The sequence below is a fragment of the Leucoraja erinacea genome, chromosome 23, assembly GCF_028641065.1.
Source record: "Leucoraja erinacea ecotype New England chromosome 23, Leri_hhj_1, whole genome shotgun sequence".
Classification (NCBI taxonomy): domain Eukaryota; kingdom Metazoa; phylum Chordata; class Chondrichthyes; order Rajiformes; family Rajidae; genus Leucoraja; species Leucoraja erinaceus.
The window spans coordinates 19687428-19929283 of NC_073399.1; the positions used below are offsets into that span (position 1 = coordinate 19687428).

The 241856-nt window shown below is 46.0% G+C and overlaps 4 protein-coding genes and 1 pseudogene across 8 annotated transcripts; 2 read left to right on the forward strand and 3 right to left on the reverse strand.

The window, feature by feature from the left end:
- Positions 1-3581: 3581 nt before the first annotated feature.
- nherf1b (NHERF family PDZ scaffold protein 1b) lies at positions 3582-103972 on the forward strand. The gene is made up of 6 exons (XM_055654039.1): positions 3582-4185; positions 76105-76284; positions 88772-88925; positions 96478-96521; positions 97116-97232; positions 100967-103972. Exons 1-6 carry the CDS (start codon positions 3751-3753, stop codon positions 101120-101122), a joined length of 1086 nt encoding a protein of 361 aa, XP_055510014.1. The 5' UTR covers positions 3582-3750; the 3' UTR covers positions 101123-103972.
- A 2413-nt stretch (positions 103973-106385) lies between these two features.
- LOC129708358 (epsin-3-like) lies at positions 106386-133328 on the reverse strand. Of its 3 annotated transcripts, none has more exons than XM_055654045.1 (7): positions 133186-133328; positions 125834-126518; positions 115073-115200; positions 110708-110821; positions 109609-109783; positions 108754-108984; positions 106386-106844 (listed from the first exon to the last, which is right to left on the reverse strand). In XM_055654045.1, exons 1-7 carry the CDS (start codon positions 133246-133248, stop codon positions 106639-106641), a joined length of 1602 nt encoding a protein of 533 aa, XP_055510020.1. In that variant the 5' UTR covers positions 133249-133328; the 3' UTR covers positions 106386-106638. The 3 variants fall into 3 exon arrangements, with proteins under 3 accessions (XP_055510020.1, XP_055510022.1, XP_055510021.1); XM_055654047.1 differs by lacking the exon at positions 133186-133328 and adding an exon at positions 132198-132296; XM_055654046.1 differs by lacking the exon at positions 133186-133328 and adding an exon at positions 127560-127744.
- Positions 133329-138603: 5275 nt separating this feature from the next.
- On the reverse strand, positions 138604-211586 carry mycbpap (mycbp associated protein). The gene is given in 20 exon segments (XM_055653896.1): positions 138604-138794; positions 144029-144199; positions 144890-144996; positions 154590-154644; positions 154646-154706; positions 157549-157673; positions 158322-158606; positions 160547-160693; positions 163767-163954; positions 165368-165560; positions 170536-170644; positions 176532-176554; positions 176796-176905; positions 181198-181348; positions 182784-182899; positions 184712-184886; positions 185704-185810; positions 189098-189248; positions 206059-206186; positions 211436-211586. Coding segments are annotated over 20 exon segments (2559 nt in total). The 5' UTR covers positions 211497-211586; the 3' UTR covers positions 138604-138698.
- LOC129708514 (U2 spliceosomal RNA) lies at positions 197466-197579 on the forward strand (annotated as a pseudogene).
- A 4223-nt stretch (positions 211587-215809) lies between the features above and the next one.
- Positions 215810-235254, reverse strand: rsad1 (radical S-adenosyl methionine domain containing 1). Of its 3 annotated transcripts, none has more exons than XM_055654048.1 (9): positions 234757-235254; positions 232826-232959; positions 230830-231034; positions 225564-225929; positions 221692-221755; positions 219894-220041; positions 218321-218375; positions 216847-216950; positions 215810-216368 (listed from the first exon to the last, which is right to left on the reverse strand). In XM_055654048.1, the coding sequence occupies exons 1-9, from the start codon at positions 235237-235239 to the stop codon at positions 216260-216262; spliced, it is 1668 nt and encodes a 555-aa protein (XP_055510023.1). In that variant the 5' UTR covers positions 235240-235254; the 3' UTR covers positions 215810-216259. The 3 variants fall into 3 exon arrangements, with proteins under 3 accessions (XP_055510023.1, XP_055510025.1, XP_055510024.1); XM_055654050.1 differs by having other exon boundaries at positions 234747-234930; XM_055654049.1 differs by lacking the exon at positions 216847-216950 and having other exon boundaries at positions 234747-234932.
- Positions 235255-241856: the final 6602 nt, after the last annotated feature.

A 241856-nucleotide genomic window follows, 5' to 3' on the forward strand; every position in this document is an offset into this window, starting at 1 on the left:
ATTGAGTACCTCCTCTTTATTTATGATGAACTACACTTGACTTTCACCTTTCCCCTCACTATATGTTTGTTTCTTTTGTAAATGCCGATGTAAAATATTAATTGAGGACCACGCCTATACTTTCTGGCACCATGCACTGTGTGCCTGTTGCCCCTAATGGCCCCTTCCCTTTCTGGTGTAAGAAAGAACTGCAGATGCTGGTTTAAATCGAAGGTGGACACAAAATGCTGGAGTAACTCAGCGGGACAGGCAGCATCTCTGGAGAGAAGGAATGGGGGACATTTCGGGTCGAGACCCTTCTTCAGACTGATGTCAGGGGAGTGGGCGGGGCAGAGATAGAATGTAGTCGGAGACAGTAAGAATGGTGGGAGAACTGGGATGAGGGAGGGGGTAGAGAGAGAAAGCAAGGGCTAGCTGAGTTTTTTTTTATTTGGGATTTCTGCAACCTTGTGAGGAAATAAGGGCTTTGATGTGCTTTCTTGGCTGTAGCATTAATGTGGTTGACCAGGGCAAATTATTGGTGATATTTACGGCCCTCAACAGCCTCCACTTCAGCATCATTGATGCAGACTGGGGCAGGTACACCACCCCACTCCCTAAAGTTGACGACTAGCTTCTTCATTTTGCTGACATTGAAGGAGAGGTTGTGGTCTTGACACTGGCGTGGACCAGTTGTGGCGTGAGGCTAATGGAAATGGATCGAGGCTGTCTGGGAGAATATTGTTGATGTGCGCTATGACCGGCTCTTGACAACAGGTTTAAAATCAATTGGGAAAATGGGCCAAGGAATGGCAAATGTAATTTAACTTTGAAAAGTGTGAGGTGTTGCACTTAGCTATGTCAAACCAGAGTAGGGCTTACACAGTAAATGGCAGAGGCCTGGAGAGTATTATAGAACAGAAATCTGGGAGTATGGGTTCATGGTTCCTTTAAAGTGGCGAGTTTGGTGGACAAGGCGGTGAAGAAAGCATTTGGCACACTTGCCTTCTTTGTGAAGAGTATTGAGTAACAGGTTAGGAAGACAATGATACATCTGTACAAGTTGCTGCTGAAACCATATTTGGAATGCTATATGCAGTACTGATGGCCAAGCTGAAGGAGGGGTGTCATAAAGTTGGTAAGGATGCAGAAAGGATTCACCAGAATGTTACCTGCACTTGCTGCCTTCAGTTATAAGGCAAGGCTAGATATGCAGGGATAGACGCAAAATGATCTTATGATCAATGGTTCTGTGTTTGTAGGATCACAACGACTATCACAGGACCCCCATATCCCACGGCACACAGATTTCCATCTGTTCTTTCAACACAGAACACTGTAATTTGGAAGGATCACTAGTTAATTTTGATTTTTCCACAAACTGAGGAGTTAGACCAGAATGTGGTCTGGGGTTATGGGAAGGCAGGTGAATGGGGTTAAGAGGGAAAGATAGAGCAGCCATGATTGAATGGTGGAGTAGACTTGATGGGCCGAATGGCCTAATTGTGCTTTTACCACTTATTAACTTATGAAATGCTGGAGTAACTCAGCGGGACAGGCAGCATCTCTGGAGAGAATGAATGGATGAAATTTCGGGTCGAAACCCTTCTTCCGACTGAGAGTCTGGGGAGAGGGGGACTAGAGATATGGATGGATATGGTGTGAAAATGACAGATCAAAGCAGACGATGTTCAAGTAAATGTAGAATGGTTTATTGTTAACTGGGGGAGAAGGTGACAACGAGGCATACAATCAGAAAAATTAATCAGGACAGGGAAACTAGTCGGACAACTAGGGTGGGGGAAGGAGAAAGAGAGAAGGAAAGCAAGGGTTACTTGGAGTTAGAGAAATCAATATTCATACTGCTGGGTTGTAAGCTGCCAAAACGAAATATAAGATGCTGTCCCACCGATTTGCATTGGGCCTCACTCTGACAGTGGAGGAGACCAGTAAGTCAGTATGGGAATGGGAGGGAGAGCTAATGTGTTTAGCGTCTTTACAAAGCTTCTCCGGGTGAAATGCCTTTAGAATATTTTTGGATTTGCTTGTATTTTTGCTGACCATTTCCTCACATTGTCTCCATTTCTTTTACTTCACGTGGAACCAGAAATCAGCCTCAATTTCAGTTTCATTAAACTGACTGCCTATTGTACTGTCTTTCACGTTGATTATACGTGGAGCCCTATCATTAATTTCCTTTCCCATGGTTATTCTAACCAGTTGCTAGTCGATGATTCCAATTTCCTAGGTTCCCATCCTCCGATATTTGCTCCACTTGACTTGGCTTGTTTCTAGAACCAGGCAACACAACCTCCCTTTAATGTACTTATCAAGAAAGTTTAACTGAACCCACTTCAGCAACTCATCTTCCTCTTTGGCCCTTACGTAATTGGTTCCCCAATCTACATTTGGACACTTGAAGACTCTCAATTTCAATTCTCTACACTTCTTGTACATCTTTGCAATTTTCCTGCAAATGTCTCCTCAATATCCTTTGCATCACCCTGCAACTCCACACCAGTCCCAGAAGTCTCGGGTGATCTCTGGTCGGCACGGACTCGGTGGGCCGAAGGGCCTGTTTCCTCGCTGTATCGCTTAACTAAACTAAACTAAACCAAAAGTAATCACAATGTTTATTTTTTCTCTAAATTCAAACAGAGATTCTAGCTTACTCATTCCAAGGCATCCCTCTCCTCAATTCTAAAATATTCATCTCCATTCTTCCCTATTGTCATTGAACGCCTTATGTCCAGGAATATTGAAAAACCATTCCGAATCCCTTTTCAAGACAGGTCTCGGCCGTTGCCATGACATCCTAATCCTAACTGGTGAACTGCGCCGCTGCTCACTAATCTCTTTTAATACGCTTCTTGCATTTATTTACAGTCTTAGAGCCTGTATTCTTAGTCTGGTTCTGTCTAAAATTGTTATTACTTGTTCTGATGTTATTTTTCTCCTAATCCATGCATTTTTACTCCTATCTAATGCAACTTATTTTGCTCAATGTGCTCAAATTAGTTTAAATTCCGCCCCCTTCCCTCCCCCGGCTCCTTTCACAAGAATAGTTAATGCATTTTGAACAGTTCCCACTGCACCAAGTAAGCGGCAGCACATGCAGGACGATAGTGAAGATAAACTACCCCACTTTTTTGTTTACTTTAATTGATTGAAAAAAAGATTTTAGCTCTGCTTTGAACTTTGCAAGTTTAAAAAAAATAATTATGCAGTCTAAATAAAACGGGATGCTTGCGTTCCAGTTATTGCATTTTCAGTAATTGTTCCTGAAACTTGTACTTGGCACAGCCGCAGTTTGCTCCAAATCAATATTCCGGACAGGTAAATCACGGGTTGCTGGGCAACCGTGACTGGGCTTTGTAAATATTCGGCATTTTACAGCTAAACTATTAACATATGGCATTTAAAATATATAAAACTTGACATTTATTAAGCGAAACACAGTTTTAAATGCATCGAACGAATTTATGACGAGAAGCAGCTTCTTTCGCTTATCAACAAAGTGCTATAAATATTAATCAGGGAAGGGGCCGCCCTCTTGCCATACTAGAGGCTGGTTGGATGATTGTGGGGATTAACCTGTGGTCATGTTCCCTCAGCCTACACTGATAGGAGGGCAGAGCTTTCAGTCGGGTGTGTCGGAGCCGTGAGCGGGAGCGCGCCGCCACTTTGTATCCTTTGGATAGTTTGTTGCAGTTTGGTCCCAGATCGCTACAAAGTGTTCGGTCGAGAGAGCGCGGAAAGGCGGGGAGCATCATGACCAAAGACCAGCTCAGGCCGCGGCTTTGTGTCATCAGCAAGGGCCCCAATGGCTACGGGTTCCATCTGCACGGGGAGAAGGGCAAGACGGGTCAGTTCATCCGCCTGGTGGAAGAGAGCTCGCCGTCCGAGGGAGCGGGGCTGAAGGCCGGTGACAGGGTGGTGCATGTCAATGGCGACAACGTGGAGCAGGACAGCCACCAGCAAGTGGTGCAGAAGATCAAGGCAGTGGCCAACGAGACGCGGCTGCTAGTGGTGGACAAGGAGACGGACGAGCTGCTGAAGAGCATGGGGCTGGAGTGTAAGGAAGAGTATATCCACGGCATCCCGGACCAGGAGCAGGGCGCCGAGCAGCTGCCCGAGCCCAAAGACCCAACACCGACAGCCGAGCTCAATCAGGCTGACAGCGTGTCTCAGACTAGCAGCGATAAGGTACGTGGCGGCCCGGCTCGCGTTGGGAGCCTGATTCGGGCTGGGTAGCTGAGTGTCACAGCCCGCCTCTGCACTCGCTCCGCTTCCCTCGGACGCTTCGGGTGTGAACCAGGAGCCCAGCCACCCTGCCCGGGGCACCTGTTAAGAAGCGGAGTGGTGGTCACATTCGAGCCCGCGGTTCGAAACAAGGCGGAAGCGATTCCGAGAGAGCGATACGTTCCTCGGGGAATCGAGACATTTGGGAGTTGTGCGGGGAAGTGGCGCTGAGGTTAGAGACCAGCTCGGCTCTTATTGTGAAGCCGAGCACAGCAGGAGGGGCCGAGTGGCTCACTGCCAGTGCACTGGACACGGGCTGGGCAGAGTCCCCTGCCACCGGATCGGTTGTTGCGGCGGGCGGGCGGTCACACGGTGCGGGAGGAGGCTCGATGTGAGCGGGAGGGAGCTGAGCGGATGTCCTGGACGGCGGTGGGGGAGGGAGGCTTCCTCTCCCGCGGGGATGTTGGGCGGTTTCCTTTTGGGAACAGAAAAATAAAGTCCAGCTTGAGTTTATTTAGCTCTTATAAGATTGGAGGGTTGTTTCAGCAGCAATGTCCGTGTCAGGTTTGTTTTGAAGCTCGGAGTGAGGTGGAGTGTCTGGTTTGATCGGAGTTGTCAGTCGTGTCCGGAACAATACGTGACCCGCCGTTCGGGGACTTCAGTGACCAGTCAGTCACCAGATCTGATTTAAGCGCCGTTCGCGTTTACTGCTGGTCTTTAACATAGGCGTTGAGGTTGTTTTAGAAACAGGCAGAATAACACCTGGATCAAACCTGGTTCCCAGCAATCAGGATATCGGCTTCGCTGCTGGAAGTTGGATGTTTATTCCAAGTGGCCATTCTTTCTGAATGAACCCGTCTGAAGAAGGGTTTCGGCCCGAAACGTTGCCTATTTCCTTCGCTCCATAGATGCTGCTGCACCCGCTGAGTTTCTCCAGCTTTTTTGTGTACCGGCCATTCTTTCTTCCAGGCCGTTGCGTTGTGAAACGCAGGAGTTTAGGCACATCTCCAAGAAAGGTTTCTTGGTGGCGAAGTGGAAGATTCATTATTTCTGTGTACGTGTGTGGGGGAGGAATTGTTTCGCGTATGTGTGTGTGAGAGAGAGATAGAAAGAGAAATGTCAGTACTTTTTTTGAATTGGTGTAGATTCGGATATTGCTGATGGCATAATTCAGCGGGGCACCCGGATTTTAATTTATTTTGAATTGTCACGTGTACCTAGGAACAGTGAAAAGCTTTTGTTACGTGCTAACCAGTCAGCACAGACAATACATGATTACATTCGAGTCATCCAGTGTGCAGATGCACGATAAAGTGAATAAAGTGCAAGATAAAGTCGAGTAAAGTCCGATTAAAGGACTCCAATGAGGTACATGATAGCATCTTTGTAATGCGCGTTTTCAGCTCAGTTAGTGTTCTACACTTGAATGGACCGAGTGCCCTCTGTGTTCTGTTGAATTCTCATCCTAGTCATGGTTGCAGCTGCGTTTTAGTACCTCGTCCCTTTGTTACATGCAGGTTATCCAGCAGCTGTGTCATTATTGAATGGATGAGTATTGGATCATCACTGCCCTGATGTTTGTCTGGGTGCTGCTTGTACCTGCACAATGAGTCTGAAAGCCATCCCTTTGGTGTTTGTGTAAGGATGAGTGCACTTTGAAGTGAAGGGTCCATTTACACAGCTCGAAGTTTGGCACCCCTTGCAATAATCCGCAGCGCATTGGTAGGCTGTGATTTGTAATACAATTTAAAGTGAGTGTTCCAAATCACAGGATTCGAGCTGCTCTCCAGGTGTATACGTATTATATTCATGCTGACGTCCCAGTGCTGCCCCGTTCCTTGGTGGTACCATCTCTTAGATGAAATAAGAGAAGACTTGGCTTCTTGGACAAACTTAAAAGATGCCAAGAGTAGAAGAATTTGCTTCATTGTTCTGTCCCAGGGTCAAATCTCCCAGAAATGTGATTAATTTGAAACTCGAGTAATTTGGTCATTACTGTGTAATTGCTTGTGCCAATTTCTGAATATATATTGGCTGCTGTGGTTTACACATTGACAGCAACGCTTAAAGATCTCAATTGGTTTTCGAGCATTGATACTCCGAGCTTATGAAAGGCACTCGATAAATACAAGTCCGCCTTTCTTGTTGCACATTGCCAACCTCTTGACATCATGGGCTCACAATACAAACTCTACTTGTATGGTGGTCACAGAGGATAGGGGCTCATTGCGAATGGGCTTCTGATAGGGCCTGTGATCACCTTATTGGGTGGAACAGGGTTTATCTGCTATTGTTACCTGTGGGCGAAAGTGGTCTGGAAAGGATCATTTCCTCATTGCTTGAACTTGCAGAGAAGGGTCACCTCGCCTACTCCTCCCACAGTTTGTGGGTGTCCTGGCTGTTGTCTCATTGGACAATTAGACCTCCTCCAATGTATGCCCTGCCACCATCAAGAGGAGATAATTTGGGGAGGAAAAACCTTACTTTTCTCCTTGCCCTGGGTACTGAGCATGCCTCGGGTGAGTCGAACCACTTTTAAAACGAGCTGTTTTAGGGCATTGAGTGAATCACAGCTGGTAGCTGCTGGGTTTAGTTTTGAATGTATATCTAAAATTCATGAGTTTGTGGTGTCGTATTTTAGTTCACTTCAGTCATCAGTCAGACTTGAATAAGGCGCCTCAGATTTCTTCTCCTGTACATGGGTTAAGTATCTGAAACTGAACTCTCAGTCTAAACCATTCTTTCCCTGGTATTTGTAACCGTGCTGCTCAATTAGCCCTGTTGATGTATTAATGTTGTAGATGGAAACATCACAAACCACCACACAAAGTGTAACATGTCCTTCACCTCATTGCTTCCATTCAAGCAACCGAATTACGCCCACAAGTGTTGCTCAAGTGCTCTCCTCGTCTTTGAGAAAAACAAGCACAGAGAAACTGTACCTTTTTCATAATATGAACACATGAGTTGCTAGTTGTTCTATTCGAATGGATGAAGAGAGACACGAGGAACTACAGATATTGGAATCTTGAGCAAAAACACAAAGTGTTTTAGGAACTCGGAAGGTCAGGCAGCATCTGTGGAGGAAATGGACAAACCATGTTTCTGGTCGAGACTCATCTTCAGACTGCTTGTAGTAAGAGGGGAGAAAGCTGGAAAAAAGATGTAGGTGTGGGACAAAGCCTGGCAAGTGATAGGCGGATACAGGGGGGGGGGGGGGGTTATTGATTGGCAGGTGGGTTGAGTAAACATTTGACCACCCATCTGTCGATTAAAACATTCCTAAATCTTTATCTACCAATAACCTGCCGTACTTTGTCCCACTTCCATCTTGCTTTTCCAACACCCTCCCCCAAGTTGCTATGAAGAAGGGTCCAGACCTGAAACATCCTTTGTCCATTTCCTCTCCAGATGTTGCCTGACCTGCTGAGTTCCTCCAGCACATTGTGTTTTGCTTACAATAGATCAAGTTTCATCATAAAGCTCTTATTCCTACCAAAATAGCACCCTTGCTATATTGTGGACTATATCCAGCTGGTGTACAAACTTGCTAATTGTTCCATCACTAAAAATTACAAATAATGTTGGCTCCATGTAGCTATTCCGCTGAATATAGCTAAATAGTCACATTCTGATTGCTGTATAAAAATCCCACACAACATAATGAAATGTTGATCAGAGGCTATAATTCACGATTAAAATCCTGTTCATAGTTCTTCGCATGTACAGCTAACGACTGCTGGGATATTGAACACACAAGACTAAATGATAAATATCCTGATTACGACATTGACTCTTCAATCTCAAAGTTGGGACTGGTGTTGGACCATCCTGACCATTTTAATCACCGCGTACATGCAATTCTAGAGAATAAAATGAGGGCTTAGAGTTTGTGGTCAGTGGCGGTGAGCCAACATTGCTTGAACCTGACCCACACAAGAAGGTTTAAATAATTAGTGTGCTACTCCAAGCACCAGTTTGCTGAAAGATACTAGCTCCAGCCTCGGCAGTGATTCCATTGCAGCAGCTTTCAGCTGGCAAATCACTGCAAGAGACTGCGGGCATCCCTGCCCATGTATTGTGTGATGGTTGGCTGCCAAATGTTCACAAACATTCAAACATTTATAACTGTTTCACAATTAGTCAATCTATGCTTAAAAAACAATAACATGAAACACTTTGATCAGGATCATAGAGAGATGCAGCACAGTGGGGTGTCGAATGGGATAGTGGAGGATGGAGTTAAAGGGAAAGGGTTTCTTAAATGTGTGAGCGTAGGGACAGAGGGGTGTAAAATGAGGATAGAAGCAATAGGTAGCAAGGTGAAAAGTAAAAGTGGCAGGCAGACAAAACCAGGGCAAAAATCAAAAAGGGCCACTTTTCAACATAATTGTATAAGGGGTAAGAGTGTTGTAAAAACAAGCCTGAAGGCTTTGTGTCTCAATGCAAGGAGCATTCGTAATAAGATGGATGAGTTGAATGTGCAGATAGCTATTAATGACTATGATATAGTTGGGATCACGGAGACATGGCTCCAGGGTGGCCAAGGCTGGGAGCTGAACATCCAGGGATATTCAATATTCAGGAGGGATAGAGAGAAAGGAAAAGGAGGTGGGGTAGCGTTGCTGATTAGAGAGGAGATTAACGCAATGGAAAGGAAGGACATTAGTTTGGAGGATGTGGAATCGGTATGGGTAGAACTGCGAAACACTAAGGGGCAGAAAACGCTGGTGGGTGTTGTGTACAGGCCACCTAACAGTAGTAGCGAAGTTGGAGATGGTATCAAACAGGAAATTAGAAATGCGTGCGACAAAGGCAAAACAGTTATAATGGGTGACTTCAATCTACATATAGATTGGGTGAATCAAATTGGCAGGGGTGCTGAGGAAAAGGATTTCTTGGAATGTATGCGGGATAGTTGTCTAAATCAACATGTAGAGGAACCAACGAGAGAGCAGGCTATTTTAGACTGGGTAATGAGTAATGAGGAAGGGTTAGTTAGCAGTCTTGTTGTACATGCCCCCTTGGGCAAGAGTGACCATAATATGGTTGAATTCTTCATTAGGATGGAGAGTGACATTGTTAATTCAGAAACAATGGTTCTGAACTTAAAGAAAGGTAACTTTGAGGGTATGAGACGTGAATTGGCCAAGATTGACTGGCAATTAATTCTAAAAGGGTTGACGGTGGATATGCAATGGAAAACATTTAAAGACTGCATGGATGAACTACAAAAATTGTTCAACCCAGTTTGGCAAAAGAATATATCAGGGAAGGTAGTACATCCGTGGATAACAAGGGAAATCAGGGATAGTATCAAAGCGAAGGATGATGCGTACAAATTAGCCAGAAAAAGCAGCATACCGGAGGACTGGAAGAAATTCAGAGACCAGTAGAGGAGGACAAAGGGCTTAATTAGGAAAGGAAAAATACATTATGAAAGAAAACTGGCAGGGAACATAAAAACTGACTGCAAAAGTTTTTATAGATATGTGAAAAGAAAGAGATTAGTTAAAACAAATGTAGGTCCCTTGCAGTCAGAAACAGGGTGAGTTGATCATGGGGAACAAGGATATGGCGGACCAATTGAATAACTACTTTGGTTCCGTCTTCACTAAGAAAGACATAAATAATCTGCCGGAAATAGCAGGGGACCACGGGTCAAAGGAGTTGGAGGAATTGAGTGAAATCCAGGTTAGTCGGGAAGTGGTGTTGGGTAAATTGAATGGATTAAATGCCGATAAATCCCCAGGGCCAGATAGGCTGCATCCCAGAGTACTTAAGGAAGTAGCTCCAGAAATAGTGGATGCATAGTAATAATCTTTCAAAACTCTTTAGATTCTGGAGTAGTTCTTGAGGATTGGCGGGTAGCAAACGTAACCCCACTTTTTAAGAAGGGAGGGAGAGAGAAAATGGGGAATTACAGACCAGTTAGTCTAACATCGGCAGTGGGGAAACTGCTAGAGTCAGTTATTAAAGATGGGATAGCAGCACATTTGGAAAGTGGTGAAATCATTGGACAAAGTCAGCATGGATTTACGAAAGGTAAATCATGTCTGACGAATCTTATAGAATTTTTCGAGGATGTAACTAGTAGCGTGGATAGGGGAGAACCAGTGGATGTGGTGTATCTAGACTTCCAGAAGGCTTTCGACAAGGTCCCACATAAGAGATTAGTATACAAACTTAAAGCACATGGCATTGGGGGTTCAGTATTGATGTGGATAGATAACTGGTTGGCAAACAGGAAGCAAAGAGTAGGTGTAAACGGGTCCTTTTCACAATGGCAGGCAGTGACTAGTGGGGTACCGCAAGGCTCAGTGCTGGGACCCCAGCTATTTACAATATATATTAATGATTTGGATGAGGGAATTGAAGGCAATATCTCCAAGTTTGCGGATGACACTAAGCTGGGGGGCAGTGTTAGCTATGAGGAGGATGCTAGGAGACTGCAAGGTGACTTGGACAGGCTGGGTGAGTGGGCAAATGTTTGGCAGATGCAGTATAATGTGGATACATGTGAGGTTATCCATTTTGGTGGCAAAAACAGGAAAGCAGGCTATTATCTAAATGGTGGCCGACTAGGAAAAGGGGAGATGCAGCGAGGCCTGGGTGTCATGGTACACCAGTCATTGAAAGTAGGCATGCAGGTGCAGCAGGCAGTGAAGAAAGCAAATGGTATGTTAGCTTTCATAGCAAAAGGATTTGAGTATAGGAGCAGGGAGGTTCTACTGCAGTTGTACAGGGTCTTGGTGAGACCACACCTGGAGTATTGCGTACAGTTTTGGTCTCCAAATCTGAGGAAGGACATTATTGCCATAGAGGGAGTGCAGAGAAGGTTCACCAGACTGATTCCTGGGATGTCAGGACTGTCTTATGAAGAAATACTGGATAGACTTGGTTTATACTCTCTAGAATTTAGGAGATTGAGGGGGGATCTTATAGAAACTTACAAAATTCTTAAGGGGTTGGACAGGCTAGATGCAGGAAGATTGCTCCCGATGTTGGGAAGTCCTGGACAAGGGGTCACAGCTTGAGGATAAGGGGGAAATCCTTTAAAACCGAGATGAGAAGAACATTTTTCACTGGTGAATCTCTGGAACTCTCTGCCACAGAGGGTAGTCGAGGCCAGTTCATTGGCTATATTTAAGAGGGAGTTAGATGTGGCCCTTGTGGCTAAGAGGATCAGAGGGTATGGAGAGAAGGCAGGTACGGGATACTGAGTTGGATGATCAGCCATTATCATATTGAATGGCAGTGCAGGCTCGAAGGGCCGAATGGCCTACTCCTGCACCTAATTTCTATGTTTCTATTAGTGGGCCTCTGTGGGCCCATCGAGTCTGCACTGACCTTCAACAGACCCATTTACAATAATTCTACATTAATCCCATTTTATTCTCCTTGCGATCCTATATACTCTCCTAGATTTTACCACAGATGGGGCAATTTATCATGGCCAACTAATGTACCATCCCACACGTCATAGGTATGTTGAGGAAACTGGAACACCCGGGGAAGACCAGATGGTCACAGATAGAAAGTACAAACCCCTCACAGAGTGCACCTGTAGTTGGAATTGAACCCAATTCCCCAGTGCTGAACCCAGTGCTGCGAGGCAGCTGCTCCATTAGCTATACCACACTGCTGATTAAACTGAGATAACAAAAACAATCCCAAACTCCCACCATTGCGCTGATCCCCAACTTGCTTTGAAGTTACTGGGGCAGAACTCGCTGTATCAGGGCTAACCAGGTTCAAGTTATTTTGCAAACGCTTAGAACAGTACAGCATTGGAGCAGGCTCTTCTGCCCACGATGTCTGTGCTGAATGTGATGCCAAAATAAGCCCATCTCTGCCTGCATTTGATCCGTATCCCTCCATTCTCCGCATAGTCACATGTCTATCTAAAAGCCTCTGCAACACAGCTATCGTATTTGCTTCCATCACCACTCCTGTCCGAGTGTTCTAGGCACCCCCTCGTACTGTTTTTAAATTTGCCTTGCACATCCTTTTCCCGCTCTGATCTTAAAGTTATGCCTTCTACGCTTTGACATTTCAACACTATCTATACCTCTCATTTTTTTTTAAATATTCTGAACTTATTTCAACCTCCAACACTGCAGAAAATGCAATTGAAGTTTGTCCAATTTAATCCCACAGATAATACTATCAATTCCTGGCTGCATTCTGGTAAACCACTTCTGCGTTCTCTACAAAGCCTCCACATACTTTCTGTTACAGGGTGACCAAAATGACACAATACTGCAATTGTGGCCTAACTAAAGTTCTATAAAACTGCAATTTCCAGTGTAAGTGTGAAACCAGCATCGGGCACATTTGTGAAACTGGTGATAAGCAGCTAACAACAAGTTTGGAGCGTTATGTTCCCATACACTTGCATGGAAATTCTGAACTTAGTCACAAAGTCAAACAATATGGAAACAGACTCTTTAGCCCAACTCGTCATGCTGATCAAGAAGCCAATCTAAGGTAGTCCCATTTACCTGTGTTAGTCCCGTAGCCTTTAAAGCTTTCCTTATCATGTACTGTCCTAATGTCTTTTTAACTGTTGTCATACCTGCATCATCTACATCTGACGGGTTGTTCTGTATACGTAACATCCTTTAAGTGGAAAAAGTTGCCCCTCGGGTCCTCTCTCACCTTAAATCTAAGCTCCCTAGTTCTTGATTCCCCAGTCCTGGAAAAAGGACTGTGTGCATTTGCGTTATCTATGCCCTTCATAATATTATACACTTGTATATGATCATCCCCCAGTCTCCTATGCTTCAAGAAATAATGTCCCAGACTTTCCAATCCCTCCCTGTAACTCAGTCCCTTGAGTCTTGACAACATCCTCCTAAATCGTTCCTGCACTCTTTCCAGCTTAATAGCTAATGCCTTCTAATCCAGGCACCATTCTGGTAAACCTCGTCTGAACCTTTTGCAAAGCTTCAACCACCTTGCTGCAATAGAGCGACCAGAACTGCACACAAGATCCTAAATATGGTCTGACCAAAATGTTATGAAGCCGCAATATAACTTCCTGACTGTTATACTCAATGTCTCGACCCATAAAGGCAAGCAAACCAAACGCCGCCTTGAGTCTATTTACTTGTGTAGCCACTTTCAGGGTGCTTAAGGACCTGGTCGCTGAGATCCCTCTGAACATCAGTGCTGTAAAGGGCCTTGCCATTAACTGTATACGCTCCCATTGCATTCAGCCTCTCAAAGTGCAGCACCTCACACTTGTTTGTATTAAATGCCATCTGCAATTGCTCCACATATATCTAACCGATCGACATCCTGTTGTATTCTCTGGCAGCCTCACCGTAGGCATGTCTGTCATATTGGTGTCTTATGCCAACTTACTAACCAACCTATTTGTATTTATGTCTGTATAATCTATGGCTGGACATGTGTTTTAGCCTTAAACTATTCTTTATCAGAAAATTAAAGATGAACTTCTGATTGAAACATTTGGGCATCCAGCAATGAGATTTACTGTTTATTTCGTGGGCTACATCACTGTTGCAAGCTCACTGAGAGCTTCTGTACAGATTGGTAACCAAGACCGTTAAAAGTTAACAGCTTTAAGCAGCTAGTTCACTGAAAACAGGAACTGTGGTGCAATAGTGCTGCTCTTTTATTGGTGCAGCTCATGTGGTTTTTAATTAAGAATCCACAGTATTGGCTTAAAATGGCTGCAGTGTCAGTGCTGGCTGTTCTATAGAAAGAAATGCGACTTCTAAGGGAATGACCAAGTAATGTTAATGATGTTAAATGCGGGATAAGCATTGACCAAGACTCTTGAGAAGCCCGTGTTCCAGCGTTGATGTCTTTGTGCAGCCCATTCTGTATGTCCTGCTGTGCACAGGATTGTATTGTGTCTCTGTATTCTTATAATATTTCCCTTCAGAAGATGCAATGTACCTGCAACTGGAGTTCTGGCAGGTTATTCCATCATTGAACAGAGTACAGAATTTGCACTCTATGCAGTGGGCAAGGCTGGAAGACTTGCAGGTGAACTTCTGTCTCACTTGGAAAGTTGGGGGTCCCTGGATGGAAGTGAGCGAGGTGGTATAGGAACAGGTGTTGCATCTCTTTCGTATGTGACTGGTAGTAGAGTTATGTTGAAGGTGGCAGAAATATTGATGTGTTGGCTAGAGGCTGAATGGTAAAGAGGGTATCTGTGACGGCCTTTTTCTCCAATCGCCAGCCGGGGGCTTTGACTTTGACTCTGACATCGGGGGGGGGGGGGAGAGTGCAGTGGAGAGATAAGTTTTTTTTGGCCTTCCATCACAGCTATGTGATGGATGTTTATGTAAAATGTAATTATGTTGTGTCTGGGGTCTATTTGTGTGTAATGTATGGCTGCAGAAACGGCATTTCGTTTGGACCTCCAGGGGTCCAAATGACAATTAAATTAAATTGACTCTTGACTCTTGACTCTCTCTTGACTCCACTTGCTCCACCGATTTCTCCTGTTTCCTGTAATTCTCTTGCTCTCCTCCATCTAGAGAGAGAAGGATAGCGTTCTCTTGCTTCACTCGCCTTTCACTCCACCAATCTTCACATCCGAAACATCCCCTGACATTTCTGCCATATTTGGCGTCATCCCACCACCAGTCGCACCTTCTCGTCCCCATTCCTTTCCACTTTTAACAGGGACCATTCCCTCTCTAACTCCTTGGTTCGCTTATTCCTCGGCTCCAAACCCCTCTCCCTGGCACTTTTGTAACCCCTGTCCCTATTCCTCTCCTGCCATTCCCGGTGAGAGGTTCACTATTCAAACCTTGTTTATTACATTCGGTGCTCCCATGTGGCTGCCTCTGCATCAACAAGACTAGGCCACAGTTTCGCTGAACATTCATTAAGGCTTGCTGAAGCTCCCAGTAGCCTGCCATTTTAACTGCCCTCCTCATTCCCTATACTGACCTTTCTGCCTTTGGAGTCCTCCTCTGTCAGAGTGAGGCCACATGCAAACCAGAGGGACGGCAATTTGTATTCCATTAGGTTGCATCCTTTCTCCATTTACCTTTTATTGCCCTCTTTCCCTCACCTTAGTCCCCTTCCACCCAGACACTTCCCTCCGGCTATAGATCTCATTATCCTCTTCTTTCTTTTATCTGGCACCCTTTTGTCTCCGTTTCACCTCTGGCCTTCGTCATGATCTCCACCCAGTAATCCCCCTCATCTGTATCCACCTGTCATTTGCTGGGCTATGCTCCACCCCTGCTTCTCTTTTCTAGCTTTCTCCCCACTAGTCCATAAGTCTGAAGAAAGGTCACTAAATGGATGATATGTCATCTGTCCATTCCCTCCGCAGATGCTGCCTGATCTTCTTGAGTTCTTCCATCACATTGATTTTTGCACCTATTAAAGCAGGTATGGTGATTGGAATGCAGGTACCGCAATAACATCGATTGGGTGACATCTTTCTCTACATTTATTTTGAAGAGGCAATGGAAAAAGAGACCTGGCAATTGGTTTACCACCCCTTGATGATGGGAGGACAGGTTGATGATGCGGTTGCAAAACATAGGAGCTTGGGTTTTGAGGCAAATAATAGCAGAGAAGGTCAAGTTCAAGTTCAAACTTATTTGTCACATGCACCATAAGATGCAGTGAAATATAATTTACCATGCAGCGTTACAATTAAGAAAGGACACAATACACAACATAATTCAACACAGACATCCACCACCACATTCTTCACTGTGGTGGAAGACATTGCAGTTCAGACAGTCCTCCTTCTCCGCCTCCCTTGTTCACCTGTGATCGGGGCCCTGACCCGCCGTAGTTGCCGCTACGGACGGTCTGATGTTCAAGCCCTCTGGTTGGGATGGTCAGACCGCCGACGTCGGTACAGGTCGAGCACACCCCGCGTGCCCGGAGCTCCCAATCAGCCACCTCCTTACCGGAGACCGAGGCTTCCAGATGCTGTAGGCCGCAGTCTGGGGGTCAGAGATCTTCTTCGGCGACCCCCAGCGAGGGATCGCCCGCTCCACAATGGTAAGTAAAGTCCACTCCACGCCTGCTATCAGAAGCCCCACAGAACGAGACTCCAAGACGCTGTAGGCCTCAGGCCAGCGGTCGGACCGCTTCTCCTGTGACCCCCGGCAAGGGGGCCTGTGATGTTACAGTCCCCGCTGCGCCGCTGCTGAAGCTCTTGGGCCTGCGATGTTACAGTCCCTGCTGCGCAACAACTCATTGCTAAATCGCAGGTTAGGAATTAGTGCAGTTTTAGTATCACGTTGTGGTATGCATATCATCCTTTGACAGCATGCGGTAGCGAGTTACTAGGGTAGTTATTATGTGGTTGGGGATATGTAATTATATTGGGGGTGGGGTCCAGAGAGGATGTGTTTGTATCGCTTGAAATGGAGAAGAAAGAGTTTAATGAATATTCAGGGCTTTGATTGTAAGAAACTGTTTCTAATAGAAGAGTATTGAGGACTGGAGTGCAGCTGTTAAATGAGAGGTCAAATGAGTAAATTTTATGAAAGTTGTGACCCAAAAAGGGTGTGAAAGGTATTATGTGATCTGCATCTGAAGAGGAATTGAGTAAATATTCGAAAGGAAAACAAAGTTTGAGTAAAATGGGGCAAACTTATTTTGAAGAGCTATGGTTCCTACCATAGGAACTAAACGCCCTATGTGATTCTGTGCTAATATTGTCAGTGTTTTAGATGTCTCTGGCAGTGTGTTGGTTAAGTGGAACTATCTTTGCCCGTGAGATTGCTTTTAGTTATAGCGAGGAAATAAATCTTTCGGCGCACTGAGTCTGCGCCGACCAGCAATCACCCTGCACACTAAATCTATCCTACACACCAGGGACGATTTACAGAAGTCAATTAATCAATTAACAATTGAGGCTAGTTCATTGGCTATATTTAAGAGGGAGTTAGATGTGGCCCTTGTGGCTAAAGGGATCAGGGGGTATGGAGAGAAGGCAGGGATGGGATACTGAGTTGGATGATCAGCCATGGTCATATCAAATGGTGGTGCAGGCTCGAAGGGCCGAATGGCCTACTCCTGCACCTATTTTCTATGTTTCTAACCTGCAAACCTGCATGTCTTTGGAATGTGGGAGAAAACTGGAGCACCCGGAGAAAACGCATGCAGTCACAGGGAGAACGTACAAACTCCTTGCAAACAGCAAGTCGGGATCGAACCTGGGTCCCTGGTGCTGTAAGGCAGCAACTCAATTGCTGCACCACTGTGCCGCCCTAACCTAGATTGCTCTCCCCTGTTTTGTCCCTTTGATCTTTGCAGATGGTATGATGTGGATGAGATTATGTTTGATCAGGATGATGTGTTTTGAAAAGTCTAAGGCTGCTTGCATTCAATAGGTTAGCCTGACAAAATGTTGCACCTTTTAAATTTTAGTACTAATGCTGCTGATTTTTAAATCAACAAAGGTTTTAAATCTGCAACTTGGATTGATTACCCTGTCATGCTGATATTTTGTAGCATGGACTCTGAAAGAGACTATATGTTAGATGAGAACTTTGGTTCACACACTTGTGTTGAGCTAGTGGATAGGTGACTGATCATCTATTGCTCTGCTCAAGCCTGTGAGTCTGGCTCCTTACCCATCAGGGACAAGGCTACAGGTGCTATTCTTAGTTGTTAATCTCCAGTTTATGTATTCAAGCACTGGTGGCAGGGTTTAACCTGGGACCTCCCAGATCTGTGGCCTTGGACCTTGCATTTACTGAGTGAGCCAAGAGGGTGAGAATGTCGACACAAAATACTGGAGTAACTTAGCGGGTGAGGCAGCATCTCTGGAGAGAAGGAATGGGCGACGTTTCGGGTCGAGACCCTTCTTCAGACTGATGTCGGGAGGGGGCGGGACAAATATAGAATGTAGTCGGAGACAGTAAGACTAGTGTGAGAACTGGGAAGGGGATGGAGAGAGAAAGCAAGGGCTATCTGAAGTTGGAGAAGTCAATGTTCATGCCGCAGGGGTGTAATCTACCCAAGTGAAATTTGAGATGCTGTTCCTCCAATTTGCGCAGGGCCTCACTCTGAAAATGGAGGAGGCCCAGGACAGAAAGGTTAGATTGGGACTGGGAGCAGAAGTGCTGAGCCACCGGGAGAGGAGGAGAATGCTCTCTTCATTAAACAATGCCTTGTAAACCTGATGGGTTTTTTCCATATGAACTAGGTGTCTTATGTTCTAAGTGATTATTATATGAAACATTCCAATGTCTTTGGACATGACTCGTGCAACTTGATTTTTCTTGTACTCACTAAACTGCAGCTCCTCTTGAACTGCTGCATTTGTCCTAGTCTGCAGAAAGTTTAGGACACAGGTTTAGGATATGGGCATTCATGGACATTTTCAATTCCTCTCCCTATGTGAAGATCTCCTCTGGACCTGCTTCCCTCTGAAATCCTGTTACTCTTCTTGTTATGGCCAGATATTCACCTTTTTCATTCTATCTCGTGGATTGGAAGCTCTTGTATTCCCTTTCTAAACTCAGTCTCACTCCACCTTTGAGCGTTTCTTGCAAATGGGACCTTTGAATCAAGCTTTGTCTGCCAGTGTTCTTGGCCCATATAATGACTGGAAGAGGGGACAGAGTTCAAGGTGTCTATGTTTGCTGATGACAGGAAAACTGGTGGAAGAGCAGGTTGTGATGAAGACATTGTGATTCTTCTGCGACAGGGTATTGATTGAGTGCGTGGGCAAACACGAGGCAAATGTAGTTTAACCTGGGAAAATGTGAGGTCGTTCACTTCAGTAAGTGGAGATCGAATAGCAAAAGGATTTGTAGCAAAAGGATTTGAGTATAGGAGCAGGGAGGTTCTACTGCAGTTGTACAGGGTCTTGGTGAGACCACACCTGGAGTATTGCGTACAGTTTTGGTCTCCAAATCTGAGGAAGGACATTATTGCCATAGAGGGAGTGCAGAGAAGGTTCACCAGACTGATTCCTGGGATGTCAGGACTGTCTTATGAAGAAAGACTGGATGGACTTGGTTTATACTCTCTAGAATTTAAGAGATTGAGAGGGGATCTTATAGAAACTTACAAAATTCTTAAGGGGTTGGACAGGCTAGATGCAGGAAGATTGCTCCCGATGTTGGGGAAGTCCAGGACAAGGGGTCACAGCTTAAGTATAAGGGGGAAATCCTTTAAAACCGAGATGAGAAGAACTTTTTTCACACAGAGTGGTGAATCTCTGGAACTCTCTGCCACAGAGGGTAGTCGAGGCCAGTTCATTGGCTATATTTAAGAGGGAGTTAGATGTGGCCCTTGTGGCTAAGGGGATCAGAGGGCATGGAGAGAAGGCAGGTACGGGATACTGAGTTGGATGATCAGCCATGATCATATTGAATGGCGGTGCAGGCTCGAAGGGCCGAATGGCCTACTCCTGCACCTAATTTCTATGTTTCTATGAATGGCGGATTATTATCTAAACGGAAAGAAACTATGATTAAGTAATGTTCGGGGAGATTTAACTGTTCTATGCACGATTCACTGTTAGCAGGCAGGTGCACCAAGCAGTTGGGGCCTTTATTGTGAATGGGTTGCGGGGTTTGAAATGGGGAAGGTTTCCAACAGCTGTACTGGCTGTTGATGAGGCCACACCTGGAATTCTACTCGCAGCTTGGTGTTTTTGCCTAAAAAAGGATGTAGAATCACGGGAGCAGTCCAAAGGAGATTCACCCGGTTAATTCCTGAGAATTATTGTCCTTTCAAAAGAGGCTAAACGGGCTGTGGCTGTATTCCCTGGAGGTTTGGAAGAATGAGGGGTGATCTTATTGAAACATACAAGCTCCTAAGGGGGGTGTGACAGACAGGGTGGATGTTGAGATGATTTAGCTGGAGGGAGAATGGTGAATGACGGATCACAATATTAGGGTAAGGGGCTGGTTACTTAAAGCCAAGGTATGTAGAAATCTCTGGAATTCTCTACCCCAGAGGACTGTGCAGATCAGCTCTGTAGAAGAAATTAAAGTGGGAGGTAGGAAGGTTTTTGAAAGATTGCGGGATTCAGGGCTTTGGGGAGAGGTTGAGGCCAGGGATAAATCATCCATGATCATATTGAACGGTGGGATAGGCTAGAGGGGCCGAGTGGCCTGCTCGTGTACCTATGTTACGGTGATTGTTATTGAATGTTGTCATAAGTGTGAAAATAATTCTCTTGCCATTCCTTTTCCCTAAAGACATCTCTTCACAAGCTGCTATTTGAGTGTGACTCGCTGCCCTTCACAACTAACCAATGGCCCTTGTTGTGTACCGTCAGCACATTCACTGGTGAGAGTAAGCACAGTGGCGCTAACTGCTGTTCTTACTGTGGCTTTAGATCACCAGCAATAAACATGCAGCAGATCTGGGAATCCTCCCTGTTCAATCTTTGACCTGCTTGGGGACAAAGTGCAGAGTTGTTTACAGTTCAGGAGTGTGTATTGGGATTCTTGCCGCTGTGGTATCAAGCTTGTTTTTATGTTAGCATACGACATTGAACCTACATTTTTTTGCCATAATCCAAGAGTTAAATATTAACACCTCTGAAAAATAGTTTGTGTAATGTCATGCTTTGGAGATAATTTCAGTTAAATTACCCTGGTATTTGGACTTCTCCCCCAACAAACCCTGGGCTGCTGACTATTAACAGATTCCGTTGAACTTTGATGCTGCGTGAGGACTAGCATTTGCCCAGATAGTGGTGTGGACGATGGGTGCTTTTTTTAATCTTTTTTTAATGTCTTCAGCTATTAACAATAACAACTACTTGAACATGTTTGGCATCTTCTGTCAAAGTTGAATTAGGAAAATGTAGTAAGGACACAATAGAGGGAGCTTTCAGGGGTTTAAGTAGAGCTTTAGTGTATTCTCCAATGCTTGACAATCCTGGCAGTGAAGGCATTAACTTCAGCTATGATCCAAGACGATGGTGGCCTTCTATTGTAACTACCTGTAACCATTTTAGGCATCTATCAGCCCAGGGCAGATATCGTCACATGTATGATAATGGGTAAAAGCATTTTTCTTCCTTGGGTTGCCAGGGCAAGGGCACATTGGATAAAGGTTGCAGGGAGCATGGGTTATGGCGTAGACAGTTGAGAACTGGAATTAGTTTGGATACATCTCAGAAACGCTAAGGGAGCAAAAACACTAATGGGAATTATATACAGACCCCAAACAGTTATGTGATGTTCGGCTTGATGGCTAATCAGGAAATTTGCCGTGCTTTTTTCAAGGATAATATAATAACCATGCGGTCTTCGGTGTTGGTGAAAATGTTAAACAAATTGAATTCATAAGAAATGTTTTCCTAGACCAGTTTATTAAAGAACTAAAGAGAGAGCAGGTTATTTTATAGCTCATATCGTGCAATAAGAAATGGTTAATTACTTTATGGGAATGATCATAAAATGATGGAATTTCATATTCAGATCGAAAGTGATTTATTTCCAAACATGCCAGTCAGTGCCTTAAATCTTATCAAAGTGAACTCCAAAGGTCTGAGATGAGTTGGTTAGAACAGTTGGGAAAGCTACATTTAAGATATGGCAACAGAACATAATGGCTAATGTTTAAATAAATAATATTGAGTTTATAACATATATGTCCCCTTCACTAATCAAAATCCCAACAGAAATGGTTTGGTAATGGTTAACACAACGTTGGGGCGTATGGAGAAGAGTTATCATTTTGCCAAAAAAGACCAGTCGGTCTGGGAAAAGCACAGTGGCAGAAGAGTAAAATAGGAGAGGAATCTGGCAGGACACGAAACTGACTTGTGAAACCTACTGTGGATAAGGAAAGATTATCAAAAATTAATATAACCCAAAACAACAACAATTGTTTTGGGAAATGAGGGAATTGCAGTGAAGTTAAATATTCTGTGCCAATCCTTGTGGAAGTAGACCCCAAAATCCTCTTAGGAACAATGAAGAACATCTCAACAGAAAGTGACATCAAATAAATGGATATTAGTTGCAAAAATAACTAGTGGAGAATTTAATCGCACTAAAACCAGAAAATCGTCAGGTCATGATAACCTGCATCCTAAAATATTGGAAGAGGTGGCAATAAAAACGATGGTGGTTGTAATCTTCCAAAATTCCCCAGATTCAGCAATGGTTCTTTTTGATTAGAAGGGAGCAAATGTGACCTAATGAAGAAAAGGAGAGGCAAAATGAAGCATTTTATATGTGAAATTTAGCAGGGAGTAAGTAGTAGGGTTATCACACTGTTATGGTGTGATAACACTTGGAGATTAATAATGGGATTGGCCAAGGTCTACAACAATTTATGACTGGGATAAATCCTCTTGCTGTGGTGCAGTTGTGAGCACAGATGGGCAAGGCTGAGCCAGTGGATGCTGTGGGTTTGGACTTTAAGGGGCCTTAGATAAGATGCCACTCAATTATTATACAGCATTAAGACTAACCAGGTCTTTGTGCTACACCAGTGTGGTTTGGAGGATTGACTAATGGATAGGAAACACACTCGGGTCATTTTTGGTTTGGAAGCCTGTAACCAGTGAGGTGTCACAGGGATCACTGCTGGGTTCTTTTTGTATTAAATGTATCTTCTTCAAATGTATCTCAGTAATGTTCGTTGATCAGAAAAGTGTAGTATATTAAAGTTTGCTGATGATACAGAGTGGGTTGTGAGGAGGGAAAGTGAATGAGGGAAGGGATATTGCAGATGGAATATCATGTGACAAGTTCGGAGATCGTCCACTTTGGAAGAAATGGCAAGGGATAGAAAGCATTGCTTGGAAATCCAACAAAAACATTTAGGATGGCAAATAGTTTATTGTCATTTTTGGTGCGGAAGGACTTAAGTGCAAGAGTAAGATATTGTACTCCAGTTATAAAGGGCCCACTTGAGGACATAGGTCTGGTGTCTCTACCTAGGTATGAATATGTTTTCAAAGAACAGCCAAGGGTTGATTCCCGAGTGAAGGGTTGTCGAGTGGAGAAGCTGAGCATTTGTTCTCTAATATTCAGTAAGATGAGAGGGCAGCACAGTGGTGCAGCTGGTAGAGCTGCTGCCTCACAGCACCAGACCCGTGTTCAACCTGTGACCACGTGGGCTTGCTCCAGGTGCTGGGGGTTTCCTCCCACACCCCAAAGATGTGCCAAATGTTGTGAATTGCTGCTTGGGTGTGTAGGTGAATGGTAGAATATAGAGGTAGTTTAAAAAACATGTGTAGAATACAAATTGGGGTTAATGTGGGATTAGTATTAAGGGGTGTCCTGCACCTAACTACATTTATCCATTCTTACATCCACGTAGTTAACATAATGACCCTATATTCCACAATATTCCTCCAGCAGCATCATTGAAATGAACTTTATTTTGCAAAGTCTTTAGTAGGTCACAGGGAAAGTTTAATGGAAATGTGTGTGGCAGGTTTGTTTCCCCCACACAGAGTGGCGGGTGCCTTGAATAAGCTACCTGGGGTTGGATTGGAAGCAGATATGATAATTGTCTTTACGGTTTGAGGTAGGCACATGGGTATGCTGCAAATGGGGCGATTATAGATCTCATGCACGCAGCAGAGATTAGTTTGACATGGCGTCGTGTTTGGCACAGACATTGTGGGCTGAAGGGCCTGCTCCTGTGCTGTACTGTTCTATGTCCTGTGATTGTTCTATGAGTCCAGGCACATTGTAACTGGATGTAGCCAGGGATTACTGTCAGCTGAGATCGGGAGACATTGTTGGAAATAATGGGGAGGGGTTGGGGGGGGGGGGGGGGGAGCAGATGGGAAACTAGCTCTTGTGTACACATCTCCATGTTTTCCCACTGTTGAGCTGATCACGAGTTGATGTTGGTTCCCATCCAGCCGTGTTATCGTACTGTGTTTAATGGAAGGGTTAGACTGTCTTCTCATTACAGTTGCCACAGTCGGCCGACCACTTCAGATTCAGATTCAGATTCAATTTTAATTGTCAGTCGGCCGACCACTTCATCACAAAAGCACTGACTCAGTAATGAGTAGCAAGAACTGGGCTACAAACTTGATGGCTGGGTTTTACCTTTGCCTTCTCTGGGGAGGGAGGGGAGGCAATGTGGTTGGCTGGCAGATAGGTCCAGTCCTCTCTCCATGTGCCTTGGAGTCACTTTTGTAGCTGGATATTTGGATAGCCCTCAGTCAGTGGTGCTGTTTAGGTTTCAATAGGTTAAATACTGGTGTTTTATTATTCCTTTTTGTTACACATACATCAGCCATGCCTCAGTTGGCAGCAAGAGCTTGATCAACAGTTTTCTTTGAAAGTTTTGCAATGCTTCCTTTGTGGTATTCTGATCAAACGACTGAGGCATTTAGTTCGACAAGGCTCGTCTGGTGACCCAGAATCGCTTTGGCGCTGCCCGAGTAGAATGAACAATGGATTGCTAGTTACAGTGAAGCCACAGTAGGCTTCCTGTGGCTGAGAGCATTGATGTATCACGCTGGAAAACCCCACTCCAGCACCTCATCATACTGACATCTCCGTGTGCAAGTCCTCCCTCTCTCTACCTTCATTTGTCTTCCATTATTTCACAAGCTGCCACATGATATACATTGGTTGGTTTTGTATGAAAGATAAACTGTCAGCCTTCCTCAGAAGTGTTTGATGACAGAGGCGTCAAACCTTTTTCACAATTTGGGCACATTTGTCCATTCTTTACAGTCCAATAGATGGTATGGAACTGCAGTGACCACTATAATTTTGGTCATCTGAGACCATGAATCTCTTTTTAGCTTTGTTCTTGAGACCACGAGTTTGATTTTTGCTTTGGCCACTTTGCGATGGTGTCCAGTAATCCTAGGTTCACAACCTGGCAGAGGAACATTGCTACTGAAGTGAAACACTGCAGAAATTGCAAATCAAAACCAAAGGCACAAAATGTCAAAATCACTTGTCAACATGCGTTGGGAGTGGAACAGAGTTGATGATTTGTGCCCTTTAGTAGAACCCTGTGATGAGTGATCAATAGGACCCCTGTCTACAAGAGGGAGCCAAGAAGTTCCGCTCAGCCGGTCCTATCGTAACCTCCCACCCCCTTCCCAAATCCCAACTCATGCAGCCAGCTCCAAAATCCGTCTCATCAAACGCCTCCAATCGCCGGCCTAAACCAGGGTGGAAGCAAGGCGGCTTCTAGCTCTCATGGCACTGCCTGATGTGGCGAAGAGGCCACTCTAAAGCTCATGTGGTTGAGCTGGGGGAGAATGTACACTGAGTACTTGTTAAGTTGAACAGTGAACACTTGGGCTGCTGTGGCTCACGGCTGTTGCAACATAGAAAGGTGCCTCTTGGCAAATCCAGTGCGTTTATATTTATCCGGTTTGTTCAGATAGTTCGATTCGCATGTCATGTTCCTACACGCTTTAATCGCCGGATCCAATTTACATTGGTGATCGAGAGCATCTATACCGGCTGTCTTCGCAAAGATACATCTCTGTCTCAAATCATTGACCCTTGCACTTGGCCCTAAATCCTTTGCCCCAGAGAAAGTACTGTCCAATTTAGTATTTGATTTGTTAGGTCTGAAAATCAATTGACTGGCACGTGTCATGGCCAAGGGAGAAGGTGTGGTGCTCCCTGCAATGTGACTGATCTGGTCTCCAGTTGTCATTGGGTTTGTTTTACACAATTCCAATTTCTGCTTTATAATAAACGTTGTACCCTTTCTTGACAAAGGCAGGGCTACTGACCTCTCCAGCTAAAGCAACCTGCATTGATGCGGACCCTTTAACGTGTGTGTGTGTGTGTGTGTGACAGCACAATGCTTGGCTATTGATAATAGATACAGGTGAAGGAGGTTTTTGGTAGGCAGATGTTGGACAAAGGCCAGAGATGAAAAGACAAAAGATGGGAGATATGGATATAAGTGTTGTGAATTGTGAAGCCAGAGAAAGGAATGGTGGGGGAGAGGAGAGAGATGGTGCATATGAGAATATGAGGTGCTGTTCCTCTAGTTTGCATGTGGCCTCTCTCTGGTTATGGAGGAGGCCCAAGACAGAAAGGTCAGTATGGGGAACAAGGAACGACAGGTGCTGGTTTACAAAAACAAATACACGGTGCTGGAGTCGGTGTGGGGATGGGAAGTTGAGTTGAAAGAGTTAGCAACCAGGAGATCCAGTAGGCCTTGGTAAACCGAGCGCAAGTTTTTAGCAAAACAGTCGCCAAGTCCACGCTCAGTCTCACCGATGTAAAGATCCCAACTGGACATGTACTTGCTCACTCCCTCTGGCCTGGTACTGGACTTTGGTCTGTGGAGTGATTTTATTATTTTAGTCACTGGTGCCGTGGGTGTTATCCACCCAGGCTGGGGTTTAACAAGCAGCCCTTCACCACACCAGGTGTTTGTGAGAAGGAGGCATTGCCACAATGGATTATTTTGAGTTGAAGGATGAGTGCAATTGTAGCCAAATTGCCTGCCCCTGACTACTTTTCAGATGCCCATCAATGAATCTTGTGCTTAAAGTACAAGCACCAGATCTATGGTGGTGCAACTGTATGCTTGTGCAACTTGTTAAGAAGGATTGGTTGTGCTGGGCATCCATAAACTGCTTGCCTGCTGTATTTGTAGTGAAGACTGTAGCCTGAGGTTGGTTGTGTGAGCAACTGCACAATGGAAGAATATGGGCTAAATGCAGGCAAATGAGACTTACCCAGAATGTCAGATTGGTCATCATGGACAAGATGGGCCTGTATCTGTCCTGTACAGCTCTGACTCTATGATTCTATATGTGCACTTGCATGCTACAACGTTCACTCGCTTGTGTTTGAGTCGTGTGCACAGGAATCTCATGCACAGATTTATGCCAATGATTTCCAGCTGGAGCTCGAGTGTGTGTCTTCCTTTTATTGTACATCTGAAGGATTTGACCGGCTTTGTTTCCTGATGTTCCAGTGTTCTCTTTGTATGAAGACAAGCCAGAACAGTCTTGCAGAAAGTGATGTGGAAATCCTTCCTTCCGGATAATCAGTTTAAACTTGTGAACCATTGAATCCTATGTGCCTGTGTTTGTGGGAGATGAGCTGAAGGTGATTCTCTTGCGGCGCATGGTAATCATCCTTGCCCAAAGAGGATGTGGTAACCACAATTCCTTCTTCCTCTTTATTCCTCCGCAACCTCCTCTCTTAATCTCTGTCACCTCCTCTATCCCAACCCCCCCCCCCCTTTGAGATCCGAGTGCTCCTCTAATTCTGGTCTATTCCTGTTTTTAATTTTGGGTCGACAGTGGAAGGAATAAGCAGCTTCAGCCAAGGACTGAGTCCGGGCCAGTTGTTTTCCGTGGGTTCACCCTCAGGAAGGCCGATCTAACTTCTGCAACAGTGCCATGGGGAAAGGCACACTCGAGTCTGACAGGACTGATGTCGTCACCCTGTTGGCCTTCTATTCAAAGCGAGCATAGAATGCATTAATTTCATCAGGGAGGGCCGCCCTATCGTCAGTGATGCGGCCTGCCTTTACTTTGTAGCCCATTATGGTATTCGGGCCTTCCCATAGTCGACGGGTGTTTGAGTGGTGATACTGGGACTCGGGTTTGTCCATGTATTGTCTCTTGGCATTTCGGTTGGCTTTCTTGTACCGTTTGGGATTATTAGATTTGTATGCCACAGTCTTGGCCTTCACCTGGGAATGGATCTTGCTGTTCATCCATTGCTTCCGGTTGGGGGAACACTTGGATTGTCGTCTTCGGCATGCATCCCTCTATGCACTGGTGAAGTGGTGTACCATGGACTTGTTAACTAATTCTGTTTTTTCACTAATGTCTCCTTGGTGTGCAGTCTTTTTCCTTTTCACTGTTTTGTAAAGTGTATGCATAAATTATGTTTTCTTGTGTTGTCTGAGTCTGTGGGCCTGTGCAGCTGCTGCAAGCAGGATTTACATGGCACCTATACCTCAGCGTACTTGTGCATATGACAGTAAACTAGATTAAAACTGTAAATTTAGGAATGCCCTTCAGAAGCCCTGCTAACTCTACCGGTCGGTCATTGCTGCTCTACAATACTTCTCTGAGCTGTTGGTCATCTATCCCCAATATCCGTGCATGGTCTTTTGTTATTTGTGGCCCTGTAAAGCATTTTGGAACATGAAAAGCACAACATAGTGCAAGACTGGATAGACTCGGCTTGTACTCGCTAGAATTTAGAAGATTGAGGGGAGATCTTATAGAAACTTACAAAATTCTTAGGGGGTTGGACAGGCTAGATGCAGGAAGATTGTTCCCGATGTTGGGGAAGTCCAGAACAAGGGGTCACAGTTTAAGGATAAGGGGGAAATCTTTTAGGACCGAGATGAGGAAATCATTTTTCACACAGAGAGTGGTGAATCTGTGGAATTCTCTGCCACAGAAGGTAGTTGAGGCCAGTTCATTGGCTATATTTAAGAGGGAGTTAGATGTGGCCCTTGTGGCTAAAGGGATCAAGGGGTATGGAGAGAAGGCAGGGGTGGGATACCGAGTTGGATGATCAGCCATGATCATATTGAATGGCCGTGCAGGCTCGAAGGGCTGAATGGCCTACTCCTGCACCTATTTTCTATGTTTCTAGTTGCTGGCATACTTCAGCCAGCTCGCTGTTCTCCATTGTCTCCGGGAAGCCCTCGTGTTGGGAGCGCCAGTTCACTTTGCATTCCTTTGACTTTCTTGGCATCACGTTGTTTGTTTTGGCCTTTGGCACTGCGTTGTTCGAATCAAAGCTCAATAGATAAAGAAAAGAGTAATTGCACTTTTCTGTAACTCATTTCCAACCTTTAGGCTTTGAGGGCTTCACGACAAAATATTTTTAGAAGACAATGATTCATGATGTTGGTAGAGGGACGGCCAACACAGCAACTTTCCACCGACATTTGATGATTTCTGGTCATTTGTTTCTCAGAGTTGGTTGAAGCTTTTTGGATTTGGCTGTAACACTGGGCAGCACCGACCCTTGTATCTCAATGGCAGGATCCACCTGTCAGTGTTTTGGTTAATTGCCCATTTCACGAATGCTTCTTGCAGAATCCCAACAGCAGAGCAGTGTTGGGCTGGACTCACTATTGATTCTCAAGAGTACTTGGAATTCACTATCTTATTGGGTGAAATTGCTTAATTAAGATTAGAATCAATAGTGTCTGACTAAGTGTGTTTGATGTAAATCACACAAGGCCCGATTTTCCCAAGCACCCCATTGTTTTGGGATCAGATTTTGGTCATCTGCCCAGGCATTGCCATGTGCCTCATTGTTTTAATTCCCCTCTTCTGGAATGTGGCTGACGATGTCAATGCCAACATGTTTTGGCCATCCCTAACTCTCCTTGAGAAGGGTTTGATGAGCAGCCACCTCGGCTAGTGCTGTTCTTCTGGTGAAGGTGTTCCACAAGTCTATTGGGAGGACAGTTCCTGGAAAAAATGAAGAGAAGATTTACGAGGATGTTGCCAGAACTTGAGGGCCTGAGCTATAGGGAGAGACTGGGCAAGCTAAGTCTTTATTCCTTAGCACAGGAGACTATGGGGTGATCTTATAGAAGTGTATACAATCATGAGGGGAATTGATAGGGTGAATGCACAGAGGTTTTTATCCAGGGTAAGGAAATCAAAAGCCAGGAAACTGAGGGGCAATTTTCTTTCACTCAGAGGGTGGTGGATTTACAGAATGAGCTGCCAGAGGAAATAATTGAGGCAGGTACAATAACAACATTTGAAAGACTCTTGAACAGGTACATGGATGGGAAAGGTTTTGAAGGATATGGGCCGATTGCAGGCAAGTGGGTCCAGCTAGATGATCATCTTGGTTGGCTCGGATGAGTTGGGCTGGAGGACCTGTTCCACTTGCTCATGATACTATGATTCTATTTGGACCCAATGGTGATGAAGAACCAGCAATATATTTATAATCTAGAGCTTGGAATGGAACCTGCAGGTAATGGTATTTGTATCATTTCCTGAGCTGGTACTTCATGGTCAAAGGTTTAGGAGATATTGTTGGACTGCAAGTTATGGGGTAGCAGTAGATTTTGTACATTATACACACTGCACGTACTGTGTGTCTGTGGTTGGGGGGATGAATGTTTGGGCTGGTGGATGGGTTGCTAATCAAGTGGGCTTCCTCATTCTGTATGGTATTGAAGTTCCTGAGAGTCAGAGCTACACTTAATCTTGCCAAGTGAAGAGTTTTCCATCACAATCCTTATATAGAACCTGACATAGGCTCAGGACATAAGGAAACAGGCTTTGGGACACAAGGCCTCATGACTTGATCTGGAGCTACTGTGTTCAAGACCGGCACAGTTGAGTTATCTGGTCAATTGTGAGTAGCTCACAGCATCTTGATGGTGGGGCACTCTGACATTGAATGTCATGGGTAGGTGGTTAAACTGCTATGTTGGAGATGGTTTTTGCCTGTATCCAGTGTCATCATCAAATTGCTACTTGCCACTCATCAGCCCACATGTGAATGTTGATGGGCGAGGCACTATCTCAATTGCTGAGGGATCATCAATGCAACTGAATGTTGTGTGCTCATTTGCACGCACTCCACTTCTGACCTCGAGATGGAGGGAAGGTCACTGGTGAAGCAGCTGAAGATGTCGTCTGATTGTAAGTGTGCTTCACAGAAATGTAATGTCATTGTGCCTGGGTTTGGTTTCTCAGAGAAATATGCAAAAAACATTGAATGTGTTTGCAAGCGGCTGGCCCTCAGGGTGGGGCTGAGGGGTCTTCTTTGGCTGGTGTCTGAGTCTTGGGATGGGCTTGTTAGAGCTGGGCGAGGGTGTGGGATGGGGAGTCGGGTTCTGGATTCCTGGGTGTAGGATTGGGCCAGGCCAGTGACGTCCCTGAGCCAGGAGTCAGTTGAAGTGGCTACTTGCAGAAGTCTGAGGTGGGACTTGTGCAGAACTTGGCGCAGCAGTAGAGTTGTTGTCTTACAGCGCCCGAGACCGTGGTTCAATCCTGACTGCTGGTGCTGACTGTATGGAGTTTGCATGTGCTCCCTGTGACTGCGTGGGTTTTCTCCGGGTACTCCAGTTTCCTCCCACATGCCAAAGACGTACTGGATTGTAGGTTGATTGGCTTCTGTAAATTGTAGGATAGAACTAATGTATGGGTGATTGTTGGTCAGCGCAGACTCAGTGATCTGAAGGTCCTATTTCTAGCTGTATCTCTAAACTAACCCAATTAAGCACTGGGCCTTTGAGAGGCTTATCGTGTCAGCAATGATCTCTGCTTGATACCCGCAGGGCCTGTGACCAACAACCTCGTGGGAAATGTGTTAGTGTTTCTTTCCTCTCTAACTTGGGCAATAAGAAACTCTGTTTATTCTAATTTGACGCAGCATGTGCCAGTGATAACATAATTAATCCTTGGGAATGTGTGAGAGAATTTAGCAGTGTACACCGTACTTGCTCAATTTGAAGCTCCAATCATTCATTGTGGGAAAACTCAATTTACATTTTGTCCATTTTGGCACGCTAACTTTGTTAATCATTGGATAGCGGTTTTGATGAAAATATGGGTGAGGGGGCGGGGGATTGTACAAACATTTCTCAGACCAGTGTTAACTCTGACTAGGACCCCTAGTGTAGTTTGCAATAGAACAACAATTCTGAGTATATTTTAAGTCGATCCATGGAACATGTTTCAAAATCTGATGCATCACCTGGTTTTAATTAGGTGCTCCCTTTGCTGAAGGATATTTCTTGCCAATTCATTTGAATTGTTGTGTGCAGTTCTTTGGGGTATTGCATGCTGTTCTGGTTGCCATTATTAGAAAGATGTGGAGGCTTTGGAAAGAGTGCAGAGGAGGTTTACCAGAATAAGATCTGGATTAGAGGGTATTAATAACTGGGGGAGGGTGGACAGCTTTGCATGGTTTTTCCTGGAGCACCAAAGATTGGGGGGGGGGGTAGTCTTGATAGAAGAATATCAAGAATACCGTGAGCAGCTAATCAGACAATGCCAACCAAGGTCTATCAGAGCTAGCCTCATTTGTGAAGTCCAGTGCGGTGTATGAGAGAAGGCCCTGCTCCTTGCATTTCTCTTGCAGTTATGTGGCGCACGTCATGTCCACTATGCCTCTAGTTGGAGAAGGTCTGCACATAGGATTCGGGGAATAACTTTGCAATGAAAGGGAGGTGGCCGTTATTTAGTGTATTATTGTCATATGTACCCAGGTTCAGTGAAAAGCGCTTTTTTGCATCCTATCATGTCAACAGAAAGACTGTACGTGATTACAATTAAGCAGGTTGTGGATGGACCTGGACAGTAGGAACACCACTCTGTAATTAACACAGTCAGAGTTGTTTCATTTCTTACAGATGGTCCTGTGTATGGCATATTTAAGGTTCCCTGGTTAATCCTCCTTTGTCAGTTGTTGAAGATCAGGTTGTGAATTTGGACTGAGTTCCCCTCTGTGATATTAGCGAACTTCAGGGAATCTTCCTGCTCCAGAGGCCGTGTTGTTTTTCATTGGGATACAACTTGTAGGTGAGGGGGGTGCCTGAATTGGATAGTTCGCTGCAGGATATCAGTAAATGTCAGAGCTGCTGTGGATTTGGAAGCAACAGCAACAAAGATAAGCAGGAGAAAACACTAAATGGCTCTAGCCCAAGTGGGAGGAGAGAAGCGAGTCGGAGGGGGGAAAACAGTTGAAAAGGAGAGGCACATGCAGACTTTACTCAAAGCTGCTGTGGATTTGGAAGCAACAGCAACAAAGATAAGCAGGAGAAAACACTGATTGGCTCTAGCCCAAGTGGGAGGAGAGAAGCGAGTCGGAGGGGGGAAAACAGTTGAAAACTGAGGAATTTGGTTTGTAAATTAGGCAATTTATTAGTCCGTATAAGCAAGACGGCTCTTAGGGAGCGGCCTTGTGAGGGAAGTGCCCTGTGAGAAAAGTGTGAGTCTTTGGCTCGAGAGTCTTGTGAGAAAAGTGAGAGTCTTTGGCTCGAGAGTCTTCAGCGAGGAGGCTGAGGAAAGGAGGCTACGCAAAACGCTGGAGAGGGAGAGACTAAAGAAGGAGATGTCAGGCAAGCTGATTCAGTGTGATGCTTGCAGTATGTGGGAGGTCAAGGACACTGCTGGTGCCTCTGACTACTACAAATGTGACAAGTGCATCCAGGTACAGCTACTGAAGGCCCGTGTTGGGGAACTGGAGAAGCAAGTGGATGACCTCAGGTTCGTCCAAGAAACTGAGTCGTTCCTTGAAGAGACCTACAGTAAGATTGTTACACCTAAGGTACTGGAAGAGAGAAGGTGGGTGACGGTGGGAAAGGGAGGGAAGCATGGAATGCAAACGTCCCCGGGTGTTGTATCTCTTGTGAACAGGTGCACCCACTGAGAAGCTGTCGGGTCGGAAGACGTTATTACACCGAGCGGCGGACTGGCTTGCGAGGCATAAAGGGCTGTTGAGCCAAAACCAAAGAGGCCAACGTCAGGCAACGCCATTGTAGTGGGAGACTCCATTGTGAGAGGTACGGACAGGGGTTTCTGCGGCAACAGACGGGATTCGAGGATGGTGTGCTGCCTTCCTGGTGCCAGGATCCAGGATGTCATGGACAGAGTGCAGAAAATCCTCAAGGGGAAAGGTGAACAGCTGGAAGTGATAGTGCATGTCGGCACAAACGATGTCGGAAAGAAGGGGATGAATATTCTGCAGCGTGACTTCAGAGAGCTCGGAAAAATGCTGAAAAGCAGGACCTCCAGGGTTGTTATCTCCGAATTCTCGTGCTGGCGAGAGCAGGAACAGGGAGATATGGGACCTGAATGTGTGGCTGAGGAACTGGTGCACGGGGCAGGGATTTAGATTCTTAGATCACTGGGATCTGTTTTGGGGTAAGGGGGAACTGTACAAAAGGAACGGATTGCATCGTAACAGGTGGGGGACCAGCATTCTGGCAGGCAGTGTGGCTGAGGAACTGCTACACGGGTGGTTTTAAACTGAATAAGGGGGGTGGGGTGTCAAATGGGATAGTGGAGGATGGAGTTAAAGGGAAAGGGTTTCTTAAATGTGTGAGCGTAGAGACAGAGGGGTGTAAAATGAGGGTAGAAGCAATAGGTAGCAAGGTGAAAAGTAAAAGTGGCAGGCAGACAAATCAAGGGCAAAAATCAAAAAGGTCCACTTTTCAACATAATTGTATAAGGGGTAAGAGTGTTGTAAAAACAAGCCTGAAGGCTTTGTGTCTCAATGCAAGGAGCATTCGTAATAAGGTGGATGAGTTGAATGTGCAGCTAGTTATTAATGACTATGATCTAGTTGGGATCACGGAGACATGGCTCCAGGGTGACCAAGGCTGGGAGCTGAACATCCAGGGATATTCAATATTGAGGAGGGATAGACAGAAAGGAAAAGGAGGTGGGGTAGCGTTGTTGGTTAGAGAGGAGATTAACGCAATAGAAAGGAAGGACTTTAGCGTGGAGGATGTGGAATCGATATGGGTAGAGCTGCGAAACACTAAGGGGCAGAAAACGCTAGTGGGAGTTGTGTACAGGCCACCTAACAGTAGTAGTGGAGTTGGGGATGGCATCAAACAGGAAATTAGAAATGTGTGCAACAAAGGTAAAACAGTTATAATGGGTGACTTCAATCTACATATAGATTGGGTGAATCAAATTGGCAGAGGTGCTGAGGAAGAGGATTTCTTGGAATGTATGCGGGATAGTTTTCTAAACCAACATGTAGAGGAACCAACATGAGAGAGAGCAGGCTATTCTAGACTGGGTATTGAGTAAGGGTTAGTTAGCAGTCTTGTTGTGCGTGGCCCCTTGGGCAAGAGTGACCATAATATGGTTGAGTTCTTCATTAGGATGGAGAGTGACATTGTTAATTCAGAAACAAGGATCCTGAACTTAAAGAAAGGTAACTTTGAAGGTATGAGACGTGAATTGGCCAAGATAGACTGGCAATTGATTCTTAAAGGGTTGACGGTGGATATGCAATGGAAGGCATTTAAAGGCAGCATGGATGAGCTACAACAATTGTTCATCTCAGTTTGGCAAAATAATAAATCAGGGAAGGTAGTGCATCTGTGGATAACAAGGGAAATCAGGAATAGTATCAAAACAAAAGATGAAGCATACAAATTAGCCAGAAAAAACAGCCTACCAGAGAACTGGGAGAAATTCAGAGTCCAGCAGAGGAGGACAAAGGGCTTAATTAGGAAAGGGAAAATAGATTATGAAAGAAAACTGGCAGGGAACATAAAAACTGACTGCAAAAGTTTTTATAGATATGTGAAGAGAAAAAGATTAGTTTAAACAAATGTAGGTCCCTTGCAGTCAGAAACAGGTGAATTGATCATGGGGAACAAGGACATGGCAGACCAATTGAATAACTACTTTGGTTCTGTCTTCACTAAGGAAGACATAAATAATCTGCCGGAAATAGCAAGGGACCGGGGGTTAAATGAGATGGAGGAACTGAGTGAAATCCAGGTTAGCCGGGAAGTGGCGTTAGGTAAATTGAATGGATTAAAGGCCGTTAAATCCCCAGGGCCAGATAGGCTGCATCCCAGAGTACTTAAGGAAGTAGCCCCAGAAATAGTGGATGCATTAGTGATAATTTTTTTAAACTCTTTAGATTCTGGAGTAGTTCCTGTGGATTGGAAGGTAGGTAATGTAACCCTGCTTTTTAAAAAGGGAAGGAGAGAGAAAATGGGGAATTGCAGACCAATTAGTCTAACATTGGTAGTGGGGAAACTGCTAGAATCAGTTATTAAAGATGGGATAGCAGCACATTTGGAAAGTGGTGAAATCATTGGACAAAGTCAGCATGGATTTATGAAAGGTAAATCATGTCTGATGAATCTTATAGAATTTTTCAAGGATGTTACTAGTAGAGTGGATAAGGGAGAACCAGTGGATGTGTTATATCTGGACTTTCAGAAGGCTTTTGACAAGGTCGCACATAAGAGATTAGTATACAAACTTAAAGCACACGGTATTGGGGGTTCAGTATTGATGTGGATAGAGAACTGGCTGGCAGACAGGAAGCAAAGAGTAAGAGTAAACGGGTCCTTTTCACAATGGCACACAGTGACTAGTGGGGTACCGCAAGGCTCAGTGCTGGGACCCCAGCTATTTACAATATATATTAATGATTTGGACGAGGGAATTGAATACAACATCTCCAAGTTTGCGGATGACACGAAGCTGGGGGGCAGTGTTAGCTATGAGGAGGATGCTAGGAGGCTGCAAGGTGACTTGGATAGGCTGGGTGAGTGGGCAAATGCACGGCAGATCCAGTATAATGTGGATAAATGTGAGGTTATCCATTTGGTGGCAAAAACAGGAAAGTACACTATTATCTGAATGGTGGCCGATTAGGAAAAGGGGAGATGCAACGAGACCTGGGTGTCATGGTACACCAGTCATTAAATGTAGGCATGCAGGTGCAGCAGGCAGTGAAGAAAGCGAATGGTATGTTAGCATTCATAGCAAAAGGATTTGAGTATAGGAGCAGGGAGGTTCTACTGCAGTTGTACAGGGTCTTGGTGAGACCACACCTGGAGTAACGTTGCGTTCAGTTTTGTACAGGTCTCCTAATCTGAGGAAAGACATTCATGCCACAGAGGTAGTATAGAGAAGGTTCACCAGACTGATTCATGGGATGTCACGACTTTAATATGACGAAAGACTGGATAGATTCGGTTTGTACTCGCTAGAATTTAGAAGATTGAGGGGGGATCTTATAGAAACTTGCAAAATTCTTAGGGGGTTGGACAGGCTAGATGCAGGAAGATTGTTCCCGATGTTGGGGAAGTCCAGAACAAGGGGTCACAGTTTAAGGATATGGGGGAAATCTTTTAGGACCGAGATGAGGAAAACATTTTTCACACAGAGAGTGGTGAATGTCTGGAATTCTCTGCCACAGAAGGTAGTTGAGGCCAGTTCATTGGCTATATTTAAGAGGGAGTTAGATGTGGCCCTTGTGGCTAAAGGGGTCAAGGGTTATAGAGAGAAGGCAGGTACGGGATACTGAGTTGGATGATCAGCCATGATCATATTGAATGGTGGTGCAGGCTCGAAGGGCCGAATGGCCTACTCCTGCACCTATTTTCTATGTTTCTATGTACAGACTGAGTACGGTTAAGTGGGCTCTTGAAGCTGCCTCTCTGCTTGTAATAAGATCTTGGCTGTTAGGTCTCGGCATTTTCAAAGCGTTCGGCACTTTTCACCAACTTCAGCTCTAAAGGCACTTCCCCACCAGAGACTTTTAAGCAACATTGTAATGAGGAATACTGAGCAACCAATGTGTGCAGCAAGCTATCTCAGTGGTAATCTTGTAATGGCCTGTGTTGATGTTTTTGTTGAAAATTGAGTTACATAACTGGGCTAAATAAATGTGGATGGCACAGTGGTGCAGTGGTAGAGTTGCTGCCTTACAGCGCCAGAGACTGGTTCGATTCTGATTACGAGTGCTGTCTGTACGGAGTTTGTATGTTCCCCCTTTGACCACTCGGATTTTCTCCGGGTGCTCCAGTTTCTTCCCACACCCCAAAGACGTACAGGTTTGTAGGTTAATTGGCTTTGGTATAATTGTAAATTGTCCCTAGTGTTTACGGGGTTATCGCGGACTCGGTGTACCGAAGGGCCTGTTTCCGCCCTGTACCTCAAGTCGTGACAGATGTTGGCTAGGTCATTAAGAAATCCAATTTCATGTGGTCAAATTCCTCCATGTATTCGTACACATAATGTGACCTGATGGGTAGGATAGATGAAGAAAGAGATCTTGGAGTACAAATACAACAACTATTAACTGATACATTGCTTGTTAGCAAAGCCATAAAAATGTGTTAATCAAGCACTAAGGTTTATTTCATGAATGATGGAATTGGGAAGGGAGGAAAGCGCTATCAAGGCTACATTCAACCTTCCTTCGACCACTATTACATCAACATTTACAAGAGGTATACCAGAAATTGGTTGGCATTATTTGGAAAGGATGAACAGACTGGACCACTTCTTGAGAAAAGAAAACTGATGGATGATCTGACGAGGTTTGTTAAATAATGGAAGGTTTTGAAAGGAAATAGTTCCATTTGTGGTAATGAGCAATAGCTGGGTTCACTGATAGACGTCAGCCAAGGATAATCAGTACGGAATTTGGAAGCAACGTTTTGCTCGGAGTGGTGGAAATGTTGATGTTCTCCCTCTGGAGTAGTCGAGATGAATCGTAGGGATGCATGGTGGGGGGGAGACAGGACAATCACGCAAGGGAGAAGAAAGCAGAGAGTACGACTGGTTGATATAAACAAGGAAGAATAGAAGGAGGCTTGAGTGAGTGCAGATGCCTCCATGGACTAGTTGGGATAAATGGCCTGCCTCACTGCAGTGTTTGCGAGGTAATCCATTGTTTTCCTTATGGTAGTTCACAGGTATGTTATTGTCAGGGTACGATTCTATCACAGCAAAGTTCTGGAGTTGTGGAATGGGTCATGCACTGGGAGTTCTATCTTAAATGTTTGTTACTTGGAGTCTGTTCACACTGAAGCCACTCTCAAACCTGTGGTGTGTGTGTAGCTGGTGAGTAGGCTATTCAGGAGCTGTGTTGACCAGGTAACAAAGGGAGAAGGAACGACTCTGGCCCAGTACAACTGATACTTGCCGTAGAATTGCAAATTCTTGGTTTGTTCTTTACTTGAGACACATTAACATGATTTTTCAATGTTCACTGTTTCAGAGTTGGAGTAATAAGCATTGAAGCCTTTTTCATCAATCTAGTGGGAATACAAGGATGAGAAGTTTTTTTTTTGAGACTGGGAATGTAGTCCACACAGTGTATGGTCATCTTGTTGTAGTTCAAGTCAATGCAGCGCAAAGTACAGCTCAACCACGTCTGAACTTCTCTTTTGATTTCTGCTTGCTGAGGGTGGGTCAGTTAACATGGCACAGATCCATCTACATTTGACCAAAGTGAGCCCATTGTACTGGTGGCCTCAAAACTCAAAGGGGAAATATGATGCATAAAATGGCGACTGGCCCGGGGACTTGACACCAAGCAGATTGGTCAATGAATGAGTGAGCATGGAGTTGAAGACCCTGCATGACCTGTGTTCTCTGATGTTCTATGACTGTGAATGAACTCTATTTAAATTGATGGCCTCTGCACAGAAACAATGATAATGTCACAAATTGCTGCAATTTAGGCAGAGATAAGTACAGATTATTTTTGGGTTTGGCCAGGTGTTGAAATATGTTCATTATGCAAACTGACCCTGCAGGAGATTTTAAGGCTTGTTACAAAAGTTTTAAAGCCCATAAAATGATTTGCTAATCGTATCTTAATGATTTGTGATAAACATTTTTTCCATAAACATCAGGTATCTGGGTGATTCACATTATAAATATTGAAGATTTGGATGAATCAAGAATCTATTTCTGACTTAATGGAACAAGCTCAGTTATAAAACCTGGGTGGCACTAACAGATTGGGTGAAAGAGCTTGTCATTGTGCTCTATGTTCAGATATGAGTATATGACTATATCATATACTTAGTATTATGATTAATATTCAGGAGCATTCTATGGCAATGACATTCTTGCTCCCTTGCTCAAAGGTTCCTTCCAGTGAAGGCCAAGGCACCATTTGCTGCTTTATGATGAACTGTTTCTTTCTCCACAGAGGCAGCCTGACCTGCTGAACTTTCCCTGTATTTAATTTGCATTCCACTTTGTACCCTCAGCTTCAGCTGGTTTCTGCTAATCACATAACAAAGTTCAGTTTGTTTAAATTAGTTAATCTGCTAATAATTATCAAAGCGCAAATCTGCAAACATTTGCTCAAAGTTATCTGAGGAAGTGTGAGTTGGTTGTCTTTTAATTTTAAGAACTGATGCCGATACGCTGCGTGGTGAGAGTGATAAGGTTCTTGACAAAGTTGGGGGCTCTTGCTGCAAAGGCTGAGCATTGTCTGGGGAGGTCTCGAGTCTGAAGCCACGCATCAGCCATGTGGCATCGGGTGGTGGAAGTAGAGAGTAGATGGTTCTTCACTCTGTGTGTGTTTGAGGCAGAGTGTAAGCTGCTCGCTCTGCCATTCCAGACAAGAACATTCTTAGTTGGGCAAAGTGGAGGGTGCTTTTATTACCCTTCAAGTTGTTATTCCCCTTGGTTATTGTCTCGGGTTGGATATCTTGTCCTGCCTAAAGAGCATGATCATATCTGGTGTAACTTTGCCCTGGTCACTCATCACCAGGTCACCCTGAATCCTGTTCAAATGTCATGGGGCTTCTCCCACCCCCTCCCAAGGCAATCCAAGGATTGCAACATTTCTTCACTGCAAACTCGAAGAACCCTCCTGTGCCGCTGCCCACTTAACCACACATGGGTTAATGGGCAGCTTTTGGCACTTTGATTTGGATGCCTGGACCTGGTGGTACTCTTCTCCCTTCCTTGTGCCCACTGGGTCAATCTCCTCCAGTATTTCCCTCTGCACCAGCCAGCCCTTCTTCACCAGTTGACGCGGCTTTTGTTGCGGCTCACGTTGTAGCCCCTTGTAGCTTTCTTCAGGCTGCTGCCAACGTCAAGACCCGCACGGTTACCTTGGAGCTCCCTCCCCTCTCACCTGCTGCCCCTTCCAAGGTGGAGTATGTTGGTAACTCCAGGGGGAGAAAGAGGAGGGGGCAGTGGTGGAGGGCATGGGGGGAGGTAGGGAGAGGCTGAGTGGACTGAGCGACGTAAAAAGGAGGTGGCAGTGGTTCGGCAGACAAAGCAAAGGAAGAAGTGGTAGCTGGAGAAAGGGGATGGAGCCCCCCTATAATGACTGAGCGTGTCCTGTAGGTGGCGGTGCCCTGAAGAAATGTCCCCAGGGGCTGCAATGTGTGCCGCAATAACAGCCGTTTCAACAAGACTGTGCAGTGGTTGAAGAAGGGCTTGCTGGTGCACCTTGGAAGCTGTGCGGGTCCCTTAGAACCCTGGGGAGGTGGTATAAATGTATTTCCACTATAACCGCTGCACCACAGAGAGCATATTAACGTATGACATCTCTGTGTGGTATCTCAGCTGCACAGAGGCGGAGAGGAGAGCTCTTCAGCGCATCATCCACAGAGCGCAGAAGATTATTGGGACACAGCTACCAGCCTTGGAGGGCATCTACCACACACGGTGCCTCAAGAAGGCCGTCAGCATCCATAAAGACTCCTCACACCCTTGTAATGGACTGTTCGAACTCCGGCAGACGTTACAAGGCCTTCTACGCCCGCACCTCCAGACTCGGGAACAGCTTCATTCCCAGAGCTATAGCGGCTCTGAACCGGCCCTGCTGAGTGCCCCCCCCATCCCCCCCATGGACTGTCTCCCTCGGATGGTCACGTCGCACAGACACATCTGCACTTTAGTCTGTTTGAACTGTTTTGACTATTTTACTGTTGCAATGTTTTTACAATCCATGTTCTCGGGGTATCTAAATCTAAATCTAAATTTTATTAGTTATTTAAGTTATGACACCGGATGGAAGCTGCATACCAAATCTCATTGCGCTTATATGCAATGACAATAAAAGATATTATTATTAACAGAAACTAGACAAAAATGCTGGAGAAACTCAGTGGGTGAGGCAGCATCTATGGAGCGAAGGAAATAGGCAACGTTTCGTGTCGCGACTCTTCTTCAGACTGATGCGAGGGGGGGGCGGGAAGAAGAAAGGAAGAGGCGGAGACAGTGGGCTGAGGGAGAACTGAGAAAGGGGAGGAAAAAGTAGGGACTACCAGAAATTAGAGAAGCCAATGTTCATACCGCTGGGGTGCAAACTGCCCAAGCGAAATATGATATGAATGGAAATCTGTTATAAAGGGATCCTTTAAAATGAGTGTTTACTGTAAGTTGAAGTCATTATTTGAAGTTGTGATGTTAAAATGATAGTCTGGACAACTGCATTGCCAGTGGTGTTATGGCGAATGGTTCTCTGACTCTCTCCTCTCTGTTATCACTGCTCTTTTTGTTACTCTCAAAAATCCAGTCTTCCTTGCAAACATTGGAACTTTTTAATAGTCCTTTCCTCTTTAAAGCGCTGAACATGCTGCCAAATGTCTAACTCGCACGATCCCAGTTTTCAGGAATGGTCATCGACCCGAAACGTTAATTGTTTTACTTTGCACCAATGCTGCCTGATCTGAACATTTCCAGTACTTTTACCTTTATTTCAATTTTCTTAGCCTCTGCATTTTTTTTTCCTGTTGAACTGTTTTGCACTCTGACAAAAGAGGATATGTATAGACACATGTCTTTCACTACTTAAGATGCCGTCATTGTTTTCAAATCAATTGGCGTACTTTTAAATCTTTAACATGTGGAAACCTTTGAACATCACAAGCTGCCACAAAACACATGATGAAAGAGCAAATCAGCTGTTTTTTTTCTCGTGATAACAGCTATGAATTAATAAATAACCAAGGGGCTAAAACCATGGCAGCTGCAGTATTGGTAGGCTCTTGTCTATTGTCAGACTTGACAACCTCTATGGGAGGTGTTGATGTTCGTGAAAGTGATGCCTGTCAAGAGTGATTGCAAAGGCTGTTTTGTGCTTTGTGATGTGCGATGCGCTACATCAGGGCTGCCTCCTGCACCCGTGCAGAACTCATGGACTTTATTACCACATCTCAAATTCCCCTGGACCTGCTCCGTCACCTCTCCCCTTTCTCAATCTCTTTTCGCCAAAACCACTGGAAATGCAACGCCTATCCTCGTACCTTCTCTCTCGATTCCATCTGGAAACTCGGATTAGACAGAGGTTCGTTCACAAGTACCTCCTCTAACCTCGTCTACTGCATCCGGTGCTCTCTATGTTGGCTTCTGTACTTCGGTGAGACCAAACGTTGACTCGGCGATCATTTCACTGAACACTTGCACATTGAGTTTTCTAATTTTAAGTAACTTCTACTTCACACTCCCTTCCCCCTTCTTCCACCCTACACGTTTTGCTAGTTCCACAATTCCCCACATTGTTTTCCTCTTGAGATCGCCCACTCCTTGCCTAGCCATCAATGGTCTTGCCAAAACCACCCTGCCTGAGATCATTTGTCGCAGGCCCTGATCCATCCTGCTCTTTTCTCGCCTCCAGTTCTTCACTACCCAACCCCCCTCCACCCCCTACTTTCGTTCTGAAGACTGGTCCCGATCCGAAACGTCACACCCTCCTTTTTCCCCCATAGACGCTGCCTGACCTACTGAGTTGCTCCAGCACTTTGTGACTATCTCTGATATAAACCAGCATCTGCAGTTCATTGTTTCTACTGTCCCGTGCTTTAGTTTACCTTGTGATCTGATGCATCATGGCCTTCTCGTGCTGAAGCTCGGTGGTGTGGTAAAGGCACTGGACCTTGTGGCACTGTCAACCTTCCCATTGACCGAGCGCTGGCTCTACTGGCCAGTCACTGTGATGCTGAGGTGTCTGTGGAGTTTCCCAGGCCTTGGTCCTAACAAACCAGGCAACAGCCACTGTACTTTCATTAACCACCACGGTTCAGTCTTTATCAAGTCCCAGTCATGCAGCACTGAAGCAGCCCTTTGGCCCACAGCATTCTTGTCATCCTCATTGCCGTCTATACTCATCACATTTACCTGCATTATCATCACAACCTTCTATGCCGTGCCAGTTTAAGCGCCTGTCTAAATGTGTCTCAAAGTATGTGTCTCTTGAAACATATAAGATTGTTAAGGGCTTGGACGCGCTAGAGGCAGGAAACATGTTTGCGATGTTGGGGGAGTACAGAACCAGGGGCCACAGTTTAAGAATAAAGCCATTTAGAACTGAGACGAGGAAACACTTTTTCTCACAGAGTGTGGTGAGTCTGTGGAATTATCTGTCAGAGGGCGGTGGAGGCGGGTTCTCTGGATGATTTCAAGAGAGGTAGATGGGGCTCTTAAAATATGGAGTGGGGATATAGGGAGAAGGCAGCAACGGGGTACTAATTGGGGATGATCAGCCATGATCACATTGAATGGCGGTGCTGGCTCGAAGGGCCGAATGTCCTACTCCTGCACCTATTGTCTAAAGTGATTATATCTGACTCCACCACCTCTGACAGTGAGTTCTGGATATCACTCTTACCCTAAAAGCATCTTTAAAACTCCTTCCTCTCACTGTAAAACTTTGCTATCTTGTTTTTGGTATCCCTACCATAGAATAAATATTCTATCAACTCTGTCTGCACCTCTTAAAATTGTTTCTTAAATTTGTTACTTAAAATATGAAGAGTTTAGCGGGCTAAGGCGTAATTGTAAACCTCTTGAATTGTTGTAACTTGGTGCACGTGAGTCAGCGTGTGCCTTTAACACGTGTCATGAGTCCCAGTCCCAGTGACGGGCAGATGCAGTTTGATCCTCTGTTTTGAATCATAAATGGTGGTGAATGAAATCTCTTGTGGACGTTATAAATGGTCCTTTGATGGGAAAGTTGACTCTCTAATGGAACAAAAGATCAGAAACCTCAAAATCCTTTTGAAGAAATGGCTTTGGCCTTATCCAATTTGCCAGTAATGCAGATACGAGACAGTTGTGAATAGACATCTCCCCATGTCCCCTCTATTCCTCGTGGTTCTGCTCACCCCTCCCTCCAGACAGAACAGAGAGAGTTCCCCTAGTCTTTCACCCACCAGCCTCCGCGCGCAACATATCATTCTCTGACTTTTCCACCAGCTTCAACGTGATCCCACGACCAGTCACATCTTCCCCTTCCCACCCCTTTCTGCTTTCTGTAGGGACGTGTCTCTCCGCGACTCCCTGGTTCACACATCACTCTCCCCTCCCCACTCCGCAGGTACTTTCACCTGAAACCACCAGACGTGTAACTCCTGGTCCTGCACCATTTTCTTCACTTTGATTCAAGGACCTATACAGCCCCGGCAGGTGACTGAGGGGCTTCCTCGCATCTTCTCCAACCTCGCATGTGCATTCGGTGCTCTGGATGTGGCTTCCTCTACATCAGTGAGACCAAGTGTAGACTTTGCTGAACACTTGTGCTCCGTCCGCCTGGGCCAGCTGATGCTCCTGGTTGCTAGCACTTCATTTTACCCCCCCCCCATTCCGTTCTGTCTGACCTTGGCCTCCTCCACTGCCACAGGTTGGTCACTCACAAACAGGAAGAGCAGCTCCTCATATTCTGCTTGGGCAGCCTACAAGCCAGTACATGAACAGTGAATTCTCCAATTTTAGGTAATCCTCTTCTCCTGATTTACCCAGGTCTTCAAGGGCACCTTTCTTTTCACACCCTCTTCTCTGTAGCCACTACCTCATTTGGCTCATCTCTTGGTTCCCTTCTACCCACTATCCTTCCTCTACTTTTCATCCCTAACCTTCCTTCCTCATCAGATTCCACCCTTTTGTATTAACCACTTCTCGCCTCTTGCCTTGATTACTATTTCCATCCTTCTCTCTCCCACCCAATTCATCTGCCGATCAACCCCTCCTTATGACGATTCACCTTTAGCTTGTGAACTCCTGTCCCAACCATTTCCCTTGCATCTTTCTACCAGCTACCTCCTCTCTACTACATCAGTCTGAAGAAGGGTCCCACTTTGCATCGTCATCTGACTGTTTCCTTCCACAGATGCTGCCGGAGTTCCTCCAATAGTCTGGGGTTTTTTTACGCTGCTGTACATTTGACTCCATATTGCTGCCTCTGGGTGTCATGACTGTTTTTATAAAGAGACTGAAAATTAAGGAGAGGCTTTTCTCTCTCTATCCACATCGCACTTCCACCTGAAGCATCACTAAAGTCCGCCAGGAGAGATCATTATCCAGAAATTTGTTTTGATGTAATTACTTTTAGCTTACAAGAAAATACAGCCGGTGTTTGGGTGAATGGTCAAAAAGTTGCTCTGGTTCCTTTTTGGATTTTGAATTAAGCTTTTGATGCAATATTGACATCAAAGGCTAATTTCTCAGTTTTTTAGTTATTTCTGCTTTTGAGGTAAATAATTCATCTCTGTCACACCCAACTCTGAATTTGCCAGAGCTCTTTGTTTCATTTGGACCCATTGTAACAGTCATAGATAGTCACATAGGACAGAAACTGACCCTTGGGCTGTACTGCTCCATGCTGACCAAGATGCCCATCAAAGCTAGTTCCATCTGCCCGCTTATGACCCATATCCCTCAAAATGTTTCCTATTTGTGTGCCTGTCCAGATGTTTTTGTAAATGTTGTTATTGTAATTGGGCCATTGGAACTCTGGGGTTGCAAAGCAGAGTACCCCTCATGGTATAGTCCAGTTCAAACACTGGGTAAAGAGGCTAAACCCTGCACCTGAGGGTCATGATCAGACCAGCAAAGAGGCCAATGGCTTCAGAAGAGGACCAAGTGGCCACTGTTTCTGAAGTCTGTCGCCAGCTATCACTGCTGCTGCATTGGCTCTTCCAAAAGAGAATAAATATCCTCCAGAGAAACCAGAGAACTGCAGAAGCTGGAATTTGGAGGAAAAATTAAACTGGGGCCGGAGGAATTTGATGGATCAGTCGCCACCTGTGGAGAAAAATGGATTGTTGACGTTTCGGGTCGAGACCCTTCTTCAGACCAACGCAGAGGGTCCCAAACCAACCCAAAAACATTATGTCCATTTCCCTCCACAGAAGCTGCTTGACCTGCTGAATTCCTCCAGCCCTGTGTGTAAAGAGAAGAGGTGAGACAGGAGCTGGCAGATGATGGGTGGAGCCAGGTGATGATGGGCAGATGGAATCAGTTGGCTGGGATAGGGGCCCCAGTGTGTTAAGTGGAGTGGAAAGACCTTTGGTACTTGGGGCTGGGAGGAGAGGGTGTGTGAGAGAACATGAGGGGATAAGAAAGAGAGAAAGGAGCACAGTGCAATTTACCTGAAATTGGAGAATTCGATCTTCATACCTTTTTGGGTTGTAGATCACTGCAGAAGATGAGATGCTGTTCATCCTGTTTACAAGTAACATTACCCAGGCAGTGGAGGATGCCACGGACAAACCTGTCGGTGTGGGTGGGGGATTTGAAATGGCACTAACCACCTCAGGATGGCCGTTGTGGACAAAGTGCAGATGCTTCACCTAGTCTACACTGGGTCTTGCCGATACAGAGGAGGCCACATTTAATTGATAAACATGCATGGTTTCCAGGAGCCTTGGTGAAGGAGCAAGGGTTTGGGACTGATCGGACAACTCTAAAAAGAGGATCAATAATGTATCCCTTCCTGATTCAATGACAAAACAAAGCACTGGCTTCAGTTTCTGTTGATGGAAGCTGATGACAGGACCTGCCACTGGAGTATTGTTCAAGCAGGGAACTTGTGTGTGTGTGACCCTCTAATGTGACCCAGTGGCAGTGTGCCTTACACCCTCCATGTTACTGTGGGCTGTGATTGTTTATTCACCAGGCCAGCTCTCTGCTCGAGTGCAGTTCACAGTATGGTCGAAGTCCCTGGAGCCTTGACTGCTGTACCTGGTGTTCACAACTGTCCCGACGGTTTACATTGTATCTCAGTCACTTGTCGGGGAACAGAATGGTGTCATCTCTTTCCCTGATCTTGGATCAAGGTCTCTGATAACCCTGAGTTTCAGTCTGTGACCTTATGGCAAAATGAAACTACAGAAGATCTGCTATAACGTGTGCTTCCATCACACAAATGGGACATAATGCTTGTGATGGATTAGGGAACACTACTTGCATTACGTGTGCTGAATTGGTTTTAACGCAATTTCATTCTGGTACTATTTAAAAGTTACATTGCAAATTGACAAAAATAAAAAGCTTTCGTATATTTAAACAGTATTCTGACTAGTCGGGATACTTTCTACTATACATTTGCAGATGTTTGTTAGAGTATTGGATAAAAGCTGAATATCTTTAAACTTCTAAGAAAACAATGGTGTCAGCGCGTCTTCATTGCGTTTAGGATAGGATAGATCATCTGAGATGTTAATGTCCAGGACTTTGAAGCTGTTAACTTGAAAACTGGCATGTGGTCACCCAAGTTCCACTTTCTGGTCAAAGATAAATTCCTTGGTTTTATTGACGTTGAGCAAGTGGTTGTTGTTGCAGCACTGCTCTCAACCAAATGTTTTTATCTCCCTATTGTGAACTGGCTCATTACTATCTCAATTACAAGGCACACTGACTTTAGACTTTAGAAATACAGCGTGGAAACAGGCCCTTCGGCCCACCGAGTCTGCGTCGACAGCAATCAGCCTGTACACTAAAACTATCCTACACACTAGGGACAATTTTACAATTGTACCAAAACCAATTAAACTACAATCTTGTACGTCTTTGAAGTGTGGGGGGAAACCGGAGCATCCAGAGTAAGCCCACGCAGTCACAGGGAGAATGTACTAACTCTGTACAGGCAGCACCCGAGGTCAGGATTGAACCCAGGTCTCTAGGGCTGTAGGGCAACAACTCTACTGCTGCACCACTGTGTGCCAAATTGTCCATTACATATTTAAGCACCAGTATTGCTAGAGGGTTAATTCGTAGTCCTGAATTTTAATTATTTTAAGTTGACTGTGCTGTGGTGACTAAGTGAGTGTCAAGTCCTGGTGTGTTTTCTGGACTTGTCTGGATGTGCTGGAGTTCGTCAATGCGGTGCAGTGCAGAAAACAGCTCACTGCGAGTTAGCCCAGTTCTTCTCTGCACCAGCCCACAAGACTCTGGAGGGATTAAAGAGCCTGTCCCACTTGGGCAACCTAATGCGTGAGTCCAGAAGAGTGCCTTCAACCTTCAAGCTCGAGGGCACTCGCCTGGAAAGTCTCTAGCTGGATCGACCGGCCACGTTGAAATCGCGAGCTGCATCTACCGAGCATGCACGCGCACACGCACAGTGAAGTTGGGGGCCAGGGACAGTGGAGCAGCACTGTCTGTGCGATGAAGAGGAAGGTAAACGTCTGCCATAGAGTACCGTAAGCCCTTTAGAGACTTACGGTACTTTTCGACACTTTTAAGAAGTTTAATAAAGTTTAGCGGGCATTTTACCTACCGGTAGGTCTTCGGAAGTCGTGAAACTCCAATGAGCCAATCAAAATGGCCGGTCAGCGAAGGAGATGGCCTACGGCTGCCCTCGACTGCCTGTAAGTAAATAGCGACCCCACTCCACTGCACTACGAGTGAAAAAGACCCATGCTGACCAAATTTTACTTGCGGAAAATGTTTCAATATGCTGAAACATTTTCCGCGACCTAGCTGAGGCCGTGAGTAGGCGGGAACCTCCCTCGAGCATGAAGGAGAGTTCCAGCAACCTCATACAACCTCCTAGGACCTCGTGTCGACCATGCTGCGAGTTTGAGTCCAGGGCAAACTCTTCTAAACTCGCAGCTCAGGTCGCCCAGGTGGGACAGCCCCTTAACAATAGAGATCCTGTTCAAATCTGGTTGCCCTTAAAGGGGCATTGCCGTTTGTAGAGTGAAATTGGCTGGGTGTCGCCCAACCTTTTCCTCCAGAGATGCTGCCTGACCCGCTGAGTCACTCCAGCAATTTGCGTCTATCATTCCTAAACTCTTTTCTGTTGGTTGTCTTGTTGCCAAGTCCTCGAGTCAGCAGAACTCACATCAATCTTATTATAAAGGCCCTTTATCGCTGGCAGACAACATGCAATGGTGGGTTTAATGATGGGTGTGGTAATTCCGGGTAGCATTTGTTAAAGAAAGTAGTGTGTGACGGATGTACTAGTGTGTGTAGTGTGTGACAGAAACAGTCATACTAAACAAATGACTGATTAGATAAAGTAAATTTTACAGGTTAGGTAAATAGGCTTTACTGATGGCATTTGATAAAGCATATGTACAAGAAAAAATGTAGCACTGCAAAGCAATAGGAGAGGCAGCTGTGTGTGGATTAGAGTCAATGGGTGTGAGGGACTAGAGAGGAACTGACTGTTGACGGATCATGGGTGTTAATTGTGGTGGAGCTCAGGGGTTGGTGCTGGACGACTTTGTCCCTTGTTCATAAAGGATGAGCCTGTTTTGCAGAGGAGAGAGTAGCAGGAGGGTTGGTAGTCAGGCAGGTCTTGAGGTCTTCCGAAAGATGCAGACTGCGTAAGCAATGAGTAGACGACTGAGAGACAGGTCTCTGGGCAATGATGACCCGAGACTGCAGATGCTGGAATCTTGAGCAAAGATGCTGGAGGAACTCGACAGCTCAGGCAGCGTATCTGGAGAAAAATAATAACTTTGTTCAGTCTGAAGAAGGGTTCCGACCCGAAACGTCACCTATTTCTTTTTCTCCAGAGATCCTACCTGACCCGCTGAGTTACCCCTGTATTTTGGGTCTCTCTTTGGTATAAATCAGCATCTGTAGTTCCTTTTCCTGCACATTTTGTCCGTTGTAGGCTGGATGTCCTGGCCATTTGTCTGGTGCCCCAATCTCCTCTCCTACCCCCCCTCACCCGTCTTGCTGACCACTACCACCTCAATTATTGGGGCCAGGCGCCATGAGTTGAGCCAGTCCAAATCACGGCTGCAAGTTTGAGACACTTGGGCTCACGGCCAAAAGTACAGGCAGTGGTGGAGAAATTAAATTGGGCGCTGGAAGCCAAGGTTTGAAGAGGGCTGGAATCTCTGGGAGGTGGGATGGGAGCGTTTTACTGGAATGGACCAGAAGGGGATGAAACCAAAAGGATTGCACATCCAAGATCATGGCATATTAATGCGGTGAAGTGGAGGTGTGATGGGTGAATATGCCTGGTGTGACTTTAACATCCCCAGTGGAACAGTGAACGCATGGAAAATAATAAATTTCATGCTTCACAAATTCTTTGTGGGTCGTGCAGAGGTTGAGAAGGTCTCTCTGCCCCTGCCCTGCAGTTACAGTTTCCTGATGACAATGCATTTCCAGGAACTGTCGGGTAGGTGTTGGCGTTTTACTTTAACTTTGGATTGATTTTCTGTCTGCCTTGTACAGGGTGGAATGGTTGCAGTCTGTGCAGCTGCTGAGGAGGCCTAGTTAATATGTTACTGGTTATGGACAGCTTGGTAATGAATTATACCCTTGAATGCTAGGTCTTGACCCATGTACGACTGCCAGATCCTGCTGACAGACCCAGAAGAATTAACCAGTTAGTTTCATAATTTGAGGCCAGCATATATTGATACGATACGATAGAACTTTATTTATCCCAGGAGGGGAGTTGATGTCTTTAGTTTGGTTTACTGGTGATCCTGCCTGATTTGGCCCTTGCCATCACTGGATCAGATCCTGCTGGGTTCCCACTGAGATTGAAGGTGAGTACAATCAATCAATCAATCAATCAGTTTTATTCATCACATTGCACATTGCACATCACATTGCAAGTGAAATGAATTTGAGGCCAGCTCTGCTGCTGTAATTAGACTAGTGCAATGCCATGCAAGATGAAGAGACAGGTCATGGGACGTAGTAAGGGGGGGGGGGGGGGGGGGGGCGGGGGTGATGGTGGGGGGGTCGAGTGTGGGGTCTGAGGTACGGTGTGGGGATGGGTTCTAAGGGATGGCGACAGGATGGGTTATGTCCTAGTGATTGGCATAGGTTTATGGAGAATGATGATGGGGTGGGTCCTGTGGAGATCATTACAGTGTGGGTTCTCGCCCAGTTATTGTCATTGGTTGGTGACGTCTAGTAGTTTCGAGTGTTAGTGAGGGTTTTCCACCTCTTACTTAATAAAGAAGGATTTAATTCCTAATTCCTCTAAACTTCAGATTTGGGTTACGAGCTCCTGGTGTGCACTTCCTGAGGCGTATCTATCCTGTGACCCTTCAGTGACTCCCCAACCATGCATAAACTTTGTTTAAGAGGGAACTGCAGATGCTGGAGAGTCGAAGGTTACACAGAAAAGCTGGAGAAACTCAGCGGGTGCAGCAGCATCTATGGAGCGAAGGAAATAGGCAAAGTTTCGGGCCGAAACCCTTCTTCAGTCTGAAGAAGGGTTTCGGCCCGAAACGTTGCCTATTTCCTTCGCTCCATAGATGCTGCTGCACCCGCTGAGTTTCTCCAGCTTTTCTGTGTAACCATGCATAAACTTTATTCCCTTATCATGAATCTGTACACTGTGAATGGCTCGATTGTAATCATGTATTGTCTTTCCGCTGACTGGTTTGCACACAACAAAAGCTTTTCACTGCACGTGACTAAACTAAAACTAAAGCTGAACTGTAAGTGTAAATTCTCTTACTTGGACCAAGCTTTTTCTTTCTGCACCTGGATAACTCTGACCAAATTCTTGTAACGGAATCCAAGTTTTGTCAAGGTTCAGCGGGTAGGTGCTACTATTTTTGTATTCGTTCTCTCTCCTGCACTGTCCTGTACTGCATCCTGAAGACTAACCAATTTTTTGAATCTCCGGAGCGCTGCTGGGGATACAACCCCAACAGAGTTACTGCTGAGCAATGTTTCCAAAGATGTTATAGCACATTCTTAACAGGAGGCTGGGTGCCAAATGTTTTTGGGTGGGGAATTGTGCTGAGTACACAGTGACCTGAGTGGTGTGCACTATTCTACAGCCAGATACTTAGTGGAGTTCCGTTCAAGTAAGTCTTGTGACTGCCCTCATTACAGTTCAGCATCTTGGCACTTGCTCCACCCCAATAGATAACTGCAACATTAAACAGCTTGTCATGGCTATGACATTGGTCGGTGGCATTGGGAAAAATGTGTACACTGACCAGTGATGCGTGTCAGCCACACCCATAATGCCTGTTATCAAAGAACCAAATAGTTTTTTTTCCTGTGGCCTCTCCGTGACCTGGATGCAGTTTACTGCCAGTTGGCAGATTCTGCTTTTTAATTTGATTACGATGGCGCCATAAAAGTCAAAATACGGCAGAAATCTGAAATAAAAACGGAAAAAGCTGGAAGCACTCGGCAGGTCAGGCGGCACCTGTGGAATGATAAACAGTGATGATTAAAGTCAATGATTCTTCATCGGAACTGAGCAAATTATTAAAAAACAAGTGAGTTTTAGAGAAGGTGGGGAAGGATGGATCAGACAAAGGAGAGATTTCTGATCAGAAGTCAGTCAAAGTATCCTTTATTGTCATTCAGACCTTTCGGTCTGAACAAAATTTCGTGCCTTGCAGTCATACATATAATAAAAATAACAAAACCACACAATAAACACAAATTTAACATCCACCACAGTGAGTTCACCAGGCACCTCCTCACTGTGATGGAAGGCAAAAGCCTTAAAGTCTCTGCCTCTTCCCTCCTTGTTCTCCCTCTGCGCTGAGGCGATCCAGGCTTCCGATGTTGTGACCCCGCCGGGTGATGGTAAGTCCCGCGGCTGAATCCAAGCTCCGCGAACGGGCCGGTTCAAACTCCGCGGCCCGGTCGAAGCTGCCGCCCTCCAGTCCAGCGGACGAAGATGTTGTTGCGGGAGCTCCGGAAAAACAGGTCACCAACCTGTGACCTGCGAGCTCCCGACGATGTCGTCCACTAGGCCCGCGGCCGAGCCTCCGAAGTCGGGTCGCCGCCGCCGGAACGCCGCCACAGCCCCGAAGGCCGCCTGCTCCGCCATTAGGCCTCCGCGCACCACCACAGCCCCGAGACGGAGACCTCAGCGAGACGGAGACGGGGGATACGACAAGAAAAAGTCGCATCCCCCCCGAAGGAAGAGACCAAAAACATATTTCTCCCAAACCCCACCCCACACATACACAACCTAATAAACTAAAATTAACTAAAACAGGACAAAAGAAAACAACACACAAAAAAGAAAAAACAGACTGACTGCATTCGAGCTGCATCTGTTAAGGCAGCGTCGCCACTTCCGGTTGATAAGGTGAAAGTTGTTTACTTTTAGTTTAGTTTTATTGTCATGTGTACCGAGGTACAGTGAAATGCTTTTTTGTCCAGTCAGCAGAAAGACTACACATGATTACAATCAAGCTGTCGATGGTGTACAGATACAGGATAAAGGGAATACTGTTTTGTGCATGATAAAGTGTAGTAAAGTCCGATTGAAGGTAGTGCAAGAGTCTCCATAGGTAGACTGCACGTCAGGACCGCTTTCAAATTAGTGATGGGATGGTTCAGTTGCCTGATAACATCTGGGAAGAAACTATAGTCTTCATTTCCCTATCTGTTCATGTGTCTATTTAAATATCTAGATATGCCCAGAACACCATGATCTTTCCTTGTTATAGCCCTATCATAACTGGAGTTACAATACTTTAATGCTTTTCATTTAATCTGTTCATGAATATAAGTAATTTAAATAAAAGGCAATCTACTGCACCACCCAATAAAGATTATCAACAGCTGAGTGAATTCCAGCTCGGAGAGTGGTGGCTGTGTGGAATGAGCTTCCAGTGAAGGTGGTGGAGGCAGGTTCGTTTTTATCATTTAAAAATAAATTGGATAGTTATATGGACGGGAAAGGTATGGAGGGTTATGGTCTGAACGCAGGTGTATGGGACTAGGGGAGAATACGTGTTCGGCACGGACTAGAAGGGTCGAGATGGCCTGTTTCCGTGCTGTAATTGTTATATGGTTATATGGTTATAATGTTTCATGCACTTATTGACGCCCTGAAGATGTTTTGAAGCACAGATGATGTCATTTATTCTGGGAAGATCTTGATCTGATTAAAAGGTGCATGCTTCATGATGCATGGCAATTTTTGGCCAGCCAGAGTCGTATAACAGTGAACAGGGTCTTTGGCACAACTCGAGCATGCAGACCAAAATGTTGTATCAAGGCTAAACCCATTTGCCCATGTTTGGCCAATATCCCTCTAAACCTTGCCTATCCATGTATCTTGTCAATGTTGTTGTTGTCCTGTCTCAACTACTTGCTCTGGAAGCTTGTTCCCTATACCCACCACCCACTGTGTGAAAAGTTGCTTTTCAGGTTCCTATTAATTTTGTTCCCACTTTGTCTTAAACCTATGTCCTCTATCTTTCCTATAATGGGGTGACCAAAAGTGAATACATTACTCCAAGAGCAGCCTCACCAATGACTTGAACACTAACATAATGTCCCAACTCTATGCCTAATTCCCTGACTGATGAAGCCAACATGCTGAAAGCCAAAATGCACAAATACTGCAGTTATTGACCTTATCGGCACACGGGTTATGATTGGGGCGAATGTAGATAAAAGGGGCTTGTGGAATAACCGTGACACAAGGTGTCTGGCTCAGCTAAGTGTCGTTCTTTGCTTTCTGTCGTGGGATTCAGTAGATCCTACAATCCTGCCCATCACCTGTGGTTTTGTACATAGATGACAGTTTGGGTTTTTGAGGGGCCCTATTTTCTCTCTCTAGTTACCATTTTTCTCTCATTATGTTTTAAATCATGTTCCCATTACAGGTAGTAGAATTTACAGATAATTGATTTCACAATTGGAAGTTTTGCCCTCTGTGGTCTTGGGCAATGGGCCATATGTCCATTATGTTTGGGAGTGTTCATTCATTACGAGGTTTGTCACATAAAGTGGCCTTACTGTGTCACCAACTCCTGGAATATATTACAAGTCACTTGATTAATTTCCCTTCAAGTGTGACTCACTGAATCAAGACAACTTGAGCCAGTAGGTAGACCACAAAATGCTGGAGTAACTCCGTGGGACAGGCAGCATTTGTGTAGGGAAGGAATGGGTGACGTTTCGGGTCGAGAACCTTCTTCAGACTGACTTGAGTCAGTAAGCGATCTCGTTTCGGGGTTCATAACAGATCAGAGTTTCCCAGAAATCTTGTTCTTTGCAAGAGCAATGCACAGACTTTGCCCAGCTGGTCAAACCTTGACCACATGTTTATTTTCTGGAAGTTTTATTGTTTGCAATTCCTGTAGTGTTCTAATAACTACTTGCATTTATGTAACACCTATAATTATAGTGAGATTTCCCAGGTACATCACAGGATTGTAATCATACAACATTTTATACCAGATGATGTGAAATACCAGCACAGAGTGACATCAGATTTGTTCGGAGAAGGGAGGTTTCTAGGAGCAATTTTTTTGAGTGAAATATGATTGAGTCCTTGTATAACTAAGTGCTTGATGACTTTAGAGATACAACATGGAAACAGGCCCTTTGGCCCACCAAGACCGTGCTGTCCAGTGTACACCAACACAATTCTACATAACAGAAGCCAATTAAATTACAAACCTGTACGTCTTTGGAGTGTGAGAGGAAACTGGTGCACTCGGAGAAACCCCATGAGATCACAGGGAGAACGTACACACTCCATAGAGACAGCAGCTGCAGTCAGAATCGAATCCAGGTCTCTGGCGATGTAAGGCAGCAACTCTACCACTGTGCCACTGTGTTGCCCCTGGGTAGGGTATGGCAAGCACAGTAGTCGGTGCAGCAGCAGCTAAGGATCACTATGGTCAGAGAACACAATTATGGGAGTGCTGCTATTTCTGAGGCTTGTTTGCCAGGAGAAAGTTGGGAGCAATTTAGTGACATGATGTGTGAGGTGATCATTGAGAATAAACAAAGGGAACCAAGATAATTAATTTTGTCAGAGCCATTCAAAGCCAGCAAATGGTGGTGTAATTAGTTCTTGTTGGTATTTCTCGTCCGTGATTCCTTCGGGTCGCCTCTCATTCTTGGCTTGTGACACCCATTGGCTATGTGGGCATTTTTTTGCGAAACTCTCTGTAACAACGGCTCCACCGCCTCCTGTTACAGAGCGCCTGGGACTCGAGCAGTGAACGTATATTCCCAGACTGGTCCTCGCCTTTCACGACACCGGCCTCCGCATACAGCACATCCTCCTCACTTCTGAAGTGAATCCCACCACCTGTCGGATCTTTTCACCCCCCACCTCTTTCCACCTTCTGCAGAGACCACTCCCTCCGCCTTTGTCCAACCGTCTGCCCATCAACCCCCCACCCCCCCCTCGCCTGTATCGACCTGCTACTTGCCAGACTTTGTTCTGCCTCGTTCCTCCAAATTTCTTCCCCCTCCTACCCTGTCCATAATCAGTAATTTTTTCTCCCCCCCCTTCTGCTACTGGGCTAGGAGCAGGATTTGTACCAGCAGCACTAAAAGAGAGTAGGTGGATGTTGCTTATGTTTCTGCTTCCCTCACTCCACCATCGGCCTAGACCTGTAGTGCCAGCTGTGGCTCTGTGTTGCCACCCCTCGTCGCTAGGACAATGACACTGGGTGCAGAAGCCAAGCCCAGAATCGGGGCAGAATCCTCTGTCATCATTACTGAAAATAGCATACCATCTCCCATTATGATGTTTGTTGCACTTTTTTTACAAGAGTTTACTGTGCACGTTGACTGCCAAGTTTCCAAAGTTAAGCTGTAATTTTACTTCCAAGCCAGCTTTATTGGTTATGAAGTGCTTTGTGATCTCAAAGTCATGTAAGGCACTGCAAAGTGAAAGCTTTTATTAACATTTTATTCACTCTCCGTCACTGACTCCAGTGATGCATTCCATAGTCTTGCTATCCTTCTCCCCCCCCCCCTAACTCTGACTCCACTTATAACACAGTTTAAGAAAAATTCTATTACCAGAGCTATCCTGAAACACTCGCATCCAATCTTACAGCGACTAGCAGACATCTGTATGTAGTGCGGGCCATTGGAACAAACCTATTTCAATCTGCTCTATCCCATGCCTTTCTTCTTAAGCTTCAAAACATCGATTATATCACCCTGTTGTTTCTTATATTGTTCCAAATGCCTGCCACAAGATGCTTAGCCTCCAGGGCAGAAGTATCTTGAGTTCCGTGGATGCCAGATGGCAGGGTCAACTTCCGTATGTCAGTCAGACAGCTCGACCCAACCCTGTCCTTTGAATTGTTATGTGGTGCAGGAGTGTATGTATATCTTGTCTACTGGCAATGTCACGAGCTTGGCAATTAAAATGTCCCATCGCTTGATCAACGAGATGGGCTGCTGGCACTCTTGAAGAGCAGTGCATAGAGCAGTGCGGGGTGCCTGGCACAGTGACTCGGGCTTACACAATTGAGTGAACAGAGCTATTGGATGTTAGATTGTTTCATCTGCAAAACTTTTTCTGCAAAAGTAAATAGCCAATTTCTGATGAATTATTGTGATTAAAGTTTTTGATCTTTTTTTTCCATCACCTGTTCTTATTTTGAAAAAAAGTCAACAAGATTAAATGATAAGTGGAAATCATATTAATCCTGACCCGCTTTAGCACAAAAGGTGCGTCTGTTAAGGGCCTGTCCCACGAGCATGCGACTCCATGCGGCAAGCGCGACCTAAAGGGTCGGTCCCACCAGCATGCGCCTGCATGCGGCAAGCGCAACCTAACCAGAAGCGGGGGCCACGCGGAGGTCGAGTGAGTGACATGAAGTTCGAGCGTGACGTACAGTGTCGAGGTGGCTGCGGGCTGACAGGCCGTTGTCGCGCGGAATTTTTAAACACGGTCAGTTTTTCGGAGCCCCGCGCGATGTCGGGACCAGCTCCGCGCAACTACATTGGGCTCCAGCGATCTAAGTGGGACCGGCAGCATCTCTGGAACGGATGGATGAATGGCGTCTGAAGAAGGGCCTCGACCTGAAAGGTCACCCATTCCTTCTCTCCAGAGATGCTGCCTGGCTTGCTGAGTTATTCCAGATATTTGTGTCTATCTCTGCAGAATATGGATTGGTGACGTTTCCGGTTGAGACCCTGAAAGGAGGGTTTAGTCAAGTGTGGGCGTCCGAGCGCTGGGGAGTAGGTCAGGTCTTGCTATATTTTCACAAATGCCCTAATTAGTTTCTCGCCCCCAGTCTCTCAATTGTCCCACTAGGTTGCCCCTCCTAGTGAGTTTCCTCAAACCCCTTTTTGTAAAATAAGGCTGATGTAATCGATTAGCACATTTTAACGTGGTCCCTCATTTGCATTTTACCAGACAGGTGCTGAATTTCACGCACTGTATATATTTGCATCCTGGCTGCTCATTTACATTTCATATGACTAACACCATCATTTCTCCAGAACAAGCTTTCCCGAAAGAACAAACTCAAAATCAGTCATTCGTAATTCATGAGCAATATCTTCAACCCCTTTGGAAATACATTGTTGTAAAGAAAAGCAATGTTTAAGATTATTCCCTAATTGATCCAATCTATCTCCCAAAATACCATTTAAATTCCTTGCATAAATGTGTACTGATTGCAATTTCCCCAAATGTCTTTTTTTTCCCCCTGAAATGTTGGTGTCTCATACCCACAATAGAGATACTCGTATTTCCAAAACTTTAACCTGGAGTCCACTTTAACCTGGAACCAGTGTGAAATGAGGGTCTCGCTTTGAAATCAATTCAAAAGGAAACATATAGGAAAAAGACATAACAAACTTGAAGAACAGGTAAAACAAAACGACGCACGGCTGTGGTAAGTTATCCTGATTTGTCACTGTTGTGTCTGACGTTGATGCAGGAATGTACTTCCAGGTGCAGGACTTGGAAAGATGCACAGAGCTGTCCCAGGCAGTCGATCGATGTCCGTGGGTGTCAGAACTGTGCCAGGTCACTTGCCATTCTAGAGTGGGCTTCTATACCATCTGTTTGCTCAACATATTGCAGCGCTGCTAGTATTTTGTAGGCATTTTGTAAATACCATCTCCATTTGTCCTCCACTGTTCTTTCTGTTGGTTTCTGGAAGTTGCAGCATCTGACTCCATGCAGACCAATGTTTTTTTTGTCATTGGCTGTTGAGCTACCAAAGTTGGTTAATTATCTGCCATGCACAGTTGCTGCTCATGGGAATGGAGGTTCTCTGCCACAAGTGGATTGGACCAGAGCCTTGAGTTCTTCCACACTAACGTGGAAAGAGATGCAGTCTGGTGAAATATCCTGTCACGATTGACAAATCATATCTAACCCGACGTGTGTGAATACCTGACATGTGTTCTGCTTGATGTCTAAAAAGTTGGGGATTGATTTTCGGCTCATGGAGTTGATATAAAAGTGTGTTCCAAATAGTTGCCAGCCCTGTCATATCAGTTGGAGGCTTTAACAGTCTTATAAAGGAAAACCAGAAAGAGTAGAGGTGCAGGAAATTGGAAATAAAAACTGAAATCACTCAGCAGGTCTGGGCAGCATCTGTGGAAAATCAAATGGAGTTAACGTTCCAGATTCAAGCCACTTTGTTCTGACCTGAAGCATTAATTGTATTTCTGCTTTCCACACATTCCTTCTGACCTTCTGGATGCTTCCAGCATTTTCTGGTTTGTATTTTGGTTATAAAGGAAACATCTAATGCAGCAAACAATTAGCTATGGCTCAACCTGCAGTCTGTTTGTGGTTCCAGCAGCCTATGTGCCCTCTGTAGGTGAGATATTGGTGGGAGTGGATTCAGCCTTGAAAGGAGACCTACACTGCCCATTGTGTATAACGGGCCAGCTTTCTGTGCCCCTCACTCTTACGAGCTCCTGAGTAAGTCTGAAGAAGGGTCCCGACCCGAAATCTCGCCCATTCTTTTTCTCCAGATGCTGCCTGACCCGCTGAGTTACTCCAGCACTTTTTGTCTATCTTCGAAAGATACCAGCATCTGCGGTTCCTTTCTACATTCTTCCTGTAGAAGGCCCCTTGGTCTAGAGGCCAGAGGAATGTGGGTCTCTGTGTGATCCTGGGAATTTGACCGTGTGGACATGTGTGTTCAGCTGCAGCAATCCGATTTCTTGCAGTTGATGACTCTTAAATGAAAACTTGCTTCCAATCCCCTTAATTCCCCCTCCCTGCCCCATAAGATTTACCAACTAATGTAATGTGCAGAGCGAGTTGGAGAGACCATGGGCAAGTGGCGGGGACATTGGGAAGATTTAGCTTGTGTTGTGGTGGCCCAGTTGCCAGCTTTTATTTCTGGTCTGTGGGTGTGTTCCTGTGCTTGGTAACTGACTGTCATTATTTACACCAGCTTTTCTGAAAATGCTATTCAATGCATGAACAATAACCACATTGTCAGTGGTCGATTCAGAGCCGATTAATTGATTGGATCAAACAAGGCGTTGTACTTACTGCAATGATTTACAGACTCCACTTGACAAGAACATTGTGTCTTTTGTGACGGGGTGCAAGTTGGGACCTGCTAACTACTGCTATTTGGTGGGAGTCCTTGGGGAGAGTATTGACCTTGTGCGCAGCAGCACTCATCCCAGTGACTCTGACGTAGCCCCCCCCCCCCCCCCCCCCCCCCGCCGGCCGGCCTACAACAAGTTATTGCCATGGCTGCTCACACCCCTCGCCTTTATGTTGCTACCAATCTCTGTTTTAACACCTGTCAAACCTGCCACTTCATGTTGTAGATGCCCTGGAACTAAAAGCTCTGTTGGGACTCAGTGTTGCTGATGGTGGGTGGGAGAGTATCATCTCCATCTTCTCAACTTCAACGTGAGGTCCTGCAGGCAGGTAAGATCGGCAACATGTCTCCTACATGCTGAGAATATCTAAAATGTCTCGGATGCTGGGGTTGGTTTTATTGCTGAGGCTACCAGGTGCATATAAGGTGTAGTCATTGAGAGGGCAAGCAAGTTGAGTTAAAACATAGAGCTGCTGCACTCTAATGGAATGGTAGAGTAGCTCAGCCACCTAGGGTCTCATTCCCCCCCCCCCCCCCCCCCCCCCCCCCCCCCCACCCTGCCAGCGGTGGTGGTGGAAGCAGATATGAAAGTGGCATTCAAGAGGCTTTTTATACGGTACATGGATATACTGGGAATGGAAGGATATGGGTCATGTGCAGGCAGAGGAGCTTTTTTTTAGCTTGGCATCCTGTTCAGCCCAGATATTATGGGGCAAAGAGCCTGCTCCTGTGCCGCACTGTTGTGTGTTCTATGAACACATCCACCATTGTAAAATGCCTTCATCACGTTGGCTGCAATAATTCAAGAAGGCTGCACAGTTCAACACACCTGGGAAATTAATTTTAAAACGCTGTCGATTTTGCATTATGGTGTCAGTCTAGATATCTGATTAAATGGGACTTGAACCTATACATGTCTGGCTTGAGACCAGATCCAGTTATTTCCATTGTGCCGACCAGCAGCCTTGGAATGTTCACACAAAGAACATTAACTGATGAGATGTGTAATTGGCCTAACGCATGGAGACCACAGTGAGTCAATGTGTGGGTGCGTATTTATGCAAAACGGGAATGCAGCGGTGAAGGTAATCTAATGAGGTTTTGCAGGCCGCTTGTTGCCGGCTTCATTCAGTACAGCTCTGCACGGTGGCAAAGGTGCCTGGAAAAGGTGTGACATTTTCAACCCTGTCCAGTTTTGATGATCAGACACAAACCGTGTGTTTGCTCATCACTATATACAGACAGGTACAGCACAGGAAGGGTGGGTTGTCTCAGCTTTGCACACCACATTCAGCCCAGAGCCAAGTTTAGGAAAAAGGGCAAGTGATTGGCTCTCTTACGTTCTGCAGTATTAGTAAACCAGTCGTCTCCAACTTGTGTATTTACTCCTGGAATACGCTTGAGTATTGATAATTAAAACTTCAAGCTAAATCTGTCACTTCTGTGCAAGAACCATTTAATTTTATTCAATCCTTTTTAGGGTTCGTGCACAGTAATGACATCTTTAGATTGTTAAATCTTTTTCTCTCCCTTTTAAACCATCCAATCTCTCTCTCTCTCTCTCTCTCTCTCTCTCTCTTGTTCTAGCCTTATATTCCCTATCATGCTAACAAATGTATTTCTAAAAGGGTTGATGTAGTATGATTTATAACATCCACACACTTGCCACCCAATGTTTCGTAAACTGTTTTCCCCAATGTGCCATTTACCTTCCAAGCCCCTGATAATCACGGCATGTGCCATCTCTTCAAATTTGGCACCTCTAACCTTCAGCCTTCTGAAGCCTCTTAAAGATGTATTCACACTTCACCACTCGCTCTGTGTTGGGGGAGAGGATTTTCCCCATGGTCCGCACTGTGTCTGTCACATTAAGGGTTGACTATGTGCCGTGTTTTCATCTGGACTGTCGCAATAAGAGCCTATCCTCACTGGAAAGGCAGAAATAATTCATGGGGCCACAATCCCTTCCACAACCTCAATGCTACTAGTGCTTGAAAATGTATCCCATGATGGTGTGACTTTAGACATGATCAATGTGTCGCAGTTCTGTATGGAGTAGAAGGAATTCCCTTGTTTATCAACACTGAAAATTTTTGCTTGTGTAAAGCATCTCAACTTTTTAGCCATCAAATTTTTTTTTTAAATCTGAGCAAAATGTCTGCATTAATGCCCCATACTGGTTTAAATGGCATCATTTTAAAGACTGTAAATGACAAAGCTTTTATTTCTATCAACCAGATTAATAAACTAATCTCTGACTCCAAGATGTGGCTGAAATTCAGCCCACGAGTGTGGCCGAGTTTCTTGTTGTATATATAAATATGGAGATGTACTGGTACAATAAAAATCTTGTTTGCAGCAGGATCACAAACACATGGAATCAGACAAACACATGATGGTTAGTTTATTTATTATTGTCACGTGTACCAAGGTACAGTGAAAAGCTTTTGTTTGAATGCTATCTAGTCAAAGAAAAGACTAGAGACCGCAAAGACCGCTCCCTCCGCAACTCCCTTGTCAATTCTTCCCTTCCCTCCCGTACCACTCCCTCCCCGGGCACTTTCCGTTGCAACTGCAAGAAATGCAGCACCTGCCCCTTCACCTCCCCCCTCGACTCCATTCAAGGACCCAAGCAGTCGTTCCAGGTGCGACAAAGGTTCACCTGTATCTCCTCCAACCTCATCTACTGCTCTAGATGTCAGCTGATTTACATCGGGGAGACTAAGCGGAGGTTGGGCGATCGTTTCGTCGAGCACCTCCGCTCAGTCCGCAATAACCTACCTGAACTCCCGGTGGCTCAGCACTTCAATTCCCCCTCCCATTCCCAATCCGACCTCTCTGTCCTGGGTCTCCTCCATTGCCAGAGTGAGCAACACCAGAAATTGGAGGAACAGCACCTCATATTCCGCCTGGGTTGCTTGCGTCCGGATGGCATGAACATTGAATTCTCCCAGTTTTGCTAGCCCTTGCTGTCTCCTCCCCTTCCTTAACCCTCGAGCTGTCTCCTCCCATCCCCCCCCCCTCGGGCTCCTCCTCCTCCCTTTTTCCTTCCTTCCCCCCCCCCCCCCCCCCCCCCCCCCCCATCTGTCTGATGAAGGGTTTCGGCCCGAAACGTCGCCTATTTCCTTCGCTCCATAGATGCTGCTGCACCCGCTGAGTTTCTCCAGCATTTTTTGTGTACCTTTAAAGAAAAGACTATACATGATTGCCATCAAGCTGTACACAGATAGAGGATAAAGGTTAATGATAAAGTCCAATTAAAGATAGTTCAAAGGTCTCTAATGAGGTAAGACACAAGAAACTGGATTAACTCAGCGGGACAGGCAGCATCTCTGGCGAGAAGGACTGGCTGCCTGGCTCCGATCTGTCCAAGTCATACTCTGCTGAAGTCTCTCTGTGCCGAACCATGATGAGTGAGGTGGGAACATTGAAGGAGTCCGTTCATGCTTTTCATATGTCAGGGGTCCAGCGATTTGGAGTGAGTGTGGGGTGAGACATTAATGGAGGTGCTACATTTGGAAGTGCTCGGGTGTGGAGGAGGGAAGAGCGAAGCTATGTCTCTTTGATGGACGTCCAGTGGTTGGTTCTCGAGCAAAGGCCCCTGGTTTTTTTTTTTCTCCCCAGGATTTTACCGACCTCTTGTCCTCTCTGGGAGGGTGGGAACGAGTGTCAGATCCCACACAGGACTGCAAGCTGTTCTGTTGTTGATAACACCGTTAACATTCCAAGCCCGGGGGCTCTCGGCTGCTCGCCAATTTGCGGCTGGGTGTGAGCCCGAGGCACGGCTCCGTTTGTCCCACAGCCTGGACGCTGAGCAATGAGGAGTAAACAATGACGGGGGCCATGGAGGGAAGCTGCGCCCAGCCAGCAGCGACACCCTATTTCCACGGTGCAGTCCCAAGAGGTTTCCTGTTCCATTGTCTGTATACTGCACAGTGCACCAGTCACCGCCTCTGTAAGACAAAGGGCCATCTTCCTGTGCAAGTTCCAGAAATCCCTGGTCTCCTCACTTCCACTCTACTTGTCTTTTGTGTGTTAACTGGTAGTTCCAAAGCTGACCTTGAAATGAAACTGAGCAACACTTTGGCCTCTTCTCCCGGAGCAGGGGAAACGTTTGCATTTTTTTAAAAATGAGGTCAAGAATGTTGTTGTCATATGCACCAGGAACAGCACAATGAAACTCTAACTTGCTGTAGCTTTACAGGCTCATTAAAACAACACAGCAAATAAATACACAATAATCAATAATACAATGTTGCCAGTAATACCTGGTGCCAGACCATAATAGTGCAGCCGAACCAAAATCCACTGTAGATTGTTGTTGTGGTTGGGGCCTGTCCCACTTGGGCGTCATTTGCGCATAATTTATGTGACACTGGTGCGTGGTGGCGCGCAATGACGCCCAAGTAGGACAGTCCCTTAAGAGTGGGCAGTGTTAAAGAGCCTGGTCATTGATGGTCTTGAACCTGAAGGTAACGGTTCTCAGCCTCTTTATGTTAGTTGTGAGATGAGAGCATGTCCAGGTCTTTGTTGATGCGAGTTGGCATTTTTTTTGAGGCAGTGCTTCCCTTCAATGGTGGAGAGGTCATACCTGTGATGGACTGGGCAATGTTCACCACTTTCTGCAGCTGCTTTCATCATGAGAATAACTTTTCCAGCCAATGCCAGCCAGCTCTAGTTACAGCTGTGCCTACCATGTTGGCCATGGGAACTAAAGGTGAATTTACCGCAAACAAATGGGGGGGGGGTTAAATAGTCTCGAACATTTTTCATCTTTTGTGTTAGCAACAGAAATACTGGAGTGTAGAATTATGGGGAAAACAGTGAGTTGTCAGGGCAGTTGCAAGCAGGAGGTTGTGGCTGTACCCAGCCCAATGTGCAGCGGATGTCAGGCCAGGGTTGGTGTGGGTCTGAACCCTCGGTGTCATGTTTAGCTCACAGTGGGGGTCACCGCAGTCGTCATTGGAAGGCTCACTGTCAGTTTGTTCTGGAGCGTAGGCTCTGCACTGTTGATACAATTTGCCACGGCAACCTCCAGTCACAAAAGGGGATCTGTTCAAAGGTGTTCTCCTCTAGCAGCGATCTGAAATACTGCTGGAAATGGTGTCAGAAGCAGGTGCAATACTTGTTCCACAATTAAAAACTTTTCCAGGGCTTATCCAATGCCTCTGGCCTCCTGCTGTAAGCTTCTATGCTATTGCAGTATTGCTGTCCCTGGTGTAACATACAGGACTTCCTAGATCAAAGAGGTGGCTTCTGTTTCCACTTTGGCCTTCCCATGTGCTGGCAGTTAATGGGTTAATGGACGGCAACTACTTGTGGTGGTTTCTACACCTTACATGTGCCAGAATGTGACTGTGACCACTGTGTCTCCAACTGCTTCTCCAACCTCCCCCAGGAGGTTTAGTCCTAATCCATGTTCAATCAGCCACATTCCTCCCTTTGTTAAGAGCCAGGTGTGCGCTTTACTTCAGTTTCAATAGACAGCCGAAGAAAGCCCCTGCCCTGGCTTGGGTGCCCACACTGTTGGCAAGGGGAAGGTTCATCTGTCACCTGTGGAGACTCTCCTGAGCCAGCCCCATGTTTAACATCGAGCAAAACGCAAAGTGCTGGGGGATCTCAGCGGGTCAGGCAACATTTGCAAAGGGAATGGACAGGTGAAGTTTTGGGTCGGGGCCCTTCTTCACTCAGTTTTGTTCAAAATTCCAGCATCTGCTGTTCTTTGTGTCTCAATGTTTAACATTGCATGGCTTTGAACTTTGCTTATGCTCCTGGATGGGAGGGGAAAAGACGCACAATAACTTCCTGCCCTGTCAAAGACGTGGTCTAGTCTTTTCTGGTATCTGCCGTCTGCAGCAGGAGCTGTGTGTTGAATCCAGTTGTGACCGCATTGCCTGAGCTTTTGGCTGAAATGATTACTATCTGAAACTCTATGGTCCGTTTCTTGAGAGTCAAGAGTGTTTTATTGTCATATGTTCCAATCTGAACAATGCAGCACCACAGAATATATAAACATAGTACGCTGTAAACAATATACTAAACAAGAAAACATTGTTCAGTGTGTAAGTGTATGTGTACATATGTGTACACACACACACACACACACGCACACACACGCACACACACACACACGCACACACGTACAAATGTTGGGAATTGGTTAAATAGGAGAGAGGAAAAAGGGAAGAGTGATGTATGTGTGGATTGTTATGTTGAACTATTACAGATTTTTTGTGTAGAGAGAGGTGAATACTTCTGTCTTCTACTCTTGTGTTGACTTTTCGGAGCAATAATAACTCTAATGTGAGTACAAGCTGTGCTGGGACCACAAGAACCTACCGTCTTGTAAGTGTGGAAATGTTCTAGATTTGCCATGGCTTGTTTCCATTAAGAACATTAAATCCCACAATTGTGTTAAATCTCTGATCTAGGAGCTGGGTTACAGCCACTGAATTGGAACCTCCACAGGTGCTGCTATGTGACCAAGCCTTCTTTCTAGTTGGAGCCAATCTGATAAGTTATCATTTTGGCAGCCATTGGCCATCCCTGTGAGACCAAGGAACCAAAACATTGCAATGTTACTGAAATGGTTTTGCAGTCTTAACTGTGTGATGAGTCGGCATTATTTTCTTAGGAAGAAGTCTGTTGAGATGTCCTGTGAAGGACTCACTGGTGGGCGTTGCAGGAACTAAGTGACGTTTGAAGGAGCAAGTGGGTGTTTGAATGGTAGCAAGCTTAAATTAAAGTGAGGGCCAAAATTTGGGAGTGGCTTGCTGCTCTTATTCTCATGTCCATGTATTCATCTTAACGCCAGCAGCCTGGTTAATGTGAAGTAGTCTAGATCCAAGGATTGACTTCGCCACTACCAGCTCTTCCAGGGTTGGCTTGAAGGATTTTGCTACGCATAGCTTTGCTGACGAGGCCAGCACTTTCCTTGAAGGTGATGGTGAGAGGGTTTCTCAACACAAATACAGGGCTGGTTTGATGGGAACAGTCCGGAAATCTAGAAACTGTTGGACTGTGAAAACTGTAGTTTTTCCACTGGAAACATCAATCCCCTTAATTTGTGATGAATAGATCTTTGGGTATCTGGCCTCTGAGGTCCAGTGGAATACCCATGACTGAGGTAACCTGACAAGGGGTCCAGGACAAGGGGTCACAGCTTAAGGATAAGGGGGAAATCCTTTAAAACCGAGATGAGAAGAACTTTTTTCACACAGAGAGTGGTGAATCTCTGGAACTCTGCCACAGAGGGTAGTTGAGGCCAGTTCATTGGCTATATTTAAGAAGGAGTTAGATGTGGCCCTTGTGGCTAAGGGGATCAGGGGGTATGGAGAGAAGGCAGGTACGGGATACTGAGTTGGATGATCAGCCATGATCATATTTAATGGCGGTGCAGGCTCGAAGGGCCGAATGGCCTACACCTGCACCTAATTTCTATGTTTCTATGACATGATGGGTGGGAGGGGAGCAAGCACGCCAAAAAAAGCTGACCATGATGTGTGGATCCTTTAAGCTTCATGACCCTCTCGAGACTAATCGCCCAGCCTGGACTGGATGAGAACTTTTCAAGGACGGAGGAGCAGTGAATGCCTGTTGAAAGAAGAGTTTCAAAGAACAAAGCGGTTGCTTCTGTGTCGTTATCACTGGCTCCAGCCTAGCTCTGGCTCCATCCCCACATTGAAGTTGAAAAGACCATCCGTTAGCTGTAAAACCATCCATGAGCTGTGGAGCAGATTAAATCTCCTGTGTTTGGGAAGAAGATGGATAGCATGCTACAGAGCTGCCATAATGATGATCTTCTTTAAGAAAGAAGGTAGGCGTGATTGCAGAAACTGCAGCTTTAACTCCCTGAGGTCCACCTCGGGGAAAGGTGTTGCCTGGATTACTCGCGCTCACATCTTGGTGGGCGAAGATCTACTCGCCAATTCTAATTCCGATTCTATCAGGGGGCACAATGGAACATTGCTGCCAACCAGAGGGAATATGGAGGATTCTTCTCAAATTTGGCCATCTCCAAAAATGTGTCATTCTCCTTCACCTGTTTCAAGCTGTGACACTCATTGACAGGCCCACCGTAGACCCAGTCCCAGTGTGGACTGGAGTTGAGCAATGCTGTGCCATTACTCCACCCTCTCTTCAATTTTCCTCATAACATTACCTCGGCTCGGCCCCAGCAAGCATCCTGTTGCCTGGGGTTAGACTACAGGAGTCGGGAGCATTTAATTGTCATATGAACCGACAACAGAATGAGCAGGCAGCTGTTGGACCTTTATCGCTTCGACTCTGGAATCTGGATCACGCCAGCGTCAGTCAATGAGCTACAGTTCACAGATACAACTTCCAAAGATTCGAAGGCTGACGTCTCAACTATCTGAAGAGCAAGAGAGACGCTGCTTGTACTGAACAACAGGAAGGCAAAGTTCTTCCCCCACCATGCTCTCCTACACGACGTTGCCTCGTAACATCCAAGGTCCGTGTCTAGTCCTGGGGATTGTGGCCGACCTGAATAAGCACAAGCTCGCAAATCAAAAACAATTAGTCAGTGGAGTCTCTGAGTTGGAAATCTGCTATAAGGAGACGCAAGTCTGGTCCTCCAGCAGCGACCACTAGAAAGTGCTAGACCTGGGCTGGAGTACATTCCTCTCGCGTTGGAAGATAAACTTCTGGAAAATCCACCTCTCACTGCATTCATTCGGGCTATGAACTAGGGAGTGAGTGAGTGATAAGGATCTGGGTACCACATGTGGTCTTGGAGCAGCAGGATGTTAACCCTGCAAATTGTGTGGGACCGAGATCCTAACCTTGCCCCTCACTTCGGTGTGGGGTGGTCTCTCCTCGTCCCCCGGTGTGTGGCAACCTGTCCTCTTCTCCCTGGACGGGTATCTCTCCTCCCCCGGTGTGGTGTAAAACTTAAGTTGGGTCCTGCAGCTGTTGCCTGCAAGGCCATGGTTGAGCATCTGTCCCCATTAACAATGCCATGTGTGCAAGTTCAATTTCTGCTTCCGCTAGACTCTATAACCACAGCTGTGTCGTTTGGAACAAGTTAGTGAGGACGGGGATAGTTTATGAAGGAAGATTGTTACAAACGATCCTTGTTACTTATGACTGCCTATTCATCAATTCTGAATTGGCCCTTACAGCAGGGAGTGACGTGAAGGCTGGAATGGTGCCAGTTTAGCCTGTTTAATGCCTGGTGTTGCCCTTGGAGTCGCAGGCTGTGGTTTGCTGCCCAACTTTAGCTTGCCAGCAGTTGCCAAGGAGCATAGGAATGCAGGAACAAGTAATCTGGGCCTGTCACTGGGCTCTGGGGGAGCTGCTGAAAAATTGCATGGATTTTTAGAATAGTTTCCTGTAGATAACAGGACACACAGGCCCATGTTTTGGTGTGTTCTATGACTGAATGAAATTTCAGCCATAGTGCATTTCCCAAGGTGGAGTTATACAGCACAGAAACGGGGCCCCTCAACCAAGATGCCCCATCTCAGCTAGTCTCATTTGTCCCATATGCCTCAACCTTTCCTATCAAAATTACTTGTACAAATGTCTTTATCTGACCCCAACTACTTACTCTGGTTCCTCCCCAATCTCGCAATTTATTTGCCATTTTGCCCCAAGACCAGGCCTTGCCTAGGATCTGCAGACAACATCAATCTTGTGGCCAGTTTTGATCAGTTCAAGCAGGAAGCAACCTTGGCTCATGAATTATAGCGTTAGTACCATGTTTAATACCCATTATAAGGTCATATGGTCATAAGTGATAGGAACAGATTTAAGCCATTCGGCCCATCCAGTCTGCTCAGCATGGCTAATCATGCTAATCATGGCTAATCTATCTCTCCCTCCTAACCCCATTCTCCTGCCTTCTCCCCATAACCCCTGACATCCCTGATTATGGCACCTGTCACCTCATTGCAACGTGCGGTTCTCTTGCTGGATGTACTGGAAGAGCAGCACTCGGGGTGTGCTGCGCAGTGCAAGGGGCAGCAGTGACGGAATGTATTTAACTGAGGGAGGAATGGGAACAATAGTTATTTACCAGACTAAGTAGGACCCGTTGGGTCCCATTGTCACACGGGGGGTCTGGTCCCCCAACGCAATATTCCACCACTCACCCATTGCCAACCGCGCAGGCGTTGTTGACGGGTTCCCGTTGTGACGCCCCTGATCCCCCTCACCCGCTCAGTCCATCCCTCCTCCCATCCACTCTTAGCGGCTTTCTGGCGGCGCAGCCATTCCCGCCCATTGGGTTCCCATTGTGACGTAGAACACGCAGGTATTACTGCGCAGGCACAGATGATGGGCACGGCAAATGGAAAATTGATTTATTAAAGCTTAATGTGAATAACTCTTAAAGTATAATAACAATTAAAATTTTGAAGATGACTAGACCAAGTGCAGACCCGTTGGGTCTGTTTCCCCCAACAGCGTTTGGGGGGGGGGGGGGGGGGGAGGTGGGTGTGAAGAGGGGAGGGAGGAGGAGGAAACGGGATAGATTTGGGAGGGAAAGGAGAGCGCGGTAGGGGGTGAGAGATGGGGAGAGAGATATGGGGAGGGGGGGATGGGGAGGAGGGAGGGAAGGGGAGAGGTGTGGGGGGGAAAGAGGGGAAAGAGTCAGGAGGGAGAGTGGAGTGGAGGGGAAGGAGAGAGAGAGAGGTTGGAAAAACAAACAAAAAAAGCTGGATAAAACACGGCGTGCACTGGCATCTATGGGAGAGAAGTGGAAGAGTAGGGAGGGAGGTGGAGAGGGGTAGCGGGAGTGATGGAAGAGGGACAGAGGGATAGGGGGAAGGGGGTGGGGGGAGAGAGGGAAGGGGGATGGGGTAGACAGGGAAGGGGGGTGGGGAGAGAGGGATGGGAGAGGGGGTGAGGAGTGGGAGAGAAGTGAAAGAGTGGGAGAGAAGGGAAAGAGTGGGAGAGAAGTGAAAGAGTAGGGAGGGAGAGGGGTAGAGGGGTAGCGGGAGTGGTAGAGAGGAGGGACGGGGAGTGGTGGAAGAGGGACAGAGGGGTAGGGGGTGGGGAAGAGAGGGGAAGGGAGGGGGTGGGGGGTGGGAGAGGCGTGGGGTAAGGGGATAGAAGTGGAAGAGTGGGGGGGAGGGAGGGGTAGGGGGAGTGGTTAAAGAGGGACAGAGGGGTAGGGGGAAGGGGGTGGCGGTAGCGAGGGAAGGGGGGTGGGGGAGAGAGAGAGATGGGTGGCAGAGGGAGAGGGGTGAGGAGAGGGACACATAGAAACATAGAAATTGTGCAGGAGTAGGCCATTCAGCCCTTCGAGTCTGCACCGCCATTCAATATGATCACGGCTGATCATCCAACTCAGTATCCTGTAACTGCCTTCTCTCCATACCCCCTGATCCCTTTAGCCACAAGGGCCACATCTAACTCCCTCTTAAATATAGCCAATGAACTGGCCTCAACTACCTTCTGTGGCAGAGAGTTCCAGAGACTCACCACTATCTGTGTGAAAAATGTTTTCCTCATCTCAGTACTAAAGGATTTCCCCTTTATCCTTAAACCGTGTCCCGCTTGTCCTGGACTTCCCCAACATCGGGAACAATCTTCCTGCATCAGACAAATGCAATTCAGGACTTTTCACTTCACAAGCAAATCAGAATGACGGTTAGTGAAGAATTTGAATAATCGCTGAGCGTTCTCTATGGCAACAATGTATTTGAGCATTGGGCATTATGACATCACACGATGGAACGTTCACCAGGGGCTGGGCTCCTGCAAAGGCATATGTAAATGAATCCATTCCGATTGGCTATCTGTGAGCATTGGGCATTGTGACATCACACGATGGAACATTCACCAGGGGGCTGGGGCTGGGGCTGCTTCTATGGGTGAGAAGCCTGTTTATTTTTGAAATATTGTGGTGGGAGGGGAGGGGGGGGGGGGGGAAGGATTTGATTAAAAAAGTGTACTTAAACACGACAAAATGCAATGAGGAGTGGATACTTAGAAAGAAAAGTGAAATCTCTACTGAAATGGAAAAGACGTCGGCGATTCTGCGTCCGGTTTCGGAGTTGCGGAGCATCAAAGGAAGAAACGCGGCCGGAAAGCCGTACATGCAAATGGATCCATTCCGATTGGACGTCCGCGAGCATCGGGCATTGTGACATCGCACGGCGGGAACGAATCGAAAGGCAGGCAGGGCTCCGTACTGCCGGCAGGCGGACTGATTTGAGTTTTATATATTATATGATGATATGATATATGATATGATAGATAGATATTTGTTCAGTTCTTTCTTGTTTTGTCTCTTGTTGTGTTCTGCTGCTCACTGCCCCTTGATGTCTCTTTGCTGTTGATGGGGAAACAAAAGACACATATTTTTAATATAGAGACATTAGTGGTCAACATTTAACTTGAAGAAAACGTGAGAATTTATATCAGAAGTCAGGGCTCCCGGATTCGGCGCAGCCTCTGGGCGAATTCACCTCAGAAGCCATTGTTCAACCAAGGATGTGTTTAATGACAACATTCTTGGACAATGTTTCATCTTTCAGGAAAAAAAATGTCAGATGCTTCTCGATGTTCCTTTGCATCGTTCCTTGACCATCCTGCAGCTCTTTTTCTCCCTCTTCCTGCCATGATGTTTTTAAAAAAAGCAGCCTAAACACAATTTCAGTTGTTAATGAACACAGAAGAATTTGAGTGAAATGTCTTTTTTGAGGCGGGGACAGTCGGGGGTTCTGGTGCCCCAGCATATACCGTTCCCCAACGCAATATTCCACCACTCACCCATAGCCCCTAATTGTGATGGCCCCCAACACTCCCATCCTCCATCTTCTTTCCTCTCCCCAATCCCTCCCTCATCTCTTCCCCTACCCTCAATCATTCCCTCCCTCCCATCGTAAGTCATCTCCTCTCCCTTACAATCCCCCCAACTCTCACTCCTCACCTCCCCAGGATCTTTCCCCTCTCCTCCCCTCCTCCAATCACGCCCTCTCCTTTCCCCTACCTTCAGTCACTCCCTCCCTCCATAACTCCTTTCCTCTCCCTATCCCTCTATCAACTACTTCTAACCCCCCCCCCCCCATTCTCCCTCCTCACCTCTCCCACTTTCCCTCTCTCTCCCTCTCTACCTCCTTCCTCACCCTCATTCCCCTCACTCTCCCTCCTCACCTTTCCAGAAACCTGAGGTTGTGGCCTTCGGCTTCAGCGCCCGACCCTGGACACGGAGCGGCTTCCGGGCTCACAGGCTCAGTGCAGCCACTGGGCCTGGCTCGGCCTCCGGGCAGCCGGGCCTGGCTCGGTATCTGGGCGGCCCGGCTCGGCACGGCCTTTGGGCAGATGCTCCTCGATGTCCCTTTGCATCATTCCTTGACCATCCTGCAGCTCTTTTTCTCCCTCTTCCTGCAATGATGTTAAAAAAGCCTAAACACAATTTCAGTTGTTAATGAACTGAAGAATTTGAGTGAAATGTTTTTTTGAGGGGGGTGGGGTTTCCTCAGTCGCAGTCACACGGAGGGGGCCTGGTCCTCCAAAGCAACCCGTTTTCAAATGCAATATTCCACCACTCAACCGTTCCCCAATGCAATATTCCACCACTCACCCACAGCCCCAATATTCCACCATTCACTGCGCAGGCCCCCAGCACTCCCATCTTCCCTCTACTTTCCCCTCCCCAATCCCTCCCTCACCTCTCCCCCTACCTTGTCATTTCCTCCCTGCCACCGTAATTCCTCTCCTCTCCCTCAATCCCCCCCACCCCCCCACTCTCCGTCACCTCCCCAGGATCTTTCCCCTCCTCCACTACCCCGACCCCTCCCTCCCTTTCCTTTCCCCTACCCTCCGTCACTCCTTCCCTCCCTCCATGACCTACCCTCCCCTCACTACCTTCCTCCTATCCCTCTATCAACTACTCCTCACCTCGCCCTATCTCCCCCACTCTCACTCCTCACCTCTCCCACTCCCCGCTCTCTCCCTACCCCCTTCCTCTACCCTCAATCCCCCCCACTCAAACCGCAGCATGCAAACCAGAAGAGCACAAGATAAGAATTTTAGGGGTGGATGGATGGCTGGGCAGGCGGCGTGCGTGCTTATGTACACAACACTCGTGCCAGAGTGAGATGCTAGTGGTTCAAATGGAGGAATGAAAGGGGCTGTAGAAACTGCTGCAGCGAGTGTGTTTGCAATGGGATTGGAGCCGATGCATGTGTGAGCTGCCACCTTGTGGTCCGCGATACTGACACTGCACATTCCTTGCATCTGAATCTGAAGGTTCTTGGTTCATTCCCTCTGCAGATACTTCATCACGTTACCTATAGCTGTGGGTGATGTATTGGCATCAGAGGGAAGGGCAGTGTAAGGTGGAGGAGCAGCTTGATCCCAACCCGTGCTGTGCTGCCCCTCTGCTCATTGCTAACTTTACCCCATGCAAGGGCTCTGCCCAGCCCGTGTAATGCCCCTGTCCCACTTAGAAAACCAAAACGGAAACCTCTGGAGACTTTGCGCCCCACCCAAGGTTTCTGTGCGGTTCCCGGAGGTTGCAGGTGGTTGCCATAGGTTGCAGGTAGTGGAAGCAGGTAGGGAGACTGACAAAAACCTCCGGGAACCGCACGGAAACCTTCGGTAGGGCGCAAAGTCTCCAGAGGTTTCCGTTCGGGTTTCCTAAGTGGGACAGGGGCATAAGTATGCCTGGGTCTCCCGGCCGCTGCCGATGGTGTGGGCTCTGCCTGCAGGTACTGGGTTAGACATGGTACCACACATGGTGATGGGATGTGACATTGGAGAACGTGATCTGGAGCTTCCATTGCCACAGGACGGCAAATCCATCCATTTGGAGCCTGCCCACACCTTGGATCACGTCTGTTCATTGGTTTGCCCCTCTGTCCATGGGTTGGATCACAGATCCATTCGCCACCCCTCAAGTTATGGCACGGTTATTATGGTTAAGTTCTCCTGCCCTTCGGGTTCCTTCCCTTCAGCCGCTGGGCGGTTGCTGTGTCGGGTGCGAGGGTTTCTCTGGGCCTCTGTCCTCTGCTCCCCCCCCATCCCCGGCAGTAAAGAGGTGTCTTGTGATTGCAGGGATCGACAGAGGCAGCCAGGGAACTGCGTCCCCGACTCTGCTGCATACAGAAGGGCTCCAAGGGTTACGGCTTCAACCTTCACAGCGAGAAGTCCAAGACTGGACAGTACATCCGTGCCGTGGACCCCGACTCTCCGGCAGAACATTCCGGACTGCTGCCCCAGGACCGCATCATCGAGGTAACTCCTCAAACTTTCTTTTCCACAGACGACTCTTTGAATCATTGATTTGATTAGCTGAGGCCAGTCGAGTGACATTTAGAGCCGAGCTTAGTCTGAGATACAACAAATTCTGTCTCCCTCATTCCTAGTCCTTCAGTCCATCTCTCCGTGTGCCCCGTTTGCCTCTCCCCTCATTCCACCACTGCCATTTTTAGTATTGCGGTGCTGGCTCGAAGGGCCGAATGGCCTCCTCCTGCACCTATTTTCTACGTTCCTTGTTCTGACTCCCCTCCCCTAACCCCTTCCCTCACCCCTTGTTTACTCGCCGTGCTCCTTTGTTCTCTCTCCTTTCCCCTCTCTGCTCCACATCTCTCCCATCCACTTACATTTCCCCCACTGCCCTCTCTCCTCTCTGTCCCCTTGTTCACACATTTGGTACATGCTGAATCTACCCTGCTGTTTCCATGGTGTGTTCTCAGACTTGTATTGGCGGGAATCCAGCTCCCTCTCACAGCCACAACCATTCGGTTTGCTGATGACTTTGTCTCCAGGTTGTCCTTGGATAATTTGGGAGGGGAGAGTAAGCGGGCAAGGGTTGAGTGGCCTCCAGCCGTCTTCGCTGCCTCAGCGAATGAGTCTACTCCGCACTCTGGGCTCAACCCAACCCCCAATAGTTGAGACTCTGGTATGAGGTGCGGGGGGGGAGATGACAAGGGATGGGAAATGCACTGTTCCCACTCTGCAGGGAATACCCGCTGCCGTGCTGCAGCCGACAAACTCATCCCTCAAACACTCCTTTGTATCGGGTGTCTGTAATTCAAGCGTCAATCTGTGTGTGTTGGTTGTAGGTGATACCTTGTGTTGCAATTGCGTCCTGATAATCTGACAATACTTTATTCCCAGCCTCTCTTTTTCCTTCTGAAGACCTACTTCCTGAAATTCTTGTGCAAGGAGCTTTCTTCGAGGCACAGGGTATTATCAGTGGCATTTTGATGCTGCCTGATCGGTTTATACTTTCCCAGTGTTCACTTCCTTTCTCCCCGGACACTATCTTAACATCCTTGCGTCAACAGAGATGGATTTTTTTTCCTCCATTTAAAAAAAGACAAAAAAAATGTCATGCAGACTTTATCAACATCTGACAAATGGACAAGAGTAATGTGGGTGAAGTTAGTTTCATTGTACATGCTGCTGAAACACAAATAACATCAGCAAACGCTTCTTAATTAAGAGGTGATCCCCCGAGTTTGATGTATTGGTGTCTTTGTGTGAATGATACGGATTTACACGCTGGACTTCTCAGTATGACGAGAAACAGAGAAGAGGGCCTTGCTGTTCTGCTGCATCGGGCAAAGTTTCAGCAGGTTTCTGCATGCAGCACTTCGCACAGTTTGTTCTTCCCCAGTCATGTCATACAGCACTGAAACAGGCCATTCATTCAGACACCATGACCGCACTTGATCAGTGCCACCCCTACATTGAAATATCATCTACCCACGTTCCCCAGAGATGCTGCTGCCTGACCCGCTGAGTTACCTCTTCACTTCGTGTCCATTTGTGTATTAACCAGCATCTGCCGTTTTTTGCTTCTACTTCTTGAATTCTGTCGGCAACCCTGCCTCAACAACACTCTCCAGTTAAAAAACGTCACCCTCATATCCTCATAAATCTCTTGCCCCTTGCCCTAAATCTAGACCTCTACATTCCCTCCCAACAATATACCTCCTTCTGGCTTCACATTTCACTCCATTTTTCTCCTTAACTTATAGCCTCTTTTGTCCCCTTTTCATCTTCAGCCTTTGTCTACTCATCGACCAAACTCCCCCTTCTCCTGTATCCACCTAGCACTGGCCTAGCTTTGTCTCACTCCCACGTTCTCTCCCCCCCCCCCCCCCCCCCCCCCCCCCCCCCCCCGTACAATCCGTCTGAAGAAGGATCCCAACCTGAAACGTCACTATCCATGTCGTTCAGAGATGCTGTCTGACCCACTGAGGTTTTTTTTGTAAACCAGCATCTGCAGTTCCTTGTAGCTCCTTTGGTTTTCTGTCGTTTATATGGGGAAAGGTTCCATGCTGTCTCTTCTGTCTATACATCTCATTATTTTATGTATCTCAATTATATCCTCTCTTACCTCCTTTGCTCTAAGGAAAACAGAACCCCACACCTATCCAGTCTCTCTGCATAATAGACCAGACCAGAGATGACGTGAATGGCAGAGATGACATGAATACTTTTTAGATTTTCTGTGACACTCTGCACACAACTCTCACAAGCCAAACAAGTTCTTGCTGAGAAGGGGGTAGGGCACAATCAAATGTGCCCCCTCTGGGGTCATATGGAGATGAGAAAAGCTCTTGTCACCAATATCAGTAGCTCAACACTGCAGGAAAAGTCAGGAAAAGCCGTGAGTTTGCCAGTTGCGAAATTACCGAGAGAAAGTGTTTCCAACATTTTCCCTTTTTAGTTCACGCTAAGTGTGTGCCTGAAACGGTATTGACGGGCAGAGGCCAGGCCTACCGCCTGAGAGTGTCTGCCTTCATCGGAAAGATGTATAATGTGCAGAGACTGACACTGGGGAGGAAGGATGGGCCATGCTGGAGATTATAACCTGGCTAGGCCTCTGGCATCTTTAAAGTGGATGCATGGTTGGCCCTGGATTAAATGGATGTCAGGCTCATCTCAGCTAGTGGAGCAGGTTCTGATAATGATTTCCCCAGTGCTTTTAAGTGCAGGCCTGGTGTCCAAAGATGAAGGTTGCTGCAAAAGGATAATTGTTTATGAAAGATGAAAGTAATAGTTTGGAGGCCAGTCAGTCTGGCGGATTGTGCATAGAAATGAGCATTTAATAAGTCGCAGTTTAATTATGCGTTGTTAAGTGAAAGTCACTGAGAACCATAGGGTTATACAGCAAGGAAACAAGCCCCTATCCATGACGTACAAGTACCCATCTAAGCTAGTTCCATTTGCCCACATTTGGTCCATATCCTGCTTAGATTTTCCTATCCACGTAACTAACTGTCTTATAAATGATATTATTGTACCTCTCTCAACCACATCACCTGGCACCTTGTTCCATACATACCACCCACTGTATGAAAATTACTCCTCAAATTCCAGTTATAGCTTTCCCCTCTCACCGTTATGTCCTGCAGTTCTTGATATCCCAAACCTAATAGTAAAAAAAACAGTGTGCATTCACCCATATCCATTCCCCTCATGATTTTATACACTTCAATAATATCACCTCTCAATCTTCTATGCCCCAGGGAATAAAGTCCAAGCATACCCAAACTCTCTCTGTAGCTTAGGTCCTCGCAACCTGCTGACATCCTCATACATTTTCTCTGCACTCTTCCCATCTTATTTCCTATAGCACGGTGATCAAAACTGAACACAATTCTTCAACTGTGGCCTCATCACATTCTTGTACATCTGAAACATGATATGTCACAACTTCCATAGTCGATGCTCTGACTGATGAAGGCCAGTGTGCGTAGGCCGCCTTTACCACCATGTCATACTGTGACGCCACCTTCAGGGAATTTTGCACTAGATACCCCTGCTCTACAACACACTCCAGGGGCATACTGTTCACTGTGAATAGACAATAGGTGCCCACTCGATCATGGCTGATCATCCATTCCACCCGTTCCTGCTTTCTCCCCTTATTCCTTGACTCCGCTATCTTCATGAGCTTTATCTAACTCTTGAAAGCATCCAGAGAATTGGCCTCCATTGCCTTCTGAGGCAGAGAATTCCACTGATTCACAACTCATCTCTGTTCTAAATGGCCTACCTCTTATTCTTAATTTGTGGTCCCTGGTTCTGGACTCTCCCAACGTCAGGGACATGTTGCCTGCCTCTAGCGTGTCCAATCCCTTAATAATCTTATAAATTTCAATAAGATTCCCTCTCATCCTTCTAAATTCCAGAGTCTACAAGCCCAGTCGCTCCATCCTATCAACATATGACAGTCCCGCCATTTTGGGAATTAACCTCGTGAACCTACTGCACTCCCTCAATAACAAGAATGCTACAGGTCCTGCCCTGTTGTGTCTTCCCAATATGCAACGCATTGCAGAGTCCAAATTAAACTATATTTGCCATACCTCATCCTACTTACCCAATTGACCATGGTTCCACTATCGTTCTTGATAACTTTATTCACTGTCTGCAACACTGTCTTGTGCTGAGTTTGACATCCTGATCTTAAAACATACTTTTCCTCAGACAGCCAAAGTCCATGCTACCACATTGAAGGTAAGGATGATCTTCCCCATCAGTAACTGCCTTCCCTAAGAGGCACCTCTCCCATGGATATTGCCGCTCGGTGATGTCGTTCTAAGGGTTCCTCGCACAGCTTACGAGGCTCTCGTTTAATGTCCTTTCAGAGGGGAGATTATCCAGGTGTTGTGTGCTGTCTCATCACTGTGAGCATGTGAGCTTCTCATCACCAATACCGTATCATGCTGCACGCTCACTCAGGAAGGACTCTGCCAGATTGTTGTATCAGGTCCAAGAGTGCGCCTGCACCCCTCAACTTGTGCGAGGGTATTGGAAAACACCAGTGTTACATGAAAATCACCAGGCAATCACTACAAGTGTAATATTTACACACACCAGTGAAGTTGTGAGAATGTTTCACAACAGGATTTGCATAATTTGTATCTTGAACCTCCTTCAAATCCCTTCCCATTAAGTCACTTCAGTGCCAGTAAGGATGATGAGGATTGCAACCACTATTTGTGAACATCTTTGAGTTCTCTTCAGGCCTCGTTGCTTCTGCCATGTGTAATCATCTCCTGTTTACCACTGTGTTGCACATAGTAAATGTGTTCCAGCATTTTTTTTTTTGCCTTCTCATCACTGATACGCTCAATGATCAGACTTGTTCACAGATGCCTTCTGACGAGCTCAGTGTTTCGAGCCTACTGTCTGTGTCCATACGACTGAGTAGCTCCGTATGCATGGTTTTACTGATTCCTATGTTGGTGTTATGCTGCTAAAATCGACACTGATTTGTAGTGTGGTGATATTTGAATGATGTGTGAAACTCCCTGAGGGAGAGAACTTAAAATGCTACTGCCTGTGCTGGCACTGCCACTTCCTCCCAGGTTCATTCATTCGGAGATTTTGTGAGTAACAGCTCGGGAGGAAGGATTACCTGACTGGTAAACCACATTGGCACTTGTTGCTGATAGTGACAGATGAATTGGATGGCTCAGTAGTGTGACCAAGTGGGAGCAGTGCCACCAAAGGACTGCCTTCCCTGGGCCTGTCAACTAGTCACTTAGGTGGCGATTTAACCTCAAATTACAAGCTACTACTAGTGGCTACCCTCCATACAGTGCGCCTGAGGTACGCACTGCCTAACAAATACCCTATCTGCAGTACAACACATGCCGTGATACTCCTGTATCCAGTGAAGCATGGAACAGTCCCTTCAACCCTCAATGTCTGTGCAAAATATGATGCCAAGTTTATTCTCCTGTGCCTGCATGTGATTTTTATCCTTCCATTCCCTGCATATCCATGTGCCTATCTAAAAGTGCTTGAAATGCCACTATTGTATCTGCCACCACCACCTCTGGAAGTGCAGTCCAGGCACCCACCACTGTTTTTAATGTTGCCCCACACATCTAGTTTAAACCTCTCATCTTAAAGCTCTGCCCTGTAGTCTGACATTTCTGCTCTGGGGGGGAAAAAAGGTTTTGACTGTCTGCCTTATCTATGCACCTCATAACTTCTCTCAGTTCTCCCTTCAGCCTCTCCAGAGAAAACAATCCAAGTCTGATGGCTAATGTTCTCTAATCCAGGCAGCATTCTTCAGGGAACGGGGGTTCCCCTCCCCCACTATAGATGAGGCTCGCACCAGGGTCTCCTCCATACCCAGTAACACTGCTCTCTCTCCCCATCCCCCCCCCCCACTCGCAACAAGGGCAGAGTCCCCCTAGTCCACACCTTTCAGCCCACTAGCCGGCACATACAACAAATAGTCCTTCGTCAGTTTAGCCACCTCCAACGTGACCCCACCACTCGCCACATCATCCCATCTCCCCCCCCCCCCCCCTGTCTGCCTTCCGCAAAGACCGCTCCCTCCGCAACTCCCTTGTCAATTCTTCCCTTCCACCCGCTCCACCCCTCCCCGGGCACTTTCCCTTGCAACCGGCAAGAGATGCTACACTTGTCGCTTTACCTCCCCACTCGACTAAATTCAAGGACCCAAGCAGTTGTTCCAGTGAGACAGAGGTTCACCTGCATCTCCTCCAACCTCATCTATTGCATCTGGTGCTCGAGATGTCAGCTGATCTATATCGGTGAGACCAAGCATAGCCTTGGTGTTCGTTTCGCCGAACACCTCCGCTCGGTCCGCAATAACCAACCTGACCTCCCGGAGGCTCAGCACTTCAATTCCCCCTCCCATTCCGTATCCGACCTCTCTGTCCTGGGCCTCCTCCACGGCCAGAGCGAGCAACACTGGAAATTGGAGGAACAGCACCTCATATTCCGCTTGGGGAGTTTGCATCCTGGTGGCATGAACATTGAATTCTCACAATGTTAACCCTTACTGTCTCCTCCCCTTCCTACCTCAGCCCTCAGGCTCCTCCTCCTTTTTCCTTTCTTCTCCCCGCCTCCCCCCACCCCCTATCAGTTTGAAGAAGGGTTTTGGCCCGAAACGTTGCCTATCTCCTTCGCTCCATAGATGCTGCTGCACCCGCTGAGTTTCTCCAGCATTTTTGTGTACCTTCGATTTTCTGGCATCTGCAGTTCCTTCTTAAGCACTTTGTCTCCTCCGTTGCAAAATCTCCTCAAGGTTTGCCTACTTTGAAGAAGTTCTCCACCTCCCTCCGGAGACAGTTTCACAACCTCCTCTCTAACTGCTCCCTCTCTGTGATTTCCCCCTGTCCTCCAACTCTATGACCACATCCTTATCCAGACTCGATACCACAGCCACATTTGCTTCCTCTGGGTATGCCTGCGCCTCCATCACATACCTCATGGCTTCCAGTTCCAGTTCCCCACATCCCAGTTCGGACCCAAGCCAGACTATCGGTATCGGCATACCCAGCAATTCTCCAACCGGGCATTAAGATCCACCCTGGCCGCGATGCGCCGGCACCAGCAGGACCTCGCACTGACACTCCCGAAACTTCAGGCCTCACTCACCCAGACCTGCAACGGACCCCAACTATACTTCATCCGCCGGAAGATCCACCTCTTCAATCAACGATTCCTGGCCCACCTTAACGCCACTAAAGATATGAAATTAGCCCGCCTCCAGGCCGCTCCCGCCGCCGACACTCAGGCGACTCGACCGCCCGCAGGCTCCGGGCCCCAATTCTGGCCCGCGCCGCCTGCCTGAGTCCCGCGGCGCCATCTTGGCCACGAGGAGCGCCTCCAGTACTCACCAGGACGCCGCCTTCGCCGACCTCCACGTCGATGTTGCCGCCGACCTTTGCCCAGCCTCGCCGCTTCAATGGTAACTCGGACTTTCTCCCCCTCGCCGATTCCTCCGGCTATTGCCACCATAACGCGACAGTCGAACCTCGCCGCCCTCTGGGACCGCCTTACCTCATCGCCGCACCGGGCCCATCCAGCATCGCCGTCGCACCGGGCCTACCTAACATCGCCGCCGGACCGGGACTCCCCGAACATGGCCACCGCACCACACCCTACTCACCTCGTTGCCTCACCGGGTTGGCCGAACCGCACCGACCATCCGCCCATGCATCGCCCGCCGACCCGGACTCCACTGCCCACGGACTCCTACCATCGGGTCCGCCGAACCTCGCCACACCACCTCCCTCCAGCAGCCCACAGCCGTCGCCTTACCTGCAAAACTGGACCCAGCACCAGGCCTGAAGCCTCCGCGTTGCTGATTCACACTCCTCTGGGTTTGACTGCACTGGGTCCTAGTGCTAAGTCTGCCCAACCCTGGTAACCTCAGTGGCTGTTCCACTGGGTCTTCCGCATCCCCCTCAAACTATTTAACCCCTGGTCTTCCCTACCACACTACAGCCCTCATACCCCCCCCACCCCCCTACCCCCCCTACCCCACATCGCATCGTCCTCAGTCCACTCACCTGCCTTCCTCCGGCCCCAACCCCCATCCCTGCCGTGTGTTCACCATCCCCCTCGACCTCCCCCTCTCCGACACCCAACGGTACGTCCTCAGCCGAGGTCTTACCTTTGTCCCTCTCCGTCCCCACCTCAATGAGTTCCGCGCCCACCACGACTTGGAGCTCTTTTACCGTCGCCTCCACCTCACAGCGTTCTTCCACGGGAAGGAGTCCTCGCCTCCCCATTGATGACCCCTTTTTCCGTCTCCAACGAACCCCCTCCTCGTGGACCCCCCCCCCCTCGTGGCCCTCCGGCTTTAGACATTTTTATCCAAAACTGCAGTCGCGACATCAACCGCCTCAACTTCTCCTCTCCCGTCTCTCTCCAATCTCTTCCCCCCCCTCCCCCGAACATGCTGCCATCAACTCACTCTGCAACAACCCAGACTGGGTTATCAAACCCGCCGACAAGGGACGTGCCGTGGTAGTCTGGAGCGTCGATCTCTACAAAGCTGAGGCCACGCGCTAATTCTCGGACGCCTCCTCCTACTTGCCCCTGGACCATGACCCCACTGACGAGCACCAGGCCACTATCTCTGGCACCATCACCGACTTCATCAACTCCGACGCCCTGCCTCCCCCGAGCCTCCAACCTCATCGTTCCCCAGCCCCGCACGGCCCGATTTACCTTCTCCCCGAAACTACGGGCTTCACTCACCCGGACCTGCAACGGACCCCAACTATACTTCATCCACCGGAAGATCCACCTCTTCAATTAACGATTCCTGGCACACGTTAACGCCACTAAGGATATGAAATTAGCCCGCCTCCATGCCGCTCCCGCCGCCGACATTCCGCGACTCGACCGCCCGCAGGCTCCGGGCCCCAACTCTGGCTCGCTCCACCTGCCTGAGTCCCGCGACGCCATCTTGGCCATGAGGAGCGCCTCCAGTACTCACCAGGACGCCGCCTTCGCCGACCTCCACGTCGATGTTGCCGCCGGCCTTCACCTGCCCACCGATGATGCCCAGTCTCGCCGCTTCAATGGTAATTCGGACTTTCTCCCCCTCGCCGATTTCACCGGCTATCGCCACCATAACGCGACAGTCGAACCTCGCCGCCCCCCTGGAACCGCCTTACCTCATCGCCGCACCGGGCCCATCCAGCATCGCCGTTGCACCGGACCTACTGAACATTGCCGCCGGATCGGACCTACTGAACATCGCCGATGGATTGGGACTCCCCGAACATGCCGCCACACCGCACCCTACTCACCTCGTTGCCTCACCAGGTTGGCCGAACCTCGCCACTCCACCTCCCTCCAGCAGCCCACAGCCGTCTCCTTACTTGCAAACTGGACCCAGCACCAGGCCTGAAGCTTCCACACTGCTGATTCCCACTCCTCTGGGTTTGACTGCACTGGGTCCTAGTGCAAGTCTGCCCAACCCTGGTAACCTCAGTGGCTGTTCCACTGGGTCTTCCCCATCCCCCTCAAACTATTTGACACCTGGTCTTCCCTACAGCCCTCAAACCCTCCCCCCCCCCCCCCCCCCCCCCCCCCCCCCTGACCACCCCCCGTACCCTCCACCACACATCGCCTCGTACTCAGTCCACTCACCTGCCTTCCTCCGGCCCCACCCCCCCTCCCTGCCGTGTGTTCACCACCCCCCTCGACCTCCCCCCCTCCGACACCCAACGGTACGTCCTCAGCAGAGGTCTTACCTTTGTCCCTCTCTGTCCCCACCTCAATGAGTTCCGCGCCCACCACGACTTGGAGCTCTTTTACCGTCGCCTCCACCTCACAGCGTTCTTCCACGGGAAGGAGTCCTCGCCCCCCGTTGATGACCCCTTTTCCCATCTCCAACGAACCCCCTCCTCGTGGACCCCCTCATGGCCCTCCAGCTTTAGAATGTTTTATCCAAAACTGCCGTCGCGACATCAACCCCCTCAACTTCTCCACTCCCGTCTCACTCCAATCTCCCCCCCCCCCCCCCCCTCCCCCCGAACATACTGCCATCGGCTCACTCTGCAACAACCCAGACTGGGTTATCAAACCCGCCGACAAGGGAGGTGCCGTGGTAGTCTGGCGCGTGGATCTCTACAATGCTGAGGCCACGCTCTAACTCTCGGACACCTCCTACTTACCCCTGGACCATGACCCCACTGACGAGCACCAGGCCACTATCTCTAGCACCATCACCGACTTCATCAACTCGGATGCCCTGCCTCCCCCCGAGCCTCCAACCTCATCGTTCCCCAGCCCCGCACGGCCCGATTTACCTTCTCCCCAAAATCCACAAACCTGACTGTCCTAGCAGGCCCATTGTCTCTGCCTGTTCGTGCCCCACTGAACTCATTACCACATACCTTGACTCCATCCTATCCCCCTTGGTTAAATCCCTCCCTACCAATGTTCAAGACACCTCAGACACTCTCCGTCATCTCCGCGCATTCCATTCTCTAGACCCTCACCCCCTCATCTTCACCATGGACATCCAGTCACTCTACACCTCCATCCCCACCAGGATGGTCTCAAAGCCCTCCGGTTCTTCCTCGACTGGAGAAGCAACCTATACCCGTACACTGATACTCTCCTCCGCCTAGCGGAGCTGGTCCTCACCCTCAATAACTTCTTGTTTGACGCCTCTCATTTCGTCCAAATACAAGGCGTAGCTATAGGCACACGCATGGGCCCCAGTTATGCCTGCCTCTTTGTCGGGTACGTCGAACAATCCTTGTTCGAGGCGTACCATGGCCCCATCCCTGACCTCTACCTCCGCTACATCGACGATTGCTTTGGTGCCACCTCCTGCACCCACACACAACTAACTGACTTCATCCACTTCACCACTAACTTCCATCCGGCACTCAAATACATCTGGACCATTTCCGACACTTTCCTTCCATTCCTTGACCTCACTATCTCCATCGCAGGTGATAGACATCTGACCGACATCCGCTATAAACTCACTGACTCCCACGGCTATCTTGACTACTCTTCCTCCCACCCTGCTTTCTGTAAGGACTCCATCCCCTATTCCCAATTCCTCCGTCTACGCGGCATCTGCTCCCAGGATGAGGACCCCACCACTCGCCACATCTTCCCATCTCTCCCCCCCCGTCTGCCTTCCGCAAAGACCGCTCCCTCCGCAACTCCCTTGTCAATTCTTCCCTTCCCTCCCGCTCCACCCCTTCCCCGGGCACTTTCCCCTGCAACCGCAAAAGATGCTACACCTGTCGCTTTACCTCCCCCCTCAACTCCATTCAAGGACCCAAGCAGTCGTTCCAGGTGTGACAGAGGTTCACCTGCACCTCCTCCAACCTCATCTATTGCATCCGCTGCTCTAGATGTCAGCTGATCTATGTCGGTGAGACCAAGCGTAGGCTTGGCGATCGTTTCGCCGAACACCTCCGTTCGGTCCGCACTAACCAACCTGATCTCCCGGTGGTTCAGCAGTTCAACTCCCCCTCCCATTCCGTATCCGACCACTCTGTCCTGGGCCTCCTCCACGGCCAGAGTGAGCAACACCGGAAATTGGAGGAACAGCAACTCATTTTCCGTTCGATGAGTCTGCATCCTGGTGGCATGAACATTCATTTCTCACAATTCTGTTAACCCTTGCTGTCTCCTCCCCTTCCTACCTCAGCCCTCGGGCTCCTCCCCCTTTTTCCTTTCTTCTCCCCCCCCCCCCCTATCAGTCTGAAGAAGGGTTTCAGCCCGAAACGTTGCCTATCTCCTTCGCTCCATAGATGCTGCTGCACCCGCTGAGTTTCTCCAGCATTTTTGTGTACCTTCGAATTTCCAGCATCCGCAGTTCCTTCTTAAAAGCTTTCTAGTAAACTTCTTTTGCACCCTCTCCAAGGCCCCACATCCTTCCTATGATGGGTTGATACCTTGCCCTGGTGTTATACAGTGACAGTACTATAGAGTGTCTTTAGACTTTAAAGGTGAGGCATGGAAACAGGCCCGTTCGGCCCACTGAGTCCGCGCCGATCAGAGATAACCCCATACACTAGCACTATCCTACACACTAGGGACAATTTACAATTTTGGCTAAGCCAATTAACCTACAAACCTGTGTGTCTTTGGAGTGTTGGAGGATACCTGAGCAGCCAGAGAAAACCCACGTTGTTTCACAGAGTTAACATATACAAACTCCGTATAGACATCACCAGTAGTCAGGATTGAACCCGATACTCTGGCGCTGTAAGGCAGCAACTCTACTACTGCCCCACTGTATCCTCTTGCTCCCCATCATGCAGCGATGGAACTAAAGGTACTGAACCTGGTGTTATGTATGTAGTGACAAACATGTACCCAATGAGGTCACGTTGTCTCTTTACAGTCATTTCCATGTTTGTTCTCACTGTGTTTGTTGTTTGTGCTCGGTGTCCGTTTCGCTGTTGCTCTTTGCCGGCTCTGACTGCCTGCGTGTGTTTTACAGGTGAACAGGATGAGTGTGGAAGGGAAGCAGCACGCTGACGTGGTGACGGCCATTAAGAACGGCGGCATGGAGACCTTGCTGCTGGTCGTCGATCCAGAAACGGATGAGTTTTTCAAAAAGTGCAAGATTTCACCAACGGTTGCCCACCTGACAGGTAGGGTGGGGGCTGGCATCTCCATAGCAACAGTGCTGGGGTGGGTGGTGCAGACATCACCATAGCGGCATTGCTGAAGACATGTAGGCACCACCAGACAGTACTGGGCAAGCGGGTATCACCATGGTGGAGACATAGGAGTGGGTGGGAGGGCTTCTCATTGGCGACTGAGGCTTAGCCCTGGTGACAGGTGGGAGAGGGGCATCGCCATTGTGACATGGTGGGCTTTGCCATTATGACACCGCTTTGCAATGGCAACAAGGTGGGGGCGGTGCTTTCCCATGACAACAATATGGGGGCGGGGCTTTGCCATGGCAACAGGATGAGGCGGGGCATTGCCATCGGGTGCACCTTAAGGGTACGGGGATGTTGCCAGGGCTAGAGGGTCTGAGCTATAGGGAGTGGTTGAGTAGGCTGGGACTCCATTCCAAATGATTCCGCTCCGAGGCTTTCCATTCACCTGGTCTCATGCAGGGAATCAGCCCGACCTGGTGACCTGCACCTGTCCCCACTACAGCACCGAGATCGATTGCCAGTGGTCCGCTTTAGTCAGCTAACTCTGAGAGCCTCTGTCTCCGATCCCCTCTCCCCACAAGTTGCAAGTAAAACGACACACTCCTGTCTTTTAGAAACAAAGTAAAAACGGAAAATGAAGTTTCTTTCCAATAAAAAGTCATAGAGTGATCCAGCATGAACACATGCACTTCAGCCCAACTTGACCTTCAGCCCAACTTACCCACATCGACCAATATGTCCCAGCTACACTGGTTCCACCTGTCTGCGTTGGCCCATATCCCTCCAAACCTGTCCTATCCATGTACCTGTCTAACTGTTTCTTAAATATTGGGATAGTCTCAGCTTCAACTGGCAATTTGTTCCATACACCCACCACCCTTTGTGTGAAAATCTTACCCCTTAGATTCCTATTAAATCTTTTCCCTTTCACCTTAAACCTATGGCCACTGGACCTCAATTTCCCTACTCTGGGCAAGAGACTTTGTACATCTACCCGATCTATTCCTACCATGATTTTGGTAGGAATAGAGTCTTGAGAAAAATCTTCGGCTCCCTCAGTTTTATATTTGATGAAGCCCGCAACACTGGGCATCAATTATCCAAAAGGCATAAAGTGCTGGAGTAACACAGCAGGACAGGCAATATCTCTGGAGAACATGGATCAGTGATGTTTCTGGTCGGGACTCTTCTTCAGACTCTTCCAGCCAATCACCCAGGTTACCTGGGAAGCTAGCCAGGCTTGGAAAGGTGGACACAGCCTTGGAAGAGGGGCTCTGTGGAAATGGACAGTGCAGACAGAAACGTTGGGGGAGAAAAGAAAATTGTGAAGGGCATTGTTGGGAAGAGGGCAAGTGTTGGAAGAAAGGGCAGGTGATGAGAGTCTAGGCCTCAGCATGTTGAAGCTGATGGTTCACTGATGTTAATGGTCGGTGGAGTGAGGGAAAAAGTTCTTGAAGATTGGAGTAGATGAAATCAGTGAAAGTTCCTGATTGTTAAGTGGATGAGCAATTGAGAGGTAGAGCAATGTGTGGAATGGTAAGGTTAATGTTCATTTGACAAGGCTGGCACCAGTCTCTGAGTAAGGAGCTGTGCTGAACTGTCAGGCATCCCAATGTGAGCCTGCAGTCACAAACTATTGCCTGAACATGGAAAATAGGTGCAGGAGTAGGCCATTCGGCCCTTCGAGCCTGCACCGCCATTCAATATGATCATGGCTGATCATCCAACTCGGTATCCTGTTGGGTTTAAAACGCTCAACATCTGATGTTCACTTGCTGTTGGCCATTGTCACGGCCTTTAAGGGGATCCAATTTAGCAGCTGGTGCAAAATACAAAATATAACACCGTTTACCATAACAGGCGCAAGTTGGGTAAAGGTTCCTGGTGAGGTTGGACCAGGTAACTTCAATTACTGTGTGGAGAAGGATGGGACTTGTTCAGGACAGGTGAACAGTGACTTGGCAGAGGGACTGGGCCGTGTGTTAGTAGCAGAGACGTGGAAGGGACTATTGTACTGAAAGAAAATGATGCTACGGAATAGAAGAGAATCTAACATGTCAGTGACAGCATGGGCCGTGGAGGAGTTTAGTTTAGTTTGGATACAGTATGGAAATGAGTCCTTTGGCCCATCGAATCTCTCCTCCCCCCCCCCCCCCCGACATTCACAGGGAGAACAAGCAAATTCCACACGGACGCCACCCAAGGTCAGGATGGAACCCGGGGCTCTGGTGCTGAGACCCAGCGACACAACCAGTTACACCACTTGTAGAAAGTTCTTGCAGAAAGCAAGGATCATAGAATCCGAACTGAGGGAGGCCATTCAGCTCATTGCTCCTGTGCTGACTCTTTGAAGGAACTGTTTAACCAATTTATTCTCCTGGGGTTTTAGCATTTTCACAATTTGTATCTACTCATTTATATCAACAAATTGCATTTGCAAGTAAATATTAAATCCGCTTCCACCACTCTTCAAGCAGTACATTCCAGTCCATCTCAACTTGTTGTCAGGGAACAGACATCTCATTTCCCTTTTGATTCCTTTGCACCCTTCCCCCCCGCCCCCAAGATAATGCCTCACAGTGAGCTGCCTTTCCACACATGATGAAGGCATGTTGGATGTTGCATGAAGAGCACGCAAAGGTCCAATAGTCTTGGTTGTTTTCAGTCCTTTTTCAAGGCTGCCATTTATTACACCACTCTGGTTGCCATGAGCTGCTGACTTGAACCCCCTCTATTGGAGAGGGTGCTGCAGGATTTAGATCCAGCATTAATATTTTTCTAAATTGGGGATACTGTGTAAGTTGTAGGGAGCCCGTGGGTGGTGATATTCCCAAAGGCCTCCTTGTTGGCAATGGTTAAGGGTTTGAGAAGGGCTGTTGGAGGCTGGGCTAGCTTTGGTATGTGGTACTCCTGACTTGTGCAGCCACTTCTGGGATTGTCTGTAGAGGCTGCACGTAAAGAGTCCGGTAGGCGGCGCGACTCTGGTCAGCAGCGGCCTCTGCAGCCTGTCCCGCGTTTTTATTATTTTTTTTGTCTGTGTTTTTTAATGTAGTTTTTGTTATTTTTTGTTGGGGTGTGTGTGTGTGTGGGGGGCGGGGGGGTGGGGTGGGAGGGGGGGGGGGATACTTTTAAATCTCTCCCTGCACTGGAGACCCGACCTTTTCTTGTTGGGTCTCGGTTGTCGTTGAGGCCGCAACGAGGAGCGGCCTCCAACAGGAGAAGACCGGGGACTCGGGTGCCGACTCACCTCACCGTCGCGGAGCTGGCCGAGACCGGAGCGGGTGGAGCGGTGGAGGAGCGCTGCCGCTGCTGCCCGACCTCCGGAGATTGGGAGGCTGCTGCTGCGGGTCTGCGGACGACGGCACCGGGAGCCCGCGGGTCCCTGGAGGGAGACCGCTTTTCGGGGCTCCTGCAACGGCGACTTCTCCCGCCCGAGTTGCGGGGTCGAAGAGCTCCTGGAGCGGGGCCTGACACCACTGCCCCGCGCGGCTTGGAACGGCCGCGGGACTCTGCGAGCGCACGCCGGGGGCTCTAACACCAAGACCCGGTGTGCGACCTAGAACCACCCGGCGTGGCTTTAATGGCCGCGGGACAATCGCCATCGCCAGCCGGGGGCTTTGACTTTGACTCTGACATCGGGGGGGGGGGAGAGTGCAGTGGAGAGATAAGTTTTTTTTGGCCTTCCATCACAGCTATGTGATGGATGTTTATGTAAAATGTAATTGTGTTGTGTCTGGGGTCTATTTGTGTGTAATGTATGGCTGCAGAAACGGCATTTCATTTGGACCTCCAGGGGTCCAATGACAAATAAATAGACTATTGACTATTGACTATTGACTAAAACCAGACCAAAGATGTTCCAATGCAGTGCTTGAGGTTTGGTGGCAATGAGGTAGATGGAGCAGGGAGAGGATTGGGCACTGTATACGCAGGTTGAGGACATACTGTACCATGGAGCGGTGAAAACTACTGTTGAGGGAGGTAGATAACTGAGTATGTGCTGGGTAGAGAGGATGGAGGGATCAGGAAGAGTCGCACAGCACGGAAACAGGCCCTTTGTCTCAACACGTTCATGTCAACCAAGATACCCTATCTAAGCCCAGTCTCATTCTCCTGCATTTGACCTTTCTGCCACTAAATCTTTCCCACTCGTGTAGCCCAAACGTTTTTTAAATGCTGTTGTTATACCGGCATTAACCGCTTCCTCTTGCAGCTAGTTTTATAGTCACATCATCTTCTACTTAAAATGTTACCTTTCAGGTTCACACCCAAGGAGGTGATGGATTCTCCGCTGTTCTCTGCACAATATCCCTTGTGCATTGCTTTATTTATTTATTTATTTATTTTTTTATTGTTCTATTGTCAGCAATGCTGCGATGCTGAAAGGAAATTAATGTACGGGCTTAACCACAGCAAGAATTTATTGGAGGTTGGCTTGTTCAAGAGGACAAGTCTTGGATTTGCATTGCGCCATTCACAACCTTAGGAGATCCCACGGCACTAAACAGGAAATACTTATGCAATGTACACACTGTTGAAGGAAAGTGTAGCTGTGTTGCAGATGCACCTCCCCCTCCCCCCAAAATTGCAGTGTGATGATCTGCAATCAGTTTTGGTTGTGCTGGGGTTTTTGGATACATTTTGACCAGGACTCTTGTGACTACAGTCTTCTTCTTCTTCTTGCGTATGGCGTGCACAGCCTAAAGTTGTAGGACAACTTGTTCTATTTGATTGATAAATGTGCACGCCAGGTTGATTGCATTCGTCGAAACAGGGCGGGCCACGTGAAGGTTGCAATCTCCCACCCCATGACTACAGTGGTCAGCAGACAGTCACTTTGATTCGCTGACTAGCTCTACCTCCCCGTGGCTGCACATGAGAGAGGCCTGAAGGCCTGTAAAACTATGAAAGAGCTTCAGAAAAGTGAGGAGGTGTGCAGTGAGTTCTGAGGAGACGGGCACTTGCTCAGGGTGCAGCGAGGTGTCTGCTCAGCAGATCTTGCAACCTCTGCAGATGCATGGTGTGGCTTTTATCTGATGTGTGCACTGTACTCACTGTCTCTGTACTAACAATCTCGGTGTCCCTTGCACCCTCAAATGCAAATTCATTTCTGCCACAAATTTAGCTCTTTGACTACATTTATGTTGTTCCAGGATCACACGAGACCAGGTGGCAAATGTTAGCAGGTATCGTATCTTGGTTCTTGGTCCTCCAAAATATTCCAAATGGAATTTATACTGGAGGTGGGAGCAGAAAACACACTGCTTCTAGCCGTGGTTATTCCACCTCTTCATTGCTGTATTGGGATAGAGACCTCCTATACAGTCCTTCTAACGATCACAAAATTTAAGGCATTCATTATTTCCTTAATCTTTCCCCTTTAAAAATCAGCATCACTTTGTTGTGGCTTTATCATCCTCCTTGCTGAAATAATAATAATTTCTATCTATTGTTCCCAGTTTAAAAGAAAGTGGAGACAGTATTTAAAAGTACATTCATAATAATTGACTGATACATTGCAAACAGTTCTTCTACATACTAATGCCAGCTCCTTTGTGCCACTCAACAGCCCTGGAAGAAGACGAGTTGACTTAATCTGCCTAAGCAGAAGAGTTAGAAACAAAGAACTGTAGATGCAGGGTAATACACAAAAGGACGCAAAGTGCTGGAGTAACTCAGCGGGTCAGGCAGCATCACTATGTATAGATGATGTTTCGGGTTGAGACCCTTCTTTAGACTGTAGCAGTTTGAAGAAAGGTTTCAATGTAAAATGTCACCTATCCGTGTTCTCCAGGTATGCTACCAAATCTGCTGCGTATACTCCAGCACTTTGTGTCCTTTTAAGAAGAAGAGTTGATTTAATTGTTCCATGATGCTACGTCAATTCCCAAATAATTCCACTGCCCTGCCCTCTCCCGACAGCTTTGCCTCAATCCCCAAATTAATCACACTGTCCAGCTCTCTCCCCACAGCCCAGTATAAATCCCAAACTAGTTCCATTGCTACTAATTGCTCACTCCTTACACTATTCCCATGCCTGTACTTTGTGTCATCAGTAAATTTGACTAATGTTTGCTGTACTCCTGTCCCAAGGGTGTTGACCAAGGGACGGGCACAGTGGGCTTGCTGAAACCACCACATCCCAATGAGATGGATTGTGTATGGGAAGAAGGTGGCGATTGTTATCCACCATCAAGTTTCTTGATTGCAGTAGTTTGGGCAACTTGGAATGAGTTTGTTGGAGCCCTGTTGGTCTCCATCCATCTGCTGGAGATGATGGTGCGCCTGGCCTTCAGGGACTTGAACCACATGCTGTTGTGGTGGATCTCTGCCTGGAGGTTCTTTCCCCACCTCTCCTGGTCCTCAGCAGTCGCTTCCCGGTTGTCAGTGCCATTTGGAACCAGTAACACCAGAAAGGATGAGACTGTTAGCTTGGAAAGAAAGTGACATAGTAAAAGTACCCTGCACTGGTTGGTAGAGAAGGACTAGCTGGGCACGTGAATAAGTGGATGGGAGTAGTATGTGTAGCTGGTTGTTTCTACCCTATCCACAACTACAGCGCGATAGAGAAATGGGTAATGAGCAAATGGAGATGGGTTATTTCAGGAGGGTCCTGTTTGTATTGGAGAGGAGAGAGAGAGAGCAGAGTGTGGCAAGATGTGGTGAAATAGCCTCATTCATGGTGGTGATGCAAGTTCAGACCTTGAAGCACATCAAGTCTGAGCTTGTGTGGCAGGAAGTGTCAGCGTAGTCTTCCCCACTACCCTCCTCTCTCGCTCATTGGTCTCTTGCAAAGGCACAGCAGTGGGACAAGTTGTGTCTCAGCCATTCTGGCCTCTGATTATGGGACAACTGCCAGCAGCAGCTGGCTTTGGGATGCTGAGTGACATGGTGAGGGGGAACATTTATTAGACAGATATTAAATCAACATACTTGTAGCAAGCATGCTTGAAATTGTTGCATGCAATAAACAGACAAGTGTGGGCATCCATTGATTTCACCTCAAACAAGCTCCCATCTCCACCTCGCTTTAACCTGACTCTCAAATCCACAAGATTCTCTGCCTCTCTCTGCCTCTCTCTGCCTCTCTCTCTGCCTCTCTCTCTGCCTCTCTCTCTGCCTCTGATGGGTAGAAATGAGCGTGAGGGTGGAACGGTTGAGAGAGTGCAGCCTCTGCTGGCTGAGCTGAGAAAGGGTTCGTATCTTAGGAGCAGTATGCTCCATTATGGGAGATCGCAGGCACAAATAAATGCCGCAGACGTATTGTCACTGTTGTAATGTGACTTCCGTCATTAAGCTGTGGGGAGTTTCCCTGACGATTGCACAATGTTCAGTTCCTTTATTGACTGCCCTACAAATGGGGCTGAGCATGGATGCAGCAGCAACCATGTTCCGGCATGGACTGAGCAGCTCACACAAGAGAGAGTCCACCACCCATGACATTGTAGTGATACGACCATAGGCCAGTTACTTTTGAGACGAGTAACTGGGCTAGAAACGAGCAGAATATTAAGTGTTGCTTTGTTGTGTTTTGCAGGACCTCTGCCCCAGCCGATTGTGAACGGAGAGGCCGACCAGAAGGTAGGACCTGCTGCTTATTTACGCTTGGGGTTGAGACTGCAGTGAGGTCCGGATTCACCTCCTTTACCCGCGTTATGTCCCCTTGCAGTGAGACCCAGTCACTCGGCTGCTATGTAATTCCATCTGCCTAGTCTGGCTGTCCTTTGCTCTATTACTGTCCTCGCCATCACTGCCTCCACTCCACCCAAGCCCCACCCTCTGCTGCCTGCACTCCCCGCCCTCCGTGTTCCCACCCTCTTCTCCCCATCTTGCGGTCAGCACCGCCCGCTCGCAATCCCCTGACCCCCCCTCCACCCCCCACTCCGAAGAAGGTACGCTCCGCTCTCCACACTGCCCACCCTTTGACCCTCAGTCCCTCTGTCAGAGGCCTTTGTTCCTCCCAGTTACTGTATACGACTTCCCAATGCGCATTGCCGTGCATTTGTCAGGGTAAAATTGCATCTGCAATGTTCTACCCAGCTTGCCACCTCTTTGCTTTGACTGTAGCCAACCTTCCTCGCCATCGACAACACTCCCCACCTTCATGCCGTCCCATTATTGCTGCCCCCTGGGAATTGTGCTGATGATTCTCCAATGTTTTGTCCCGTCTCGCAGGCCAACGGGAATGTGTCGGTACCAGTCACGCCCACATCAGAGCCGTCTTCCAACTCTTCCTCTTCACCCTCCACCCCAACCACTCCAGCCAGGGAAGCCGGCAGCCACGTGGAGGAGGTAGGTGTCACGTTTACTTCCGGCTCTTCGTCACGAGTCTCAGGGTCTTCAGTGGTACTTCACCACCAGCGAGCTGCCTCCAGCAGGGTCCTGTGCCCCTGGGCTGCTGAACCGGGACTCCTGGCATCATGGTCTGGCCTTTGTTGAGTAAATCTTCCCGAGTCTCAGTTCACAAGCTGGGGTTGTACTCATGACTTCCCTGTGGAGGGGGGGGCCACATGCAAGAGTACTTTTTTATTTTTTCCCTTGAGCTTGGTAAACAAGCTTTCTTCAATCAAAAAATGTATTCAATTATTAAAAATAATATTTACAGCACAATAAAACAAAACAGAACCCAGCACCATCATACACGACAAACAAATATACTAAATAAACTATTATAACCATATAACCATATAACAATTACAGCACGGAAACAGGCCATCTCGGCCCTACAAGTCCGTGCCGAACAACTTTTTTTTTCCCTTAGTCCCACCTGCCTGCACTCATACCATAACCCTCCATTCCCTTCTCATCCATATGCCTATCCAATTTATTTTTAAATGATACCAACGAACCTGCCTCCACCACTTCCACTGGAAGCTCATTCCACACTGCTACCACTCTCTGAGTAAAGAAGTTCCCCCTCATGTTACCCCTAAACTTCTGTCCCTTCATTCTGAAGTCATGTCCTCTTGTTTGAATCTTCCCTATTCTCAAAGGGAAAAGCTTGTCCACATCAACTCTGTCTATCCCTCTCATCATTTTAAAGACCTCTATCAAGTGCCCCCCTTAACCTTCTGCGCTCCAGAGAATAAAGACCTAACTTAGTCAACCTATCTCTGTAACTTAGTTGTTGAAACCCAGGCAACATTCTAGTAAATCTCCTCTGTTTTGTTGACATCCTTCCTATAATTGGGGACCAAAATTGTACACCATACTCCAGATTTGGTCTCACCAATGCCTTGTACAATTTTAACATTACATCCCAGCTTCTATACTCAATGCTCTGATTTATAAAGGCTAGCATACCAAAAGCTTTCTTTACCACCCTATCTATATGAAATTCCACCTTCAAGGAACTATGCACGGTTATACCCAGATCCCTCTGTTCAACTGTATTCTTCAATTCCCTACCATTTACCATGTACGTCCTATTTTGATTTGTCCTGCTAAGGTGTAGCACCTCACATTTATCATCATTAAACTCCATCTGCCATCTTTCAGCCCATTTTTCCAAATGGCCTAAATCACTCTGTAGACTTTGGAAATCCTCTTCATTATCCACAACACCCCCTATCATGGTATCATCTGCATACTTACTAATCCAATTTACCACACCTTCATCCAGATCATTGATGTACATGACAAACAACAAAGGACCCAACACAGATCCCTGAGGCACCCCACTAGTCACCTGCCTCCAACCCGATAAACAGCCATCCACCATAACCCTCTGGCTTCTCCCATTCAGCCACTGTTGAATCCATCTTGCTATTCCTGCATTTATACCAACAGTTGAACCTTCTTAACCGTATTAACCTATTATACAGCTATATCCTTGTCCATGATGCATTCAACCCAGCTGTCCCAGAAATCCCCCAGGGTGTGATAACCAGCTTTTTTTTTTTTTTTTTTTTAAACCAAAAAATTTATTCAATTATTAAAAATAATATTGACACTACAATAAAACAAGCCAGAACCCACCACCATAATACAATACAAACATGTATTCATAATAAACAACTATACAACTATGTTACAATCCTTGAGGATACATTCAACACCCTGCGGAGCCCAGCGGTCCCGGAACTCCCTCAGGGTGCCCGTAGACGGGTCGTATTCCCTATCTAATCCCACCCGGGCATGGACGTAACCCCGGAAAAGGGGCAGGCAACCGGCTCGGGTAAAGCCCTCCACCGTCTGGCGCCGTGACTCGCGGATGGCCAGCTTGGCCAGGCCCAGGAGCAACCCAACCAGGACATCTTCAGCCCTACCCTCTCCCCTACGCACAGGGTGTCCAAAGATGAGGATGGTGGGTGAAAAATGCAGCCAGAAGGCAAGGAGCAGCCCCTTTAGATATTCAAACAGTGGCTGCAGCCTCACACACTCCATGTACACGTGGTACACAGACTCTTCCAGCCCGCAAAAGTGGCAGGCGGCTGGCGAGTCTGTGAACCGCGAGAGAAACAGGTTGCAGGGAACACCTCGGTGCAATACCCTCCACCCCAGGTCCCCAATGTAGAGGGGGAGAATCCCTGTGTAGAGGGACCCCCACCCCCGGGGGCCCCCCTCACGACCGGAAGGCAACACCGACCGCCACTTGGTGTCCGGACGGTGGACCAGGGCGAGGGAGTGCAGGGTGTGGAGGAGGAGCCTGTACAGGACACGCCTCCCTGCGTCTCGGAGGGAGACGAAGGGTGTCGAGGAAAGGCGGCTCAAATTGTGTGGGACCGGCTCCCGGGATGGATTACGGAGCCTGGGTCCGATCAGTACTTCCGGCTGAGCGGGGGTTTGCTCAACCACAAGTACTCCACACGTTTGAGCCCCCCCATCACCTGATGGGTGGGACAAGGACCGGCTGCTCTCACGCCCGGGCCGTCACCCTCCGCCGGTGGAGGGGGGGGCCCGGTCAATGGCAACCAGGTTCCAGACTCTCAACAAGTCCCTGTAGAAGCCAGGCATCTCCATCAGGACCGCACAACTGACCCCCACCATCGGGATCCGCGTACCTCCTTGAAGGCAGCGGCTCCGTTGGAAAAAGTGCGTCGCCAGCACGTGCCACCTGGGAGGATGCCCTGAGTACAGGTATCTCTGCAAGGTCCTGAGGCGGAGAGCCGTCAACTTGGTGCGAATGCACACCAGCGACTGACCGCCCTCCTCGATCGGGAGACTCAGGACCGCTGCAGAGACCCAGTGCTTTCCGTTGCCCCAGAAGAAGTCCACCAACTTCTTCTGGATGATCCCATCAAAGGTGGCTGATGGGACCAATGTGGTCAATCTGTACCAGAGCATGGAGGCCACGAGTTGGTGAATGACCAACACCCTGCCCCGGTAGGAAAGCACTCTGAGGAGACCCGCCCAGCGCCCCAGTGCAAGAGTACTTTGGTGCTGTGTATATCTGCAGTGTATATCTGAGTGCCTCAATCAGCTGGGTCACTAAACCAAAGCTGGGTGACCCTCTAAGATGGAACAAACTCTCCCCTGCCATTGTTTAGTTTACAGATACAGAATGGAAACAAACCTTTTGGCCCACCCAGTACTTGTCACTCCACTTTCCCATCCCATAATTTTACAGCTAACAATTAACCCACAAACTCTCACATCTTTGATTTGTGGGAGAACACCAGAGCACCCAGAGAAAGCCCACGTGGTCCCGGTCACAGGGAGAACATGCAAACTCCACCAAGATCAGAATGAGAAGCAGCAGCTCTACCGGCTGCACCACTGTGCCACCCAGTTATTTACAGAGCGGCAGTGTCTGGATAACATTTATCACTTGACTAACATTACTGAGGTAGATAATTTAGTCATTATCCCAGTGCTGTTTTTTTGATCTTGCGGCGCGTGGATCGACTGCCATGTCAGGGCCATGACCAGCCCATTTACGGCGGCTCGTTAATGGCGGATTGTTGGGGTGTGAAGTGCTTTGGGGTGGTGAAGGGATCCCCTCCCTGTGTGTGGAGACGTGGACCAGTCCCTCAGCCCTGGACAGGCAGGTGACGGGGAGACTGACTCTACTTTGTGTCTAACAGCCCCCCGGTGACGTGGAGACCAAGTTTACCGAGATGGGCCTGGACCTCAGTACGTCTGCGGCAGCGGCCAAGGAGAAGATGCGCTCGAAGCGGCTGAGCAAGAAGGCGCCGCAGATGGACTGGAGCAGGAAGAACGAGCTCTTCAGCAACTTGTAGAGCCGCCCGCCGGGGACTCTCCTCTGCGCGGTAACTTCACAAAAACGTAATCTGGTAATTTGTTTTCCCAAACCCAGCTAATCTTAACCAGTGCATTCCGAGATATCTGATCGGCGAGCACTCCCCATCTCTGGGTTAATTAAATCCCCGCCTCCCTCAGGACAAACCCAGGCCTGGCCCATGGTGGTCCCCGGCTGCTGTCAGCTGGGTTACCCTGGGATAGCGGACCCAGACCTGACATCTCCCTGTGGACGTGTGTGTGTCAGTCTCCCCGTGGGGTTGTGCGTAAATCTCCCTCCGTGTGTGTGTGTGTGTGTGTGGTCTCCCCGGGGGGGTGTCTCGTCAGTGGTTGTCAGTTCACTTGGTCTGGGGATGACCCGCTGTCAGTTGGGGACAGCCCAGCATTGTGCCAGGGCTGGGGCAGTGAGGCTGAGGGCTACAGTGGGGCACTAGGCTGGGATCAGCGCTGTAGGGCTATTAGCAATTAGGCTCTTCTTTGGGTTTTGGGGACTGTATCTTGTATTATCCTTCCCTTTGGTTGATCTTCCTGCTACCTGCTGGAGATTAGTTGCATTAGCTGAGAATCTAACCTCATCTGCACAGCAATAATTAACTGGAGTCTTTAGTAAAGAGCCTGTTTGGTTCTGTTGGTGGTCTAGATTTCAAAGCAAGTTGATGGATGTTGTACCATTCAACTCTATGATGCAATGTAATGGCAGATTCTGGTCAGCATGGACCAATCCATCCCTCCCCAAAGTCCCAGTGCTGCCATTGGATTGCAACTGTCCATCAGTAGCAAAATGTGCCAACACAGCCTCAACCCCCCCGGCCAGGAGACGGCTCTCTGTGTGTGAACTCCTGAGACTGCATATCATACAGCCCCTGGGTCTTTGTTTGAGCTGTTAGCTCTCACACATTTCAAGAACCGCAAGTCTCTCTGGGCCCTTCAGCCCACTAACACCAGCTCTCCTGGGGTCCCTCTGCTCCTGCACCTTGAATTGTATTTTCCTACATCACATTCCAAGGGAACAATGTTAAACATCTCACTCTTGCACTTTCACTCGCGCTCCCTCTCCCCCCACACTCATGCATACATTCCTCATGGTGAACAATTCATATTTGCTTTGAATCCTGCAAATTTAATTGGGTCACTTCAAATCTCCCTTACAAAGGCTAGCTAGCCAGTGGCAGAGTGAACTGTTTGCAATCATGAAAGAGACTTGTCTTTGGTGCAGAGTATAAACAGCCTCTTTGGCACTTCCCCATTGAGGAGCTAAAACTGCTGGACCGTGCGTGTCTGGAGAGAGATGGCTTTATTCTGATCTATTATCACTGAAATGTGCCATTTGGGCCAATTAACTCGCTGGACAAAGATGAAGGAGCTGATTACATTTGTCCAATTAACAATGCCTTCATCCCTTTCCTACAAATGAATCTTGTCTCTGGGCTGGTTTGTACGATCCTTTTGTTGCCACAGTATAAAGGGAGTCCTTGTTGGCTGGTTTTATATTGTCGGTATTTTGTTAACTCCTTCCACCCTGCACACAGTGCTCCATCTCCTGCTGCTCCTGGACTGCAACCTTCAAGGCACCTGCTGAGCACTGGGATCTGGAGCTGCTTGTACATGGCTGTCACCTCTGGTGTTTATAATTTACTTCTATTGGCCACGAATAAGTTAGGATCTAAAAAGATTAATCAACTTTAAAATCTTGCAATCTGGGCACACTATGTCAAAAGGAGTTTACGATTAGTAGTTAATTTAGTTTAGTAGAAGATGGGACATTGTGACGGAGGTGCTGAATGAGGTGAAAATGTCAATGATTGGGTAGGAGTTGTGTTCATCCTCTCCCACTGAGATTGAGAATATATTTCAGAAGGTGGCTTTGGTTAGTCAATGTAAAGCTAAAACAGTTAGTCCTGAGGAGGCAATGCAGTCTCTTGGAGGGGTGGGTAGACCCCAGTAGACTGTGCTGCCATTACCTGCCTCTAGTGGTTTAATGATGGGGTTTGTTGAGATCTGCATGGATAGGAGGGTGGAGATAAATGGGAGGGGCTGACAGACGGCTCAGAAAGCAGGAGACTTTGATGGAAGGATCAGAGGGGCTGGTGAGGAGAGTGTTGTCACCCAGAGTGGTCTGGAACTCTGGCAGGCAGATGTAAACATTGAAACTGTGGGGTCTACCTGAGGGGCACAGGTCCTCACACTGCAAGACTCGTTCTCAACAGTGGCCCGAGAGACCTTGTCCACTGACAAAAATCCATCCTTCCTGCATGTGCCTCTCAGGCAGGTGCCTGAAACATTCCACCACCGGTGATCTGTTCCCTAGATTCACAGTTTACCACAGGCACCACAACCTTTACACATTCGCTATCTTGAGCTAATCCTGTGAAAGTTTCACTCCGCCCTGGGATGGAGATCAGGTTGCAAACCTGAGTCACCCTGGTCTGTTTCCAAATGTATCATAATGCAATTTCCCCTTTGTTTTGCATTTAAAACATGTACATTGTTGTTTTAAGCACGGGTGGAGTGAGGAGTGTGGGTTCTGCCTGTTGGTTGAGTTGGGTTGTATTTGTCTACCTGATGTTGGCTTCTGTCATTGGACCCTGTCTGATGTAGTCGAGTGCAGAGGCTCCCCCAGGGTGGTGAACTTTAACCTGCCACCTCTGAAGGAAAGGCACCACCAGTCTTGGCGAGGAGGTGCTCCTCTGTGTGCTGGGTAGGAGACTAATTGTCTCAGTCTGAGTGAAGAAGACCAGAATGATTTGTGTCCAAATTCCAGTAACTGTAATTTTTAGAAACTATATTTTTATCAGTAAATGTAAATTTTATGAAATAAAAGTTAAGAATCAGCTCTTTCTCTGGTGTTTATCATTTGACTAAACATGAGGCCCATGGACTAGGATCCAGAGTATGATCTGGGCACTGGGACCTTGTATCTATCTGAGATGCTGTCCCCATCAATCCATTTGCACTGATCAAATAATCCCATTTTCTATCCTCCACACATTCTCACCACCCCCCCCCCCCCCCCCCCCCCCCCCCCCCCCAGTTTCTACCACTCACCTGCACTAAGACAATTTCCCACTAACCTCTAGACTTTGAAGATACAGTGTGGAAACAGGCCCTCTGACCATAGAGTCCACACCCGTACACTAGCACTAGCAATCCTACACACTAGGGGCAATTTACAATTTACTGAAGCCAATTTACTAACAAACCTGTAAGTCTTTGGCGTGTGGGAGGAAAGCGGAGCACCTGGAGAAAACCCACGAACAAACTCTGTACAGACAGCGCCTGTGGTCATCATTGAACAAGGGTCTCTGGCGCTATAAGGCAGCAACTCTACTGCTGCGCCACTGTGCCATCCTTCTCTTTGGGATGTGGGAGAGAACCAGAGCACTTGGGAGAACCCCACATGGCTACAGCGAACACATGCAAACTCCACACAGACAGAAACCCAGGACAGGATTTAACCCGGGTTACGAAAGCAACAGATCTACCAGCTGTGCCTCCAAATAGTGCTACCTAACTAACCAGCATAACCAAGAACAGGGTCTGGGGGACATTGATGTCCACAGCCCGCTTAATAAGAGTTTAATGGGGCAGTAGTTAAAGAGATGAAAGCAGAGGGTTCTGAGAAGGCAGGCAGAATGTTATAGCAGGGACATGGTCCAGGACATGATGTGGATCTGGAAGGTGGGGGTGGGGAAATGTTCTTCCATTGATGGTCAACCAGAAAACAATTGGGTGGAATCCGAAGTATGAGTCGGGCGGTGAGACGAGAGCTGGGTTAACAGCAGCCCCACAGCTTGAAGGGGTCACGACCCGGAACGTTTTTCTATCCATGTACTCCAGAGAACAGCGTTGGGGTGGGGTTAGGGCGAGAGGACCCTCTGGAGGGTGAGTGGGGGGTGAAGGGACTCGCCCTGGGGGTGGTCGAGACCGCTACTCAGCAGAGCAGGATGGTGTCAACTAGAAGCTGTCTCCGTGCTCCATCTAGTGGCGACAACAGCAGCGTGCAGCACGATCAGCACGGCAGGCTGTAACCTTTGGTTTGAAGTGCTCGCTGCCAACGTGTGTGTGATGTACCAGTCCGTGAACGTGCACCAGCATCACCCTCCAACGGATCCACTGCTTTGCAAGAAGATTTGGACATTCCACGTCCCGGTGACAGGACCGTTCCTGCCCTCAGCCCCTGGATTTAGTTTGCTCCTTATTTCGGACTCCACAGATAGTTTGTAACCCTCTGGTCAAATCCCTTAATCGGGTTGGAAATCTCAGTAGGTTGTCCTTTAAAGTCGAGGAGGAGAACCCTGTCAACTGTTAAGTTGGTAACTTTGTATTATGACAATAGACAAAAGGTGCAGGAATATGCCATTCGGCCCTTCGAGCCAGCACCGCCATTCAGTGTGATCATGGCTGATCATCCCCAATCAGTACCCCGTTCCTGCCTTCTCCCCATATTCCCTGACAGCGCTATTTTTGAGAGCCCTATCTAGCTCTCTCTTGAAAGCGTCCAGAGAACCTACCTCCACCTGAGGCAGAGAATTCCACAGACTCACCATTCTGTTTCCTCGTCTCCGTTCTAAATGGCTTACTCCTTATTCTTAAACTGTGGCCCCTGGTTCTGGACTCCCCCAACATCGGGAACATGTTGTTTAAGAAGGAACTGCAGATGCTGGAAAATCGAAGGTACACAAAAATGCTGGAGAAACTCAGCGGGTGCAGCAGCATCCATGGAGCGAAGGAAATAGGCAACGTTTCGGGCCGAAACCCTTCATCTAAAGAAGGGTTTCGGCCCGAAACGTTGCCTATTTCCTTCGCTCCATAGATGCTGCTGCACCCGCTGAGTTTCTCCAGCATTTTTGTGTACCATCGGGAACATGTTTCCTGCCTCTAGCGTGTCCAAGCCCTTAACAATCTTATATGTTTCAATGGGATATCCTCTCATCCTTCTCCAGAGTGTACAAGCACAGCTGCTCCATTCTCTCAGCATATGACAATCCCGCCATCCCAGGAATTAACCTTGTAAACCTAGCTGCACTCCCTCAATAGCAAGAATGTCCTCAAATTAGAGGACCAAAACTGTACACGATACTCCAGGTGTGGCCTCACTTGGGCTCTGTACAACTGCAGAAGGATCTCTTTGCTCCTATATTTGATTCCTCTTGTTATAAAGGCCAACGTGCCATTTGCTTTCTTCACTGCCTGCTGTATGGTGGTGGGTGTGTTTAGTATTGTAAATATTCTTATTGTAAAATATTATTGTAAATAATTGAATGCATTTATTTTTGTTAGAAAATAACTCCAGCACTTTGCATTTTTTTTAACTCGATCCTGGTCCGGGAGATCACGACAGGGTTCAGCACGGATATAAAATCACATGTTTATTGTCGAACTTCCCCACGCATCGTATACAGGTCGCGGTTCATCACGTTGCGAGCTGGAGGGTCAGGGGATATCTACAGCACTGCCACACTGAAGGGCACGGGACCCCCGCACTTGCCCGCTGAGCTCACAGGAAGGGGTTCAGCTTTGCAGCGGCAGCTTCACCCGGTGGGGCAAAGGCGAACCCCGCTACCGGCGGCCAAGCTCCGAACATCGCCCTGCCGTCCGTGCCGCCAGGCTGGGGAGGTCCGCCACCACTCGCCGTCCTCATCGGCCCACTGCCCCACTCGCCGTCGAGGAAGGGGTTCGCTGATGCGGCCGGACTGAGCCCACCTGTGACACGAAGAACAAAGGCGGGGAGATTTGGGAGAACTATTCGGGAGAGTTCGTTTAGCGGACGGAGGAGGGGGCGGGGGGACTGCGAGGTCGTGGGGTCCTAAAGTAAGGCAGATGAGACGGTCGAGGCAAATACAGAGGTAAAGCACAAAAATGCTGGAGAAACTCAGCGGGTGCAGCAGCATCTATGGAACAAAGGAAATAGGCACCCGCTGAGTTTCTCCAGCATTTTTGTGTACCTTCGATTTTCCAGCATCTGCAGTTCCTTCTTAAACACAGAAGTAAATCAAGCAGGTTCGGTAGACTTAACTTGTTTTTTTTAGGCAGAGAACAGTGGAAGAATAGTGGCTAAGCTCCATACTGTGTATTTCAATGCAAGAGACCTGGGTGAGAGGTAAGGCAGATGCACTCAGGACAAGGATAGGTACATGGGATTAAGGTATTGTAGCTATTACAGAAACGTGGCTGAAGGATGCACAGGACTGGCTACTCGGTGGTCCAGGATACAAATGCTATAGGACAGATAGAGGTGGAGGTAGGAGAGGAGGGGGAGTTGTGTTGTTGATTGAGGAGAACATCACAGAGGTACTTAAGAGAGGATATTCTCGTCCATTGAGGCTATAAGGGTGGAATTGAGAAATAAGAAGGGGGTGATCACTTTGATGGGATTGTACTCAATAGCCCCCCCCCCATCCCCAATAGTCAGCAGGGTGAAAAGAGGAAGTACGTAGAAAGATCACAAATAGCTTCAAGAATAATAGGGTGGTATTAGTGGGAGATTTTAACGTTATAACTAACAACTGGGATTGCCATGGTGCTAAAGGCTTGGATGGGTGGAATTGGTTCAGGATTTTTTTTCTCAATCAATTTGCAGATGGCTCTTCTAGAGAAGGGGCAAAAAATCATTCTTCTCATGGTAAATACGCAGGGCAGATGATTGAAGTGTTAGTGGAAGAGCACTTTGGGATCAGCATCCCATAATTCTATCAGTTTTACATAGTTAAGAGAAAGGATAGGTCTGGTTCACAAGGTGAAGTCCTAAACTGGGGTAAGACCAATTCTGATGGTATTGGACAGGAAGTTTCAAAAGTTGATCGGAGTTGGTTGTTTGCAGGTAAAGGGACGTCAGCAAATGCGAGACCTTTAAACATGAGATTACAAGAGCTCAGCGTCAGCATGTTTCTGTTGGAGTAAAGCGCAAGGCTAGCAAGAGTAGGGAGCCCGGATGACAAGAGAGATTGAGGTACTGGTCAAGAAAAAGAAAGAGCCATCTGTTAGGCAAAAGCAGCTAAGATCAAGTGAATTCCTTGAAGATGAAAGGAGGGGTGTAGGGGGTACAAGGTACCACAAAGTAGACTGGTCTAGGGTGAGCTGGCCAATTGGTTACAACATTGGCTTGGTGGTAGCAGTCAAAGGGTGACAGTGGAGGGTTGTTTTTCAGATTGGAAGCCTCGGCCCTGCAGAGATCGGTGCCACATTCTCTGTTTGTTATTTGTATTAATGATTTGGCTGAGAATATAGATGGCATAGTTAGTAAGTTGGCAGATGAAACAAAAATTGGTGGTATAGAGGACAGTGAAGGAGGTCATCTAAGATCATGACAGGATCTTGATCAGTTGGGTAAGGAGACCAAGGAATGACAGATGGAGTTTAATTCGGGTAAATGGGAGCTGTTGCATTTGGTAAGACAAACCAGGGCAGGACTTGCACAATAAATGTCAGGCTCCTGGGGAGTTTTATATGACAGAGATATCTGGGGGAGGAGGTACATAGTTATATCCAACCACCAACCCCATTCCCCAAATAAATGTTTGTCCATTTTTCCCCCTTCAAGTGTCCCTTGGTTACGCCTGACCTTCCCATTCTACAGATGTCTCCCGAGCACTAGTGCGCTCTGACTGTTTACCTGGTGTGTGGAAAGGATTCTTGCTGTTGAGCCTGCGAGAAGGTGCAGTCAGCACTGCGCCCAGGTTTGCCAGCGACGAGGTGTGAGGATCCAGGAATAACTCTGGAGTCTGAAGCCCATTTGAAAAATCCTTTTGGGAAATCCTCATCTCGGTTACATCGAACACATCAGGGCTGCTGCTGCCATTCTGTTTTGTGCTTGGAATCATTTCGCCCAGCAGCTTTGTTGGTCCTACAGGTTTAGAATTCAAAATTAATTCTCCTCTTTAATCATTCTCCTGAAGCCCTGGGCCCCTCTATCTTTCTGTTCTTATTCCAATGCCATGACGTGGCCCAGAGCAGTGGGCCAACCCTTGAAGAGTCCCTCAGATACAGTTTTTGCCACCAGTTAGTCAGTGAGCCAGTATTAGGAAAGTGACCACTTCAGTCTCCTCGTAGTTCTGCTCTGAGGTGATGGGAGCTTCAGTGTCTGGGAGTTAGTACTGACCTTTCCTCTTTTCACATGTTCACTGACATGCTCTACACTTGTTTCTACAGTATTTCAGATTTCAGCTTCTTTTCTCCCTGTTTTCCTCCACTTTCTGTGTTAAATGTTCACCAACCATTCTGTGACAGGATTGGAATGAAAGATCTTGTTCCACCTCCATTCCTGGTCTGTTGACAAGCTGAACATGTACTTCTCACCATTACTTCCATATCCATCCACAACCCCACCCCTACACCCCTGAGTATCTCTACTCTTTTAACATAACCTCTGTGAGTTTGCCTACACTGCCCAGTGCAGCTCTGGAGGGACTCTCTGCCATTTTATATTTTATTCTAGACAAGCCATTACATCAAACATCATTTGTCTTACCAACAACACCCCAGTGGTTAGCGTGGGCTATAAAGGAGGGTGACCAAACGTCTCTGCCTCCGTGTGGGTGACCTGGGCTGGAGCCGCTGTTGAACTGGACGTCCCATGAATCAGCCCTGGTCTCCGTTGGAAACAGCGGGGCACCGAAGACATCGGCAAACTCCAGCAGCAAGGGCTAGGGTGAGGAGAGGAGTGTCAGAGAAGTGAGCAGCACTGAGAACTCCAAAATATTCCTTCATTCCCTGGCTCTCCTCCCTCCCTGTGAGATGTGACACTCTTCACTTCAAACAACCACTCATGCCTCACCCAGGAACCCTGGCAAAACCATGTGTAGAACACAAAGTGCTGGACTAACTCAATGGGTCAGGCAGTATCCCTGGAGGACATGATTAAGTGATGTTTCAGGGCCAGGACCCTTCTTCAGACTTTTGGTCGTACCCCATCCTTGTCTGTTTCTGCACCCAGATAGCGGGTCACTGTTGCCAACAGCAACCCTGGATGAACCTTTGTCCTCCAGAGGTGCTCAGACCAACTCTAGCAGTTTGGGGTTTGATCCCTCACCTGGCACTAGTCTGCCAGTGGAATGGCCATGGCATGACGCTAGTGATGTGTTGGTAGGTGCCCGACCGTGCGGTGTGAACCAGAGGGTCATCCCCTGTTGGTGCGGTGGGAGAGATAGGGAAGGTCCATCTGTAGTTCCTGTACCTGGCTGCAGTGGGACAAAGAGGTAGAACTGGATGCTCACCGTAACCTTCACACTGCCTGAACTCTCTGAGCAAATCGCAGCCACAGGTTTCCTGACAAAGTGGTTACAGTATGTAGGAAAATGAAGCACGTCACACCCAAGAATGAAATAAATGTCCAGAAACTCTGTTTTGGAAACACTGGTCCCTGGACTAACTCCCCAACTTCAAAGTAGTGCCACGCTTGTGGGAAGAGGGAGGATCTTGGTGTAAGAGAGACAGACTCCTGAGAGTGCAGTGCAGACTCAGCATAGCACCGGTCTTTGTAGGATCTGGAACCCTCGAAGCTGAGTGGAGAGAGTTCCTTGTGGAACCACGTCTAAGGTCACCTTGTAGCAGACCGCATTCGATTGTACCTCCTTCCTCCCCTCCACAGGGTTGAACTCTTGGTGACTTGGCTCCGGTCCTCTTTGAGGACTTCCATCCTCATCCTCGTCACTTTCATCCGGGGGTGAACTTGTTCTCCGTCCCTAGATGGTAAATCATTCTTGATAAATTACACTTGGAAATCAGAACATGAGGAAATGAAATGGAAATTGAAATCTGGAGAGATGGATTAATCAGCTATCCAAATATTCGGCTGCCCCACTGGCGTGACATTTGGCTCAACGTGTGGTGTTTTCCGCACTCCCTTTATACTCACTGGTGCCCATGTGTGTCAACACTGGGAAAATCAAAGGCCTGTTCAACCTATAGGCTTCATTGTCATTTAGAGAAGACAAAGTGGTTGAATGGATGGGTGGTGTGGTTGTACATATGGATTTTCAAAAGGTAATTGTAGAGGCAATAAACAACCAGAACGGTATTCAAGGAGAATGTGGACTGGTGGGAGTGGAGATGAGCGGACCAAGCAATGTAATGAAGCACAGAGATATCGAGTCATAGCTATATTGCACGGGAACAGGCCCTTCAGTCCAACTGTCCATGCCAACCAAGATACACCATCCTTGCTTGTCCCACTTGCCCACATCCGACTCAAATCCCTCTAAACCTTTCCTTTCCATTTACCTGATCAAATGTCTTCTAAATGTTGTTATTGTGCCTGCCTCAGCCACCTCCTCTTACAGCTCGTTCCATACACCCACCACCTTATTGGTGGAAAAGTTGCCCCTTAGATCTTTCTCCTCCCGCCTTAAACCTATGCCCTTGATTCCTGTAACCTGGGAACAAAGGCCTTGTTTGTTCACCATATCTATTCCCCTCATGATTTTATACACCTCTATAAGGTCACCCATCACTCTCCTGTGTGTCAAGGAATAAAGTCCTAGTCTGCTCAACCCCTTCCTGCAGCTCAGGTCCTCGGGTCCTGGCAATATCCTCGTAAATCTTCTCTGCACTTTGTGAAGCAAAATATCAAGGACCCCTTACAAGTCTCACCCAAATCAACCGTCACTCCGAGACCTACTGACTTACCCCTGGCCCTTACAGATACATTCCCTGTTGTTCCTGACACACTCCCGGTCATCCATATTCACTCCCTGTCATTCCTGTCACCAGAGAAATTCGACCTCAATGTTAGCCCCAACACTGGCCCTTGCAATAATAACCTCACTGACCTGCCCCTCCAGCTCGGTAACAACCCCTGTGTACTGGCAGCCTTCCAATGTATTGACTCTCTCCCCGTCTCTTCCCCCACCCACTTTCCTGTCAAAGCCAAGGTCCTCCCTTGAATGCAGCTGAAATTGGGCATTGGCCCCTCAGCACTGCCCCCCTGAGGGTGAAATCATCCCCCAGCATGCCCATCCTTCAGGTGGGTGGACTCTCCGTGGCCACTGATAACTGCAATATAGAGCTCTGGTAAGCCCCCTGTCCTCGCCAGCCTCCTTAGCAGTGAAGGTCTTCCTGCAGTTAGTTACCCCCTGTGCTCCCCACCAAGATATGTGAAAAGAAAGAGATTAGTTAAAACAAATGTAGGTCCCTTGCAGTCAGAAACAGGTGAGTTGATCATGGGGAACAAGGATATGGCGGACCAATTGAATAACTACTTTGGTTCCGTCTTCACTAAGGAAGACATAAATAATTTGCCGGAAATAGCAGGAGAAATCCAGGTTAGCCGGGAAGTGGTGTTGGGTAAATTGAATGGATTAAAGGCCGATAAATCCCCAGGGCCAGATAGGCTGCATCCCAGAGTACTTAAGGAAGTAGCTCCAGAAATAGTGGATGCATTAGTAATAATCTTCCAAAACTCTTTAGATTCTGCAGTAGTTCCTGAAGATTGGCGGGTAGCAAACGTAACCCCACTTTAAAGATGGGAGGGAGAGAGAAAATGGGGAATTACAGACCAGTTAGTCTAACATCGGTAGTGGGGAAACTGCTAGAGTCAGTTATTAAAGATGGGATAGCAGCACATTTGGAAAGTGGTGAAATCATTGGACAAAGTCAGCATGGATTTACGAAAGGTAAATCATGTCTGACGAATCTCATAGACTTTTTCGAGGATGTAACTAGTAACGTGGATAGGGGAGAACCAGTGGATGTGGTGTATCTGGACTTCCAGAAGGCTTTCGACAAGGTCCCACATAAGAGATTAGTATACAAACTTAAAGCACACGGCATTGGGGGTTCAGTATTGATGTGGATAGAGAACTGGCTGGCAAACAGGAAGCAAAGAGTAGGAGTAAACGGGTCCTTTTCACAATGGCAGGCAGTGACTAGTGGGGTACCGCAAGACTCAGTGCTGGGACCCCAGCTATTTACAATATATATTAATGATCTGGATGAGGGAATTGAAGGCAATATCTCCAAGTTTGCGGATGACCCGAAGCTGGGGGGCAGTGTTAACTGTGAGGAGGATGCTAGGAGACTGCAAGGTGACTTGGATAGGCTGGGTGAGTGGGCAAATGTTTGGCAGATGCAGTATAATGTGGATAAATGTGAGGTTATCCATTTTGGTGGCAAAAACGGGAAAGCAGACTAGCTCTAAATGGTGGCTTGGGAAAGGGGGAGATGCAGCGCATGGAACCAGTCATTGAAGGTAGACCATGCAGGTGCAGCAGGCATAAAGAAAGCGAATGGTATGTTAGCTTTCATTGCAAAAGGATTTGAGTATAGGAGCAGGGAGGTTCTACTGCAGTTGTACAGGGTCTTGGTGAGACCACACCCGGAGTATTGCGTACAGTTTTGGTCTCCAAATCTGAGGAAGGATATTATTGCCATAGAGGGAGTGCAGAGACGGTTCACCAGACTGATTCCTGGGATGTCAGGACTGTCTTATGAAGAAAGACTGGATAGACTTGGTTTATACTCTCTAGAATTTAGGAGATTGAGAGGGGATCTTATAGAAACTTACAAAATTCTTAAGGGGTTGGACAGGCTAGATGCACGAAGATTGTTCCCGATGTTGGGGAAGTCCAGGACAAGGGTCACAGCTTAAGGATAAGGGGGAAATCCTTTAAAACCGAGATGAGAAGAACTTTTTTCACACAGAGAGTGGTGAATCTCTGGAACTCTCTGCCACAGAGGGTAGTTGAGGCCAGTTCATTGGCTATATTTAAGAGGGAGTTAGATGTGGCCCTTGTGGCTAAGGGGATCAGGGGGTATGGAGAGAAGGCAGGTACGGGATACTGAGTTGGATGATCAGCCATGACCATATTGAATGGCGGTGCAGGCTCGAAGGGCCGAATGGCCTACTCCTGCACCTAATTTCTATGTTTCTATGTTTCTATGTGCTGCCCCTCTGTCAGGATGTCACTGCTCCATTATTGCTCCTCTAACTGTAACTAAACTCTCAGTGTAGCTCCTCCAGCAGTATAAGAGCCCCTCTGGGAACCACTAGGTGGCCCGCTTCACCCCCTCTCCTCCCCACCAGGGTACAAGGACCCTCTGTACCAGGCTTCTGTATGGACACCAACAGAGCAATGACCCCCAGAACTGGTCCTTCTGCAGGTCAAAGCTCACCAGGAGATGACCCCTCCCCGGACTGTCCCTCCAACAGTGCCACCCACCCCTCACTCCGCCCTCTGTTGGCACAGTATTCCCATGAGCAGCCCCGTTGAATGTACGGGAAGATTTTCTGTTCAAAGCTTTTGTGTTCAATGCTAGCTCGTATCTCGCAGAAGATAGTGCTGTGGGCGGCAAACCAGGCTGAGCTCAGGAAGTGCAAGGAACCGCACTTTTCACAATGAAAAAATGCTGAAGTAACTCAGTGGGTCAGGCAGCGTCTCTGGAGAAGATGGATAGGTGGTGTTTTGGATCAGGACCCATCTTCAGGCTGATTGTGGTTGGGGGTGGGGAGAACATAGTTTGACAAGTGATAGGTGGACACAGATGAGGGCGGGGGAGTGTTGATTAGCAGCTGGTTGGACAAAGGCCAAAGATGAAAAGTGTGAGATGAGGAGAGAAGAGGGGTGAAATATGAAGCCTGAGAAAGGAATATAGATGGAAGGAGAGACTGAGGAGGAGCAGGAAGAGGAGAAATGGGTGCAACTCCAAGTGGGGCACAGAGAAGAGAAGTGGCGAAATGGGGAGTGGTTGTTTATAGATTAGTTCCCTCAAATTGGAGAATCAATGTTCATACCATGAGGTAGTATGCCAGCTAAGCAGAATCTGAGGTGCCGCGAGGTTGGTCCTGTGTTGAGGGGGAGGGAGGGTGGGTATGGATGGGACCCTGACTTGAGCCGGTTCGAGGTGAGTGGGTGGGTGGGGGCTGGTGTGGTGGGGGGGGAGGGGGGGGGGAGAGGGGGAGGGGGGGAGAGAGCCTGTACTGAGGGGCCGATGCTCACCTCGGCTGCATTCTCAGCCTCGGGCCTGCTCCTTGCCAGGGCGAGCTGTACCTGGAGCTCCTCTTCCTCACTGGTGTGCGGCCTGGTCTCCTCCAGGTCGGGGTTAAACCACGGCAACCGGGAGAGAGCTGCAAGAACAAGCGGAGAGTAGATGTCAGCACCACAATGGGCCGCTTCTGGCCCAGACATGGGCAGCTGGAGACTTGTCTCGGTGGGACCTTGGTGACGGTCACTCCACATCAGGGGAGAGGGAGAGCGGGGCAAGGACGGGCCGGGGGGGAGGGGCATGGGCTGGGGCAGCGGATGATGCAATGTGCATTCAGACACATTGCCCTTTTGTTATTGTAATAACTCCCAGCCTTTTATTCTGCTTTACCCTAATGCCCCTGTCCCACTTAGGAAACCTGAACGGAAACCTCTGGAGACTTTGCACCCTACCCAAGGTTTCCGTGCGGTTCCCGGAGGTTGCAGGTAGTGGAAGCAGGTAGGGAGACTGACAAAAACCTCCAGGAAACGCACAAAAACCTTGGGTGGGGCGCAAAGTCTCCAGAGGTTTCCGTTCAGGTTTCCTAAGTGGGACAGGGGCTGTACACTCATACTCCCTATACCTTCCTGCCATAGTCCTTTTAGCAATCCTCATATTAGAAACGTTCTCGAGCTTTGCCTCTACTCTTTGATTTTCCCATTTCACAACCTTAATCCCTGGCTAACATTTAAATTCGAACTCCCTCTGTGTCCACAGCTCTACAGTTCAAGGAACGCTGGACCCCACACGGTTCAGGTGCAAACCACCCTGAGGGAACAGCTCCCCAACTCCCCTGTGCATGAACCAGACACACTGCTACCATGCTAATCCCAGCATCATGCGCTCCGTTCCCCGATCTTATTTGCTCCTCTGCCAATTTAATAAATGTTTCAGATAATACATAAAACAGCACAGGAACAGGACCTTTGATTCACAATGTCCCTGCGAACATGATGCCATTAAACTAATCTCTTCTGCCTGTGCCTGATCTATTTCCCCTCCATTTCATGCGTATCCATTGGTCTATCTAAAAGCCACTTAAATGCCACCATCATATCAGCCTCCGCCATCAACCTCGCAGTGTGATCCAGGCAGTCACCACTCTCGATCTTTAGACTTTAGGGATACAACATGGACACAGGCCCTTCGGCCCATCGAGTCTCCGCCAACCAACGATCCCCATACACCAACACTAGCCGACACATTAGGGATAATCTACAATTATTCCGAAACCAATTAACCTACAAACCTCTACATCTACATGAGTTAGATGGAGCTCTAGGGGCTAGCGGAGTCAAGGGATATGGGGAGAAGGCAGGCACAGGTTATTGATACGGGACGATCAGCCATGATCACAATGAATGCTGGCTCGAAGGGCCGAATGGTCTCCTCCTGCACCTATTTTCTATGTTTCTATGTATGTTTCTATCTTTGGAGTGTGGGAGGAAACTGGAGCATCCGGAGGAACCCCACGCGGTCTCAGGGAGAACGAGCAAACTCCTTGCACATCGTTCGTGTAATTGGACAACCAGAATGGCTCATGACATTCTAAATGCAGCCTAAACAAATTCCTATAAAGCTGCAACTTGATTTCCCGACACTAATGCCCAATGTCCCGACCAATGAAGACAATCCTACCAGAAACTTTCTTTACCACTGTATCTAGGGGGCTATGGATTGGACCACAAGCTTCATTTACCATTCACTGGACACTTTCCCAAGCCAGATCCCTGCAGAACTCATTGGTCACAGACCTCCAGCCTGAATAATGTCCTTCCGCCACAAACCCTGACTTCTATGAGTAAGCCAGTTCTGAATCTAAATTATCAGCTCACCATTTTACTTAATATTCTGGGTCAGCCTACCATGAGGACCTTAGTGAAATCCATCTAGACAACATCCACTGCCCTACCCTCGTAAATCTTCATCACCTCCTATAAAAACTCAATAATAGTCCGGAGATTATTATTTTAAATTCTATTTCTTAATTTGGAGCCCGCCATTCTTTGGGTTGTCTGTCCATCAGCAGAGGCCTCTGAGTTGAGGAGTTGTACAGCCAGCTCCAATGGTAGATCCAACAAACCCAGCCTACATCCAGTCTGCTCTCTTAACTGAAACACCCCATTCCAGACAATATCCTTGTGAATCTCCTCTGCACCCTCTCCATTATAATCATGTCCTTCTGATAGTGGTGACCAGAACTGTACATAATATTCCAGCTGTGGCATAAACTGTGGCAAAGTTTGATAAAGCTCCCTGCTCTTGTGTTCAACATCTGGGCCAATGAAGACTGGTATTCCATATACCATCGGCACCACTGTATCCACCCACACTGCCACCTTCAGGGTACCTTGGATTTGGAGACTCTGGCCCCTGCGTCTCTCAGTTCTCCCAAGGGGTTCAACATTGATTGTACATGTCCTATCTTTAATAGTCCTTCTAACGTGTATCATCCCCACACTTATCAGGATTAACTTCCACACCCATTGCTCTGGCTATCTGACCAACTCTCTAATGTCATCCATTAACCCAAGACTTTACTGTCAAATACACCAACGATTATAGAAACATAGAAAATAGGTGCAGGAGTAGGCCATTCGCCCTTCGAGCCTGCACCGCCATTCAATATGATCATGGCTGATCATCCAACTCAGTATCCTGTACCTGCTTTCTCTCCATACCCCCTGATCCCTTTAGCCACAAGGGTCACATCTAATTCCCTCTTAAATATAGCCAATGAACTGGCCTCAATTACCTTCTGTGGCAGAGAATTCCACAGATTCACCACTCTCTGTGTGAAAAAAGTTTTTCTCATCTCGGTCCTAAAAGACTCCTCCCTTATCCTTAAACTGTGACCCCTTGTTCTGGACTTCCCCAACATCGGGAACAATCTTCCTGCATCTAGCCTGTCCAACCCATTAAGAATTTTGTAAGTTTCTATAAGATCCCCCCTCAATCTTCTAAATCCTAGCGAGTACAAGCCGAGTCTATCCAGTCTTTCTTCATATGAAAGTCCTGCCATCCCAGGATGACACTTGTTAACTTACTAATCATGTCTCCTACATTCATACCCACCATTCCTGTATATAACAATCAGTAATGGGCCCCATCACCGAGCCTTGTGGAACACCACTGGTCAATGACTTCACATTACAAAAGCAACCCTCCAGTATTGGTCTCCTGTGAGCAATTCAATTTTGGATCCATTTTTGCAACTTGCCTTCGATCCTGTGGGTTCCAACCCCTTAGACCCATCTTCCACGTGGGATCTTGCTACTGACCGTACTGAAGTACATGTAGATTACATCAACCACACTGCCCTCATCAACATGCTTTTTACACCTTTGAAGCATTCATTTGTTTTCAGACAGGTCAGAGAAGCACAATGATGTGCAGTGGTGCAGCCAGTAGGCCTGCAGCTTCAGAAATTCAGTGCCCAGGATACAATCTCGACTCTGGGTGTTATCTGCTTGGAGTTTGTATATTCTCCCCAAACCCACATTGGCTTCCCCCCATTGCTTTAGTTTCCATCCACATCCTAACTGTGTGTAGGTAGGTTAATGGGCCTCTCTTCAATGCCTCTGTACATGGATCGGTAGAAAATGAGGCCAGTTGATGGGAATGTGGGAAGAATAAAATAGCATTAATGAAGCGTTAGTGTAAATTGTTGTTTGATGGTATAAAAGACATTTGGACAAGTATATGAATATGGAAGTTTAGAGACGTATGGGCCAGGTTCAGCCAAATGGGACTAACATGGGTTGGCATGGATGAGTTGGGCTGAAGGGCCTGTTCCCATGCCATTTAGCTCAATGACTCTAATATCTCCCCTTTGCAATACCATGCTGAATATCTTTGAAATACTACTGAGTTATCCATCTTAGATAACACCATCAAATATTTTAGAATAATTTCCCTACTATTGACACGAGACTCACAGGCCTGCAATCATCTGGCTTTTCCCTACTGCTCTTCCTGTTGGAAGTGGTCACACTTGCTGTCCTTCAGTCACCTGGAGCCTCATCTGTGGCCAGCAAAGATTTAACGATCTCTCTGGCCCCAGCGATCTCGTGTTGTAGCAGCCTGCGATGCTGGTCAATGGGTCAAGGTACAATATCCACCTCTGGTGCCACCAGGGACATCTAATATTTCCTCCATTTTAACAGTAGCCTATTATAGGATTTTGCTGTCCCTTCCTTGAATTCTCCAACTACGATATCTTTCTCCCTGGAGAAGTGTTCATTCAAGATGTCACCTACTTCCTCTGGCTCCAGGCACAAGCTGCCACCTTGGTTTTGGAGAGAGCCGACTCTTTCCCTGCTTCCCCTCTTGAACTTAATCAAATCTTTTGCAAAGATCCTGGAGAACCACTTGTGGGGGCTCCCACTGTTGGGTGGCCTTGCCCAGCCCTCGCCTAGTGTCACTGATCAGCTGACAGTTATGTCAGTAACCAGGCTGCATGTTTCCTCTGTTCCAACTTCTAATGGCAGATGCAGAGCGAACCGCCACTCCCGAAGCGCATTACGTCAAGGCATTCCATCTTGTTAATATTGTACCAAAGGGCGGCCACTGAGCAGGTCAACATGTCTGTTTAATTCCCAGCAATCCCAGTGTTCCTGGTATAGTGGATGGGATTACAGAATGTTTGCATGAAATGCTCTGCCAATAATCCCGGCAGCCCCCGCTCTGGGCACAGCTGCAGTTCACTCTATCCGCAGCCACTGACCTCTTGCCACACTTGTGCAAGCACCCCGCTGTTTCTGACCCTGCTGTCACTGCCCCCAGCACTGTGTACATTGATAAAAGTCGCTGAGCTTGAAGAGACTGGACTGTGCTCACTGTTCAGCCGCTGCATTAGCAGTTCTGTGGTGGGGGTGTAGGCTGCACAAGGGAGTCACCACCTCGCTCACCACTCCACTGCTCCCCCGATCGCTTCATGTTCATAAATGATAGGAGCAGAATTATGCCATTCGGCCCATCAAGTCTATTCAACCATTCACTCATGGCTGATCTATCTTTCCCTCTCAACCCCATTCTCCTTCTCCCCATAACCCCTGACACCCGTACTAATCTGTCAGTCTCCGCCTTAAAAATCTCCATTGACTTGGCCTCCACCGCCTTCAGTTGCCACTTGTGATCGATATGTTCACCACACTCAGTGGGGCTGTGATTTGAAACAAAACCATCTTCACCCAGGCAGGTCTGGTGACCCAGGCTGGCCACAGGGGAGGGGACGTCCCTTGGTGCACAGTGAAGCAAGCACAGAGACAAAGAATCACACATTCCCACCCTCGCTCTTCCAGCCTCTTCTTACCTCCTCCACAGAATCTCCCGACAGAGCCTTGATGCCCTTACAAGATCACAGGTGATCTCCTGCCAGCTTGGAAATATCTCACTCACGTTCTCTCCCCATCACCTCCAGCAAACACTGATCTCATCAGACCTTTCCCAGATCCACACACCTCACCTGACTGCTGCTGGAACAGCTGCATTGCATGGAACCTGGGAATTGAAGAGGGAACTTCACTCTGTGTCCAGCCCTGGGAGTGTATAACAGGACAGTGGGAATGTATAACAGGACATAGAGGGAGCTTTAATCAGGTGTCTATCCCATACCTTGAGTGTGTGTGGTGTGAGAATGTAGAGGGAGTTTGTATCCAACCAGTGATGCCCTTTCCTGATGTGACTGGGACAGCATAGATGAAACTTCACCCTGTGTCAATTCAGTATAGATTTTACACACACATGAATTATCCAAATTTAAAAAAGCATGAGATGTCCTTGGACCAAGCTGTGTGTGATCACAGGGGGTCTCTATCGTAGATACACAGTGACATGCTGCAATGCAGCATAAACAAGGAATGTGAGTCATCATTTTGAATGCCGTTTCTATGAAGAGTTGTAAGTAACTTTATTTCTCCCTCGCTGATATTAATTGAGAAGAATTTGATTGCTGGAATTATTCCACCTGTAGAAGGTTTCACATGCTGCCATGTGAAGCGTTGATTGTACAATGTTACAGCGGGGCTGATCAAGCTTGTGTCTATTTACAGGATGTTGGAATACTAAGTCCATAAGTTTGAGGAGCAGAATTAGGCCATTTGGCCCATCGAGTCTACGCTGCGATTGAATCATGGCTGGTCTATCTTTTCCTCTCAACCCCATTTTCCTGCTTTCTCCACAAAACCTTTGACACCCGAATCTGTCAATCGATGTGTTAAAAATACCCAAACATTTGGCTTCCACAGCCTTATGTGGCAATGAATTCTACAAATTCACAAACCTCTGGCTAAAGAAATTTCTTGTTGTCTCCTTACTATAGATATGTCAATAGCCAATAGACACTAGGTGCAGGAGTAGGCCATTCGGCCCGTCGAGCCAGCACCACCATTCAATGTGATGATGGCTGATCATCCCCAATCAGTACCCCTTACCCCGATGACTCCTTGTATTCTGAGGCTGTGCCCTCTGGTCCTAGACTCTTCCACTGGGGGAAACATACTTTCCACATCCATTCTGTCTATGTCTTTCATTATACGGTAAGTTTCTATGAGATCCCCTCATCCTTCTAAACTCCAGCGTGTACAGGCCCGGAGCTGTCAAACTCTCAAACATCAAACTACCGATGCTAGCTTTTATTCCACGTCTTGATTTAAATTCAAATTAATATCTCAGGTCTAATCTTCTGGACGTAATTAGTGTGCAAGCCCCACATCCAGGGTGTTACAAGCTCCTTGTAGTTCAGTGCTGCAGACACAGGAGTCACAGAGCACCATCAGCTCCCTGCTCCCACATCAGCGTGCTCTCTCTGATTGGGATAGGGCATCACCCTCAGTGATCAGATCTCCCGTGAGACCAGTTGCAAAGAAGAATCATTAAATATGTCAGTGAATCTCTCTCCATAGAAGCTGCCTGACCTGCTGAGTATTCTCAGTATTTTCTGCTTATTTCCGATTTCCAGCATCTGTCTGTGTTTTTGCTTTGCAAAGCGATGACTCCAGGTCAGGGGTCGCAGAGCGAGGTGTATCCTCCTTCCAGACAGGTCACTGCTCAGTGGTGGGGATGATGGACCTTGCCTCCTGTATAAATGCTGCTTAATTGCACAGCCACAGACACGCACAGAGATTCCCACTGGCAATGAATGACAAGGACATTTCCTTCCACAGATGCTGCCTGACCCATTGAGTTCCACCAGCAGATTGTTTGTTGCTTAACAAAGACAGCATCAGGAACATCTCAGGATCAGCTCAGCTGGAGGAGCTAATCTATTACAGCCATGGAGACAGAAAAATAGGAGACCGCATGAGGCCATTCGGCCCTCATGCCCAATCCACCATTCAGTGCATTTGTGGCTGATCCACTCTCTCAGCACCATATGCCCCCTCTCCACAGATGCCTTGTTTTTTTCTTTCTTTCTAGAAATCTATCTCCCTTCTCTTTCAATAGATTCAGTAACTTGACCGACATCTCTGTGTGGAAGGCGATGGGAGAAATCAGGGAATTGGAAGGGAGACATTGTCCAGGACACATTGAGATTGATGGCATGTCAAGGGTTAGGTAAGGAGATCAGAGTGTTGGGCAGGAGATGGTAGTCGGGGGGTTGTCGGTTCACAAGGACCACGAAGACTAAGATTAATATATTTCTGGAGGTAAGTGGGATGGGAGGAGATGGGGATCAGCAGGGCAGTACCACGGGGGCAGCTTCAACCATGGTCCCATTGAACAGAGGAGCAGGCACAAGGCATTGGGATGCCTACGCTTACTTCCGTTTCCATTTATCTTATACTCAGTTCGGCCCAAAACGTTGCCTATTTCCTTCGCTCAATAGATGCTGCTGCACCCACTGAGTTTCTCCAGAATTTTTGTGTACCTTCGATTTTCCAACATCTGCAGTTCCTTCTTAAACACTTATACTCAGTTCCTGCCTGATATTCATCGTAGGAATGAGTTACATAGATACATAGAAAATAGGTGCAGGAGTAGGCCATTCGGCCCTTCGAGCCTGCACCGCCATTCAATATGATCATGGCTGATCATCCAACTTAGTATCCCGTACCTGCCTTCTCTCCATACCCCCTGATCCCTTTAGCCACGAGGGCCACATCTAACTCCCTCTTAAATGTAGCCAATGAACTGGCCTCAACAACCCTCTGTGGCAGAGAGTTCCAGAGATTCACCACTCTCTGTGTGAAAAATGTTTTTCTCATCTCGGTCTTAAAGGATTTCCCCCTTATCGTTAAGCTGTGACCCCTTGTCATGGACTTCCCCAACATCGGGAACAATCTTCCTGCATCTAGCCTGTCCAGCCCCTTAAGAATTTTGTAAGTTTCTATAAGATCCTCCCTCAATCTCCTAAATTCTAGCGAGTATAAGCCGAGTCTATCCAGTCTTTCTTCATATGAAAGTCCTGACATCCCAGGATTCAGTCTGGTGAACCTTCTCTGTACTCCCTCTATGGCAATAATGTCCTTCCTCAGATTTGGAGACCAAAACTGTACTCAATACTCCAGGTGTGGTCTCACCAAGACCCTGTACAACTGCAAAGGTTGAAGGGAAACTTCCACACTGGGGAGAGGGGGGGGGGGGGGGGGGGGGTGGGGGTGGGATGGGTAATGGAAATTCCTCCTCATCGCCCCCTTGCCCTGGCATTGTGTTCTTCACCAAGTGGTAATGTCTCAGCAACCAACCCGTCAACTCCTTCACAATTATTCCTGTTTCAATCAGATCACACCCCCACCCCCCCAATCGTCCGAACTCTAGCTTGTTCTTTAATTCTCTACAGAATGCAACCTCTTTGTTCCTTCATCTCATCACGTTCCCAAGTAAGTATCTCCTCTGGTTGTCCAGACATTGTCTTATTCACATAACTGCTGCGGCCCTCCTTTACTGCAATTCTCCAACACTTCATTATAATGACCAGCACACTACAGGCCCTAAATACGCTCTCCATTTATACTAATATTCTGCAATCCTTGTCCAGGCAAACCAAGACCACTTCACACCAAAACTGACGGCTGTTCTGTTCAATCATCTTCTTGTCGAAGTGAATAAACCTCATGTTTACCCACGGCCCTCTCCACCTGCCAGCTCCATGTCTGTCAACCTCTGACGGTCCAGAGGAAACATTCCACGTGTGTCCAACCTCTCTTTATAGTTAACGCCTTCTCATTCAAGCAACATTCTGGCAAACCTCTGAGGTAGACAAAAATGCTGGAGAAACTCAACGGGTGAGGCAGCATCTATGGAACGAAGGAATAGGTGACGTTTCGGGTCGAGACTCTTCTTCAGAAGAAGGGCCTCGACCCAAAACAGCAACTATTCCTTCGCTCCATAGATGCTGCCTCACCCGCTGAGATTCTCCAGCATTTGTGTCTACCTTCGATTTTTCCAGCATCTGCAGTTCTTTCCAACACTTCTGGTAAACCTCTTCTGCACCCTTTCCGAGGCATCCACTTCCTTCCTGTAATGGGGCAACCAGACCAGAACTGTACACAATATTCCAAATGCGGTTGAACCACACTTTCCTGCCTTTAATTAATCCTCAATACTGTTAAATCATTAACGAGCCGTCTTGTGAACTAGTTCTTATTACTTTAGTTTTATAATCCGTTTACCTTCTTAGTCATCCTTTGCTGACTTTAAACATTCCCAACCTTGGAGTTATTAATCTTTTTTTCATAACACAGCACGTTCCTTAATCTAAGAACTGAATATTCCATGATTCTTAATGAATATTAATGAATTGGCAGTTTTGAATGATTCATGTAAATGTTCTGGCGTTTTCATTGTCTTAACATCCATCTAGAATCTACATCGCCCATTTATTCCCTCACACCATTGAAACTGGTTTGGAGTAAATTTAAGATCCTCGCTTTCGATTTAATCACTGACCTTCACCAGACCCACATGGAGTTCTCTCATATTATGATCTCTCTGCCCCAGAAGAATCTTCCCGATAAAACGACCACTTAACCTCGTTTCTACACATTGTTGAAAATATGCTTTCTTAGTTGATCTGGAAAAGTCACTTAAATCCATTGGAGGAATTGCAGTTCAAGGCCCTTCATGTCCGTGTAGCTGACATGATGAAACTCCGGGGAGAACGTTACCTCCACCCGTTGCCCCCTTTAGATTAAATACTTTGGAATTGCGATGGATGGTGCCCAGGAGGGGTGAATAGAAGTGGGGCATCTCCAGAATTCCAGAGTTCTAACCCAACTCAGCGCCTGGTTTGTGGCAGGAGGGAAAGGAAACAGATGGGGTGGGTGGAAGGTGGTTGTGTGCGAGACAATCTAGTTGGAGGTTGGATATTGTTCTCTGGTACTTGGAGCAAGAGAGCCATAGAAACAGAATCAACTGCAGATGCTGGAATTTTGAGCAAAACACAAAGTGCAGGAGGATGAAGAAGGGTCGGACTCGAAACGTCGCCTGGCCACCCCCTCGCCCAATGCAGCCTGAGCCGGTGAGCTCCTCCAGCACCTTGTGTTTTGGAGGAGAGCCGTGGGGTTTTTGCTGCCCGCCATGTGCCCTGGGTTCCGGGCTGCTGAGAGAGCAGGCGGTGAGATCCATCTGTCTGGTCCACACAGCCACCCTCACTAAACCCTAGGGGTCTATCTGCTCAATATCGCTGATTTATGTGCAGCTGATGCCCCGGGGGTGCAGGGCTCCCCTCAATGTTGCAGATTGATCCAGGTAACTAGCACAACAGACAGCGGCGCGGCGGGATCTGTACTCACGGTTAACGGGGCTCTCGGGAGATCCCCCGCTGTCCTCCCCGTTGCTGTGGGCGGCCGGGCTGAGATGGGCCGAGCCCAGGCCGGCCCGCGGCCTCATCACCACCTGGGACATCCTCTCCTTGGTTCTGAGTGCGTGCACCCGGTCCTGGCGCATCCGCTCCTCGTCCCGGAGTAGAGCGAGTAGCTGGCCGGCCTTGTGGCGCACGTTGGCCCCCTGGTCCTTGCTGTCCTGGTCGATGAAGTGGAAGTCGACCAGCGCCCGGACGGTGTGCATGTTCTCCTTGCACTGCTGGGCCACCTTCTCGGAGCCCGTCTTGAGTAGGTAGTCGAGCAGGGTCAGCGCCTTGTAGACGTGTCTCCAGTTGCGACCCTGGTCACCCAGGCGCCTCCACAACATGGACATAATCTCCGGGAAAGCCCCGACGTGGAAGGTCAGGTCGGCGATCTCGGACATGAGCGAGCTGGCCGGACCCCAGGGGTCGTTGGACGTGGCCTCCCGCACCTTGATCTCGGCGTCCGAGTAGTTGTGGACCAGGTTCTTCATCCGCCGCCGCAGAGCCGACGTGGCCATACTCAATGTCCCGCCGCCCCGCCAGCTCACGCCGACTAGTTCAACCCTGGGAGCCCGGCGTGGAACCGCTTCGCCCGGCTGCCGTCCAAACCGCCGGGCATCGGGGAGCCCCAGCTGCAGCCGAGAATAGGAACGGGTTAGGTCAACACGGCATGCCACATAGCTACCCAGCACGGAAATAGGCCATGCGGCCCATCGCGGCCAAGATATCCCATCCAAGTTAGTCCCATTATTACTCCCCTCCCCATTCCCACACTGACCTTTCTACCCTGGGCCAGAGTGCAGCCACACACACACAAACTGGAGGGACAGCTCGAGTAGCTTACAACCTACCGGTACGAACATTGGATTCTCCAATTGTAGGTAAACACCCCTTCCCCCTCTTATCCCTGTAACCCCCACCCAAACCCGGATGTGCACCCATTTCTCCCGTCACCCTCCACATTCATTCCTCTAGCTTCACATTTCATGCCTTTTCTATCCTTATCAATATAACACATTGTGTCTGTAACATCCAGTCCTGCTAATCAATCTAGCCCTTGTCCAACAAACTGCCAACAAGACCCCTCACCTGTATCCACCTATTTCTTGCCAGGATAGACACAAAGTCCTGGAGCAACTGAGCGGGGCAGGCAGCATCTCTGGAGAAAATAGGATGAGTGACATTTCTAGTCGGGACCCTTGTCAGGCTGTGCCATGTCCACCCCCCCCCCCCCCCCCCCCACCACAATCAGTGCAGGGAAGGGTCCCGACCCGAAACGTCACCTATCCTTGTTCTCCAGAGATGCTGCCTGCCCCGCTGAGTAACTCCAGCACTTCGTGTCTTTCCTGGTAAAGCAGTTCCTTGTGTTGCCTGGGCCCGACCCCCTATCCCTCTGAACCTTTCCATGTCCCCGTCCATATCTCTTGTAACATCTCCGGCTCATTCTCCGCGGCCCGGACCAGGACCAGCCCCGCGCACCAAGCGGGGCACAGTCCGCAGACCAAGGGGCCACAATCCGCACATCGAGCGGGGTCCAGTCCATGGGCTACGGGAACGGCCGGCCGGAGCCGCGCACACGGTCACAGGTGAAGCAATGATTGAGAAGACGGCCGGTCTTTAATCTGGTCAGAACATTGAGGCATTTCATGACCAACAGACGGGGTCAAACTCACCGCTCGCAGAGCAGAGCAGAGCAAACCCGCACCGGTGTCGGCGCGCCACGGGCTGAGCGGGGTTTGCAAATCCTGCAACTGTGGAGGTCGGGCCGGGCAAGAGGCGGTCCCGGGGGGCGGCACAGTGTTTATATCCAGGGTCGGGGGCGGCGTCCTGTTCACACACCCTGCTCCGGCCGCCGAGGAGGAGGGAGGGTGTAACAGAGAGAGCAGACAGAATAATGGAGAGGACCAGAGGATGCATGAGAGGCATCCATGGCGAAAGGGAGAGGGTCAGAAGCGAAAGAGAGTCTGAGACAGAGAGGGAAATATCGGAGAGAAAGTGAGAGATAGAGAGAGAGAGAGAGAGAGAGATAGAGAGGGGGATATAATGCCCCAGAGGAGGGAGAGGCCGAATCAAAGGAAGAAATAAAAGATAGGGAGATAGAGATTGTGTAGGAAGGATCCGCAGATCCTGGTTCTCACCGAAGATAAGGACAAAATGCTGGAGGAAATCTAGGCAGCATCTCTGGAGAAAGGATATAGATGAGGTTTCGTGTCGAGAACCTTCCTCAGACTGATGGTGAGGGGAGAGGGAAACTAGAGAGATGGGGGGTTAGGAGGAACAGGATAGAATTAGATGGGGAGAACAAAGGAAAGGAAGCGAGGACGCAACAGAAAGAAAAATAGATTAAAGCAAGTTAGTGTGAGAGAGATGGTGTAACAGTAGAGAGGCGAGTACCAGATGGAGACAGGAAGAACATGAGGGCGGGAGAAAGAACGGGTAAGATTCAAAAGATGGGAGGAAGGGTCAGTGGGGGAATCGGCCGGAGAAAGCGCGTCTCTGTATCAGACTGGGCAGACAGACAGGAAAGGGGAGATCAGGAGGTGGGAGAGAGTTGGACATAGAGATGGTCAGAGTGACAGCGAATCAGCAAGAGATGGAGATACACGGAGCAGGCGAAGGACAGAGAGCGAGTCCAAGGGATATGGAGAATGGGGCCAGTTCTGGTGGGGACGGGTGGTGTTGCCTCTGTGCAGGTACCACCCGTCACGGGATGGTTCAATGGTCAGGTCATCTCAGCCCGTCCGCCGTGGGAGAGACTGTATGCACTGGGGTCCAGTACTGGTGGGGACGGGTCTGTCACTGTACAATACTGGGGAGCAGTAGCGGTGGGGCCGGCCCGTCTCTTCGTCATTTATTTGTGAGATTGTAAGTATCATTGAAACTTACTGGAGGCTGCGAGAAAATGGGCGTGAAAATGATGTTTCCCGGAATGAGAGTCCATAACCAACGGGCACACTCAGAATGTGGGGATGTACAGTTAGAATGGAGATGAGGACGAATTTATTTAGCCAGAGGTCGGTGAATCTCGTGAATTCATTGCCACAGACGGCTGTAGAAGCCAAGACATTTGGGTATTTTGGTCAGGGGAATGGGGTTGAGAGGGAAAGGTAGATTAAGCATGATTGAATGGCGGAGTAGACTCGATGGGCTGAATATCCTAATTCTACTCCTATGTCTTATGGTCCCAAGAGGGGTGACGGGCGAGGTCCCGGGAGGCTATGTCCTCACGTCGTTCATGTGTTTGGACATTTAGGACAATTGAAGGTTTATTTTTGTTTTCTCGGAAGTCATTAAAATGGAGAAGTTTAGAACGCATGAGTTAGGCCACGGACAGGTCCCTTGGGTCGCCAGCCTCACCATCAGTTAACAAACCCAGTGCCGATCTGATTGCAACCTCAACGTCACATTCGTACCCAACCCCGGCAACCTTTCACCCACCCGCCTCCACAGCCTTCTGTAGCAAAGAATTCCACAGATTCACCACCCTCCGACTAAAGAAATCTCCTCATCTCCTTCCTAAAAGAACAATATTTAATTCTGAGGCTATGATCTCTAGTCCTAGACTCTCCCACTAGTGGAAACATCCACTCATCCACGTGAAGAGCAGCCTTTCATGTTTCAATGAGGTCCCCGCTCATTGTTCTAAACTCCAATGAGTACAGGCCCAGTGCCAACAAACGCTCATCATAGGTTAACATTGAGTTTGCTTTTTTTACTACTGATTCAACTTGCAGATTAACTCTTTGGGAATCCTGCATCAGCACTGCCAAGTCCCTTTCACGTCCGATTTCAGGATTCTCACCCCATTTAGAAAATTGACTATGCATTTATTCCTACTACCAAAATGCATGACTCCACACCTTTCTACACTGTATTCCATCTGCCACTTCTCTGCCCACTCTCCCAACTAGTCCAAGCCCTTTTGCAGAGTCCCTGCTTTCTCTACACTACCTGCCCCACCACCTATTTTCGTATCATCTGCAAACTTTGCCACAAAGCCTTCAATCCTCTCGTCCAATCATTAACGTGAAGAGCAGCGGCCCCAGCACCGACCCTTGGGGAACTCCACTAGTCACTGGCAGCCAACCAGAAAAAGCCCCTTTATTGCCACTCTTTGTCTTCTGCCATCCAGCCAACCTGCTATCCATGCTAGTATCTGCCCTTTGATACCATGGGCTCTCATCCTCCTAAACAGCCTAACATGTGGCACCTTATCAAAGGCTTTCTGAAAATCTAAGTAAACAACATCTACTGACTCTCCTTTGTCTGTCCTGCTATTGACTTCTTCAAAGAATTCCAGCAAATTTGTCAATGCAAGTCCTCCCCTTCATAAAGCCATGCTGACTTCGGCCTATTTTATCATGAACTTCTAAGTACTCCATAACCTCATCCTTCATAATGGATTCTAAAATTTTACCAACCACCGAAGTGAGACTAACCGGCCGATAGTTCCCACTGTTCTGCCTCGCTCCCTTTTTGAGCAGCAGGGTAATATTGGCAATTTTCCAATCATCTGGGACACTCCTGACTCTAGTGATTCCTGAAATATCACTATCAATGCCTCCACAATCTCTAAAGCCACCTTTTTCAGAACCCTGGGGTGCAGTCCACCCGGCCCAAGTGACTTTTCCACCTTCAGCCCTTTCAGCTTCCCAAGAAACTTATCCCTAGTAATAGCCATTCCACTAAATTCCCTCTGCAATTCTGCAATCTCCCACAATGTATACAGGATGCGGGTTTTTTTTTACTGCTCCTGTCACAGTGAACAACTTCATCTTTTCCTAGATTATGCACCATTTGAAACAACTTTGCACACTCACTTTATCCATCTAGATCCATTTGTAGTGTTCTATGTCCTTTGCCGACTTCTCTTATCTATCTTTGTGTCATCAGCAAATTTAGGAACTGTACCTTCAGTGTCTTTGTGCTTGAGGTCCCAGCAATGACCCAGTGACACACCACTTGTTACACTGTACCAATCTGAAAATTACCCATTCACGTTCATTCTGTTTCCTGTTAACCAGTCAGACTGTGATCAATATATTACCCCCTACACCATGAGCTTTTATTATCTGCAATAAACTTTGATGTGGCACTTCATCAAATGCCTTCTTCAAATTCCACAGTTTTTCCTTTATCCACAGCATTGTAATTTTGATGAAACATTGTAATAAATTGATCAAGCATGATTTCTCTTTCACAAAACCATGCTGACTTTGCCTAATTCCCCTGAATGTTCCCAAGTGCCCAGTTGCAATATCTCTGATGATCTTTAGTAAGATACTGCAACACAGCTTCTGATAAAAACAGATGTTGGGCCAAATGTCCAGAGGTTTCACGCTTTCTATCTCCCCACCAAGTGGAAAAAAGGACTCACTTTTCGTATTTTCCAACATTGCCCAATCTATGAAGTTTTGGTAAATTTAAACTAATGAATTAACCTTCCCGCTGGGGCTTTATTTTAAAACACCTGGTGGGAGAAGGGATAGAGCAGTGGTGGAAGGATGCGTTTCTGATTGGAAGTCTGTGACTAGTGGTGTACCACAAGGTTTGGAGCTGTGGCCTGTGTTGTTTGTGAGATATATTTCTGGATGATACAGGAATTGGTGGCATTGTGGGTAGCCAAGTATGTCTAAGGCTACAACAAATATAGATCGGATGGAAAGTTGAGTGGAGCATTGGCAGATCGAATTTAACCCTGGCGTGTACAAGGTGATGCATTTTTTGAGGTTAAATGGGGATTGGACATATATAGTAAATGGTATGGGACACCAAGTGGGGGAGTCTCAAACGAGGGACCGCAGGAGACGGTAAAAGGGGGCAAGGTAAAGGGCCAGTCATTTAAACCCGAGGCGCACAAGAATGTCCTCTTGCAGAGAGCGGTGCATATTGGGTGGGTCATTGGAGTTACTTACAGGGGAGATATTGCATTTTTGAAAGCTCAAGGAAATGAGGGTAATGGGGCAACAGGTGCAGAAGAGATATATCCTGGGCAGACCAGCCATGATCATCCTGAATGGTAGGGTAGGCTAGAGGGGCCGAGTGGCCTACCCCTAAAACATTCCCTGTCTTCTTCCTCGGGATTCACATTTGTTCCATGACCCGAGGAATTTCTAACAGTGAAAACTTTTCTCTGCGCTCTCACTTCCGCGGAGAGAGACCGGAGAGAGACAGCCCGATGCAGAAACACAGCTCGCCTGAGCTATCCCGTGTTATACGCAACACACGGGCCAGGCATCGAGTCTAAACCCGGGTACAAACAAATGGACAACTTTAGGCGCCATGCACCGGATTCCCATCGAGCGGGTTACCTCAAGTTGCGGACTCACACTGGCGGGGCAGAGATGTTGTTTCAGTAAATGATCATTCTAGAATAAATCCATCCCGGCCCCAGTCACTGCGGAGACAATGCGGTAAATATTCGCAACTCATTGATCCCGGGAGCCGGACCGAGGAAGAGCCGCGTTGGGTGCGGTGGGGGGGGGGGACGGGGGGGGGGGGGGGGGGTGGGGGGGGGGGGGGACGGGATCGGCGGAGGGAAGTCCGACCGGGGGGGGGGGGGGGGGGGGGGGGGGGCAGAGCAGGACCTTGGCTGCGGGGAGGCGATAGGTGCGGGCGGTGGATACATTCACAGAGTCAGGGGGGAGAGTCGCGGAGCAGCAGTAATAGGGCCGAACGGCCTCCATGCGGGACCGCGAGGCGCTTCAAAGCCCCCCCCCCCCCCCCTCGCTCTCTATCCCCATATCCCCACCTCCCTCACCCCACTCGTTCATCACTCTCCCTCCCCATTCATTCACCCCACACAAACTCCTCTCCATCACCGTCGTCAGCCAACCTCACCCCCCCCCCCCCCCCATCCCGTCCTCTCAACCCCCACTCACTCTCACCCCCTCCCCTCCCCCTCCCTCACTCCCACCCTTGTCCTTCAATATTCGTCCACTTGCACCGAACCTCCCTCCTCGCTTCTCCCTTTCATTCCCCTTCTCCCGCTACCCCTCTGAAGCCCCTTCAGGCCCTCGGTCCTGTTCTCCCCCCCCCCCCCCCCCCCCCCCCCCCCCACACACACACACCCCCTCGCCGGCTGTACCCCCGGGACCCGCGCACCACACCCCGCGTTCACCAGGCCAGGCACCGCCAGGAGAGACACCGCCAGGACAGGCACCGCTCGCTCGCCGCTGGCACCGCGCAGGTTGCGGCGTCCGGGCCGGTCAGTCCGCAGCCCCTCCCGCCCAGACAGCTCCCCGCACCGACGCGTCAGGCCGGCGGCAGATGCCCGGGCACCGGCCCCAATCTCCTCACCTCCCGCAGTGAGGCAGGTCGGCCTCGGCCCCGCAGCGCAGCACCGGCCGCGGGCGGCACCATCCCTGCTTGTGGAGGCAGTGCGGAGCGGCACACGTTGGGCACAAACCCAACTCCTCGCCCGCCGGATCCTTCATGCAAACAGCCCCACCTCCTCTCCAGCCAGAGCCCGCTACCGGCCCCGCTGCAAGCAGATCCCGTGGTCTATCGCCAGCCATGTCTGCCCGCGGAAAGAGTAAACACTGCGGACGTCTGCAACGGAGACTGCTGGGCACAAAACTGGAGGATTTCATGCCGGTCGGGCAGTGGAGAGCAATGGACAGGCGATGTTTGCGGTCGGGGCCCTTCTTCAGATTGATGGACACACTCAGCGGGTCTCGCAACCTCTTTACAGAAAGGCAGAGAGTGTTGTCGTTTTGGATGAAAACCTGCATCAGAACTGGTCACTTCTGATACAGAGGGAAACAACAATTGCCTGGGATTCTGCGAGGGCTGATCTTAGTTTAGTTTAGTATCAAGATACAGCGTGGATACACATCCTCCGAGTCGGCGCCGACTATCGATCATCCATACAGTAATTATATTCCACACACTAGGGACAATTTGCCGTGGCCAATGTAACTACAAACCTGTACGTGTTTGGAGTGTGGGAAGGAAACCGCAGCACACGGAGAAGTTGAACCCCCACACGGTCACAGGGAGAACCTACAAACACCGCACAAATGGAGGGAGGGAACTCCAAGCCCTTTGGATGTTGTGCCAACTGCTGATTAAACCTAGACATTCTCTCCAACAAGAGAATATCATTCCATTAAAAGGTCGCAAGTCAGCCAAATGTGCTATTTGTGTCGAAAATGAGCTTACCTACAAATTCTGAACGGAGTAAAGAATGTAGGTGACCCAGTAAAGTGGGAACACCACAGATATCTCAGCGGATCAAGCAGCATCTGTGGAGGGAAATGGGCAGTCAATATTTCGGGTCGGGCCCCCTTTGCAGACTAATGGAGTAGAGGGGAGATGCTTGCTCAAGATTCTCGAATCAGCTGTCATTTGTGTCTCGACCTCAGATCAGCTCAATTCATGATCAGTGTTCTGCGAATCCTACACATTACACCAATGCATCTGAGATGCTTTCCTTTCTCCTCAACCACAGTTTCCTCTCAGTTAGAGTTGACATGGTTCTCATTAGAACCCAAGACTACCCTCTGGGAACACCACTGTCTACATAGCCTTTATTGCAAGGAGGTTTAGAAACTGAAAAATAATGAAAATAGTTCAGAAGTTTTTAAGGGCTTGTCCCATTTAAGAGACCCAAACAGCAACCTCTGGTGACCTTGCCCACCACCCAAAAAAATCAAGGTCGAGGTGACCTGCAACCTCCTACCACCTCCCACGCATATGTTGAAAACCTTCCTCGACTATGAAGAAAACTGGCTTCGACTATACATGCAAATAAAAAAAATATCGACTTTTAAAACGGCAACCTATTTGTAGTCAAGGCTGGTTTTAATCATGATAAAAAAAATAGCAGCCATCTAGATGAAGGTCACCAGATGTTGCTGTTTAGGTTACACAGAAAAGCTGGAGAAACTCAGCGGGTGCAGCAGCATCTATGGAGCGAAGGAAATAGGCAACGTTTCGGGCCGAAACCCTTCTTCAGACTGATCAGGGGTGGGGGTGGGTGGGGACAAGAAAGGGAAAAGGAGGAGTAGCCGGAAGGCTGGAGGGTGGGAGGAGACAGCAGGGGAGCTGAGGAAGGGGAGGAGACAGCAAGGACTAACAGAATTGGGAGAAGTCGATGTTCATGCCCCCGGGATGCAGACTCCCCAAACGGAATATGAGGTGCTGTTCCTCCAATTGCTGTTTAGGTTACTGGTTGTCCTTACATAAACAGCTAGAAAAAGTTACTGACTTCTCTTCAGTTTATAAGAATGAGGTGTAATCTTATTGAAACATATAAAATCCTAAGGGACTTGCCAGGGTATACTTCAAGATGTTGTCACTATTGGGGCAATTTCAAACCAGGGGCTTTTGCTACAAGGGAGGATCAATTAAAACTGAGGCACACCAGTACTTCCCGCAGAGGGTTGGGAATCCTTGAATATCTCCAGCTCAGAGAGTAGTGGATCATTTGGGGTTTTAAGGAGGTATGACACATATATTGAAAGATCAGGGAATTGAGGACGATGACAAATTGGCGTAGACGAGGAGTTGAGCCTGGGGGTGATCGGCCATGACCATATTGAATGGTGGGGCAGGCTTACAGCCCCAACAGGAATGTGCCATTCTTGAACTCTTGCTATCTCATTTTTAAAAGCTTCTCTTTGTCCACTAACAATCTTCTCCAGTCAATGTTTGTAAGCTCCTGTCTAATACCATCAAAAATGGTCTTGCTCCAACTTAGAATTTTAACTTGTGGACTAGTTTGATCCTTCTGTTAGTTATTCAAAAACTAATAGAACTATGATCACAGGTCTCAAAGTGCTCCCCCACTGACACTTCAGTCACCTGTCCTATTTCACAAGAGTAGGTCAAGCTTTGCCCTCTCCCTTGCAGGGTCCTCTATATTATTGCATGAGGAAATTTTTCTGAACACACTCTATAAATTCTACCCCATTTAAGCCCTTAACCCTATGGCAGTCCCAGTATATATTGGGAAATGAAAATGCTCTAATAAGCCAACTCTGTCTCTCTTATAACTGCACAATCTCCTTGTCTACTTATTCCTCTATTTCCCATTGACTATTTGGGAGTCATCATACAATGCAACAAGGTGATAATCCCCTACTTATTCCTCAGCTCCAGCCTTAAAGCCCCACTGGATGTTCCCTCAGTAATTTCATTTCAGACTCCATCATGATTTTTTCCTTAATCAAAAATGCAACTCCCCCTCCGCTCTTCACACCATCTCTACTCCGCCTGTAGCACCGGTATTCTGGAACATTGAGCTGCCAGTTTAGTCCCTCCCTTTGCCATGTTGCTGTAAGGGCTATAATATCTCAGGCTAGGCATGTATCCATGTCCTGTGTTCTACTGTCTTGCCTTTCAGGCCTCTTGCATTGAATACAAATTAATCCCACAGTCCTTTCTTGCTTCTCTATCTTTGACTCCTGTATCAACTTCCAGCCTCCCAGCTACCTCACTATTCCTTTGGGCCCCATCTCCCAGCCAATCTAGTTTGAACCATCATTGGCAGACATGTCCTCCAGGAAATTGGTCCCCTCCAGACCAGATACAACCCGTCTCATTGTTCAGGTCTCCTCTTCCTGAAGATATCCCAACGGTCCAGAAACACAAATCCCCCCCCTACACAACTCCTCAACCACACCTCCTTAATCTGTCCTATCTTCCTATTCCTACCCTCACAAGCATGTTGCACTGAGTATTCCAGAGACCACTGCTCTTCAGGTCCTGCTTTTAATTATTTTTCCTAACTCTCTATATTCACTATGTAGTACCGCAGCCCTTTTCCTACCCATGTAATTTGTGTCAATGTGCACACCATCTTGGATTCAGTTTGCAGTTACAAAATCACCCGACCACCCCCCTAATGAGGCTTAAATCACTATAGCCCCATCTGACTTAAGCCTTCCCCCCTGTGCCTCAAGGCAGTCTTGGTGCCACAGAAAGCAACTGCATCTGCTATCGACTGAACAGTGATCCCCTCCAACCATATTCACGCTGGTATACATGTTTTTGAGGAGAATGGCCATAGGGATTCCTGCATTCTGTGCCTACCTTTTCTAGTGGTCACCCAGTTTCTATTGCCAGCACCTTAGGTGTAACTACCTCACTAAAATGCCTACCTTTGTTGTTTTCAGCATAATCCTGAGGATGTTCACCTCCTGCACCAGATCCTTCGTGTATTGAGTCAGGAGCTGCAGCTGGGCACACCTCCCACTGGTGTAATCACCAGGGACATTGGATCTCCTAAATCCTACAGGAGTAGCACACCACTGCCCTAACTGCCTTCACAGTTACACTAAGACCAACGAGGAGAGTTAAAAAGATCTCACCTCTCTTGCCTTCATATTCTGTAAAAGAGGAAAGGTGGGAGACTTTATCTTTCTTACCTTCACCTCTAGCTGAAGTCCTCGCCAAAACCTCTCAAGCTGCGGCATCAGCATGTATTCCTCAAACAGAACATTTCAACCTTAAACACAGCTACTCACAGATGGCTGCTCATTCAGTCTTTATAACCAATGGACAATATAATATAAATGACCAATGACCAATATAATGACCAATATAAATGGACATTAGCTAAGGACAGCCTACCTTTCTGGTTATAAACTGCTGATATCTTGGGCTGAATTTTTTTCCTTGCCTCCATGGTTGTAGCCTGTCATGGCTTGACTAATGCTTCAAGCCCACCCTCGTTGGATATTAAGCATGATGGGTGGCCTTTCAGCAGGTTTCTCGTGAGGATGTGGAGATGTATTTTCCCAGCTCCCCACGACAACCTGTGAATGTCCAGACATAATAGTCATCTCCAGATCACCTGCATATAGACATCCAAACCCTTATGTGTACCATCCAGAATAACCCAATGATGGAAAAGCCCATGGTGAGGAGGTTAGTGGATAATAGTCAGGGTGACCCACCCTGCTCTTTTAGATAGTACTGAGGGATCACGTAGTCTGCAGGTTAACATCTCATCTGGGAAACAGTAATTTAACCCAGTTTAAACCCAGGGCTCATGGTGCTGCTCTGTACGTGATCTTGAATGGCAGAATTGGATCATTACCTCAGCATCTTGGTGGATCTGGATTCATCAGCCACTGAAATATACACTTACCCGCATATCCCAGTGCTATTTTTCTCACAGCACTGGACTGGAGATTGACATGCACAGTATTTTAAAACAGGTGCATGATTTGAGCAAAATGTCATCACAAAGAACAACATAGACATTGGGTAAATATGAAAAATCTTCTCACACTCCCAGGTCTGAATAATCCTTTGATCTGTTACTACAAAATGAAATAAAGCGTGATATGGATTATTGGAGCGTTAAAACGCAGATGTTGGAAATCTGAAAACAAAAGTAGGAAATGCTGGAAGAACCCAGTCGGTCAAGCAGCATCTGTGGAGAGAGAAATAGAATCAATGTTTCAAGTCAATGATCAGAAGGATTCTCTGTACTGTCTCTGGCCCTTTAATATTGAATTTATTAATATTCATCAGAAGGAAGGTATTTAAGGGGGGCATTCGTGGTCATAGGTTATAGGAGTTTACTTATGAGGAGTAAGTGACTACAGAACCAAAGTAATATCTAATTCACAATGTCAAATATGTTAAGTGAATTGTGAAAACTTGAATGAGGTATTTGCATGTGTGGGACAACAGTTCCTTCAGTTCCAGACTCTGCTGTAGCAAGTGGGCAGCAGTAACAAAATTGCGAAGAATGCAAAAAGCTTAATTTGTTATTTTTTTAATATAATTTTCACAATTATACAGATTTTTTATAAGCAAAGTCAGCGCTATGATCGTTGTAACAGGTTCATACATTATCAAATACATTTATCTAGCGGCCCCCTGTGTTTCCACATCAACTCTTCAAGGAGAGAGGAAACATCAGTCATCATGGACGACAGCATTCCATACACCTGTTGGAGGAGAAACATTGTGATTTTGTGCAAACTCAACTGTACACTTCTCAGTGAGGCTATTATTGGAAGTGAGGGGGAGAGAAGGGGGTGGGTGGGGGGAGGGAAGTAGAGATGGAGAGACTAGGAAGGAGCAAGGAAGATAGAAAGAGAGGAAGAAACAAAGTCATAGATATGAGGAAGAGGGAGAAAAGATAGGGAACAGGAGAGAGGGAGTCAAGAAACAGAGATGGGGAGGAGGGCGGTATGGGTATGGGCGCCACCTCCACATTATCCAGGACAAAATGTGTGCATGCAGATGCTTAAAAAAGTTCTCTAATGTCTGTGCTTGCCATTGCCGAGGGGAGAGTGAGAAGTGCTGAGATAGGCACACAGTGGGAGGCAGAGACGGGAAAGAGAAAGAGGCTATCTAACCAAAATTAAAATTACATTTCTATTATACTGCCTGCATTTACCATTTGCACTAACTTAATAAGATCAACTCCATGAAACAATCCATCATGTCATTGCCTTTGGGTCATGCAACAGAGAGTGCATGTTTTACAGTAAGCTATTTGCAACTCAGTCTAAAATAACTCCACACTAATATATGAATTGATTGGGTTTGAGATTCAAAAAACTGCAGAAGTTGACAATCTGAAAGAGGATCAGAACATGCTGGAAATACCCAGTAGGATGGGTAGCACCTACACAGAGAGAAATAGGCTTAACTTTCAAGTGAGAGGTCATTGGCCTGAAATGTTAACTCTATTTTCTGTTATAGAATCAAAGTCAACAGCACATAAACAGGCCCTTCAGCCCCCCATGCCCATGCCACATTTTTTGCCCATCACCATCAATCCCGTATTACAGTAGGTCCTTCTATGCCTTGTCTGTCCAAGTGACTCTGTAATGGTCTTTGATTCTATCACCTGCTCTGGCAGCTAGTTCTAGATATCAACCTAGCTTACCCAAATTACTCTTCCTAAAGTCCCCCATTCTAAGCGACGTCCTGACAAATCTCCTCTGCACTTGCTCCTACACCATCACATCCTTCTTCTAGAGCAGAGACTAGAATTGCGCACAATACTCCTGGTGCAGCAATGTTTGTAAAATTGCAAAATAATGCCTCATATGATATATTCTATGTCCACATAGAATGCTTAATCTGCTGGCTGCTTTCTGCAATTTCTGCTTTTGTTTGGGATCAATGGTCTGCTTTATGTGCTGAAAATTCCACAAAAATATAATTAAAATCCTCAATTACACAGATAATTATGCCCCAGTCATATTTTAATATCAGCATTTATAAGTTTGTAAATATTTATAATTTATATTTGAGCTTACAGCTCAGAGCTTACAGTTCAAGCAAGGCCAATGAATCAACATCTGCAGAGGCACAATGCAGATTGTAAGCATGAATTCCAGAATGAGTAGTTTCAGATTTGTGGTGCAAACTCTTCCAACACTGTTACCTGATCTGTAGTGAGTTTCAAGCATTTTCAGATTTTCAATATTGAAAGAGGATTTTCAGTTTCAGATTTTCAACACTGAGATGAATTACAATGTGGTTGACCATTTTTACTTTAACCCACTCTTTCTAAGCAAGACGTGTGGGGCTTGTTTCTACCTTATGAACGTGGGATATCGCTGTTTTTCTTCATCTTACAATAATTCTCCAGTGTGCGTTTTTTTGGAAAACATTCCCTCTGATGAAAGTTTCATAGACTTTAATGATTTAAAAAAAAAAGTCACAATCCTCCACTATAGTTGCTACAGACTGCCTTTAAGAAATTTTAAATATTCACAGTATCTAGCACCATGCGTGACCAATGAACAGCATAAGTAGTGCTGGATGCACAAATCAAATATTGAAGCCTGCTCATTGTACAAATTTACAGGATGTAACACATGTGGACATGTTTGGATTAATCCCATGTTCTGAACTGCAAGCTCATTTTTGGGATGGTTCTGTATCTTCCACATCACAAAAAGTCCTTCAGATTAAATAAGGTGATGGCAATATTTTTTTAAGCTAGGTGGATTAACATTTTGTGTTATCAAAAATGCTCTCTGTAGTGAATTCAGTACAAGCAAAACCCACACTTTTGCTAGTAGGAATAAATAATTCAATTTTCATGCATTAGACAATCTCATTTTTCATTAATACAGTGTTCTACACAACGTGCTGAATTATTGATTGGAGAAATTCAATATAGATATGGTCCATCAATTCCAGAAGCATTATTAATACTGAATATGTGTAAGAAGGATCGACAGATGCTGGTTTAAACCGAAGATAGACACAAAAAGCTGGAGTAACTCAGCGGGACAGGCAGCATTTCTGGAGAGAATGAATGGGTGACGTTTCGGGTCGAGACCCTTCTTCAGACTGGTAAGGGGATAAGGGAAACGAGAGATATAGACGGCGATGTAGAGAGATAAAGAACAATGAATGAAAGATATGGAAAAAGGTTACGATGATAAAGGACACAGGCCAGTTTGTTGGGTGAAAATGAGAAGCTAGTGCGACTTGGGTAGGGGAGGGATAGAGAGAGAGCGAATACCGGGGCTACCTGAAGTGAGAGAAATCAATATTCATACCAATGGGCTGTAGGCTGTCCAAGCAAAATATGAGATGCTGTTCCTCCAATTTGCATTTAGCCTCACTCTGACAATGGAGGAGACCAAGAACAGAAAGGTCTGTGCAGGAATGGGAAGGAAAATTAAAGTGTCCAGAAACCGGGAGATCAGGTTGGTTCACGTGGGCTGAGTGAAGGTGTTCCGCGAAATGATCGCCTAGTCTACGTTTGGTCTCGCCGATGTATAAGAGTCCACATCTTGAACAACGGATACAGTACATGAGGTTGGAGGTGGTGCAAGTGAACCTCTAACTGACCTGATAAGACTGCCGGGGTCCCTGGATAGGGTCGAGGGAGGAGGTATAGCGACAGTTGTTGCATCTTCTGCAGTTGCAGGGGAAGGTACCTGGGGAGGGGGTGGTTTGGGTGGGAAGGGATGAGTTAACCAGGAAGTTGCGGAGGGAACGGTCTCTGCGGAAGGCGGAAAGGGGTGGAGATGAAAAAATGTGACTAGTGGTGGGATCCCGTTGGAGGAGGCGGAAATTTCAGAGGATTGTGTTGTGTGCAACGGCTGATGGGGTGGAAGGTAAGGACTCGGGGGACTCTGTCTCTGTTGCGACTAAGGGGAGGGGGAGCAAGGGCAGAGCTGCGGGGTACCAAGGAGACATGAGTGAGGGCCTCATCTATGAAGGGAGAGGGGAACCCCCATTCCCTAAAGAATGAGGACATCTCGGATGTTCTAGTATGGAACACCTCATCTTGGGCGCAGATGCGCCGTAGACGGAGGAATTGGGAGTAGGGGGATAGTGTTTTTGCAGGAAGCAGGGTGGGAAGAAGTGTAGTTGAGATAGTTGTGGGAGTCAGTAGGTTTGCAATAGACTTAAGTCAATAGTCTATTTCTTGTGACGGAGACTGTGAGATCAAGAAAAAGGGGAGGTGTCAAACATGGTCCAAGTAAATTTGAGTGCAGGATGAAAATTGGTGGTGAAGTTCTTGAAGTCCATGAGTTCTACATGGGTGCAGGAGATAGCACCAATGCAGTCATCAATATATCAGAGATAGAGTTCGGGGAAAGGGCCAGTGTATGCCTGGAACAGCGATTGTTCAACGTACCCTACAAAGAGGCACGCATAGCTGGGGCCCATAGCTATGCCTTGGAGGAAGTGGGAGGAGGCAAAGAGGAAGTTGTTGAGGGTGAGGCGGAGTGTAGTGTTAGGAAAGGGAAATTGGATGGTTCTGCGGTCGAGGAAGAAACTTGGTCTAGCATTTCCAATGCACAGGAACACAAGAGGTTGCAGAGAGTGGTGGACAGCCAAGATCCCCACCATCTGGACCCAGCCTCTTCTCACTGCCACCATCGGGCAGGAAGTACAAAAGCCGGAGGTCCCACACCACCAGGTTCAGGAGCGGCTACATTCCTATAACTAGCAATGTTCTTGAACCATCCTGCACAATTTAGATCCTTCCTCGACAAACGGAACACTGTAGTCCACCTCTTGCACTACATGGGCTGTTTTTTATTCTAGTTGTATTTGACAGTAATGTCTTGATATTTTACATTCTTTTACAAATTCTAAGTGTAATTTATGTATGAATTGATTTGTTTGAGTCTATGTATCTGTTAATGCTGTGGCAAACAAGATTTTTCTTTGTACCTGTCAGCGTATATCAGTTCTTAAAGCACATTCTCATTATGTTCATTACTGTACTGAGTAAGATAGGGGAGACTGAATAAGAAAGGAAAGGAAATTCTTCATAAAATTGGATGTCCATGCTAGTAAAGATTGCCTGTCCCTAATTGCTCCTATGTTAAGTGCTTTGCTATGCCATTTCAGATGGTAGTTAAGGGTCATCATCAACATTATAATGGATTGGGATTCACACCTAAAATAGTCCGGGTGAGATGGAGGAATGAACTGTTTTTTTTTCAGAGGTGTGTGTGTGTGTGTGTGTTTGTGTGTGTGTGTGTGTCTGCGTGTCCGTGTGTGTGTCTGCGCGTGTCTGTGTCTCTGTGCACATCTGTGTCTGTGGGTGTGTGTGTGTCTGTGCTTGTGTGTGTGTGTGCGTGTGTGTGTGAGCGTGTGCACGTGTGGTGTGCGTATCTCCCCCCCCCGACTGCAGGTGCTGCCCTTCTTCTCGGTCTCCTGCACCGCACCTGTGTGAAACCTGTCTGCAGACTAAAGTGATCAAGCTGCGGCTTAAACAGCTCAACTTGAACCCATCCTTACCAATATCCACAAACTCAAACCTTCCAGTAGAGATCAATGAACATTTGCTGAGAGTGAGACAACTCAGTGATTATTTAACTTTTCATCTTGTGGCAACCATGGGAGCCAAGGTTAACTGAAGTGCCTCTAATTGCAACAAGAACTCTGCCTAAGCTAGAAGAAGTTTACTCAGGGAAGTGTATGGTCCTATTTTAGCCCATGATGCACAGTGTTATGGCACAGTTTTTATTGTTCCTTTTGTCCAATTTCATGAACATTTGTGTACAATCCAATGGAACGTAAAGCAAATAAAGGTGAAATCTAATTTCTAGTGAAATGCATTGTCTTCTCTTCATTGGATAACAGGGTCTCAACCCGAAACGTTGCCTATTTCCTTCGCTCCATTAGATGCTGCCTCACCCGCTGAGTTTATCCAGCATTTTAGTTTACCTCAGAAGATTCTTACCTCTGTGTACAGTTTCTCTCTATATATTCTGACTATGACAGGATCCATTTGAGTTGGGTCTTGCAGTAGATTTTCTTTGGAGTCTACTGTATGCTTGCTGCTCCTGGATGATATGGGACTAGTAGATTTCTTGTCATCTTTAGTCTTAGTTTTTTTGCCAGACTGGCGTTTCTGCAAAAATGATGGAATATGTTAGTAATGCCATACAGTTTCTGTACTGAAAACTGGGGCTCTCCTCTATCTATTGGAAACCCACAAACCTTTTTCCCCAAATGGTTCTGAAATTCAATAGTGAAATAGCTTGCCGCAAATTATGACAATTCAGAATGATCACTGTATTATTGTTGGCTGTCCAGGCAAATAGGACACCACATTATTTGTGTTGGGCATAAAGCAAGGATCTCTTCACTGAGCTGGTTGTTGCTTGGCATTTGTATGGTATAAATGCTACTTGTTGCTAAACAGATAATCCTTGAATATGGTCAAAGATAGGCTACGTTCAAGCATGGTCTGTATGCTTTTCCCGTTGAGAAAGTAAAGTAAACAATGAACTGGAGACAAGGTGACAATGAGCTTAGTGCTTAGGAATCATTAAAACATAGATATAGAGGAACACTGAAGATTCCCAGCGAACTTACAAAAGAACATTTAGAGAAGGAAGAACATTTTTGAGAAGAATGAGTGTGTCAGGTAGGTCTCGTGAATTTCAAAATAGATCATATAAAGGAGAAGCTATGGGGAGTGCTGCCTTCATATCTGTTAGGCCGAAATCAATCCAAACCAGACAGAATTTCAAAGCAGAAATACAACACTATGAGTTTAATATAGAAGGAAGAGTAACATCATAAACAATTATCATACCTCCTTCTCATCCTCCTTCCCTGCAGATTTGGCTGTTCTTTTCCCTTTTTTGTCAGCTCCTTTCTTATCGTCCTTTTTGGTTTGTTTCCTTAAATCTGCTTGCTCCACTGGTCAGGGACCGTGTCAGTTGTTTATGGAAAGGTGTTTCAATGAACAGGGAAGAAACAAGAAAACAAGTGAGTTGCACTGAATATCTTGCAAGCTCACATTTTTATGCCACACAAACCAGGGTCCAGCAATGCCAGCTTGATAATTCCAAAGGATGAGAATGTTTTTACTATCTGATTTATTGCTTGGCTTAATTTAGAAATTCACCACTAAGCAAAAAATATACGTGCTGGAAATCTGAAAAAAAAGCAAAATGTTCTAGATGTTAGACATAAAATTTATTGCAAAGTCGACAACTAAAACATTGACTCTCTCCACAGATGTTCTCCGACCTGCTGAGAATCTCCACAATTCTCTGATTGAAAAATGGCTGAGTATAGGAAACAGATGGTTAAGAAAAATAATTTTACATACTGGAGACTAATGTAAATGTAAATCCTTGGGGATCCTGGGAACTTCCAAAATTGCAAGAGTGATAAATTGAGCGGAGGATAGCGAGAGGCTTCAGGGAAATGTAGATAGCTGATGGCAGATGAAAATTCACGTTGAGAAATGTAGTGTAGGAAGAATGAAAAGATGCAATATAAACTGGAGAGCATAATTTTAAAATGGGCATATCTGTATATAGTTTGTTGAAAGTGGCAAGGGTTATTGAAGGAATGTTTAAAAAGTAAATGGGATCTTGGGCTTTATAAATGGATGCTTATGGTACGAGTCAAAAAGTCATGTTGAACATTTAATGACACTGGTTTCATCACAACTGGAGAATTGTGTTGCATTTTAGGAAAGAAAGCAGGGGTAAAGGATGAAAAAGAGATTTGTTAAAGTGATTTCAGGAATTAGAGCTTTAGTTATATGGATAGACCGGAGAATTCCATCGAACACAGGAGGTCATAAAAGCTTTCGAGCAGAGTGGGAGAAATAGGCATGGAGGGCAAGAAACAAGGGGCATGGTGTGAAGGTGACGGGAAACATGAGGAGAGCTATGGGGAAAGGGAAGGGACTATCTGGATTGTTCTTCCAGAGAGCTGGTGCAGAGTTGACAAGTCAATAAGACTCATTCCATGATTATTCCATTTAGAGATGGCAAAACCACCTTTTTACATACAACTTACAAGTCTAAGAAGCAAAGGGTAAAATGAATTATTTTTTATTCATTCCTCCCTCTCACCATCAATGATTCTTTATGCTTTGGATTTTTCAGCGGAGATGTGTGGGGCAAGCATTTTGCATTGTTTGGTGGGTGCCTGGAATGCGTGACATGCCAAAGAGTTGGTGATGGAAGCAGAAACGATAGTGGCTTTTAAGAAGCTCTATGACAAAGAGAATACATCCTATCTGGTTGAGGTAAGGGGACAGCTCCATATGTATGACACTGCCAATTATGGAATGCCAACTTCCCCGCTCTCCATGTCCACATGAGGTTGTTGTGCGTGGGCAGCGGGTCAGACAGAGATTGTGAATATCTAGCTGGGTGGAATGATTCATTCTGTTGTGCTGATGATAATCTCATGCCAGTTTTCTTGCAAATAAAAGGGTCATTGGGGAAATAAAAAAAGCTTTATGACTGTTATATCAACCCCTGGGACTGAATATAACTTTACTGACAGCCTGAAAGTCTGCTGTCTGATGGCTATGACACCTGCTTAGGAGAGTGTGTTCATAGTTTACTTCATTTGTGACACAAGACACTGCAGATGCTGAAACCTTGAACACAAAACAAGCTGCTGGAGGAACTCAGTAGGTTAAGAGCATTCATGGAGAGAAATGGACAGACAAGGGATCGGGAATCTTTTTTAGAATGGGAGACAGTTGGTAGGATGATGTGAGGGAAAGGGGTGGGGCAAATGAGTCAGGTGGGGGAAGAGGGTGGAGATAGTAATCAAAGTTGGAAACGGAGAAGAGAAAAAGATGCAAATGGTGGAATCTGATAAGATAAGAAAGTGTGGAGTGAAATGTAGAATCGGAGGGAGGGATAGTGGGAAGTAGGAGAGGGAGGGGAAGAAACATGGAGAACGAAGAGTAGGGAGGGATGGGTGATGAGTGGAGGTCCAGCTGACCTTGGTAGATGGAGCACAAGTGTTTGGCAAAGCGGTTGCCAAGTTTATGCTTGGTATTACCGAGGAGGCCACGTCAAGAGCACTGACTGAAATAGATGAGGTTGGGAGAGGTTAACGTAAACCCCTGTCTTACCTGTCATTTGAGATCCATATTAAATACATATTTATTTAAATAGCACAAAGTAAGAAAATTATAGAACTTCAGTGATAGGAATTAAAAGGATGAAATATGTTTCCAGGATAAGATAGGAAATGCATTGCACTTGTGTTCTACTTGACCTATGTAAGACCTAATTTTGTTTTTCTATTATTATTTCTTCAGATTTGATGTTAATTCATGCAATTTTTCATAAATATTCTTCACAAAATTATAATTTTTGATATCTATCAATATTCAATGAGTTTACAAAGTTCATACCTAATGAACTATAGGCATGTATATAATAGTGTATTTCAGGATATCCAAGTGCTCTATTACTAATGTCTTGATAATATCCTTATTAATAAACCAGGTAACTTTGGTGGTGATAATGATAATACTGATCCTAGAACAAAAAGGGTATAATTATTAAGAAAACATGGAATGATGACCTGATAGATATTCAGAATTGTAGAAATAGTGAAGGTATTTCTGCTTGTAATCAAGACACAAATGACAGAAACACACGATAATTACTAATAAATCCAACAATGCAGGGAAAACTTCCCTTCCCAGTGAATATGAAACTCACTATCAGAGAATGGTTGAAGCAGTGTGATATTTATAGGTGAGCTGGAATCGCAAATGATGGAGAATGAAATTATAAAATAAAGAGCAGCAGGATGCTGACATTCTTAAATACAAGGATGCTCCTAGCAGTTCAAACAGTCTGTTTCTATGCTCTAAATACTATGGACTTTTACAGTAACAATCACGATACCCTTAAAGGCACACTTGTCATGGTCCATAATAGTAAGATTAAACGAGAAGTTACCAGTTTGAAGTTTGATCTGTATTTTATGAGGAGTTACGATGAGGGATTACGTGAAGAGCCCGCTCAGCACGCATGCGCGGCATACTTCAAAGCAGCGGTATGGAATCACAGATGGACGCAGTTATTGAAGTAAACATAGTAAAGACAAGGAGACATCAGTTTATCAGTTTGACCCACATTATTGAGGGTGGGAGCGGATGGCACGTAATCCCTCATCGTAACTCCTCATAAAATACAGATCAAACTTCAAACTGGTAAGTTCTCGTTTAATCTTACTATTTTACTTCGGAGTCACCTGAGTGACTACGTGAAGACTTCAAAGCTCTGTGATTTCAAACCGTGTAACAGGTATTATTTCACGCACTGCCGAAGTCCTTGAGGGAGGAAGTGTGTTATCGTAATCAAACAATGAATCTGTTTGTAGAAAAACACAATGGTATTTTTTGACAATAACAACAAAGAAATTAAATTGCTCCCCTGGGTTTAAATTAAATATTTGCAGTCTGTAAAATCTTTTCTGCAAATAAAACAGGTTTTGCCAACGGCTTATTATAAAATTTCTGAACGGTCTTTCCCCCGACCATCCTGCTGTAGCCAGGATGTGGTCTATAGGCATGTCCATTCTTTTAGCCGTCGACGTGGATGCTGCCCTGGTGGAATGAGATTTGTACATGTTAGTGTTTATCCCAGCAGATTTTAGCACCTGCTTGAGCCATCTCACAATGGTTTGGCTCGTCACCCGACCATAAGGTTTTTTATGACTGACCCACAAGGCTTTTCATCTCCCTCGAATATTTTTGGTCGTGTCTATGTAGGATAGTAGGTGGGTCATGGCACATAACCGTGGTTCTGGCGGGTAAGCCCGGAATTCCACGACTGGATTAGGTGTTCCTGGTCTGCTCTGTTAGATCAGTCCCTGGATAACGACAGAGATCTGGTCTGGAGCTGTGAGCATGCTGTCCAGTCGCAATAGGTGTAGTGACTGGACCCTCTGTGCAGATACAAGTGCCATCAACATGAGTGTTTTGAGCATAAATTGTTCCAAGTTGAGGGATCTGGCTGGTGGCCATCCCCTGAGGTATGTCAGGACCACACTGACATCCCATATATGGGTGTACCTTGGTCTAGGGGGTTAGAGTTGTAAATACCCTTCATTAGTTTTACCACCAGCGGGTGGGATCCCATGGCCTGTTGTCCTGGAGCTGGTTTTAAATAGACAGGCAGGGCACTTCTAGCTGTGTTGATGGGTCTGTAGCTGAGTCCTTCATCGTGGTGAAGGTTCGCCAGGTCCCTGTATCCAAGCAGTACTTCACCCATTTTTTGATGCTGGACAAGTGCTGTTTTTTAGTGGATGTTCGGAGGGATGCTGACATGGTGTCGATGGTTTGTTCTGATAATCCCAGTCCCAGAAGTGGTTTGTGCAGAATCTGCAACCCAGGAGTTTGATTTTTTCATGGAACGGGTGGCTTGTGCCCGACACTGGGTGTTAATAACTCTGGGTCACTGGGGAATACCATCGGAGTCATGGAGTATTGGGAACCATGGCTGCGTAGGCCAGTCGGGTACTATCAAAATACCTGAATCAGAGTCTATTTGTATTGTGCGTAGTCTCCAACTGATGAGGCAGAAGGGAGGAAATGCATAGAAGAAGAATTTCCCCAATCCAGCGCGAACGCATCTACCGCTGCTGCCTCAGGGTCTGGTTCCCAAGCGACATACATAGGTACCTGGTGATTTAGCCTTGATGCAAATAAATCGATATCTGGCGTGCCATATTGCTTGATAACTTTTGCAAATTTTTGGGGGTTTAACATCCATTCAATGTTGTCATTAAATTTATGTGACCTGGTGTCTGCCAATGTATTTAGCTTACCTGGCAGGTAAGTTGCTGATAGCCAAATATGTCTTTCGACACACCATTGCCAAATTGTGTTGACCAACTTGTCGCATGATACCGATTTTATGCCGCCCATATGGTTAATGTAGGCCACCACCATAGTATTATCTATTTGTAACCGTACATGCAAGTGATGCATATTTGTGCATATGCTTTTAAACCATAAAAGTCACCCAACATCTCTAGATAATTAATGCCCAGTGTAAGTGGTAACGATGACTCTGGGTTAGTCCATCTACTACTTGTGCTGGATATAGAGTTAGTTGCTCCCCAGCCTTGAGCACTGGCATCTGTTTGGATAACTAACGTAGGGTTAGTGATGATAATAGGGCTGAAACTATGCCAAACGATTTTTGCCCACCACTGTAGTCCTGATATTGCTTCAGTGGGTAACTTTATGACACTTTATGTACCTTTGCTCTTTGTAAGTTTTGACAGTGCAAAGGTCTGAATCATTAAATTGTTGCATGATTGTGCCAATTTAACTGTTTTGTCTCTTGGCAATGTTACAGTCACGTAGACTGAATTAATTGTGAAGCCCAAGTAGTCCATGATTGTGGATGGCTTCAACTTAGATTTATCTGGATGTAAGACAATCCCAGGGTTTCGAATAACTGTTAGGTAGCTGATACAGCTAACATAGTCAATTCCATGGTCTTGCCTATTATTTAAGATATCATCAAGATATGCCATGACAATATGTTTTTGTCTTCTGAATATTGCCAGAGCTGGTTTTAGTATCTTGGTGAATAATCTTGGGCTGATGTGAACCCATTGGGTAATGCTTTAAACTGCCATAGCTGCCCCATCCAGGTAAATTTCAGGTATCTGCGATGATCCTTGTGAATGGTACTAAACAGTAAACATCTTTAAGATCAATGCTTGTCATGAAGTATCCATTGTAAATTAGTTGTTTGGCAGTAACAACCGTTTCCATTTTGAAATGTATATACTTAACAAACATATTTAGTGAAGTTAAGTCAATGATGATGCGACATCCACCATCTTTTTTGGGTTTAGTGACGAATATTTGATACGAATTCCAAGGGTTCATGTTTTCCCATGATACCCTTTGTAATTAGTCTCACCAGTTTAGCTTGTCCCTCTCGTTTCTTTAACGGAGAGGGAAAATACCCTCTGGGGTGAATGTTGAACGGGTGGCAATTTTTCTAGTATGAATTGTATTTTGTATCCACAAATGCAATTGAGTATATATTGATCACTCGTGATAGACTCCCGTGCTTCTTAAAACAGGTGTAATCTCCCCCCTGTTAGTATTAAGCCCCTATTTTCTATATGCTGGTAGGAACCAGACCCACCTACCTCCATGGTTATGGGTATTGTTCTGTTTCCTGCCGGTCCAACGAGTCTTGCACGTCATCTGACGTGGCGGTGATGTTGGGAGCTGGTGCATTTTCCATGGGGTCCGCTCTGGGCCCTGGTCTGAAGAAGACTTCCGGGGATAGAATGCGGACCCCGAGCTTTACACCAGTCCCATATGGTAGACGTCGACTGATGGACGCGATGGGGTACTGCTGCTTAGGAATTATTGTTTTTTTAAAGCCTCTTCCATATCCTTCATATGCTAATTTAGGATTTTATGGCAGGTTTTATGATTTGTTTACGAAGGTTGTGGTCATCTCCGTATTTGTCCACGGAACGAGCAAACGATGTGATGGCTGACGTCAGGAGCCTGAGGATCCGCTGCAGTTTTCTAAGGCCTTATTGACCACCTCTCCTGTAGGGGCCTGTTGGAAAGGTGGTTAATGCTGGCCGCTGGTTTGGCCTTTAACGGCCTCCTGCACGTGGGGTTGCCACGTAGCGATCCACCACACCTAGCAGCTCTTCCTGTTCCTGCACCCCTTGCATACTCCCGAGATCTTCAGCCATCGTCCCCTCTTCTTGACCAGCCCAGTTCTGGTCACCAAAGCTACCCTCGGGTAAGGAGGAAGCAATGGGCAGTGCACAAGGCACTGTGGAGGGAGTGCCTGAACTCCCCCTGCGAGAGCGCCCCTCACGAAGCGCGCCTCGCTGGAGCTCCTGCTCCAGGAGCCGCTCAGGCGGCTGTCTCTCCCCCGGGCAGGTGAAGAAACGTCCCCGTCCGACAAGTCGGAAGCCACCGGCCGGACGCCTCTTCCGTGGCTTCACTTCCAGCCCGCTGCTCAGGCGCTAGCGGGCTGGGCTCGGCACAGTGTCGTGGAATAGCGGAGCACCCGGTAAGCGGTCCTACCGCCTTGTTGCTGCCCCCCCCCCCCCCCCCAGATGGAACACTCCTCCGTGGAGTCGAGCAGGGAACAGGTTTTTTTCAGGCGGCTGTCTTTCCCCCCGTGCGGGTGGAGAGACGTCCCCGTCCGACAAGTCGGAAGCCACTGGCTGGACGCCTCTTCCGTGGCTTCACTTCCAGCCCGCTGCTCAGGCGCTAGCGGGCTGGGCTCGGCACGGTGTCGGGAAATAGCGGAGCGCCGGGTAAGCAGTCCTACCGCCTTGTTGCTGCCCCCCCCCACCCCAGATGGAACGCTCCTCCATGGAGTCGAGCGGGGGGACAGGTTTATCGAAGAGCCTTTCTTCTCTGCCTGAAAGCAGAAGGCTCCCTGTGAAAGAAACCCCGACCTCAGAGCTTACCTGACGGTCCGTTCTTTCACCTGTAGCGGGAGCGCCTGACTCACGATGTGCCGCTATTGCACGGCTGAACGTAATGCCGCGCATGCGTGCTGAGCGGGCTCTTCACGTAGTCATTCCCGTGACTCCGAAGTAAAATCTTCAATTGCTATTACTTCTTTCGGTAACGTGATTCTGGTCTTTTGCTGACAATTTTGTGTTGATGAGTCTCAATCTGGTTTTGGCATCTCCTCCATCCACCCCTTCCACTGGACACCCGGAACAGAAGGTCTATACTAAATAATATATTTTAATATTTCTACAACTTCCTACCTGCGCTATGGTTGCTACTTGCCAAACGTTTTAGGAGTAACGGAAACTCTCAACACTAGATGGAGCTAAATTATTAAAGGAGAGTAAGTGAAGAAACCATGGAAAACATGGATGACATTGTTTGGTCAGCTACACTGTCACTGGGATAATGTTAAGAAAACTTCCCAAATAAAAGAAATACATAGTATAGCAGCATAAGAAAAAATCCATCCAGACAATGTAGCACAAAGCAAAATTCAATTCAGCCAATCCAAAGCCCTTTTCATTGAATTAATCACCAGGGAAAGACTGAAAAGTCAACCTGTTATTGAAACTTGTCAGGTATTTTTTAAATATGGCATAAATATAGAAAGTGCCTGTTCTATGGAAATGCAGATGAGAAAAACATGTCTCTAGTTATATTTAAGCCTCATTACTTCAGTTTAATTTAGTTTAGAGATACAGCACAGAAACAGACCCATCAGCCCGCTGAGTCCGGACTAACCAGCGATCCCCGCACATTAACACTATCCTACACACACTAGGGACAATTTACACTTATATCAAGTCAATTAACCTACAAATCAGTACGTCTTTGGAGTGTGGGATGAAACCGAAGATCTCGGAGAAAACCCAGGTCACAGGAAGAATGTACAAACTCCATACAGACAGCACCCATAGTCGGGATCGAACCCAGGTTTCCGGTGCTGCAACTCTACCGCTGTGCCACTGTGCTGCCCACCCATTACTGTTGTTCTTGCATCCCCTGGGAATATAGTGGATCAACAATGGGTTTATTTCTACTTCACTGAACTTTTAAATTGCATGGTCCTGAATTTACCCAACCACCATCTCCACTGCATCAACTGCTTTACCTTTTTTGGTGAGTTTGTGCTGATAGGACAGGTTGAAATATCTTGTTTGGTGCCAACAACTGAATCTCTTATAAATTAAAGTACAGAGGACAAATTATCAGAATGTTTGATACTCTAAGATCTGACAATGTAAAACCATCAGACTTCACATAAATGCTAGAAAATCAAAGATATAGGACAAAGGGAAGTTTAGTGTCAGGTCACAGAGTGGTGATGGTTTACATATGCATTTGGAACTGTCAATAGGAACATTGTGCGTCTACCTGTGTTATTTCTCAAGGAACCAAATGGCTACATTCCAACAGTTAGTTAAGCAGATAGAATGCTGGTGAATGTTACTACATCTTGTGTGAGGAATACATGTTTAATTTGTTTTGTGTAGAAGGCACTTCAGATGCTGGTTTACACCGAAGATAGGCACAAAATGCTGGAGTAACTCAGCGGGACAGGCAGCATCTCAGGAGAGAAAGAATGGGTGACGTTTCAGGTCGAGACCCTTCTTCAGACTGAGAGTCAGAGGGGCAGGGAGTCTAGATACATGGAAGGGTAAGGTGTGAAATTGACAGATCAAAGCAGACGATGATAAGGACATGTAGAATGGTTTATTGTTAGCTGAGGGCAAGGTGACAAGGAGGCATTCAGACCGACAATTATTCAGACGGACAGTGAAACTAGTTGGAGAACTAGGGTGGGGGAAGAACGGAGAGAGAGGGAAAAGAAGGGTTACTGGAAGTTCAAGAAATCAATATTCATACTGCTGGGTTGTATGCCGGGTTTAATTATTTTAACTGATGTGTGTGTGTATCTGTAAGTGTGTGTTTTTGTATTCTAACCAGTCACTGATTGCACAAGAAAGTAGCATTTATTGTAACTTACATGTTTCTTCCACGTGTTCCAAGGTTTCAGTCTCCTTTTCAGGCAAGCCCAGTATTATCCCTTTGCCGCATAGAGTAACTAACCAGCCCATCCAGTGCTTCTACCCAAAGCTGATAACTGTCACAAAAGAAATATGGAGAAACTGTTTCTTTGCAATAGACTTATCAGACAGCAACTTACTCACATGTATAACAAATGTTTTAATATGTTATGAATGGAGTTGAGCAATGTATAATCATCAGCAAACATCCCCACTTTAAATCTAATGACGGTAAGAAACACAAGGCAAATGGATTGAGTTTGTGGAAAGGGAGGAACTATTTCTGTTGTTAAGAAATTTAGAACAGTGTTAAGTTGTCTCATAATGAGAACCAGTCCATTTTGGGAGATTTCAGGAACATTTTCAAGATTGAAATCAAGACCTTTGCCAAATGGTAATCGCAAAGATATGTGGTAAGGGTGGCAGGTTGCAGTTTAGAGGACCTGAATTAATAAAGTTTGCTCAAGGGTCCAAATGGCCTGCAGTTTATGTCCATGGCTACACATATTGTGGAGTAACAAAATTCTAACCAGTATTAGGAAAAGTGTGGAACATTGAGATAACTGGTGCTAATCACTCGAACCTTGGTTCACATTGATATGCAGTGGGCGGTTATGATCTTTAAAGGTGGTGAAAGTAGATTCAGAAATACTAAACAACAGAATCTGATACATTTTTGAAGGACAATACTCTGCAAGATGAGGGTAAAGGGAATGGGACTAATTTGATTTTTTTCAATGATCCAAATGAGGGGGACATGGTGGGGCAGCAGTTGCTGCTTTACAGTGCCAGAGACCCGGATTCGATCCTGACTACAGATGGTGTCTGTACGGAGTTTGTACGTTCTTCCCGTGACCTTGTGGGTTTTCCATGGGTGCTCCATTTTTTCCCACATTCCAAAGATGTACAGGTTTGTAGGTTAATTGGGATCAGTAAACATTTTATATTGTCCCTCGTGTGTCGGATAGTGCTAGTGTACAGGGATCGCTGGTCGGCGCAGACTCAATGGCCAAAGGGTCTGTTTCCATGCTGTATCTCTAAACTAAACTAAGAGGTATAATGAATCATGTGTGATTCTACTTTGGTGCTGGGGACTCCAACCAAAATGAATTGGTCCCTGCGCTAAATGTCAAAATCACACATTTGTTGTCAAATTAATCTGATACATTTTTGAAGGACAATACTCTGCAAGATGAGGGTAAAGGGAATGGACTAATGAAATGATCCAAATTTGAACTGGCATTCAGATGGTCTGTACATACCAAATGGGGGGGACATGGTGGGGGCAGCAGCACTAACCCGGATTCGATCCTGACTACAGATGGGTGTCTGACGGAGTTTGTACGGGGTCTGTAACAGTCTGAAGGGATAGGACAGTATTTTGATAGGGCAAGGATGAAAGTAATAACATTGTCATCATGTGTGATTCTACTTTGGTGCTGGGGACTCCAACCAAAATGAATTGGTCCCTGCGCTAAATGTCAAAATCACACATTTGTTGTCAAATTAAATTTGAACTGGCATGTTGCAACTAACTGACTGATGAACGGGGTCTGTAACAGTCTGAAGGGATAGGACAGTATTTGATAGGGCAAGGATGAAAGTAATAACATTGTCATCATGGCTGGAAATTTTTTATTATGAAGAGAAACTGGCTGGACAAGGATTGCTTTCCTTGGAATAAAGCAAGCTGGAGACGATTTAATAAATGTAAATAAATTTGAAAGTCTGAGACAAGATGAATAAGCAGTGTAGGTTTGTAGGTTAACTGGCCTCTGTAAATTGCCCAAGTGTGTAGGGAATGGGAGAGTGGGATAGCATAGAACCAGTGAACGTGTGAACGATGGTCAGTGTGGACTCAAAGGGCTGAAGGGCCTGTTTCCATGCGATATCTCTAAACTAAACGATTTTAAACTAAATTATACTAAAGACATCTTTCCCCTGGCAGGTCAAGTAAAATCAAGCCTGATTTCTTAAGGCTTCATCAGGGAAATCATGCTTGACTAATCTTCTGGAATTTTTTGAGGATGTAACAAGTAGAATGGATAAGGGAGAGCTAGTGGATGTGATGTATCTGGACTTTCAAAAAGCCATTGACAAGGTCCCACACAAGAGATTAGTGTGCAAAATTACAGCACATGGTATTGGGGGTAAGGTATTGACATGGATAGAGAACTGGTTGGCAGACAGGAAGCAAAGTATGAATTATTGGGTCCTTTTCAGAATGCCAGGCAGTGACTAGTGGGGTGCCACAAGGCTCATTGCTGGGACCCCAGGTATTTACAATATATATTAACAAATTTAGATGAAGGAATTAAATGTAACATCTCCAAGTTTGCCATGATGCAACTAATTTGGTTATTTTCCAAAGTATACCAGCAGAGGTTTGTTAAAAGTATGCAATGACATGCCAAATGTCTTTAAACATCTAAGAATGTAGAGATGTTGGTATTCCGTGTTCATCCTTCCTTACAACTATGTGTTGGATCCAAGAGAGGTCATCAGGTCTGTTAACTCCCAGGAATTTGAAGCTGTCAATTCCCTCCATTGCAGACCGACCAATGAAGACAGAGAAGGCAATGAAAGGGGACACAGAATTAGCAGAAAGTTGAGTTAAGAGAGGTGGAATGAGGAATTCACTGACTGAGAGGATGGTGAAAGCAGAAACCAATACTAATACCAATATCCTCAGCATATTTTAAAAATACCTTCATGAATACCAGAAACACCCTGGATCAAGATTGCAAAGTGGCTTTTTCAAAATAGCTTCCCTTTTGCTGGCATTGATAATATTTTGATGGTTTCATAAAAAGTCAACTATTCCACTCAGTGATTTGACAAATATGTGTTTCACTGAAAGCTTATCTTTGAAGGGAAGGAAAACAGAATAAAATAACAAGGATGTAGAGTGCCACTTACACAATTTTATAGTTAATATTCTCTTGTATTGTGATTGATGTTGTGTAGAGTTCCAGCATCTTTAAGTTGAGATGTTCCAGGGCCCTCTCTTTCTGCTGTTCATCTTCCAGCAATGTTAGCACATCCTGACAAAGAAGTATGGTATATAATCAGAAGCATTCCTCATACACTCAAAATCAGCTACAAATATGGATAACCGCTTTCAGAACTGAAAAGCCTCCTTAATGCTACCACTCTCCCTCGGAACGCACACAGCAAGTTCCCACGCGCAAAACACCAGAATCTGTAAACTGTTTTAACTGAAGATGGACACAAAATGCTGGAGTAACTCAGCGGAACAGGCAACATCTCTGGAGAGAATGGGTGACGTTTCGTGTCGAGACCATTCTTCAGCCCTGAAGACTGAGCCTGAAGAGTCTCGACCCGAAATGCCACCCATTTCTTCTCTCCAGAGACAAAGGCCAGAGATGAAAAGATTGGTCTAGACAAAATGATTGAATTGTCAGGATTCATAAAGCTGGAGGAAGGAATGTAGGTGGAAGGGGAAAGGAAGGAGAGAAATAGGTGTGAGTCCAGGTGGGGCACAGAGGTGAGGGTGGGGGTGGGGCACAGGGGTGGGGGTGGGGGGTGGGGGTGGGAGCAGTGGAAGATGGTAGAAGGGAACGGGGTGTAGGCCTTGGCAGACCAAGCACAAGTGTTTGGCAAAATGGTTTCATAGCATACTTAGATCAAAATCATTGATCATGTTCACAATAAACTCAAAGAAATTATACCTGTCTAAAAGAACTAACAGATAGGTCCCATTGAGGTTCTGGCTCAACAGGTTGAACAGTCGCTGGCAAGGCGTCATCAGGAGGTTTATCATTCTCATCAAGTTCCAAATCCAGCGAACTCTTGTTTGGGGAATGGATTGAGGTCAAGGATGTTTGTATCACCATAGCAATGTTCACATCTACAAGTGGCTTTCCAATTTCTGCTTCTCCTTCATCTTTACTTGGCACAAAGCACTCTTTCCATAATTCCTTTAGACTTTGTACTGTATCGTACTTGTAATGCAGCTACAGAGGAGGAAACAATGAATTAAATAATAGTTACCAAATTCACCCAACAACTGTTCATGTGCACTGATATGAACAGAATAACAATCTTAATAATAGTTATGATGAACTTATCTTTTTTTTTTCCTTTATCCCTCCTGGTTTATGTACATTTTTTGGAATAATATATGAGTGCGCTTTGGCAGTTAGTGCACTCTGTTATTGTTAGAGGTCAAGTAGATGTTGTGGTGGAAAAGGATGGCTTATCATTCAGCCATAACTGATAGAGCATTTGCAAAAACCCCTAGAGAAGCCATTTCCAGCCGATTCTCTAGAATGTCCAAGTTTTGCTATTTATTTCTCAGATACAGAAAGAAGCCATTCAGCCCATTAAATCTATGAAAGCTTTCACAGAATTCCCAACAATCCCTTCCCCCAATTATTTCACTGCAAGCTATCCCCATTCTGATGCCCTTGATTCTCCTATCACTCACTACCAGCCCTGCCCTCCCCCCCCCACCCCCCTCTCACATAACTTTGGGATGGTGTAGAAAGTAGGAGCAGCCATAAAAGCCCTTATGGCCATGGGAAGAATGTGACACCGATTAGAGTCAGAACTGGACACAGTTTGCTGAAGCATGAACAAAAGCCTGAACTGCTTTGCCATTCTACCAAGTTAAAGAGGACAAAGTGGAAACTCCCTCACTTTCCGACATCAACAAAAATGTCATCATGAAATAAAATCAGAATAAAATACTCGAGATACTCAGCAGATTGTGCAGTATCTTTGGAGAGAGAAACAGAGTTTGTGCTTCATGCCAATGACACTTCTTCAGAGAAAGAATCAACAACAACACTCAGTCTGAAGAAGGGTCTCGACCCGAAACGTCACCCATTCCTTCTCTCCAGAGATGCTGCCTGACCCACTGAGTTACTCCAGCATTTTGTGTATAACCTCAACACTAACTCGTTTACTCTAATCTGCACATGGTCTCCAGTATTCTCTATTTTTATTTCAATTTCCAGCATCTGCGGTTTTTGTGTTTTCTGCAAAAAATGTATTTGAATGATAGTTGAGCTGGAACAATTCTGCTCTGGAAAATGCTATGGTTCCAATCTCCAACCATTCCGTTATTCATTTATGTCTTCCCACTCTCCCAACACCATTTGCCACCGTTAGACCCATATAAACCTATGAGCTTTTCTTCTCACGTGAAAGATGTGACAGAAAGACAAGCAATATTTGCTTATAACAACATATTAGTTATTAGAGAACATTAGAAAATGTTGAAGGAACTGCAAAGTTTAATCTGGTGAGAAGAGCAGGATGTGTTGCTGGTGGTTCCAAAGGGAACTGTTGGCCTACAGCCATGAGACAAGTTCAGAACTGCCAGGCATGCAGAACATGACTCGGAAAGTCTGGAGGCTGAGCCTGGAGTCCAAGGGTGAAGGTTGCAGAAATCACCTTTTGGATCTCATCGATTTCAAAGTGAGATACCGATTTAGGAGGCAAAGTGGTGATCACAACATTAAAAATGCTTTAATTATTTATACGCACTTTAATGTGTTTGATTAAACATATCTCTAACATTTTTAAAATATTACAATTTTTATTATTTTAAATTAAAAACATTAAATGCTTCACTTTACATATTTTTTACATGGCTTTAAATGTCAATGTCCTTTCACAATTAGCGAAACTGGTGCCAAGTTTGTTTGGGCTGTGGACATCTGCACCATGCCACTCTGGCTCTAGTCTCCCTCTTGATCAACCCACTGAAATCCCGCATTCAGAGACCACGACGTAACCTCTCCAGATCTGGCCCAGGCAAGGGGAGAATTTGGGGAGGGTGGGGGTGGTTTATACTTCAGAATAAACTTTATTTACAATTGGAAATTTTCTGTATTCACATGTATAAAGAATTTTAAATTCTGTTATAAGTGAAAAAACAAGTTCTTACCTTGGGGTTATTCTTCTTAAAGATGTCTTCCTCGGCGAGTGGAGCCCAAGGGGGAGACTGAGACCTCTGTGGCGTTTGCACACCAGCTACAACCTTGTTGAGGATGCGTTCAACAATGGCCATCTTCTCCTTCATCTCAAGTTCTACCTGAAGTGTTGGAAGCAAACTGCTGAAGAGCAATCTCAACTAGCCAACTGACAATTCATTACCATGCACAAACTGCCAGAATAAGTGTGAATGTGGTCTCATAATTGGAATTTTTATTTCAAAATAGCAATGCATTTGTTCTAAAACTAAAAAGTATTTTATCACTTTCAAAAATGTTAATTCTCCAAACAGCTGACAAAAGATTATTTAGCAAGTGCATCTCATGCCCGCTGTAATTTCAGTGTCATCCCAATGTTTTGTCTCAGAAGTGGATTAGATCTTCCTTGAACCTAAGAATTTTTCAACTTTGTCCAGCACAATTGGCTGGGTCTGATACAACTATCATTACCTTTGACTATTTTGCATGAATCCACGCTGTTGTTATAAATTGTTCCCTGACTGTCCCTGGGATGGTATAAATACTTCATTCCATTCATTGCTTTCTTCTCAAAAGTCAAATATATATCCATATCAAGCTGACATATCACAGGTTTCATTTTCAATATCTGCATTTTATAAAGAACCTTACCTTCTTATAGTCTGCAATTCTAAGTAATTATTGAATTTCACAGCCTTCAAAACTGCTCTGCATCAGATTAGAAACGTGCCTTACTTGAATTTTGGTGAAAATATATTGATACTATTCCCACGTTTATAGTTTCCAGGATTAGAAGGATATAGCCATGAAACTTGAGCCAGGATTTTTGTAAAATAAGTAACAAAAGTGAAGCAATGGGTAATGGAAGCCTGAAAATCTCATGTATACAAATAACATTGGTTGATTTTTTGTAAAGGTTGTGGAGTTAAAGCAAAGATCTGCCATGATCTCATTGGACAATGCTAGCCTGAAGATATTGAGTTCCAAAGTGAGAAGTATTGACAATACAGTGGATACATTAACTATAAACAGATATGAGTAAATATGATATAGTTGCAAATATGGAGGCACAAGTTTAGGGTAACCTGGGATGGGAACTGAAGATCCAGAGGAACTTAATATTTGGGAAGAACAGGCAAAAAGGGAAAGGGTGTAAGTAGAATTAATTAGTAGATAAGTGAATTAATTCAATAGTGGGAAAGAATCCCAGCTCTGTGAATATTAATGTGGAACGTGTGTGGGTGGAACTAAGGAACACCAAAGGCATAAAAATGTTAGAGGGGTTGTATATACATTCTTGAATCATTGGTGATGATGCAGAGAATGGCACTAACAGAAAGTTGCAGGTGTATGCAATAAGGTTACAACTTTATTCGTACTAAAATTGTAGAGCAAGAATTTCTCGAGCGCATTGATGATAACTTCTTGGACCACTCTACTGCGCAACCAACTAGAGAGCAGGCCAGCTTACACTGGACATTGTGTAATGATAATGGATCAATAAGCAGTCTTGTGTGCATTAATTGCAGAGAAGCGATCACAATGTGGTGAAATTCTTGATTAAAACGGGGAGTGTGAGAATGAATCAGGTATAAATTGGCTGAGATAGATTGGAAATACTCTGTAAATGATTGACAATGGTTAGACAATGGTTAGATAATGGCCAGCATTTAAAGAATTGCTCCAATCCTTATCGGCACAAAAATTAAACCAAACAAGTGCCTCTACCATGGATTTTAAAACAAACCATGGATGGTATCAGATACAAAAAGAGATGTCAAATCTCATCTTGGAATTCAGTAATTTCTAGCAGGATAAAGGGATTGAATAGGAAAGGGGAACTGTGTATAAGAATTAAGAGAAAAAAATCTGGCTGTAAAATGAAGAAGAAGAGATTAGTGAAGGCAAATGTAGGTGGTGGGGAATTTACAATAAGAAATGGAGACAGGGCAGACAAAATAATTTATACTTTAATTCTATCCTCACAAAGGAGGACATCAATAACTCCCTCACAAATATTGGGAAGCAATGTCCACCAAGAGGAACATAATTAAACAAATATTAGTGGAAAAATAGCATTAGAGAAACAGAAGGGATTAATGACGAGTAAATCACCATAGCTCGATAGACTGCATTCTAGAATATTTATAAAATGGTTCTAGAAATAATGGATGAATTGATGGTCATTTGCCATCATTATTTAGATTTCTGAAGCGTTACAAGCCATCAGCAAGTCTAGGAACAGAGGTTGCAATCCGATGGGTAAGCCATTTTAGACTGGGATGAAGAGAGGGTTGTGATTTCCTATCGCACAGAGTGGTGAACATGTTGAATTCTCCAGCCAGAAAGCTTTTGTAGCCAAATCATTAAATATGCAAGAAGAAGCTGGATATTTTTCTGAGCTCTGGAACGATCAAGAGACATGGAGAGAAAGCTAAGCAGGGCACAGGATTTGGATGACCAACCATGATTAGTCTGAAGAAGGGTCTCAACCCGAAATGTCACCCATTCCTTCTCTCCAGAGATGCTGCCTGTCCCGCTGAGTTACTCCAGCATTTTGTGTCTACCTTCGATTTAAACCAGCATCTGCAGTTCTTTCCGACACATCAACTGTGATTACTTTGAAAGGCAGAACAGGCTTGAAGAATGGTCTCCTGCTCCCAACTTCTGTGTTTCTATGCCTCCATGAATATTATAGCATGCCTGAGGGTTAAATTGTTAACTTCTGTTACTATGCTCTGTCCTTTTCTACTGTGACTAATATGCAGTTCCAAACACAAAGCCATCTGGCTGACTTTTAACTGTTCTCCGTGATGGTCTAGGAAGCTAAGATAACATTTAGACTTGAAAAAACAAACCCAGTAAAGAAGCTTCATGTCTGTTAATATGCCAAATAAATCCAAAGACATGGCAAACGAATATTAATAGATTCATAAATGCAGGTAATGTGTTTTGCACTAATGCCTAGTTTTTTTTCTTATCTTTGTCTTTTATTTTTACTCTTGCAGAATTTACATGTAATTCAAGTACAATTTATGTTTTGTGAGTTGTCTGAGTTTTTGTATCTATAATGCTGTTGCAAGCAATATTTTCATTGTATCTTTACCTCACCGTATTGGTCCGTATGACAGTACAGTCACATGGCTGACTTGAACTTCAGTACAGGCAGTAGTAAGCCCCCAACATGGTACTGACCTGTAGCTGTTGTCTTGTCTCTTCATTCCTATCTGCAAAGAGAGCCACACCCCACAGTGCCACCTGCAGAGATGCCCCAGCCAACAACACTGGGTGGGTGCAAAACTCCCAGATATCGGTGAAGACCCCAGCATTCGGTGACTTAAAGGTGAATGGGAAATTAATTGTCTCTCCTGGAAGAATGACTCCTAGCAAACAGAATGGCGTACAGAAATAATCAGAAATTGTGTCATTTGAATGAACAAGTTGCAATTAATTGAAAAAATACTTGCAACATGATAAGTATGAAGTAATGCATATTGGGAGTTCTAATCAGGGGAGGACCTGCACAGCGAATAGTAGAACTGTTGAGAATATTGAGGGACAGATGGACCTTAGTATACAGTGTCTAGATCCCTGAAGGTGACTGTACAACTCAGTAGAGCGTTAAGAATGCATATGGGATATTAGCCTTCATTAGACGGGGCACAGAACATAAGAGCAAGGAAGTTACGGTATGGCTTCATTAAACATTTGTGGGGCTACCTCTGGAAGATAATGTTCAGTTCAGGTCACTACTGTGTAAAATATACGTGAGTGCTCTGGAGATGGTGCCGAGGAGATTTACCTTGATGTTCACAGAGTCCTATTGGTATTGAAATTAGTTTATTATTGTCAAGTGTACCTGCATGCAGTAAAAAGCTTTGTTTACACACTATCAAGTCAAATCATACTGTACACGAGTACAATCAATTCATGCACAGATAGTGCAAAGAGAAAAATACCAGAGTGTAAAATACAATGTTACACCTTTATAGCATTGCAGTTACAGAGAACGTCGAAGGTCCACAATGAGATAGGTTGGAATGTGGAAACTACACCATAATTATGGGAGAATGGTTCAGTAGTCTAATAACAGCAGAGACTAAGCTGTTCCCGAGTCTGGTGGGACATGCTTTCAAGCTTTTGCATCCTCTGCCAGACAATGGAGGGGAGGAGATGGAATGACTACGGTGAAAAAGGTCCTTGACTATGTTTGCTAGTTTACCAAAGCAACGTAAAGGTAGATTGAGTTGATGGTGGGGAGGCTGATTTGTGATATTTTTTAAAATTATCCTCATATGCTCATTAATGTCCCCCCCCCCCTCCACACTAGGAACATTTACAGTGGCCAAAGATGTGGAAGTTAACAGGAGTACTCGGATAAAGATGTTTAGAACGAATATAAGGAAGATTTTTTTTCACTAGAAGATGGTTGAAATTTGGAGTGCGCTACCTGAGGGAGTGGAAGCATAGACCCTCAAAATATTTTAGAAGTATCTAGATGTGTACTTGCCTCTCCAAGGCATAGAAGGCTACAGAGTAAGTGCTGATAAATAAGAATAGTATAAATGTCTACTTGATGGTTGGTATGGATAAATTGGGTTAACGGGGCTGAATCTAAAAGGAAATCCACCATGGTGAAGATAAATAGCTCTTTTCTCTACAATGTCTCTTCAAACACTGCCAATGCAGGTACAGCAGAAATAAGATGCAGAAGACTACTGCCCCTACACCAGGCAATCAGAATCTTCAAGGATAGGTGCAAATTTGGATCATCACCGGTGATAATCAGTGCAAACCTGAATTGGTGCTGAAGTAGAATCTTTGCATCCAAGCCGTACTTGGGCTCTTCACACAATGTTTTGGCTCAGGCACGCGCTTCCACTTATAGTGGATGACAGTGGTCCCATCATTTATCAGCTCCAGACAGGACATGGCCTTATCACCTACCATTGCTTCAAATGTGAGTCGGACAATCATACCAACTTCATCCTGGGGGAATAGTAAGAAATTATGACAGTGCAGCATAGAATGATAGAGCCGTACACCACAAAAACAATCCATTCCTCCATGTCCACACAAAATATCAAGTACTGATCTAATCCCATTCCATAAGCCATTCCCAGTCTTCCATGTGAGATCTTGTCAATGCTTAACTGAAGTCCCTAGACTACGGCAAACACATTTCCCTCAATACATTTATTTCCCCCCCTAACAATACAATGTTGATATCTTTGATTAATCCCTGCATCTGCAAATACAGATTAATCCTTTCCTGAGAATATTTTCCTATAACTTCACTAGCAGTGACATTAGACTAACTGGTTGTAATTGTCTTGTTTATCTCCGCTGCCCTTTTTGAATAATGGTATTTCATTTACTGTTCTCCAGTCACCTGTCACCTCACCTGCAGCCAGCGAAGATTTAAAATTCTCTCTCTGCTCCTCAGCTACCTCATTCCTTATCTCACATGTCAGCCAGGGAATATATCCAATTCCACGCCTATAAAGGCATTTAATACAAAGATAGACACAAAAAGCTGGAGTATCTCAGCAGGACAGGCAGCATCTCTGGAGATGTGGAGTGCAGAAGGGGATGGGAAAGGGAAGATGAAACTGGTAATGGAATTCCGTTGTATCTAGTGGAAATGTTGGAGAATTATGTGTTGGATGCGGAGGTTGGTGGGTACAAGTATTGCTGTTGCTGTTTTTGTTTGGGGGCTGGAGGGGTGAGAGCAGAGGTGTGGGAAATGAAGATGTGTGTGAGGGCACCATCAACCACAGTGGGATAACCATATAACAATTACAGCACGGAAACAGGCCATCTCGACCCTTCTCATCCGTGCCGAACACATAATCTCCCCTTGTCCCATATACCTGCGCTCAGACCATAACCTTCCATTCCCTTCCCATCCATATAACTATCCAATTTATTTTTAAATGATAAAAAAGAACCTGCCTCCACCACCTTCACTGGAAGCTCATTTCACACAGCCACCACTCTCTGAGTAAAGAAGTTCCCCCTCATGTTACCCCTAAACTTCAGTCCCTTAATTCTCAAGTCATGTCCCCTTGTCTGAATCTTCCCTACTCTCAGTGGGAAAAGCTTTTCCACGTCAACTCTGTCTATCCCTCTCATCATTTTAAAAACCTCTATCAAGTCCCCCCTTAACCTTCTGCGCTCCAAAGAATAAAGCCCTAACTTGTTCAACTTTTCTCTGTAACTTAGTTGCTGAAACCCAGGCAACATTCTAGTAAATCTCCTCTGTACGCTCTCTATTTTGTTCATAAAGCTATGGTTCCTGAAAAAGGAAGACATTTCAAATGTCCTGGAGTGGAGAGTCACATTTTGAGAACAGATATGACAGAGATGGAGAAACTGATAGTAGGATGATCTACAAGAGACAGTATAAGGACAAGGACAAGAGCCATTCGGCTCGAAGGGCCGAATGGCCTACTCCTGCACCTAATTTCTATGTTTCTATAAGAGAAGTTGTAGTTTAGATAGCTGTGGGAGTCAGTGGTCTTGTAGTAAGTGATAGTTTGTCTCCTGAGATGGAAACAGAGAGATCAAGAAAGGAGAGAGATGTGTCAAGAGAGAGTTAGATTTAGCTATTAGGGTTAAGGGAATCAAGGGATACGGGTACTGATTTTGGATGATCAGCCATGATCGTATTGAATGGCAGTGCTGGAAAGGTAGAAGGTACAGGAGCCTGAAGACTGCAACAACCAGGTTCAGGAATAGCTACTTCCCCACAGCCATCAGGCTATTAAACCTGGCTCGGACAAAACTCAGATTATTAATAACCACTTTCTGTTATTTGCACTTTATCAGTTTATTTATTCATGTGTGTATATATTTATATCATGGTATATTAACACATTTATCTGTTTTGTAGTAAATGCCTACTATTTTTCTGTGTGCTTAAGCAAAGCAAGAATTTCATTGTCTTATACAGGGACACATGACAATAAACTCACATGAACTTGAACTTGAACTAACGACACAAAGAATATTTCATTATTTAGGCACTTTTTATGGTCATCTCTATACTTTTTTAAACTTTTAAGATCGACTTGAGATATGACAATTATTTAGAATAGAACTTTCCATTTCCTAGTAAAGCCAGCACAAATACATAGTATGGAACTAAACAGGTGTGTGTGGGACTATCTTTTTCTGTGGTACGTGCTCCAATTTTACTTTGTCTCCCAATACTCAGCAAATTGGAAAGATCTGTTGTCACATAATTGGTCTTTTATCAAGTGCAGAAAACCTGGAGCATAGTAGCAGGATGTGATATCTGGACAATATACAAGTAAAATTGATAACTAATTTCAGGTTTTTTAATCCTGCCTTTATACAAAGGCTATAATGGGCTCAATCAGAATCACCATTGAGTCCTCAGGTAGACAAAGGAATATGGGAGGTTTGGTAAATGATCCACAAAATGATCCGTCTTCCTGCAAAATGAAGAAGAGTCTGAAGAAGGGTTTCGGCCCAAAACGTTGCCTCTTTCCTTCGTTCCATAGATGCTGCCACTCCCGCTGAGTTTCTCCAGCAATTTTGTCTACCTTCCTGCAAAATAAGATGGAGGAGATGTAGAGCACCTGAACACTGCCCACTGCCAAGGACATGGAAAGGCAGGAGATGTGCTCTGGACTGTAGGGCCTCTAATGCCAAAGTGGAGACAACTCATGTCCTAAAAGTGCTTCTTGTGGGTTTGAGTTCTCCCTGGTGGTGTTGATAGAGAGCTGTGGCATTATGCAGCCAGAGCTGTGCCTGAACTACTTTGTCTTTGGTCACAGTGGCTCGTAATCTTTTGCTTCTGTCTCCTTCCAGGCTGGGACTGGACGTTTTGGTGATGTCTCCTAGTAAATGTCCTTCTACTACATCATGGAGTTTACATACATTGCTTTGTTTCAGCAGATAACACGTTTACTGGTTTGTTGATGGAATGAACACAAATTATGCTAAGAGATATTGTCAACTTTATTGATGGCAACAGGCTCAATTCCAAAAATGTCTACCTTATGTTCAATCATGAATAATACCATGGTAAATATAGGGCATATGTGGAGCTTGCATCATTAAGTTATGACACAGCATTCAGTCGTGCTCACCACATTTCAGTTATCTTAGCTACTGAGGACAGAGACTGACCTCTTGTTACTTGGGCATCATTCCAGTCAGGGCTGAAGGGAAAAGAGGAGAGTGCTCTAGCAAGGAAACCCACAACCAGAAGGATTATTGCAGATCCCACACAAAAACATACTTTAAACGGCATACGGCAAAAACAGGAAAGCAGACTATTATCTAAATGGTGGCCGATTGGGAAAGGGGGAGATGCAGCGAGACCTGGGTGTCATGTTACACCAGTCATTGAAGGTAGGCATGCAGGTGCAGCAGGCAGTAAAGAAAGCGAATGGTATGTTAGCTTTCATTGCAAAAGGATTTGAGTATAGGAGCAGAGAGGTTCTACTGCAGTTGTACAGGGTCTTGGTGAGACCACACCTAGAGTATTGCGTACAGTTTTGGTCTCCAAATCTGAGGAAGGACATTATTGCCATAGAGGGAGTGCAGAGACGGTTCACCAGACTGATTCCTGGGATGTCAGGACTGTCTTATGAAGAAAGACTTAGACTACTCTCTAGAATTTAGAAGATTGAGAGGGATCTTATAGAAACTTACAAAATTCTTAAGGGGTTGGACAGGCTAGATGCAGGAAGATTGTTCCCGATGTTAGGGAAGTCCAGGACAAGGGGTCACAGCTTAAGGATAAAGGGGAAATCCTTTAAAACCGAGATGAGAAGAACTTTTTTCAGACAGAGGGTGGTGAATCTCTGGAACTCTCTGCCACAGAGGGTAGTTGAGGCCACTTCATTGGCTATATTTAAGAGGGAGTTAGATGTGGCCCTTGTGGCTAAGGGGATCAGGGGTATGGAGAGAAGGCAGGTACGGGATACTGAGTTGGATGATCAGCCACATATTGAATGGCGGTGCAGGCTCGAAGGGCCGAATGGCCTCTACTCCTGCACCTAAATTCTATGTTTCTACTATGTTTAAATGCCTAGACTGTGCTGGAGATTCACTCCAATACTTTGCAGTGAATGTTGTCACTTTCTAATAATTTGATGCACTCCCTCAAATTATCTGTCATGTAGGTATTTTTCCTCCAGATAGACAGCAGGAGAAGGAAGAAGACCAAAGGGGAGAGGCTGATGCATCACCCTTTCTGACCATGCAGTGAGGGACTTACATATCACCGTCAGGTGATCAAGTAGTCTGTGCTTGCAAACAGCAAAACGGACAATACATGGGTTAAAATCAGCAATTAGCACTGGCTGAATATAGGTGAATGGCCATGAACAGCGAGCTAATGTATAATTCCTCTTTCAGGAAAATTTCAAGGACATTACCATAATTAATTTCCAGCATCAACATTGTGGAGTGGTTACCATTGATCAGAAGACTTATCTGGACCACAAGTGTGTCGTTGTGATTGCAGCATCGAGGTCTGCATTCTGAGACTGGGGACCAAATTCTGATCTCTAAAGCATCTACACCATTCACAAGGCATGTCAACAATGTAATTGTTCACTTTCCTAAATGAGAACAGCTCTGGGAACATTTAAAATTAACACCAATTGCTTTAATTGTCATCCTGAATATTCTTAACCACTGGGGCTGCAGTGTATACTGTCCATAAAATTCACAACAACAAGTATCTTTAATCTATCTTGATAATGTACTTCAGTTCAACCCCTTTGCAAGCTCTGATTCTCCAGTGTTATGGATTGATATAAATCATTTCAAGATACTGAATTGTTCATCTTCCATTAGTACCGGCTAGATATGAAACAAGCACAGAAGATAAAGGGTGTCATGGTAACTTAACTACCACACTATCCACATGCTCCACCTATTAACAAGAGTCATCAAGAAGCACTGAATGAAACCTCTTCACCTTATGAGAACAGGAGTCCTTTATCCAACGAGCCGGATGTCCACAGAACATAATGGATGGACCAATGATTGGTTCATTAATGACGTCGGGGTAGTTCTCCAGCAAATCACTAAAAAGAACAAAAAAAGAGGTATTGGAAATCATAATTATCAATATCATCACCCGCTGATCAATTGCAGAGCTATCGTTTAATCAAACAATCACATCCTCACACAATAAATGATCACATCATTATAAGAAAAAAACATAATTAAAAGGAACTAATTAAAATTACATCAGACAAAGAAATGTACAAAAGCTATTGCTAACATGAGGGAAGTAACTTATCTGCTAGGTTTGGGTGTAAGCATATTGATGCTTACTGTGGCAATAACTTGACAACTACTTAATTTAAATCAAACGTTGCAATTGAAAAATCTCACAGAACATTTAATTTCATCCTTTCACATCTCTTCATGGCTCCAATAAGACACATGGACTAGCTGCTAAAAGACAATGGTAGCTGCTTTAAAACATGGGTGATAACACCCATGAGTAACGCAACCAATGAGGACTAGGAATAGTACTGCCAAAACCACGCACAATTTTCATTGGGCCAGTCATTACCATCTGTAGACCCTCTTCAGTATGCAACAGTTAGCGTCACTAACCCTAGGGGGTCTGCTGTGGTCTGCACAAAACAGCTTACCAAGGGCTGGAGATGGCAGGGCCTCTTCAAGAAGAAGTATGACGAGGATAAGATAGACACTGCATGGACACTGCAAACACTGCATGAACATAGACCCTTTGACCTGACCACAATGCATCCATTCACATTAATCTTACAATAATCCAATATTCCCATCAACTTCCACCATATTCTACCACTACCTGTACATTGAAGGTGACTCATCTGTCTTTGGGAAGTATATATTGACAATACTGTGGCTACTTTGGATGCTGGTCTGTCCTCAACATTCTGAGGTTCATAGAATTCCACCTTTTTGGCATGGATAGCAAACTCATATTCCTATCCTAACTTTCACCAACATAAACAATTATGATGCTCAGTTTATTCCCTGCTCAGCACCAATTCATGTCTAAATCAATATCCACTAGTCTAAAGAAGGGTTCTGACCCGAAATGGCATCTGTCCATCTCCCTGCTCTGATGTATCCTGGCCCTCCAGTAGTTTGCTTTTTGCTGAAGATTCCAACATCTGCAGTCTCTTGCATTACCAATTTACGTCTCATCATTTCATAAAATGCAAATACCGCAACTTAGACACAAACTAACATTGTTTCAGAACAGGAAGTAATATTAGTTCATATAATCTTATGGGAATTTACTATCAGGCAACCTCAAATCCTGACCCTTGCAAATACATCAATGATTTAGATGAAAGGATTTGAAGTAACATTAGCAAATTTGCAGATGACACAGAGCTGGATGGCAGTGTGAACTGTGAAGAGGATGCTATGAAAATGCAGGGTGACTTGGACATGTTGGGTGAGTGGGCAGATGCATGGCAGTTGCAGTTTAATGTGGATACATGTGAGGTTGTCCACTTCGGTAGCAAAATTAGGAAGGCAGATTATTATCTAAATGGTGCCAAGTTGGGAAAAGGGCACGTACAATGGGATCTGGGGGTCCTTGTTCATCAGTCAATGAAAGCATGCAGGTACAACAGGCAGTGAAGAAAGTGAATCGACCTTCATAACAAAAGGAATTGAGTATAGGAGCAAAGAGGTCCTTCTGCAGTTGTATAGGGTCCTAGTGAGATCACACCTGGAGTATTTGTGCAGTTTTGATCCCCTAATTTGAAGAAGGGCATTCTTGTTATTCTTCTTCTTGTCGAGTCCACACACAAGATTAGAAGTTGTTCAGCCAGAGCTGAACACACTTCTCAGCATCTGCGTACAATGATGTCTGTCTTGTCGCTTCTTGTGCTTCTTGTGCGTGGTGGTGGAAAGATTGGTGGAAACAGGGCCGCGACGTGAACGCTCTTTCCTTGACCCCATTCTTGTTATTGAGGGAGTGCAGCTTAGGTTTACAAGGTTAATTCCCGGGATGCCGGACTGTCATATGCTGAGAGAATGGAGCGGCTGGACTTGTATACTCTGGAATTTAGAAGGATGAGACGAGATCTTATTGAAACATATAAGATTATTAAGGGTTTGGACATGCTAGAGGCAGGAAACATGTTCCTGATGTTGGGGAAGTCCAGATCCAGGGGCCACAGTTTAAGAATAAGGGGTAAGGCATTTAGAACGGAGATGAGGAAACACTTTTTCACAGAGAGAGTTGTGAGTCTGTGGAATGTTTTGCCTCAGAGGGCATTGGAGGCCAGTTCTCTGGATACTTTCAATAGAGAGCTTGATAGGGTTCTTGAAGATAGCGGAGTCAGGGGATATGGGATGAAGGCTGGAATGGGGTACTGATTGTGCATGATCAACCATGATCACATTGAATAGCTGGCTCGAAGTGCCGAAAGGCCGACTCCTGTACATATTGTCCATTGTCTATTGTCAAATCCCGCTGGCTCGATGTAATCCCTTAGTGCCGAAGGTCAGGCCTGACATCTCTGTACATACCTGCAAGGTCCACTTGCACTTGTACTGTGCAAATCCCGACCCATTGCAAAAAGAAATGCTCGCAGATGAAGTCCTGCGCTGAATGATGTAATCCCTGCTAGTTCCTATCCTCGCATTTTTAGTACTTTTAGTACTTTGGGAAGGTCACTCACTGTTTGCTCCAAATGGACGTAAGGAAGGAAGAGAGACAGAAAGAAACTCAGTCATTTGGGACCCGGGCAGGCAAGGGTCTTGAGACACATAGACTTCACAGCAAAGTTGAAAATACTTGTGCAGGGGGGGGTAGGAGACTCAGCATGGAAAGGGGAGAAGAAAGGGAGGAGTTTATGACAATAAAGAGAGATGCAGGGGAGCGGCGGGAGATGAAGTACAGAGCGGAGCTGAATGAGAGGGATAGAGGAAGGGAGAACTGCGATGCTTACATTTGTTTTGTTGAGTGGAGTCCGCATCCTCTTTGGGGAAACTTCCAATTGACTGCTAGTTCCTATCCTCGCAATGCTTTTAGTACTTTTAGTACTTTGGGCAAGCTGGCAGAACTTTTTACTCACTGTTTGAGGTATCAGCATCCAAATGGACGTAAGAAGAAGGATTCTGAATGCAAGAGATTCTATGAAATCAAACAGTGTAGTCAACCATATACCAATAGAGAAAGCTATCCGGGCAGGCATGAGAATTGCGTGGAATCTTGAGACACATAGGAAGTACTACACAGTAAAAGAGTCATAACACCGAAATTAGGCTGAGCCCAAATTGAGGGAGGTGCTGCGAGACCTGGAGGTGCTCACAGAGAGTGTACTGTGAGAGAAAAACTGAGAGACGACAGTGGACAAACGCATCCGGGTCTAGGACCAGAAGAGGATGACCCGGGAGAGCTGTTGAAAGAGAGGAACACCGAGGTCTGGCGATAGGAACAGGGGAGAAGGAAGAGAGGCATCAGAGAGGCCAAATCAAGGAGGGGAGGAGGAGTTAGGGGAACAGGGGGGCAGGGGTGAGAGACCAACTATAAGACCAACCTTGGAGCTGGAGAAGGTGACGCCTCGCTGGCAGAGGGGCTGACACCACTTCTTTGGGAGTGGAGCCAAACAGTGGGAGCCATGGACATGGTCCACAGCAGCCTAAAGATAGAGAGAGAGAGAGAGGCGCAGAGGCGGGGCCATCAAGAGGAAGGCTACTGAGACGGCGTCTCTGCGATGTTGAAGGACTTACATGTTTCTTTACATTGTTAACCAGTCTCTGGCCCAGTCCACTGTCCCACCCTGTCTGAAGTCCTCCACCATAGTCCCCTTGCCCAAAAAAAAAAACCAACATTCCTCCAGCCTCAACGACTGGAGTCCGCATCCTCTTTGGGTTTTGAAAAAAAACTTCCGGGGTCCACAGACATTGAGCTGTAGGGTTTGCGTACGGCCAGTTACCAAGGACGCTGTACTCTCCATGCTGCAGTCTCACCTGATCAATGTCCTGTCTTTGTACAGAAAACTTTTCCATTGTACGTGGATAAATAGCTTCCTGTCGACTTGGCAGTGAGTCAGAGTGGGCAGAACTCCACGGGTGGATTGCGTATGCTGACAATCTTCTGAGGTATCAGACTCTCTGCAAGTGAGGAGAACCCCTACTTCCTGAAGATAATGTGTGTGCATTCTGAATGCAAAAAGTCTAAAAATAAAACATTCTACTCATGATGTGTAGCAGGGTGGCGGATTTCCGCTTCCTGGGAACAATGTATCATGACGTGGAGCTCATTGCTCAGGAGTAACATCACTCAAACTGCTTGTCCTTTTTATCCCTTGCAACCATACAACTTACTGTGTATCTGCATAGAGGAAAGCGCTAGAGGGCCATTGACAACGCAAGAGGACTGTCGGCTTATCCAGGGGACACACAGTTCCCGCTGCACAAAAAAATCCCATAGATTGGACATGGTTTTTGAGGTCAGAGACGGTACGGATCTACAAGGACTGGACGAACAGACTAAAAAACAGTTTTTATGAGCTATAAAAGCAAAATGTAGCTAAAACGCTAAAAACTAAGGGACTAATGCAGGGAAGCTGGGTTAGAAAGAGTCATAACACCGAAAGGCATACAGCACAGAAATAGGCTCTGAGGCCCAAATTGTCCATCCTACCAAGATGGCTGAGCTAGTTCCATTTCCCCTCATTTGGTCCATATCCCTCTAAACCTTTCCTACCTAAATACATGTCTAAATGAAATTGTAGACACCCCCTGTAACTTCCTCTGGGAAGCTCATTCCATATACCCACCACTCCCTGTGTGGAAATGTTGTCATTCAGATTCGTGTTAAATCTTTACTCTCTCACCTTAAATTTATGCTCACTGGTGTTATACCCCCCTATGCTGTGGGAAAAAAACTATGACCATCTGCATTATCTACACTTCCTTGATTTTATAAACTTCTTTCGGTTACTCCGCAGCCTCCTACACTTCAGCGAACAAAGTTTCAGCCCATCAATCCCCTCCTTATAACTCACGTCCTTCAGTCTCAGTAACATCCTCACAAATCTTTTCTGAACCCTTTACAGCCCTATGACATCCTTCCTATAGCTGGCGACCAGAACTGCACATACTATGCCAAATATAGTCTCACCAATGACTTGTACAGATGCAACATGATATCTCAACTTCTGTATTCAATATTCTGACCAATGAAGGCAAACGTGTCAAACACCCTTTTCACACCCTGTCTACTTGTGTTGCAACTTTCAGGGACCAATAGACCTGTACTCTTTTGTCTATTTTTGTTATACAGCAAACTCCAGGACCCTACCATTTATTGTTTTATTCCTGCACTGGTTTAACTTACCAACATGCCACATCTCACACTTGTCTAAGTAAATTTCCATCTGCCATTCCTTGCATCACTCTCTCCATTCATCTAGATCAAGGGTTCACAACCTAGGGTAAATTTCGCCGACCCACGTGGTAGATTTGTTGATTCTGGATTTGTACATATTTTTTCTCATTGACTGGCTGTGTTTGGTTCTGGTATACTGTTCATCATTAGTTGTTCATAAATAAGTGAAATAACATTGTTATGTGCTATTAAAGTTGCCAGAAGTAAACGGGATGAAAAAGGTTGGGAACCCCTGATCTAAATCCTGTTGCAATGTTGGATAAACCTCTTTGTTGTCCATTATACTACCAAATCTGGTGTCATCCTCAAAATTACTAACTATATTCACAACATTGTCATCCAAATTATTAATTAATGACAAACAACAGTGGACCTAATTACAAGTCTTAAGACAGCCAGCATCTCCACTGTTGTAAAGTGGATAAGCTTGATAAGACTTGAACATCTCTGGATACTGGAAAGCTACAATGTGCCACAAGAGGATTGCAACTGAGAATTACAATGGAGGATCCAAAGCTTAGATGACAACATCTCAGAATATCATATTGCCTCACCTCATTGCTAAGGTGGCTTCGGTCTAAAATATGCACACATTAAGTGACATGATCCTTAACTTGACAGATACAGCTCAATTATCGTAATACATAGGTATATAGTACTACTATTACATTTAAGCCATTGTATGTATATCACAGGGGTACAGTATTGGCTGGCAAAGGTCAGTTATTTAGGGCAGCATTCTTGGTGCTATTAAACAGTACAAGGCACATCACATAATGTACTTTCTGTCATGGCTTTTCTTTGTCTGCCATAGTTACCGGTTCTCTAAAGTCCAAATGTCTCAAAACAGTCTTCATCTCTTCCAATCGACGTTTCAGGTGCAAATTTTCCGGTATACTTTTTCTGTACTTCTCAGAGAAGTCAGTGCCTAAAATAAGTGAAACCACAAATGCAGACAAATCCATTAAAAGGGGCTGAGGTAAATCTATTTGCTGCTCTGTGAGTACAGCAACAGCACTGTCAGAATATCATCTGTACCATTGGTGTTCCATTTAGCAAATGTCAATTCCCACTGGTACAAGAAAATAACAAGGCTGAAAAACTTCCAGAATATCATAAGAGACCAGTAGTGCATTTGCCTGTGCTGGTCTTTCAAATACCATCCAATCAGTTATACTCCCCTCATGCTTTTCCTATAGCCATGATCACAGTGATATTGGACTCAATAGCATTCTGGTTTGTTTTGGTAAAAGCCTACTAGTAGTGAACGTTGACCATTTGTTTTAACTTTACACATTTGCATGATGTGAACATTAACAAGACAGATTAAGATATTAAAATCAAATCAATGCATTAATTTGTGAGGGTGCGCAGCCTCCTAGTATTCAAAAATACCTGCTGAGATTTGTGAACAGTTCTGATGTAAAATTCATCACAAAGTGACCAAGGCTGGGAGCTAAACACGCAGGGGTATTCGACATTCAGGAAGGAAAGGCAGAAAGGAAGAGGAGGTGGGGTAGCATTGCTGGTTAAAGAGGATATTAATGCAATAGCAAGGAGAGACATTAGCTAGGATAGACTGGCAAATTATACATTCGTCAGTGGACATTCAATGGCGAAGATTGAAAGACCGCATGGATGAACTCCAGAAATTGTTCGTCCCTGTCTAGCGAAAAAATAAAACTGGGAAGGCGGCTCAACCATGGCTGATGAGAGAAGTCAACGATAGTGTTAAAGCCAAGGAAGAGGCATATAAATTGGCCGGAACAAGCGGTAAACCAGAGGACTGGGAGAAATGTTGAACTCAACAGAGAAGGACAAAAGGGTTAATTAAGAGGCGGAAAAAATAACATGAAAAAAGCTTGCAGGGAATTTAAAATCTGACTGTTTATGTTTCTCTATGTATGTAAAAAGGAAAAGATTAGTGAAGACGAATGTAGGTCCCTTACAGGTCAGAGACAGGTGAATTTATAATGGGAAACAAGGGAATGGCAGAACAGTTAAATGAGTACATTGGTTCTGTCTTCATTAAGGAAGACACAAACAATCTCCCGGAAATACTAGGGGACCGAGGATTTAGTGGGAGGGAGGAACTGAAGGGAATCCACGTTAGTCAGAAAATGGTGTTAGGTAAGCTGTTGGGACAGAAGGCAGATAAATCCCCAGGGCCAGATGGTCTGCATCCCAGAGTACTCAAGGAGGTGGCCCGAGCAATCGTGGATGCATTGGTGATCATTTTCCAATGTTCTCTCGACTCTGAATCAGTTCCTGTGGACTGGAGGATAGCCAATGTAACCCCGCTGTTTAAGAAAGGAGGAGAGAGACCAGTTAGCCTTACATTGGTAGTGGGGAAGATGCTGGAGTAGTTTAGTAAACATGTTATAGCAGCGTATTTGGTAAGCAGTGACGGGATCGGTCAAAGTCAGCATGGGTTTATGAAGGGAAAATTATGCTTGACTAATCTTTTGGAATTTTTTGAGGATGTATCAAATAGAATGGATAAGGGAGAACAAGTGGATGTGGTGTAACTGGACTTTCTAAAAGTATTTCACATGGTCCCACACGAGAAAATTAGAGCACATGATATTGGGGGTAGGGTATTGACATAGATAACTGGTTGGCAAAAAGGAAACAAAGAGTAGGAATTAATGGGTCCTTTTCAGAATGGCAGGCAGTGACTAGTGGGATGCCACAAGGCTCGGAGCTGGGACCCCAGATGTTTACAATATATATTAACGATTTAGACGAGGGAATTAAATGTAACATCTCTGTTTACGGATGACACAAAAGTGGGTGGCAGTGTGAGCTGCGAGGAAAATGCTATGAGGCTGCAGGGTGACGGATAGGTTGGGTGAGTGGGCAGAACCATGGCAGATGCAGTATAATGTGGATAAATGTGTGGTTATCCACTTTGGTGGCTAGAGCAGGAAGGCAGATTATTATCTGAATGGCGTCAGATTAGGAGAAGCGGAAATGCAACAAGACCTGGTGTGCTTGTACATCAGTCACTGAAAGTAAGCATGCAGGTACAGCAGGCAGTGAAGAAGGCCTTCATTGCGAGAGGATTTGAGTTTAGGAGCAAGGAGATCCTACTGCAGTTATACAGAGCCCTGGTGAGACCACACAGGGAGCATTGTGTGCAATTTTGGTCTCCTAATTTGAAGAAGGACATTATTGCTATTGAGGGAGTGCAGCGTAGGTTCACCAGGTTAATTCCCGGGATGGTGGGACGACATATGATGAAAGAATGGGTCGACTGGGATTCGCTGGAATTTAGAAGGATGAGAGGGATTCTTATAGAAACATATAAAGTTCTTAGAGGACCAGTTGGATGCAGGAAAAATGTTCCCGATGCTGAGGGTGTTCAGAACCGGGGGTCACAGTTTAAGTATAAGGGGTAGGCCATTTAGGACTAAAATTAGGAAAAACTTCTTCGCCCAAAGAGTTGTGAATCTGTGGAATTCTCTGCCACAAAAGGCAGTGGAGGTCAGTTCACTGGATGTTTTCAAGAGAGAGTTAGATTTAGCTCTTAGAGATAAGGGAATCAAGGGATATGGGGAAAAAGATAGAATTGGGTACTGATTTTGGATGATCAGCCATGATATTATTGAATGGCAGTGCTGGCTCAAAGGGCCGAATGGCCTACTCCTGCACCTATTTTCTATGTTTCTATGTTTCTTCACCCTGGGTGAGGGGATTTGCATAAACATAGCTAATGACGACAAGGCTTGGATTGGAGGAAAATAGCTGTGAATGTATTCTGTAACAAACGTGCTGTGGTAAGTGCTTGCCGCCACCATAGTCCCAAAGATTCAGAATTATATGCTTGGAAACAGGTCCTTCTTCCCAACTCATCCATACTGACCAAGATACCTATCTACGCTAATCTATTTTTCTATTTGTGTTTGGTCTCTATCCCAATAAATCTTTCCTATCTATGTACCTGGATTTCATTTCACTGCCATTTCTCACCACAATCAAAAATCTATTCCATTGTACAAAATAATATGGATTGACAACCCAGCACTTAAACCAGAATAAATATGAAATGAATCACTGCTGAGTATCTGCCCTCTGGGTGCCTTTGCCAATCCTATCTGTCATATAAGGTGCACCCACAATGACTGCAGCACATTTAGACCGCGGCACACTGTGGTGATTGTGAATGGCTGTGAAGTGTCCTCAAGCAGTACCGAACCATGTAGACCTAGCCCTAGACTGACCTGTTCTTGACTGGGTTTTTTGGATAACTCATTGCTCGGGTGCAAGGAGGGCACTGGTCAGGGTGGGAGCAGTAATGCTATACTCATGAGTCTGAACATCGCGCTCTTGCACCAGAAAACTGCTTGCCACTTCTCTGGAGAGCAGTGTTCATAATCTCAGTCATCTGTTGGAGACAGATTGAAGAATGTGATTCCCAGGATTCCCAAGAAAATAAGCAAGGCTCTGAATACAAGAGTGAACACAAGAAACAGTTTTAGTTTTAGAGATACAGCTTGGAACAGGCCCTTCGGCCCACGGAGGCTGCACCGACCAATGATCACCTGTACACTAGTTCTATCCTACACATTAGGGACAATTTATAGAGGCCAATTTACCTACAAACCTGCACATCTTTGGTGTGGAAGGAAACCAGTGCCTGGAGGAAACCCAGATGATCACAGGGAGACAGCACCCGTAGTCAGGATCCAACCCGGGTCTCTGATGCTGTCATGCAGAAACTCTACTGCTGCACCACTGTGCCGCCCTGTACAAGGCAAACAGTATTGTGGGCCAAAGGGCCGGTTCCTGTGCTGTACTTTTCTATGATGGTTGGTCAGGTAATGCAAATGGAATATACTACCAGCTCTGTGCTCAGAGGGATAGGCCAATGTCAAACTGTTTTAAGTTTACATTTTTCATAGAAAATGTATCCTCTTGCTTTCAATTGAAAGTGAAATGACGCATGTTTCCCATGCTGTGGGAAAAAACCCAGTGATTTCTCTATTTTCCTGGTAAGGTGATTATCAGAGAAGATAAACAGTGCTCTAGTTTGATGTAATTGTGATTAAGATCTGATTCACTTTGGTCTATCAGACATAATGCAGAAAATTTCATTTCGGTCAGCTCAAGGTTTTGGCTTTTCCAAAGACGTTAAGCTGCCTTTGTAGGTTAACATCAGTTAATTGCAAGAAATCTTGATTTCAAATTCACCCAATTTAACGTAGGTTTAGAAAATACCAGTTTCCTGCTTCATAGTTCGAGATTTCCCAATGCGAACAATAGGAGGTGCGAATCCACGTTCTGTCTGATTCAGTGTTGCTCTGACACCACTTAACTCATCTCCAATCCATGGTGGTATGCTCCAAAACTCACTCCCAATGGAGTAACCCTGAACATTTGAAAGAGAAAATGATGATATTTTCTGTTCATTGGATGACAGCTAACTTAACAAACTGAGCATCATTCTGCAGCCCAGCCATGGTTTACATGGAAATGCATGGAATGGAGTGATGTAGATTATGTGCAGATAATTAAGAGTTGATCTTGACATCATGTGCCAGATATATATTGTGGACCAATGGGTCTGTTCCAGTGCTGTACTGTACTTAGTTCTATGTGCTATTTGTTGTGCCTCACTGGAATGAGCATCAGGGACTCGAAAGAGGGAGCACATATCGCCAATTCTGGCCTCCCTCCACTGGCTCCCGGTGCACTTTCGAGTTCATTTTAAGATACTGTTATTTGTTTTTAAATCTCTGAATGGGCTCGCCCCGCCTTACCTCTCTGAGCTGCTCCACCCATACGCTCCTGCCCGGTCCCTCAGGTCAGCTGGTCCGAGGTCTAGTCGGAGGCTCAGAGGGGATAGAGCCTTCTCTGTTGCTGCTCCGGCACTCTGGAACACCCTGCCGTTGCACATCAGACAGGCCCCCTCACTGTCCATCTTCAAATCCAGTGTTAAAACACATTTGTACTCCCTGGCTTTTGGCCATGCCTGAGGCTTTGCTTCTGTTTTTGGTGTTTTTGATGTTTCTTTATTTTACATGTCTTTTCCTACTATTTCTTTTGATTGTTGTTTTTGGTGTGTATTAACTTTTTTGTAAATGATTAGTGATGTACAGCACTTTGTTGCAGCTATGTTTGTTTTTAAAGTGCTCTATAAATATAGCCATATAACCATATAACAATTACAGCACGGAAACAGGCCATCTCGGCCCTACAAGTCCGTGCCGAACAACTTTTTTTCCCTTCGTCCCACCTGCCTGCACTCATACCATAACCCTCCATTCCCTTCTCATCCATATGCCTATCCAATTTATTTTTAAATGATACCAATGAACCTGCCTCCACCACTTCCACTGGAAGCTCATTCCACCACTTCTACTGGAAGCTCATTCCAAATAAATTATTATTATTATTATTATTATTATTATTATTATTATTATTATCTCACCAGAGGAGAAATTGCCAGAGTCACACAACATAAATAAAGTATACTTTTGCAAGAGATACATACAAAACTAGGGAGCAATATGCAAAGGATTTACTTATGACATGATGTAGAGAGAAATAATTGGAAAATATCATACATCACAGGAACTGTCCAACAGCCACAACTCCCAGGTTATGTTCCACACCCTGTACCTCCCAGAGACTGTCACACAGAATGTCCACCCTGGGGAATGTTTGACAGATTCCCTCACCCCAGAGTCCTCAACCCAGGGTGTGGCTCCAATGAGCACCTTACTGGAGCACCATTCAGCATATAATGTACTATAGCTGTGCACCTGAGTTAGCATGCACGAATGAGAGGAGACCTTTTTTACCTTTCCAGGGCCCAGAGCTGCTATAGTCTGATCTATGAGTGTAGACTGCTGCCGCATCTGTCCCAAATCCTCACATTGATTCATCACCAGATCTTCCACTGGTTGATCAAGGAGCACTGTAAAAGGTAAAATAATTTTCTAAGATTCTGATTTTTATTTGCAAGAAGAAAGATTGCACATAATGAGCACTTCACAGACTCGATTACAAATTTATTTTCATAACTCAAACTCAAAAACCTATAAAAATGGGAAAATGGGAAACCTTCTGTGCCTCATGGCACTGCCACAGTAGGGTGTATTGAACCTTGCAGGCTGCCAGGTCAGTGAGGAGGTTACAAAAGCTTGTTACTGCAACACTTGCTTTTCAGTTAGGGATTTTATATCAAAAAGGATGGATATGATGATGTGGTTCACTGTTTCATGCAGGTTATTGCAGATACAGGTAGCGGAGAAGCTGACTTGTCACTTATGTGTTATGTCACATCACCTACATCCTGTCTGCAACCATTCGGTACTTTGAGATGGGTGACACTCGGGGGTTCTGACGTTTAATTTCAAATGAGTTTTTTTCAGATGCAATATTTTCACTTAAGGCTTTCTTTCAATGGTCTCCGCTGTTGAAGTTGGTGAGATGAAGGTATCAAGAGTTGTTTTAAATCATACAATGCGCTGGAGGTTCAGAGAGTCACAATGGTAGGTTAGTGTGGGTCACTGACTATCTGAATAACCTTTCTGTGTGCTGCAACATCTCATAGATGTGAAGGGAAGTGATGTGTAGGAATGAACTGCAGATGCTGGTTTAAACCGAAGATAGAGTAACTCAAAAAAAGCTGGAGTAACTCAGCGGGGCAGGCAGCATCTCAGGAGAGAAGGAATGGGTGATGTTTTGGGTCGAGGCCCTTCAAGAGAAGTGATGTTTGACAGGTCTACCCTAAATGTGCCAACGGTCCACTTAAGAGGAAGAGGGTATTCGCCATCCAATTTCTTCATCCCTTCACTCAGATCAATGGAAATTCTTATACCGTCACTATTTAGGTTCCAAGCAAACAAAAAGATTACAACGTAAAATAAGACTATTCTTATAATTTCAGTATCAGTTCTCCCAAACAATTATAGATGTGACTGTACTGCAGGCCTGGATATCCACTGCCTTCCCCACAATTGTGTTATGTTTTATCACTTCCTCAATTCCCTTCATCACTTTACCCTCTTTTAGTGCATTGCTTGAAATCTGGATTTTGGCCCACTGCCTTCAGTCTAGGTCGTAAGCAGTTGATACCCTTCCTGGACCTCTCCACTGTTCACTTCTTCAAAGAATAAAAATAGAAAATACCGGAAATAAAAGTGGAAAGATACAGTACATGTTTTGATTCTTTGACCCTTCAGCAGACTGGTTCTTTCATATAGTTTTGATCTGCAAGATAATACTGCTTTTCAAAATTTACACTTAACTATTCAGATTCACAACTGTCTCCAGAGAGTAAAGGGTTGCCTGTGTTATGGACTAGGCATAAAAAAATGAGAAAATGACAATAAGGCATTTACAGCCATCATCTAAGGTCTGTTGTGGGAAAACTATCAGAGATCTTTGTGTCAAGTATCTTAACCAATGTGATTCATCCTTAAGATGTACTTAATATACAAAAAAAACACTATACAAAATACAAATCCATTCTTTTCTCTGATTTTTCAGCATTGATCATTTGGTGAACAGGAGAAGCAACCATTACATGACAGCTCTCTGAAATTCCTACAATTAAAGCTGGTTAAAGTGACACGTCACAGACACCTGTGCCGAGATCTGCTTTGGTGAACTACGAATGATTCATCAATGTGTCATCAACTAACCAGCACAACAGCTCAAAAATGTGACAAAAAGAGTAAGATTAAAAGTAAACATTACTTAGTTCATACAGAAATATACTTACTTGAGAGTATCTTTTGTGTCCTCTTCCGCTCTGCCATGTGCCACTGCCAGTTTGCCAAGGCATTGTCCTGATCATGCAAATTGGCATATATATTATCCTCGGGTTTCTTTTCATATACTGGCAATTCCTGGGGTTTGGGTTCAGAAGGAAGACGGTCAGAGATCACGCTGGCCATCTGAGGAGCACAGGAAACAGTGCATTATGTGAAGAAAGATGATTCTTGCAATCAATGGCCTGTGCAGTCAGTGATGGAGAACAGGATTACATGTGCACCAGAGACAGTAATCGTAAATCAACAATCAAATATTGTTACTTCGGGACAAGGTAAAGTCTCTCATTCTGCTGTATATAAGGATACCACTCTGAGTAAAGTGCAATGTAGAGAGATACAGAATAGAAAGTGGCCTCTCAGCCCACCAAGTCCAACCATCAATCACTTAATTTATACTAATTCTACATACATCGTATTTTTAAACTCTCCCCACATTCTCATCAATTCCCACTAGATGTTACCACTCACCTGCACATTAGAGACAATTTACAGAGGCCAATTAACCTGTGGACCTGCAGATCTTTAGGATGTGGGAGGAAACCTGAGCAGTGGAAATCCACACAGTCACAGGGAGAATGTATAAACTCATCGCAGATAGCACCAGAGGACAGAATTGAACCGGTTGGCTGGAGCTGTGAGGCAGTGGCTCTATTAGCTGCGTCACTGTGTAGATTTAACTTTCTGAATTAATAGGAAGGCAACAAAGTTCAAATCAATCCAGAAATGCAACTTCATAACAACACAACAGGGTATCAACAGCAAACTGCACAAGCTCACTGGCATGCTCTCACATCCACTGACCGACATATCCACCTGCAGATACACACTCATTCACATTCTTGGCTATTCACACATCCATTGTTTTATCTGTGCACCCTTGTTTCTTTAACTATCCATACTGTTCTGATAATAGGAGCTTTGCTGCATTCGTGTAGTCTACCTCGGTAAGTCCCCTCGCAAGCAATTCACGTTTAAAATCTACCAGGCTTCCAAGGACACTGTGAGGCAGAACTCTTCCCTCTGCATCAAATCGAGGACCCCCAGGACCTGCAGAGTTAAAACATGAATAGAAATATTGTAGGTAACTATGTGCCTTCTATTAGAAAATAGTTCAATATGCATTGTAATTATGGCACTGACACATAGAGATGACTACCATAGATGCATTGTGAGGGAAAACAAAGGGCTGAATTTTCACAGAGCGGCAATGAGAGAGAGCATCACTCAGCAGTAGTTAGGTACACTTCTTAATGAACAGTTTTTTTTTCTGTGCTAAAAGGCAGCATAATCATATAGGGGGAACTGCTCCACTGACAACAATAATACTTCAAAAATGTTTAACCTTTTTGAGTTTTACATCAATAACCCAGAACTATTCTCTCCCAATATTTTGGTGTAATTAGGCAACAACATTTCAGAATGAGAACCCTGGACAATCTTCTTGAAGGGCGTTGTGCTATTCGCACTGTTTGCAACTGATATAATTTAAATCAAATGGTAAATTGAACCTAAGATTTAGGAAGTATCTAGATGAGCACTTGAATTGCCAAGGCATAGAAGACTGTATTCCAAGTGCTGGAAAATGGGATGAATGTAGATAGATGCAGTGCATTGAGAAAGTATTCAGACCTCTTCACTTTTTCCACATTTTGTTACATTACAGCCTTATTCTAAAATTGGTTACAGTCATTTTTTTAAATCTTCAATCTACGCACAATACCTCATAATATAAAAGCAAAAACAGGTGTTTAGTAATTATTGCAAAATAATTAAAAATAAATAACTGAAATATCACATTTACGTAAGTATTCAGACCCTTTGCTGTGACTCTCAAAATTGAGCTTTGGTGCATCGTGTTTCCATTGATTATCCTTGAGATGTTTCTACAACTTGATAGGAGTCTACAAGTGGTAAATGAAATTGATTGTACATGATTTGGAAAGGCACACACCTGTCTATATAAGGTCCCACCGTTGACAATGCATGTCAGAGCAAAGAACAAGCCATGAAGACGAAGGAATTGTCTGTAGACCTCCGAGACAGGATTGTGTTGAGACACAGATCTGGGAAAAACATTTTTTGGATCATTGCAGGTCCCGAAGAGCACAGTGGCCTCCGTCATTCTTAAACTTTGAAACCACCAGGGCTCTTCATAGAGCCTGGCCAAACTGAGCAATCGGGGGAGAAGGGCCTTAGGATAGAGACTTACTAACATATTCAGGGAGGTGACCAAGAACCCGATGGTCACTCTGACAGAGCTCCAGAGTTCCTCTGTGGAGATGGGAGAAACTTCCAGAAGGACAACTATATCTGCAGCACTCCATCAATCAGGCCTTTATTGTAGAGTGGCCTTTTGGCAAACTCCAAGCTTGGAGTTTGCCAAAAGGCACCTAAACAAGATTCCCTGGCCTGATGAAACAAAGATTGAACTCTTTGGCCTGAATGCCAAGTGTCACGTCTGGAGGAGACCAGGCACCGCTCATCATCTGGCCAATACCATATCTACGGTGAAGCATTGTGGTGGCAGCATCATGCTGTAGGGATGTGTTTCAGCGGTAGGAACTGGGAGACCAGTCATGATTGAGGTAAAGATGAACGGAGCAAAGTATAGAGCGATCCTTGATGAAAACCTGCTCCAGAGCGTTCAGGACCTCGGACTGGGGAAGACGTTCACCTTCCACAGGACAACGACCTAAAGCTCACGTCCAAGACAACGCAAGAGTGGCTTTGTGACAAGTCTGTGAATGTCCGTAAGTGGCCCGGCCAGAGCCCAGACTTGAACCCGAACGAACATCTCAGGAGGGATCTGAAAATAGCTTTGCAACGACACTCCCCATCCAACCTGACAGAGCTTGAGAGGATCTGCAGAGAAGAATGGGATAAATTACCCAAATACAGGTGTGCCGAGCTTGTAGACTTGAGGTTGTAATCACTGCCAAAGGTGCCTCAATAAAGTACTGAGTAAAGGGTCTGAATACTTATGTAAATGAGATATTTCAGTTATTTATTTTTAATTATTTTGCAAACATTTCTAAACACCTGTTTTCGCTTTTTTATTGTGGGCTATTGTGTGTAGATTGCTGATAAAAAAAATGAATTTAATCCATTTTAGAATAAGGCTGTAACGTAACAAAATATGGAAAAAGTGAAGGGGTCTGAATACTTTCTGAATGCACTGTACTTGATGATCGACCTAAGAGTTGATCGGCTGATGGGATAGTTTCTGTGCTGTACGACTTTATGATTCATCACCACCTTTTCAAAGTCTGTAAAGGATGGGCAATAAATGCAGGTTTGCCATTGATTCTCAAACCCTGAATATGAATTTAAATAAAACATTTGGTTACAGTACATTACAATCACTGTATAACATTAGGATGCAATATTGGTGGGGATTCTGCTTCATTGGCTGCCAAAATGCTTTGGTATATGATGGGATTGTGAAAATAAATGCGATACTTTCTTTAGTCACCTCCAATGCTGCACAGCAAATTTCAGACATTTGACAATGGTCACTTTTGAAGCTTACTTTTGCCATTACACAGTTTTCTGTTCCCCCACTATTGCCGCACTGCAATGCTACTGAAAATATGATTTGGGTATTCTATTATAGTTATGCAATTTATAAGTTGGTATCACATACAATCAGCAGTAAGCATTAGTTTCTTGAACTGCTGTTTGTAAAATTATTAAGTATTACTGTTTATTTTCCTGAGTCTTCTTAATCATCTTAAGATTCTTGAAATGGTAATGTAATTTTGCAATTGATGTAATGCTTCATTTTATTTACCCACCTTAGACCCATGTCCCTTTTAACTGCTCCAATTCTGTTCTAGTACATCAACATTTTCTGTGCTATTGTTGAATACACTCCAATTTTATTTTAATAACAATTAAAAATAAAACTATAACCAAACAATGTAATATCATTTTTAACAATGTAAATTTATTGCAGTGCAGTGTTGCTTAAGAATTCTGCACTTAAACTAGGACTTGAAATCGGCGCCAAAACCTGGCGACTCTTGTATACTATCTCGATGTACTATTCCTATACGCTTGTAAAGAATCTAAGATATGCTTATGTATGGTTATACTTTTTGGAGTTGTGCTGACCAATCAATTAGTGCAAAAAGAATTTCACTGTGCTCAGTACATGTGACAATAAAGGTACCATCAAATCATTGTAATCACCTTTTCCCAGTGGTAATTGAGCACATGTATCTATAAATAAGTCCAATCACAAAGATGTGGTGCCTCTTGCAGGCCAAACCATTTCATTAAATGATAGTTAGAAAAGAGTTATCTTCACCTATGCAAACAAAAATATAACTCACCTGAATAATCCATAGTTTTCAATTCATCCATCAGTGGTGCAGGTTTGGCAATAATTTTTTTAACTATCACATTTTCCATGGGTTTTGGTTTCCGAACTACTATTCTACTGGTGGCTGGAATTGTCTTTAAAGGAGTTCGCGGAAGATGCAGCTATTGGGATGTAAAGGAGAAGAATAATTGATTGGTCAGCACAACTCCAATTAGAGGAAAGACAGTCTTTTCTCGGTTCACAATTCGTTTTTTCATAATTCAACACAGATTGTCTATTTTTCTCCCCAACATTCTCTCCTGGCCTTTGTTGGGGTCTATAAGTTTGTTGACTATTCATCTCCCAGAAAATATTCCTTCTAAACTGAACCTACACTTTACTGAACAGCTAGTTTAAATAGGAAAATGAGCAGGCCACTCAGCCCTTGATTCTGCTCACAAGCGATCTGAATGCAACCTCAACCCTGCATTTCTAGCCACTCACACATTACATTTTCACCCCATTGCTTAAGAATATATCTGTCCCACCATTACAAATGTTCAAAGGCTTTCTGCAAAGAGTCATCGCAGAAGACCCTCTGAGAGAAAAAAATTAGCCTCATCTCTATCTCAGGTCTGGTTTATTGTCATTTGCACCAGTGAGGTGAGGTACAGGTATAATGAAAATCCTGCTTGCAGCAGCACCACAATAAATCAGTTCAAGAACCAGATAGCATAGGAAAGTAGGTAGCCCTGAACCTGATGGCGTGGAACCTCAGGCTTCTGTACCCCCTGCCTGATGATAGCAGTGAGAAAAGTCATGGCCCGGATGGTGGGATCTTTGATGATAGATGCCGGCTTCTTGAGATGGTGACTCAAGTAGATGACGTTCCCAATGCACCAAGCTTGGTCCACCACTCTCTGCAGCTTCTTGCATATCTGTGCATTAGAATTGCTGTCCCAGGCCATGATGCAACCAGGCAGGATGCTTTGTCTTACATAGGCACTGTTTATTTTAAAATAATGACCCCAGTTATAGAATCATAGTGTTGTACAGCATAGAAACAGGTCCTTTGGCCCATTACATCAATGCTGACCATTGTGCTTATCTGCCCTAATCCCACGAGATTGCATTAATTTCATACTTCTCTGTGACCTGCATATTACTGTTCCTGATACACTACCCCCTCTGCCAGCTCATTCCAGATACCAACTACTCTGTGTCAAAAATCACCCCTCGGCACCTCTTAAAACGTCCTTCCTCTCACCTTAAATCTGTGCCTTCTAGTTTTAGACACTGTTAACATGTGAAACAGACACTGGCTACCTACCCTGTCTATGTCTCTCATAATTTTATTTATCACACAGCAAGGAAAACAGAATAGGTTAGTCGATCTTCCCACAAAACTCAAGCCCTCCAACATCCTTATGAATCTTTTCTGCTCCCTCTCTAGCTTAATTGTATCCTTTCCATAGTGCTATGACCAGAATTGCACATAATACTCCAAATGCGGCCTAACCAACATTTTGTACTATTGTAGCATGATATCACAACTCTTGTTCACAATGTTTCTTCAGTTGATGAGGGCTATACCCCTTTCTCATTACCATGTCTAATGCTTGTTTGTATAACATGGAAATATCCTCTCCACATCCACCCTGTTAAGACCCATCAAGACTTTATAGGTTTTAATTAACCATCTCATTCTTCTACACTCCAGTAGATACAAACCTAGCCTGTCCACATTTCCACCTTCCCCACTAACTAGTCTCTAAACGTTTTTCAACATATTAACATCCTTTCGAGTCGGCAACAATATTTCATCTTCGATAACCATCAACACAACTATATTTCTCTCAAAGGTACACAAAAATGCTGGAGAAACTCAGCGGGTGCAGCAGCATCTATGGAGCAAAGGAAATAGGCGACGTTTTGGGCCGAAACCCTTCTTCAGACTGATGGCGGGTGGGGGAGAGAAGGAAGGAAAAAGGGAGGAGGAGGAGCCCGAGGGCGGGAAGATGGGAGGAGACAGCTCGAGGGTTAAGGAAGGGGAGGAGACAGCAAGGGCTAGCAAAATTGGGAGAATTCAACGTTCATGCCATCTGGACGCAAGCAACCCAGGCGGAATATAAGGTGCTGTTCCTCCAATTTCCGGTGTTGCTCACTCTGGCAATGGAGGAGACCCAGGTCAGAGAGGTCGGATTGGGAATGGGAGGGGGAGTTGAAGTGCTGCAGGTAGGTTATTGCGGACTGAGCGGAGGTGTTCACCACCAACTTCCATCCGGCACTCCAATACACCTGGACCATTTCCGACACTTCCCTACCATTCCTTGACCTCACCACCTCCATTGCAGGGGACAGACTTCTGACCGACATACACTACAAACCAACTGACTCACATGGCTATCTGGACTACACGTCTTCCCACCCTGCCCCCTGTAAAGACTCCATCCCCTACTCCCAATTCCTCCACATACGCCGCATCTGTTCCCAGGATGAGACGTTCCACACCAGGGCATCGGAAATGTCCTCGTTTTCAGGGAACGGGGATTCCCCTCCGCCACCATAGATGAGGCTCGCACCAGGGTCTCATTCATACCCCGCAACACTGCTCTCTCTCCCCATCTCCGCTCTCGCAACAAGGGCAGAGTCCCCCTAGTCCTCACCTTTCACCCCACCAGCCGGCAAATACAACACATAATCCTCCGCCATTTCCGCCACCTCCAACGTGACCCCACCACTCGCCACATCTTCCCATCTCCCCCTATGTCTGCCTTCCGCAAAGACCGCTCCCTCCGCAACTCCCTTGTCAATTCTTCCCTTCCCTCCCGTACCACCGCCTCCCCGGGCACTTTCCGTTGCAACCGCAAGAAATGCAACACCTGTCCTTCACCTCCCCCCTCGACTCCATTCAAGGACTCAAGCAGTCGTTCCAGGTGCGACAAAGGTTCACCTGTATCGCCTCCAACCTCATCTACTGCATCCGCTGCTCTAGATGTCAGCTGATTTACATCGGGGAGACTAAGCGGAGGTTGGGCGATCGTTTCGCCGAACACCTCCGCTCAGTCCGCAATAACCTGAACTCCCGGTGGCTCAGCACTCAACTCCCCCTCCCATTCCCAATCCGACCTCTCTGTCCTGGGTCTCCTCCATTGCCAGAGTGAGCAACACCGGAAATTGGAGGAACAGCACCTCATATTCCGCCTGGGTTGCTTGCGTCCGGATGGCATGAACGTTGAATTCTCCCAATTTTGCTAGCCCTTGCTGTCTCCTCCCCTTCCTTAACCCTCGAGCTGTCTCCTCCCATCCCCCCGCCCTCGGGCTCCTCCTCCTTCCTTATTCCTTCCTGCTCCCCCCCACCCCCCATCAGTCTGAAGAAGGGTTTCCGCCCGAAACGTCGCCTATTTCCTTCGCTCCATAGATGCTGCTGCACCCGCTGAGTTTCTTCAGCATTTTTGTGTACCTTCGATCTTCCAGCATCTGCAGTTCTTTCTTGAACACTATATTTCTCTCAAAGTTTGCAAGACCAAGGAGCTGATTGTTGACGTCAGGAAGGGAAAGCCAGGATTCATGACTGCATAGGCATGGCGTTAGATTGGAAATGTTGATAGTTATAGGGTCCTGTGTACTAGGGTTGCCAACTGTCCCGTATTAACCGGGACATCCCGTATATTGGGCTCAATTGGTTTGTCCCATACGGGACCGACTTTGTCCCGTATTTAACTGCTACCAGGCACGGAAGTCGCTATCAAAACATGGGGGGTACCGGGGAACACACAATTTCTTGGCTGTCGTGCACGCATGCGTACACTCACACAGACACATGCGAGGCTTCGGAGACTTCAGCTGTGGGCCCTGTGGATGGTAATCACGGGAACGACCACCCAGGCTTATGGCCAGCGCGGAGAAGCAGCGCTAAATCCAGCTCAACTCTGTTTGTCTCGCCGGGTTAACCTACAGCGGGCCACAGCGAGCAGCACAGTGAGCGGGGCATACAAGACATTACCAACTACAGAGGCTGTGCCACAAAGTCAGAAGACCTGAGTGTGCCGCTGGCAGAAAAGCTAAATTGCTTCTTCTCCCGCTTTGAAACATCACAACAGCAGCACTCACCTGCTACAGCCCTGTTCCCACCCTCACCTGGCTCCTGTACTACCCCACTCACTGTCAGGGAGCACGATGTCAGACGGGTGCTCCTGGCAGTGAACCCCAAGAAGGCTACCGGCCCAGATGGAGTACCTGGTAAGGTGCTCAAAGCGTGCGCCCACCAGCTCACTGCCATCTTCACCAGAATTTTCAACCTCTCCCTGGACCAGGCAGTTATTCCGTCCTGCCTAAAATCAGCCACAATCGTCCCAGTGCCGAAGAAGTCTCCCATCACCAGCCTTAATGACTACCGTCCTGTGGCCCTCACTCCGGTAATCACGAAGTGCTTCGAGAGATTGGTCCTCCAGCACATCAAGGACTATCTACCACCAGACTTCGACCCCCACCAATTCGCCTATCGCCAAAACAGATCCACAGAAGACGCCATTACCGTAGCTCTCCACTCTGTGCTGAGCCATCTGGAGCAGGGGCAGAGCTACGTCCGGATGCTCTTTGTGGATTATAGCTCAGCTTTTAATACAATCATTCCGGACATTCTCATTGGTAAACTGGTCACTCTCGGCCTCCCCACTCTCACATGTGCCTGGATAAAAGATTTCCTCACCAACCGGCCCCAGACTGTGCGACTCGGCCCCCACCTCTCCTCCACTCGCAGGTTGAGTACCGGCTCCCCACAGGGCTGTGTGCTAAGCCCCCTCTTATACTGTCTCTACACCTACGACTGTAGTCCGGCCCACAACAACAACCGCATCGTCAAATTTGCTGACGACACTACTGTAGTCGGACTTATTTCAAAGGGAGACGAGGCAGCCTACAGAGAGGAAGTCCTGAAGTTGACAACCTGGTGCTCAGAAATCAATCTGGCTCTGAACACCAGGAAAACAAAAGAGCTCATTGTCGACTTCAGGAGGCACAGCACCGACTTAGTCCCCCTACACATCAACGGCGAGTGTGTGGAGAGGGTCAACACCTTCCGGTTTCTCGGCGTCCATATCGCTGCTGATATCTCCTGGACAGACAACACGACAGCGGTCATCAAGAAGGCTCAGCAGCGGCTGCACTTCCTGAGGGTCCTCAGGAAGCACAACCTGGACTCTAACCTGCTGCTGACCTTCTACCGCTCGTCCATCGAGAGCCTGCTGACATACTGCATTACAGCATGGTATGGCAGCTGCACCATGGCAGACAGGGAGAGGCTTCAGAGGGTAACTAGGACAGCACAGAAGATCATTGGTTGCCCTCTCCCCTCCCTGATGGATATCTACACCTCCCGCTGCCTTAGCAGGGCAAAGAAGATCATCAAAGACAGCTCCCATCCTGCGTTTGGACTGTTCGACCTGCTGCCCTCTGGAAGGCATTATAGGTGCATCAAATCCAGGACAAATAGACTCAGAAATAGTTGCTTTCCGAAAATTATAACTACTCTTAATACAAATTCACACATGCACTGACTTCACAGCCCAACACCCGGACTTCCATCTGTATATATGTATATATGTATATAGCGCCGCAGAATTGTGCACCTATCCCCCCCCCCCCCCCCCCTTCTCCCTTCTGTTTTTTTTGTTTTCTGTTTCTTGTTTTTTGTACTAAATTATATGTATGCACTGAGTACGAGCAGCTTTCAATTTCACTATACATGTATAGTGACAATAAATGGCATATCTCTATATCTCTATCACCGGAAATTGGAGGAACAGCACCTCATATTCCGTTTGGGGAGTCTGCATCCTGGGGGCATGAACATCGAATTCTCCCAATTTTGTTAGTCCTTGCTGTCTCCTCCCCTTCCTCAGTCCCCCTGCTGTCTCCTCCCATCCCCCAGCCTTCGGGCTCCTCCTCCTTTTTCCTTTCTTGTCCCCGCCCACCCCCGCCCCCGATCAGTCTGAAGAAGGGTTTCGGCCCGAAACGTTGCCTATTTCCTTCGCTCCATAGATGCTGCTGCACCTGCTGAGTTTCTCCAGCTTTTTTGTGTAACCTACAGTCCTGCCTGGACTGACGGGACACCAGTCCGGAGCCGTGGAGCTAGCGCTGCTTCTCCGTGCTGGCTGTAAACCTCGGTCGTCGTTCCCGTAAGTTCAGGTAGGGCTTGTGGGTTAACAGGCAGAGTTGAGCTGGACTTAGCGCTGCTTCTCCGCGCTGGCCGTAAGCCTGGGCTGTCGTTCCCGTAAGTCCAGGCAGGGCTGTAGGTTAACCTGGTGGGACAGGCAGAGTTGAGCGGGATTTAGCGCTGCTTCTCTGCGCTGGCTGTGGGCCTGGGGGCACCGCTCCCGTCTGACTCCCGACGTCTCTGGCCACCTGCGGACATGGGGGGGGGGCACTCGGGTAGGGAAGGGAATGGTTTAGTGGCAGTTCGGCAGCGATTGTGGCACCAGAGACCCTGGATCGATCCTGGCTGCGGCGCAGGTCTGTGTCCAGGGATGCCGAGAGTGCTTTTTGCTTGTCACCCTATGACCTGGGCATGCAATTCAAGCTTTGCTCTATGATCTTTGCTGCACCAGGACGTCTCCCTCCTCTAATCACCGTGCTCTATCCTCAGTATCACCCCCCTACTTCCGCCTCTGACCGACACCTCCCTCAATCCAGCACCCGGGCCAACTTATCATTCACCCAGCCATGGCCGAGTTGGTCAACGAATTGTCGTCGGGAATTTGTCCCTTATTTTACTTCGGAGTCAGGTGAGTGACTACGTGAAGAACCCGTCCAGCACGCATGCGCGACATAGCGTTCACGCAGATGCAACAGCGACGAACGGGAGTACAGGCGCTCCCGCTACAAGCCTGAAGGAACGGACCGTTAGGTAAGTACTTACCCACAGGTTCGAATTTACTACTTTGTTCCTCTTTGTTGCTCCAGGGGAACTGGAGACAGCAAAGCAGAACAGAGGGAAGCGGCCCCCGTTCGACTCCAGGGAAGGAGTGTTCCGTCAGTGGAGGGGGGAGAGGCGGCACCGGGACCGCACACGCTGCGGCCCACAGTCAGGGTACTGAGCCGATGCCCAGTCCGCTAACAGCTGTCTGATCAACAGCAGCAGACTGGAGGGAAATAAAAAAACGGCCGGTAACCCCTGCATACTCCCGACAAGGAGACTCGCCGCCCGAGAACCGCAGAAATGCCGCCCGAAAACGGCAGGCAGCCTTTAGCAGCAAAGCCAGCAACCAAACCTCGGGCTGGAGACAGACACGGGAGATGGAATCAGCACTTCAAACTACCACCCGAGAGCAAGTAAGTGTCTGTTCTCCAAGCCTAGAGTAAGGTCATGGAGCCAAAAACTCCAGCGAGACTTGCCTCAGGACCAGGGGCAAGCTCGCCAAGGGAGCATAACACTCCCACTCCAGTGCACTACAGCACTGGCCATCTCCCTTATCGAGGGATCGATGGCAACCAGGGCTGGGCTGGTCAAGAAGAGGGGTCACTGGCTGAACAACATCGGGAGTATGCTTGAGGTACAGGATCAGGAAGAGCTCCACCACTAGCGAGATGGCTTTTCAGTCTCAACTGATGGCCAGCTTACTACCTGTTCTTTTCAAATAAACCTCTCCAAAACAGGTAGTCATGAGGCGTTGGATTTCATCACGCCTCCCCTAAATTGCATTTACTCAAAGTGCCCACCATTATTGGGGGGTACATTGAGCATAGCTTTTTAAAACCCAAATATCTTAAATTACATTTGATACCCCTGACGTCGGCTATCATTTTCGCATGCTCATTCCAGAGAGGCAGGGTAGTATGGCAAAACACCTGACCCTATTGTTCACAGTATGCTCCGAAACTTCTCGAAGGAAGTTATAAAACCTGCCCTCAACCTAAAAAATTCACACGACTGTGAGAACGCCGACCTCACAACCACAGATCCTGCTATCTGGCTAAGTTACCAAATCAAGCCTAAGAAACTGGACAAAGTATCTAAAATATTCGGCATCAAGAGGGCAGGGCCTGGAATGAGCACCACACAAAACCAGACAGCAGTACCTCCACGCGTCCACCAGTAGGCGTCCACTTAATAGTACTGGTGAAAGCTCGGGGCCCACATACCAACCCCCGTAAGCCCTCTCAGGCCAGGGTCCAGAGCGGGCCCCATGGAAAATGTGCCACCCCCCCCAACAACACCATCCCTACAGACAAGGAACCAGAATCCGAAGAAATGAACACACCACTAAACAACAGTGAAGACAGATAAGTATGGTTCCTACCATCACATAAAAGATGAAGGGTTGGGAACATGAACAACTATCACACTTGGTAGTTATATACCAAAAGTATTCAAGGACAAAAATTTAATTAAGAAACCCATCACTTCTCGGCCTTTTGGCTAAGATCAAGTGTGGTATCTGTTCTTATCAGTTTAATATCTGATATGTCCCTTATCTAGGGACCATATATTACCAGTTCAGCATGCACCCCAAAGGGGTCTACCCTCCCACTAAAAAAGAACATGAGGGACTAGCTAACTGGAGAAGATATACTAGGGGTCATAAAGAAGCCTAATATGAACCTTTGGTACCAACAAATCCAAGATGGTGAATGTCGCACCATCATTGATATACAAGGGGTCATAAGAAGCCTAATATGAACCTTTGGTACCAAAAAACCCAAAGATGGTGAATGTCGCACCATCATTGACTTTACCACTTGAGTATTTTCACCAGGTTACACACTTATGGAAAATTGTAACTGCTAACCATGGATTTCCTAGGATACTTTATGGTAGACATCAACTTAAAAGATGCATACTATTCAGTACCCATTCATAAAATTTCGGAGATACCAATTTACCTGGATGGGGTAACTATGGCAGTATAAATTATTGACAATGGCTAATATGAGCCAAAACTGTTCCCAGATATTCAAACCAGCCCTGACACTATTAAGGAATATATCATCATGGCTTGTCTCTATGATATTAACGACAGACAAATCCATGGGAATAGCTAATCAGCAGCATTAGCTACTAAAACTTATTTAGCCTGAGCCTGTCATACAATCCAGATAGATCTACGTTGACACCATCCACAACTATTGACTATCTGGTATTCAATTAACTCTACCCACTCATCTATAACATTGCCATAAGGAGAGTCAGCATATGACACAACCTGTAACAATTAATGGTATCAATCAACCAACCATTCAACAAGTGGCTAGAGTAATTGGGAGTTAGTAGCAGCATTACCAGCTACTTAACTTGAACCTTTCCATTAGAGCTAAGGTGCTAATGTTTAAACTAAATACCCATACCCAGAACATGGTGGCAAATGGACTAATCTGGAGTCGTCATCACTATAGACACTGGGCGTAAAACCTAGTTGGAAATATTGAGTACGTTCTATTGGTAAAAGCATATTATTCAGTAGTGCACCATTTTGCATGTTCGTTTATAAATTAACAACATCACAGTGGTGGCATACACCAACCACTTGGGCAGAATAAATCGATATCATGTGACAATTTATTTAACAATTGGTAACCGTATGTCGTCAAACATATTCGACCATCAGCAAAGTTAATAATAATAATAATAATACATTTTATTGATGGGTGCCTTTCAAGAGTCTCAAGGACACCTTACAAAAATTTAGCAGATAGAGGAAAAACATGTAAGGGGAATGAAATAAATAGTAGAGACATGACTAGTACACCAAGTAAAGACAGAATTCAGTTCAAAACACAATATGAGGCAATTAATGCACAGATGAAAGGGAGGGGGACGTGGGGCTAAGGATAGGCAGAGGTGAAGAGATGGGTCTTGAGGCGGGACTGGAAGATGGTGAGGGACACGGAATTGCGGATCAGTTGGGGGAGGGAGTTCCAGAGCCTGGGAGCTGCCCTGGAGAAGGCTCTGTCCCCAAAACTGCGGAGGTTGGACGTGGATGGAGAGAGGAGACTGGCTGATGTGGATCTGAGGGACCGTGAGGGTTGGTAGGGGGAGAGGAGGTTAGTGAGATATGGGGGGGCCAGATGGTGGAGGGCTTTGTAGGTGAGGACCAGGATTTTGTAGGTGGTCCGGTAGGAGATGGGAAGCCAGTGAAGTTGTTTGAGGACTGGAGTGATGTGATGCCAGGATTTGGTGTGGGTGATGAGTCGGGCGGCTGCGTTCTGGACCAGTTGGAGTCGGTTGATGTAGGTGGAGCTGATGCCAAGGAGAAGTGAGTTGCAATAGTCCAGTCGGGAGGAGACGAAGGCATGGATGAGTCTTTCAGCAGCGGGAGGTGTGAGAGAGGGTCTGAGTTTGGCGATGTTGCGGAAATGAAAGAAGGAGGTTTTAATGACATGGCGGATGTGAGGCTCAAGGGAGAGGGTGGAATCAAAGATCACGCCAAGGTTGCGGGCCTGGGGAAATGGGGAGACAGTGGTGCCGTCGATGGTGAGAGTGGGGTTATTAATTTTTCTGAGTGTGGCTTTGGAGCCTATGAGGAGGAATTCTGTCTTATCGCTGTTGAGTTTGAGGAAGTTATGTTGCATCCAGGTTTTTATAGCTGACAAACAGGAGTTGATATGGGAAAGGGGGGGGGGGGGGTTGGGGGGCGGTTTGGTGCGGGGGTAGATCTGGGTGTCATCGGCGTAACAGTGGAAGTCCAGGTTGAAGTGGCGGAGTATCTGACCAAGGGGGAGGATGTAGATGATGAAGAGGAGGGGGCCGAGTACGGAGCCTTGGGGAGCGCCTTGAGTGACTGTGGCTGTAGCAGAGGTGTGGTTGTGGAGAGAGATGAAGTGGGATCTGTTGGAAAGGTACGAACGGAGCCAGCTGAGTGCAGAGCCTTCAATGCCAAGGTCTTTGAGTCTGGTGAGCAGGATGTTATGGTTCACTGTATTGAAGGCTGCGCTCAGATCGAGGAGGATGAGAATGTTGAAGGAACCAGTGTCAGCAGAGGTGAGGAGGTCGTTGAGGACTTTGAGGAGAGCAGTTTCTGTGTTATGGAGGGGGCGAAAGCCAGATTGGGGGGGTTCAAGTACGTTATACGCAAGGAGGTGGGAATGAAGTTGCGACGCAACGATACGCTCCAGGGTTTTTGAAAGAAAGGGGAGGTTTGAGATTGGGCGGTAGTTAATGAGAGAGGAGGGATCAAGACCAGGTTTCTTTAAGATTGGTGTGACAGCAGCAGTTTTGAAAGCGGAGGAGACAATTCCTTGGGACAATGAGGAGTTGCAGAAATTAGTGAGGTAGGGGCAGAGAACGGGGAGGCAGGACTTCAGCAGGGGAGTGGGGAGAGGGTCGAGTGAGCAGGTAGTGGGTTTGGAAGAGCTGATGAGTTTGGAGATTTCAGTAGAGGTGACCAGGTCAAACTGGGAGAGGAAGCAGTGTGGAGGAGGGGTAAGGAGGTCAGTGGAGATGTTGAAAGGAGGGGCCTTGGTAGGTGATGGAGTAGATGCTGGGGAGTCGGGTACAGGGGATAAAGATTGATAGATGGTGCTGATTTTATCAGCGAAAAAATGGAGGAATGAGTTGCAGTGATCCGGAGTAGACGTAGGGAGAGTGTTGGCTCGAGGCTTGAGGAGGTTGCCTTCTGTGGAGAAGAGGGTTCTGTGGTTTAGGCAGGGGCCGGTGAATATGGAGGAGAGGTAGGCAGATTTTGCAGCAATAAGGGCATCTTTGTAGTCAGTGAGGTGGAGTTTGTAAGCTTCAAGGAGGACTGTGAGAGATGATTTATTTGTGAGTTGTTCAAGTCGGCGATCAGTCTGTTTCAGTTTACGAAGTGCAGGTGTGTACCAGGGTGAAGATGTGATGAAAGTTACGGTTCTTGTTTGAGGGGGGCCATAGTGTTAAGGGAGGTAGACAAGGTGGAGTTGAGATGGTTGGTGAGATCATCAGGTGAGATATGGGTTGAGTCCAGGGGGAGAGTGGTGGAGAGCAGGTCAGAGAGATGGTGGGGATCAATGGATTTTAGATTACGGAAGGTGATTTCTCGGAGAAAGCGGGGGCGAGGTGTCGGAGACGGGATGGTGAACCGTATAAGCTTATGATCAGAGAGGGGGAAGAGGCATGGATGGAGGTCGAGTACCGGTTGATTCGTGGAGCAGACCAGGTCAAGGATGTGACCTTTGTCATGGGTGGGAAAGGTGACGTGCTGAGTGAGAGAGAGTGAAAGTAAAAAGGCGAATTCAGATGCGAGCTTGCAGGAGGAGAGTCCATGTGAATATTTAAGTCACCAAGTAGCAGCAGACGTGGGGAGAGGGATGAGGCAAGTGTGAGGAGTTCAGTGAAGTCAGATAGGAAGGAGGGGTTTGGTTTAGGTGGCCGGTAAATGAGGATGACTGTCATGGAGGAAAGGGCTTTGAAGGCGAGGAATTCAAATGATGCTACTGGGGGGGAGGGTGAGTTCAGTGATCCGAAAGTTTTGGTTGAAAATAACAGCGAGGCCACCTCCATGGCGGGAGGGGCGGGGTTTGGAGATGTAATTAAATCCAGGTGGGGATGCTTGATTGAGGGAGAAGAAGACATTGGGTTGTTGCCAGGTTTCAGTGAGCAGAAGGAAGTCCAGAGTGTTGTCAAGGATTAGTTCATGGAGGGCAAGGGCTTGTTGTTGAGCGACCTGGTGTTGACGAGGGCAAAGTTGGCATTATGAGAGGGTGGAGGGATGGGGGCAGGCTGGAGAGATCTGAGGTTGTCCCGGTTGACAGTGCGTGCGGTCAGCTGGGATGGGGGGTGACGCAGTTGAGGGGGGGTAGAGCATGGTAGTGAGCAGATGAATGGAATGGAATGTCCATGGTTGAAGTAAACAAGCTTGATTCGAGAGCCTCTGTGGATGAAACGGGGTCGACGTAGAAGTCTAAGCTGTTTAAAGACTTGGATGCAGGATGGGATGTGGTTGTTGAAGAAACCAGTCATTTGTAGAGTTGAATATTTGAGCATGATGAGGAGCCCAAGCAGCAGAGAGGTTGTCTCTGATGGTGAGGGTGCAGAGAGGTGTCCAGCAGAGAAGGTGAAGAGGGGTGTCCAGCAGTGAGGGTGCAGAAAGGTGTCCAGCAGTGCAGGTGCAGGTGGAGAGAGTATCCAGTGGTGAGGGAGCAGAGAGGTTGTCCAGCAGTGCAGATGCAGCGAGGTGTCCAGCATTGAGGCAGCAGAGCAGGTGTAGAGGTAGTCCAGCGATGAGGGTGCAGAGAGTATCCAGCAGTGCAGGTGCAGAGAGGTTGTCCAGCAGTGCGGGTGCAGAGAGGTTGTCCAGCGGTGCGGGTGCAGAGAGGATCCAGCGTGACTGGTGCAGGGAGGTGTCCAGCGTCGATAGCGCACAGGCACAGGTACAGGCAGGTAACAGACAGGCAGGTAAGTAACAGGTAACAGGTAGGTAACAGACAGGCAGGTAGGTAACAGGTAACAGGTAGGTAACAGACAGGGGGGGGGAACGGCGGGCGGAGAAGCGGCGACCAGTCAGCGCCAGCGTCCTCTCCGGGCAGCGTGCAGGATTCTAGCGGTTCTAGCGGCTAGCAGCTAGCCGCTAGCAATATAGGCCGCAGGGCGACGATCGTTCCACAGCCGAAAACGGCCAAAGAAACACCACAGACCACCGCAACCGGAGCGACCCCCCAGTGGTCCCTAGTCAGGTGATAGGTCCAGACCTCGTCCGGGATGGAAATATACCTCAGTCGGCAATTGAAGCAGTTGAAGCCGACTCGCGGTAAGGGACCGTTGTCAATTTGAATCTCCCGCCGCCGCTATTGTTTTCCCATACCTACCAGGTGAGCTAATTACTGTAAACGGACATATTAAACCAAAGTATTTGCTGAAATTACAAAGCAACATGGAACACCAGATTTCCCGGTATTTCAATTGAATCACCACGTACCGATGTATATCGCATGAAACTAAACTTTGAGGCAGCGGCAATGAATACATTCACGCTGAACTAATGGGGAGGGGGGGATCTAATCTCTATGTTCTCCCCCCTTTTTTCCTACCTCATCAGTCAGGTACTACGGCCTCATCAGTCGGGTACTACGCAAACCCACAGTCATGGTTCCCAGTGGTCCTCGGCATGGTCATCAAAACCCTAATGATTTCCCAATAGCCCAGACTTATCAACTCACCCAGTTTCAGGCATAAGCCACCCATGCCACGATAAATTAAACTACTGGGTTGCAGATTTTAAAAGACCATTACTGGGCCTGGGTTGCAGAATTGGGAAGACCACTGCTGGGCCTGGATTGTCAAATAGCACTATCAACACGATGATAGCATCCCATCGCATATCCACTAGGGAACATACTTGGCGAACATCAAGGAGTGGGAAGATACTATTCAAATACAGGAACAACATATTTAACTACAACAAAACCTGTACTGGAGTTCCTGGCAGGTCTTCACCACAATGAAGGACTCAGCTACTGTGCCATCAACACAGCCAGAAGTGCTCTGTCAGCCTACTTAATTCGGGCACCAGGACAACAGGCCATAGGGTACTACCCGCTGATGATCAAATTCAGGAGAGGCATATTCAACTCTAATCCCCCAGACCTAGGTACACCAAAATCTGGGATGTCAGTATGGACCTGACGTACCTTAGGGGATGGTCACCAGCCAGGTCCCTCACCCTGGAACAGCCCACCCTGAAGACAGTCATGCTGATGGTCTTGTCTCAGCACAAAGAGTCCAGTTCCTCCATCTACTACGATTGGACAATATGGTTTACTAGACCGTGTTACATTTACCATTAGGGGCTGGTCAAACAGAGCAGACCAGGAACATCAGGTCTAGTCATGGAATTCTGGGCATACCCACTTGAACCATGGTTATGGGTCATGACTCACTTATTGAACTACATCGACACAATAAGTAATCCTCGAGGGAGAGAAAAAGCCTTATGGGTCAGCCACAAGAAACCTTATGGTCGGGTGACGAGCCAAACTATCTCAAGTGGCTCAAGCAGGTACTGGGAGTTGCTGGAGTACATACTAACGTGTATAAATCTTACTCCACCAGGGCAGCATCCACATCAGTGACTAAGAGGATGGACGTGCCTATGGACCACATCCTGGCTACAGCGGGGTGGTCTAGGGAGTATACGTTCCAAACTTTTATAACAAGCCGCTGGCAGAACCTGTATCGTTTGCAGAAAAAGTATTAGAATCTGCAAAAAATATATAATTTAAGCCCGGGGGAGCATTTTGGTCTTGTTATTGTTAATAACACCATTATTGTTTTACAAACAGATTCATGGTTGATTACGATAACATACTTCCTCCCTCGAATGACTTCGGCAGCGAGTGAAGTATGAACTGTTACACGGTTTGAAATCACAGAGCTTTAAAATCTTCACATAGTCACTCACGTGACTCCGAAGTAAAATAGTAAGATTAAACGAGAACTTACCAGTTTGAAGTTTGATCTGTATTTTATGAGGAGTTACGATGAGGGATTACGTGCCCTCCGCTCCCACCCTCAATAATAGAGATCAAACTGGTATCTAAGCTCTCCTTTTCTTTACTATATTTATTTCAATTACTGCGTCTTTCTGTGATTCCACACCACTGCTTTGAAGTATGTCGCGCATGCATGCTGGACGGGTTCTTCACGTAATCCCTCATCGTAACTCTTCATAAAATACAGATCAAACTTCAAACTGATAAGTTCTCGTTTAATCTTACCATTTTGACCCTTTGTCCCTTATTTGGGTGTGAGAAAGTTGACAACCCTAAGGTGTTGTTGGACCTGTAAAATGGCACTGAGATAGATGGTCAGCCATGATCATGATGAGTCACGAGATAGGCTCAAGTGGCCCGATGGCCTATTCCTGCTTTTAATTCTTGTGTTCTTTTGTTCTGATGTCAGTCTGACTGGTTTATGCAGCTCCCAATTTTCTCTTTCCTTTCCTAGATCCTGGGATTATATTTTCTATCTCTCAATCTGTGGGAAGTCATTCTAGATTCCATAGGATTTTGAAAGATGAAAATCTCTGCATCCACTATTACCTTTGTCCTCCATTAAATCCCTAAGACTCAGATCATAAGATATTGAGGATCTATCATGGTTTCGTACCATGAACTTCTCTAATACTAGTTTTTAACTCAGGTTAATCTCCTTTACACCGTCATTCATACTAAATCTGTGAATATAGGTTTTCCATGCTTCCTTCCGTTGAAGATAGATACAAAAATATTCATTTCATTTCTCTACTTCTTATCCTTCTTTCCCAACATTTGATGCCTGGCTGGAGCTCCAATATGACTCAAAAACATATCACCATCCACGACAAAGTGGTCCCTTAAACCAAACCTCATCCATCACAATAAACATTCCTTGCCTCCAGTGCAACTGCAGTGTGTACCCTCATGACAGGCAAGACTGTAACTGGTCAAGACACCTTCCACAATTCCTCCCAAATATGCTGCAGGCATTTGGGAATGCAGCCGCCTCAAGTTCCCTTCCAAGTCACGCATCATCCTAACCCGGAAACAAGCTGTCGTACCTTCACTGTTGCACAACCAAAATGAGGGAACTCTCTGCCTAATAATTGAGGAGTTGAACAAGATGACTCAGCAGCACTCTCCCAGTTATGACTGGCAATAAATACTGGCCTCGATAGTGATTGAATCAAAAAGAATTAAAGAACTGCAGCTTCTGGTTCACAGGGAGAGGAAAGTATTTTTAAGAAAATGCAATTAATTATTGCAAAAAAAAAAAGATTTGTTAAAATAATTCCAGAATAAATCACACTTTTGGCAAAGAGTTGTGAGGTATTTGATCTGGTACAGCTTCCTCACAAACATCTGACCCAAAGGTGACAGCGTAACCACTGTAGTCTTTTGTACCTTTGACCACTGTAGTCTTGCTCTGTAGACTTCCACCCATATCGGCATTTCAGCACAAAGCCCAGGTAAACACAGTCACGCTGTAAAAATGCATCCCCAAATGCATCACCCAGACTGTAAAAACAAAACACCACTCCGTACCTTAGTCAGGTCTTCTGGTTTTATTGCCAGGGCCATGATGTCTTCTCCCTTCAAAACATCATCCTTCTCTGGCTCCTCCACAATTGGAACAATTTCTTCAATCTCCTTTTTCTCCTTCTTCTTCTCCACTAATAACAAAATTATCCAGATGATCAATTATGAACAACATCATTCTATAAAAATTACACTTTGACTTTAATTCTTCGATATAGTTCAGATATGAGTATGGGCTAAATACAAAGTATGTCCTTATCCTCTGATCATTCAGAGTCCCAGACCAGCCAATGCATGGTTCAGATACTATTTCATTAAACCATCTCATAGATATAAAGTAACGGTTTCCCTACTTCACTGTCCCTTCAAAACCTTTCAGGTGTTCCAGCAATGGTACTCGGTAACACTTGCTCCATACTCCTCAGATGCTCCCAGAACAGGCACAGTGTGTGCAAAATGTCATTAAATCTGCAAATGCAATAACCCAGCAAACATTCCCATGACAAGAAAAGCATTCTCCAAATGAAGAATATGTTGAAGACAGGAGGAGAGTGCGAGTCAGACAGAGAGTAACAAATTCATTAAACATTGAAAAATCAGTGACATTGGGTTTAATACTGAGCAAAGTTTCCTTGATAAAGGCCCATCAAACAGGGGTTAGGATTTGAATACAGGCTGCAAGGTTGCTCTGTTCAGCACCACTTCAAGATTCAAGATTCAAGATTCAAGAGAGTTTATTGTCATGTGTCACTGATAGGACAATGAAATTCTTGCTTTGCTTCAGCACAACAGAACATAGTAGGCATGACTGCAGAACAGATCAGTGTGTCCATATACCATTACATAAATATATACACACATTAATAAATAAACTGAAAAAGTGCAAATAAACAGATAATGGGCTATTAATGTTCAGAGTTTTGTCCGAGCCAAGTTTAATAGCCTGATGGCTGTGGGGAAGTAGCTATTCCTGAACCTGGTCGTTGCAGTCTTCAGGCTCCTGCACCTTCTACCTGAAGGTAGCGGGGAGGTGAGTGTGTGGCCAGGATGATGTGGGTCCTTGATGAAGATGGTGTGGGTCCTTGATGACTTTTTGACACAAGTACTGATTTACTTCCAAAGTTGTGTTGGAATTGCAAGCAAACAATTTTAGAACAACTGAGGCAGCTTGGCAAACAATAAAACAGGTTAAATTTACTGGGGTCTACACCATGATCATCAGGATACGAGACTTTTAAGGACACACCTCTAGACTTCCAACATGAAAGAGTGGCGAAGTAGACTGCAGACCAAGTTAACCGAGAGGAAGCGGGTAAAAGAGGTAGAAGAAAATTGGCTCTGAACACAAGGTCCTTTTCCACAACAAATTATGCAGCTGCTCTTCTCCAACACTAACCTGATGGAGCAATAATGATTGCTTCTCCAAAGAGATCTTCACCATTCTAAATGTGTAGGAAGGCACTGGAGTTGCTGTTTAAACCAAAGATTGACACAAAAATATGGAGTAACTCAGTGCAACAGGTAGCATCTCTGGAGAGGAATGGGTGATGTTTCAGTTCTTCAGACTGAAGAAGGGTCTCGACCTGAAACATCACCCATTCCTTCTCTCCAGAGATGCTACCTGTCCCGCTGAGTTACTCCAACTATTTGGGTGTATCCTCACCATTCTAACACATGGAATTATTGGTATGACAGACATCCCCATAACTGAGGAAGGATGTGCCAGCATTGGAGAGGGTCAATAATATTTGCCTCTGGGGAAATTACACAGAACGCTTGGGAATCTGACTAAATCTGTATCTATATTATCAAATGATTAAATTTTACTTCATAGGTAGACAAAAATCCTGGAGAAACTCAGCGGGTGAGGCAGCATCTATGGAGAGGAGGAATAGACGACGTTTTGAGTCGAGACACTTCTTCAGATTGATGTCGGGGGGACAGGAAAAAGAAAGGAAAGGCGGAGAAAGTAGACTTGTGGGAGAGCTGAGAAGAGGAGGGGAAGGAGGGAGAAAGCAAGGACTACCTGAAATTGGAGGTCAATGTTCATACGGCTGGGGTGTAAACTACCCAAGTGAAATATAAGGTGCCTTTCCTCCAATTTGAGCTGGGTCTCATTTTGGCAATGGAGTAGGCCCAGGACAGAAAGGTCGGATTTGGAATGGGAGGGGGAGTTGAAATGCTGAGCCACCGGGAGATCAGGTTGGTTATTGTGAACTGAGCGGAGTTGTTGGGCGAAGTGATCAAGGTGAGCTGAGGTGTTGGGCGAAGCCTGCGCTTGGTCTCACCGATGTAGAGAAGTTGACAGCTAGAACAGCGGATGCAGTAGATGAGGTTGGAGGAGGTTTTGGTTGAACCGCTGCCTCACCTGCATAGACTGCTTGGGTCCTTGGAGTCGTGGGGGGAGGTAAAGCGACAAGTGTAGTATTTCCAGCGGTTGCAAGGGAAAGAACCAGGGGAGGTGGTGGTTTGGGTGGGAAGGGACAAATTGACCAGGGAGTTACTGAAGGGAACAGTGTCTGCGAAAAGCAGAGAGGAGAGGAGATGGGAAGATGTGGACAGTGGTGGGATCTCATTGGAGGTGGCGAAATTGTCGGTTGGCTGTTAGGATGGAAGGTGAGGACATGGGGGTCTCTGTTACAAGTGGGGGGACGGGGAGTGAGAGCGGAGCTGCGGAATATAGAGGAGACCCTGGTGAGAGCCTCACCTATAATAGAAGAGGGTGTTGATCCTGGCCTGATTGGAGCAGCCATGGTATTAAAATTGAGTAAGGGCTTGTGTGCTGCTAGGCCATTTTGGTCAAGTTAAATGTGCCTTTGCAGAACTGAGACAAGCTGCTGAATGGTGCCAGTTTGTCTGTGGCCCAGATAAGAGTTGCAGAGAAAGAGTGGGACATCTGCAGAAGTCTTACAATAAGGTGTAAAATGCATGGAACTGATTGGGTCAATGCAAACCAGATATACATAGTGTAAATAATGTTGCGAAGCCTTATTTGGATAGCTGTTGATTGGTTGAAATATTAAGCTTTGCCTGGGTTGTCTGAATCCCTAGGCACATATTGCATTATTCATCTATGTTAGCTTCCTTCTCGAAGCTTCTTTAAATACAATGTATTAGTTACTATGTTATTGGGTTAGGGAACTGTCAATCATGTACTGTGTTGATCAATATGTGTTATTGGACTAAACAGAGACCACCTCCATGTGGTTCGGCCCCTCAAGTTTCAGGGACCTATAAAAGGTAGCTCCCACGAGGTCTGATGTAGATCTTCTGGAAGAACGCTTGGGATTGCGTGACCGTTTCGAGTGTCTCTGCTTGCACGAGGCTAGAAGGGCTTGGCCAAGCAGATACAAGGATCGAACCCGCGGTGGTTAGGTATTGTATAGGGGAGTTGTGTTATTCAAAATAAAGTTTAGTTGCTCAAGTGCTTGATTCAGTATTTTATTGACTGAAACTAGACTGGGGAAGCTTTGAATGATCTATTTACAAGGGGAACATGAGGACATCTTAAAGTACACGGCATTGGGGGTTCAGGTAAACAGGAAGCAAAGAGTAGGAGTAAACGGGTCCTTTTCACAATGGCAGGCAGTGACTAGTGCGGTACCGCAAGGCTCAGTGCTAGGACCCCAGCTATTTACAATATATATTAATGATCTGGATGAGGGAATTGAAGGCAATATCTCCAAGTTTGCGGATGACACTAAGCTGGGGGGCAGTGTTAGCTGTGAGGAGGAGGCTAGGAGACTGCAAGGTGACTTGGATAGGCTGGGTGAGTGGGCAAATGTTTGGCAGATGCAGTATAATGTGGATAAATGTAAGGTTATCCATTTTGGTGGTAAAAACAGGAAAGCAGACTATTATCTAAATGGTGGCCGACTAGGAAAAGGGGAGATGCAGCGAGACCTGGGTGTCATGGTACACCAGTCATTGAAAGTAAGCATGCAGGTGCAGCAGGCAGTGAAGAAAGCGAATGGTATGTTAGCTTTCATAGCAAAAGGATTTGAGTATAGCAGCAGGGAGGTTCTACTGCAGTTGTACAGGGTCTTGGTGAGACCACACCTGGAGTATTGCGTACAGTTTTGGTCTCCAAATCTGAGGAAGGACATTATTGCCATAGAGGGAGTGCAGAGAAGGTTCACCAGACTCATTCCTGGGATGTCAGGAATGTCTTATGAAGAAAGATTGGATAGACTTGGTTTATACTCTCTAGAATTTAGGAGATTGAGAGGGGATCTTTTAGAAACTTACAAAATTCTTAAGGGGTTGGACAGGCTAGATGCAGGAAGATTGCTCCCAATGTTGGGGAAGTCCAGGACAAGGGGTCACAGCTTAAGGATAAGGGGGAAATCCTTTAAAACCGAGATGAGAAGAACTTTTTTCACACAGAGAGTGGTGAATCTCTGGAACTCTCTGCTGCAGAGGGTAGTCGAGGCCAGTTCATTGGCTATATTTAAGAGGGAGTTAGATGTGGCCCTTGTGGCTAAGGGGATCAGAGGGTATGGAGAGAAGGCAGGTACAGGATACTGAGTTGGATGATCAGCCATGATCCTATTGAATGGCGGTGCAGGCTCGAAGGGCAGAATGGCCTACTCCTGCACCTAATTTCTATGTTTCTATGTTTCTATCTCCGATGCCCGGGTCTGGAACACCTCATTCTGGGTGCAGATGCGGCGTAGACGGAGGAATTAGGAGTAGGGGATAGAGTCGTCAAGTCAAGTTTATTCATTGAATACACATACGAGATGTGCAGTGAAATGAAAAGAAATGATAGAGTCCTCACAGGAAGCAGGGTGGGAAGAAGTGTAGTCCAGATAGCCATGGGAGTCAGCGGGTTTGTATTAGATGTCGGTCAGTAACCCGTTACCTGCAATGGAGATAGTCAGGTGTAGAAACGGTAGGGAGATGTGAAAATGGTCCAGGTCAAATCTTTGATTTGAGAGAAGCGCTTAATTGCAAAATAAGCGGTGGCGGAAAGGTGGTATCACTCAGGTCAGGTGTGATAGAGGGTCGTGGAGAGGGAGTGAATAAGAGACAGGGGTGAAGAAGATGGAGAGGGAAGAGGAGAGGGGTAGATGAGATAGGGGAGAGGGAAGAGGGGGTGAGCAGAAAGGGAGGTGATTGGGACTGAGGGAAAGGGGAGGGGGTAGTGGGAAGAGAGATAAGAGGTGGAGGAAATAGAAGTAGGGTGGGGATGGGGGGCTGAACGGGAAGGGCAGCCATGGGCAGTGGGCTGGTGGACTCCCTCAAGACAAATGGAGAAGCAGGAAGGGAAGCTTTGGCTACTGCCCATCTGCGACCCCGGGCTGCTGGATCGCCGCAGGCCGAGGGAGCGGCCCCAGGCGCATCGCTGAGTGTCTCCGTACTCCAAACCCCGCTGCCGTACCTGGGGGAGTCCGCATCCCACCATCTCTCCGGGAGGCTTTGGAGCCTGCGCGCGTCCCCATGTCTCCACTCGGCGAACCGGCCGACAGGCCTAGGCTGGTCGCGCTTGGCCGGCGCCTGGCAACCACCGGCGCCTGGCAACCACCCGCTCCCTGGCAACCACCCGCTCCCTGGCAACCACCGGCGCCTGGCAACCACCGGCGCCTGCCAAACACCTATTCCCTGGTGTTTCCTTGCAACCAAAGATACTAGAGGAGCAGCATCATTGCTTGCAACCTCTGTCGCCTGGAAACCACCGGCAGCTTTGGCAACCACCTGTGCCTGGCAACTACTGTTCCCTGGCAGCCATGAGCGCCGGGCAACCACCAGTGCATGGCAACCTCTAGCAACACCCAAACGTCCGCCCTCGCCATGGAAACATGCAGCATCTGGCACATAACCCCGCCCCCACTGAGTGCTGGCCCCAGAGCCCACTTGACCGAGGGTTATACACAGTTGGTGAGAGAATAAGTTGCCCCTGGAAACCCACAGCCCATGATGTATCCACATCTATCCCATCAGCCTCCGCATTCAGCAGACAATACATTATTTGTGCTAACTTCAACATGGGAGTATTTTAAGTTCCTGGGAACCATCATCTCCAAGGACATTAAATGGGGGGCTACCATCGACTCCACGGTCAAAAAGGCACAACAGAGGATGTACTTCCTGCAGCAGCTGAGGAAGCACAATCTGCCGCAGGCAATAATGGTCCAATTCTATAAGGCCATCGTAGAGCCTGTCCTCACCTTCTCCATCATGGTCTGGTGTGTCTCAGCCACCAGTCACGACATCTGGAGGCTGCAGCAATGTCTGATCAGCTGAGAAGGTTATTGGCTGCAACCTTCCCTCCATTGATGAACTGTACACTGCAAGGGCCAGGAAGCGAGCAGGTAAGATCATCTCTGATCCCTCTCATCCAGGCCACAAACTCTGAATCACTTCTCTCTGGAAGGCGACTCCGGACTGTCAAAGCTGCCACAGCCAGACATAAAAACAGCTTTTTTCCACGAGTAGTAGTTCTACTCAATAACCAAAAATCTATACCCTCCTTTTGCTCTGGTATTTTACTTAATTCACATGTTTAATCTATAATGTTTTATTATTAATTTTTAATGTTTTATGTGTCATTCCTAACTGGCACAGTATGTCGTTTTCACTTGCGGGCAGAGCACCAAGGCAAATTCCTTGTATGTGAATACTAGGCCAATAAACGTATTCATTCATGCATGATGCCAGTGCCAGACACAACCCATTTCCCCCTTTCCCCTCAGTGTTCCTAAGGAATCCACCTTACCCTTCCGCCTCCACTAACATTCACCACACTTCTCACGCACTGCATCTGCAGAAAAGGCAGCATCGGCCTATTTACTTCTTATTTTCTGGGGAGCCAAACCCTTCTTCCCTGTGAATTCATAAAGTGGATTCCTTTTCATTGCACAAACCAAATGTAAGCTGGTGACTACGCTGCAGTGCACTTACGAAGAACAGAACAGTACAGGGAAAGGCCCTTTGGCCCACAATGTCAGTGCCAAACATGATGCCTATTTAAACTAGTCTCTACTTAATGTGATCCACATGCCTGTATTTCGTGCATATCCAAGTTCCTATCTAAAAGCCTTTTAAACACCATTATTGTATCTGCTCCACCACCCCACCCCGATAGTGTATTTCCCAGTTTGGATGAAATTCATTGACCCGAAACATTAACTGTTTCTCTCCCTCTCTCACCAAATGCTGCCTGAATTGCTGAGTTTTTTCTGGCATTTTGTGCTTTTATTTCAGACTTTTCAGATCTGCAGGTTTTTCCTTTTCTTTCAATGCATTTTACATGGTACTTAATCACACTGTTGATGAGTTTTTCTTGAGTTAATATGTTTGTAGATGTTACAAGTATTGTCGATGTAATGTGCCTCTTCACTTCCAATGTGTCATTCACAGATTCATCTGCAACACATAGGTTATTAACAGCAACATCAGGTAACCCTTTGTCAAAGGTTGGTTCTCCCGCAGGCCCAGGCTGCAAGCTCTATCTTTTTATCCGCTATCCTAGATAAGTTATGATGCTATTGAGCCATGTAGTGGTTGGAAATAAATCCCCCATCTTGAATACATTCTGTGCCTTAATACCTTTTTCAGTAATGATCTTTGGAAAAAGTAGTTACACCAGCCAAGGGAGGGCAATAAGTGATAATCATCAAATGGCTTATTTGCCCATGTTTAAACTGACTCTAACCCCTCACAGGGTCTAATTAATACTTAAGACCAAGGCTCATTCCCTCCTGGTCTATCCCATGAGCGCTGTTGGGTCTCTCCTGCATCATGTGAAATAGAGCTGGCCAATCTGCCCCATAAACCTGTTCCACCATTCAGTAAAACCATGGTTTACCCAATCTTGGCCTCAACACCACTTTCTCACTCTCCTCATCCACTTCACTCTCTGGTAGTTTATATGTCTGGTAAATCTATGTCTTGAATATACTAAATCATTCTGCCTCCACAATTCCATAACAAAGAGAATTCCAAAGATGTTTTACCCTCAAAGAAATCTTTCCTAATCACCATGTGAGATGAGAGATCCCTTAATCCAAACGTGTACCCCTGGTTTTAGAAACCTCCCACTAGGGTAAATATAGCTTTGGTATCAACCCTGATAATCCTCCTCAAAGTCCTATTTTTCCCCATTAAGGTCAACCCTCATTCCTCTAAATTCCTACAAGTATAGATCCAACATACACGTATTCATACATCAATTCTTCCATTTCAGGAATCAACTGAGTGAACTTTCTCTATAACATAGAAACATAGAAATTAGGTGCAGGAGTAGGCCATTCGGCCCTTCGATTCAATATGATCATGGCTGATCATCCAACTCAGTATCCCGTACCTGCCTTCTCTCCATACCCCCTGATCCCCTTAGCCACAAGGGCCACATCTAACTCCCTCTTAAATATAGCCAATGAACTGGCCTCAACTACCCTCTGTGGCAGAGAGTTCCAGAGATTCACCACTCTCTGTGTGAAAAAAGTTCTTCTCATCTCGGTTTTAAAGGATTTCCCCCTTATCCTTAAGCTGTGACCCCGTTGTCCTGGACTTCCCCAACATCGGGAACAATCTTCCTGCATCTAGCCTGTCCAACCCCTTAAGAATTTTGTAAGTTTCTATAAGATCCCCTCTCAATCTCCTAAATTCTAGAGAGTATAAACCAAGTCTATCCAGTCTTTCTTCATAAGACAGTCCTGACATCCCAGGAATCAGTCTGGTGAACCGTCTCTGCACTCCCTCTATGGCAATAATGTCCTTCCTCAGATTTGGAGACCAAAACTGTACGCAATACTCCAGGTGTGGTCTCACCAAGACCCTGTACAACTGCAGTAGAACCTCCCTGCGCCTATACTCAAATCCTTTTGCAATGAAAGCTAACATACCATTCGCTTTCTTTACTGCCTGTTGCACCTGCATGCCTACCTTCAATGACTGGTGTACCATGACACCCAGGTCTCGCTGCATCTCCCCCTTTCCCAATCGGCCACCATTTAGACAATAGTCTGCTTTCCCGTTTTTGCCACCAAAATGGATAACCTCACATTTATCCACATTATACTGCATCTGCCAAACATTTGCCCACTCACCCAGCCTATCCAAGTCACCTTGCAGTCTCCTAGCATCCTCCTAGCACATCCAAATGTGCTGCTATCCCATCTTTAATAACTGACTCTAGCAGTTTCCCCACTACCGATGTTAGACTAACTGGTCTGTAATTCCCCATTTTCTCTCTCCCTCCCTTCTTAAAAAGTGTAGTTACGTTTGCTACCCGCCAATCTTCAGGAACTACTCCAGAACCTAAAGAGTTTTGAAAGATTATTACTAATGCATCCACTATTTCTGGAGCTACTCCCATACAAAACAAGCACTCTTCCTTTAAAATAGTCTGCAGTACTCTATTTGTGTTTGCAGCAATGCCTAAAACCTCCCTCTTATGTTCCAAACCAGAGCAATAAAGACCATTCCTAATTATTGTGCCTGAATGCTGACTTTTTAAGTTTCATGTATCAGGCTCCCCAGATCTCTTTGTACCACAACATTGAGTCATCTCATTGCATTTAAATAATAATTTGCTTTATTATTTTCCTTCTAAAGAGGATAGCCTCCCATTTTACGACATAATTCCCAGTTGTCCATTTCTTATTCACTCACAAGCTATTTGGTAGAGATTAGAATTGTTGTTGGCTAAATATGGTCAGTCACAGTGCGTCGCGAAGGATTAAAATAACTATTGTTTGAGGTGTTTAGGCATAAGAGACACAGGAAAGTTTAAACCTTTTGCAGCAAAACATTAGATTGAAAATGTTTTTATTAATTTGTAAACTAATCTAACAGATTCAAAACAGTAGTTTATTTGACACAAGGCTTGCATCTAAATCCCAAGTCAGCAGAGTTGCTAAATTAGTTCCATGGACACAAGTGGGAATGTTCCGTTTGACCAAGATAAGAGTCTCTGCTCTCCAGATGTTGCTTACTGGTTGTCAGGTACCTGGGAACAAACTGGGGTGTGAAGTTTGCAAACTTTTAACTATAAATTCTGGAACTCTTTCCCCAAACCCACCCCTGGCAATTTGGTCTTCGGAAGTGACTTCCTTCACCCTCTCTAATACCTCTCACTTTCACTTAGTGTATTTCCCATTGCACTTCCTTGAACATTCTTTTTTTAAACCATTGTCTGTTCCTGTCCTTGAATGCGAGCTGATGTTGGTCTCAGTTCTGACGAGTTTGAGCGAGGAATAAGTCAAAAGCAGTGCGAAGCTGAGTTCCGGTATGAATGTTGTAGCTGGTGTAGAAGGGAGGGCAGTAGGCTGTCGAGGAAAGCCAGGCCTTTCCACGAACATCGCAAACCCCTGGAGAGAGATGGGAAACAAATATCCAGATTGTGACTAGCAGGCAGGTGCACCCTTGCCCTACTCCAGATCAAAATGCCAAGTAGTGTAGCTCATACCCATAAACGTCTAAAAGGTATCCACACACTTCAGAAGCTACCACACTATTGTGAAGGGGCCTTACTTTGGATGGGAGGAGGAAGGATTTTAAGTCGGATCCAGATATAGAAATAAGATGCATTTAAGTGCAATAAAGATGTATTTAAAAGAAAGCTATTTAAACTTGATATTAGGCAAACAACCAATTAGATGAGCTTGAGGAAGAATGGTAGGCCAGAATGGATGATAAATACAGCACAGAAACAGAACGTGCTAGTATGTCTTAAAGTAATTCTATGCATCCAGACCAAAAAAGCCTTCCATCTAAAAGGGCAGGGTGAAAAACAAATTTAAAGGAAAACTAATTTTCTGAATTGGCAGAGAAACCAGCAGTAGTTACCTGTCATCGAGGATGAGCAGTTCCTCCTGCAGGTACCGCTGCACTTCAGGTGAATCCCCCAGTGCCTCCTCCAGACCGAGTAAAGGCGAATACTGTCGCCAACACTACCAAGAGGACATTTTCAAAATGACTTACAACAAATAAACAACAGACAAACAACCCTCCCATCAATCGGAAAACATAAAACTGCAGATGCTTGAGTCTAAAATAAAAGCAAAAATGCTGGAAGAACTCAGCCAGTCAAGCAGCACCTGCTGCAAGGGTTAATATTTCAGGGCAAGGATCCTTCTTCTTCAGAATTCTTCCAGCATTATTGTTTTTTTCCCTCCCAATCTATCCTCCTGCCCACCTTTCTCCTAAAATTCTCACCTCACCTCCTCCCAACAACTTGAATACATGTGGCTTTAATGTAATGAAGTGTCAAAAGGTATTTCCTTCTCGAGTACTTGATGGAGCCTTCAGCCACATCTCTTCTGCTTCCCTCTCAACCCCAACCCTCTAAACAGAATGGGAAAGGAGGCTGAAATGGCACGCAGGGTGGCTATGCATTCAGAGTACGGATGCTCTGAAAATCAGTCACCAAGGGTGCTTCGTCTCATCGATCTAGAAGAGGAAATGTTGGGAACATCAAATGCAGTAAATGAGGTTGGACAAGGTGTACGAGATTCTTTGCTTATCAGATAGAGTTCCCCTAGTTCTCACCTATCACACAACCTGCGTCCACATCCAGCATATTATTCTTTATCATTTCCATCAGCTATAACGGGAACCCACTGCTAGTAACGTCTTCCTCTTCTGCCTTCTGCAGACATAATTCCCTCTGTGACTGCCTAATTCACTCATCCTTCCTCACCCATCCCTCCCTGACCCCTGCAACAGCAGGCGGTGCACCACTTGATCTTACGCCTCCAGAAACCTAAACAGCTCTTTCAGGTTAAGCAAAGATTCTCCTGCATCTCCCTGTCTCATCTCCTGCACTGGGTGTTTCAAATGTGGCCTCCTCTGCATCAGCAGGATAAAGCACAGGCTAGGTAACCGCTTTGCAGAGCACCTGCACTCAGTTCACAATGGCCATCCTCAGCTGCATGCTATATCAACTCCCCTCTCCATTCCCACACCGACCTGTCCCTCCTTGGTCTCCTTCACTGACAGCGAGGCAAAGACAAACAATGCCTCATATTCAACCTGGGTACTTTACACCCCAATGGCATGGATAATTAATTTGACAATTTCAGGTAACCCTTACCTCCTGTAATCTCTCTCCCACCTTCTGACCCATCTCTGATTCTCCCATTATTGTTCTCATTCTCATATGCTCCTTCCTCCCCCCATTATCCATTTTTATCACCCACACACTTCACCCCCTCGATCTTTCAGTTCCGATGCAGTCTTGAAATGTAGAAATTTCCTATCCTCCCACAAATTCAGCTCAACCCGTTGAGTTCATCCAGCAGTTTTTTTTTTTGTCAATTACCTGATGGGCGAGTCCTTCGTTCATTCGGAGTCCCATCACCAGCATTTCTTCTAAGCTAAACACCAAACAGAAATAAAACCCAAAGTTCATTTTTGTAAGGATTTTTATACATGGAATGGACTACTTTCCACCAGATACCACCAGCCCTTGCTCAGTGATCGCATGGGTAACTATGGAAACAAGCTTTCCCTCTGCAAATTCATTAAAAAACACCAATTCCATTATGCTGGCCCATTACGTATTACCAGGACATTTTCTATATAGGTAAGATGCAGGATGAAATACTGTCTCATCTAATGCTAGCAGGGTAGGTTCAGCACAGGTCAGATACAGAGAAATGTTTGTTCTACCCCATCAAACACCCCTTGGTCAGGTACAGCACAGATTAGGTCCAAATAAATTTCCTTTACACTGAACCATCAGATACTATCAGGAGCGTTTCAGCATGGGTTAGCAACAGTCAAATACTTTATATATTTTCCCATCACCACTCCCAAGTCAAGTAGGGCACAGGTTATTTACATTGCAAAACTACCTCTGAGCTGCCACATCAAACACTCGACGGCCAAATAGAGGCTGTACTTGTCACTTATATAACAGGAAAATATTTGCAAATGTGGTAAGTAGTTATCCACAACTAGGAAATTCCATTAATTTTTTTCCAGGGATACATAGCCAACATTCCATACTCGTCCAACACAACTCCTGAGTATGTTCCAAATTCTGTTCCATTAGAAATGGCAGTTCAGTGGTTATATAGGCAGCAAAGAGTATCCCTGGGGAGTCCTCAATATCGACTAAAGCCCCATAAAGTTTGAGCAGGTCAAATACGAATATGGAAAATTCCTCCAGATTACTAACAATTGTCCTCTCTCAGTCAATCGACCAGTGCTACATCCTTAAGCAGAGATTTAGCTACTCAAATGAGCAAAAGTAAAAAAAAAACCTGTTGGGGATTTAATCATTTAACAGTAAGAATGGGTTGGAAGTAACCCTATTAATCTAAGTGTCTGAGTTCTGAAGGAAGTGGCTCTCAGGCAGGATCCGTGGCAGACCGCAAGTGAACCAAAACAAGGAATAAACTTACTTGAGCTCATTCTTCACATACCACCGCTCACAGATGTGTCCAACTATTAATCGGTAGGTGTGATCATTACCATCTCCATGGAAACAAAGTCCCATTCTCATTTTGTTAAACTCAATGGTGTGGAGTTGAGAACTGCACATTCAAAACTGCACATTCATGAATTTCTTCACACTATCAGCAGCCACAGAATTAAACAATCAAGCATATTCCTCACTTCGCCTTTACTATCAAGTCAGGAGACAAACTGGTTTAATAAGGGAAAACATTTAAAGGAATGCATGGGATAGGTTTTTCTACGCAGAAACTGGTGGGTGCCCGGAAAGTGGTTTCAAGGGTGGCGGTGGAAACAAATACCATAGTGGCATTTAAAAATCGTTAAGATAAGGACATGGATTTGGAGGGAATGGAGGGATATATATCGTGTTCACTTACTATTATATACATATATAATCATCGCGCCAGGAAAACAAAATCAGACTGACTTACATGTCCAACTCACTTTGCTGTACTCGCTTCCTGGTTCCATGACCAAATTGTCTCACCTCCCTGAGCCAATTATCTGGTTCCAGTGTCTGTATCCTTGCTTCTCTCTGTGTTTTACCTTCACCCCATGGTACAAACCTGCCATGGGCACCTTGAAAGAAAAGTACATGTACTGTTATATAACTTCCCATGGCTGCAGGATGCCAGAAGTGCATTACGGTTAAGTACTTTTGAAGTGTGGGCATGATTGCAACACTACAATCATGCAAACAATTTCATAGAATCACAGAATGGGTATTGCAAGGAAGGAGGCCATTAGTCTGTCAAGTCCCTAATTGCTCTATATAACAGCAATCCAATCAGACCCACTTTCTTTTGCCGTTTCCACAACACTTCAAATTCTTTTGTTTCTGGTATTCATCCAGCTCCCTTTGGAAAAGTTAATTATCAGACTCCACCATCTCTTTGTCACTGTCTTTTAGACCAAACCACTAGTTGAGTAAGAAAACATTCCTCACCTTGATTCTTTTGCTACCTTCATTCTATGTCCGATTCTTGACACCTCTGCCAATGGGCCGGTTTCTCTCTACCTACTCCCTTCATCATTTTAAATATATCTATTCAATCCTCTTGCAATTTGCCCCGTTTTAAGGTCAATCTCAGCTTATCTCGTCTGTCCACACAAATGAAGTTCCTTATGTCTGGAGTCATTTTGGTAAATCTCTTCTGCACACTTTCTGAAGCATTCATATATTTTCCAAAGTATAGGAATCAGAACTGAAAACAACATGACTCCAGTGAAAGCTAGTTATGCTTAGATCGTCCTTTTCCAAAATTCTGTACGTTCTAGAACAGTTCTCAGAGACTGGATGACTGTTGGCGTAACCCCAATGTTTAAGAAAGGAGGGAGAAAGAAAATAGGTGCCATCAACCAGTAGCCTGAAATCAGTAGGGAAATGCTCGGAACTACTGTTAAGGAAGTGATAACAGGACTGATAAAATAAAGTTTAGAGAGTGAAAGTGGATTTAACAGAAATCACTTTTGACAAATCTGTTGGAGTTTTCTGAGATTGTAATCAGTAGAACAGATACGGGAATCATGACTAAAAATTGTCATAATTTGACATCCAAGGTCTCCTGCTATATCCTTCTCTTCCCAGATGTGGGTGATAAAAGAGTAGATTTGTGACTGACACACTTGACCGCTGTGTTTGTGAGGGGTTAAACATTCTGCTCTTGTGAGCTTGATTTTTTTCATTGGAATCTGGGCTTTTGAACCTGTTGGCCAAGTGGTCTCAAAATCACACAGCAAACATAAAAATAATCAGAATGGAAATGAGTAAAGAAAGATGTATGAAATAAATCTCAATTTTAACAATGCTGGACTTTGTTTCAATTCTAGGTTTCCTGTCACCCGATCACACGTCATGTTAATTATTCAAAGTTATTTGTTTCATTATAAACATCAAAACAATGCCCTATATGATTGTAAATTACTGATATTAAAATGCACTGCTGAATTGTGCAATATAGGTTGAACCAAACACTGTCCCATTGAATATCAACCTTTCATACAGTGCAGGTTTCACCCAACACTGCCCACCTACATAGGCCTCACCCAACACTGCCCACCTACATGGGCCTCATGCAACACAGCCCACCCTTCATCGGCCTCACCCAACACTACCCACCCTTCTACATCGGCCTCATCCAACAATGCCCTCTCCCAATATACTGATCCTTGCATTGCAATTGCAGGGATGTAAAGTGCTGGGAACAAATGACAGTAAGGAGAACTCACCTGGGCCTACACCAAGGTATTGCATTCCTTTCCAATATCCCAGATTATGGAGGCTCACAGCTCCCTTCAAAGCAACATCATTGAACAGAATTAAAGCAATTCATCTTGGTTTCAGTAACTCATGAACATGGACCCTCCTCCAAAACACTGGTACAGAGGGATAGATGAGTTATGAATTAGAAGAGAATAGGCTCCCAAAGACAGACACTGATCCACTTTAAAACCTTTATATATTTTCACTTTGATGTGACACCAAAGCAGATAAATCGCATTGTGGTATAACTCAGGCAACTTTAATTTTACAACTGCTGTATCTTTCACATTGAAGTTGGCTTCACATTCCATTTGTATCACATCTAGGTTTTTGCTTTTTGAAAGGTACTATTCAATCAGCTTCAATCATCCTTTCAATTAATTTCAGATCGCAACTCATTGTATTAAACTATTCTTTCTCTTTGCTTCCTTGGGCATCTTAAATCTACAACTTCTAACTATGATCATGATCTCTCCAGATAGCAAACATATTGGAGGAGCTGAACGACAGACTGTTTCTATGTTCTTAACTTGCTCCCCCCTTTCCTCCTGAAGATGCTGAAGTCCTTTGGCAAGCAAGTTCCAGGGGAACAGGTTGCTCTCTGCTGCCGCACCCAGAGGACTATTCAACTTGCACAAGGCAAGACTGAATACTAGGAGAGTACATTCATTACTGCTCTGTCTTAACACAATAGTGCAAGCCATGAGGCAGAGTTGGAAGCAGAAGCCCCAACTAGTGCCTTTCCCCAGTTTGATACAAATAGCAAGCATCTCAACATTCTACCGATGCTCGAGGTAAAATAAACTAATGCAGCATAATGCATTAGTTAAAGGTGTCACACGTTTGCTCCATGGGACCCACTCTTGCACCCTTTCACCTAATCAATACGTTTCTTCAGCCTTTCCAGTAGCTCTTATATCTTGCATTTAATAGGTCTCCCACACATGGATGCAGTCATTTGAAAGAATGGGCTGAAGCTTCCTTCCCTGAAGTCTGTTGCTGAGTCTTCAATCCCTTTCCTTTACGTAGTCCTGCTAAAAAACTCACTCAATAAAACCTTTTCCGTATCCAACTTCCTTTCCAAATTAACCATAATTTTTCTTTTCTTTAGATCAAAATCGGCACACACACATTTCAGCCACTGATTCGCCGCTCCTTGTATCTCCTGTATAGCAGCTGCTGTATATACACTCTGGGCTAGAAAATCTTCCATGTTGGGACTGGGGTGCTAAAGCAACTTCAATTTTGTGCATATCCCCCAAAGCACTGCATAAAGGTGGAGCTAGGGGAGAAGCTTCAATTCATAGTGGGGGTGATGGGGAGGCAAGATCAGACTTGCAGGTGCACTGATAGATGAAACAAGGATAAATGTATTGATATCTGGGTGGTAGATGTGTGGAGGCAATACAATAAAGTTATTCCCCAATTTCTGGTGTGCAACTGGTGCCTAAAATGCTCCCATTTGGAACTCTGTCTAGCTGTGGAATTACATTCTTTTTTTTAAATTTTATTGTTTAGAAGTGAGTACAATGCATTGGTACAAAAATTATGTTAACATATTACATTCTCTGTACAACTTCCTTTTTTTTTAATATAAAGAGAGAAGTGAGAAAAGAGAGAAGAAAAAGAGGTTGTGAAAAGTGACGAAGACTAGTGAACGCGAGTGAAAAACATAAAGAAAAAGGGAGAAAAAGGAATGTGAAGAAGGAAAGCAGGAGGGAGATTATTCAGTCGCCACAAGGAGATGAATTTTTTATATTCCAAATCATCTTTCACCCATACTTGAAACTTTTAGTTTTCATGATACTATGTCACCACATGAATCCAAGAAATCAATAAACGGGGACCAACTCTTTAAGAATTGGTCTTGTTTGTCTATTAGGAGGAGTCTCATTTCTTCCAAATGTGTTGTGTCCAGCATATTACTAATCCACATTTTAAATGTTGGTATATTAGCATTTTTCCAAAATTTAAGTACAGGTGCACAACCTTTTATCCGAAAGCCTTGGGACCAGACACTTCTCGGATTTCGGAATTTTTCGGATTTCCGAATGGAAGATTTTTAGCGTAGATTAGGTAGGTAGTGCGGGCGGCTTGAAAAGTCTGGAGCGGCTGCCTCCTCCCCGGAGACCGGGGAATCATTGCTTAAATGTTAGTCAGTTAGTTTGGAGGGGTTTTATGTGGTGGTGGGGGGGGGGGTGAAGGGGGAAACTTTAATTCTTAGTCCCGTACCTGGTCGGAGAGGCGGGGAGCGGGCAATGCCTTACCGGTTCGCCATGCAGTAACTGTTGCCGCTGACTCCCAACATCGCGGAGCTGGGGGCTGCGGGCATTCGGCCGTGGGCGCCGCCGGTTGGAGCTCCGACCCCGGCAACTCTACCCCTGGCTGCGCGGCGCTCCAAATCCAGCGCCGCCCGTGGCCGGAAGCCCGCGGCCCCAGCTTCGCGATGTTGGTTGAGTTTAGTTGTGTCGCAGCGCTGGGATACCAGAGGAGAGAGGGCAATGCCTTACCAGGTCGCCGGAGCGCTGTGGCCGCCGACACACAACATCGCGGAGCTGGGGCTGTGGGCGTCCGGCCCCGCTGGATTTGGAGCGCCGCGCAGCCAGGGGTAGAGTTGCTGGGGTCGGAGCTACAACCGGCGCCGCCTGCAGCCCCCAGTTCCGCGATGTTGGGAGTCGGCGGCCACAGCGCTCCAGAGCTTACTGCATGGCCACCCGGTAAGGCATCGCCCGCTCCCCGCCTCTCCGACCATGTAGGGGACTAAGAATTAGAGTTTCCCCAGCTTCACCCCCACACCCCCCCCCTGGGCGACTTCACATAAAAGCCCTCCAAACTAACTGACTAACATTTAAGCAATGATTTACAGATGTTTAAGTGTCTCCCCAGAATCTCCGGGGAGGAGGCAGCCGCTACAGTAGTACAGACCTGGGTTGACCATGGGTCGTTTCGGATCAAGTTTGGCGCCAAACGCGAGCTTTGGTGTGCAGAAGACATCCTGGAAAAAATGTCCGGTTTTCGGAGCTTTTCGGTTTCCGGAACTCCGGATAAAAGGTTGTGCACCTGTATAAGTTTTTTTGCTGTTATTAACCCATAATTGAAAAATGAGTTTTGGTGTGTATTTAATTTGTTCCCATCTCCACTTACTCCAAATATAATCATTTCAGTATTAGGTTCCATTTTTGTCTTAAATAGCTTTGAGAATATATCAAATATGTCACACCAAAATTGATAAAGTTTTGTACAAGAGACAAATGAGTGCGTAATATTGGCATTTTGAGAAAGACATTTATCACAAATGGGAGAAATATTTGGATAAAATTTATTCAGCCTAGTTTTGGAATAATATAATCTGTGTAATATTTTAAATTGAATTAAATTATGTCTAGCGTTGATCGAACATTTATGTATATGTATCAAATATTTTTCCCATGTGTCTTTTGAGATTTTTATCATTAATTATTTTTCCCAGTCTTCTCTAATTGCCTGTTGATGGTAATTCTATGTTTAAAATACAGTTATACAAGTATGATATTATTTTTTTTGACTCCGCCTTGATATTCATTACTTCTAAAATTATACTTTGGAATCTTGGTATATATTTCTTCATAAAATCACATACCTGTAGGTATTTAAAATATTGATTGTTATTCAATTTAAATTTTGATTTTAGTTGTTGGAATGATGATAAATTTCCCAATTCATACGTCACCTACCTTTTTAATTCAGAATTACATTCTGATGGTTTACTGGCTGAACACAATCACAGCGCATGAAAGTGAAGTATAAGTGTTGAACACACCACCCCACTCAAAATCAGCTATCACGTGCCTTCACTTACATTTTTAGCAAAGTTTGACACTTCGTACTGATGGAATCCAGCCTTTTCCAGAATACTCCTTGCTGCATGGTACATGTTTGCCACCACATCTTGTTCGGGCATGCTCACAACCTTTTCTTGGACCTGTTTGAAAAGGGCGGTTCCTCTCTCCAATGTCAGCTGATAAAGAGACACATGATGGTCACAAAGAGTTAGAATCTCCTCCAGCTCTTCCTCCCACAATTCTAAGCTCTGTCCTGGGCGACCAAATATTATGTCAACAGATGTGCAACCAGGGTAAAGTTTTCTGGCTTCTTCCAAACTCCAAACGGCTTCCTGAACTGTGTGATCTCTTCCCAGAACCTTCAGGTCATAGTTACGTAAAGCCTGTGATTAAATAAACCAAGAGTGCAGAATTAGACAAAAGAGTTGGTGGATGGGTTTGTTGGAATTTAAAAAACAGGAGCAGGAGTAGGCAATTTGGACCCAGTTTGCTCTACCATTTAACAAGACCATGGCTGATCTACCTCATGTCATTTTCCTGCACGATCGAACATCTCCCAATTCCTCTGATATTCAGAAACTTATTGATCTATTTTGAATGCAATAAGCAACTGAGCCTCCACAGCCGTCTGAGGTTTACCAAGATCCATGTATTCCACAATACTCCTCATGCTCCTACCATTCATTTAGTAAATTCTGAAGTGGTTTACCTCATAATTATCGTGATTAAATTCCATTTGCCTTTGCTGATCTAACCAACTGATCTATCCTCCTTACTATTAATAACACCATCATTTTTTATATCATCTGCAAGCTTACTAATCACATCTCCTACATTCATATCCAAACTACGATTACATAAACAAACAGCACTGATCCATGTGGTACACCATTGGTCTCAGGCTTCCATCCATCATCACCCTCTGCCTTCTATTACCAAGACCATTTTGGATCTAATTTGTCAAATAGCTTGGATTCCATACTCTTGAACCTTTTATAAGAGTTTATCTTTATTAAAGACATTAGAAACATCCATGCTGACTACATCTACACTGTCCCTCATCAATCTAATACCTTTTTTAAAAAATCAATCAAATTGGTCATACAGGATCTTCCCCCAACAAAGTAAAACTACCTTTGTATTTACCTGCTGACATATCTTCAGTGTTGTGCCCAGATTGATACTTTAAATGGCTAACATTTATTTTATGAAGGTTTAGAATAAAATTCTTGATTTTATACTCTGTACCTCCAGAAATAAAATAAAGCTTCTCGTGTGCTTTTTTTTGGATGCAGTGAGAATGTTATTCTCAAGATGACTGGAGATGATTGGGAATTCCATAAGATCAGATATAAAAGCAGAATTAGCCCATTTTGCCCTTTGAGACTGCTACACCATTTAATCAAGTGTGATCTATTTTTTCCTTTCAACCTCATTCTCCTGCCTTCTCCCAGTAACTTTTGGCACACGCTCATCAGTTTAGTCTCCTAATGGCTTCACTGATTTCCTTTTTACTATTTTTGTATTTATAAATGTCCTTTTAGCTCCTTATCTTAGTTGCTAATTTACTTTCCTACCTTCTTTTATTCCCTCTCATTTTCACCAGCAAAATTATCATAATTTCCAAATTAAACTTGGTTTTAAGAATCTTACATCCCTTATTTCATTGTAACTTTCGTAATGTTATCCATCCCGGGAGCAGCAGCTTTGGATCGCTTTCCCCTCAAAGGAATGTATCCACTCTGTCAAAACGATTTCCTCTGGAAATTTCCTATTGTTCAATTAATGCCAAGTCTCTGTTCTTACCATTATGTGCTACCCAGCAGTGCTGCTCAGGAACGTAATTGACCATACTTTGTGCATTAAATCATATTTGGTCCAAAGCCATCAAGCCTTGGACGTGCCCCCTGTCTGACCTTAACCATTTATCTATTGGAAACATAGAATATAGGTGCAGGATTAGGTCATACTGCACTTCGAGACAGCACCGTCATTCAATATGATCATGGCTAATCATCCAAAATCAGTACCCCGTTCCTGCTTTCTTTCCATATCCCTTGATTCCGTTAGTCCTGAGAACTATATCTAATCTCTCTTGGAAACATACAGTGAATTGGCCTCCACTGCTTTCTGTGCAGAGAATTCCAAAGTTTTTCCTCATCTCAGTCCTAAATTGCCTGCCCCTTATTCTTAAACTGTGACCCCTGGTACTGGACTCCTCCAACATCAGGAACATTTTTCCTGCATCTAGCCTGTCCAATCCCTTAAGAATTATATATTTTTCCATAAAATACCCTCTCATCCTTCTAAATTCCAGTGAATATAAGCTCAGTCAATCCATTCTTTCATCAAATGTCAGTCCTGTCATCTCGGGAATTCACCTGGCAAATCTACGCTGTACTCCCTCAATAGCAAGAATGTCCTTCCTCAAATTAGGAGACCAAAACTGTACACAATACTCCAGGTGTGGCACAAACCAGGGCACTTCTTCTTGTGTATGGCGTGCACAGCCTGAAGTTGTAGGACAACTTGTTCTATTAGATCTTATTTGATTGTGCACGCCAGGTTGATTGCAACCTTCACGTGGTCCGCCCTGTTTTGACGAATGCAATCTCCCACCTCACCAGGGCCCTGTACAACTGCAGTAGGACCTCTTTGCTCCTATATTCAAATCCTCTCGCTATGAAGGCCAACATGCCATTTGCTTTCTTCACTGCCTGCTGTACCTGCTGTAGTGAAGAATCTATTCTGCCTCTCCTGATCCTTGGTGCACCTTCGTTCTTAGGTACAATTCCCTTCTATACAAGTCATCAACCTTCCTGCGATGACTGCCCTGCTGAAGTGGTATCTGCCCATCCTGATTGTTTCTGTACTTAAAGCCCTCCATCCACCACCATTTCTCCAGCCATTCATTAACTTGTCTTATCTTCATGCTGATAATCATTATGTATGGTACTGAGCAATCTTTGAGTTCCTGCTTTTTAGTTTCCTCTTTAGCTGCTGAAACACTGATCTCTGGATCCCAACTCTTTCCTTCTTCTCACTGGTTCCCACATCAATCATGACCTGACTAAACCCATCCTCTACACAAATGTTCAGCACCATGGCACCAGCAGACAAGGCATGAAGTGAGGTACATTTGTGCACCTGAATACAAGATTCCTTACGATCACCATAACTTCCACACTTCCGTGTCTTTGCATAATCATTCCCTAATCCACTCCGCCAGGCGACGGACGCAGTGTAGGTCCTGCTCTGCTAAATTGCTGCCATCCATTTTACAGTAGCAACTGCATTGGCTTCATATTCAGACTGATTAGTTGCACATTAATTACAGAAGTGACTCCTCTTGAAGTTAACATAGACTAGCACAGGAACATGCCCAATGTTTGCACTGAATCTGATGCCGTTGAATTCATTTCTTGTGCCTGCATGTGATCCATATACTACCATTCCCTGCATATTCATGTGGCAATCTAAAACCCCCGATCGTATCCAATTCCATCACTTCCACTGGCAGTACGTCAACGCACCCACTACTCTATGTATAAAACCTCGACGTACACATCTCTTTTAAACCTTCCCCTACAGATCTTAGAGCTGTCCTCTAATCTTTGACATTTCCACATATGTGTGGTGCTGCACCTTGAGAGGTTCCAATGCAAAATAAAATTAAGCAGTTAATGGCAATACCCTGCAATTAATGTCTATCCTATCCCTGCTTCACATACTTTTATGTACATCCATCAGTTCTCCCCTCAATCTTTGATGCTCTATAGAAAACAATTCAAGTATGTTCAACTTTCCCTTACACCTAGTATCCTCTAATCCAGACAGCATCTCTCCAAAGCCTGCAATGGGGCAACCAGAACTGTGCACAATAGTCTAAATGTGGCACAACCAAAATTTTCTAACAACCTCCTGATTGTTATATTCAATGTCCTGAACAATGAAGGCAAGAATACCATACACCTTATTTTCCACTCTTGTGTGGCCACTTCCAGAGAGCTATGAACTTGGATCAAAAGATCCCTCACTACATTAGTGCTGTCGAATATCTAGCCATTAGCTGTATACTGTCCCCTTACTTTCAACCACTCAAAGTGTGACATTTCCCACTTGCTAGGATTTTTCTACCCATATCTGTAACTGATATGTATCCCGCTATATCCTTTGACAGCCTTCTTCACTGTCTGCAACTCCACCAATTTTGGTGTTGCCTGCAAACTTACCAACCAACTCATTTACATTTTCATCCATGTAATTTATAAATGTTCCAAACAACAGAGGTCTCAACATATTCCCCATGGACATACAACCAGAATAACACTACACGCACGAATAACTTCCCCCACTACACTCTGTCTTCTCTGGGTAAACCAGTTCTGAATCCAAACTAGTAAATCACCATGGATCACATTCCAGATTAGTTTACTATAAGGGACTTCCATCAAATGCTCTACTAAAATCCATATAGACAACATCTTCTGTTCTGCTCTTATCAATCACCTTCTCAAAAAAAAATCTTCTTGGGGAATCCTGATGCAACGCACTAATTTAGTGCCTCACCTATATTCCCCCCCCCCCCCCCCCCCCCCCCCTTCCTTCCTAACTTGAACTTGCCAGTCCTGAACTCTGATTAACTGGCCTAACTATTCATAATTATCTTCATAGCTCTAAGGTTGCAATCACTGTTCCCAAACTTCCTTCCCACTTTGTGTCACCTGGTCAGTCTTGTTTCCCAATAAAAGATCTAGAATTGTTCCTCCTCGTTGGTCTATCTACATACTGTTTCAAGAAACCATCTTGGGTACAAATTCTGCCCCTCTAAACCTCTTGCACTACAGAAATCTCAGTCAATGTGTTCTGCACCACAGAACCATTCCTCAAACTCAGAACACTGAGCCCAAGCAAATTTGGAATCATCACCTGTCATCATGCGCCTTCAAATATTTGATCTGCTCTGCAAGTAGAATTAGTCATCGTATTGACATCAACGTGCGACCGCAGTACGTTCGCGCGCAACTCCATACTCCTCCACGCCTCTCCATGCGCCCGTCCCACGCTACCCACACGTTACCCGTGCGTCACAACGCGACAACCAAATTTTTGGAAGTTGCGTAAATGGCGCGCAAATGACGGCCAAGTGGGACAGGATCATTAGCTTGCTGTTCTGTCAAACCACTTAAAGGAACTAGGCAATCTTGATTCAAAAGTCAGTGACTTCAGGGGAGAGAAGAAAAGTCCACACCCTCCCTGTCAATGTTAATATACACAGCTCACCTGGATCCCAATGGAGATCCTTGTCACTCCAGCCTTCTTAAATTCAGCAAGTTTGGATGTTGAGACTGATGTGGGATTGGCCTCCAAGGTGACTTCCACATTGTGACTGAGGCAACTTGCCTTGGCAACAGTTTCTAAGATGCTGGCAATTGTGGATGGCTTGGCTAGGCTTGGTGTTCCACCACCAAAGAACACTGAAGTGATCCTGAAAGCAAACCACAGCCAATGTGACAGCATTGCCTACTGGAACCCCAATGCCGGCCATATTCCCCCAAGCAGCATTTCTACACACACACACAAACACCTCACTGCTACCATCCACTGCAAAGGCTACAGACCCAATCCACATTCCATGCTGGGACTGCCTGTTACTCTCCCCAACAGCATTGTCGGCCCACAGCATTCACATGCCCATTCTCAGGTCTAGTGGCCAGATGTCCTAAACCAGTCCCACCCCCTACTTGACAGCAAGATTCTTGAACCAAGTTAATATATTGTACTTATTTAGTGCTGGCAATATGAAACTTCACAAGATGGCGCACAGGGTGATTTTAAACAAGCTTTTATTTCAAGGAAAAGGGGCAATAAGGACGCTCAGTAATTACCGGACGGTGAACCTGATGACAGTGGTGGGAAATTTGTTGGCGGGAATTCTGAGGGATAGGATCTAACAACATTTGAATAGAGTGGAGCACTTGAGTTATCAGGAGAAAGTGGATAGGCTAGGACTGTTTTCCCTGGAACAGAGAGGCTACAAAGTGACCTCAAAAGTCTATACAATCATAAGGGGGGCACTTAAAGTAGTTGGTCACAGTTTTTTCCCCAGGGTAGAAGAATCTGAAACTAGTGGGATAGGTTTAAAGAGAAAGGGGAACATTTTAAGGGGGGGCTAAAGGACATCCTTTTCATAAAGATGGTGGCGGGTATATGGCACGAGCTATCAGAGGAAGTGGTAGCAACAGGTATAATTGTAACATCATTATATCGGTAGTAAAGAAAGCAAACTCAATGCTGGCATTTATTTCAAGAGGTCTTGTATACAAAAACAGGAATATAATGTTGAGGCTTTTTAAGGCCATGGTAAGGCCACATTTGGAATATTGTGAGCAATTTTGGGCACCATATCTGAGGAAGGATGTACTGGCTCTGGAGAGGGTCCAAACGAGGTTTACAAGAATAATCCCAAGAATGAGTAGGTTAACCTATGATGAGCGTTTGTTGGCACAGGGCCTATCCTCACTCGAGTTTAGAAGAATGAGGGGGGGACCTAATTGTGACATACAGAATAGTGAAAGGCTTGGATAGAGTGGATGTGGAGATGATGTTTCCACAAGTGGGAGAGTCTAGGACTAGAGGACATAGCCTCAGAATTAAAGGACGTTGTTTTAGGAAGATGAGGATAAATTTATTTAGTCTAGAGGGTGGAATCTGTGGAATACTCTGCCGCAGAAGGCCGTGGAGGTGAAGTCAATGGATAATTTTTAAGGCAGAGATAGATATATTCTTGATTAGTACAGGTGTCAGAGGTTATGGAGAGAAGACAGGAGAATGGGGTTAGGAGGGAGATAGATCAGCCATGATTGAATGGTAGAGTAGACTTGATGGGTTGAATGGCCTAATTCTACTCCTATTCCGTATGACCTTATGACATTTAAAAGATATGTATTCAGGTACATGGATAGGTAAGGTTGGAAGAGATATGGGGTATGCATAGACAAATGGGACTAGCTCAGGAAAGCATGTGTTGGGTCAAATGGCACATTTTCATGCTGAATAACCGTGAAAATGAAGAAAGCAGCACCCCCAATCTTAATTAAATGTCACAGTATGGTCAACCCCTGCAATTTTGTAATTATCTTATGTTAATTGAACCAAGAGTAATGTTCTTTCACATATATTCTCTTGCACATTATCCATTTAGCCAAATTTTCACATTCCTCTTTATTTTGCCCTGCCTGATTATTCTGCCTGATAATATATTCCACATTCAACTTACTCCTTCACTTGGCTGTCGCGGAGCAGGGTTTCTGTCTCCTGTACAAGGCCGTCCCTCATAGCATTGTGATCAACATTGGGGGAGATGTACTTATTAAAGTTACAATACGTACACCTCCTCTTGCAGAATGGCCACTGAAAAACAGAAACGTTAATAATATTTTTAAAACATTTTCTTCCATTTGTCTTTGGCCCAAGTCACTCCTTAACAAAGGGCAACCGTAGCTCAGCCACTGCCGACTATCAATCACTCTTGTTTCGGCCATTAAAAGCTAACGTTCCCCACATAACAGCTGAGCCACATTGCAGAGAAGACCCGCTAGTCACAGCCAGGAGAACATAGCTAGCATTACGACTGTAATCAGTACCTTAAGTTTACGTAAGCACAAGAGGCTGCACAATTATGCAAATCCTTCCTCTGATTATCTACGGTCACCAACTGGAAATGTGCCAGATAATCACAAAGTCAGACTGGACAATAATAAACTACTCATTAAATATCACCCATCATCTGAAAGGATGAAAGAATGGATCGACTGGGCTTCTATTCACTGGAATATAGGATGAGAGAGGATTTTATAGAAACATATACAATTCTTAAGTGATTGGACAGGCTAGATGCAGGAAAAATGTTCGCGATGTTGGGGGAGTCCAGAACCAGGGATTACAGTTTAATTATAAGGGGTAGGCCGTTTAGGACTGAGATGAGGACAATTTTTTTCACCCAGTTGTGAATCTGTGGAATTCTCTGCCACAGAAGGCAGTGAAGGTCAATTCACTGGGTGTTTTCAACAGAGAGTTAGATATAGCTCTTAGGGCTAATAACGGAATCAAGGGACATGGGGAGAAAGCAGGAATGGAGTACTGATTTTGGATGATTAGCCATGATCATATTGAATGGTGGTGCTGGCTCAAAGGGCCTACTACTACTGTACCTATTTTCTATGTTTCTTGTCTGAAGGTTGGATATATGGTAAAAAGACACAAAGTACTGGAGTAATTCAGCAGATCAGACAGCATCTCTGGAGAACATGGACAGGTGATGTTTTAGGTCAGGATTTGTGACATGTAAGGAAAAGGAAGAAGTTTCTAATCACCTCCTGTTTTGGTAAGAGATACACTGGGCCATCGCACAAAGCAGCCTCTCCCCATCAACACCACCTCTTACCGTCTCAGGGAAGCAGACTGAGATTAGGAAAGGCACAGCACAAGGGTGAATTGAACTACATTTATTCATTCTTGAGATGTGAACATGGGTAGCTTGGCCAGCACTAATTGCCACCCCCAATTATCTTTGAGCTGAGAGGCTTGCAAGTTTGTTTGGGAGTAGGCCAGACCCGAGTAATGGTTTGATCAAACCCAGATGGTTTTAAACATTAATCGGTTGGCTTCGTGGCAACTATTAGAATTCCAGACATACTTAATTGATCTATAAAATGAAATTCACATGTCCCATTCACTAGACTTGGTATCTGGAAATGGTTTCAATAACTAATTAATTCTACACCAGACCAGGGAGCACTGCTTACAAATACAATCCCCATCCCTACCTCCAACCACACAACTAGGTCCACAACCCCCTCACCTCACAGCCCAGCCCTAACTCACAGCACAGCCCAGCACAGCCCAAAGCTCTCCCACTTCACCCTCGCTTCATCATGCCCTCCAACCCCACCTAGAACCATGCCCAATATTTACCATCACGCAGCCCTGTCTCCCAACACCTCCCTCCTCTTAACCCCACCCCTATTCTCAGCCCTGCCCCCAAACTCCCCATCTCTGAAGAACGGTCCCGACCCAAAACGTCACCCATCCTTTTTCTCCACACTTGCTGCCCTACCTGCTGAGTTACTCCAGCATTTTGTGTATATCCCCCATCTCTCAACCCTGCCCTCAACCATCTCCATCTCTCGCTCACTCACATGGACGTACAGAGACGCCCGGTGTAAAACTTCGCCGTACTCCGATGTTGGCTGTGCCAAGGGCTCCCCGGGACACTGACTCTCGGCCCGTAAGCACCTTCGGGCCGGCCTGGGAAACAGGCGCAGAGCAGCCTTCCCTAACATCGGCAGCGGCCCGGCTCTTCCCCCGGCCACATGCCCGGTACAGCGCCCGCTTTCCCGCCCCCTGGTGTCCTGGAGCCGCGGTGCTGGATAAGGCACAGAAGCACCAGCAGAGGGGAGTGATTATCGTGAATACCCCAACCTCACGGGGCAGTGGGGTTCGTGAAGATACATAGAGGCTCCAGCAGAGGGAAGTGTGAACCAAGGATACTAGAGGAGCTCCTCTAGTATCTTTGGTGTGAACGACCGATCTCGACTGGGTTGGAGGGACTCCAACAGAATGGAGTGACCAGACTGATGTAACGAATGTGGAGGGGCTAGTGGTAGTGCAATGAGTAAAGTGGAAGGACATCAACAGAATAGAGTGATAACGGAGAATTATCTGAAGGAGAAGGAGAATCCACTGAACGAGATGGAGGGTCCCAACAGGAGTGGTGAAAAATAAATGCAATACTTTTGGGGAGAGACCCAATGAGGGAGGATGTTCGGAGTAATAAGGAACAACACCAGTAGTGGGGGTGTGGTATGATGGAATGAGGGGGGTTGAATGAACTAGGTTATGCAGAGACATCATGACAGAAGGGAAGTGGTAAAAATGAATGAATGATACACACAACAGGCAATTTGTGAGAGTGGATGCATTCAAATGAAATCAAGAGGATATTTTGACTTCAGTCCTACATTATGTTGAAGGATCTCAAAGCACGTCAGCCTGCACCTTCTTGATCAAATACTGTACAACTTTTGTGGAAAATATTTGTAAATTTCCCCATGAATATTTCCAGCTCACTGCTCAATGATGCAAATTCCAGTCTGAGCTCTAGAACCTCATGTAATGAGCAACTGGCATCTGTCACTGTGTAGCATGGTCGGTGGAATAGAAGGTGCGCTTTCACCTCTTAAGGGGAAAGTGTTCATTGTTTACAACCAGTTATGAAAATCATGCTGGAGGTTTCAGTGCTTTGCGATTGAACAGTGAATTGATAAAGCAAACATTCCAATTTTTGATACATAGCTCTGCAGAATTTGATCAATGAGGTGGTGATTTGAAAGGTCTTCCACGTGCTGGAACAAAGGAGTCCTCCAGGTCGTGGTCAAGCATCGATGCAAGAAGGTCTCATTGAAGGTCGACACAGTAATGAAAACAAGGACATGGATGTAGATTCAAAATGTTTAATGATCTTTCTTCAACAGCCAAGGTTTGTGAAGAATCAGCAAATTCTGAAATCAAGTGTTGCAAGTTCTACTTGTGCAAAGTAGCATTGGTTCATCATGGAAACCGATTAGGCTAAGCCATTCATATTGTGAGTGTACATGTTTATTCTTCAAGCAACCAGCTATTTGTTTGCAAATGCCCCATGTTCAGCACAAAGCTCAGTATCTTATACCTTAACAGGGCTCGAAATTAACGGTTGCCCGGGTGCCAATGGCGACCTAAAGTGCCCCCGGGCAACCTAAAAGCCCTGCCATTTTGGCAAGCAACCGGGACACCTATCTTTTAATTCTGAGCGGGCCCCCCTCTCTATCTCTCTCTCTGTGTCACTCTCCGTCTCCGCCGAGACCCTTCTTTAGATTTCCTCTGGTTTTAGTGTTTTTAGTTTAATTTAAAGATACAGCATAGAAACAGGCCCTTCGGCCCACCGAGTCCACGCCGACCACCGATCACCCGTATACTAGTTATATCCCACACATTAGCGACGTAAATCAAGAGTCAAGTGTTTTATTCTCTCACGTCCCAGTTAGAACAATGAAATCCTTACTTGCAGCAGCATAACAAAGTATGTAAACATAGTACTCTGTAAACAATGTTATAAACGAGAAAACAAAATAGTCTATCTTTATATATGAATATACAACTATATAAATAAATTATATATATATATATATAAAAGGGTTTGAAAAAGGTTCCTGCACACCTTTGGAATGTGGAAGGAAACAAGAGCGCCCACGGAAAACCCATGTGATCAAAGGGAAAAGGAGCAAACTCCATACAGACAGCACCCATATTCAGGATCAATTCCGGGTCTCTGGCAATTTTAGGCAGCAACTTTATGGCCAATGTACTGCCCCATAGTCTTGAACTGAATTAAAACATACAGTAGCTGTAAAGGGGGACATAGCGTTACTTAGAGATTTAAGACTGAAAATGAATAGTTTTTTTTTTAGTAACCAAAGTTATCAACGTATAATTTTTTTGTGTGTTGGAAAATAAAATATAGTGGCACAGCTGGCGGACTTGCTGCCTCACATGCCAGAGATCTGTGTTCGATCCTGTCCTCAGACACTGTCTGTGTTGAATTTGCACATTCTCCCTGCAAGCGTGTGGATTTCCTCCCACATCCCAAAGTCGCATTGGCTTTGTAGCTTAACTTGTCTCTGCAAAATTGCCCCTAAGGTGTAGGGAGTGGGTGCATGTCATTGACGTATATATCATGTCTTGATTGGTGAATATGTTTAGTTTGTGACTTTATTTGAAGCAGAAATAATATGTGAATGCTTCATTGACCATAATTCCGACTGGAAACTACACACTTCGTCCGAGCACATTATCGCACGTGTCATGCAAGCCATCTTAAATGACCACCTAAACTGTCATTTGGCAACCTAAAAAGCTGCCTAGGTTGCCTGGCTGGCAACAGAGAAAAAAAGTTAAGTGAGAGCCCTGCTTAATGTTCTTCAGCTGGGTGCTGTGTCCTGTGAAGGTGTGTCCTGGTCTGTTGGTGTGCGCCATTTTTAGACTAAATTAAAATTGAAGCAATCTTAAAGTAGTACAGCATTCTGTGTTTTGCTCAGACTGCAGCTTGACGATGATGAGGCACAGGAATTGATATGGAAGTTTTTTCTCGGTCTCCAAATCCTTGGGTGCAATATGATAAACATCCCTGAATAAGTACAGCTGGCCAGATATGTTTATCTGACTGTGGGGGTGGGGGGGGGTGAGGGAGGGGGGGGGGGGGGGGGGGGGGGGGGGGGGGGGGAGGGGGACTGGGTGGGTGGGGGGGAGTGAGAGGGAAGCAGAGAGTGAACCATGCAGAGTTTTGTATGCTGTCAGTCATTATTGAGCAGTGGATGTACTGGTTGTACTACATTTTCCGAGCTCAAATGATTTTGTATGTAAGTCTGGTATGCGAGTGCATCTGATCATAAAATACGACCTGCAGCAGCTTCATCCTATATCAACTTCATGTTAGTCTGTATTTACTGGCAAGATTCACTGCATAGCAACAAGGATTGGAACATGCTGCTTTTCATTGCCAGATGTGTGCTAATGAAGATCAGCTAAACCCAGAGTGCAGCTGGGGGCAAAAGAGAGGCTGAGATTAATTTAGTGAGGATAGAACATAGACTAAGGTATAGAATTGTTTTTATTTTGGAGAAACTCAGATCAAAATGATTGCAAGATTTAAAGTTATACAATTTACTCTCAAATAAACAGTAAATGATCATACTTTTCAGTGACGCTTATAGATCAATTTACATACTGTGTGTAAGATCGTAATCAATTAATTAACACCATCTATTTTGATTGGTACGAAATTTCTTAATCTGTATGATTTAGGAATATATAGGTTTATGTAAATTGAGGTTATAAAATTGGTCAGCAAGACCAGAGGTGAATCATAAATGCCCTTCTAGGATCAGTAAAATACTTGAGACATAGCCTTCTTAATGAGTACATCACCTCAATAAAAAAAATAGGTGGCAGCTTTTGGTCTGAATATCATGTTGCAATATGTGTTAAGTCTGAAAGATTTAGATTTCACTAGACCAAGGGGGACCCGTTGGGTCCCATCCCTTCAACGCGCGCGGGGGGGTGGGGGGGGGGGGGGGGGGGGGGGGGGGGGGGGGGGGGGGGGGGGGGGGGGGGGGGGGGGGTGGGGGGGGGGGGGTGGGGGGGGGGGGGGGGGGGGGGGGGGGGGGGGGGGGGGGCTGTGTGGCATCACATGCACATTAACCCAGCCCCCACACACACAAGGGAGGGAGAGGGAAGGGGAGGGGCGAGCGAGCGCGCTGTGAAAAGCGGAGAGATGCCGGGGAGACAGATAGAGAGCTCTCGTACAGAGCCCGACTCTAGTACAAAGCTCTCGGCTTCTCCAGGGAAACCCAAGTCGAGGCACGAGCGTACTTCGTGTTCAGATGCTGGGCTGTGGGCGGGGCTGGGTGCTGCGCTGCGGACACCCTCAGGTTATCTCGGGTTCTCTCGGAAAACCCGAGCAGAGGCACGAGTGTACTTCATGTTCAGTGGCTGGGCTGTGGGCGGGGCTGGACGCTGCGTTGCAGACGACCGACCGACTGAGTGAGAGTGACAGAGGCATTGTGACGTCATCCAGCTCGTTTCAGCACGTTAGATTTTAAAAAGATTGGTGAACAATTTTAGTAAAAAACTCGAGGAAATAATGCATCAAATATTCAAATTTGGGGATTTTTTAAATCATGAGGCAAATCTCTACCGGAATATATAAAAATGTCACCGTTACCGCGTCGGGTTTTCGAGGAGATGTGAATCAAAGATAAAGTTCAGGCAAGCAAGGAAGCAATAAGAAAAATACAAGTAAACATCCAAGATCAGACTTTTATAAGTTACTAGACCAAGTGCAGACCCGTTGGATCTGTTCCTCCAACGCAGCCGTTGCCTACCCATAGCCCCCATGGGGGACGTGGTCTTCCAACTCAAGCGGCTCTGGAATCAGCAGTGCGGCTGTTTTTAAATGGCGTCTTTGAGGTGAGATGCGGGCGCCAACAGCCGTTATGGTCCCTGGCCAGCAGGAGGCAACAAAATGAGTGAGTCGGCGTCTCTGGGTCTGACTTTGGCGTAGCAACGAATCAAAGGCTGGCACCCACAGACTGGCAACCACAAGTCAGGCAGAAACACACACAGCCAGCCGGCAGCCACAGACTTTTATATTATAACTAGACTAAGTGGGACCCGTTGGGTCCCAGCATCACACGGGAGGGCTGGTCACCAACGTAATATTCCACTTCTCCACCAATTCCAATATTGCTCGCCAGTGGGGGAGGGGGGCTTTCTGTTGTGCTAGCATGGGTGTTACGGGCCGAAGGTATTGGTTTCCAGAGGGCTAGTATAGACATTGTGGGCCGAATGGATTCTTGGGCTGGCAGCCAACTGTTGCAACGGTTTTAAAAGCCAAGCCAAGGCAAACAATTGGGCAGCAGCCACCTGACAACCAAAATTAATTTTGTGAACACAAACTTTTTTAAAAAGGGTAGGCAAACAATTGGGCAGCAGCCACCTGACAACCAAAATTCATTTTGTAAACACAAACTTTTTAAAAAAGGCGAGGCAAACAATTGGGCAGCAGACACATTGAGGGGACCCACCGTGGAGTAGACGTACGTTAAGTGTTATTCACAGCTCAGAGAGCCGTGATCCTCTCGCTTCCTGGGTCTGGCAGAGACTGAGTGAGGCATGACACTTCCGGGTTTTATAGTCCCTCCTCCCTCCCCCCTCCCCCCTGCCGCCAGCGGGGGCAGCAGAGAGAGAATGGGGAATTAAAAAAAAAACATTAATATATCTCTGATTTTTCATCGATGTGAAAAATCCTCTGGTCCAGGAAGGCGGAGGGGAGCTCTGAGCGAGGTGGCCAAAAATGACGGCCGTAGGTGACGGTGTTCTCTCGGAAATCGCAGCACAGTGGGCCAAAAGCAGTCAAGCTCAGACTTTTAGTAATATAAATAGATAGATAGATAGATGTATATGATAGATAACAAACTGGCTGGTGAAATGGGTAGAGAATTCAAGTTAGGTGACGTAAACCTCTCTGATTTCCATTTAACGCGATCAAAAGAACATGGGTTCAAGCTCACACCAAAGCTTGACAGAGCAAATAGAACTGACGCTAATCCAACTATCATTGTATTTGGCCGGCTGATTCAAAATATATAGGATGATTCTGGCAATCATAAATCAATGCAAGCAAATTAAAGAATAGACCAACTGTTCATCCACCTTTCTGGTGGGACAGTATGTGAGACACCACTGTAAAATGACAACTGACTGCCCCACAGAGCAAAAATATTTTTGGAGGATCATGATAATGTGCTGTAAAAATTCCTTCTTGTAAAAGCTGAATGTTTAAAGGATGCCCAATCTCCCAATAATCTTCTTGATAATTCCACGTCCACCATCTTCAACAGGTAGCATTCTGAGTCACAGATTGTGGGATCATGCGATGGACACCTTAGTACAAAAGGTAATACACCGCAGAACTGAGAGAAAGTAACATGTCAGTGCTCCTGCCATTCAGATGAGACATTAATTTTATTGGCCTCTTTGGCAGATGGATATTCCCCATTTACCAATGATGTCAAACATGGAATAGCTCTGCTCTTCTGCAATCAATAAGGCTTTGAATTGTTTTATTGAAGTATCTCCTTCAGCTTTGTAATAGATGGAGTTTAGAACTACTGGCTACATAGTGGATAATGGTGTGGCTATTATGGAGGACAATTAGTAATGTTTAGAATATTGGAAAGTGAACAATTTATGATCAACACTCTGGAGGATTGCTATATTCACCTTGGGGATTATGGTAAATTTAAACTGATTATTCCTTTGGGGATTGGGAAAAGTTACACATAAAATCCTTTAAATGTTTGGGTCCGTGGCTGTGTATAGTATAGGTTTGGATAGAATCCTTGATGAGGTGGGTCTTTTGTGTGGGAAAGATAAAAATGATTGGGACAGGGTGGGAGAATGCAACAAAGATACAAATCAACTACAATAAACCCTCATTATAACGGATCGTAAGAGCGGAATGGCGTCCATTATTGTCCGCTCTAACTGAGTAAAAGATTACCGATTAATAGAGTATGATCGTATAATAGAAACAAAGAACTGCAGATGCGGGTTAATACAAAAGGACACAAAGTGCTGGAGTAACTTAGCATCTCAGGGAGCAACTTTGGAGAACATGGATCGTTGTCATTTCAGGTCAAGATCCTTCTTTA

Bases quoted from the DNA above. Each gene is read 5' to 3' on its own strand.
- nherf1b (XM_055654039.1), top strand. From the start codon at position 3,751: ATGACCAAAGACCAGCTCAGGCCGCGGCTTTGTGTCATCAGCAAGGGC. The intron at 88,926-96,477 runs GTAGGGTGGGGG...TGTGTTTTGCAG, and splicing joins AACGGTTGCCCACCTGACAG to GACCTCTGCCCCAGCCGATT. The intron at 96,522-97,115 runs GTAGGACCTGCT...CCCGTCTCGCAG, and splicing joins ACGGAGAGGCCGACCAGAAG to GCCAACGGGAATGTGTCGGT.
- LOC129708358 (XM_055654045.1), bottom strand. From the start codon at position 133,248: ATGGTGCCGCCCGCGGCCGGTGCTGCGCTGCGGGGCCGAGGCCGACCT. The intron at 110,822-115,072 runs GTGAGCATCGGC...TTTACCATCTAG, and splicing joins AGGCTGAGAATGCAGCCGAG to GGACGGAGAACAAGTTCACC. The intron at 108,985-109,608 runs GTAAGACAAATG...CTAAACCTGTAG, and splicing joins TAACCACTGGGGTGTTGTTG to GACCAACAAAGCTGCTGGGC.
- rsad1 (XM_055654048.1), bottom strand. From the start codon at position 235,239: ATGTCCTTCCACTTTACTCATTGCACTACCACTAGCCCCTCCACATTC. The intron at 220,042-221,691 runs GTGAGTTCTCCT...TTTTCTTTCAAG, and splicing joins ATACCTTGGTGTAGGCCCAG to GTGCCCATGGCAGGTTTGTA. The intron at 218,376-219,893 runs GTAAGTCAGTCT...TTTGGTGTTTAG, and splicing joins CAGCAAAGTGAGTTGGACAT to CTTAGAAGAAATGCTGGTGA.